The sequence below is a fragment of the Neovison vison genome, chromosome 8 (assembly GCF_020171115.1).
Source record: "Neovison vison isolate M4711 chromosome 8, ASM_NN_V1, whole genome shotgun sequence".
NCBI classification, from domain to species: Eukaryota; Metazoa; Chordata; class Mammalia; order Carnivora; family Mustelidae; genus Neogale; species Neogale vison.
In genome coordinates, this window is record NC_058098.1 from 138,008,575 (window position 1) to 138,296,932 (window position 288,358).

Genomic DNA, 288,358 nt, shown 5'->3' on the forward strand with positions numbered 1-288,358 from the left:
GGTCCCCAAAATACCCAGTATAGGAAGGAGCAAAGACCTCCCAAGACACATCACTAAAATTTCAGAATGTTAATGATAAAAGGAATATCCAAAAAGCTTTCAGATAAAGAAAAAGAAGAAGAAACAGATCACCTACAAAGAATCAGGAATTAAGTGGCATTTCTTATAATGAAACGAAGCATTGCCTTCCAGATTCTAAGTGCAAAAAGGTTTCAACCTAAAATTCCAGACCCAGCTTTGGCAGGGGCTACCGACTGGTGTTCGCAACAGCCACTCCCCCTCCTTCCTCTTCCTAATGGCCTTCCTCTGCTTTAAATAGGCCAAAGCTAAGAAAGTATTTCCCAGCTTCCCTTGCAGCAAAAATGCTGCGCTTTGCTGAGGTCCCATCAAGCAAACCCACCCATGAGGGACTTGGAAGGTGGAGCAGTGTGAGGTCGTAGCTCCATGGGGTATCAGATACTCCACGGCATCTGTGGCAAAGGCTGTCGCATCTCAGCGTTTCTCATCCTTTTTCTTTTTATTATTGCTCCCCTGAGGACTCTTTTTAGACATTTCCCTCCCTAATTACTCCCACCTATGATATTTTAATACAACAGATATATTGTATAACCATTAATGTATCCTATATATGTTTTATATTTTATTTATTTTTTCAAAGATTTATTTACTTATTTTGAGAGAGAGTGAGCGAGAGAGAAGGAGCACAAGTGGGATGGGCAGAAAAAAAAGGAGAGAGAGAATCTTTTTTTTTTTTTTTTAAGATTTTTATTATTTATTTGACAGATCACAAGAAGGCAGAAAGGCAGGCAGAGAAGTGCAGGGGGCGGGGGAGCAGGCTCCCCACTGAGCAGAAAGCCTGATGCAGGGCTTGATCCCAGGACCCTGGGATCATGACCGGAGCCTAAGGCAGAGGCTCCAACCCACTGAGCCACCCAGGCACCCAAGGAGAGAGAGAATCTAAGGCAAACTCCACACTCAGTGCATGAACCCGTCTCGGGGCTCAATCTCACGACCCTGAGATCAAAACTTGAGCTGATTCTGAAGTTGAACTTGAAGATTCTGAAGCTTAATTGGCTGCACCACCCAGGCGCCCCGGTATATGTTTTATATTTTAAAATAGTAGGTATTTTAGGCAAAAAACCTTTTTTGCCCCTATTAGGACAATATTGTGTCCGCAGAGAAATCATGTGCTATCTGATCCCTAGAATCCCAAGCACCAAACAGCAGGAGGCAGTGGCGATGGGGTTACTATTAGAAGAGTCCAGTGGTGTAACTGAGTGCTGTTCCTGGCTGTGTAACATCCGGGTGTTCCAATACAGGGGAGACGTGGAAGGTATCCGTCCATGACACCGGATGAAAACCCTAGGCTGAAGGCTTGCTTTAGAGTCCAGAATGGAGTAGGAGAGAATGTAGCAGAACACCCGGGGAAGCATAAAACCGACAGACTACCCCATGCAGACAACCCCGTTGATAGGAGTTTTTGAGTTGTGTGGTCAGATTAGGAGATGAATTAGTGATAGCTACACAGAAGACGGCATGAAGAAAAAGAAAGGTAAATGTTAACTCCAGGACAAATACAAAGTAGTAGAGGCATGGGAACATAATCGCAGTACACTGTGTGGCTCATCCTTGGAGAATATTTATGAGGTTATAATAATGGAAACTCTGAATATTTTAACCCACAGTAGTGATGTAATTATACTGGGAAGACAGGTTGAAGGAAGGGTGAGGAAAGAGCTGTGTTCTCATCATCCACAGTACAGTGGTCAATGTATAATGTTTAAAATGAGTACGTCTTAAATAGCAGTATATATTTCTTTCTTTCTTTCTTTTTTTTTAAAGAAAACTCAGAGGACAATAGAACAGTTTTAAGAGTTGAAAATGTTGACTGTGGGAAGCAACAATCAGGAATGGGGAGAAATCGGGAGTCGTGAGGGGAACCTTCCTTTCTTGTTAAAGTCTTACAGTGCTATTGGATTTTTAACTTGGACACCTATTGCCAGTTACATACACATAAATGCAGTGAAATTCAAAAAATAAAAGCAAAAAAAAAAGCCTGCACTGTTCTGTTCTAAGGCCTCTTAACCGCTTCTCTTTTCATCTTCTCCCTGGGTGATCTTGTTAACATTTGTCTATAATTGCTTTCTCTTTACAAAAGTCCTAGGATATATCATTCCTTGGAAAAGACTTTAGATAACCATATTATTTATAGATCTTGATCTAAATGAGCCTCTTAAAACTGAACACTGTGGCAAATGAATTCCCTTTCCTCCCCACATTCTCTTCCTGGTCCAAATACTCTATCATTTGAATGGTATATTGGCCAATGCTGACTCTCAAATGCAGGATCTCAAAGTCGGCAGATTTACGATATCTGGAAGAAACCACAGTTACCAGAAACATCGAAGAATATTTGTATCTTTCTTACACATACACAATCAAGAATTTACTCTGAGCATTTTGTTTTGATTTCATTTAAATAACAGAATGAGTCTAGGAATTTGAGTTGCCAGTTAGCATTATAATTTAGTATTAGTGGATTTAGTTATTTTGACATAGGAAAAGAGTTATGGATTGATGACTTATAAATTTGAAAGAGAATGAAACCTAGTTAAATTACTTGTTCTGGGGGCGCCTGGGTGGCTCAGTGGGTTAAGCCGCTGCCTTCGGCTCAGGTCATGATCTCAGGGTCCTGGGATCGAGTCCCACATCGGGCTCTCTGCTCGGCAGGGAGCCTGCTTCCCTCTCTCTCTCTCTGCCTGCCTCTCTGACTACTTGTGATTTCTCTCTGTCAAATAAATAAATAAAATCTTTAAAAAAAATTACTTGTTCTGGTGCAAGAGTCAACATCTGTGACTTATTTCTGTATTTGCTTAATGCAAACGAGGTTCTTAACAAAAGAAGACGCTAGAGCAACGGTTCTTAAACTTCCGAGTGTGCTTAGGAATTACCCATGGACACTGACCTCTAAATCCTCTCCCTCCCCCTCTCTCCTTCTCCTTCTTCAAATTCTGATTCCCTGTGTGTTTGGTTTTGTCCAGATATCTGGATTTTAAATAAGTGTCCTCAGCGATTCTGGTAACGGTAGTCCTGCTAGATGAGTTGTGTCAGGCATATTGGAGTTGGCTTTATTTTTCTTTCAATTTACTTCTCGATGACACTCAAGCAGCTCCAGGGGGAACAATTTTAAGTGCTCTCTCAGATAAGTATCCAGGGACCAGAAGCTGAATATATTTCACACAAAGAGGAATAGAGCAGCTTTCTACAGTAAGATCAAGTTCCTGGCTCCTGTCCTAGAATAACATAAGATCATTTCATTGGTTACCATTTGGATGCTGACCAAAAAAAGAGAAGTATTTGTGGATTCAGAGAGATGGTATTTGAAGAACTACTATACGGAACGATGAAGCGTAATGGTACCTGGAATTTTCAATATCATCATTCAGAGTAATAATTTTTTTTTTCTTTTTCAGAGATAGAGGTCGGGGGTGGGGGGAGAGAATCTTAAGTGGGCTCCACACCCAGCGTGGGGTTCGATCTCACGACCCTGAGACCATGACCTGAGCCAAAATCAAGAGTCAGATGCTTAAGTGACTAAGCCACCCAGGTGCCCCCAGAGTAATCATTTTTTGATGTTTCACAAAGTAATACTCCAAGTTATAAATGAAACATTCATTTGCTCAGTTCTCCACAAAATCCTTACATTAATTACTGTTTGTCTTTTTCTTCATATTTTTTCTACTGTGTAGGTTGCAAAGGCTTGGAATAGATACTGACAGTTAAAAAACAAAATAATCTAATTTACCACATTATTTTCCAACATTAATGAAGAAGATAAAGTTTAAAACTAGTTGTCATCTTATCTATTTTTGTGAATATAAAGTTCTGTTAATGCTTTCAGGTGAGGGCACCTGGGTGGCTCAGACAGTTGGGCGTCTGCCTTCGGCTCAGGTCATGATCTCCAGGTCCTAGGATCAAGCCCCATATCAGGCTCCCAGCTCAGCGGGGAGTCTGCTTCTTCCTCTCCCTCTGCCTCTCCCCCTGCTTGTGACGGTCTCTCTGTCTCTGTCTCTGTATCTCTCTCAAATGAATAAAAAAATCCTTAAAAAATGCTTTCAGGTAAGGTAGGCCAGGACTGTGATCAATCATTTCAATTAATGTCCTCAACAATTCTAAAATTTGTGTGGAATCTTAGAAGACCCGGGATAGCCAAACAATCTTGAAAAGGCAAAGCAAATCTGGAGGCATCACAATTCAAGTTATATTACAAAGCTGTAGTAATCAAGACAGTATGGTACTGGCACAAAAACAGACACATAGATCAGTGGAACAGAATAGAGAGCCTAGAAATGAACCCTTAACTCTGTGGTCAACTAATCTTCGACAAAGCAGGAAAGAATATCCAATGAAACAAATACTGTTTCTTCAACTAACTGTTTTGGGAAAACTGGACAGGAACAGGCAAAAGAATGAAACTGGACCACTTTCTTACACCATACACAAAAATAAGTTCAAAATGGATTAAAGACCAAAATGTGAGGCCAGAAACCATAAAAATCCTAGAAGAGAACACATGCAGTAACTTCTTTAACATTGGCCACAGAAACTTCTTTCTAGATATATCTCCTGAGGCACAGGAAACAAAAACAAAAATAAACTATTGAGGTTACATCAAAGCAAAAAGCTTCTGCACAGCAGAGGAAAATATTGGCAAAACTAAAAGGCAACCTACAGAATGGGAGAAGATACTTGTAACTGGCATATCAGATAAAGGGCTAGTATCCAAAATATATAAAGAACTTAGAAGAATCAACACCTGGGGCACCTGGGTGGTTCAGTCTGTTAAATATGCCTTTGGCTTGGGTCAATATCTCAGGGTCCTGGGATCAAGCCCTACGTCAGACTCCCTGCTCAGTGGGGATCTGCTTCTCCTCTCCCTATGCTGCTACTCCTGCTTCTGCTCCCTCTCTCTGTCAAATAAACAAATAAAATCTTAAAAAAAACCCAAGTCTCAACACCCCAAAAATGAATAATCCAATTTAAAAATAGGCAGAAGACACGAATAGACATTTTTCCAAAGAAGACATACAGATGGCCAACAGACACATGAAAAGATGCTCAAAGTCACTGATCATCAGGGAATTGCACATGAAAACCACAATGAGGTGTCACCTCTCACCTGTCAGAGTGGCTGAAATCAACAGCACAAGAAACAACAAGTGTTGGTGAGGATGGGAAGAAAGAGGAACCCGCTTATGTTGTTGGTGGGAATGCAAATTGGTGTAATCACTTTGGGGAACAGTATGAAAGTTCTTCAAAAAGTTAAAAATAGAACTACCTTGTGATCCGGTAATTGAACTACTGAGTATTTACCCAAAAATACAAAATTACTAATTAGAAGGGGCAGGTACACCATGATGTTTATAGCAACATTATCTATAATAGCCAAATTATGGAAACAGCCCAAGTGTCCATGGACTGATGAATGGATAAAGAAGATGTGAGATATATATGTGTGTGTATATGTATATATACATTATCTATCTATCTATATATAAAATGCATATATGTAATGTGTGTGTGTGTATATATATATATATATATAACAGAATATTGCTCAGCCATAAAAAAGAAAAAAATCTTGCCAATTACATAAGTCAGAGAAAGACAAATACCACACAATTTCACTCATATGTGGAATTTAAGAAATGAAACAAAGGAGCAAAGGGAAAAAAGGGGGAGAGAAGCAAACCAAGAAATACTAAAGTCTAGACAACAAACTGACGGTCACTGAGGGGAGGTGAGTGGGGGAGGGGTTAGACAGGGGGTGGGGATGAAGGTGACACTCCTGATGAGCACTGGGTGATGCAGCAAGTGTTGAATCGCTCTCTTGTCTACCTGAAACTAATATAATACTGTATGTTAACTAACCAGAACTTACATAAAAACTTAAAACAATTAAAAAAATTTAAAAATAAATTAATGTTCTCTTTTTACTTCAAATATTAGTCCTCGGTGGTTTTATTTTCCCTCTCAGTTGGGAAGGATAAGCCGACTAAACTTTTCGCTGTTAATCTACACGTCTACTCGGCCTGTGGCTCCCCTTGTAAAGGTGGCTGCGCGCCGAGAGCCTGGAGACGCCTATAGTAACAACGGTGAAGAAGATGATGATGACAGAGGTGGTGGTGGCTAATGTTTCTTGAGGGGTTACGGTGTGACAAGCATCGTGTGACTTGAAAGGCACAAGTCATTATTATTCCCATTTTATAGATGGGAAGACCAAGGCCCAAGGAGGTTAAATAACTTGCCCGAAACATGTAAGTAACAAGTAGTCTTCAAATTCAAGAAATCTTGTTCCAGTGCCCAACTTCTTTACCTGGTACTTTCTGGAATCCTACCCTCCCAATGCCTCACCAAAATTAGGGGTAATATTTCAAATGTACAATCTAAGGAAGGAGCTTCCACTGGTAGTATTTTCACCTGATCTACATTCTCATTTTGAAAGTGGCAACTCGTTATTTATAAATCTAATAGCACGATTGGTTGAAGCTACCCTGGGGACATTTACTACCTCTTTCATTACAGATTTCCACTTGATTTTTTAAAATATCTTGTCAATTATAACTCGATTTTAAAAAACAAGATTTTACTTATTTATTTGACAGAGAGAGATCACAAGTAGGCAGAGAGGCAGGCAGAGAGAGATGGAGAAGCAGGCTCCCTGTGGAGCAGAGAGCCCAGTGTGGGGCTCGATCCCAGGACCCTGAGATCATGACCTGAACTGAAGGCAGAGGCTTAACCCACTGAGTCACCCAGGCGACCCTTGATTTTTTTTTTTTAACGTAAACTCCATGCCCAACAGAGGGTTCGAACTTACCACCCCAAGATCAAGAGTCACATGCTCTACCAACTGAGCTAGTCAGATACCTCAGATTTCCATTTTATTTTAATGTGCTTTGATTTTACTTTATTTTTTAAAGATTTATTTATTTTAGGGAGAGAGAGAGAGAGAGAGAGAGAGAGCATGCATGCGAGAGTTAGCGGGGCGGGGTTGGGGTGGGGTGGGGTGTGGAGTGGGAGACAGGGAGAGAGGGAGAGAACCAGACTCACAGCCGAGCGCCGAACTGAGACAGGGCTCCATCTCACAGCCCCGAGATCATGACCTGAGCCAAAATGAAGAGTCGGAGGCTTAATCAACTGAGTTACCCAGGCGCCCCTAATGTGTTGTGATTTTAATAGGAACCATCTTGTGATATACAGCATTTAAAGCCCAGATCAGAATTTACATATAAGAACACAAATAAGAGAGAATAGCTATCAGCATTCAAGTGGAAAATAGATTAAAAGATAATTTGGTGAAATCAAAACCAGGCCATTATCTGATTACAAAGCATTCCTTAGCATGTACCTTATGTTTAACCAGAAGAGTCATCTGTCTCGGAGAGCAAGTCCTTTGACAAGGGAACTAGGTCAGATGTGGTAACAACAGACTTTATATGTCGGGACGATTCTCATTCTTAATTCCTTATTGCTTAGGACTCTAGCATCAGCATTGTAATCTGTGAAGCAAAACCCAGCATCTGAAAAATGACAGAAATGGAGGAAGGGTTTGAGCAGAAAATACCTACAACACAATATGTTCTTTGACACATTTACCCACGAAGAGGGAAATTTGCTCAAAGTGTTAGGCCTTTGGGGGACCACACAGAACGTGGTGGGCTGGAGAGTCACCAAAGGCTTTCTCTTTGTCGCAGAGCTGGTGACAGAAGGGGAGGGTATAACTAACTCCTCTCCGCTGGTTAGACTACACTATTTAGGAGAGCAGCGGTATGTCAACATATCTAAGGAAAGGAACTCTCCTTATAATTGTAGGTAAACAGGAATAACCTGAAATATTAAGCAGAACTGAGGAAATGAGGCCTCTTACTCAGGGTAGTACCCCAGGTAGATGCAGCCAGTGTTCCCAGCGATGATGGTAATTAGGATGGAATCTGGGGTGGGTATTGTGACTTACATTTTACGTGTTTCATAATTTGGACACAAATGCCATTACACAAACATGCGGATGCATGAGAGTTTGTATGCTGTTTTTAAATACCCAGGGACAAGGGTTTCAGATGGCATACTTTAAATAAGCACTAAGAGGCTGTCTTTTTATGGAGACTTGACTTGTTCATGTAAAGGTGAAAAAGCTGAATGAATCTATGAAGAAAATGGAATGTTTTGTCGAGATGCACAGATATAATACAGAAGTCATCACAGGTCACTGAAAATCACAGACATTTTGAGGAAGAAAGTTTGATTAGAGATAAAATAAATTAGAGGTAGTTCAGAAACCAGCACAGCAACTGGAAAGCAATGCAATTCTCAAACTGATGAGTAATAGTTTTGTTTGCAGCTCTTAGTCAAATAAACTAGACTGAATGGAGGCTTAGGGAGACAAGAAAAAATCTAGAAATTCTTGGGAATCCTATTATTATTATTTTTTTAAGATTTAATTTGTTTATTTGAGAGAGAGAGATAGCCAGTCAGAGCAGGAGTGGGCAGGAGAGGGAGAAGCAGACTCCCCGCTGAGCAGGGACTTGACCCCCGGACCTTGGGATCATGACCTGAGCTGAAGGAAGACGCTTAACCAACTGAGCCACCCAGGTGCCCCAGGAATCATATAATTGTAGACAAAGGAGGCACCCATGAAATTATTTAGTTTCTAAATCTCTTAATGTGTACACCAACGAAACCATAGCAATTTATTCACTGTTCAGGCCTCGCAAGTAGTAGAGCCAGAAATCAGCTGAGCTGGGACTTCAGGGCCCATCTCCTACCTTTACGGTTTCCTGTGTTTGTTACCTCTTGTTCAGTGTCCTTTGTGATGTCCTAATTGAAACCTGTTAGGTCTTAAAGTGTGACTTCCTGAATTTCGTTTTTTGGTCTGTTAGGGTTAGCTTGTAAGTGCTTAAAGATGCCAGTCAGTTCACTGGGGCTTTTATTATGTGTGTGGTCCAATGCCCTCCCTCCTCCAAGTTATTCCAAGACATAAGAGCACAGACTTGAGAGAATAATTGCCTAAGAACTCTCCTTTCATGACACATACCATTTTTATGAAACAAAAGCAGCTTGGTGGATTATTCATTTCTTCTGAGTGGTTTATTCAAAGGTAAAAATTAGTTTCATTTTAGCAATCTTTAATTACCATAGCCATTTTAGGAGGGCAGAGCAAGGTAGACTCTTTATTGTATGTGAACTCTGCTCAGTGATCTTACAATTTGGTCTAAGTAACTCTTGCTAAAAGGTAGTTGCTATATCAAAACCTCTTCCCTAAGAGTTATTATTTCTAACACTAATACTACTAATATCTTTAAAATAATTTAGCCTATTGTCAATACTCAATCCAGAGTATTCTGGATAGTCAGTATACTCCTGGAAAGCTAGAACGGAGTTATACTATCCAGTTTAACAATGAGAAACTCAAGGCACAGAATAGTTAAGCAGTTTTCTCAAGTTCACGGTTATTTAGTGGAAAAGTCAGGACTAACACTTGGGTCTTTTGACTTCCAGTCAAGTTTCTGTCTTCTGGATGTGTTCTTTTGATTTTAACATTAGAGGACCTTATTTCTTACTTTCCCTGTAGCATTTCATTCTCTGTTTCGTGTATGACTGTCTGTTGTTTTGATTTTTGCATCCCACAAAGTTCATGACATAGCGAATACTCCATAATTTTTTTTTCCTTTTTAAGAATTAAGAATGTGAAAATTACTCTTATAAGGTGGATGTTATCTGAGGTAGGATAGTGAGGCATTATATGTCATTAGTTCAGTTCTTTTCCCCTTCATCACAGTTTATGAGCTTGTAGTCTAATTAGCAGATACTGGGCCTAAGGCCTGCATCAAATTTTTGCTATCATCACTGAGTTTTTAGCTCAAAATATGGGCCTCAATTTCCTCATTAAAAACATGAAGGTGTGTATTTTTAATATGAGAAAAATAGTTTCCATTTTCAGAACTACATTTCTTGGATGGTAATTAATATTTCTTAGGTTTTACCATATACCAGGCATAGCTCTGAGCTCTTCATCACGTAGGTAAGCTTTTGTAACCTCATAACCCATGGTTTTGGTGCCATTATTATCCTCATTTTTATATACGAGGAATCTAAGGCTTAAAAAGATTAAATAGCCCAAAGTTTTGCAGCTAATCAAAGGCAGACACAGCCAAAAACCTAGGTCTGACTCCAAAATCTAAGTATTAATATTACACTCCATTTTACCTATAGCTTTACAACTCTGACACAGCCAAATTTTCCAGAGGGCTAAAATCCTCCCTACTGTACATACATGGTCACCCCAAATAGGGGTGTATTGAATCCTATTAAGATAAAAATTCAGTCTAAGGAAACTCCTCTTTGTAGACATTATTTGTTCTAGACCTGAGACTCTATCTCTGTGCTACTTTATTTAGGTTGCAATATGTTCCCAACACCCACCTTTTGAGTTTTTTAAATGGTATTTTAATTTTTCCATCAGTTTGTATGCTCAGACACCTGTATGCTTTTGCTACGATTTCCCATAGTGGAGAAAAGGAAAAGAGTATTTTCTAACATTCCATTAATAGAGAGCTCCAGATTATTGGCACAATATATTTTAATGAGCAGCCCATTGTATAGGTCTGTTCTCTAATTGATTACAGCTCCCATTGGAACACTACCCGAGGGAGAATGAAGGTCCTGGCATTTTGCTTTTTCCTTCTGTCCTTTAATCAGTTTGGTTGTTAGGATTAAGCTAACCTAACAACCAAAGAACGTTAGGCAGGAAGGGATTGAACCTATTAGTGCAACTGCTTCCTTTTCAGAGAGACGACTGAGGTGCAGGGGTTTTACAGAGGCGCATGTATTCCCATCTGTGCTGCCTCATCATCCGACTCTAGGTAGTAATCCAGCAAATGGAGCACCTGCTAGCTGATGACAATGTCTGGACTGGGTTGAAGGGTGAAGAAGAAGAGGGCCTAGAGTTTAAAAGATAAACTTGAAAGTTGGTTACTTGGATCTCAGTCCTTTCTCTGCTATTTATTTATTAGCTGTGTTCTTTTGGGAACTTAACACTGAACTTCTCTGTGACTCAGTCTGATTTGAGAGTGGTAATAGTTCTTATGTCCCATGATTTATTGGGAACATCGATACCTCTAAAGCATTCAAAGTGGTGGTTTTGTTTTTGTTTTTGTTTTTTTTTAAAGATTTTTATTTATTTATTTGACAGAGAGAGAGATCACAAGTAGGCCGACGGGGCGGGGGGGGGGGGTGTGGAGACGGGAAGAGGAAGCAGGCTCCCAGCTGAGCAGAGAGCCTGATGCAGGGCTCTATCCCAGGACCCTGAGGTCATGACCTGGGTCGAAGGCAGAGGCTTAACCCAATGAACCACCCAGGCGACCCTCAAAGTGATGTTTAACCTGTAGTTGAACTCTGACCATTAGCTGTTTCTACCCCAAATTTCTGATTGTTAAATTGTTGCATTTTGCACTTTCCTGATACTTTCCTCTAGGAACCCTTTGGAAGCCTTCTAAACAAAGGTTGACACTCGCTTTTTCAAGGAACTCAGATGGTTCACTTTGGTGACACCAGCCGTCCCATCACACACAGACCCGCAGGCGTCCTGCAAGTGTGCGCAAACAGCACACCAGCCGGGACGGGGGAGAAGGTGTCTGCGGGGTGTTATTCAGACTCCCGTTCCTTCATAGTCAGGTGGGTCCTCAGTGACCCGCGGCTGGACACCAAGAGCTGTTCAGGTGACAACAGTCACCCGCCCCGGGTCCAGCTGCACCGAAGGGTCTCTCAGCCCTGGAGAGCCCTGGGGACTTGGGGGCGACCTAGAGGCAAGCACGACAGGGAATGGCTTCAAGTTTGGGCTTCCCACAGACAGAGGGACATCTTATCCAGGTCAGTTTTTTTGGTTTGTGGCGCTCCTCCTCCAGGCTTTGTCCCTAACTTCCCCCAGCGCTGGCTCGACGGCGACCCTCACGTCGCCCCTTTGTCTGGCCGCCACCCCGTTCCCCTTTGTTGTCCAGGGTTCCCCCTAGAGAACGGTGGCTGTCCGCCGACTGTCGGGAAGGACGAAGACAGGGGTCACTGGGCGAAATCCCTACACCGGCGCCGCGCAGAGCCGCCCGCGAACAGCCCTTCGCCGCCGCAAGGCCGCCCCTCGGCCCCTCGCCGAGGCCTGAGATAGGGGTGGGGCGCCGCGCGGCCGGCGCCCTCTGATTGGCTGCGGGCGTCGAGGCGCCGCGCCGCGATTGGGCGGCGGGGCTGTCTGGCGCGAGGGCGCGAGAGGTGGGGAGGGGGCGCTGGAAGCTGCTGGAAGTCAGGGGGCGGGGCGGGCGCGGGTGGCCGGGGGCGCGGGCGCGGGCGCGGGCGCGGGCAGGGGCGCGGGCGCGCGGGCGCGGGCGGGGGCGCTGGGGGAGGGCCGAGCCGGTCACCGCCCCCGGCCCCTCCCTGGCCCCGCCCCGCGCCGCTCACACCGCGGGCGGCCAGGGGGCAGGCGCGCCGGCTGCATCCCCATCCTCGGCGTCGCCCGGCACGGCGCGCGGGCGAGCGGCGCGGGCGGCCGGAGCGCGGCAGGCGGAGCGCCAGGCCGGCCATGGCCACCACCAGCACCACGGGCTCCACCCTGCTGCAGCCCCTCAGCAACGCCGTGCAGCTGCCCATCGACCAGGTACCCGAGGCGGCCCTGCTGGCGTCGCGCCCTCGCCGCCCCCTCCCCGGCCGTGTGCCATCCGCGCGGGAGCCGGGACGCGGGGCACGGGCTGCGGCGGGGGCCGCCCCTTGAGGGGAGGGGGCGACCCGCCTGTTATTGTCCGCGCGCCATCTCGCGCCGGCCGCCCCTCCCCGGCGTGCCCACCCAGCCCCCATCCCGGCAGTGCCCGTGCCGCCCCGGGGGGGGGGCTCCGGGCACCGACGTGCGCGCGTGCATGCCTGGCCCTGCTGCCCGCCACGGCGGCTCCCGACCCCGGTCGTGCGTGCGCCGGGCACTGGGCGATCCCGAGTCCCGAAGCCACTTGCAGTGCGTGTGGGCACGGGTGTAGATGGGGTAGAACGGCAGTGCTTCGGCGAAGCCGGGGTGCCTGTGTCTTGCGCGCGTGGCACCGAATGCCCCACGGGGAAGCAGGATGGACGTACCTCGTGGAGAGTGCCCTGGACCCGCGAGCGTGGCGTGGGGGAGGCCGGCTTAGGGCGCTGCGACCTGCACCTCGGGACAGTTGGCGTTGAAGTGTGGCTTGTTGCACAGAGAGGCAACAGTTTGCGGGGAAGGCAGAGGTTAGGGAAAAAAGTCAACGTGAGATAATAATCCCAGGGTTCCTAGCTGAGAAAGTTGCAACCTTGTAGTTCGAAGAAGACACCTTACCCCTGTCTCCCACCCCTCAAAAAACCATAAGACACTGTGTAGGGAAGGGGGGCGGTATTTAGATGAGGCCGGTTGAGTTTGTTTGAAAGGCCTTAGGATTGTTGAGAAATAAGGAGTATTGTGATGGGGAGAGCAGCGCCATTTTTATTCAGAAAAAGTTTAGAAGTATTTTCTCTGAGTGACATTGAGGGTAGTTGTTGGGGAAGGAGGCGGTGGGAATAGGTAATTGCTCTAGCCCCAGGCTAGAGGTAATTAACTGAATTTTTGGCTTAGAATTATCTCAGGTGTGCTGGATCTAGGTGTGTTTGCACTTTACAAGGGATCCGAGTTCACTGTCCTTTCCTTGAGAGTGTGGCTGTCATTTGTTGTCATCGGGATGTCATTTACGAGGCAGGATTCCTCTGTGTCAGGGCGGCAGGGTGGGAAACCACTCTTGTGCCTGATATTAGGACAGTAACTTGCTTTGTCCTTTACTGGTTTTTTGCTTTTTGTTTTTTTAAAGACTGAAGTGTGCCTGAATATATAAGAAATTCTCCTTTCCATTTGGATTGGAATCCCTTACTTCTATTTCAGTCATAATTTTTGATTCATGGTAAAATACCTATCCCCTACAGATCTTGAGCAACAGTTAGAACACATATTGGACTAATAAAGTACCAGGAGTGAAATTAATCATATACTGGAGGAAGGTCCTCTTCTGTTTATTAATAAACTGATCAGAACGTAGGATTTTGTTGTTGTTGTTGTTTAATCTTCTCAGCCCTGTGAAGGATTCTCACTTTTCGAAACTGAACTACCGTATGACCTTTTAGTGTATTACACCCGCGACTTAAAGTAGGTTGTTGCCAGGGAATCCGCAAATGCAAGATACAAATCTGTTTAAAAAATTCTTTAAAATAAAAAAACAAAAAGGGCGCCTGGGTGGCTCGGTGGGTTAAGCCCCTGCCTTCGGCTCAGGTCATGATCCCAGGGTCCTGGGATCGAGTCCCGCATCGGGCGCTCTGCTCAGCGGGGAGCCTGCTTCCTCCTCTCTCTCTGCCTGCCTCTCCGTCTACTTGTGATTTCTCGCTGTCAAATAAATAAATAAAATCTTAAAAAAAAAGATTTTATTTATTTACTTGAGAGAGAGAGAGAGTACAAGCTGGGAGAGAGGCAGAAGGAGACGGAGAAGCAGACTCCCTGCTAAGCAGGGATCCTGATGTGGGGCTCCATCCTAGGAGCCTGGCATCATGACCCAAGCCAAAGGCAGACAGATGCTAAAATGACTGAGCCACCCAGTTGCCCCTCTACATTATTTTTTTTTTTAAAGATTTTATTTATTTATTTGACAGAGAGAGATCACAAGTAGGCAGAGAGGCAGGCAGAGAGAGAGGAGGAAGCAGGCTCCCCGCTGAGCAGAGCGCCTGATGCGGGACTCGATCCCAGGACCCTGGGATCATGACCTGAGCCGAAGGCAGGGGCTTAACCCACCGAGCCACCCAGGTGCCCTAAAAATTTTTTTGATGATAAGGAGCAAGGGAGATAGGTCTCAGACTTTTTTCTTTTTAGCTGAAGATTGTTGACATACAGTGCTGTGTTAGTTTCAGGTGTACAGCATAGTGATTGGACAATTCTGTGCATTACACAGTGCTCCCCAGATAAGTGTACTTACCATCTGTCCCCATGTGACTTTTCATTAATTTTAGGGAGCAGGTGTATTCTTTCTCTCTCTGCTCACCACGATGATTTTTTTCCACTATGCTAATACCTTTAAATTTATATAATGCTTATAACTTTTTTAAGTGATTTAATATAAGTGAACTCATGCAAACATCTCAGCAATCCAGAGCAAGTTCTTTTCAGTACTGAAATAAACAGGAGTCTCAAAGGAAGTGACAGGACTTGAAATTTTGACTTCTTTCTTATCTGTGGGTCTCCATTTGGTATCGTGGACAACCTTCATTCCCTTGGGGCTGCTCTGAATTTTTGCAGCCATTTGTATTTTGAGTTGTTTCCTCTTCTCTAAGCAAATCTTAAGAATTTGGTTTAATAATCACACATGCCTTAACTTTTTATAGCGATAATACACTATTTCTTTGAAGCACTGAAGAATTGACCTTTTTGCCAAGAAAACTTGCAACAACTAAAAAGTCATGTTGTAAATTGGATGCATAAAGAGTCATTCAATCTTTATTTTAAAATTGAGCACAATAGAAATAAATTTTTGTAACATGTAAATAATTGAGTCCAAGTTGCGAGGAAGCCTCAAGAATTACTTGTAATCAAATAGTGTGATTCAACAGGAAAAAGACAAATCAGGAAATGAAAAGTGTAAAAATATAACTTGTTAGTATGTTAATTTGGTATGTGCTAATTAACAGTGTTTTGAAAATTTAGGAAATTATAAGGGCAGTTGTTGAATGTCAGAGGAAGAAAAGGACCTCAGGGCCAGAGAAATCGTTTCACTCTCCTGTAAGAGTGAGTGTAGAATTCATGAAACAACAGAGATCCTGGTCTGTATGGAATTTACAAATGTACATTGTGGGGTATCAGTTAAGAGAGAAAGTAAGACCAGGCGAGGGAGAGGAGTGGAAGAGTCTGCCTTAGACTCCTGGGTTGGTTAATCCTGAGCATTGCAGAGTGACCTTGAGGTAACCATAGTCCTTGTTTAGTATGCCTTGAGTTTAAATAAAAATATTAACTCCAATATGGGGTGAGGGTAAATGATGCCTTAAGCATCTGATGTTTCCCCATTCTAGGCCGTGCATTCCAGGTGACTTTATTTCTAGGTTGTGTCATGGAGGGGGCAGATGGAAAGAGGTTTTGAGGAGGATCTGGACAGAGGGAGAGTGGCCCCAAGACAAGGGCCAAGCGCGCTGTGGAGAAGCCATCAGATGTCACTGAGTGTAATCATGCTCTTTCTTAGTTGCTGGTGTGGTGACTTCTTTAAAGACCCCAAAGTAAGAATAATTATGTGTCCCAGATCAACCTAGTTTTTAGAGTTTTTTTTTGTTTTTTTTAAATCTTATCGTATCATACGTTCTAATACATCTGATTGACCTAACTCTCTGAGTTACCAGACTGAGGCTGCTCTGCCGTCCTCTTCTCCTCCTTCACTTTACTCTCTTTCCCTTTTACCATTTTCTGTCCTTACTGCCCATGATTCTGTGTAATAACGTAGTGATACTATGAAACTGGAGTACATTTCCCCAGCGACAGGGTATCTGTATTGGTGTACTTGGCAGCCAGTCCTGTTTGGGGACAGGGTCATTGTGTTAGAGATGATGGATGGAGCTGTTTGGGCCGGGAGAGAGGGCAAGAGGGAGACTCAAAGAATTTTGAAAGGTTTGGAGGAGGGAGAAAAAGGTCGGTGGGGGAAGGAGGCTGACCTACTGTAGCTAATCCCGCAAAGTCAGGTAATAATTACCGTGGGTAACACCTTACAGCTCACAGACCTGTAGGATTTCCCTGAGCTTCGCAATGCCTTGTGTAGTCCGATGAGATTCAAGGTCTGATACAGTTCAGCCATATGCACATATATTATGTCTATGGTATCCGTGTTATGGTTATTAACCATTTGATTCAAAGGTCAGTTTTAATTTATAGTCTTAACACTTGGCAAATCATTTTTGTACATCGCTCTTGTAGATCTGGGCTGCCCGAGTATTTTGCAGGGAGAGAACGGAGATAAAGAACTTCGCAGACACTGAAGTGCTGCTGGCGATGGTTGGAATAGGGGAAGCCGTGCATGTCTGTAAGAGGGAAAGAAGTGTGGATGGAGGCTTATTAAATCCTGGTTCCATTTTTGGTCAGTTTGTCGATTGACCTTTTAAGTATATCCAGTCCCCCACCCCCCATGATGTAGGCATCCAGTGAAGTCATACGTTTGGGAAAGGCGCATTTTAAGGCATTAGCTTATTTAATCCTCCTACAGGTCTGTGCAGTAAAGAACCCCATTTTACAGATGAAGAAGTAAGTGGAGTTTCCAGTATTGGGCCTTTTTCGGAATATGAGTTTTAGGGGGAAGAAGGTGAGTAGCAACAGAACAAGTCGATCAAGGCTTAATTTTATTTTAAAGCCGCCATTTGAATGCTTTAGGTTTAGGACATAAATATTTAACTCATTTGTCTGTCCTGTCTACTTTTACACCCATAATGAGCATCAGTCTTCATCGTGAGAACCAGGAAATATGAGACAATCTGCTGTGGAAGATTCCTTTTAATAAGGAAGGCATATGGAACGCGGAATCTTGAGTCTGTATTTTAGGCCCTGTCAGTTAACTAATTTTAGATATGTCACTTTACATAAATGAGTTTCCTTCTGTGTAAAATGTGTGTTGTGCTTCGTTTTAAAATTCCATGATTCTGTGTTTGTTTCATTAACTGACGAAGCTGCCCCAAATTCTTTCTGGACCGAGTTTATAAATAAGAATTTAAGGGAGGAAAATGGACTAATAAATTTTGAAGACGTTTTCAACAGGAAGAATTGAAATGGCCTCTGTGTTTCATCTGAGGCAGCTAAGCAGAATAACCACATGCTCCAAACATTGCAGTTAACGTTGGTTTCCCCAAATTCTGTCTCTTCAGCTGTAGGAAGTCGTAGTGTGGTGCGGTGGGGGGAAAGGCATGGCCGGGTCTGCAGCCAGACTCGGCCGGCCCCCGGCTCTTTGGCAAATTACTGTGTTTTTCTTTAAGCCACAGTCTCCTCATCTGTAAAATAAATAATAAGTAACACCTACTTGTAGATTATTGTGAAGATTAAAACACATGATCTGTGTGAGGCGCCCGGCTCCTGATACATGTCTGACACACCTTTCCTCCCCACAGATTGTGAAGTGTGTGTAAGTCAACATCTGTGCCTGTGTATTCCAGTTTTAAGCTTTGGGACTTCCTTTTTAGGAAGGGAAGTATGAGGTGGAGGTTCAGTCCTATGCCCACACAGTGATTAAATTAGGATTAAAATCTAGTTTTGAATTTGGAGTCAGAAGTGGCTTTTCTGCTTCTTCACAGCTTCAGGAGTTCTTTGTCCCCCTCTTTCGAGCTCCCTGTGTGGGTGCTGCCTTGATAGGTACAGATAACCCTCGTCTCTGGTGAGTGTGGTCCATCAGGGCTGACTTTCCAGGGAAATAATCAAAACAACTCACATACACACAGCTTTTGCCCGCAGTCTGCTAACAGGTGGGATTCCATAATGATGGAATTTGACAAGATTTTTTAAAAAATAAAACAAGCCAAAAAAACCAAACCAAAACAAAACATGCCATAAACACAGTCCTCAGCAGAGTGATCATTGAATAATTTTATGAGTGACTTGGTTGAAGCCTGAAGTCATGCTTTGGTCCATCTGTGGGGTGTGGAAAAGGTGGGGGGCCAGCTGATGAGTGAAGAGATAGAATCAGGATTCAGGAGATCTGAACAGTTCAGCCCTAATGACACGTCCCTTCTTCTTCCTGGGCTTATCGAAATCCTAATGCCTTCTTCCAGCTCCGCGTCCCTCGCATATAAATCTTTTTTCTGAATCCCATCTGAAGTGACTGATTTCTTACTTGAACCACAAAAGCATTTTGAATCTGATCCTCTTCTGGCCTTTATTCCGCTTCGTGTTCTGTGTGTCAGTCCGGGCTCTGGTGGCAACCGGATTGAACTGGGTAACCAAGGAGACCTTCAGAACTATTTACTAAGATAAGGGCAGGTGTAGGGAAATGAGCACCGTATAGTACAGTCCCCCATACCGGCGTCCCTGGGCCTAGCCAGACAAGGAGAGGGAAGGAGCAGAACCCCAAGGGGGGGGTCCTAGGGGCTGTTCCCAGAGGTGCTGAGGCCTCCCCCGCTGAACTTGAGGGAGGAGCCTGGGAGGTAAATCCGCTGTGCCCCTCCCAGCCTCCTGTCCTGCTGGTGTCTCCTTCAGAGGGCACTTGATGCTTTGGGGGCATGGAGTTAAGGTGAGGGATGGGTCCGGAGGGCTTTCAAATACCCACAACAATGTGATTACGAATAAGCATTTTGCAGCATCACTCATTTCTCTACCTGCTGTATACGAATAAAAACCCCGTCAGTCTCCTCAGCGCACAGCCTCCTTCTGTCTCTTCTCAGTCATACATTTTGAAAGAAGAGTTGATTCTTGCTGTTTCCATTTTCACTCGGACAGCCATTGTAATCCGGCTTCTGCGTCCAGCGCGCACAGCCGAAGCCCGCGGCGAACTTGAAGACACGCCCTCATCAGGTGCTTCCCGGGCTGCGCGGTGCTGTCTGTGCCTTTCCAGGCGTGGCCCGGAGGTCGCTTGTATCAAAAATCACTTGGGTTTGTTGTTAAAAAATACAGATTGCCTGGGTGGCTCAGTGGGTTAAGCCGCTGCCTTCGGCTCAGGTCATGATCTCAGGGTCCTGGGATCGAGTCCCGCATCGGGCTCTCTGCTCAGCGGGGAGCCTGCTTCCTCCTCTCTCTCTGCCTGCCTCTCTGCCTACTTGTAATCTCTCTCTGTCAAATAAATAAATAAAATCTTTAAAAAAAAAAATACAGATTCTCGGCATCTACCCAGAGCTCCTGGATGAGGGCCAGGGAACGGGTGTTTCCGAGCGGGCTCCTCCTCGCTCCCTACCTCCGGCCGCCGTGGGCGTCCGAAGGCTTTTCAAGGGTCTCCACGCGACTGAAAGGCTGTAACAGCGTGATGCTGTTTAAACACTGTATGTAATCGTTCGGCGGTGACCCCTGAGATGTGGTGCTGTGTGCTGGTGCCGTTGACCCTTCGGTCACAAGATTTGGGAAGATTAAATTCATGGCGTCCTCCAGGCGGTCGGGCTCGGAAACGGACCGGTCTTGTTGAGTCGTGTCCGCGTCTCCCTTCGGCCCCGTCCTTTATCGCTGGTGACTCTCGTGTAGACCGTGGCAGGGGTCAGAACGTGGGGTCTTTCCTGAAGGGGAGGGGTGAGGGGCGCTGCTCCTTTGAGTACGTGGCCCCCAAAGCAGAGGCCTGGTACGTACGTCTGCCGCAACTGCTCGCTCTTTCTCACTGTTCGGGGACCCCCCGCCCCCTGGATTGGGGCCGCAGGAGGCCGAAGGCCCGGCGACAAGTGGTGGTGGAGCTGAGGTCGCATCCTGCGCCGCCGCCCAGCAGGACTGTGCCCTCACTCGGCGGAGCCTCCCTGAAACGTTTCCGTCCTGTTCCCCGCCCCCCACCCCCCAGTCCGGGGTCCGCTCCTTCCCGCCGGCTCTGCTCTCCCGCCCGACCCTCCGCCCTCGGGACCTGTCTCTTCTTGGAAGGAGTTTGTGGGCACATACTGGGGCCTTTCCCCTTTCCTCCGGCTACTTTTCCCACCTGAGTACCTTCCAGCTCCGGAAGGCCACGGCGGGAGGATCCCCCTTCGGGTGCTGGGCCATGTAGCCGCCCCTGGAGGAGGCCTCCCTGGCCCTGCCTCACGCCCCCTCCTGCCTCGGCCGCCCTGACCCCAGCCCCTTCGCACGAGTTACTGTGTCTGCGTATCTCACACCTCCCCCTGCTGGGCTCTCAGGTGCCTGAGCACAGCCGCCTCCTCTGACACCGGCTTGTGTCCCCCAGGCTCAGGACCAGCGCTGGCGTAGACTGTCCTTGGAGTCGGTGGGACTCCTGCGGGGAAGAGCTTAGACGGGCACCGTGGTCATCGCTTCTGGGCGGTGCGGCCCCACCATCCCCTGATTTCTTGCAAGCGGCAGCGGCCTGGTCTGTAAGATGCAGCCACAGGTGGGCTGTGCCCTGTGGGGTGTGGCTGGCATCGCGGAGGCTCACTGTGCACACAGGGGACACTCAGTGGGGGGGGGGGCGGCTGGGAAATCAGCGATGGCCCTTCACTGGATGGGGCCCTTCCACGTCTGTGCAGCCCAGCTGGCTCGGAGCGCCCCAGATTGGGTTCAGGCCCCCCACCCCATGACTTGGTCTCTGCCAGTGGGTCCCCATTGTGCGTCTTAGTGGCCGCATAGGCCTGAGCGTCCCGGGCCTGCGTTGCAAGGCTCACTGAAGCCCGCACCGCAGGTGCGTCCCTTAAAAACCAGCTGCACCGCCCTTTTGGCTGACTCTCCTTCATGAGGGTCACTTCCGAGGCAACCGGTAAAGCATTGGAGAATTTTGGAGGACTGTGATGATTGTTCGAAAGGAAATGAAGATAACCATGAGAGGTACCAGTATTGTCAGCTAAAAGATTACAGTGTCTGGTGGTAAGGGATGATTAGGGGTGATTGAAAAGAGAAGCTTTATCAACATTGTTATCAAGAGATTCAGAATAAAGAAGCCTTCAGAGAGCGTAATTGTCTTTATTCAGGACGAACAAAGGCCTGCGGCTTTTGGTGCCACGCCCTCTCCCCTTTCAGTCGGGCCTTTCCAGAAGGGCTTTTTTGCGATGATGTCTCCCCCTTGGGATCCTCTGGGTCAGCCAGTGGCCTTGTGGGGTGCGGAACTTAGGGGACTCCCCAGCTGCCAGCCAGATGGACCTCACTGTTCTGTGAAAGCCGGGCCTCTGACCAGCTTGCCTTGCTCCTATCTAGGCACTGGACAAAAATGTAACATACTTTCTGTTTTAATCCATAATCCCACAGAAACTTTCTTAGTTTTTAGAGGATTTCTGGGCCAAAGTAGGTGTTTGTGGAAGGTCAGACTTACAGATAATATATAATTTTAGATATATTAAAGTTACTCAGTTACATACATGTATATTAAAATAAAATAAATAGCTCTCTGCTTATATAAACAAATTCTAAATCCTTTTCTTTTTAACAGTTTTTTAAAGAAGATCTTATTTGTTATTTGGGAGAGGGGTAGTGAGGGCTTGATCTCAGGACCCTGGGATCATGGCCTCAGCTGAAGCAGACCTTTAACCAACTGAGACACCTAGGCCACCCCCCAACCCTTTTCTTTTTGAAACTAAATTATATGTAGATTTACACACATGAAAGATATTTAGGTGATACCTTGTTGTTGTTGTTTTTTTTTTCCTTTTTAAAACTTATTTTACTTAAATTCAGTTAGTTAGGGTGTAGTGGGTATAGTGTGTCATTAGTTTCAGACAGTGTTAAAACTGAATGGAAAGACTTTTTTTGCGAAACCATTGTCTAGTGGGTGCCCAGCAGTGATTGAACTGAATGCATCCGATTTAACAATATTACATTGCAAAACCAAAGGTAAAGACCTTCAATGAAGTTCTAGAAATTCATCATATAAAAGCAGAATTGCCTGAGAGACCAGCATTAAACTTTGAGTAAACCTTGGGAGTTTTTGTTTATTGGAAGGTATTCTGTAGCTGACCAGGTCATAGGTCAGGGGAATAAGTAGTGCCAACATAAAATCCAAATTCAGATGTCTAGAGGGCACCAGGCAAGGAATGTGAATGAACATCTGTCTGTGTTGATGTGGCCCTTTTATGAGGCGTGAACAGCATGGCCATCTGGAAAGCCTGTGCCCACTCTGAAAGGAAAGCCCTCACTCCCTTTTGCTGATGGTTACCAAAGTTGATTTTTCAAGGGAAACTGGAATGCTAGATTTCTGTGAATTAAAAAAAAAAATTTTGGCTGAAATAGCCTTAAGTTTTCTTTTTTTCGAGCTCCAACAACACATGTAGGCCAGATTTAGCTTATTGGCCGTTAAGAAGTAGGTAGCAGTTTCTGTGAGAGTGGACAGTGGTCAGTCCACTCTGAAGTTTATTGCCCTGGCACAGGAGTAGACCGGATGATAACTATCACCGGCCCTCAGGACTGGAGGGGGCTGGAGAACTCTGTCATGCAGTAGTTGGAAGAAGTACTTCTTAGATTTCATCACTTGGCAATTTCATCCTTAAATTGGCCAACAGAATTTCAAATTAAGTTTTCCCCAAACTAGTTCTCTCCCTTGGGAGTAGGTCACATCTTGGAAATAATCTTGAACATCAATATCCCCTTTATTTTTTATTTTCTTGAAGATTTTGTCCATTTATTTGAGAGAGAGAGAGAGAGAGATCGGGGGTGGGGGGCAGAAAGGGGGGAGAAAGAACCAAAGCCAACTCCGCACTGAGCGTGGAGCCCAGGGTGGTGCTCCATCCCACCGCCGTGAGGCCGTGACCTGAAGGGAAACCAAGGGTCTGATGCCCAGCCGACTCCGCCACCCGGGCGCCCCAGAAAGTTAATATCCCTTTAGAGAAGGAAGGTTGGAATCTCACACAACTATCATTTCATTCTTTTTGCAGGTCCAGTTTTACAGTGATTAATTGATCTAAGTTGTCCAGGCTGTTTAATGGGGTGTGACATTAAAAAAAAGTGTCTAGCTAATAGAGAATAATATTTGAAAAGGTCTTGGTTGCTTTACAAGCCCCTACCAGCTTTTCAGTTTCTTTGGAGTGTGCATTGAATTTTGGCCAGAGTATTTTGTCTTGTGATAACTGTTCAGGCTTTGGAGTTTAAGTTTAATCTACAGTTGCTGCACTGTGAGTCTTAGCGTGCCTTTTCTAATACAAGACTGGCACAGCTGTTCATGTTAGCTGCTTACCAAGAATAGAAATGACGGAGACTGGGTGTCTGAGTAGAGCCGAGAAGATGAAGGTGGAGGGCACGGTGGAGCTTCCCGTGCTGGTCCTGCCTGTGTTTGGAGATAGTTAAGGGGTCCTCAGTCTCTAAGACCATAATCCTGCTACGAGCTGGTTTCTGTACTTCTCCTAGAGTATCAGACTAGTGTGTCTTTTCCTTTTGTTCTTGTAAAATATCGTTAAATCCCAGAGTAAAGGAAAGTTGGTGTATTTGGCATCACAAAATTGAGCTTCAGCCTTCCATTGGGTTTGAATAGAAATTCTGATAAACTTGTCACAACCGAAAGGGAATTTTGGGTATTGTCAAACTGTATATTTGTTACAATTTTCAATATGGATTGGAAGGATTCCATTCTAAAGTGGTTTCTTTTTTTAAAGTACAGGAAATATAAATTAATGGAGACATACGCTGTTCTAAGAAGGTTTTTGGCACTGACTCAGAGTTTACCATATAGGACTGTAATTTATAAAGTAATTTATAAAGTAATTCAGTAGCCAACACTTGAGTAGATTAAAAAAAAAAAATCCTGAGAATGTTAAAGACAAAAGGATGTTGGGACCACTTCAACAAAGACAAAATAAATTGGAACAGAGCCCAAGACTGGTTCTGGATTGTTTTGCTTTTTGTATTGATTTTATTGAAAACAAGGTCCTCTGGAAAATAATGAAAATGTTAAACTACATTTCCTTATTTCGTCCATAACTCTAGATCAGGTAAATGTAGGATACTGAAGGGTTAGTTCTTGTGAACTGAAGATCGCCCTGCAGGTCAGTGTGCCTTGGCTCCGGTGGTGCCGCGGGTGAGCCCATCAGCCCTCCCTGCGTTGGACAGCCCGCCGTGGGCAGCAGGGGGAGGCACAGCAAGGGAAAGCCAGGTGTGTTGTGTATTACCGGAAGTCCTATCCCGGGGAGGTGGACTGCCACTGAAATCCAGAGCCTTCTCTGAAACCGGGAATCAAATAAACTAGGTGGGAGTCATGTAGAAGACAAACCTTGACAAACTGGTATCCTTTGGGAATGATATGGAAATGTGTAAGTTATAGTGTTGTAGTCTGCAGTGAATGTTCGTACTTTCGGGATTTTTTTTTTTTTTAAAGATTTTATTTATTTATTTGACAGAGAGAGACAGCGAGAGAGGGAACACAAGCAGGGGGAGTGGGAGAGGGAGAAGCAGGCTCCCCATTGTGCAGGGAGCCCCATGTGGGGCTCAGTCCCAGGACTCTGGGATCATGAGCTGAGCCAAAGGCAGACGCTTAACAACTGAGCTCTCAGGTGCCCTGGGATTTTTTTTTTTTTTTTTTTTTTTTGAGAGAAAAGAAAGATAGCAAGAGAGCATGCGCAGGGGGTGGGGAGAGGGAGAAGCCGACTCCCCACCGAGCAGAGAACCCAATGTGGATCTCTATATGGGGCTCCATCCCAGGACTCCGGGATCATGACCTGAGCCAAAGGCCGATGCTTAATTGACTGAGCCACCCAGGCACCCCAACTTTTACAACATTTTTTAAAAAAGGAAAGTTGTTGGGGTGCATGGGTAGCTTAGTTGGTTAAGTGTTTGCCTTCGGCTCAGGTCATGATCTCAGGGTCCTGGGATCGAGCCCTGCATTTGGGCTCTCTGCTAAGCGGGGAGCCTGCTTCCTCCTCTATTTCTCCCTCTGTGCATGCGCTCTTTCTCTTAAATAAATAAAATATTAAAAAAAAACAAAAGGTAAGTTACTGGTTATGGTATCACTTTAACCAGTAACTGGTTATGGTATCACTCCTGGTGTCAGGAGTCACCATTTTGGTGGGGAAGCGAGGTGGGGTCAGTAGATATCATGGTTTACTGAGTGTGTAATATAGGCCAGGGGTTTATCAGGTCCCGGGTGTGAAGATGGGTAAGAAGCGGTTCTGGCTCTTGAGCTCCTCGTGCAGCAGGAGGAGAAGGACACGTGTTTACAGCACACGAGGATCAGAGGAGAGATGTTGGGATTAGTCTGGGTAAGGCTGCTACAACAGAGAATCCCAGCAGTAAGCCAGTGACTTAAAGATAGGAGTTTCTTGGGGTACCTGGGTGGCTCAGTGGGTTAAAGCCTCTGCCTTCGGCTCGGGTCATGGTCCCAGAGTCCTGGGATCGAGCCCCGCATCGGGCTCTCTGCTCAGCGGGGAGTCTGCTTCCCCCTCTCTCTCTGCCTGCCTCTCTGCCTACTTGTGATCTCCGTCTGTCAAATAAGGCTCAGTGGGTTAAGCCGCTGCCTTCGGCCCAGGTCATGATCTCAGAGTCCTGGGATCGAGTCCCGCATCGGGCTCTGCTCAGCAGGGAGCCTGCTTCCCCCTTCTCTCTCTCTGCCTGCCTCTCTGCCTGCTTGTGATTTCTCTCTCTGTCTAATAAATAAATAAAATCTTTAAAAAAAAAAAGAAAAAAAAAAAAAAGATAGGAGTTTCTTTTTCCTGACGTCACAGTGTCCGCGCAAACGGTCGAGGCTGGAGTATATTGACGCGCCTGGTCCTGCAGACCCCCGCCCTCCTCTCAACACAGTGTTCTTCCACCCGGGGCTTACTGTCAGCTGGCGGGGGCTGGCTTGGTTACGGCAGTGGTCCTTAAGCTTGGGGTGGCCTCAGGGGCCCCCGCTGCCCTGGCTGGAGCAGACTGCTGGGCCCTGGGAACAGGGTTTCTCATTCACTAGGCCGGGGCTTCGGCCTGATGATTTTATTTGCAGGAGTAGCGAGTTCACAGGTGATGTCACTGCTGCTGCCCTGGCGACTGTACTTGGAGAACTTGGAAGGCTCCGGGGAGAGAAGCCATGCGGTCACAGCTGTGGGCCAGAAGTGGCACATACATACCACTGTGACTCACATTCCTCTTGTAGAGCTTTGTCACATGGCTACCGGTCACGGCTGGGGTGTGGGGCTGGAGGCTGGTCAGTGCTGTCTCCCTGGGCAGCCACATCCAGAGACAGTTCTGTGACTGTGGAAGAGCCAAGCAGGGTCCATCAGCTTCTGGAATCAGCTAGGGAAAAGCAGCTGTCACTCGGGTTCACATTGCTCAGGCCGGGTAATGCTCGCGACCGAATCTTGAAGGATGAATTTTCCTGGCATCCCAGAGAGACGGTGCAGCATGCAATGGAGGAATCTGTTCTCGAAGGAAAGCAGGGCAGGCTCCCTCCAGCAAACACTGACTGCTGGCTAGGCTGCACGTGGGGCCTCGTCCTGCAGAGTGACAGGACGTGGGCAGGGTCCCAGGGTGTCACTGGCTCACAGGCCAGCACGCTTCGTTTAAGATTCCAGTGGTTAAGATCGTAGGTGCTGGAGCCAGCTTGGGTTCAGGCTGGGGTTCTCCCACAGAGTGTCACAAGCCACGTGAGTCACTTGAGGCTCGCTTTATTTGTTCTGCAGAGCAAGCCTCCGGGAGCGATGGCCGCCGTGGCACCTTTGGTGAGCTTGGCTCGCGTGAAAGGCGCCCTGCGCTGGGACGTGTCCGGCGGGTGGCCGTCTGGCTTCTCCTTGAGCCCTCTCTGATGGAGAGCTTGCTCCCTCTGTTTGGGCAGTCCGTTCCATTCCGGGATGGCGGCAGCTGTGACGGAGCTTGCCATCCTGGGGCCCATAAACTTTCTGAAATAATCCAGAAATGCTCGGTTTAAGCCCATTTCTTCATGGTCACCTGTTGGGTCATTGGTGACGGTCCATTCTTTCGTTACACGGTTGGCTTATGAGCAACTGCCCTTCGTAACTTAGGCGTCAGCACCCCAGGTCTTCCCATCCGGAGAGCAGGGCCTTCGGCGCAAGCACCTGCAGCTCTCCTGGGGCGCGTCCCACACCTGGAGGTTCCGTCTCAGCCGTTGCCCTCTTCAGACTGTTGCATCGTTTTCGTTGGCAAGCTGGTTGGCATGCTTGTTCGCAGATTTATTGGTTTTTGCTTCTATTATTTATTACTGTGTACTAAAAAGTAAAATTACTGGTCGAGTAATGGAGCATGTTTTCATCCATGGTACATTCGAGGCGATGGAAACCACTGGGCGCGTCCCAAATGCCACTGTAGACCCCCTGGCCTCGCTGCACACAGCTGGCTGATGGTGTGTTCAGGTGTGAAAAAAAGAGCGCACCAGAAGAGCGGGGATGACATGCTGGAAAAGCGCCATCTAAGATGGTGTTAAAGTAGGTCTTTCAAGTCACCGTTTTGGTCAAATGCGTAATGGCTGAATGGTTAATACCAGCATCGAGTTAAAGCGGACTGTTACCCAGTCGAGTCTTGAGAATGTCTTTGTCTTCAACTCCTGAAAATGATTGACGATGTCTTCTAATTAATTCTGCAAACATGTTTCCCTCCATAAATTCAAAACAATAGGACTTCTCTTCTTAAACGTTCTTATGAAGACTGTTGACTTGAGGTTTAATTAGCGAGAAACAAAACATGTTTTGGATACCCCGGTTCTCTTTTACGCCTTCTTTTTCTTCATAGTTCTGATGTATTTTTGTTGTGTGTGTGTGATTCACTACGGTTATTATTGTGACTTCAGAGTTTTTCTGTATGTGAAATTGAGGTAGCCGAACTGATTATTTTGTTTTTAATCCAATCGTACGAGATGTGCAGAATCCCCAAATACAGAATTTTCATTAAAAAAGGTCCTTTTTTCATGTCTTAAATGGAACCAGATAACTAATAGCTTTTGTACTCAATTATAACAGCATTTTACTCTTGTGATGAGAAACATGTAGTTATATTTTACTTGATAGAGTAGTAATATAGAAATCCTATGAGGCAAATTTACTCCAAGTTAAATGTGTAATGCTTAAGTACATACATTTGAAAAGTTAATATTCATCGTAAAGAATAAATGTGAATGACGCACATTGTTTGTAATATTGGTGTTCCCTTGCTGCTCAGAATAATGGTAGGTTAAGTTATCTCAGGAGATAAAGTTGAGATAAGTGAGAAATTCAAGGATACCAGGAAATAGGCATCAGGCCATTTGGCCTTTTACAGGCCAAGACCCTAACCAAAGTAGAACAGTCGTTTTGGGCTGAGTAACAGCAAAACCAAACTTCAGTTTATCTGTAACTTGCAAAGTGGGTGAAATTAGGTCTTTCTTTCTCTCTTTGGGAGCTGATTCTTCTTAAATTACATCTAAATTCATTTGATATTTATGCATTTTTAAAATTTATTTGTGTTTTTACCAATGATGTATTATGTACCCTAATAGGCAAATGAACTTAGTTTGTATTTTTTTAAAAAGATTTTTATTTTTATTTATTTATTTGATGGAGAGAGAGACACACGGAGTGAGGGAACACAAGCAGAAGGAGTGGGAGAGGGAGAAGCAGGCTTCCTGTCGAGTAGGGAGCACAGTGTGGGACTTGATCCCAGGACCCTGGGATTATGACCTGAGCCAAAGGCAGACACTTAATGACTGAGCCACTGAGGTGCCCCAGTTTGTATATTTTCTATCTGATTTAAAAACTAATACATAATTCATTGTATAAAATTTATAAGATACAGAGCACAGAGATAAAAATTGGAATATCACACATTATTCTTCAACTCGGACTACTTTTGCTGACTTGTCTGTGTGTGTGTGTTTAGACAAAATTGGATACATAGCAAATATTAAATTTTTGTTAACCTTTTATTTTTATTAAACATTTTGAGAGTTGTTTCCAGTTTTATTAAATTGCTTTTTTTAAAAAAAGATTTTATTTATTTATTTGACAGAGAGAGATCACAAGTAGGCAGAGAGACAGGCAGAGAGAGAGGGAAGCAGATTCCCCGCTGAGCAGAGAGCTGGTTGCGGGGCTCCATCCCAGGACTCTGAGATCATGACCTGAGCTGAAGGCAGAGGCCCAACCCACTGAGCCACTCAGGCGCCCTTAAATTGCTTTTCAGAACCTATATAATATTCCAACAGTTGGATGTATATAGTTTAATTATTCCTTGGGTGATATATAATTTGTTGTTATCATTTTGCAATAAATTTCCCAATATATACATTTGGTACATATGCTTGTTTATTTCCTTAGGATAAGAGGTTTCTTAGATCTGAGGCAATAGCAAAATTACTGGGTTTTTTAAGAACAATTATGAGAACTTCTCCTTTTTCTCTTAATTGTCACAGTTTATTTTCTCTTTTAATATTTCTAATCATGTTTTCACTTCTGACAATTTCTTCAGACTTACACCCTTTAGAAGTCACCTTGTCTAGAGGCACCTGGGCGGCTCAGTTGGTTAAGCGTCCGACTCTTGATCTCTTCTCAGGTCTTGATCTAAAAGAAGAAGTTGCCTTACCTTGTTCTTTATGGGAATGTGTTACGTGTAGACGAGTTGCCCGTGCTGCCCAGCTTGGGTGAGTGTCTCCCCACCACTGCAGACATGCTTCCCGCAGTCCCCCTGCCTTTAGCAGTTGGTTGAATGGATTGGGAAGAGGCCCTACGAAGGGCCTGTGGCCACCTTGTATCCCTTGCCTCTGGCTGGCACTGAGTGAGGTGTTCTTCTGTACAGTTTTTAGAAGTGTCGGTTTACTAGGTTATTTCCTCGACTACACTGAGCAAGATCTTTGGTGTAAGGGCTAGATCCCCGGCACCCCTCCAACGAGTGTGCCTATGCCTGCTACCCCTGCTGGTGTTTGTCAGGTGTTTAGGATGATACTTCCAATTTTTAGAAAAATGATACTGAATTAGTTTTTAAGCCTCCAAACCATTTAGAAGTCTACCAGCAGGTTTTTTTTTTTTTTACTTGTTTGTTTTTAAAACCAATCAGTTACTCAAAAGCATTTCTAGAATTTCAGTATTCTGCTTAACGCATTCATGGTATTTGCTTACATGTTTACATTCCCGGCTCTTTTCTTACCCCCAGTCTGTGTGGTGTTGAGTTAGACTTTAATGGGAAAAGGAACCGTGCCAGTTACAGACTGGATGGTATGGCCAAGGGACGCTGGAGGCTGGGTATCCTCCTGCCTTATGTGCAGAGGTCACCCTGAGCCACCTCTGATGAGGTGTCACAGTTAACTGAGCACACATGTCCACTTTTCCTTTGTCCTCCTCTTAGTGAGTTCAGCCTCATGTTTCTGAGGATAAAAGGGAGTCTCCACTCTTCCTTGATTCTCTGCCTACACATGAAGAAGAAACAAAAAATTGTCACATTACTATAGGAAATGTATTGTAAAGAAAGTGAAGAGAGACATTTAGTATTAAGTTATAGGTCCTATCCCTGCTCAGGGCCCCCTGGGGAATTCTCTTCTTACTGAAACTAGAATCCCAAGTCCTTCTGTAATTGGGCCCCACCAACTTGTCACACCTAATTTCCTACAGGTTTTTCTCCTTTCTATTTCATCTGCACTGGCCTTCTTACAGTTGTTGGAGTATTTGAAGCATATTCCTGCCTCAGGGCCTTTGCACTTGATATTCCTGCTGGAGAGATCTGTGTGGCTTGCTCCCTCACTTACTTCTTGGGTAGCTGTCTTCTCAAGGCCTACTAAAGGAGGCCTTCTCGATCTCCCCATTTGAAAGTAGAAACTCCTGTCATTTTGGGGTACCTGTGAGATCAAGCCCTGCATTGGGCTCTGTGCTCAGTGGGGAGTCTGCTTAAGATTTTTCTTTCTCTCCTTCTCCCTCTGCTGCTCCCCCCACTTGTGCTCCCTCTCTCTCTCTAAAAACACATAAAATCTTTAAAAATAAGGAGCCTCCTGTCATTTTCCTCTTTCTGTCATATTTTAAAAAATATTGATCTTACATTATTTCATACATTTTGACATTATATATTCATTTGTTTATTGTCTGTTTCTCTTACTAAAATGTAATGTCCACGAGAACAGGGGCTGTTTTTACCCACTGGTGTCTGGGACGGGGCCTGGCATATTCAGGTGATGAATAAACTGTTGTGTTAATGAACTGTGAACCTGATGATTATATGTATTTTATAGCTTTCATTTCCTAAAGCTCACCAAATATAATTTATCAACAGCCAGTGATGGAACAGATGACCTGTCTTAGCATTAACTTCTATTTCCTTTTTGTCATTTCCCTTTAAGATTAATGCATTACCAATTTGGAAACTTTTTTTTTTTCTTATTAAGAGGCAGTGGTGTGAAATGGCAGTAGTGCTGCTTTTTAGGTAGGAAACCTGGGACTAGTTATTCAACCAAACTAGGGATGCCTCAGTTCCCTTGTATGTAAAATGGAGATAATGGTATGTTGGAGTTTTAGGATTGAGCCATTAATAACCCCCTCTTGTCAAACTGAGACCAGAGAGGGAGAGATTTCCAAGAGTCAGAGAGACGTGGGCGAGATGGTCAGCTTTACCGAGAGAAGCGGAGTCCGAGGTGGTGGCTTGGGGGAGTTGCCCCGGGAGCTGCCAGTGCTTTACTCTTCAGAGTAAGTTGAACTCCCCCGTTGCAGGCAGGGCTGGGTGTCTGTTCTCCCCAGAAGAAACACAGCTTCCCCAGTAAACTTCCCACACAGGGAAGCAGGCTGTAGGCTGGTGGGTTTGAAGAAAGCCCAGAAGTGGGGTCCCTGGGTGGCTCAGTTGGTGAAGCACCTGCCTTTGGCTCAGGTCCTGGGATCGAGTCCTGCATCGGGATCCCTTCTCAGGGGTTCCCCACTGCTTGCGCATGGGCTCTGTCAAATGAATAAATAAAATGTTAAAAAAAAAAAAAAAAAGAAAGAAAGAAAGCCCAGAAGGTTGAGTGAGTCGCTTCTCCTCTGATGGGAAGAAGTAGGTGGGGCAGAGGCATTGCTAAGAGAAACATGCCACCTGGGGAACAGAGGGTCCCCCCAACAAGTATACACCATGTGCTGAGGACTTTATAAGGTCTTTTCTCTGTGTAGGGTTTGGAACATAGGAAGTGCTGAGTCACTGTTAGCCACTGTTAGTGTTGTAATACTTGTGTTTATCATGACTTATAGCAGTGAACATACTGGACTATAATCTCTCCTTTTTTTTTTTTTCCTGTGTACTTATTAGACTAGATTGTAAGCTATTGGGAGAAGAAGCTCTTCATTATCTCTTGAATCTCCGGTACTAGATGATTTTGTGTTGGTTTTTAGCCATTAGTGACTAGATATTTAAGAAGAATGGTTTAGTGAAAGCATATGGGTATTGGAGTCAGAAAAAAACGAATCTGCTTTAAATTCTTTTTAAGCCAAGGAGGAGATAGGAAAAAGTTAACACCAAAAAAGGAAAGTGAGGGACGCCTGGGTGGCTCAGTGGGTTAAGCGGCTGCCTTCGGCTCAGGTCATGATCCCAGCATCCTGGGATCAGGTCCCACATCGGGCTCCTTGCTCAGCAGGGAGCCTGCTTCTCCCTCTGCCTCTGCCTGCCTCTCTGTCTGCCTGTGCTCACTCTCTCTGACAAATACATAAATAAAATCTTAAAAAAAAAAGAAAGTGGACTGATACGTACACATGTAAGGTTTTTAACAGTAGTACTTAAAACAGTTCCTGTATCATCCAAAAACCCAGGGAAGCAGAACAACGCAGAATCTGAATAGTTCATTTTGTCTAGGTTTTACTGTGTTTCTTTTCTTCTCATGAATAGGTAGTGATAAAGAAGTTAGGCTCCTACAGAGTGATGGCTAGTTTGCACATGTTAATATTAGACTGTGTTTTCTGATTAAAAAGCAAAGACAAAGTAGGAGAAATTAACACTGAAAAAATACAGCGAACTCTGTTTTGGATATATCTCAACGGGAGCAGTCCATAAATGCTGCTGGGGATGCGTGTGTATGTTGATAGCATCTAAGAAGACAGTAAGTTCTGGTCCGCGGCGGATACCATTACCAGACCGCTGTCAGCTCTCCATCTGCCTTCTCTGTTAGGCATCTGTGACTCGGAGCTCCTTGTTGTCCTGATTGTTGCTTCTGTTTTCACAGTCTCTGCGTCCCGTCAGCGTGGTCACATATTGTTCCGACTGTGCCTGGTGACAAGGCACACATCGCAGTGATGCTGGTGCTCCCTTCCGGCTGGAGAGCATTTCTTGTGCTGACTCTGGCCGAAGCAGTCTACCTCTGTCCTCACCCTGGAGCTCCCCTGGTCTCCTCCAGGCACGATGGCACTCGTGCGCTGAAATGTCATCTGGCGGACACCTAAGACAGGGTCTCAAGATCAGGTGTGTAGGGTCGAGATCCAGATGGCTATGAGGAGGGATACCAGCCCAGGGATCATCCTGCTTTACCAGGTGAGGGAGGTTTCCCCAGACCCCCTGGATCACAAGACCTGGAACCTTCCTGGCAGTTTAAGTCTCCTGGTCCAGAATCAGCCTTTGTGTTTTTGAAAAAAAATTTTTTTTTCATCAGTCTTTCCCCAAACTGTTGTAAATTAGTCATATGCACTTGAGGGGCCGAGTGGACTGAGTGTGATCTTTGGTTTTGGCCTCAGCTTGAATCTGGCTCCCCTGCTCTCTGACTTCAGCACGTTACTTGGGCCTTCTGAGCTTCCATTTCCTCATTTAAAAAATGGGGATATTAGTAACTCTTTTCCAGGTTACGGAGAGCCTTGTTGAGGTAACGGACCCCTTCGTACATTGTAGCTGCTCAACAAGCGGCAGCGGTTCCCCGTCATCCTTTCAGAGAATGGGCAGACGGGGTGAAGGAGCTTCCACGAGCTGAGGGCCCAGATCTTAAAACGACTGCCTTGCTCCTCTCGACAGCAGCACAAAGCCTGGTCTTGTTGGACAGATGGCGCTGGTGCAGCTGTCCCTGTGCCGCCAGGCCTTTCCAGCTGCTGTGAGGCGGGGCTGTATCTAGAGGGTGGGTCCGGTGACCTTCGAACTGGGTGGTCCTCACTACAGGGCACACAACCTACTACTACTACTACTACTACTACTGCTACTACTGCTACTACTACTACTTCTCCTCCTCCTTCTTCTTCTTTTGATTTATTTATTCCAGAGATGGGGAGAGAGAGACAGTGTGTGTGAGCAGGGGGAGGGACCGAGGGGGATGGAGAAGGAGAGAAGCAGACACCCTGCTAAGACACTCTGCTTAACGCGGAGCCTGATGCAGGGCTCGATCCCTGATCTCTGAGATCATGATCTGAACCAAAATCAAGAGTCAGATGCTTAAGTGACCAACCCAGGCCCCCCCCCGGGTGGCTACTTCTAAAATGAATGAAAGTATATGGTGGAAATGGTTTTTGTGTGGATTTACCAGCTAGAAAGCAATAAAATCTCACTTTTTTAGAGTTATGGATGTTTTGAAAATCACTTCTTCTAGGACACAGAATGGAACCTTTAAGAACTGGTAATTTTCATTGGCAGCTGAACGGAAAATGCCTTTGTTTTGTGGGTTGGGGAGTGTAAGATTTTACGTTATTTTACATTATTTCTCTTGGGAGAAAAAAAAACTTCCAAAGACTTAGTTTTAGGTAGAGAAACAGTCAATTTAAATTTAAAATTAAAAACCTCTTTTCTTAATAGCTTTCTGTCCTTTAATTTGGTAATTTAAAATTTTCTTTATATAAAATTTTTTTATTATTAAAATTAATAATATTGCCCACTGTAGAAATTTGGAAAGTATATTGCTAACTTAAGTTTTGAATTCCAAATCCTTCAGAATAACATCTTTACTTTGAGAATTTATTTTTCTTTCCTTGGGTAATTGTCTTCCAGAGCCTCCTGCTTTCCCTCTCTGATCTGGATTGGTTGCTGTTATCAGCCTACTGCAACATGGTCATTCTGCAGCTGCTTTTGACTGCATGTCTGAGCCAGATTCATTATTTCTTTAATCCTGGGCCATCTTTCTTAGTTTAGACTTTTATTTTGCTGAAGCACATCTCCAACTGACTTCCTAAGAAAGAGCACATGGGAAGTCTGCTTTCTGAGTTTTTATGTATTTGAAAGTATCTTCATAGAACTTTAGGTTGAAAATAACTTTCCCTTATAACTCTTAAGGCATTGTATTGTTACTTTTCCACCTACTTGATGATGAGAAGTCTGATGCCAGTCTGGTTCTCTTAACTGTGTAGTTGACCTGATTTTTTTTCCCTTGAAGATTCATAGGATTTTCTGTTTTTCTTGATGTTCTCAAGTTTCACATTATCTCAGTGTGGATTCTTGGTAAGTTCTTTTCAGTTTGATGACTCATGTTCTTTAACTCTGGGAAATCCTCTGGAATTGTTTCTTAGATAACTTCTTCCTTCTCTTTTTGTTGTTCTCTTTCAGGGATTCTTATTTGCTAGATGGTGACGTCTTGGATAAATTAAGTCTATATATTCTCTCTTGCTATTCATGTCTTTTGGAGCTTCCTTTAACTTTGCATTTCAGCGTGTGGAATATTTTACTTTCAAAAAATGGCCACAGCACTCTTTCCATTTCTCATCGCTTCTTATCAAGGATGGAGTTTATTTCCTTCCCCCTCAAACCCGGACAGGTTTCTGACTACTCCAACTCACAGAATATGGTGGAAGTGATGTGAGGTGGTTTCCAGGGTCGGGTCATTAGAAGGTTACAGCTCCCACCAGTACGTGTGGCTCTGCTTTTGTCTCTATTTCTCTCTTTCTCAGAGTGCTTGTCCTTTGAACGCAGTCACCATGTTGTGAGGAAGCCCAGGGCTCATAGAGGGGTCCTGTGGAGGTGTTTCAGCTACGCCCCAGCGAAGGTCTCAGATGGCAAGCCCCAGGGATCTGACCTGCGAGTGACTGAGCCTTTCCATAACGTCAGTACTTGACTGATCCCAGGTAGAGCAGGGATGAGTCTCCCTGTCCATCTGTGCTCATTGCAGCTTCGAGAGCAAGAGAATTTTGTTATTTGTTTTAAGCTACTGAGTTCAGGGGTAATTTTTATGTTCTTAGATTTCTCATTTTATCAGTCGTGTTTTTTGAAAAACGTTCATTGAAGTCTAACTTACATACAGTGAAATGCACAAATCGGAAGTGTATAGTTTGCTCTGTTTTGACAACCGTGTATGCACCTGTGTAACCCATATCCTCATGGTAAGTGAACTTGGTAAACCAGAGTGATGCCAGGTGAGGAGCTGAAAGAGAGTGGGAGACCCTAATCCCCTGCCAGCCCCTCACAACCACTATTTTACTCTTCCAATGAGCTTGACTTTTTTTTTCTATTGAACATAAAAGTGATACCATACAGTTAAAAGAGAGAGAGAGAGAGAGAGAGAGAGAGAGAGAGAGATTGGCAGGAATTTGGCAATGGACCAAATAAGATAGGAAGGCATTTGAGTTTCTTTTTCCCTTAAACTTGTTTTTGGACATTTATAAATTTGCAGAGTTGTGAAGATAGTACAGAAAGTTCCCAAATAACCCACATCTACTTCTTCCTGTTGTTAATATATTACTATGTAATATGGCCCTTCATCACAGCTAGTGAGCCAATATTGGTCCATCATTATTAATTAAACTCCATTCTTTATTTGGATTTCAATTTTTACTTAAGGTGCTACCTTGGGCTGCCGTAACAGAATACCACAGATGGAGTGGCTTAAACAACAGACCTCTGTTTCTTAGGGTTCTGGAGACTGACGTCTGAGTTCAGAGGGCCAGCATCATGGTGGGGTTCTGGTGAGGCCTCTGTCTTGGCTCACAGGTGGCTGCCTTTCTGCTGTGTGTTCACATGGCCTTTCCTTGGTGCATGCGTGTTTGAGGAGGGGAGGGATGCAGGGTGGGAAGTAAAAAAGAGAAAGAGAGAGAGAGCTCTCTGGTATCTGTTCTGATCAGGGCACTAATCCCATGATGAGGGCCTCACCCTCATGACCTCTTCTAAACCTCCAAAGAAAACTCCAAAGGCTCCATCTCCAAATTCTGTCACATTGGGGATTAGAGCTTCAGTGTATTAATTTGGGGGCGATACAGATACTCAGTTCATAACAAGTTCCTTTTGTGATCCAGGATCCCATGTAGAATTTTCCGTGTTACATTTAACTGTTGTGTTTCCTTACGACCCACTAGACTGGGACGGTTTCCCAGACTTCCTGTGGTTTGGATGTCCTGACAGCTTTGACAAGGCGTGTTGGTCATTTTGTAGCGTGTCCCACAGGTAGGATTCATCTCATGTTTTTCTCATGATTAGTCTGGGCTTGCGGGTGTTTGGAAGACCACAGAGGTGCGGTGTCATTTTCATCCCTTCACATCAAGCGGGTGTGCTTTCAACCTGACGTACACTGTTGGTACAACTTGGGTCACCGGGCTGAGGCACTGTTCCCCCGGCTCTCCACTGAATGCTGTTTTTTAACCCCCACTTTCCACATCACACTCACTGGAAGGAGTCATTCTGAGCAGCCCACGCATGGGGCGTGCTGGGGGTGTGCAGGGGCCGGGGCGGGCTGTGCGTGCTGCTGGAGCCCGGTGCGCGGGAGAGAGGATGGGATGTCCCCGCGCCCGGGTTCCGGGCCTGAGCTCCTGCGCAAGTGGTGGGCAGGGGGGAGAGCGGCTCCGGAGACGGCAAGGGGTAGACGCGACGGCTTTGGCTGTGCTGGGTTGGAGCTGCCGGCTGGACTCTGCGGCAGAGGCGCCCAGCCGAGCGCCGAGCGAGCGTGGCGCTCAGGGCGGGCGAGGGCTCGAGGTTCCGTTGCAGAATGCCGCCGCCGTGCTCTCAGGCGAAGACTTTGGCTTGACAGAGTAAAGAGCCTGCGGTACTTTGATGAGATGGTGACAAAAACTCAAACAAACATCCTTCCGAGAGCGCTGGGGATAAAACGCAGAGAGCGGCGGTCCTCCCGCCCGCGCCCCCTGCCCGCCGCAGGCCCCGCCGAGCTCCATTCGGGCGTCGTAAGCTGGCAGAAGGCACTGGAAGTTTTAGGGGTTTGCCCTGCGGAGCTGTGCACGTGTAGTGTGGGGCCTCAGGCGGCCGGTGTCCCGTGTGCTGCTCGCCCTTTCTCAGGGCGCTGCCGGTGGCGGCGGGGAGCTCTGAGCGCGCCGCGTCGCCCGCCGCTGCCCGCCTGCGTCTCTCGGGCCAGCGCGCTGCCCGCACGGCCTCTCCCTGCTCTGCCTGCCCTTCTCCGTGCTCCGCTGTGGCCCAGGACGGCAACGGGCTTTCCTGTCTTGATTCCTCTCCTTGTGATGGTGAACATAGGGAGGCTAAAGGATTTATTCGCTTGGTGCCATAATAGGAATTTTTTTCCGTTTTATTTCTTTCCAGTGTTCCAGAATTCATAGATTATGCACCATACCCAGTGCTCCATGCAATCCGTGCCCTCCACAATACCCACCACCAGGCTCCCCCAACCTCACACCCCTGACCCCTCCTAACACCCCCCCCCCCCGTGTTTCTCAGTCCACAGTCTCTAATGGTTTTTCTCCCCCTCCAATTTCCCTTAACTCACTTCTCGTAATAGGAATTTAAAAAAAATTTTTAAAAAGATTTTATTTATTCATCCTAGAGAGAGAGAGCATGAGAGGCGAGAAGTCAGCGGGAGAAGCAGACTCCCTGCCGAGTGGGGAGCCTGATGTGGAACTCGATCCTGGAACTCCAGGATTACAACCCGAGCCGAAGGCAGTCACCTAACCAACTGAGCCACCCAGGCACCCCGTAATAGGAATTCTTAAAGAAGTTGGCAGTCACGTGACACATGACCAGTGCCACAAAGGGTGTCAGGTTTGAGTTGCTCTACAGAAGTTGGTGGGTTATTACTTAGAAAACAAAGTTAATAATGTTGGGGGACTTACAGTTCTCTCCTTTTCCCTTCCATACCCCAAAGTTCTTTTCTTATTTTTAGAACTTTTTGTCCTAGTGCTTCTTCCCTTTTCTGGGAGTTGATTTTTAAAAATTAGATTTGGGGACGCCTGGGTGGCTCAGTTGGTTAAGCAGGTGCCTTCGGCTCAGGCTCGGGTCATGATCCCAGTGTCCTGGGGTCGAGTCCCACATCGGGCTCCTTGCTCGGCGGGGAGCCTGCTTCTCCCTCTGCCTCTGCCTGCCTCTCTGTCTGCCTGTGCTCGCTCTCTCTCCCTCTCTCTCTGACAAATAAATAAAATCTTTTTAAAAAATAAATAAATCAATAAAAATAAAAATTAGATTTGCAGGGGATCAGGAGCAATCACCATGTTATTAGAGGATGATGAAATCCTCACCCATACTTACAAGTTCAGGGAGACCTTTCCAGGTGTCTGGGCACCCATCTCCGAACTCATTCAAGAGAGGAGTAACTTCCAGAACTTGGGATTTCTCATTTCCTTTAGTGGTGTTCACCGTGAATGTGTGTACCTTTAAACAGTGTGGTGTTTAGTTTTGCTCAGTTTTGACTTTTGACCTTTATTTAAATGATTTATACCATATATTTTCTTCTGAGTCTTGCTTTTAAAATTTTATTTATTTTAAGATTTTATTTATTTTCGAGAGCGAGCAAGCAAGGGAGAAGCAGAGGGAGAGGGACAAGCAGACTTGGTGAGCTCCAGGCAGGGTCGGATCTCACGACCTGGAGATCACCATCTGAGCTGAAATCAGGAGTGGGACGCTTAATGCACTGAGTCACCCGGGCACCCCTGAGTCTCGCTTTTGACATCAATATTATGTTTGCCAGATACATTTATTCTGGTCGGCTTAGCTGCTGTTCTTTTATTCCCACTTCTGTGGAGTGTGAATATGCTGAAACTTATTGGTGTTCTCTGAGCCAAGGCCATTTGGGTGGTTTCCAGGTTTTTACTATTTATAAATAAGGCTGTTGTGAAGTTCTTGTTCATGTCTCCTGGTCACATATGCAAGAATTTCTCTAAGGTTTATCTACCTCGGGTGGAATTAATGGTCATGGAGAGTCTTCAACTGTATTAAATAATGCCAAACTGTTTTCCAAAGTGGTGATACCAGTATACACCCCCCACCAACAGCGTATTGAAATTCTCTTGTCCCACATCCTCATCAGCACCTCGTTTTCAGGTTGAAACCCTTTAGCTGTTCTTTGGGGTATGGAAAGATATTTTATGATTCTAATTTTTAGTTTTCCTGAACACAATAACCTTGTTATTTTTTCATAAAGCTCCTGGCCATTTCTCTTCTGTGAAATGCTCATTCTTTTGTCTTTTAAAAAATTGGGTAGTTTGGGGCGCCTGGGTGGCTCAGTGGGTTAAAGCCTCTGCCCTCCGCTCAGGTCATGATCTCAGGGTCCTGGGATCGAGCCCCGCATCGGGCTCTCTGCTCAGCAGGGAGCCTGCTTCCTCCTCTCTCTCTGCCTGCCTCTCTGCCTACTTGTGATCTCTGCCTGTCAAATAAATAAATAAAATCTTAAAAAAAAAATTGGGTAGTTTTTCTTTTCTAATGGTTTTAGAGGTTCTCTATTTTGGTTTTTGGTTTTGAATTCTTTATTATAGTGTGTTGTAAAATATAGTCTTCAAGTTCATAGTGTGATTTTCTTTATGATGTCTTTTGATGAACTTCTTGATTCTTTTAAAAAATTTATCATTATTTTTTTTAGAGAGGTAGGGAGGGGCAGAGGGAGAGAGAGTAAGAATCAAGCAGCACCCCCAACCCCAGCACAGAGCCTGATGTGGGGTTCAATCTCGTGACCCTAAGGTTCTGACCTGAGCCCAAACCAAGAGTTGGATGCTTAACCGACGGGGCCACACAGATGCCCCTTTTTTAAAATTATGGTAACATCTAGCATATGTAAATGTATAAAATGTGCCACTTTAACTGTTTTTAACTGTATGGTTTAATAGCATTAAGTCCATTCACATGGTTGTACAGCAGAGCCCCAGAATGTTTTCATCTTGCAAACTGGGAACTGTATTTAACAACAACTCTCCATCTCTCCCTCCCTATTCTACTTTCTGTTTGTATTCCACATAGACTCATGTAAGGGGGACAACCGTGGTGGTATCTGAGCCTACTGTGCCTCCCTCAGCTGGCCAGGCACGCAGACCATGTGGGTGAGGAAGCGAAGTCTGCGTCATGTTTTTCTTTGTCAATTTCATAACCCACAAATGTAGATGGGGTTATTCTTATTTTCCTATTAAGACACTGTGACATAAAGAGGTTGTAACATGCCAGAGTTACTCGGTTACGGCTGGAGCAAGGACTTGTATTTATAGTTTATTCTTAGGTAGTCGTGTGCCGCTTCCTTTAGATGCACAGTTGTCAGCCCACTGTGAGAGGCTGGGTGACATTCGTATGAGACACAGTCCCATTTCTGCACAGTGTGTCACATGTACTTCCCAGCAAACCAGTTGCGTCTCTGCTGCTGTTTTCTGAGAAATGCGAAGGCACGAGTAATGTTTTGGGGATAAGCTTTATTAAAGTAAATTGTTCGCAAACTTGACTATTTTAACTCTCACTAGTAATAAATTACTAGGGCACACCTCGAAACCCAGTGGCTTTTCTATGATTCATAATTGCTGCCTTTGACTCCTTAATTATGTTGACTTTCTTTATCAGCTGTGTGCAGCTACTTAACATTCACCTCCGAGTTGGTGTAAATATTTGATAAATTGGGACGTACAGATGGTCTTCCAGCTGTGGTTTCCTCCCTAGCCTGAGAACGGAAACTCTCGTTAGGAGTCTGGTAGTGGAGTCCGTGTCCCACGACCGCGTGGAGTCCTGCCGCCTCTGCGTGCCCTGCGTCACAGGACAGCTGTGGGCTCTCTTGTGATCAGCTCACCATAGTCACCATGTAATGTGGAAGTCCAGTATTTGTCATGACTATATCAAAGAATTACTTTTTGGCTCATGCTTAATGTTAAAATGACATCAAGCAGTAAGAAGAAGCGATTTCTCCATAAATTTGGAATAATAGGTGATCTGAAACTGGTGAGACCAAATGTGAATTTGCAAGTATCTAACAGCACGCGTTTGTTAACGTGCTGGTCAGATGCCAGGAGAGGTGCTGGGGGTTACGGTAAGCAAAACAGAGAAGATCCGTGTTCCTGTGAAATGTACATTCTAGGGACTATTTCTAAAGATTTACTATAGAATAATTTATAGTATATGACATCAAGGGACATAATGATCATTTGTGGCTTTTTTTTTTTTTGATGGCGCTATCTGAAGCCTTTAAAAGTTCAAAAAAAAAAAAAGTGAAAAATCAACAATACTTACGTTGGCTCATTTGGATAATATGTAGGTGCTTAATGGCTAAGCATTCCAAGGGCAGTGTCTCAGAGCTCAAGCTAATCATGAAAAGTTAATACTTTTTATATTGATGTGATTCTTATCAAAAAGTAGACTGTTTTTGGTGGGAGGTAGTAGAATTTCAAAATCAAATCGACGTATGTGTAAGTTGACATTGTACTGAAGTGAAATCTGATGCTATGAGGCAGCCCAGAAGAACAATGATTTTTTTGCATAATTCAAAGCCTTGTACATTTGATAGGAGCATTGAAATTGACTTTGTTTTTTTAGGGTGCGTGCTTTTACCCAGTAATATGTAGCTCCCTGGATATGAAAGTTTTCAAGGTAAATTAGGAAAGGATTACTATTCTTATTTGGGCTAATGTTTCTGATAGCAGGAATGAATGAGTAATTTAAATTGATGAATTTTTATTAGCAAGTATAATAAATAAGCAAACAAATTTATTTGAGAGGGAGAGAGGAAGCACGAGCCAGGGGAAGGGCTAGAAGGAGAAGGAGAAGCAGACTCCCTGCTGAGCAGGGAGCCCTGCTAATGAGGTGCTCCAGGCCTGGCTCAACCCCAGTCCCCTGAGATCATGTCCTGAGCCCAGGTCGGACACTCAGCCTCCTTGAGCCACCCAGGCGCCCCTTGAGTTGAGATGTGAATGGTGAAGTATCAGTGTTTTCTACATTCTGGGTGTCGGGGTGGGGGACCTTGGCCTTGAGGCAGAAATGAGTTTGGTGTGTCGGGAGGTCAGTAGGGTTTAAAGGCCATCAGTGAGAAATGATGGTCAATGAGGCTGGGGAGAGGGCCTGGTCCTTTGGGGGCAGAGGAGAGATGAGTTTATTTTAGTGGCAGTGGTGGTCTCCTCGCTTGTTGGAAGCTGGGGACTGATGTGATCACAGTACTGGCTGCTGTGTGGCGACTGATGTGCGGAGGCACTAGAGGGAACAGAGGGACTGTGTGGGCAGCCGTGGAGGTGGAGGCCGGATGCGTGGCGTGCTACAACTGGCAGAGAGAACGGAGAGGATCTAGGAACAGAGTGGCCGTGGAAGGGAGGAGTGGCGGTGGTCCGGGGTCGGTTGCCGTTCAGCGGACTTGGCTGAGCCGCTGGCTTTGGGACGCTGCCTCGACTGAGATGTGTGACTTTCGGGGAGAGGTCGGTGGTGGGGATCAAGAGTTCCCTTCTGGGCTCCCGTAAGTTTAAAGATATTTTGAGACATGGAGGTGAGTTGGTTTAGCGGGCTGCTGAGTAAATGCGCCTGAAGCCTGGCGGAGAGTTCGAGACTAGGATGACAAAGTCGCGTGCCCGCAAACACACGTGAACTCCAGACAGGGCAGACTCTTCAGTGTACTTGAAAGTGAGGAAGTGGGCCTGGGCGGCCTTTTGGCTCCCTTCTGTCTGAACACCAGACATCTACTGAGCCCCAGAGCCTCTCTGAGACTCCCAGAGAAGTTTGACAAAAATGGGTCTATCTTTTTAAACCATGAGAGCAATGAACAGGGAGGGAAGATAAGCCTGTAGGTGTTTCCCATCTATATTTATTCCGAAACTGCTGTCTGTCGCTTGTCCGTGAGTGCAGTATGTGACTGCAATGACATATCCTTCTAAAAGTCAGGGTGATCTCACTCCTGCTGTGAGGTTCTCACGGAAACACCCACAGTGGTCGATGTGAATTGATTGTTATTTAAAACATTTTAAACAACTTTTATTTTTTTAAAGATTTTATCTATTTATTTGAGAGAGAGAGAGAGAAGGCGTGTGCACTGGGGGAGGGGCAGGGGAGACGGAGAGAGAATCTCCAGCAGACTCGGTGCTGAGCGCAGAGCCTGGCGCAGGGCTCCCTCCCAGGACCCTGAGATCATGCATGACCTGAGGCAAAATCAAGAGCTGGACCCTCAACCAACGGCACCTCGGGTGCCCCTTAAACGGTTGTTTTGAAGTATAATGGGTGCATAATGAACTACACATATTTAAAATGTAAGGTTGGATGTTTGACATACGTATCCATCTATCACATGTCACCACATTCAGGATAATGCACATTTCCGTCACCCCTGAGGCTTCCTTGTGCCCCTGAGTAACACCTGCCTCTTGCTTCTCCCGTCCCGCATCCCCAAGCAAACACCGATCTGCTCTCAGTCATCAGAGAATAGTTTGCATTTTCAGAAATGTGTATAAATAGAATTGTACCGTAGTCCTTCTTCTTTTTTTCACTTTTCTCACTCAACATAATTATTTTGAGATTTATCCAGGCTGTTGGGTGTGTCTTGATGGTTCATTCCGTTTCATTGCTCAGTGATACGTGTCGTATGGATACGCTGGGGTCGTTTATACTGTCACTGTCCGTTCAGACTCACGTTTTCCTTCTGCATGTCTTGGGATTTGCTGGTGTTATTCGTGACCACGGAAGAGACGGATACTGAGGTGTTCACACGTGCGCACACACACGTGCACCAAACCCTCTTAATAAAAAGGGCAGTAGTTCCTCGTTCTTCTGTTTATCCCCCTTTATCCTGCTCACGGATGAGCAGCTCGCGAGTCAAATGTCAGAGTAAGTTTGACAAGTGTTGGGGATGTTAGGCAGACTAGCCCTTTCTTTGTGTCTGTGCTCATGTGTTATTTTGGGATGTGAGTGTGTGTGTGTGTGTGTGCGCGCGCGCGTGTGTTGAGTTTATTTATTTTTATCTGGATTAAATTTGCTTCGACAGATTGCCTTTACTTGAGCCTCACAATTTGGCAGCTGTGGATACAGTTAATCTAGCCCCTTTTAATTTCATAGGCAAGTATAAATAAATTCCTCTTAATTAGTTCCTTGGAGTTTTACATAGACGGTTGAGAGTGAAATGAAGGGAGGTAAGCTCCAGTTAATCAGGAATAGGTGCTTCTAACCTCTGTTGAGGTCTGGATGAAATCACCAGCTCTCTGCTCCTGTGCATTTGGAAGAGCTTCCTGCTTTTTGGTTTCTGTGGATGATGCGAGAATATGCTTCAGGACCTGTCACTTGATAAGCCCCGGGGAGTCTGGCTGTTCTTAACGATGTGGCGGTCACCGCGGAGTGGGCGGTTACGGGAGGTCTGGCTCCTGCCTCGCAGTTCCCCGCGCCAGCGTCTGGGACGGAGGAGGAGAGAAGACCGTGTCTGGGGGTGCGCCTGTCCTGGGAGAGGAGGGTTCTTGGCTGGCCCCTCCCGGCGTGTGTTGTTGACGTGGGAGTTGCCGGATCATGGAGGCACTGGCCGTACGATCCAGCGAGGATACAGTCCTGAGGCGCATCCCGCGTGAGTCCCTCGACTCTGCGCTCCTGCGGCCAGCCGTCCACCTGCCGTCCCGCTCCGCCGCCCTCCTCTCGCCCATTTGCGTGTCTTCTGCTGCTGGCGGAGGCTGTGAGCGCGGGATCACGTCCGTGTTCGTTGTAGCTGAACAGTAGGTGTTTGTCGAATGGTGACTAGAATTCGTCTTTATGCTCCCATATTTATTTTTAAATTTCTGGTTGTGAAGTTTCTAATTGTAGCAATTAATACAAGGAGGGTTAAGCCTCTCACAAAGATGGAAGTTAACATGAGCTATTCTGTTCTTAATAGTCTGCTTGCTCTCCGTCGTTTTCATCAAACCCGGAGGCATGGCTTCTCCCCCCTACTTTTTCTTTCTGTAAATTAGAAGCACACGTGGGGCTAGACCCTCCATTCGGGGATGAGTGGGAATACATGGACGGACAGAATTTGTCCTCAAGCCTTGAGAAGCTGACGGTCTTAAAGGAAAGTCAGACTAATAGGCCCGTAAGTGACCAGTGCTATATAGGAGTGATTTAAAAAGTGTTTTGGAAGCCCCCCAAATATGAGTACATGTTCCGTAGTGTCTAGTTGAGGGGCTGGGTGGAGGCGACCCCATGAACTAAGTTGAGGCCCTGAGAGGGAAGGGGCAGGTTTGGGGGAATGAGGAGTTACAAGGGGATACAGTGAAGAATTTAGTTTATGTGTCCAATCTGAGTTTTGCGAAGAATGTTATTCTTACTGGGTAATCTGTAGATTTTTTATGATGGTTTATAAAAACCAGTTTCCCAGTGTTTTGGTTTGAATTTATTTTTACCAATCACGTCAGGTGGTCGTTCTCGAGTTAAGGGTTTTGTGTTACCAAAGTTGGTTCTGACAGTAGTGGAGTTCAGTTTACTCGATGCTTGTTGAAAGAACTCATCTATGCCAGTGACCTAATCGGGTTCGAGATGCTTACATCCTTTAGGACCTGGCTGCCACCGCTTGACATTCAGTGGGATGAAACGAGCAATGCAGAGGCAGTGTAGGGAGATGAGATCATTGTGATCCTAAATCTTGGTTCTCAATTTTTTTTGTTTGGAAATTTGAAAACAAGTGCGAATCACTTTTTTTTTTTAAAAGAGATTTATTTATTTGAGAGAGAAAGAGAGAGAGAGCGTGTGCATGAGCAAGAGAGGGAGAGAGAATCTCCAGCAGATTCTGTGCTGAGCACGGAGCTGGACGTGGGGCTCGATCTCACGACCCTGAGACCGTGAACTGAGCTGAAACCAAGAATCAGATGCTCAGCCCACCGTGCCACCCAGGCACCCCACAAGCATGTGTCATTTAAAAAAAAATAATTATTTGGGGGTAGATAGTAAATGACTGTGGTGCAAAATAAAAAAGTAGATGGCATATATGATGGAAAGTCTCTCTTTACCCCATCCTCTGCCCTGAAGGACAACCACTGTTATCAGTTCCTGGGGTATCCTTGCAGCGAAATCCCCCCGGGCATGTCAGTGACCTTGTGGAGACCCAGAGATAGCATGCATCTGGGAGCTTACTGAGGCCTTCAAGGTGTGCTTCTTTGTTCTTTTTCTTCTGCTTCCCTATTTATTTCTCTTAGGCAGTGCCTCATCTAAATCCCAGGCACCTTTCCCAGTCCATGGGTTTCACGTAACTTGCTAAGTCCATGGGCAAAGCCCGCATATCTTTGTTGTGTCCATTTTTACGTGTGTCGAGGACTGCCGACAGTCTCCGGCTTCATTTCTCGGGGACCAGAGCTGCAGCACACGGCCGTGTCCTGAATTAGCTGTTGGCAGTGACTTCTGAACCCGGTCACTGTTCATCCCCTGGCACTAGGGAAGGGTCTAGCTTTTCTTGAGGCAAGCGGCTGCCTGGTAACTGAACCAAATCAGTGTTTTCTTGACAAGGAGGAAGGTCTTCTGTTTTGGGAAATCTAGATCATTTCATCTTGGTACTTGCGGGGTTGCCTCCTTCTTTTTGATGGCTGTTTAGCATTTCATTGACTTAATGTACCATCCTTCAGTCTTGTTTTTTCCAGTTTTCCTGTTACAGAATCTGCAGTGCACATACATTGTATTAAATGCATCCTCTCCCAACGTGCCACATTGTTCTCCATCAGCATTTTGTTAGGATACATTACCACCAGCCGTGTTTTCAAGCCCGTTTCCTTATGCACTTGACAATACAGAGTGCTTTTGAAGTTTATTTTACTCAGTTAGATAAGTACTTTAAAGTTACTTTATTCTAATTTTAATTTCCATTTCTCTTATTATAAAGTTTGTGCATTTCTTTTCCATGTGAATGATAACTGGCCATGTACATATCTGCCCATTTTTCTATTATTTTATCATTTTTTTTCTAAATAATCTCTACACCTAATGTGGGACTTGAACTTACAACTCCAAGATCAAGAGTTGCAGGCTCCACTGAATGAGGCAGCCATGCACCCCTGTTACTTTTTTTATTATTGATTTGTAGGAGCTTTATATATACTGAGGAAAGTAGGTTTTTATGGTGTGATTTCTAAGTATTCCTTTCAGGTTTATCTTTTTACTTTGCTTATAGTGTTTGGCAACTAGGAAATTTTTTTATATTTATGTAATGGAATTGCTTCTAATTTTTTTCATTGATTTTGGCCCAGAACATTATGAAATGTTGCCTTTATTACATTCTATATGCCCGTGATGTGTTTGAATCTCTCTCTGGACTTCCAGGTCTGTTTTATTCATCTTTCTCTTCATCCAGCCTCATTGTAGTTTTTAAATTTGCTTCACTCTCCGATAGGGGAAGGCTCCTCTCATTGCAAATTTCCTGGCCTTTTCACTTGTTCATATTTCTATATTTTAAGATCAACTTTTTCTTTCCTAAAAAAAAGTCAACTTTTCTTTTCTAAGAAGTTGATGTTTTATGGTGCTGGACTTAAATGTAGTGATTGATGGGAGCAATGAACAGTTTTGGGGACACTGGAGTCTTCCTACCCAAGAATGGCCGCCCCTTCTAGGCGAGTAGTTTTTGGATGTCTTCCCGTACAGAGCATTTTAAAATTTGTCTCATGTAAATATTGTCCATTTCTTCTTAAGATTATTTTTAGTTACTTAATATTTCTGGTTGCTGTTGTATCTGCGTTTTTCCTTCCGTTAGCTCTTCTAGCTGGTTTTTCGTCTGTTTGAAGATGTTGCTTTCTAAGCTGAAGTTAAGAGATATTGAACAAGTTAGCAGCAGTTGGACTCCGAAACCTGTTATGCTACTTCATTCTGTTTTGCCTTATCATCTTCCTACCCTTGTTCTGTTTTGGTTCTGATGCTCTGCTTAGCTTTAGAACACCCGAAGAAGTAGAACCAACCATACTACAAATGGAAATTATAGTGATGTATTCAGAGGGACATTTAAACCTCAAGCAGAAAGCTTTTGCTGGCCAGTTATTTTTATTGTTCATGATCCCCCAATCATTAAAAAAATTTAGGTATTTTAAGTTAGTGTGATGCTTTGCTTCTTAGTCTATATTGAACTGTTCCCTCCTCTTAATTTATTTGTGTCGTCATGATACATTCTGTTCAGTGACAGTGGACTGTGTTCTCTTGCTGCACCAAAAGCCATCAAGTTTTGTTTTCACATTTTCTTATAGACTATTTCAGTTAACAATTTGGAAAACTTGGTTTATGTGACAGTGTTTCAGTCTGAGAACAATAATTTGTGAGCAGGAATGGTATTAATACTTAGGACTAATGGGATTATTAGCTAAGTTTTATAAAGAAAACAGGAGTCTATTAAAGTTTGTTTTGATATGTGCATGTTAGTACTGCTGAGGTACTATATAATTCTTGACTTTAATTTGACATTCAAAAACTACTAGTGTTGAGCCTGCATGGAAGTTTCTATTTCCCCACTCCCTCCGAACTGACGCATTTGAAATGAGGGTTGAACTCTGTTCTTAACCTGTTCTCCAAAGAAAATATTGAACTAAGCTAAATTTTATGTATCTTTGGTCTTTTTTTTTCACTTATATTTCCTTAGAACTTTTTATTTGGAATTCTTCTTAATGACTTTTAACATTTCTGGTGGGTGTCAGAGCAAGTGTTAAAATCCTAAGCAGTATTTTGTCTTCTAAAATGTAGTTAAACGAAGCATCAGACTGTGACTTTAAGGAAGCTATATATTGGTATTGTAGGATTTAAAAATTGTTACATCAAAAGCAGAGAAATACCTGGTTTTCTTTATTTAAGTAGCGTATAAATGAATTGGACAAAGTTGGTAGAAAGTCGGAATGCGGTTCTGCAAAGGGCATTTGTTATGTTTCTGTGACTTACTGTGGAAAGGAGTTTGTGCGTCGTCAAAGGGGTTATCCTTGTGGAAAGCTAATTAGGCTCTTTTTAGAAGACACAAAAATAGGCCAGTTCCTTAAAAAAACAAAAGTTTGTTTACTGTGTACCAGAATCTGTGTCCCACCTGAGGACTGTGGAGATGCACATGGAGGAGTGCACACAGGGGCAAACCACCGAGTGTGTGTAGGTGCTGTGGGACCACAGAGGGTCCCTTGACTTGACCTGGGTGGGGACAGGCCAGCAGATGCAAGGAGGACTCTCGGAGGAAGAGTTTAGGTCTCTGTTGGGAAGAACTTTTGGACATTTAGTGGTTTCCAACAATGGAACAAATTGGCTTGTGAAGTAGTGAGCGTCCTGTCTCTAGAAGTCAGGAGATAGATGACCGGCCATATCCAGGCAGTTTCTGAGGGAAACACGCTGTGGGCTGAGGGTCTGGGCTGGCCGGTCTTTTAGGACACTTGTAATTGTAAGACTTTTGTGGGTTTCAACATGCGTAAGGTATAGATAGACATACATAAGGTATAGATAGACACATAACAGTTTAATACTATCAATATCATGCCTTGTCTTCCTAATTTAATTGCGTGTATAGAACATTTTGGATTTCTTCCTTGGGGTGGGCCCATGATGACTTGGACAGATAGAGTGATGGTTTCTCAATTCCCTTCCTGATTGTGAACTGCGACACCCGTGTAGGACAGTGTATGCAGCAGAGTGGAAGTGTGGCCCCGGCCACTGAGCTCTTGGGCTGGAGTCAGTGTTCTCCCCATCCTGGCTCGCAGCCCAAGCACAGGGAACCCCGTGGGCTCGCGGGCTGCTGGGGCTCTGGTGGCAGCTCTGCCTGCAGCGGCCTGTGGCCCATTTTCAGGCTGGGGCTCTTTAGGAACAAGTGGGCCTTGCCCCTGCTCTCATGTCTTCCCTTCCCGTGGCTGGATGAAGAATGATGAGGTTCTGGGTGATGGCACCCCAGAACAGAGGGGGCGGGGACCCCTAAATCAGCCGCCCAGGGAGGCTGCCCAGTGACCAGGAATTTGGTCTGCCTTGGGCTGTTACATGACCCTGTTTTGTTGGAGCCATTACATGTTTTTGTGTGTCTGTTTATTACAGCATCTAACATGACCGTAGCTAACACACAAAGTTTAACAATTAAACAGTCAGTATCTCTGTAACCACAGGCCCAGGGGAAGGGGGAAGAGGTGGGGGAGGGGAGGGAAGGAATAGACTATTAGCCCCCCTCTCCCCCCCCGATGTTCCTCATTGTAACCCATCCCTTCCTCCACAGTCATTACTTCGGTGGCGTCTGGGATAATCCTTCCCGGCTTGTCTGTATAGCTTTGGGACTCACGGAGGCATCCCCAACCAGTGTGGGCTGTCGTTTGTTTTTTGGAACTTTTTATGCGTATATGTTTTTATGTTGTTTGTAGTCCTCTGAATGAATTCAAGAAATGTGTAGTTTCTTTTGTACAGCATCCTGTGTTGAATTTAATCCATATGTTGTGAAAAAAATCTGAAATTCTTTCCTTTTCATTGTTCTGTGTAGTTTCCTATTGTATAAATATACCACAGTTTAGCCATTTTACTGTTTGTTTGTTTTGAGAGAGGGAGATTTGGGGGGCGGAGGAGGAACAGTGCGGGAAGGAGAGAAAAGAATCTCAAGCAGGTTCCACGTCCAGCCCCAGCACGGAGCCCACTCGAGGCTGGATCCCATGACCCCGAGATCATGACCTGAGCCGAAATCAAGAATCACTCAGCCGACTGAGCCACCCAGAAGCCCCAGCCATTTTACTGTTCATGGGCGCTGGGTTTTTCTAGCATTTGGCTATTGTGAACCACACTGTTTTGAATATTCTTGTACAGTCTTCTCGTCCCCTAATACACCTCCCAGTAGTGCAGTGGCGGAGTCACAGGGTAGGAATGTTTGGAGTCCTGTAAGCAAATGTACTTGTTTTCCAGAGCAGTTGTGTCCACATCATGTCAGGGCCCGTTGTCCACACCGTAGTCCGTGCTTGCAGTTGTCAGACTGGAAATCTTGGCAAGTCTGGTGGGTACTTAATGGTATTTTTTATGGGTTTAATTTATAGTATTTCCTAAAGATTTAAAAAGTGTTTCTATGCCTTGCCTTTGGGGCCCATCACATCTACTTGGATTTGAGGTTGGTTGATGAGGACATGTTTCCCAAACATAGCTGCACGCAAGTTTTGCCTGCGGAATTAAAAAAAAAAAAAAAAAAAGTCAGTTCCTGGTTTAGGCTTGGGGAATAAAACTTCTGGGGCAAGTATCCAAGAATCATTTCTTTCTCTCTCTTTCTTTCTTTCTTTTTTTCCAAGAATCACTTCTAACTAGCTATCTTGGGTGATGCTTACACAGCTGGACTTGCACGGGTAGACTGGAGCGCCGTGTCCATGATGCTGATGGTTCTGTCCGCGGGGCCTCGAGACCCCTTTTTTCCTTGGCTACAGCCTGCGTGCCTCACTCCCTACCCCAGAAGTGTGGGGTCTCCCAAAGCCTGGCTGTTTACCTTGCGAGACACTGTTTGAGAATGTAAATGTGCTATCTAGAAGCCATTAATACTAGAGGAAAGTAACATTAAAACAGATTCTGTATTCCCTTGATATGAGACATGGAGGTAGCGATTGATATTTTGGGCCACTTTTGTTAATATGTTGAGGATTATAATCCTCTTGAGTTGCCTCAAGATTTAGAGCTTTTTACTCTAAAGTTGTTTTTTTTTTAAAATTCTGTATTAACTCTAAAGTCAATCGTTGCTTAGTTCTGATGTAGTGTTAATTGACACAATGTTGTTGGGCATGTGTGGCAATTTAAGTACACATTTTTTCATTGGAGGGGGAACATTTTTAAGCTTTTAATATAAAGCATATCAGAAACCACAAACATTGGCAAGGATGTGGAGAAAGGGGAACCCTCCTCCACTGTTGGTGGGAATGCAGACCGGTGCAGCCTCTCTGGAAAACAGTATGGAGGTTCCTCAGTAGTTAAAAATAGAATTATACATGATCCCATAATCACACCATGGGATATTTACCCAAAGGATACAAGAATACAAATTCAAAAAGATCGTGCGCTCCTTTGTTATTGCAGCATTATTTACAAAAGTCAAACCTATGGAAGCAGCCCAAGTGTCCATCAACCGACGAAAGGATAAAGAAGATGTGTAGAGATACAATGGGATGTTACTCAACCAAAGGAGGAATGAAATCTTGCCATTTGCAACAACATGGGAGGAGCTAGAGGGTATAATCCTGAGGGAAATAAGTCAGTCAGAGAAAGACAAATACCATAAGGTTTCACTCCTATGTGGAACTGAAGAAACAAAACAAGTGAACCAAGAAGACACACCAAAAAACAGCCCCTTGACTACAGAGAGCAAACTGAGAGGCACTAGAAGGGGGGTGGGAGGCGTGGGTGAGACAGGTGCCCGGATTCGCAGCGCAGTCGTCGGGGTGAGTGCTGAGCAGAGTGGACTCGTTGTCTCACTGCACAGCGCCCCGGAAACTGGTGTGACGCCCTGTGGTCACTGTGCTGGAGTTTAAGTTACAGCATCTCTCAGATTCACCAGTGGCTGTCCAGTAGAAATGCGGTGGGATCCACAAGTATTAACCATATCTATAACTTCAGGTTTTCTAGTAGACACATTAAAAAAGTAAAGAGGAACAGATGAAATTAAGACTCATAAAATATTTTATATAACTTAGTATGTTCAGAGTATTTCAATATTGTGCTTGCTTCGGCAGCACGTATACCAAAATATTTCAATATGTAATCAGTATAAAAATTATTAATGAGGTAACTTTACATTCTTTTTCGCGCTATATTTTTGAAGTCTGGTGTGAATTTGATATCTCGATTTTGCGTAGCCGCACGGAAGTGCTCAGAGTCACATGTAGCTGGTGATCTCCCATGTGACAGCACAGGTCTGTTGAGAAGATTGCACAGTGACGAGTGTATAAATTGATATGCATTTTGAACACCTCCCAGATCCCTTCCTCGTGTTCCAGGAGAGGGAGGAAATTTGAAGCATAACATTTTCTTTTTTTTTTTTTTTTAATTTTTTTTTTCATTTTTTTCAGTGTTCCAAGATTCATTGTTTAAGAAGCCTAACATTTTCTTAGCTACACATTGGTTCAAGTGTAGACACCCTTGGTAAAAATGAGAGAATGGTAGGATCAGGTTCAACTTTGGAACTAAAAGAAAAAGCTGAATACAGAGTCACAAGGTCTGGATCCCAGATCTTCCATGCTTGCTGTGCCCTTTAAAGAAGAGATAACACTTACGTCACATGAGTACCGTGAGGATAACTTAGGCTGTGTTAAGCATGGTCACATTTATTTTACAAAATCAGAAAATGTTAGTGCTCCAGGCATGAAGATACTTGGTTTAAGTACAAAGCAGACACAGATAAATGTTTTAATGCCTTAAGTAGAATATTTGGAAATCTGGGTTTGATCTCCTTCAGTGATATGATCACACTTGAGCTTTTTCCTCTGTTGTTGTTTTTTTTAAACTAACTCCCAAAATAGATGGCTATGTGTCCGTGTATTTGTGAAATAAATACAGTTGTATGTGTAGTGCAGAAAACAGAGGCTAGAGATGGGGGAGAGGAGGGGCACAGCAGGCAAAGGGGAGTGGGAGCTCCAGCCTTCCAGCGGTGGAGTAAATAAGTCACAGGAATAAACGGCACAGCATCAGGAATACAATAGTGAAATTGTAACAGCACTGATGGGGACAGATGGCAGCGACACTTGTGGTGAGCATAGCATAATCTTCAAGCTCGTGGAATCAGTGTCCTACCCTTGAAACTAGTGTAACATTGTGTGTCAGCCGTATCCAAAACAAAAAACCGAAGGGCACACAAGTCATAAAGAAAATTTCTATTGAATAAAACACCATAAACAAAGATAAAAGGCAAGCCGTAGGCTGAGAGAAGTTATCTGTAAAGATCAGTTTCAAATACATGGGTGCCCAGCAGGTCCGTAATTAGGACAGCAAGTCTTTGAAAAAAAAGTCACTGAGAAGACAACCCAGCAGAGACATGAACAAAGGCTATAGAGAGGATACAGACTATCCAGTAAACATGAAAAATGCTATTTCATTTTTACTGATTACTAGTAATCAGTGGAAAGCCACCAGGAAAAAAGATATATGTTTTACATCCGTTAGCTTGGCAGAAATTACAAGTCTGACAGTAGCAACTACCGTCAAGAATGTGGGGCAGTGGAACTAGAATGTCGGTAGTGGGAGAGAGATGCAGATCCTTTGAGTCTTTTACCATTTTATAACATTCAAAACATTCAGGAGGCACCTGGGTGGCTCAGTTGCTTCAGTGTCTGTCTTTGGTTCAGGTCATAATCTCAGGGTACTGAGATCAGGTCCCGCATGGGGCTGCACGCCAAGCGGGAGTTTCTTTCTCTCCTTCTCCATCTCCCTCTGCTTGTGTGCGCGCGCTTTCTCTCTCTCTCTCTCTCTCTCTCCAATAAATAAACAAAATCTTAAAAAGGTTTAAGCAATCAAAGCAACACAATACTTTGCAAATTACAGAGATGGTAAAAATATGAAAATACTCATGAGACTATTAAATCTTAAGGCTGATAGTTATTCCTTATGGGGGAACTGGAAGGAATAGAACCAGAAAGAGGGGTTTGCACAGGGAGCTTCACTGTACATCCAGCATCGGAAATACTGGGGTACTTCAAGTCCACCACTTCTCCATGACCTCCTTCTTAGAGGTGACCAGTCTGACACTTTGATGCCTGGTTCTGTGCATGTGCTCAGGGAAGCAGAGCCGCGTGTGGAGAGTGGCACAGCCTGCGTCCCCAGGATGGTCCTGAGGGTTACAGGAAGTGGGCATGTCAAGCACACCGGCTGTTTGTTGAGCCCCGACAACTAGGGACGTGCGGCATCCATGAGTAGGTCATGTGGAGACCGTGCTAATGTCTAGCACATTGCGGGTGCACAGCAGGTCCGTAATTAGGACAGCAAGTACATATATAATGAAGGAAGGTATACGTAGTTTGGCTTTTTCTTCTGTTCTTCAGCTTGTGCTTTTTTTTTTTAATATTTTATTTATTTATTTGACAGACAGAGATCACAAGTAGCCAGAGAGGCAGGCAAAGAGAGAGGAAGGGAAGTCGATTCCAGGACCCTGGGATCATGACCTGAGCCGAAGGCAGAGGCATTAACCCACTGAGCCACCCAGGTGCCCCTCAGCTTGTGTTTTCACTTCCTAGACTGTCTTGGTGATCTTCCGCATCAGAACATACAGACGTATGCATTCTTTTAACCACATTTTATTTTTTTAATTTTTAAAAAGATTTTATTTATTTATTAGAGAGAGAGAGAGAGAGATTGAGAGAATGAGTGGGAGGAGGGGCAGAGAGAAGCATGGGGCTCGATCCCAGGACCCGGGATCATGACCTGAGCCAAAGACCGATGCTTAACCCACTGAGCTACCCAGGCGCCCCTTTCTTTTTTTTAATTATGTCTTTTCCTATTGACTTTTAGTTGTTTCTACATTTTAATATTAAAACCCTTTGTCATGTATCTCATATATGCATTTTTTTCTTCCAGATGGTTACTTATAACATTAACTTACCATTCTTTTGTTGTGTGGAAGTCTTTAACTTTTGTGTAGCGAATCTGTTTATTGTCTATAATTGATATTATTTATTATGTTATTGGTATTACTCAATAAGCTTATGTAATCTCTTATATCCTTGTCTAGGGCGTACCTAATTCTAGTTATCCGAGCAAATCAGGGTAAACTAGATCCTGGGTGGGGACAGAGTATTTGTAAATGTCACAGGCATAGAACAACAAAGGTCTGTCTTGCTACTTGTCTAATTACGAGCTGTCGGGGGCTTTGCTCCTCGTTTCTGGAGCATTGCGGATGGAAAGACAGCTCTGAAGGTTCTGACTGTGGTAATTACGGCTTGACATGCACCACTTTGCTCACAGCTCGCTGTCCACGGCTTGTCGTGACGGGGAGCCGGGACGTTGGTGCCTCCTCTGCCCCGGAGAGGACCAGCCATGGTAGGCAAACAGCGCGAGTGACCGCCATGGTCGGGGTGGGCCGTTAATTCTTTTGAAATTTGTTTTTAAGCGTAGGAGGCAGTACGTGGCTTTCTTGGTTTCTTCGTCTCTGAAACAGAGCAGAGTGAATCGAGAGGGTTTGTGTGGGGCTTAATGGGTAACTGTAAAGGGCTCAGAATTGTCGTGTCAGTTTGGGTCCCGAGGAGCAGTTCGCGGAGCTCGACCTGGGGGAAGTATCTGGGGTGCCTGGGTGGCTCAGTGGGTTAAGCCTCTCATTTTGGCTCAGGTCATGATCTCAGGGTCCTGGGATTGAGTCCCGCATCGGGCTCTATGCTCGGCGGGGGCCTGCTCCCCCTCTCCCCACCTGCCTCTCTGCCTACTTGTGATCTCTGTCTGTCAAATAAATAAAATCTTAAAAAAAAAGAAAGAAAGCCAGAAGGGCCTGGAAGGAGGTGGGAGAGCCAGCCGCCTGCAGTCTGCATCCTGTGGACGAGGTCTGCGAAGCCAGGCTCCAGGTCCTCGACATGGGCGCGCCTCCTTTCCCTGCCACAGCCACTCTCGGGGAGCAGCCCGGGGAAGCGGGGCCGGGGGATGCCTGGTGATGGACTTCCAGGGCCTGGCGTGCGCCCGTCGGTCCGCTGGACACCTGCGAGGGGCACAGCCACCCTGGCCCACAGGAAAAGTGCAGGCAGGTGCCAGCAGCAGAGCTGGTGAAATGGGGTGTGACTTCGTCTTTGCCGAAGAGTCCTTTCCCGCGGTCACAGCGATTGATCAGCTTTCTTTCTGCTGCTGGGACAGGCGTCTTTCCTAGACATGGGAAGTGCACGCTCTGTTCAGCAGAGTCCGTCGGTGGCCCTGTTGGTGTGGCTTTTGAGCGGCACTACCGGGGCCCTCGTGCGGGTTCTACCTGTGGGGGTCTGTGCCTCTTTATCTGGGATTATGCCCTAGACGTTGAATTTCTGAGTAAGAAGAAGTACATTGTAAGTTCTGAGTACCGTTGTCACTTTCCTTGAGAGAGCCACACCAAGTGACAGGGTGCCAGCGGTGAGGGGCGCCTGCTCCCCGGTCCCATGGCCACACTTCGCTGCCCTGATGACCTCACCAGCATGGCTTTACTGGGGATGGAGAGAAAAGATTCCAGATCTTTACTGGACACCGACATTTGTAAATGTTCGTGCTTTTTGCTTAATTTTCTGTTGAGTAGCTCAGTTTTCCCGTGGATATATAAAAGTTCTTTGTATATTAAATAAATGACTCTTTTTTTTCAATCATCTCTTCTGTATTTTCCCACTTTTCGTTTGTCTTTTGACTTTTTTTTTTTTTTTTTGCGTTTTGCCATACATGATTTAAAAATCTTTATATGGTAAGATCTACCAGTCTTTTCTTTCAAAAGGTCTGTATCTCTTTGAACTAGCTTTTCAACTACCTAAATACTTTTCTCCCTGGTTTTATTGAGATCTCAGTGATGTGTGTGATGGTGTGAGTGTAAGGGCTGCAGCATGATTTGGTGTATGGGCGTGTTGTGAAATGATCTCCGCAGTGAGATGACCTTCCAACCCCTCCCGCAGGTTCCGAGTGCGCTGTGGATTCGGAGCTGCGGTGTGTTCTTGGGAAGAGGTGAATTCAGGGACGTCCTAGGTCACGGTCTTGGACCCTTCTCTCCCTAAGTGCGCTTACAAATTTATTTTGGGATTTTAAGTTATTTCTTTGAATGTCCTTAAAAAAGAATTAATCTTGTTGCTGTTACACTGCAGTGTTCTGAATTACTGAGTAGTAGGCTTTTAACCTGAGTGCGTAGACGGGAACTTAGTGTGAGATCTAGCGGCGTCATCTGGTGTTGGAGAGAACACTTCCCTCACCGGCTCACACAGTACACGCTCCTTAAAGAGCGTCCTCTGATACGTCTGCAGCTGTTGCCTTTATAAGGACTATTTTGTGCAGCTTTTCATAAAAAGCCTTCTTTTGTATAAAACGAGGTGTGGGACCAGTAAGCCTTAGCGAAGCTTTCCCAGTCTTCCTTCCTTCTCCCTTCCTGTGCCCTGCCTGCCCTCCCACCTCAAGCCCTCCCAAATTTCTGGGAGCGGTTTCTTTGAAGGCACATCAGGTCATGCATGTATATTTTCAACAAAACAGCTGTCAAAAGAGAACAGTAAGTCTTCTTAGTCTAAATTTCTTTCCACCTGAAAGAAACCTTGTAGAAAGGGGTGACCTGTCACGCATCAAAACAAATGGACATGAACTCCACAAATCTTTTTTATTGTCTTTATTAGCAACGGAGTGGATATGGCCAGTTGTCCATGTTTTTGTTAAACAGGATGGCAGTGTTTTGCAGATAGCATTGTTTCTAAAATACTTGTCTGCAGCAATCAAGTTTGACCTTCAGACATTCTCTGGAAGTAGAGAGGCAGCCATGGAACAGCCTAGAACCAGTCGGATTTGGATTTGAGAGTGGGGGGCCACCCGTTATTATAATTGACCTGGAGTTGGTTGAGTAAAATGGGGAAATGGCACCTTGTTTGGGGGATTAAATGAGATAACCGGTGTCAAGTACCCAGGACGTGACGTATCTCTAGACATCATAGGTGTGTGCCTTCTTTCTCATTCTCTCTCCCTCTCATAATCACTGCCCTTGCCAACCCTACCTCCCATGAAAGACTGACCGAGGTATGGCTTCAGCTTGGCAAAGTTTTACCTTAAAGGCCTTTGAGAACAGTTGCTTGAACATCCGGGTATCTACGTATTCTAGTTTTTTCTACGTAAGGTAGTTGTGCGGACTTACGCATCTGGGTGTCCTATGGCTTCTTTTCTGGACATGAATTGTGCTTCGCCTCCTCCTAGAGTTCCTGCCATTGTCTGGCTGTCCAATCCTTAGCCTCCCCAGCCCAGTCACAAGGCTCAAATGCGGGCTATGCCTTGGGGCTGCTTTCCCAGGTCCGGGGCATGGAGGGCACCTCTGTCGGCTTCTGCTGGGTCTGAGCCTTGGCGCTTACATTGTCCTCTGGTTCTGTGTCCATGACTCACTCTTTTGGTTCTTTTGGAGCAGGAACACGTTGTGTGCATCTTTGTATCTCCTGTGTAGTTGTCCTGGCCAAACAGTGGATAATTTATTAATTATTCTTAAGCTCTTTATTTTAGACAGGTCACCTAAGCATTAAGACATAGTTTCCTTATTTATAAAATGTGACTTTCTGCTCTGGATATTCCCCTTTTTTACCATGTTATCATTTATTAACAACCAGTTGGCTTTCACATTCGCTCATCCCCTCGTCTAAGGACCAGATCTGACAGTCCTCTGGCCTGAGCATCTTTTGAATTGGTTCTCTCCTCTCTGTGTCCCTGCAACTGTGGGCTCCTTTCTCAGGGAAGCTGGAATAGCAGCCGCCTGTCCTTGTTCTGTTCCTGCCTTTGCAGGAGAGGATGGACCACATCACTTTTTCATCTTAAAAATCTCCAGTGGTTTTTCAGTCCTTACGGGCTCAGTTGTAAACCCCTCAGCGTGACTTTCCAGCCCTCCATCCTGACCCCTCCCAGGATTCCATGTTGGGCTCATTTGCATTTTCCTTTCTCAGTGGTTCCTTCATGTTCTTTTTTTAACTAACATATAATGTATTATTTGCCCCAGGGGTACAGGTCTGTGAATCATTAGGCTTACACATTTCACAGCACTCACCATAGCGCGTACCTCCCCCACGTCCATAACACAGCCACCCTATCCCTCCCTTCCATCTGCCAGCAACCCTCAGTTTGTTTTGTGAGATTAGGAGTCTCTTATGGTTTGTCTTCCTCCCGATCCCATCTTGTTTCATTTTTTCCTTCCCTAATCCCCATGACCTCCCCCACCCCTGCCTCTCAAATTCCTCATATCAGTGAGATCATATGATAATTATTTTTCTCTGATTGACTTAATTCACTTAGTATAATACCTTCTAGTTCCATCCACGTCTTTGCAAAGGGCAAGGTTTCATTTCTTTTGATGGCTGCATAATATTCCATTGTATATATATACCACATCTTCTTTATCCATTCATCTGTTGATGGACATCTTGCTTCTTTCCATAGTTTTGCTGTCGTGGACATGGCTGCTATAAACATTCAGGTGCCTGTGCCCCTTAGGATCATTACATTTGTATCTTTAGGGTAAATACCCAGTAGTGTGATTGCTGGGTTGTCGGGTAGCTCTATTTTCAACTTTTTGAGGAACCTCCCTGCTGTTTTCCAGAGTGGTTGCACCAGCTTGCATTTACACCAACAGGTGTTGGAGGTGTAGGAGGGTTCCCCCTTCTCTGCATCCTTGCCAACATCTGTTGTTTCCTAACTTGTTAATTTAAGCCATTCTGACTGGTGTGAGGTGATAATCTCATTATGGATTTGATTTGTAGTTCCCTGATGCTGGTGGTGTTGAGCACTTTTTCGTGCATTTATTGGCCATCTGGATGTCTTCTTTGCAGAAATGCCTGTTCTTTCATGTTACTTATGTGTGTGTGTGTGTGTGTGTGTGTGTGTTTGTCATTTGTTTGTTTAAAATGCCCCTTTACCTAACTTTCCAACACTATTGGTTTTTACACCTCGAGGATCATCAGAACCTGTGGGTTGTTTTCTCTTTTTGTTTTTTATATCAACTTTTAGGTTTACCCTGAAGATTTTTGATTCAGTGTCTGGAGTTAAGACCTGATCTCATTTTCTTTATCTGTAAGAAGATGGTGTTGAAATGGATATTTACAAAGATACAACATTTTGTATGTCAGTGGCCCAAGAACACTTCTGTGATAATTGCCACACTTTGTTTAGTGTATTAGACACTAATGAGAAGAGAAAGGGAGGAGAGAGAGAAGGGGGGAGGCAGAGAGAAACTCCTCAGATGGTTGTGGATGTCAGCTATGATTGGGAAATTCTGTCACCAGCCTTGTGACATTCATCCCTCTATGTTCTCTCCCTTGGTGAGGTGTTTTTAAAAACACTTTCTCATGTAACCTTTCAAAAGATATTGAAGTTCCTTGTGTACCTATTTGCTTTTTTCATTAGATTCTAAAGTTGCCCAAGGCCAGGTCTGGGACTTGTGCATATTTGGGGTTCCTAATGCTTTGCCCACAGTAGATGCTCTCTATACATTTTTGGTGAACTCAAGGATATTCGAAAGGAGGGTTTCAGACTGTTAGAAGCCTTGCAGATGTGAGTAGTATTTATATCAAAAATATCCATTTTTCCAATGTATTTACTTTTTGCCTAAGAATATATTGTTATAACCCTTTAGGAGGGAAGAAGTGCTTAGAACCTGTTGGAATGACAGTTTGCTTGTATTGAGTCTGACTGTTTCGAAGAACAATGGTCTCTTAGACCAAGTACAACAATGTTCAACTGTTTTTCTCCTGGTGGTGCAGAGAGGAGCACACAGTTGTGCTGTCTCTAGGCAGAGATGTCTCTGGAGATCTGTGGCAGCGTCTACATGAGGATGGTCTGATTGGTTCACACTGAGGCGCCTGAAACAGGGGTTTAGTTGTTTCATGGTTTTGGCAAGTTCCTCATGTCCAGTGGATTTTTTTTCCATGTCTTTAGATTTTAAGACCTATTTTCCTTAATAGTCTGTGAGAATCTGTTTCATAAGAAAGAAATGGAGATTTTTCTTGCATCTTTAAATACCAAAGAGAGCTTCGTCTTAGCCTTTTACGAGCCGCCTTGCGAGGGCAGAAGGTTCGGGCGAGAAGAGCGGGGGCGCGGACGTCAGCCTGCCCCCCGGTCGGCGCAGTGTCTCTGCGAGTTGTGGCCTGGGTGCACTTGAGGGTAAATGTGTTTCCTCACTGCTTGCTGAAGGCGCCTTCCGCTGTCGTCACTCGTCCTGCCGCCTCCTGAACCAGCCCCTGAGCACCCCCAGAGCTGAGACAGCTGGTCCCTGCCGTTCCTAAGCAGTGGTTCGAGACCCGTCGTGCTTTTTGACGCCCTCCATGGAGTGGCCGTGAGCTCCGCCTGGAGGAGGACGCCTTCTCCCAGAGCCTCGGGGGTCCTGACCAGACCCCACCCAGGGCATATGTGCAGAAACTCAGAACCGTTCTTTTCTAATAGAGGAAGGCCTGTGTCATTAGACACGGTCTTTTCTTTCGCTTATACCACAGGGTGCCCTGTGTGGTTTCTAGGTCTGCATTCCCATGACCTTAAGGTTCCTCCAGGCCCCTCCAGGCCTTTCCACGATGGGTGCCACCTGACCCTGCAGCACAGGTGGCGTGCACCCGCCCATCTCGCAGAACGGGGAGCTGCCATCCCTGCCCAGGCCCCAATTTTTGCTTTTGTTTCTGTTTCTCTGGTAAACTTGGGAGATCTTAATTTTATATAGCTTCGGGGATTTTCTCCGGAGAATTTAAATGTTGTATCAAATGAAAGAGTCAAGTCTGTGTTGCTAACATGGAATTTTAATTTTTCTTTACAGGTCAACTTTGTAGTGTGCCAACTCTTTGCCTTGCTAGCAGCTGTTTGGTTTCGAACTTATCTACGTTCCAGCAAAACCAGCTCTTTTATAAGACATGTCGTTGCTACCCTTTTGGGCCTTTATCTTGCACTTTTTTGCTTTGGATGGTAAGTAATTGTTTTGATTATATTTAATGAAGCCTTTGGACATCTTTGTGGTTGAGTGTGTACAAAGATACATGATATGGGTTTTGTTCCTACCTTTATATGTAAAGTTTTATATTTTTATTTTTAATAGAAAAAAAGTGTGGAGATTGGGCTCTGTCTCTTCAGTTTGGGCTCAGAGGGCACTTTGCTATTGTAGTGTACGAAATAGCACAGATGAAGGGAAAAGGCATACAGACTTTTCCTTCTGTCCTGACCGGTTCTCTTCACCGACTTTGACATCTCTTATGCCAAGACAGGTGGCTTTTAAGAGTCTGGTACAGCCCAGTGACAGAACTATTACCATTTTTAGATTCTGCTATTAGTAAAAAGAGGTTTTTGTTTGTGTTTGGTGGAGAACAATCCCTTATGACGGAAGCTCTTCTTTATGACCCTCTAGATGTTTGTGTCACCTTCGGTCAGCTCCCTGCCTACCCGCAGGGCTTCCCGACAAACCTTAGGTACAGAAACCCCCTCCTTCCTGTGTGCTACGGGTGGCTCGTTGGGGGACAGAAGTGAATCAGGAGAAGAACACACAATCTTGGCGAAGCCACAGAGACTCTCAGGGAAGGGCCTCTTCGTGATTGCTTCCGAGTTGTCCTTTTTAAGTGGGAGCTTCTGCGGCCTGCTCACTGACTGCCCTGTGAGCGCACTCACAGATGAGGCCTTGCGGGTTTGCTCTTCCGAAGACTCTTGTTTGAGATGAAAACTCCCCGAGCGGGGAGAACACACTGGCCGGACCTGTGCTTCCATTTCCTGTCATGGGGGATAGGCTCTGCGGGACCTTGGTACACCTCTGCGTTTGTGCGAGGACTTTTTTTGAGTCTTCTGAGGGCTGGACTATGGCTGGTATTTCTTAATCTAATTTTTGGCTCTGGCAATTGCAAATGTTTCCTAGAAACTAATGAAAAAAATCAATCAAGGATCATGTATTCAGCCTCTGCCCTATTGGCAGGTGGCCAGTCCCCTGATAGGCGCGGCCAGCAGGCAGTATCTGTCCTGAGGCTTGGAGCCCGTCTCTCAGTTCCCACATACGGGCTTTTCCGCTTCCCTGTGATGACAGCGGATTTGTGGCATCAAAGTTTTCTAGTTTTCTCAGATGATTCTACTTACATTTCTCATAAATCATGCCAGTGTGTGTGTGTGTGTGTGTGTGTGTATGTACATATATGTGCTTTTTTTATTATGAAACTTCTCAAAATTCAAACTTTTCAAATATACCCATTACCCAGCTTCAACAGTTTTGAAAATTCCACCTTTCTTATTTATTCCCCAACTTATTTTTCTGAATTAATTAGAATCATATCCCAGTCTACATATTTCACCCTTAAATGCTCCAGTATTTGAGAGATAGGTTTTATTTTTTACCTGTTTATTTATTTAAAAGTTTTGTTTTTTAAAATTCATTTGAGAGAGCGTGAGAGCACACAAGCAGGAGCAGGGAGAGGGAGAAGCAGGTTCTTTGTTGAGCAGGGAGGCCAGCAATGCAGGACTTGATCCCAAGATCCCGGGATCATGACTTGAGCTGAAGGCCGACGCTTAACCGACTGAGCCACCCAGGTGCCCTATTTTTTATTTTTTAATATCTTTTTAAAAGATTTATTTATTTGAGAGAGAGAGAATGTACACACGCATGTGCCCAGGGGAAGGAGCAGAGGGAGAGAGAGAGAGAGAGAGAGAATCCTCTGGCACACAGCCTGCTGAGCGGGGAGCCCGAGATGGGGCCTGATCCCAGGACTCTAAGCTCCAGGCCTGAGCCAACATCAAAGAGTTGGATATTTACCGAACTGAACCACCCAGGTGCCCCTAGGGGGCATATTTTAAAGAGGGGTTGGGGAAGGCTTGTATTTCAGAGTGGCCAAGTCCAGGGACACCATTCATGTAGTGGTCAGTATAAACACTAGAAAACGGAAATGTAAGTAGTGCCTTTTGGGGTTGGGCAGCAAGGAGCACTGTGAAGGTGAGCATTCTCTCTTTCCTTAGGGCTCTATACTGAGGAGGTGTTTTCTTGCCAAAAAAGCTTCTCGGATACCTTACACACAGTGCAGTGAGGAAGCTGACCTTATGTAATCCTTAGTATTTCAAATCATACGTGAGAACGAGGATTTTTCAAAATAGAGTTCTCTGGTCTTTTTTTTTTTTCCTCGAAGAAGAAACATTTTATATTCCTTTCTTTGGGAAGAGAATTTTTTTTTTTTTTTAACTGCTCTGTACCAGGTCTAAATAACTCTTTGCTGATTCGAATGTGTAGGGTAAGTAGAGGATCCTTTCAGTTTGCAGTTTAGGGCTTTGGTTTTTCAGGCTCGAGGGTAGTCATTTCTGCTATTGATTTTGACAATTTCCATTTTGGGAGACATGTTAGTACTCTCTAAGTAGAATTGATCATTTTACCTACTTCTCTTTGGTCTCGGATTTTTTTTCTTTTTTTAACAATCATTTGCAAGTTTGTTTTAACTGAGAATTTGTTTATACTTTGAGTTGTTGATTTAACTATCCCCGATCACCAAGAAGGCTAGTGGAGTGGCGCTTGGACTCCAGAGTCAGAACTGCACTCTGCTCTGGGCCCTGCGAGCTGCCAGCTCTCTTAAGTGACTGGTGACATGGAGCCCCAAGCCTTTTGGCTTCACCTTTCTCGTCTGCAAAAGGGGCTCAGTGATCATGGCAAGAGCTGAAAGGTGTCACCCTGCAGAGAGGAGCTTAGTGCCGGAGCCAGCTCACTGTGAGCCTGGACAGTCACCCCGGGCTAAGACCACAGTCGTGATTATCTGCTGTCGCTCCCGGAGTCCGGTGAGCACTCCGGATTGGAGACTTTCTGTTTGTCCAGTCTCTCTTCTAGTGTTTGTTGTGCAGGATTAATACTGTCATTGTGTGTCTTCACCTCCCGCCCGCAAGCTCTGCCCACAGAGACCGCGGCCCGTTGGCTCTTCATCCCTTGTGCCCAGGACGGCGGCCGCCAGCGAGCCCTCGCGTCCTGCTGGGATCCGCTGAGTGCAGCGGGGAGGGGTTTCTCACTCTTTTTGAAACTTGCGTTCTTTTTTGCTAAACATAAAATTTACACCTGTGTTTGGTGTGATTTGAAATTCAAAATAAGATGTGTCATCTAAAGAAACCCCGAAGTTTTGAGAGAAAGGCTCACTTTGTTCTCTCCACCCTGGGGCGGCTGGAGAGGCGTGAAGCCCCGGCGGTGGCCCCAGCCTGCTCTGCCCCTTCAAGAGTCAGCCGGCGGGTGACTGGCCCAGGGAGAAGCCACTGGCGTTCACCATCACCGTCAAGAAGCCACTTGAGTTCGCCCTGCTCACAGGGCATGTGACTTCAGGACTGAGTTTCTGCAACTCTAAAATGGTGAAGGTTAGAGGAAAGATGTTAGGGTACCTCCTGCCTTGAATGTCTACTTTACTAGTAATAGTTGGGTGCGTACTGTGCACACCCCAGGCCTCCCCCTGCACGGATCCTCTCTTCAGCCTGAACAATGTGTGGCTCCCCCGCATTCATGATGCTCCTTTTCCTAATGAGAGCACGCGGGGGGCTGCACGTGGGGGGAGGACGAAGAAAGGCCTTAGAGCCACGAATGAGCGGAAAAGCCGCTCGAGGCTTGTTGGGGAGGTCGATGATGCAGAGGCGAGCAGAGATCTGCTTCAGACGACAAACCCGAACGGCCACGGCGAGGGAGGCTGACACGACAGGAGGCAGGTGTGATGTCACCCCCACGCCCCCGTCCGACTGCCAGGCACATTGTCTGAGTGGGGAAGCCACGGGAGTCTGGAAGGAACCACGGCCCAGTCTGAGAAACAGAACTTGTCGCTTCTAGAGTTGTTGTATTTCCAAGGAAATCTAATCATACAAAAGGAAAAAAGTCCTCAAAAAAACCTATTTTTAAGACCAATATCTTTAATGAGTTCTACTCTCAATTTAAAAAGCCCTTAAAAGTATGTAGTGATCCTCTTTGTCATTTCCCCATTAGATCTGTTAGTGAGCCGTCCCTGCTGGCAGCAGGTAGGACGGGGATAGTTAATCAGACAAGTGTGTGTTTTGATCCTGGTTCTTCAGCTTCCTTCTGTTTCCGTTTATACTCGTATGTGCTTTTCTGCTTTCTTACGACTTCCTAGTGACAGTAGTATTCCAGCCAACATTGTTTTTGTGTGATATGTGTGTTTAGATGGAGGGGGAGACAGACAGACTGACTGACATCCTCTGTTCATTGGGTTCAGTAAGTTTCTTCTGTGGGCCTGCCTTGGAGCCTCCTTCTTACTGATAATATTTCTATGGAAAAATTTATTCAAAGGTTTAAGTAACTTTCCCACACTAGAGATGCCTGTTATCCTATAATGATTAGCTTAAAAAGTAATTTTAATCACAGGTTAAGATCTTTGTTTATATTTTAAATTGTGTACAGTGGTTTGAAATTTCTTTCATAAATTATTCACGCCATCAGAGGGGAAAGGGAGTTGAGGGTACAGGTCTGTGTGCCCAGGCATGCATGGTCTCAGGGATAGGTTGGATTGAGCTTAAAACCAGAAACCCTAATCATGTTAGCCTGAATTTTATGAAATGAAGGGATAAATTAGTTCTCTCATTTAAGGGTGGATTTCCACATTGGGATGTTAGAAAATTTGGTGTCACTGCAGCCAGAATGTTTTATAGATGGGTGACAGCAAGTGAAGAATTAGATCATTTGACTTGAGCCATCGTGCTTTCCGGATAAATCGATGTGGGTGTACCTAGCTTTCAGTCAGTGCTATTGTTTGGTACTTTTTGTTGCTTTGTGAGAAACAGTTTTAGGTATTTGGGAAAACAAGTAACTAGTGTTCTTCTCTCAGAAGTTTTCTGAAATCCAGATTTATTACTCCTTTTCCTCATAGTGTCCCAAGTTATGAAAAAAGCTGTAATCCCTGAGCCGCATAACCCCACAGCGCTTTCGTGTAGCCAGGAGACGGGGAATGCCAGGGTACTGAGTGTGCCTTTATGGGGCTTCCTTTCGTTTTTCTGGCTCTTCTGGGGCCTGTGATATGGGACTCCCTCTGAGGCACTCACAGAATTCTAGGCTGTGGAAGTCAGATTCCTTACTTTTTACCTGGACACGTTCTGTGTGATACGTAAGCACTTTGTAGTCTCAATGGTCTCATCGTGATGTCTGTGAATGGGTGCCTCTCTTCTAACAGCGCTCTTGCTTTTTATAGGTATGCCTTACATTTTCTTGTACAGAGTGGAATTTCCTACTGTATCATGATCATAATAGGAGTGGAGAACATGCACAAGTAAGTGTTGCTCTTTATTCCCGTATCAATATGTATTTCCCTGTAATAGAATTAGATCAAAATATAATTCTGTCACGTTAAACATTACTCCAAAGTGTGATAATTTTCTCAAGAAGAGCTGTCATACATTACTGAAAGCAGGCTTTCTCAGCCTTGGCACTGTTGACATCTTGGGCTGGATCATTCTTTCATGTGGGGGCTGTCCCGGGCACCGGAGGATGGTGAGTGGCATTCCTGGCCACCGCCCACTGGGTGCCAGTAGTGCCTCCACCCCCACTCCCTCTAAGTTGCGATAACCATGAACGTTTCCAGATATTTCCGAAGGTCCCTTGGGAGGCAAAACAGCAGCCACATTGTGTCTTCTTGTGTTTTCTGAATATAGCACGGTTCTTCTGAGTTCTCATGAAGCATCTGTTGAATGAATGAATGAGCAAATGGACGAATGATACTATGACTCGTGCCTGACAACAGTCCCTTTCCCGGTCATCTCCTGAAGCTCTTTATAGCCCTTAACTCCATCTCAGGGCTGCCCTAACAGTAGCCCTGTGTCCTCTTCCACCTGTGGCAGAATCCCAGACCGAGTTCTTGAACCTGAACATCTGTGCGGGCTTTAGGTGGATCTCGGTCCCCAGGGACAGTGGAATGGGCGCGAGGAGGGGCCAGGGAAGCAGAGAGGGTGGGAATGGAGGGCGGGTATAGACGGAGGAGAGGAAGGGGAGTAGGTGTTTTGGGCACCCTTCTGGAATTGGAAAGGCATTTTCCCTGGAGAAGGCAGCACAGCGTGGCTGTTCTCCGACGTTCGGCACAGAGCACGGACGGGCGTGGGAACCCAAGTGCCCTTCATGTCAGCTTTTTGTTTTCTGACTTTTCTGTGGGAAAACTCGTTTTGAGTTCTAAAAATTCTCAGACTTCTAGAACACAGCACAAAGGAACTTCCATTATTTAAATACAAAGAGCAGAAATGTGGGAAGGTTCAAATGGAAAGAGTAGAAAATCCCCTTAGCCTAGAGAAGTTAAGCTGAAGTATTTTCATTATAAGTTGGCAGATAACTTTCAACAAGACAGATGACCTCAGTAAAAAAGCGCCGAAGCTTTAGGTGTATTCCGTAAAATCGTGCCTGCCTACTGGGCTTGCAGGTGGTGCTAGGAAAGTCGTTTTAAACTTCCCGTTCCATCGCCTTGCCGCCCCGCCAATCTGAATGAACATTCTTGTGGGCCACAGTGTTGCCAGAAACTCCAAGGTAAAGGAGATGTGGCCCTCGCCTCTGACGGGCATGCTTGTGTTGGCGATCCTGACAGTCAGGCGTGCGGCAGTTGTTAGCTGACGCGGGGTCCAGCGATGGGGACGAGGACGTCTCTGTCTGACTGTCGAACCCCCAGCCACAGTGCTGAGTGTTAGCAGAGATGGATGTTCTCGGGGCCGGGGGAGCATAGGGAGGGAGCCACCAGCTGGGAAAGGAGTGAGGTCCTGGCTCTGTGTGTTCAGCCGTTTGCTCTACGGCCAGTGGAAAAAAGGAGTTGGGCACAGAGTGCTGAGATTGGGTGTTAAGTAGAAAGCATGCTGATGTGTGTTTTTAGGAATTGAGAAATACGGACACATCCTCTCCCCAGATGCCTCCTGTGCTGATGGTGACCCTGCGCAGCAGGCTGGGTCACGGGGAAGATCAGGCGCAGACTCTGCCCTCCGCCCGGCGGCCTTAGGGCTTGACTGGATGAGTAGAGGTTTACGGTCCTGGATGCCCGGGTTTGAATCCAGACTCTGCTGAATTCTCTTTAGCTTTGGGACCTCGGCCATGTCACTTGGCCTTTTGGGCCTAAACTGGATTAAACCAGTGACTCTGTCAAGGAGCCTGTGCCCACCCACTTCGTGCTGGGGGCGCCTGGGTAAGCGTTCGGCCAGAAGAAGAGGTGTTCGGATGCTACAGAGGTCATTCTTAGTTACGCGTATTTTGCTGTTTTTCCTGACGATGTCATGTCAGAGCTGGGCCACCTCCCTGGCCGCCGTGCACTGTAATTCATCGTTTCTTCTTCCCAGGACATGAACCCCTTGGCAGGGATCTTTTACTTACTTGTTAATCTCATGGTTGAGCATATAGATTATAGAAGCTCTCGGTAGGTGAGGTTAACTTTTCTGTTCTGAATGAGTATTTTGTGCCTTTTGTCTTTGAGGGTTTTTTTTTTTTTTTAATGTTTTTAGTTTGGTGTTTCCAAACATCCCGTTCATTCCTGCGATCGGCCTTGAGTGGCGTGCTTGATGGGCTGGCCTGCAGCTCTGCGGGTGTTTCTGGCTCACTACCTCCTTGTTCTTCCCCACCGAGCCGCAGCCGGCGGCTTGCAGTGGGGCTGGGGCAAGAAGAGGCAGATGTGGCTGACCTGGCCTTGATCTGCGTCCAGGAGGACCCCGAGGAGCAGGCAGCACAGGGTCACGTCCACTTGTCCGCCAGCTCTACCGAGACTCCTCCAGTCTGGATTCCGAGACAAGGATGGCATTAGGAGCTGCTGAGCTCTACTAGGAAGGAACGATGAGCTCGGAAATGCCATCTGGCAGGCAGAAGCCTCAAGTCACTTGAAAATTTGTCCGCATGAAGTTAATTAGCAGCGGGTAGTGGCTCAGCGGGAACTCTATGGGGAAAATCTTAACTTCACTGAGAACAATACCATGGTCCCGGGAGAGGGAGTAAAATGTGGCAGGAAGGAAACTGGACTCTTGGATTTTTTTCTTTTATGCTCTCTGCGGACCACGTTTGAAAGCCTCGTGGTGCTTGGGGATAAAGATGCGGGCCCTTTTGGTACGGTGCTGCCAGAAGTTGAAATTCAGCGGGAAAACCGTAATTCTAAAATTGATTTTTTATGTGAGCTTATTTTAACAATAGTTAATGCTTCCATAATTATTGTGTATCAGTCACTGTATAAAGCCCGTATAATAGCCTTTGGAGACAGTGTAGACTGGACCTCTGTGTGTCTGTCTCTAGCCAGGGCCCAAGCTTTAGCTTTTTACCTCTGCAGTAGGTTACTTCTGAGCATTAAGCATGATGATTATGAGAATGAGTCACTGAAAATGAAACATCCTAAATTGATTGAGAAAATGTGATGTGAGCCAACAGGGTCCCCAACAAAGGCAGAGGTGTTTATGTGTTTGTCATTCTTCCTTCAAACAGAGATGCGGTTATCTTTATCTGAAGAGACGCAGTAGCCTGTTGGCACACTGTGCTTGGGTTGGGGTCGAAGGTTTTTGAATATTCTCAGTTCTCACAGGGAGGAAAACCTGTTACTTGGTGATAGGTAATAGGATGTCTGGGTTCTGCTGCATTTCTGAAAAGTCTTGAGGACGTAGCATCATTCCATTAAATCCTGCACTCAGGAGAGGGGCCGATTCAGTTCCTTTATGCCATTCAGTCAATTATAGCATCTCTTTTAAGAGGTATTCGAAGTCTACACTTTATTTCTAATTGTGTGCTGGTTCTCTGTTAAGAGGGAGGGTTCAGTCATCCTTGAGCAAGTGAGGGAAGATTTTTGGTTCCCCTTTGTAGGATGAAGCCAGGGTTTTTATATGTGGGGGGGTTATATTAATGTAGGGATGTTAATAAGACTGACACACCTCCCTTGGTAAATAAAGGCATTACTTTGGGTGACACTGTTCATCTGAATGTATTAGAGTAAAGAGAAATTTGCACAGGTGACTTGTGTAACGAGGTTCTGCCTTGTCAGGTCTGCCTAAAAATGTCTGATTAATAGCTAATACTCCAAATTAATCACTTAAAAAAACAAAAGAGAGTTTTGGAGCTATTATCCAATTAAATGATAAATCCTTGTTTTGAAGATAATAATTCATATGTTATCAAAAATAACTGGATAGTTATGATAATTAAAAATAAGAATACCTTTCACTGGAAAAGTAGGGTTTATTTTCTGGTTTTCGGTACTTCTGGAAACTAATTTTACTTTTACATTAAGCCCATCATCCTTGCCAGAATGTTGAAAGGAAAATGAAAAACTCACATAACCATCTGTTAGGATGATGAGCAGAATCACTCAGTAATATGTCATAACATGTGCCACTTACAGAAAGTATGTGGTCCGGGTCGAAGTTTTGTGAGAATAAAAGCTTCGTGACTGTTTTCCTCGTTTTCTTAACCTTTGAGTAAGAAGTGAGGAGATGGTTTTGGAAAATCAGGGCTTGCTAACGGATGGAGGTAACTGTGGTGTGACCTTACAGTAATTCTGTTCACATATGTGAGTTGTGTCTTCACAGTGTTAGAAGCACTGTGATTTCAGAGAGAGCTGTTGGACTCTGACTTTGGCATTTGAATGATGGAGGGACATCTAGGTGCCAGTCCCTTTGTGGAGTGCTTTTTACGAATATCCCAATTAACTGTCCCAACAGGCCGGTTTGGGAGGTGTTCCTAACGTCCCAGAGGTTAGTTCACTTGAACACAGACACAGAACCAGTAATCATCAGGCCTGTGAAGTCTGTGAAATCCATGTATGTTGTTAGATTATTTACCAACAGTCCTTTATAGATTTGTTGTTGTTGTTGTTTTTGTAGTTGGAGAAACAAAAGATTTTCAACTGTTTACCGGACAGCATACAAAGGCTTGGGATCTTTTAAAAATGCTTTAACCTTTAAATACGTATCTGACAAAGAGTGATTTTAATCTCTAAAGCCTCTCCCATTCTTTAAACTTGTTCAGACTTTTGTAAGTGCTGTACTTCAGGTCGATGTTTACTAAAACACATAAAAAACGTAGATTCTAATATGCTGTTTTAATGTCAATTGATGAAAACTAGAATATTAAAATACTTTTAGATTAATTTGTCAGAGAAAAAAGTACTGCCCTCCTCCTACTTGTTGCTAGCTTACTGAATAATTCATATTGAGAGCAGTTCTGGAAAGACAGTCAGAAGGTAATGGAGGACCTACCAGAAAATCCAGAATGTGGCCCGGTGTCATGGCGAGAGGGGATGGCGGGGCGTGTTTCGCACCAAAAACCGAGCTTTTGCTTAAATTTAATGAAGACCAGAAAGAGATGGGGTTACACATCTTTTCCTGACCTAGAAATGAATCTTGTGGGTTTTACAGAGGATGTGCCTTTAGCATGACTTGTTGTGTGAAGAAGATGGAATCAGGATGGGCCAGACACTATTTGCCTTTCAGGGTTTTGGAAGATCTTGTATGGAACACCTTTGGTTGGAACAGTTTAATTTTAAAATTCCAGTGATTAGGAAGCTATCACTTAGATTACTTTACAAAGCTTTTTTCTTAAACATGAGAGCACTAAAATGTCTCAAAAACAGACTTCAAGGATTGAAAATAAAATCCAATGAAAGAGAAGGATAAAAATTAAGAAGCGAATAGGGTAAATTCCCTGAAGGACAACAGAACATTAATTATTCATAAATTACTGGTAATAGCTAAACTGCCATTAAGAGTTAATATTTATTAAATCCAAATTCTATGTCCAGTACACATTAAATGCGCAAGTGAATTCCCATGTAGTCTTCACGACCGCCCTGTGCCGGAAGCCTGTTCTCAGCTTCATGGTTGAGAGTCACGTGCCCGGCCAGGCCCCCACAGCCGGTGCTCAGCAGGCTCAGGGTCTGAAACCAAATCCGTCCAGTGCCAGAGCCCGTGCTCCCGGCCACTAACCTCAGCTGCACCAGCGTGAGGATTCTCTATGGGAAACAGTTGGTGTCCTACCCCTTTTATTTTGGGGTTATTTTCCTTCATCATTATCTGGTGTGCATGCAGATAACAGAAATGAATCTCAGTTTGACGACTGTATTGGGAAGCGAACCCTTGTAAATCTAATTTTTGGGTTAGTTTTTTTTTTTTTTTTTTAAGATTTCTTTATTTGAGAGAGAAGTGGGGGAGGGGCTCAGAGAATGAGGGAGAGAATCTCAGGCAGACTCTCTGCTGAGTGTAGAGTCGGATGTGGGTCTTGATCTCGTGACCCTGAGACCATGACCTGAGCCAAAACCAAGAGTTGGATGCTTAACCGACTGTGCCACCCAGGCGCCCCTCTGGGGTTGGTTTCTTACTTTTACCAGCACTTCACTTGATCACTTCTGTCATAAATCATTCTTCTTACCCCCAGTAGCTAACAGAACATACTTTTATCATCAGCATTTTTTTCTGTTCCAGTAATCCTCACCTCTTGGGAGTAAAGGGAGGTTACATCAGAATTTAGGGGAATGAGATCATGATTCTATGATTCTGATACGTCGGACCCCTCCACCTCCACCTCCACCAAGCAAAGAAACAAGCAGAGCACCGGCAGCATCGGGCGCGGGATGTCGTGTTCATGTCCGCTGCTGTGAGGTGGGCCTGCTCCCCCCACCCCGCACGGCTCTCCCAGCCTTGGGGCTTACCTGGCTGCTCTGTCCTTTGGCTCTCCCAGCCACCGTGGTCTGCCCTCCTCTAGATCATAGTTTGCAGAGTGCGCTCAGAGACTTCCGGGGGTCCCCGAGATCCTTCGAGGAGGTGGAAAGGTCCAAACTATTTCCATAATGACGTTTAGACATTATTCGCCTTTTTCCTTTTCATTCTGTCACGGGTAGACAACGGGCCTTTCTCCAGAGGCCGTGTGCTGGTGATCCTGCGTGGAGCGTTTGCGAGTTCCGCTGTCTTCTGTTGAGTCAGACGTTACGGAGACTTACCTAGGTGTAAAGCATTGCCACCCTTCTCATTAGTCTTTTTTAAAAAAAATAGAAAATATATTTTTCCTCAAAGTGTGGTTTATATTGGTATGTACTAGGTTTATCATTATTTTGGAATTACGTACTTTTAAAATCCTCAGTTTTATTCTAGTGTGGTACAGACCCGTGGCTCTTGTTTATGCGGGTGATGCTTCTCTGGTTTCCTCTAGAATTTTTAAGTGGGTATAGGATCCTGAGACCGAACACTGTGAGAGCAGCCACGTTAGCGCGCCCCGTGGCCCCGCAGGGCTTGCGCGGAGCGCTCACCCAGCCTCTGCCCTCGGAGCCGTCGGAGCGCCTCGCCAGCGTCCTTTGTGTTGTGCTCTCCCTGTCCCCGTGCCTGGTGCCGCTCTGCTTCTGAAATCTCTTAAGTTCTGGAGCCCTCAGGGAGCCCAGCCTTCTGTCCCTGTGTTGTCTGCTCCCTTGCTCCCCCGGGCTCCATCCACGACGGGTCGCGGACGGTCGTGGATCCACGTCATGTCCTCCTGACCTCGCGTTCTCTGTGTTTCCACCTTTCTCACAGCCTCTTCATCGTGCCACACACCACCAGGCAAACGTCCAGTCTGGGCTGGACACAGGTCTTCAGGGTCCTCGGGCAGCCATGTGTTTGAGACAGAGCCACACAGGGCGACTACGGACACCTGATTTCTTTATTTCACCTAAGGCTTGGTGTCCTTGCGAGGTACTCTAATGGAGGTTTTTTATTTTTGTTTCCCATTCTTCTCAAAGATGACTCAGTGACCTTTAAGTCCATTCACCTTATCTCTACGTTCTCACACCTGGCAGACAGTGTAAGTTCATAATTTGAAGTTATGGGGTAGAAAAGAAGATACTCCTCGGAGATCATCCTTGGAGACGCAGGGTAAGGTGGTGGAAGGAGTAGCAGAAGGGAGGAAGCGGAGGGGACGGACCCCGGCATGGAGGGGATGTGAGCCGGCTGTCTGCAGGTGGTCCTTCCCAGACAGGGAAGAGTGCCACCCACCCCGTCCTGTTCCTTTCCACACCCGGTCCATGTGGGAGAACCAGACACATCTGGGGCCTCCGCTCTCTGTCCGCACTGACGCTCTCTCTGCATCGTCTTCCAGCTGAGCAGCCAAGGCGGGCGCAGGAATGAATCCTCACTGCTCCCAGGTTCCCTCCATGTCTAGCCGTCATTAGGGACTCCTTGTGCTTCGGTTTCCTCTTGGGTTGTTTTGAAGTTCTCAGACATCTGTAAGGCCTTTAAAACAGCACCTGCTATGTAGTGAGCCCCCGTTAGCTGCTGCTCTTCTCCACCCCCCCACCCCCCCGCCATGTCTCCCGTCTGCTGCTGCTCGGCAGTGGGACACCTGGACACGCACGGGAGTCTGCCGGCCACCCGGCCTCCCTGTCCCCTTGTCGGGCCTCTGCTCTGCTGCCCCAACCATCTTTTTTTTTTTTTTTTTAAGATTTTATTTATTTGACAGAGAGGGAACGCAAGCAGGGGGAGCAGGAGAGGGAGAAGCAGGCTTCCCGCAGAGCAGGGAGCCGGATGTGGGCCTCGATCCCAGGACCCTGGGACCATGACCCGAGCCGAAGGCAGCCGCCTAATGACTGAGCCACCCAGGCGCCCCCAACCATCTTTTAAAATGTCTGCCTGACTGTGGCTCTTCTGCTTGGACCGTGCCCGGCTCCCTTGGCTCGGCAGCTTGGCAGCGCCTTTGTGCCTTTGCCCTGCCTTCCTTTCCTCTCTTGGTTACAGCTCTTGCTCCTTGGCTCTGACGGGCCCAGTCATAATGGGCTGTTTGTCGTCCTGAACACACACTCTGCTGTTTCACGCTTGGTGCCTTTGTGTTTGCGGGGAGCCCCCTACCCCGACGTGCATTCCTGTGGGTCCCGCAGGGTGTGACCTCTGGACTGGAGCCCTTCCCCTTCCAGCCTTGCTGCTAACAGCAGTCACCCTCACCTCGCACGGCCCCTGTATGGCACATGTTGTGGCGTGCTAGACATATCTGGTCGCAGGCGGGACCGTGCTGTGGCCAAGACCCCAGCTAGAGAGCCATTCTGCCCTGTCCCGCGCACCTGCTTGGTAGCTTGGTCACAATGAGTTACTTAGCTTCTCTCTCTCTCTCTCTCTCTCTCTCTCTTTTTTTTTTAAGACCTATTTATTTCAGAGAGCGTGAGCCCAAGATGGGGAAGGGGAAGAGGGGGATTCTATCGAGCAGATTCTGCACTGAGCGGGGAGCCCAGCATGGGCTCGATCCCAGGATCCTGACATCATGACCTGAGCTGAATTTGAGAGTCTGACACCGAACCAGCTGCACCACCCAGCTGTCCCTGTGTCACTGAGCCTCTCTAGCCTCAGTTTCCTCACTTGTACGTTAGGATTAATAATAATTCCTACCTCGTAGAACTGTAGTAAAGATGAGGTATCCTGGGTTTCATTAGACATAAGACGCCAGGGCGAGTGAGACGTGCCGTTATTTCACCTCCCCCTGTGGAGGGTTACCTGCCGTCAGCTGGGGGAATGTCTTGATTTCAGACGTGCTGAAGTGCGAAAGCACATGAGTTTGAGATTCAGCGAGACAGTCCGCAGAACCGCAGGATGGTGCAGGCTGGGGGCCCCGCGTGCGTCACTGGTACGTGCTCGCCTCCCTTGCTGGACTTGGAACCTGAGAGGAGAGGGACTAAGCTGGATTCGATTTTGTGTCCTCAGAATCTGGCTGGATAGCATTAGTGATTGCAGTGTGTATCTGAACATCTGAATGCTCCCGAAGGTCGGGAGCCGACCGTTTTCCCAGACCTACAGCGGACGGCGCATTGAAGTATGTTCCCTTTCTTCCAGGTTCCAGTTTCTGAGAAGGTCTGACCGGTTCAGCTTTTGCTCAGCTCTGGGGCGTCTTCTTCCTATTCCCACTTCTTAGATATTTGATATTATGAGACAAAATATGGATCTGGAAAATTGTAATTGATGGTCTTTCTTTTGCTTTTAAGAACTTTGAAGAATTAATTGAACACTTCTCTCCCCCCACCAGGTTTCCTCCTATAAATTTTTTCACTCTGAAGTTTAAGAGAAGAAAGATGAGGGGTGCCTGGGTGGCTCATTCGTTAAGTGTCCGCCTTTGGCTCAGGTTGTGATCCCAGGGTCCTGGGATCGAGCCCCGCATTGGGCTCCCTGCTTGCAGGAAGCCTGCTTCTCCCTCTCCCCCTGCTTGTGTTCCCTCTCTGGCTGTCTCTCTCCCTCTCTGCTGAATAAATAAAATCTTAAAAAAAGAGAGAAAGAAAGAAAGAGGAGTGGTCTCTGTGTGGGTAGGGAGGGAGGTCAGGGCCCTGTATTAAAATGCAGCCCCTGAGGGATGGGGAGGGACAGGTTCCTAATCTTCTGCTTGGTAGGGGCCCAAGACCTTTGAATTGGGGACTGGTAGGGGTGTTGTGAAGCCTTTTCCAAACATTCTTTTTTTTTTCAGAGTCCTGGTTTCAGTAGCAATGAGAACAGGCTGAAATCTAGATGTGGTTTTTTGTGGATAATTGTCTTTCCCAGTTGCTCCCAAGATTCTGTCATTACATTGCCAGATGTAGTTCTTGATGTTATTAAAAGCTTTAAGTTTATGCAAATTGATTGACTTAGTGGGAGAGGCTGAGGTGGGGGACTACTAATCAGATGATATTTTGAACTAGAATTCGAAGGTTTTAAATGTCGATGTAAACTATAAAAGTCTATATTTTTAAAGATTAAATGATCTTGTTTAATGCCAACAGCTAAAACTGAATTTTATTTGTACATTTGAGTCGACTTTGAGAACAATTATGTGACTTCATTATGTTACTGAACCAGGTGTGGAAGCAAAAGTTGGATTTTTTTTTTAAGCTGAACAATAGCGGGCAGTTTGGTTCCTTTCAGGCATCTGTAAACAAAGTGAGAACAGGAAAGAATGGAGTGACTTCATCTGTCAGTGTCACGGTTTGTGTCTGGTCTGGTAAATGCAGCTCAGCTCTTCATTTTTTCTGTGAACAAGGTTTCATAAAAGAACACATGAACTCTCTCATGGCTTTTATTATATTTGTAACTCACTGCGGTGTCTTTGTTCCGGCTGAGAGAACACCTGGTCAGAAAGGCAGGGTAGATCACTGAGCAAGCCCAGGCTTCCCAGGGACAGTGGCGTTTTCTGAAGGAACATAAGATTACCTGCCAGTCTCTCGGAAGGAATCAAGAGTGTGTTCTGGTCACCAAACCGCAGATTCCGTATGCAGGGAGAAGCCTTAAAGTGGGGATCCTGCTGAGGTGGTCACTCGACCTTACAGAGGACAGAGAAGAGGAAAAAGAAGAGTGGGAACCCGTGTTGTTCTTACCTGAGGATACCTCCACTCCTCACTCGTTGGCAGAGGAATCCTGTGAGTGAAGGTCTGGCCATGGACATAGCAGCTTTGATACCAGAAACAGCTGATTTGGTTTGGAGGACAGAAGACTCACGCAGGGGCGAACAGAGAAGGCATTCAGCCCCGCTCTCCTGCAGATATGGGCCATACACCGAATCGGGAGATACTGGGAGACAGAGACCATAAGCAGACTTGAGAATATCTCCGTGCAACCCTGGCTGCCTGGAGACTGCATCCAGGCACAGGGGAGGCCTGAGAGAGCCTAGGGGAGAGTACGGGGCTGGGACAGACCTAACAGGTGCCGGACTGTGAACGAGTTCTCTAACCCACATGTAGATAATACAGGCAGGCCTTACTGGGCGACAGTATTTGAACACAAGCTTGGACCACTGAGCTCTGCAGATGCGGGTGATCCCTAGAGTGAGACTGAAAAATAAAATCCAAGTGTTTAAAAAACTGAGCAGAGACATCAGCTGCTACATACCACAGGTGAGAAAGAGTGAGCAGATTACGTCCGAGCTAAAAAACAAAAACAGCACAACAATGTTCAAGGAAAAAAAAAATCAAAATTGAGTTACTTTATTATTCAGTACATCCAGATTTAAACAAAAAACTTGGACAAACATGGAAAAGGCAGTCAGTTGAAACTGCCTCTACATAGATCCAGATGTGGAATTTACCAGAGACTTCAGGGCGGCTGTTACAAATACGTTCGAAGAAATCAAAGAAGATATGATGACCATGAGTCAACAAATAGGGAATAGCACTAAAGAAACAGGAACTGTTCATCAGAACCAAATGGAGTCCTAGAGTTGAATAGCTAATAACCGAAATGAAAAACATACTAGATGTGCTACCTAGTGATTGGTGAAGCAAAGAAAGAATCTGTAAACTCAGAGGTAGATCAGTAGATAGCAGCTGGTGAGTAGCAGAGATGTAAAACACACTGAAGAAAACCAAACGCCCCCAAGTCTTACAGGGCAGTGTCACCCAGACCAGCATGTGCGTGGTCAGTGCTTCCAAAGGAGAGTAGAAACAGGAGGAGCATTTGAAGAAATAACATCCATATCCATCAGTATTCCAAACTTGATGAGAAACATGAATCTGCCGACCGGAGAAGCTCAGCGAGCCCCAAGTAGGAGAAACAAGCAGATCTTCACTAAGATACATTGTAGTTGCGCTGTTGAAAGACGGTGAGAACAAGGGCATCTGGAAAGCAGCTCGTTGTCTACAAGGGAACAGTACAGTTCTTACCGGAAACAGTGGAGGCCAGAGGAAGTGGAATGACGTATTCTAAATGATTCTAAATGCCAAAAGAAAAAATGTTCAACTGCAAGTCCTATAGCCAGCAAAGTTATCCTTCAAAAATGGCAGTGAAATAAAGACCTTCCTGGATACACAAAGACCTGCCTTACGAGAAATTCTAAATGAAGTTGTTTGAGTTGAAAGGTAGCATAACAGATGGTAACTGGAATCCACAGGAAGAAACGGAGAGCTCCAGAAATGGTACATGTGGGCAGTGAATATAAAAGATGGTGTACATGTATATTTTCTTAGTTTATCTAAAGGGATGTTTGAAGCAATTATTAGACCACTGTGTTATTAGGGTTATACATAGATTCCATGTATGTGACAATAGTAGTATAAAGGACAAGGGAGGAATTGAAGCTGTACTGGAGCAAACTTGCTATATTTTATCAGAATCAAGATAAGATACATACTGTAATTCCTTGAATAATCATGAAAATAACTAAAAAATGTATAGTGAAAAAAATCAACATAGGAATTAAAACAGTATGCTACCAGACATTGTTTAATACAAACTGAGGCAATAAAAGAGGAACAAAAGAAACCCGGGACATTCCTGAATCAAACAGCAAAATGGAGGCTATGAATCTAACCACATCAGTAATTACACTAAAAGTGAACCAAAAGGCAGACTGGATCCTAAAAAAAAAAAAAGAAAGACCTAATCATATGCTATCTGCAACACATTCTTTAGAAGAAAAGATACCAACAGTTTGAAAGTAAGAACGGATAAGATAATCTTGCAAGTGCTGGGATAGTTGTTGAAGAACACTGCCCAGCTAATAAATGAGTTTGGCAAAGTTGCAGAGATACAAGATCGGGAGACACAATTATATTACTTATATTCCAAATAGTCCAAAAATGAAAGCACAAAAACAGTTCCGTTCATAGTAGCATCAAAAGGATAAAATACTTTGGAATACATTTAAGAAGAGATCTGCAACTGCACTTGAAAACTGTAAGACATCTCTGTGAGAAGTTAAAGGAGATTAAATGGGGCCGCCGGGTGGGTGCCGTCAGAAGAGCACGCGACTCTTGATCATGGAGTCGTGAGTTCAAACCCCACATTGGGTTTAGAGCTTATTAAAAAAAAAAATGGAGAGATATTTCATATTCATGGGTTGGAAGGCTTATATTGTTAAGATGACAGTTCTCTCCAAACTGATCTACAGATTTAATGTAATCTCTCACAAAAATTTAAAAAGAAGTCAGCAGGCTGATCATACAATGTATATGAAAATACAAAGGACCTTGAATAACAAAAAAATTTTTTGAAAAAGAACAACAAATTCAGTTGTACATTGTGGTAGAACCACAGTGTATATGTGTATAAAGAAGTTGTATAATATATAACGGTATAAAGAAGTTGTGATAATAGGGCGCCTGGGTGGCTCAGTGGGTTAAGCCGCTGCCTTCGGCTCAGGTCATGATCTCAGGGTCCTGGGATCGAGTCCCGCATCGGGCTCTCTGCTCAGCAGGGAGCCTGCTCTCTCTCTGCCTGCCTCTCTGCCTGCTTGTGATCTCTGTCTGTCAAATAAATAAATAAATAAATAAATCTTTAAAAAAAAAAAAAAAAAGAAGTTGTGATAATAGTGTAAGGACGGGCATGTATCTCACTGAAACAAAACCGAGTCTAGAAACAAACCTTTATTTTTTATTTTATTTTTTATTTTTTTGAAGATTTTATTTATTTATTTGACAGACAGAAATCACAAGTAGGCAGAGAGGCAGGCAGAGAGAGAGGAGGGGAGCAGGCCCCCTGCTGAGCAGAGAGCCAGATGTGGGGCTCGATCCCAGGACCCTAGGATCATGACCTGATCATAACCCACTGAGCCACCCAGGCCCCCCAAACCTTTATTTTTTTATAGTCAGTTGGTTTTCAACAAAAGTGCTGTGGCCATTCATTTGGGAAGAACGGTCTTTTCTGTAGATGGTGCAGGAACAGTTGAATATGTGAAGAAGTAAAAGGAGACCTTTACCTCACACCATACACAAAAAGCCACTCAGAATGTATCATAGACCTAAACGTAGCACCTAAAACTATAAAACTTGAGAAGAAAATGTAGGAGTACTTTATGACTTTGTTAGGCAAATTCTTAGATATGATCCTCAAAGAATGACCCCCACAAAAAACTAATGGTACTTCATCAAAATGAAAACGTTTTTCTCTTCAAAGACACTTTTAAAACAATAAAAAGTCAAGCCATTAAGAGATAGTATTTGTAACACATATATGTGATTGAGGACTTGATCCATAATATATAAAAAGCCTTTACAACTCAATACTAAGACAACCCAATTTAAAAGTCGGGAGTATGGGCTCTAGTCAGTAAGTACTCGAATATCCGAGTACCTGCTTTGTGCCGCAGTCTGTTCCAGACAAAGACTGATGCTGAGCCTGCTGCCCTGGAGTTACTGGTATGTGGGGGGAGGCGGAGTGGCGGGTCAACAGATGCAGAAGAGCGAAGTTATTTCAGAGAGAGATGCATGAAGTAACATGGATGCTGTTGGGGACAGTTGACACGCGTGAGCCAGCAGTTCACAGAACCGGAGGGAGAGCCTGGGAGCCGCGGGGAGAGGCCTGAGCCCGCCTCTTGGGAGTGTGTGTTGGAGTCAGAGACCGAGAGCGGCCCAGGCTTGCAGGTGCCTGGTGCACAAGGTCACTTTTTATGAGGCGAACTCAGAGAGGCAGGCTGGGCCACACTGTAGTTGTGAGTACGGTGGGAACCCACCAGCGAATTTTGAGCAGAAGGATGTACCTTGTCGGACTACGGCTCCAGCTGCTGGTGGCTGGCGTTCCAGGGAACGTGTAGCAGAAGCTTCCAGAGGGACGGGGAGACCAGACCAGACATGTTGGTGGCTTCGGACCTGGAAGTTACTGTGGAGACAGAGGCGGACATGCTGGGGTGGACCGTAGGGGCAGGAGTAATGACTGGATAGAGGATTGGCTGTGGGACAAGACGAAAAGGGAGGAATCGGCTTCTGGAGGCTCGGCGGCAGGCTGGGCGGGTGCTGTGTGTGAGGTGGAGAAGCACCGGGCTGGCTGCCGGCCCAGCTCAGCCGGGGGGCTTGGTTAGACGCTCAGGGCAGTGAGCACTGGCAGGCAGACGGGCAGTCAGTGATCACGGTGAAAGCTTTTCAAGGCTTGGAATTAGATGAAATCTTCCAAGGAGGAAACTCTCAAAAAGAGAAGGTTGGAGGCCTTGTTTGGGTGACTTTTCTCAAGTCCCAGCCAGAAGAGGTCAAGCCAGCATTCCAACCTGGGTCATTCTGAACTCCGGAATCAACTTATGTGTTTTCTTGAGACACCCTCATTTAAAAACTTGGCCATTTCTTCTCAGTTTCTATAGGCAGAAAAAGCTCTAAGATGCTGGAGTTCAGGGCACCTGAGCGGCTCAGTTTTGCTAAGTGTCTCTTTTCAGCTCACGTCATGACAGAGACTGGGATCGAGTCCCACATAGGGCTCCCTTCTTTTCCCTCTCCCTCTGCCCCTCCTCCTGCTTCTGCTTGCTTGCTCTTTTTCTCTCTGTCAAGTAAATAAATACAATCTAAAAAAAAAAAAAAAAAACCAAAAAACCCCAAAAACTCAAAACCGTTGGAGTTCTTTTTACTTTTCCTTGGAAATCCTTCACACTCTCTTTCACATTCTCTCCCGTAGTCAGGGACGTCTTTCCTTGGGCTGTGTAACCGTCCTGTGACTTCCAGACTTCCTTTTTCCTACAACCCATCATATACATTGATTAGTCTTTATTATTCTCCACATAACTATTTCATCCTACTACTTCTTTGCTCAAAAACCTTGGAATGCGTACAGGAGAATACCCCAAATACTCACATTCAAGACATCCATGCCCTTCAGAATACTTGGAACCTTACTTTACCAACTAAGCTTATATTCTGTTGTTTCTCCCAGTTTTTGCTAGATGGGTGTCGTTCCGCCTACGGTGTGGTGTCCTGACTCTTGGCTCAACACAACTTCCCTCAACTGGGAAGCACCATCTTCTCTGTCATTCTGGTTCTGTGTTTGGGGCCTACATAGACATTGTCATCCCGGGAGGAGCCTTCCAGTCCTTTTCTGGCCTGGGGGGATCTTTCACACTAATTCTGTTGTGCTCTGTATTCATCTTCTCAGTATCATTACTCACACGCTCATGTCCCACCCAACAAAACTGAAGAGAAAGTCTTCTCTTCCTTAAGCTCCTCAAGGAGCTCAGTGTCGTGGAGGCTATGGACAGCTAAGAAACCAGTTTTTACGAAGTGTGGTAAAGCTTTTCTAAAAGGAGCCCGGTGGGTATACTAAGGCAGAAGTGACTGGTGTTCACAGCTAATCCCACGAAACCCAGCCCTGTTTCTCACGATGCGCTCTCACACATTGTGACAACATCCCTGACTTGATGGCAGGTTCTTGAACTGGAGGACTTGTATCTTTCTGTTCCTCTATGAAAGGCAAGTGTATGGAGTCAAAATGACGTCTTCAGGAGCCAACTCTAGGAAAAGATAAAACATGTGATCTTTAAATGTGAAGAAAGGCTGTTCTGTATCTTTAAAGAGCGCGTGTTTATAAACATGGTAATAGTGGAAGGAGCTTTCGAACTTGGTTCTTAGACCCATGGCTAGGTAGTTGATCACCTGTAGGTTATTTAGAGATAAATTCAACTGTTATTTAGGGGTGCCTGGGTGGCTCGGTGGGTTAAAGCCTCTGCCTTTGGCTCAGGTCATGATCTCAGGGTCCTGGGATCCAGCCCGCATTGGACTCTCTGCTCAGCAGGGAACCTGCCTCCTCTCTCTCTCTGCCTGCCTCTCTGCCTCGTTGTGATCTCTGTCTGTCAAATAAATTTTTAAAAAATCTTAAAAAAAAATAAACTTATTTATTTATTTAGGATTTTATTTATTTATTTGTCAGAAAGAAAGCACAAGCAGGGGGAATGGCAGAGGCAGAGGGAGAAGCAGGCTCCTTGCTGAGGAAGGACACTCCCCCCCGCCCCCCGAACGATGCAGGACTTGATCCCGTGACTCTGGGGTAATGACCTGAGCCACCCAGGTGTCCCTAAACTGTTAATTGTAATACTTCAGCAGAAACATCTCAAAATGTGTTATTGAGTGCAAGTAAAAAAAAGAGAGAGAGAGAGACCAGTTTCACATTTATTAAAAGTCCTTTAAATGTATAGCTGGATTATTAGAATAGATAATATGGGAAATTATCAAAAAGATTTTAGAAACCCGACATTCTGATAATGGTCTTAAGACGAAATTTTGCGACTGCCAGTAGTTTGTACAAATTAGACACATGCGTTTCCCTGAAGCTCCACTGAAGTGGTAGGAAGCTGTCCGAGGTGTCAAGTCCAAGACAGAGGTGTCAGGACAGCTGAAGCCCCAGGTGTACACAGAGGACAGTGCTGTCGAGGGGCCTGCCTGTCCTGCCCATCCGGGGATCGTTCCCGGAGAGCGGCTCTGTGGGCCTGCACCCAGCTCCGCTGCGGCGAGCATGTCGTTCCCCTAAACTCTGAAACTCTGTGCACATATGACGTTCTTATAAATAGGGACGAAGGAGGAGGTGAGCCCCCTTCGGGATGTTGACTTAACTTTCAGAAACTGTTGCATAGAAAAACAATTCTGCATGTCTCCTTCCACAGAAAAACCGCCACATGAAAACAGACTCAATTAATCATAATGTTTTTAAGTAGAAAATGTGGATAATTTTTAAGCAGTGATCTTTCCAAGTCTCTGCTCCTATAAATTATTTATTGAGTACTTTTCAGTCTGCATTTCCCATTAGTGCCATCTTTAGAGTTAAATCTAATGCATCACCAATATTTAATTTTTAGTTCTTAGCTTATGTTTATTGCTGAGATAAAAAAAATAAAAAGGCTAGCTAGATTGGGTGAATTGTTATTTAATTTGAAATTGTATTTTCTATAAGTGGAAATGTGTTAAATGTGGCTAGAAATTTGGGGGTCAATTTTGAGAGAAATGGATTTGATCTGTGGGCTTGGAGAATTACTTACTTACAGGTGTCTGTTTAAACGGAGTGGAGTCTCTCTTCAAAATTGCCCAATAACCCATGGGCTTCAGGATCATATGGTACCAGCAGAGGTGAGGTTTGGAGATATCAGTTTGAATAAAATTAATCCTTAACTTAAAGGCTTTTGTGACCCACTGGCAGTTTTTTTTTTTCCCAAAGATTTTATTTATTTATCAGAGAGAGAGAGAGAGAGAGCGAGCGAGCACAGGCAGACAGAGAGGCAGGCAGAGGGAGAGGGAGAAGCAGGCTCCCTGCCGAGCAAGGAACCCGATGTGGGACTCGATCCCAGGACGCTGGGATCATGACCTGAGCTGAAGGCAGCTGCTTAACCAACTGAGCCACCCAGGAGTCCCTCCCCACTGGCAGTTTTAACCTGAGTTTGCTTCTGTCAACATCGCGTTTCCAGCCAGCAGTGCCAAGGAGACAGAGGGAGAGGACCCGACTAGATCAGGGATGGTTTAGCAGCAAGCAATTTGTACAAGAACAAACTGATATTTAAAGTGACATGGAGCCCTAGCTCACCAAATTAATTAATGCGAAAACAGCACCAGTGGAAAATCATGACCGACTAGAGACAACACTGGTGGTGACAAACTTGTCCTTCCCCTGATCCCTGGAATTTCTGTGATCTGCCTGTGCGCACGTGTGATGGGTGCTTTGAGTGAAGATGGAATGGGAGAGCTAGGCTGTGGGGATGGGAATCACAAAGATACATCCAAAGTGACTTAAGTTTTTTTGGGCTAAGCAAGGGCATGAGAGATGGAGCTGTTTACCAGGACGGAGAAAACCATGGAGAAAGCGAGAAAGCGGTTTCGGTGGGATCAGGACTTCTGCTTGGAACATGTCAAGTTCCAGATGCTTACTAGCTAGGCAACACCTAGTGATGTTAAGTAGCTTGCTAGTTGTTTGAGTTTGTTTGATTAGTAGGTGTAACTAGGCTGGAGCTTGAGACCCTGGAAACTGTCAGTATACAGACATATGTGAAATCACGTGGTGGGGAGACATCTTCATGGAAATCAGTGTCACTGGGGAAGAAAACCAAACCGGAGCCTCAGGATGAGGAGAAATACACAAAGGAGACCATATACAATGTGTTTGTTTCCAAAATATAAACTATCAACTTTAGATATAATTTACCTAAAACAAAATAAACCACCAGTTCAGTTCAATTCCAGTGTAATTAACATGGGACAAATGCATAAACCGTGTAACCACTGTGCAGATCAAGATAGAGAACATTTTTACTCCTGCCCCGAAGTTCCTTCCTTTCCCTGTGTAATCAGTCCAGCTCTGTCTCCAGCAGCCAGTGATCTGCTTTCTGTCACTAGAGATTAGTTTTGCCTGTTTTAGAATTTTGTATAAATGGAACTCTACAGTATGTCATCTTTTGCGTTTGCCACCCGCCCCCCATTTTTTAAAAACTCCGCTAATGTTTTAAAATTTGTCCATGAGTGTTTATCAACAGACTGTTCCTTTGCTGCTGGGTGGTTTTCCCAGAAAACCACCATAATTTATGTATCCTTTCACCTGTTTATTAATGGACTTTTGGATTGTTTCAGAATTGGGGCTAATATGAGTAAAAATTCTAAAATATTTTTGTACAAGTCTTTGATGGATAGGTGTTTTCTTTTCTTTTCTTTTTAAAGATTGTATTTATTTATTTGAGAGAGAATGAGTGTTAGAGAGCATGAGAGAGGAGAAGGTCAGAGGGAGAAGCAGACTCCCCAAGGAGCTGGGAGCCCGATGCGGGACTCGATCCTGGAAGTCCGGGATCATGACCTGAGCCGAAGGCAATCGCTCAACCAACTGAGCCATCCAGGCACCCTGAATAGATGTTTTCATTTCTCCTGCATGTGTATAGCAGAACAATTTGGGGGACTTAGGGTGAAGGTATTTTTAATTGTATAAGAAACTGCCAAACTTTTCCAAAGTGATTATATGAATTTTCATTCCCCTGGTGAATATTGAGGACACCGGTTGCTTTATAGTCCCAGCTCCACACTTGTTTTTATCCTACTTTTCAGTTGTTGTCATTCTAATGGGTGTTTAATGGTGTCTATGATTTTAATTTAGATTTCTCATAATGAATGATGGCAGGCATTTTTTTCTTGAGCTAATTGATCAATCGGAAACCACCTTTTGGTACATGTCTGTTCTTTTCTTATTTTACAGTTCATTCAAATTTTTACATTTCAGTATGTCTTTTGTCAGTTTTTTAAAATTTTCTTTTATTAAAATTTTTAAAAAGATTTTATTTATTTATTTGATAAAATCACAAGTAGGCAAAGAGGCAGGCAGAGAGAGAAGAGGAAGCAGGCTCCCTGCCGAGCAGAGAGCCCGACGTGGGACTTGATCCCAGGCCCCCGCGACCTTGACCCTAGCAGAAGGCAGAGGCCTTAACCCACTGAGCCACCCAGGCGCCCAGTTTTTTTTTTTTGTTGTTGTTGTTTTTTTAATAAAGATTATTTATTTATTTATTTGACAGACAGAGATTACAGGTAGGCAGAGAGGCAGGCAGAGAGAGAGGAGGAAGCAGGCTCCCTGCTGCACAGAGAGCCCAATGTGGGGCTCGATCCCAGGACTCTGGGATCATGACCTGAGCCTAAGGCAGAGGCTTCAACCCACTGAGCCCCTCTTTTGTCAGTTTTATGAACTATGAGTATTTTCTCCTGGTCTGTGACTTGCCTTTTCATTTTCTTAGTGGTGATTTTTTAAATTAAGTTTTTAATTTTCATTCCAGTATAGTTCGCATGCAGTGTTATGTGAATCTGAGGGAGGGCAGTATAGTGACTCAGTGCTCATCGTAAGTGTACCCTAGGCGTGATTTTTGAGGAACAGAATTTTGAAATTTTGATGAAGTCAGCTTATCAATTTTTCATTTTGTAGAATTTTTGTGTCTTTTCTAAGAAATCTTTATCTGCCCTAAGATCATGAACATTTTCTTTTAGAAGTTTTATAGTTTTATTGTTTAGGCTTAGATCACTGATCAATTCTGAGCTAATTTTTGTGTATGTTATGAGTTAAACGTTGAAATCAATTTATTTCCATACGTATATCCATTTGTCCCAGGAATGTTAATGGCAAATACCATCTTTTCTGTATTAGATTGCAACTCATCTCTCTGTGTGGCTTTATTTCTGGACTCTGCTCGTTGATCCACGTGACTAACTTTGCACAAGACTTTCACATCAGAATACTGACTTGACTTTCTCCTTATTTTGCCTTTCCAACCCTCTGTATATACTTCCCCAAGACCCTGTTTGCTTATATGCTTTTTGTTTTATAGTGTTCCATGTATTTTTAGAGTTGTTTCAAATACTATGTAGAAATGTAAAGCCTACAGATTAGCCAACAGTGTGTTTGAAAGAGAAAAGCAAAATTTCAAGGTTTCACAACTACATCTAAGTACCTGATTTCAGGACCTAAGTATAAGCAAGCAGAGTCTGGGAAAAGCTAGACAGAGGGAAAGGCAAAATGAGGAGAAGATGGGGAGTTAGAACACGGAGGTGTAAGCCTTTTCTGGAGCTGTGTTTCTGCTGAGGCCATGCAAGCTCTTGCTCCTTGGAAAACCAACAGTTCAGTTTCATTTCGTTAACAGTTTAATTTGATGGTAAAGTTTAATTGATGTTAACGTTAAAACTCATTTGTTCGATTTTGTCTTTGCTCCCACTAGGATTTTGATCTTTTTGGTGATGTTACCTGTTTTCCTCATTCGGGAAGAATTCTTTTTCCCTCAGCATTTCTGGTTCATTAATCCCATGGTCCCTGAACTCTTTTTTTTCCCGAACAGTTTCCACTCTGTAGCTGATAACGTAAATGAATAAATATTTTAGATGTGATTTCTCTTTTTGAAATGAGGCAGTAATTCAACATTTATATTTAACAAACAAGAAAATGTTCTGTTCGAGAACCCGTCCGATGCTGTTGCTTTAATTTTGTTTTAAGTAATAATTATATCAGGATGCTTTTGGCTGTAGAGAGCAGAAATCCCAGCCCGCGGTGGCACAGCACTGTGAACAGTATAGAAAGATTCACCTTTCAAAGCAAGAAGTCATGAGGCAAGGCAGCTCGTGTTGGCTAAGTCAGCAACTCAGTCTTAATGAGGGCATCAGAAAGCTTACTTAACTTTTCTATTTTGCCATCCTAGCATGTTGGCTTTGTCCATAGGCTAACTCCTTTCATAAGCTAAAAGTGGCTGCCGCGCTTACAGACATGCCAGTAGGCAAGGTCGTACTCCCAAGAAAGGAGCAAAGCCTTTCCAGAAGCTCTGTGTCAGGTTTCATAGACCAGACCCAAGTTTCATGCCTACCCATAACCCAGGCAGTTGCAAGAGGGTCAAGATCACGGTTGATTGAGTTAGAGTCGTCAGGATCCCTGGGTGTCGCCTTTTTTAAGTAACTCCTGTACTGTCACAGGTAGGAAGAATAAAAAGTGACAGGGCCATTCTTTACATCTAGGTCTATTCTGTCTGGAGTTTATTTGCACGTGTATTTTTCTGTTTGAAGGCACTCTGTGAAAATCAGACGTTGAGCCTGGCCCTTGTGATCATACCAGGCACATGCGTGGTGGCTCGTCCGTTTGCTTTCCTCCGCTCATCAGCAGAGGGCAAAGTCAAAGGTGTGCCCCATCACCTTGCCCTGTGATCTCGCTTAAAAGAAAACAACGGAAGTTGAATGTGCTTTGCCATTAGATGGGAATGTGTTTCAGTTGCAGAAAATGGCGGGGGGGGGTGCGGTTCACCCCCTGGGATTCTTGCTGGATTAGGTTGTTCAGAGCCGAAGCAACAGCTCATTGGGTCATTAAAGAATTGGGATTCTTCTCTTGCTCCGCGGTGCTCTCCAAGCCTGTTTCGCCACCCGCGGTGACAAGATGGTTGCTCCAACAAGCACTGGATCTGCTTTCTGGGCAGAAAGAATTCAAAAGTGTGAAAAGCCACACCAGCTGTCTCTTCCCTTTTTTGTTTTCAGGAAAACTATCCAGCGCCATACATTAGAAATACATTGTGAGCCACAGATGTAATTCACAATTTTCTAACAGTTTCAAAAGGAAAAAAGAATCTTATTCTTTTTTATCTAATTTTATTTTATCCAATACAGCCAAAATAGTATCATTCCAAAGTATAGTCAGTATAAAAATTCTTAAAGAGAGCTCTTAAATTCTTTGTGAAGCCTTCAAAAAGCAGAGCGGATCGTGCAGCTGTAGCCGTCTCCACGCGGAGTGTTAGTGACTCCCGGGCTTTCTGGGGAAACGAGATGCGTAAGTTCACATACACAAACTTGCTACACATTTTACTAGTACAGTGAATAGATTGTTCATGATCCACAAGTCATAATAAAATACACAACACTCATTGTAAATTCCACGGAGCCGCTGATTCTTGCAGGATGTTTCCGCTGACTTCTGCCCAACTCTCAGCTGCTCAACCCCCACGCAGCAAGATCGGACTATACAGAAGTACTTGGTTGCCCTCCGGTTCAGTGAGGACGCTGCTTATGTCGTGGGCAAACAAAGGCAGTTAATACGGATGTCGGTTGTCATTTCTGTGTATGTGAGTGAATACGGTGAAAATCGGATGAGGAGGATGTATGTCGGAACTCCACTCGTCTGTCCACGTGTGAGCGACTTCTTTGCTGCCTCAGTAATCGCTTTTGCGTAATGGGAGACTATTTCCTCTTTCTTTCTTGTTCACAATACAATGGCTGTAGTCATGACGCCCTTTTAAAAGTTGAATATGCTTTACTAGCATTTTCTTCACCATTTCCCCCCCATCCTTTGTTTAACATTTTAACTATAATTCAGATCCATCAGATTTCCCATGAATGTGTTAGGCCTTGAGGGTCATTACAGCTGTTGCAGCCATTCAGCAATGCTGCCGTGGACACACCTACACAAACGGACATGAGTGTGGCCAAGGAAAATGTCATTTACAAAACCAGGCAGTGAGTGCGGTTTGGTCTACAGCCTTTAGTTTGCTGATCTTGGTTTAAACGATTGATCTCAAAGGTTTATAGTGTTTGCCCGTTTTTATAGTGTAAATGCTTCTTTCCCTGTAGCCTTGAAGTGACTCACTTGAAGTCCCTCAATGGGGGTTGGGAAGAAATGCTCAGTAGCTCACCGTTCTAGATATTTCCATCACGCAGGTGCAGGACATGCGAGTAGAATTGGATGATAAGAAGGAAGGAATTGAGACGTGATGAGTTTTGAATATTTAATGCCTTTGTAATACTGTTTCTTTAGTTTATAATAATGGCTGTGTTTAAATACCAATTGACAAAAATTCTTAAACTATCAGCTTTCATGAGCTCGTGTGAACCAGATCTAGAACACTCTTTCCAGTGGAGACCATACTGGACAGCACAGATCTCAGTCTTTTCCAGGAACGTCAGCAGAATACACGTCACAGACAAGATCTGTGTATCATGGGACGTGCCTGGGTGGCTCAGTGGGTTAAGCCTCTGCCTTTGGCTCAGGTCACGATCCCGGGGTCCTGGGATGGAGTCCCACATCGGGCTCCCTGCTCATCAGGGAGTCTGCTTCTCCCCCTCCCTCTGCCTGCTGCTCTCCCTGCTTGTGTGCTCGCGCTTTCTCTCTCTCTCTCTCTCTCTCTCTCTCTGTCAAATAAATCAATTACATCTTTAAAAAAAAAAAAAGAAAGAAAGATCTGTGTATCATGCCGCTCTAACTGCAAGAGGTTGGGCATTGAACATTTAGCCTTGTGGCCTCTAGAGTAGAGGAAAGCAGGGGGCAATGGAGATAGAAATGCACATGGAGCAAGTCCCCTACACTCTACAGTTGTGTTCTGCCACACAGTTGTGTCTACTACAGTTGTGTTTTAGAACTTCTTCTTCGATGATATACCAGTATGTCTTTATATACACACAAATGTGTGTAGAGTTTTTTAGTACCTAAAACGGGATTATTCTTTAGTTCACTTTTTCTGCTTCACTGACCTTTATTGTGTGTGTGCATATATGGATGTCTCCTTACTCACTACTACTGAATTCCATAGTAGGGCTTTCTGTTTATTTTATTATTTCCATTTATTTTAACAGTATTGTATTGGAGACATGTATTTGGTTCTCTGCATATCATTAGTGCTTTAATAAGTAATTTTTAATAAGTAATTTTTTTAAAGATTTTATTTATTTATTTGACAGACAGAGATCACAAGTAGGCAGAGAGGCAGGCAGGGGGAGGGGCGAAGCAGACTCCCCACTGAGCAGAGAGCCCGATGCGGGGCTCGATCCCAGGACCCTGGGATCATGACCGGAGCCGAAGGCAGAGGCTTTAACCCACTGAGCCACCCAGGTGCCCCAGTAATTTTGTTTTTTGAAATAGACTCCACAAAATGAAATTGGCAGCTCAAAGAATCTGTACAAATTGTGATGTATACTGCAAAATTACTCATCAAAAACAGAAAAGGGGCTGTTTAAAATTTCATCCCACCAACTGCATTTGAGAATGCCTGTTTTCCCTACCCAAACTGGAGAGTGCCTGGTTTTAAACTTTCGCCAGTGATACTGGGCAAGTATTATCATTCTGTTCTGTTCTATTCTATTCTATTTAGAGCACTTGACCCAGTGAGAGAATGTGGGTGGGGAAGGGGCAGAGGGAGAGAGAGACTCCCAAGCAGGCCGCACACCCAGCGTGGAGCCTGACGCAAGGCTCAGTCTCATGACCCTGAGATAATGACCTGAGCTGAAACCATGAGTTGGATGCTCAACTGACCGAACCCCCCAGGTGCCCCTAATTCTTTTTTTTTTTTTTAAGATTTTATTTATTTATGGGAGAGAGAGAGAGAGTGAGAGAGAGCATGAACAGGAGAAAGGGGCAGAGGGAGAAGCAGGCTCCCTGCTGAGCAAAGAGCCTGATGTGGGGCTCGATCCCAAGACCCTGGGATTAGGACCTGAGTTGAAGGCAGAGGCTTAAGCCACTGAGCCACCCAGGCAACCCCTCTTTTTTTTTTTTTTAAGATTTTATTTAATTGAGAGAGAGAAAGCATCAGAGGGGAGGAGTCAGAGGGAGAAGCAGACTCCCCACTGAGCAGGGACCTGATGCAGGACTCCATCCTAGAACACTAGGATCATGACCTGAGCCAAAGGCAGTTGATTAACTGACAGAGCCATCCAGGTACGCTGGGTGCCCCTAATTCTGATATGCTTTTCTGAGTGATTATTATGATTTCCTGATCATTCCTTATCTTGAATCTTATTTATTTATTTATTTATTTATTAATTTTTTTTTTTGTAATCACTGTGTCCAACATGGGGCTCAAACTCAGGACCCTGAGATCGAGAGTCATCCTCTCTTCCAGCCGAGCCAGCCAGGTGCTGCTCATTTATTTTTCTAAATGGACTGACTTTATAATTTTTTTAAACTCTATTACTTACTTGTTCACATTCGCATCCATTTTCGCTTGATTTGTTAAATAGTTTCGTGTTGATCTGTGGGATTTTTTTAAATTAAAGATATTAATCTATATCTAGTGAACAATTTCTGTTGCTTATTTAATTCTCTGTCATCTGTCCTATAGAAATTTCCAGTGTTTATAGAGTAAATATTTGTCAGACTTTATCTTCATGGCATTTATGATTTTTGTCATGCTTATGAAGATTTTCCCATGCCAAGATTTTGAGGGTATTTTTCTGTATATTGTTTTGGTACTTTTTATTGTCCTATTTTTTTTACATTAATCTGGGTGTGTGTGTGTGTGTGTGTGTGTGTGTGTGTGTAGGGTGAACCTGGAAACTATTTTTATTTCTGAAATGAGAACTAACTTTTTAATCTCCTTTACCTCATTCATCCTTCTCCCACTAATTTCATGTCCTAGCTTTATAATAAACAAAAACTTGCGGTTGGACGAGGCCTTTTTTGAACTTTCTTCTCTGTTTGGTTAATCTTTTGATCTGTTTATGAAACAATACTACATTATAAATCACTGTGACATGTTCTTTTATCTGCCGCAATCGGGCAAGTCTTCCTCGTCATATGTTTGTTTAGTTTTCCAGAAGACCTTGAAGGTCAGCTGGTCAGATCCCACTGAAAGTATTGCGGAATTTTGATTAGGGTTATGATGTTAAATTGAGAGATTAATTTGATAAGAGTGGACTTTATGTTACTGGAATTTTCAAAATAAGTCTAAAATTAAATTCATCGATACTAATACATGTTCTGCTTCTCTCCCACGTCAGCCACTTCCATATGCTTTCCCCAGGAATCAGTAGTGTCTCGGGGCTGAGCGAGTACCGGGTGTTTTGGCAGTTTCCTTTACGGGTGAGGAAAGCGCCCTTTTCTCAGTTTGCTGAGAGTTCTGATCCTTACATGGAAACATCGTTCCCTTCCACTAAATGCCGTTCTCTGTATTGACTCGACCTGCTTTTCGCTTTGGCTCATCATCATGATGATAAGGACACAAGCAGTCCTTTCGCACTGAATCGTACGTGCATTTGTCACAGCCGCGCTACCTGGGCCAGACACTGCATTCCACGCCGCGGTTAGCTGCCGGGCGCCGGGCGCGCGCTGCGGAACGACTTCGGCTCGCGCGGCTGACAAACCACCGCACCAGACGCGGCGGCTGCGCGACCGCGCGTGGCCGTTTCTCGTGGCCCCGCGCGCTGGCGAGGCTCGGCCGGACCGTGTTCGCCGGCGGACGGCGGTAGGCGCCGCTCCGTGCCGGCCGGAAGCGGGCCATGCGGAAGCGAGGCTGCTGGCCACGCTCGGGGCTTCCCTCGGGCCCTGGAAGTCGGCGGCGCCGGAGGCCCGCGGGGGCTGCCGGCTGGCAGCGCGCCGACTCCGGCCGGCCTGGTCTGCTCCCGGGCGGCGGCCGGCCTGAGAGAGCGCTGAGGACGAGCGGTTCGAGAAGGAAACGGAGGAAGCGGCAGGACGTCGTGTGACCGGGCCTTGCAGCCTCAGGAGGTCGTTTCTGTGACGTTCTGTTGGGAACCAGGTGGTGTCGGGCGCCCGCCCCGGGGGAGAGGACGGTCCTCCGGCTCTTGCTGGGCGGGGCTGCGCGTGGCCGCAATGCGAAGACCGCCCTTTGGCCCCCACGATTTACATTTGTCCTACGTGAGAGGTATCTCTCCGCCTGAGACCCCCAGGGTGTCGCCTCCTGATGGCGTCCAGCGCGACCCGCCGTCTGCTCAGCCAAGCCGTCGCTCTGCGGATGGGGCGTCCTCCGTGCGCTCGGCAGCTCCGAGGCGGCTCCGCGCGGGAGGCCCAGCGCGCCGCGGGGCAGGCCTTGTCCCCCTGCGCCCAGGACCCAGCGTGGGTCCTTCTGTGAAAAGAGGACAGGAGTGCAAGTGTCTTAGCAGTCTCTGGAGCAGAGCGATGGCGACGTGCAGTTGGACACCTGCTACCTGTTGCTTGAGGGGTGCCCCGGCTCGTCCCTGCCCGTTGGTCTCTGTGGCTCTTTCTCCACACCCTGGGCTGTCATTCCTTCTACACAAGAAACAGCCAGATCGTGCGGTCCAGCAGCTTTCTTTGCCTGCCACCTGCCAGTAGCCGACTGGGGACAGAAGGATGTCTTCATTTTGAACTGCTTCTCCCTTTCCGTCCGGTCTTTCTGAAAGGCTCAGGGGAGCTTCCGGCGTCTGTAAATCTCCTGCACTAGACAGAGGCTCCTCCCACGGCTCCTTTCACTGTGGTCTGAAAGGGCTGCGGGACGGCAGCTTCCCGGTTAGAGAAAACGTTCTTGCCTGGCGGAGAGCCCAAGATGCATATCCTGAAGATTCTGGGAACTGTTGCTTTTCCCGAGAGGTTTTCTAAAGATGTGCCCGTAGGTCTTCCTGAGAAGTCATTGAAGGTTACTCTTGACTTCGTCTTTACTGCGATTACTTTGTGACTACTTCGTGACTGGAAAGTACAGAGTACTTTCAGTACTTTTGTCCTGAACCCTTTCTATTTTTGTCTAAATTCTGCTGAAAACCTGAATACTGCTCAGTTTTAGCTCATTGCTCTACCTCCATACCTCGTTGTAGGCATCTAGAAGGCCCCCGTGTGCACTGTTGGCACACAGTACGTGTTCTGTGTTCCATGTGGGCGTGAGCAGCAGTGTTAGCCAGTTTCTGTAGCTTCCAGGGGCCGTTTCCTGACTGCCCTTCCGATCTTCACTCGCCGTCTCCTTCAGGCCTTTCCACTTCCCCCCGCACCCAGTCCTCAAGCCCATGCTCTGTGTTCCAGAATTTTATTGGGATCACCAACTTGTGCTCTGATTCGCCCACTCTGCACAACTGTGGTGGCCTAAAACACATTCGTATGTTCTTCCGCTGGTGATTCTGTGGGTTAGGAATTCAGGAAAGGCTCCGCGGGACAGCTCGTCTCTTAGGGGTAGACATCGGCTTCTTCACTCACGTCTTGCGATCTGGTGTCTGTGTCACTCTCTCTCCTACGCAGCGTCTCATCCTCCAGAGCCTCTCCGTGGGGTGTCTCAGGACAGTCGCACTTCTTTCATGACAGCTTCTTTCACGACAGCCAGCTTCCAAAAGGCAAGAAGTAGAAAATGCCAGGCCAGTTACCGGCTATGCCTGGAACTAGCGAAGCGTTACTTGTGCGGCCATCTACTGCCAAAGGAGCTGGAAGGCCAACCTGGATTCAAATTGGATAGAGAAATAGACTCTTGTTCAAATGGGGGAAGCAGAAGATTGGGTCGTAGAAGAGCCTATGAAAGGGAGACATTGTTGTGGTCATCCCTGGGAAACACAATCAGCCACATGGTTTTTAGAAATTACGTTAAGGTTGATTTGTCAACACTGTGTGTGTGAGTAGGCATGTGTGCTACTTGGCCAGAAAGATTTATCGGGAGTCTGTCAGCTTTGTACAACATTTGAAAGAGCTGTCCTCCTTTTTTTCCCTCCCTCAGGAATAATTAAACTAGATCGAAATTACCTATTTGTCTAAAGTTAAAAAGATTTCTTTTTTAAAACAGTATTTATTTATTTGAGAGAGAGAAAGTGCATGTGCGTGTGAGTCAGAGGAGGGGCAGAGGGAAAGGGAAAGCGAGAGCGAATCCTCAGGTCGGCTCCCTGCTCAGCAGGGACGTGAGACTGGATCCCAGGACCCTGAGGTCGTGACCTGAGCCAAAATGAGGAGTCAGACACTCAACCGACTGAGCCACCCTGCGCCCCAAGTTTTTTAAAAAGATCTCTCTCGTGAAACCACCTGACTTGCCTACACAGGAAACTTAAGATCTTTAACTTCCCCGGATATGTTGGGCTTTTCCTGTTGATTTTTTTCTCTGTGATCAGTGTGTAGAACGTCCTCCCCCAATCTGAAAATGTCTGGATGTTTATCCACGTTTCCTGTGTGTCTGCTTCTTCCGTGGTACAGTTCTTCAGACGTCTAGGATGACGCCATGAACTGTGCGATGATCGTCCTCCCCGCTCACTTGCACTGTAGCCTTCATGCCGTGTGGTCTTGTGTGTTCTAGCGTCTGTTTCTGTTCTCTTCATTCTGATACGTAGAGTCTTCCATACCCTGTGTTTAATTATTGTAACTCTGTCCCAAGCACCTCGAGAATCCGAAAAATCACTAAATGTTCATGCCTATAAAACAGAGTAAAAGCCACCTGATCCACACTAAGGATGTGTGATTTTAGACTTGAGAACAAGTTTTTGAAATCCTATTAAGAATTTGTTTAATGTGTAATTTAGCCAAATATTTTTGGGCCAAATTGTGTTTTCTAAAAAGAAGGAGGAGTAAATAGAAGAAATACCAATACTCACAGTTTTATACTTGTGACTATGACTTGCAAATCTATAATTTGGTCTAGGGAGGTCTTTCAGAAGGAAAAAAATAATAAAGGCCTTAATTAAGAGGCATCCACCATTGAAGATGGTACAAAATTCACAAATGTAAACTGAAATAGAACTAGTAAAGAGTTTTTATGGTTTACTGAAGAAAGCTATTTGTGGAGTAGATCTAGAAATATTTAATTTTTGAACCATTTAAATTTTGAATCATATGGTTAATAAATTACCTTAAAATGTATTCTTTAACAAAATGAATCTTTTACTTTCACTAATCTAGTTTATTTTTGTTTTCCAGATATTGTTTTGTGTTTGCTTTGGGATACCTCACAGTGTGCCAAATTACTAGAGTCTATATCTTTGATTATGGACAATACTCTGCTGATTTTTCAGGGTAAGAGTAAAACTTTAACTCAGTTGCCTGTTTTTCTCTCTTCTAACTTGTTGGTGAAAGGACAACATACAGTTGCATTTAGTAGTTCAAATGAAAAGTGATTGACAGACGTTTTAGTTGAAGATTGTTTTATGAATTTAGACTTTTTTTTGAAGATTATTTGAGAGAGAGAGAGTGCGTGAGTGCGGGCACACAAGGGAGCCTGAGCAGGGGTGGGGCAGAGGGAGAGAGAGAGGGAGGGAGGGAGAATACCCAGCAGACTCCCCACTGAGTGAGGAGCCTGACATAGGGCTCGATCTTACAACCCAGTGGGATCATGACCTGAGCTGAAATCAAGAGTTGGATTCTTAACCAAGAGAGCCAACCCAGGTGCCCTAAATTTAGATGCTTCCTTCTTGTGAAGTGGTCTTTTATGGTGCTGTATAATCACGAAAAGAACTTGTCCTTTTAAGTTGACATATATATAATTTCTAAATATGTAGCAATTGAGTTTGTTATATGGCATTGATATTGGAAGCATTCTCTAATTTTATGGAAATTTTTGCCATCAGATGTAACTGTCGAAAACCAGCGCCTTGGAATCTGTCCTTGATTCTCTGTTTCTTTCTTTGTTCTCCTAAGCCTCTTTTGTATTCACCAGCTTCTACATAAGATCTGGTCACTTCTTCTTGGTTCTTAATAGCCCCCGAGACTTTTCTCTGGACCAAAGGTCCTTGGCCTAGCCTTGTCTTCTGAATTTCCTGGAGAAGACACTTGAGTGTGTATTTTACTTGTACGCATTTCACTTTTATTGAATGTTCTACATTCTTATGTCTAGTATTCCACTGAGCCATGGAAATAACTTCTGCCTTTTGTTCCTTCAAAAGGCAGGTAGTTCCTCTGTGGTACTCGTTGTCCTGTAACAAAACTGATTAAATGTCTGCTTCAAGATAAATGTAGTCCAAGTCCCTAAAGACTAACGTGCTCACCATCTTTATAAAAGGACCTCTGCTAAGGATAAGCAAAGTGGAAAAAATAAAGTATATCATGGGATCAATGAAAAAAAGTAAATTCAATAGTAGGAATAGACCAAAGTTGTATGACCTTAGAGAAAAATTACTGCTATGAAACGAGAATTTTAGAAGTTGAAATTTCTTTTCTCCTTCATGGGATTCAAGTAGATTTTACTTTTTAAAACTGATTTCTTACCTACAAAAGAACAAACAAAACCAAGCCAAAACGAACCAATTAAATACACTAAAAAAAACTAGTTAAATTAGTGATATGTTGAGTAGAATAAGGAAATATACCTGGAATTCAGAAAAGGAGAAGAGAGGCTGGTGATTTAGCGTGTAAGTGATAGATGTTACAGAAAAGGAGCTAATGGGCTGTATCAGTGAGTGTGTTGGGCCGCTGAAAGTCTTTGGAATTTGAAGACGTAAGCCAGGTTGCATGTTGTCGTTGGGTATAATGCAAGTAGGAGCTAGTTGTGAATACTTAAAAGAGTCAAGGTCACCTAGTTTAAGCCTCCGGGAGCCGTTACCTTGGTGGTCTCATTCATCGGGGTCTCCTTAGTGCTTAGCACATGGTGGCATTAAATAGACACTTCCTGAATCAGTAATAGTAATACCTTAGTAAAGAAGAATGTAGAAAATACAGCAAGAAGAATGGGGGGGGCGGGGAATAATAAACACAATGTGGGTAAAGCTCTGTGATCTAAGAGAGAAATTTATAGCTTCAGTGTTTGCCTTATAATGAATTTAGAAATGAGTGAAGCATTTAGTATGAAATAGAAGCAAAAGGCATCCTCCTGACAAATTGAGTTTATGCATGTAGATCACAGAAATGTTAGCACTAGCAACTGGAGGTTGATACTATAAAGTTAGGAATTTCCCATTTGCCTTCTCGAGTGCTCGGACGCTGCAGCCGCGTGCTGGGGGCGCGAAGCAGGCCTGGCTCTGCCACCACTGCTCTGTCTCTCTAGCTTATATTTCGGGGTCCCGCATTCTACTTCATTTAAAAAATACCATGCTGCTTGTATTTTTAAATGGCCAGATTGACAAAGTAATCTAATGTCGCCAAATTGAGGTCATGAATGCGGTTGGCGTGAGTACAGATTGCCACGATGCCGTGGTCGCTGGGCCCTCACCACCCCTCCTCTGCTTTGATCCTGGCTGTTCCCTTTCTTCTTTCTCTCACCTGACGTTCTAAACTCTGGTTCACTACGCCTCTCTAGCTGGGGTTAGGCTCCCTGCCGTTTAAGCAACAACCCAATTTCAGTGACTCGGCGTGATAATGATAAACGTTTATTTCTCAGTCACGTGGCAGTCCTCTAAAGAGGGACCCTTTGCTTCCTGCACTGATTTAGGGAAGGTTATTTCCCAGGCCTTCACCTCCCCTCGCATCCCTGGAATCCTCCCGATGACGCTGACAGAGGTGCTGGGCACGAGCAGACAAGGGCAGGCCTCCTCACCACTGCTGCCCGCATCCTACTGGAAGGGACCGCTTACGTGACCCACAAATTAGAGGGTAGTTTGCAGTAAGAGCCAAAGGCAGGTTTAAAAATAGCTTTTTCTATGACCTGGCTTGAAATATTTTGCTAAAATTTAAAATTTCATTTCAGTATTCAAATGTCATTTAAAATGTTTAAGTATGTGGGAGAAAAACAACAGAGCACATTAAAGATGGATAGCCTGGTATCGGACTCCCAGTTTAACGTGTAATGTGTGTCCCTGAGAAGGAAGCATTGACCATCGGCAGTAGACTGATACAGATTGGGCAGAGACAAATTAGCCAAAGGAGGCCATCTGGCAGAATGAAGTTGGGAGGACTTTTATGTTTTTGTTTGTTTGTTTGTTTTTATTGGATACAGGACAGAAAAGAAGCCATCTAGAGGCAAACTCTTCCCCTAATGAAATATTTAGGCATTTAGAAGTCTTGAGTGTGTTTAACACACGAGTAGAAAAGATCATAGCTTGATCCTGATTCGGGTAAATATCCAAAATGTTGGGTGTTTGCAGAAGGTAGAGTTGAATACAGTGAACGGTCCTTTGTCCTACGCTCTCCTGCGGCCCCGAGTTTGGCAGCAGAGGAAGTGAGGCGGGGCTCGTGCTGGGGAATCATGTGGGAGCTCTTTTGTATGGGGCGGTCTTACTTGCACGGGGCACAGGATACTGATAGTGTGCGTGTGCGCGCGCGCGCGCGAGTGACTGTGCGCGCATGTGTGTGTGCGTGTGACTATGCGTGCGACTTTGTGTATGTGTGTGTGTGTGTGTGTGTGTGTAGTTAGCCATGAGATCAAGATATGTTTAAAGCAATCAGATAAAAGGGACTCACTTTTTTTTTTTTTTAAGAATATATTTATTGGAGAGAGAACACAAGTTGGGATGGGGTTGGGGTTGGGGGGGGCAGAGGGAGAAGCTGACTCTCTGCTGAGCAGGGAGCTGGGTGCGGGCCTGGATCCCAGGACCCTGAGATCAGGACCTGAGCCGAAGGCAGAGGCTTAACCCACCGAGCCACCCAGTCGCCCTTAAGGGACTCACTTCTTAATAGAAGTTTCTTTTCACAGGAAGGCTGACTTTCATGCTAGCCTCAGAAAATAGATACAGGGGCGCCTGGGTGGCTCAGTGGGTTAAAGCCTCTGCCTTCGGCTCAGGTCATGATCCCAGGGTCCTGGGATCGAGTCCCACATCAGGCTCTCTGCTCGGCAGAGATCCTGCTTCCTCCTCTCTCTGCCTGCCTCTCTGCCTACTTGTGATCTGTCTGTCAAATAAATAAATAAAATCTTAAAAAAAAAAAAAGAAAATAGATACAGAAGAAGTATAAAATAATTAAATAGCTTCCCTTTATATCTGCAATAACGAGTTAGCAGATACAATAGAGAAGGGATCCTAGTTTCACAAGCAATTATTAAAAACTAATATGTCTAGGAGTACATGTAAAAGGAAATGCACAGGACCTCTGTCTAGAAAACTATAAAACTTTATGGTAGGATATAAAAGAACACTAACTAGAGAAACATCTTGTGATTCAGATGGTAAAATTTAGTATTACAAAGATGGTAATTCCTCTCAAATTAATCTGTAGGTGTAAGGCAGCTCAAGGTGGGGTTTTGAGGGAAATGAGATGAACTGAAAAGTTTTTCTAGAAGTGTAAGTGCTTGAGAGTAACCATTTCAGTATAAAACATGCTACTGTTAAGGAGCAGTCACTTAAATATTACAGGATTGACACAGGATTAGACAAAGCCATGAAGCCAGAGGAGAGAAACAGACCCATGGGATCCGAGAAATAAAGGTACAGAATAGAAATGTTGGGATTATAGATCCAGTGGGGATGGGGAAAGCCCTTCTTGATTATTTGGTAAATGGTACTGAGACAGAAGAAAGAAAGGCAAATGCTGGCATTCTTTGTAGACAGCTTGTAGACAGAAGCAAGAACAGATTTTTCTGGCAGGAAGGTAATGAGTTCTGATTGCAGTGTGTCGATTTTTGTAGTGCTGAAGGGGTACCTTCATGCATCCACCAAAAGAGAGGTACATGACATAATTTCCCCTTCAAATTAAGGATGTGTTTTAGAGTGAACCACGTAGTATCACATGCTTAACAAACATTGTATTACCACTTACTCAGCTAGGATTTATTGAGTATGTGCTATACATTTCACTAGGTGCGAAGTACTTTTTGTAGGTGACAGTCCTGTCCAGCATAAGGGACAGACTCCTTGGTCTAAGTTACAGGTGGGATTGTCACATGGACTCCTTTTGTTTTGCTTTGTTTTTATTTGGGGTGTGGGGGGGGCAGAGGTCAAGGGAGAGAGAGAGAATCTTCAGCAGGTTCCACGCCTGACACGGGGTTTGATTTCACAGTCTTGAGATCGTGACCTGAGCTGAAATCAAGAGTTGGACACTCAACCGACTGAGCAGCCAGACAGACACCCTGCGTGCACGCCTTTTGGAAAGCCTTGCTCAAGCTGAGAGTCTTAATTGTAGGCATCTTTCTGTGCCCTGTACCGAATCTAGAAGCCCCCCCCACCCCTGCTCTCATCCACCCTCCTGTCACACGGCCCCCACTAACTGTGTCATAAGTGGGACGGATGTGAATTATTCAGCCGCTGAAACTTAATGTTCCGTGGGTCCTGTTTCATCCCAAGGGAGCATCTCCCTCACCTTCACCTAGGCTTGGTGAGAGGAAACCTCCCGTCCGGCTGCCATCGGTCAAGTTACTGAGAGCGGCAGGTTTCTAGGCGGCTTGACTGGTCCGGCTTCCACCCTCCCTGAGCCTTCTCCGCTCTTCTGCGCACTCGCGGAGCAGCCTGCTCTGATGACCCTTCTCGGAGCTCGGCAGGTTTCTCGAGGCTCTGAGCCCCCCATGGGCTGTGCCGCACGGCCCCGCTCTCCACTCGGAACGGTCGTGCAGCCTGTTCCCTGTGCCCGGGGTGCCCCGTGTGGGCATAGGGCATGTGGCTCCGACGCCAGGTTCCCCGTTCGAAGCCCTGTCTCATCTCTGCGCACGTTCCTTCAACGCCTCCTTTGGTTCGTGGTACTTTCTTTCCGCGGTTATTCGTGTACCTGGTCATCTCCCTTGCAGCGAGAAAGCCCCCCAGAGGTCGCGCTCCTGGCGGATTGCCGTGTTTGCTAAAGGAAGGTCTCAGCAGACACTTGCTGTGCCGCGATACCGGTTGCGGTATTTGTCACACGCTGCTTTATTTCGTCTACGCGGTGGCATCATTACCTCGATGGTTTACGTAATAACTTGGGGGGGGGCGGGGAAATGCTTCCAGGCTCCCGCAGGGATCGCCACCGGTGGTGGGGTTCGGGTGACTGTTCTGACTTGTGTGGCTGCCCCGGCCCCGTCCGCTCCTTCCCCAGGGGTCTGGGAGGCCCCTCACACGGATGTGCCCGAAAGGGACGGCCCCTCCCTGCCCTCCTGTGCTCCTGCTCAGCTGCCTCCATCCTCCTGGGGAGCTGCTCTGGCCAGAAACCTTGGCGGCCTCGGGTCTCAGCGCTGCATCAAGTCCATGGTCAGATCGTCTTCTGACGCTGCCTCTTTACCCTCTGACCACAGCTGGGCTCCACCGCAGACTGCACATGCCGTCGCCCTCTCCTGCCTACTTAGCCACCATCCCCTCCTGGCCTTTTTATCCCGCGATGGTTCCCCAGTCTGCGTCAGCCCACAGCCGGAACACGTCCATTTAAAACCAGGTGACTCTGTGCCAGAAACCCTCCAGTTCGTGCATCGCTTGGTTTGGACGGAGCCCATCCTCACTCACCCCTGCTGAAGCCCTCTGGGTCCCACCTCTGCCCCGCCCTGTCTCCAGCTTCTGCACCTGCCCGGGCTCCGCACCTGCTCCAGTCCTGTCTCCCTCTGGGCCAGTCACATTTCTGCCTGAGGACTGTTGAGCTGCTTTTCCCCCTTCCTGGACGTTCTTACCTCCACAAGCTGTCCGCTTGTTCCCGCTTGAAATGTCACCTTCGGGGTGAGGCCAGTTATTACAGCTGTGCCGGCAGTCCCTTGTCCCCTGCCCTGCTCCGTTCCCGTGCCCCGCACTCGGTGGCATCTGGCCTTCTATGCATTGATCTGTTTATTTTTTCTTATCTCTGTCCAGTCCGTTGTGAGGTTGGCGGCAGCGAGACCTGCGTCTTGTGTCTCCAGCGTCTGGTTTATTGTAGGTGCTCGTTGAACACCTGTTTCTGCATGAGGGAGGAAGGGGAACGAATGAGCGCGGCTCGCCCTTTCCGGCTCGTCTCCCGTTGGATTCCGGGATCCAGGGTGTGGGGCATGTTTGGCTGCAGGGGTTTGCTGTTTGTGGAGGAAAGAGATGACGAAGGGGGAGACGGGACAGTTCATCTCTATTGTCAGGGGACTCGCACCCTGCCGTGGCAAACTGACCTTTGACCTGGCAGGTGCTTGCCGCATTAGTAGGCACAGGTCTTTAGGGCGGGCGTCCGCTAGGGATGGTGGACAGTTAAGAAAGTGACTATTCTTTGTAGCATTCATTTTCTTTTCTTTTTTTTTATTACGTTCAATTAGCCAATATATAAAACATCATTAGTTTTCAATGTAGTGTTCCACGAGTCATTAGTTGCGTGTCACACCCAGTGCTCATCAATCATGTCATGTGTCCTCCTTAATGCCCGCCCCTGTATTCATCTTCTAATAATTCAGCTATTAACTGTGGTTGAATTCTGTGTGATAGAACTAACTCCTATTATTCTCATTATCTGTAGAGACAAAGAGATGCGTGTAGACGATTGTTAACTTCTGCATCCTTTTTTTCTAAGTTTTAAGAAGTATAGTGCTGTGAGTTCTTTATATAAGAGAGGGCTTTTAAAAAAATATTACCTAAAGCTGTTTCATCAGTTGAAGTGTTTATTTTGAACAGTTCAAGTCCATATTTTCCCACTTTCTTAGAAGAGGGCCAGCAGGGGTAAATACACATCCACCCAGACACAATGATGTCCTCATGTAGATGGTGCTGGTGGCTCCACCCACGACCCAGAGCTCACTCGGTGGAGGTTCTCCATCCACCTTCTCGCCCTCCTCCATCCCTCAGACTCCACCCTGCGGGAAGCCAGAGGGCCTTTCTGACTCAAATCAAGTGGCCCCAGACTTTCTAGAACCCGGAAAGTGATGAGCTATTGCAGGTTCTGCTAGATGCAAAATCAACAGGTAGTTAAAATGTCGGTAAAGGTATAAGTGAAATAATGTCTGTCACCAAAACAAGTTTTTGTGAACAAAGTGCACTGTGGAGAAGACCCATGGCAGGTGATCTCTTTGAGAACATTGGAGTTGTTCTCATTTAGAAGCGTTGGCTTTGCACCCTGGGTTCGGCATAGTAAGGTGAGATTGGTTCTCCTTCCTCTCACGCTGTTGTTTCCTGGTCTTGCCCATGCCTCTGTTGGCCTCGTCTGTTCATTTTCCCCTGGTTTACTTTTCTGAGTTCTTGTTTATCTCTTCGTGCCTTACTGAACCTTTTACTGTAGTACTGTCCGACTTTCATTTAGAACTTACTTCTGCAGTGCCTCTCCTTAGTAATTCTGCCTTCTAGCATTTTACTCTCACATTTGCCACCCCCTGTTCCCATTTCATGACAGGTTGGACCAGAGGCAGCAGGACTGCCAGCTGTTTAAAATCAAAGGGAACATTCAGGGCTAACCGATAAAGGAAATAGAATGTTGTTGGGACATTTTTGCAAACTAGTTGATTCTCTCGGCCCTTGTGTATGCCAGTTGTTGAAGGTGCAGAGATAAATAAGGCATTGTTCCTGGTGTTCAGTAGCCTATGACTTCTGTGGTGCCAGGAAAGTAAACAAAAGAATTACAAAACAGTATGATGAATGCTTTCAAGCACGCATGAGAATGGACAGGCAGGAGGGAGTGTGATCAACCTGTAGAAGGAGTGAGAGATCGTGACTGGACTCTTGGGAGAGTCTGTGTATTCGGCATTTTAAAAGTATTTATTTAGCACATGTCTTGAGCTAGGCACCGGGGATTCAATAGTGAAAAAGACTGTTGGTTCCTTACCTCATGGACTTTCTAGAAAGGAAAGTGAGATTTTATTTATTTATTTTTATTTTTAAAAGATTTTATTTATTTATTTGACAGACAGAGATCACAAGTAGGCAGAGAGGCAGGCAGAAGGGAAGGAGGAAGCAGGCTCCCTGCTGAGAGCCTGATACGGGACTTGATCCCAGGACCCTGGGATCATGACCTGAGCCAAAGGCAGAGGCTTAACCCACTGAGCCACCCAGGCGCCCCAGGAAAGAGAGATTTTAAAACAGCCACTGTAATTGGATAGATGAAATACCCATGAACCTGAAAATATTTGGAAGGAAGCAAACAAGCCAAAGTTAAATGAAGGGCAGGTGTGGGCATCATGGCCGAGGAGCTACGTGTGGTCGAGCGGACCATTGGGCTTCTAGTACGAAGTGACCTCATAGCTGGGACTTGAAGAAGGAGCAGTCCTTGCAGAACGTTTCCAGAGAGAGAGGTCCAAGTGGATGGAGCAACATTTGGAAAGACTTGGGAGCATTCAGCTCTGCTCCCTGCCTTCTTCCCATCCCTGTTAGGGACGTGATTCCCGGATGGAACGGCACAGCCTCCCACGACCCATTCTCCCAGCCCAGCTCCATGCCGGGAGGCAGCCTGCGGCCGGGACACTGGGGCGCAAGGAGGGCCCGTATACAGGAAGCACATATTTGTATTTTGGGAATATCTCACCTGTCTGTACTTAACAGTTTAGTATGTCACTGTGCGGATAAGCTTCCTTATTTGACTGGCCATTTTGGTATTATGTTTTGAGGAAAAGAGGGAATTAGAATTTAGAACTGAAGAGTATTTTATAATTCTTTGATGAGAATGAGGCAGGATGGCAAAAGTGATTCTCTGCCCAGGGAAGTGGGAATCATCGTTTTTGCAAACCTCGGAGGCCCGTGAGACCTCCTGCAAGCTGACACAGCTCCTGGGTGCTCCTAGCAGGCCGGGGCGGCGGTGGGCTGAGGGCTCGTCTCCCGAGAGCGAGCCGTGTAGGAGGAAGAACTGACTTTTCAGGGAACCCAAGGGGACTCTCCTCCTTTGTGCACTGAGTTAGAGCAGTTGTCCTCTGACACGTGTGAGTGTGTGTGTGTGTGTGTGTGAGAGAGAGAGAGGGAGAGAGAGAGATCTTGTCTGCTGGGTGAAGAGAAGGAGCTGTAAGTTCTCAGGCGCCGGGCTCCGAGCATCTCATGGCCTCCCAGGGCGTGCTCCTTGTGCCGCGCGGTGAAGGATGCTCGTGTTTGCGAGAGGCAAAGCGGACCTTGGCCAGCCTCGTGCTCCGAGCGTAGGGCAGCGGGGAGGGCACCGGGTCTCCGTGGTGGGATCAGGGCTTCCTCCCGCTGCTTGCTGGCGCCGTGGTTGGCCCGTCCTGCCTTCCTGGTGCCGGGGACGCCGTGCGGACTCCGAGCACGCAGAGCTCACAAGCTCTGCTTGTAGGCAACACGGCATTTCCTGGTTTTAGTGAAATTCCAAAAATATAAATGAATTCCTTGTGATTAGTTGTTCTGCAATATGAGTGTCTGTAAGCTAACGTAGTAAAGGATAAATGTGTATGCTGGTGGCTTTCTTACATGGATTTACATATTCTCCCTGTCCAAGCTATCCATTCAATTACACATCCTAAATTATGGAGGAAAGATTGCCATTTCCTTAACTTGACATCACTCAGAGCCGTCTTTAAAGGGTGCTTTAGGCACTGTCCCTAGGGCGGCTCTCAACAGGCCTTCAGTCCTGGGGGTCCCAGACCAGCGAGATGGACACTGTCCTGTTTCTTCCTCCCCCATCCCTCCCGTTCTCTTCTACATTTCTCACCCACCCTCTTAATTTTCTACCTTTTCCCCTTTTCCCACCTCACTTTCCACCTGCATGTCAGCTGAGGCAAAAGGCAGCATGGTATGTTGGAAAGTCAAAACCCAGAAGCCAGGGCCATGCTTGATGCCTGGGACCCTTTCCCCCCCCAGCCTCTGTTCTATCTCCGAGGGAGGGGGCGGGCGGCGCTGCTTATCCCGGGTCGCAGGTGGAGCCTGAGCAGGAAGGAGTTCCTCCCTCCCGCTCTCTCTCTTTCTGCCTGCCTCCTTCCATGCCCTCCCCTTCTCTTGTCCTTTCTTTTCTTCCCTCCTTTCCCCCCTTCCTCCCTTTCTGCCTGCTCCTATACCTTCCCCAAACACAGTAGCCCCTGGATTATCTCTTTGAAATCCCTCCAAGGTCTTTTTGTGTGTTGTAAAAGTCAGCATTTTGTAGTTGTATAAGCAGAAGAAACTCTTTTTCATACATCATAAGTATTATTTTAAGTTTCTGCTTTTAAATACGTGTTTTTTATTTTGTCACAGCCCAATGATGATAATTACCCAGAAGATCACTAGTTTGGCTTATGAAATTCATGATGGTAAGAATTTAGAAATTAACTTTTTGCCACTGAAAGAAATCCTATTCAAATGTACTTTCATCTGAGAAACGACCCTCACTTTCCACTCTGTATTCGAAGAAGTCAGAGAGGGGAGTCTTTAACTCTGCATAGGTTCACTAAAGTGTATTTATTTTTCTGCAGTGTTTCATCTCAGTTTCACACTTGATCCAGTGACAAAAACACTGTAAAGGAATGGGATCCCGTCGTAGGTCCCAAATTAGTGGCAAATACAGAGGAAATAGACGTTTGATCTAAGTCAAGTGTTATTAGTCCCTGTTTCATTTGTGTCACATTTTTATTAATATTTGAATGTTTTTCCCCATGCCCCTTATCCCTTAATGTATGCACACAGTGACATCTGTTTTTAGCATAAATATTTGTAAGTTCGGATTTTATGTCTTCCGTGGATGGACACGTTGCCATAGGAAATGCTAACAGTCTGGGCCATGAGTCACAAATTCGACTCTGGTTTCTTCACAGACTGGAGGAGCGTCCCCATGAGACCCGTCACTTGTAGTGGCCCAGGGAGCTTCTGGCACGGGGTGTTTAGCCCCGCTGTATACATCGCCTGTCCTGTACCCTCTGGTACGGAAGACCTACAAATAATTTTTTAGGGTGGTGTTTGCCTCTTAATTTAGTCCTCCTTTGGTCTTTAAATTGGGCTTAGAATCGAGTAAGTGGTTGTGTAATTGCAAATCATATCCCCTCTTTGGGGAGAGAAGGTAAAGAAATGGATGGGAAAGGTATGAGTAAAGTTTTCATTCCTTAGAGTCATGCAGAGGTAAGGAAATCATTCCTTGCTTCATGTTGAGCTTCTAGCCCTTAATACCGATTAGTCATTGAAGCCATCTAATAATAGATCTTAATGCCCCCTTTTGAAAGTCATAGTGTTTGCTATTAAATATGCTAGCATTTTGGAATTTTTAAGTTAATAATAATTTCCTCTAGAGAAGGGTCAGGTTTGTGCCCTGACGTGTGTTATTTATCTCCTATGGACCTAGATGTGTTGGGTTACATGATGCTCCTTTGATATGACTGAACCTGTGTTGCAATGAGAAAGAAAGGATCCAGTTATTCAAAAATTGGGATTATAGCTTGAATTTCCATTGATAAAAGCGATGCAAGTGTGAATGGGGAAAAATGCCATTCTTTTCTTGGAAACCATAATTGATAAAAGTACCTGTTTTTATTTTTCAGGGATGTTTCGGAAGGATGAAGAGCTGACATCCTCACAGAGGGGTCTAGCTGTAAGGTACGTGCCCTCTTACTGTGTCTGGCCTTGGTTCATGCGGTCTCTGCCTGGGATGCGCTTTACTCTCCCAGCTAAGACTGACTCATCGTGCTGGAGGTACCGACTTTGGAAACCAAACCTTCCTCCCTCCGCACACCGTCCTGATACCAGATCTTGCTAGGTTAGGCTGCCGGTGCCTTCTCAGGCTCTCATGGCACATTGGACATACCAGCCTGCACGTGCCTCTTATGTACCATGGATATCACTAAATTTTCTGTCTCTCCTGTGATTTTCTGAGTTCCCTGAAGACAGTCCTCATGTCTGCCATGCGGTAATGAGTGATCATTGCTGCTTCTGTTTATAGACCGACAACTTGATGGCAGGAATTGGGCTAAGACATGGTAATACAGCACGTAGATGCCATGCTTTGAGATAATGAAGAACCAGTAAGATCTTCTCAGTATTGTTTGAGGAATTCTTTCTGGGCAGGTTTCTACTTCATTATGACAGTCCTCTGTTGACGAACTGAAGGAATAGCTTGATTTCTTAGAAGGCTCTATCTTAATCTAATTAGAGATCGAATACTCGTTTTACCTAAAGAAAAATTCCTAGGAAGCGCCTTGTTCTCTGTGAATCTAGAACTAACAGATCATGGCGGTCAGAAGAATGAGGTTAAGTGTGTGATAGCAGACGGACCCTGCCGTGAGTGTTCACTTTTGGTGGCATGTCTTGGGAATGTTCTTATACTTTCCCCATCTTTAAGATTATTTTACTTTGATATTGTCTGCAGTCAGTACTTACATACCAGTAAATGTGCACTTGAATATACACAGTCCGTGAGAGATGACCTTGATCTGGGTTCTGTGATCTTCAGGCATCCTTTGTCCATCCCTGTAACCTCTCATTAGGAGACACTCAGCCTCCGTTTCTGCCTTGCCCTCCCACACACCCAGCTGGCAAAACCCCAAGCCCTATTAAATTCGACTCTCTGCCTACCGACACAGTGGAGGAAAGCAGAACAGAAAAACATTCATTGCCGATTGCACCTGCTGTGAGTGTGTTACCACAAGTTTCGAGTCACGGCCTTAGAGTTGCCAGGAGTTCGGCTGCGTCTGTCCTGTCCACTCCCACCCCGGTCCCTCTTGGCACCCCCCAGCTTCTGTGTGCTCCTTCCTCAGACTCCCAGCACCCCTCCCCGCACTCATTCGGGCTGGAGCGAAGTTTGCTTCTTGGAGAAAAGAAAGGCAGCTCCGCTTCATTTTGCTGCCACTGAACCTGCCAGGCTGCCCACGTCTGTGACAAACACTCGGCTTTCTGCCCCACACGGAGGACTCACTGGCCCCCCTGAGGCCAGCTTCTCACTCACTTCGTGCTGAATCCAGCCGCTTCTCTTTAACTCGAGGATTTTGCTTCTTCCGTTGTCCGTCCCTTGCATGGCCGCTCGTCGTTTCTCCATCATTTCGTGCTGGGAGGAGACACGCCTTTACCTCGCTTGCCCTTCGAGCTCCCTCCGCATTGCACTGCAGCCTGTAACGCGAGTCTGAGAGATGCATGTCCCTCTCCCCGTCCTCACCCCCTTCCCTCCTCAGCCCCCCGCAGTCGGGTCCGTCCCCACCGCTGGTCAGACAGCGTGCTTCAGGGGGACCCGCAGCCTCGGTGCGTGGAACGGGCGGCCTCGGTGCGCGGCAGCTCAGCCTCCGCACCGTCCGACCCAGCGGACCGCACCGTCCGTGGAGTATCTTCCTCTCTCGTCTTCTGGGGCACCCCCCGCCCTTGGCTTTCCTCCTGCCTCCCTGGCTGTTTCCTGCTGTCTTCGCGGAATCCTCCCCCTCCGAGGCTCACCCCTAAGTATTCGTGGGTTGCGAGGCACAGGCTTGGACGGCTCCGTCTTCTCTGGGGACCACGGTCTGTCCCCTGGCCCTAACCGCTGTCCATGTACTTGCGGCTTGTAACTGTCCTCCCACCTGTCCCCTGAGCTCCAGCTCGTGGGCAGCTGCCGTTTCAGTGTCCCCGCGGGGATCCGAGCCGGCGTCTCAGCTAGAACGCGTTCCAGACAGAACTCCCGAGTTCTGCCCCCGCCCTCCCTCTCCGCAGCCCGCCACCCGCCAGGTTCACAGCGGCACCATTTGTCACAGGGCCTTCGGGTGAGCACTTGGGCAGACTCACGTGTTCGTACTGCAGACCCTCTCCACGGACAAGTTCACTCTTCCTTGGAGATCTGTCTCTCATGTGACCATGACATCGGACTGTCCCTGATCTGACTGGCTTTTCACCACTCCCACCGAGATCGGCCCAGCGGGGCCCTCTACTTGGTCTCCTGGAACAGCGTCACCGGCAGGACTCAGAGTTCTGTCTTCTTCTTCTTCTTCTTTTTTAAGAGTTTATTTACTGGGGCGCCCGGGTGGCTCAGTGAGTTAAGCCACTGCCTTCGGCTCAGGTCACGATCACAGGGTCCCGGGATCGAGCCCCGCATCGGGCTCTCTGCTTGGCAGGGAGCCTGCTTCCTCCTCTCTCTCTGCCTGCTTGTGATCTCTGTCTGTCAAATAAATAAATAAAATTTCTTTAAAAAATTTATTTATTTATTTATTGGACAGCACAAATAGGCAGGGAAGCAGGCTCCTTGCGGAGCAGAGAGCCCGATGTGGGGCTCAATCCCAAGACCCTGAGATCATGACTGAAGGCAGAGGCTTTAACCCACTGAGCCACCCAGGCACCCCAAAGTTCTGTCTCCTTGCCCCCCACCGTCTACCTTCCACTCAGCGGCCAGAGGTCTTTGTAATGTGTGTTGGGTTAGGTTATTCTCCTCTGAGGGAAAACCCACAGCGGCTTGTCGTGTAGCTGACTGGGAGCAGCGCTTAGGACCACCAGGTACAAGACCCGATGAGAACTAGTAGCTCTACTGCTCGTAACTACACAGAGATCCTCGTCAGAAACCGCCTTTCCCGCTGTCACTCTCTGTCCTCAGCCATGCTTGATTTTTCTTCACAATGTATATTACTGTCTGGTATTGTCTGGTATTTGGATTGTCCTTCTCTCTGTCTTTCTACTACACACACTGTGAGGAGAGAACTTTGGCCCATGTATCATTCTGTCCTCATCACCTCAACAGCGGTTCACCAACGAGGGTGCTTGTGCCCCCGCAGGAGTCATTTTTGATTGTCACGGTGGAGGGGGAGGGGCTGCAGACATCGGGTGGGTGGAGGCCAGGATGTCTTAAACATGTCGCGGTGCTCAGGACAGCCCCCTACAACAAGGAAGTATTGTCTCAAAAAGTCCGTAGTGCCGAGAAGCTCGAACCTGTGGAGTTGATTCCAAATAAATACTTAATGGAATGAAAGGATGATTCTTTCCTTTAATGTCATAAATGAAATATTGGTTATATGTCATAACCTTTCCTTTAATGTCGTAAATGAAATATGGTTATACTTCGTTCTCATTTTAACTGCAAGCATTATAATTATCTACTTAGTACCTACAGTGACTTGTCGTTTGATGCGACATTTGAGCCAGAAGTTACTTCGGCCAGCTCTCATGGTTCAGACTTATCTCCTGTCCTTGCAAACTCTGATACATAGTTTGACTTGGAGGCACTGGGCTGTGCCATGATCGCCTGACACTGTCTGGGGGCTTGAAGTAATTGGTGCTGAGTGAGAGCTCTGTCCCAGGAGCACAGGAAGTTCTTCTGTGGCTTTTGCGTGAAGGCGCTTCCCCAGCCTTCGAGGCAGTGAGAAGGCATTCTGTTGCAGCATTCCAGAAACACATGCGAGAGGAAGCTCTGCCAGCAACATTTTCTCTCCTCAGTTTTGAGCCATGAAGAGAAAATATGTAAGGCTCAAAATGCTTTTAAATGTAGAAGGGTAATTCTGGAAAAATCTAAAAAAGGAGTGTTGGCTAAGTGGTGATGTCGCTAGTATCAGATGGGCAGGAAGCAGTGTTTTCTTTTTTGTTGTTTTTTATAAAGTTACATATGAGGGGGTCTGTCAGCTTCTCTTGGCCCCAGAAAGGGTTTGTGCTTTTTAAGGAAACCACTTCTCAGAGAGGAAGGAAGGGCTGTAACATCTTCTAGAAGCCTGCTTCCTGTCCTCAGGTGGAGTTGTTCTTCTAGTTATGATAGTTTATAATTGTTGGTGGGAAGCAGGCTTACTAGTAAATGGAGCTGCTGGTAGAAAATAAATAAGGGGCGCCTGGGTGCCTCTGTCGGGTAAGTGTCCAACTCGATTTTACCTCAGGTCATGATCTCAGGGTCGTGAGTTTGAGACCCTTGGTGGGCTCTGTGCTCAGCATGAAGCCTGCTTAAGATTCTCTCTCCGGGCGCCTGAAGGGCTCAGTACATTAAGCATCTGCCTTCAGCTCAGGTCATGATCCCAGGTCCTGGGATCGAGCCCCACGTAGGGCTCCCTGCTCAGCGGGAAGCCTGTTCTCCCTCTCCTACTCCCCCTGCTTGTGTTCCCTCTCTTGTGGTATCTCCGTCAAAAAAATAAATAAAATCTTAAAAAAAAATTTCTCTCCTCCTGCCTCTCCCCTGTTGTCTATCTCACATGCTCGGAAAAAAAGGAAGAGAAAAAGAAAATAAAGATGTAGACTGCTAATTCATCTATATGATGATGTATACGGTCTACGGAAGTTCCTGTGTTACTAAGTATTTTTTACCCGGTTCCCTGCATTAAGAACTAGAAAGCTCCGTGACCGTGAGATGCCATGTGCCATCTGGACAGACCTCAGAGCAGTTGAATGACAGACGCTGCAGGGCATCCTTCATTCGTTTCTGTCTTGCCCCCATATCCAGTCTCTGGGCAAAGCCCCCAGGCTGCCCTGCCAGGGCGTACACAGGGGCTGCCTCCCCCCGCTGCTCCCGTGTGCTGTCGCCTCCTGCCGGGAGATCCCAGTGGCCTCCTGGCCGGCCTTCCAACGTCCACCCTTGTCCTGTCCAAACTCGGGTAGAGGGATTCTTCGGAAACATAGGTCTTTAAAAAAAACCCTACTGGACTTTTTCACTGCATTCAGAGTAAAGGCCAAAGTTCCTTCCGTAGCTCTGAGAGAGCCCTCGATGATCTCACATCCGTTCTCTCTGATTTTTCTCGTCTCTTTCCCTGGTTCAGCAACACCAGCCTCCGTGCTGCTGGATGCGCCCCAGCTCAGGGATTTCACACTCATCGTTCCCTCTGCCCGGAAGACTTGTCCCGGTCACTCACACAGCTCCCTCCCTTCCCGCCTCGGCTCGGATGTTGCCTTATAGGAGGACTTTGGCTTTTGACTGTAATAATAATAATAATAACCACCACCCCTTGTCTTTGTAGTACTCTGCGCCTCTGAAGTACTGTACACATTTTAATTACTTGCTCTGCACCTGCTGTGTGAGCTCTGAACGCAGATCGTTGCTCTGCTTTGTCCACTGCGGTGTCGCTAGGCTGCCGGGCCCGTGGGTGCGGGGTCTGTGCAGGCGGGGGTCATTGTGGGGCGAGTGACTGGCCGCTCCCGAGTTCGCCAGGCCCGGGCTTGTCTGCCTCAGGTCGGTTTGGGATGAGAGCTTCGGTGGGGCCCCTTTGCAGGGGCTCACAGAGACGGGAGGGAGGCTCTTGGAGGAGCGGCGTGGGTGGGGGGCGCCCGGTCCCCGCCGTCTCGGTCGCGCTCGCCCGGCTGAGCCGCTGTGCTCTCCCCGCAGGCGCATGCCCAGCCTCCTGGAGTACCTGAGTTACAACTGCAACTTCATGGGCATCCTGGCCGGCCCGCTGTGCTCCTACAGGGACTACATCACCTTCATCGAGGGCCGGGCGCACCCGCGCGCCCCACCGGGCGCCGCCGGGAAGGAGGACCTGCCGGGCGACAGAGCCGAGCCGTCTCCCAACGTAAGCTCCCCACAGCCGCGGGCGCCAAGGGGTGTTGGTTCCAAGACGCGGTGTGCACGCGCCCTTGGAAACGGGTCGTAAGAGTGACTTCCCACCGCAGCCCCCGGCGCCAGCAGCGGCGCGCTCCTCACCGGAGAACAAAACGGAGGTTTCTCCAGCGGTGCTGAGGGCAGCAGTCGCTTAAGCGTCTGCCCTTGGCTCAGGTTGTGATCTCAGGGTCCTGGGATCGAGTCCCGAATTGGGCTCTCTGCTCAGCGGGAAGGGGATGGGGGGCGGCTGCTTCTCCCTCTGCCTCTCCCCCTGTGCGTGCCTCCTCTCTCCCTCTCTCTCTCTCTCCCTCAAATAAATAAAAATCTTAGAAAAAAAAATAGGAGAAGCAGTGCAGAGTTCTTCAGTGAGAACGATGTTTTACGGTTCCGGAGTGGTTTACAAGAGGGCAGTTTGCCTGCAACTGACCCAGCCTGGTCTCCTAGGCCTCCTCCTTCCCCGCCTTTCATGTTCCAGCACTTCTGAGTGTTCTGTCCTCCTGTCCTGACCTCCCTCTGCCTCCCGGCACCGCCAGTTGACATCTCACTCCTCTTTAAAGGCCATACATCAAATAGCACCTTGTCCGTAAATGTTTTCCTGATTCCCCCCAGTGACACAGTTAACAGTAGCTGACACTTTGATGGCACTTCCCATGGGCCGGGCCCTGCTGGGGACACCCCATAGTCACTCTCTTGGCCTCACAACACGAGGGAGGGCTGTTACCTGCCCTGCTTAACAGGTGGGAAACCGGCCTGCGGGATTTGGCCGAGATGTCCCGGGCTGGCATTCAGACCCAGGTGGTCCGAGTCCGGGGCCCGCACCCGGTGGCCTCACAGCGGACCGTCAGCTTTACTTCCTCTGAGCTGTTGGGTAGACGCTCCTTTATCAAGAAGGGCTCAGGGCACCTGGGTGGCTCAGTGGGTTAAAGTCTCTGCCTTCAGCTCAGGTCATGATCTCAGGGTCCTGGGATCGAGTCCCGCATCGGGCTCTCTGCTCAACAGGGAGCCTGCTTCCTCCTCTCCCTCTGCCTGCCTCTCTGCCTACTTGTGATCTTTGTCTGTCAAATAAATAAATAAAATCTTTTAAAAAAAAGAAAGAAAGAAAGAAAGAAAGGTTCTGAGGCTCTGTGGAGGCTGAGTTTCTGGCGGATGTGATCTGGTAGACTCTGAAAGTCCTTCGACACCTGGGTCGATCAGAAAGTCTCTGAGTCAAAAACCGGGGCTGGTATGTTTTTTCTGAATGTGGGGCTTAGAGCAAAGGACCACCTTCCTTTCTAAGTTATTACAAAATGAAGTGTGAATGAGGAAGTGCGCACTCATTCTCAAAAGCTCTTATTTTATCTCTTTGCTGCCATGTGACTCATTGTGTTTTGTACCAAAAAGGTGCTTTTGTCTTCATAGTTTCTATTACTGGTTACATGTTCATTGGTAAATGCCGTGTCATGTGGGCTTGAATTTCACGCTTGAAATCGAGTACATTCAGATCTCTTCCATTGACAGTTTTGTGTCTCCAGGATGACCACTTAACCCTTTAGAGATCTCGCTGCCACAGGAGAAAGAAAGGATTAATACAGATAGCTTTGATATTCTAGAATCTTATTCTGGAATACTGGAAAGAGGAGTAAAATCTAGGAATCAATGTTGTAAAATAATTGGAGAATTTCAGGTGGTATAAACTTCTGAGTGGCAGTAACTCAAATCCAAGAAAGCATAATACAAATTTATATATTCTCTTGCCTCACCCTGAATTTGTATGGGATCCAGTCTTATGAAACACGGCTTTTCCTCTTTTGGGTTGTAGGCCTCATAAATCAGAGGTTGTTGGCAATGGCAAATACTCTTAATCTGTTATTTCCCTGTCTTACCATATATTTGGTTTAAATTCCCTATGTGTAAGGTTTGTGCAGTCAGAAATGGTGGTGGCTTACAAACCACTCAAAGGCATTTGGAGCTCTTTGTGCATCCCTGGAGTGTGTGGTCTCTTCAGATCCAAAGTAGGACAGTTGGGTCGCCAGTGATCCTTTTATTGGGGACCTCCTGATCGTCTTTAAATCAGATATGGGTTTGGGTGCCGAAACAAGGACCCAAATCACAAGGGCTTACACAAGGTCTCTGCCAGGCATCTGCAGTGTCAGTGACCCGTGGGTAACATGGCGGCTGCATGTGTTGGGGATCCAACAGGCTCTCCCCTGTTTTTGCCCTCCTTTGGGTGATCCCCCATTCCCACGATGGAAGCTGGTTCACCACAGGAGCTGTCCACGTTGCATGGACCACATGGCCACACTCAGCTGTGAAGGCGGCAGTCACGTGTGGTCTTTAGCTAGACGTGCCCAAATAAAAATTCCATCATTTGCAAGAAGGGGCGGGGGGGCTCCTGGGGAGCATCTGTCAGTCTTGGCCATGATGTCAGTAGGACTTTCCTCTGGGGCTGCATAGCCTCTTAGTGGCAGTCTTCTGCCATCTTACAAGGGGGCACAGACTTGACTGCAGGTTTCTGGAGCTGGCTTGCGCCTGGGGGCTGAGGATCCTACCTCTCAGACTGCAGGCTTCCTCCAGAGTCTCCCCATTTTCATTCCCACTCTTAGCCAGCCCCCTACTCTGGACCTGTGTCCCTAAGACTGGATCTTCTCTGGTTCAGCTTCCCTGAGTGTTAACATCCAGCCTCCTGCTGGAGGGCTGGAAGGGTGCCCCCTTAGTACGCAGGGAGGCTGTGGGAACCAGGGGGCCCACCTGGCCTCCCGAACTACCTGCTCCCACATTGCCTCAGCCTGTGGGCGCCACCTGGTAGCTGAGAGCAGATCTGCGCTACTTTAACTTTTGTTTTTAAGCGGATACCCTAGAAACTTGCGTGTCTAGTCTGATGGCCACTGTATCGCCCATTGTGTCATTAAGACGATACACCCAATTTTTCGATTTCCCTGTGAGACCATTTTTTTTCATCTCACTGCCTTGACAATTACAGTTTTTTCTCTACCTGTTTTAAACCTCACATGTAAAGCTTAGGTATTTGGGGGGAAAGGTGAAGAAGAGGTAGCCTTACTGGACTGGAGAAAGCTTAAGAAAACATTGAGGAAAGCAAGAATGAGGGCCACCGCAAAGAGGCCTCAGGTGCTGGGTACTTAATGAATATTCATGTGCAGGTTAGTTCATTTGAATATTATTAGACTACCAGGCGGGACACTCCACATCCTGGTGTTCAGTTACGTTCCATTACCTGGATGCAGCCTTTCCCTCCTTCCACCTGTTTCTTTCCCTTGGCCGGGGCTGAGACTGAAGTATTCTGGGCTACTAAAAATACGAGAACACCATGAGTTGGATTCTTTTCAGGTGATTTAACCTTACCAGGATATTAGAAAGAACGGCCCTTTCCCCTCCTCCACCAGAGTCTTTTATGTAAATCTTTTTGTTTTCTTAGGTGTGTAGTTCTTTTGGTTTTATCATTTGTGAACAAAATTGCATTAGAGAACTGTCAGATTTCAAGAGATGCATTAAACTGCTTTTTGTAAAAATAATGTCCATGAAATGTACATGGCATTTGGAAAATATAGGGAAACGCACAATGGAAAAATATGCTGTGTGTGTGTGTGTGTGTACAATATGAAATCTGCTGCCATAAGTTATTCACGTGATCATTTTTGTATATTCACACCTGTATGCCTGGGTTTGCTTTCAGGTATTTTTAAACTGAAAGCTTTGAAAACACAGATTGAGGTTTCTAGTGTGACTTGAGCCCGTCCAGAGGGAGCAGTTAGAAGGCTGGACATGTTCCTGCCGGGAGAGCCTGAGGGTGTGGGACACCGAGAGCAGCCGGATTGAGGAGAGTTACAGAGTTCATGCAGGTTAATCTGGCGGTGGTGTGTCAGATGGGTTTCAGATAAGGCTTACGAAACCTTGTCTTGTTCTTTGAGGTCGCGGTCATTCAGAAGCTCTTCGTCTGTGGACTCTCCTTGTTCTTTCACTTGACCATCTCTAAAACGTTACCCGTGGAGTATAACATCGACGAGCATTTTCAAGCTACAGCTTCATGGCCGACAAAAGTCGTCTATCTCTATATCTCTCTTCTGGCTGCCAGACCCAAATACTATTTTGCATGGACGTTAGGTGAGTCGCCTGGGAATGGACTGGACCCTGGACCGTGATCCAATGAGGCACATCTTACCCGGTAGCTAGCGGGGAGGGCGCCCTCTTGAGGATTTGTGGTTAAAGACCGATGGGAAAAACCAGAGCCCTCACAAGAAACAAACTTTATAGCTCATATCCTAAATACAAGGGAATAGCCTAGAAACCGTTAGGGTATGCTACAAACTATTTATATCAGATAACAATAAGAATGAATAAATCCACTGTTTAAAAAGATCCTAGTATATAATAACCTGTACCTTCTGGGAGAACATGGTGTATTGTTGTGTGGATTCTTAAAATTCTCTCTTCACTTTGTTTACTGCAGCTGATGCTATTAATAATGCTGCGGGCTTTGGTTTCAGAGGATATGATGAAAATGGAACAGCTCGCTGGGACTTGATTTCCAATTTGAGAATTCAACAAATAGAGGTTAGTCAGTCATCACAGTTGCCTTGTGATACTTTACGTACCATACTTCGCTTTTATGGGTTATGATGTGATGTTCCCAGAGATACTGAAGGCTTTTTATTACCAATAGTCAGGTCTTCCATTCAGCCAATATCTCTCGATTATCGATCAAACCGTGCACCAGGCACCGGGGTCCATTGAGTAAGATCTGGGTGATCTGGGCCCTATGGCTATAATCTAGAGGGGGCCAACGGGGCACAGAAGGATGGGTTGTAACAATCAGAGAGGTGTAGGGTGTGTGTGTGCTGCAAGATAGGCTCCAGCACAGATGAGATAGCTCCGGAGGGCTCCTAAAGCAACTAAGGTCTTAAGCTGAGTCTCAAAAGATAAGAACCAGATTGCCAGGTACTCCGAGGAGAGGGGAACGTCCTGAGTGGGGGAGAAATGACGTGTGGCTCACGTGGGGAGTGGTGACAGATGAGCCTGCAGAAATCCAGGGCAGGCCCAGACACTTTCAGAGGCCATATTATCAGTTTGGAGGTCTTATAAGAGCCTTGGAGTCTTGTGGGTGGGTTTTATGCAGACAAGTGAGATGATCATGGCTGTGGTCTGGAAGGATCTGCCTGCGTCAGATAGAATGAGTTGCCCTCGTGGGACAGAGTGGTCTGTTAGGAGGGTGCTGTGTTAATCCAAGGTGATGGTGACCTGTACCAGGGTAGTGCCAGTGAGGCTGGAGAGTCGTAAACTCTGGGAGCACCATTCCAGAGACTCAGCACAACTCGCTGTTACCCTGGCCTCAGCGAGAGAGAGGGAGAGTGAGAATCAGGACCAGAGACTGGGCCTGAGCCAGTTTTGTGGGTGACGCCTTTCACTGGGAGAAGGAACAAAGAACAGACACAGGTTTGAAGGGAAAGTTGCTGTGCGTTCAGATTTCAGACTTAACTAAGTTGTCCAGCAAGCAAGTAAATCAGCAGACACACAGCAGCCGAGCTGGAGATCCTAACTGGGGAACCCGTGAGCACGTAGCATTTCAGGCTTTGAAATGAGAATCCATGAGAGCAGCCACGAGAGCACCGAGAGAGCGAGAAGGGCTGGGAGCCGCCTCCACCCCCCCCTGCGCTCCCCAAGGCACCTGGGCTTCAGGCCCGGCAGAGGCAGGCAGGTGAGGAGGAGGACCCAGAGAGAGAGCCGCAAAACCAGAAGAAGGTTTGCCAGCCTGAGAGACTTACTCCAACAAGAGAAATGACCAGAACTTGAGGTGGAAGGTCGAGAGACAGTTGTGTCGGGCACCTTCGCATCCTTGAAGGCTCTCGAAGTGGGACAGTCAGTCAGTGCCTGTGGATGTGACGCCCCAGGAAATATAGCACTGTCCCTCGGTGCTTGCCGAGACAGACCTGACTGGGTCCTCGATCTTGGTCAGTTTAGAGGGAGTGTAGAACACGCAGAAGTGAGTTAACACCAGGTCCGGACGTGGGGGACTCTGGAAGAGAAATGACCCATTTTTCCCCAAAGAATAAATGATTTGGGAAAGTGGGGGGCAGAGAGAGGCTGTTATGGCTTCAAGGAAGCTTTAGCCAGACGCACTGTGTGCACCTTCTTGGGATCCCAGTGAACAGACCAACCGGAAAAACGTGTTTTCAAATACTCAGCGCTATTTGGACACAAAGGGGGTATTAGGTGATTATATTAAGGAGTAAGAATTAGTTCTGTTAGGTCTAATCTTGGTTTTTTAAAAGTCCAATAAATTCTGAACTATTTATAGGTGAAATAAGGTGTCTGGTATGTGCTTTGAAATTCTCTGAACAATGTCAGTAATGAAATGGGGAAGGGGAAGGAAAAACAGGTAAGTGTGGAAACCGAGTGACAGACACATGGCAGGTTTCTAACTTCCTGTTCATCATGGCTGCCGTGTGGACACTCAGACATGTTCTTCCTAAGCAAGCCTCCATGAAACTCAGTACTGCACGTACCATATATCGGTGGATGTACTTGTATGTACACATGTGTTTATATATGAAAAGAGGAAGACTTTTTGCCCCCAAGAACCGGGTTTTTTCGTCTTGGGAGCAATATTGCCCTTGTTGAGAATGCAGGGTGTGAGAGAAAGTGAAGAGTAAAGGAGTTCGTTTTTCTGAAGGAGGGAATGGTGATCCCTGTTAAACGCTGCTGAGATGTGGAGAGAGGAGGACTCATGAGTGCCCTCAGCTGTGACCACATAGGAGTTTACTGATGATTCTGGTAACAGTTTCCAGGGAGGGATAGGCATAAAAGCCAGATTATACAACTCTCAGGCATCTATTACCTGTACAGGGAAGGAGATAATAAGGACATAGCTGTGGGATACAAGTGATTGAAGGAGGAGTTTTAGTTTTGTTTTGTTTAATTTTGTTTTAAAATGGAGAGATTGACATAGGTTTACCAGTTAGAGTATTTGAAGACAGTGTGAAAATATGGTAGAGGGTGAGGAATCAAGGATTTTGGTGAGAGTAGGAAATGGACCATGGGCTTTAAATGGTGGAAAAGAACTTAAGATGCAAGGAGGAGATGGTTACAGAGGGAAGAGGAGAGGTAGGGGACCGGGAGTTCCCTCTGAGGTCAAGGGGAAGCTTTTATGGGGGAGGCTTGCATGGAGAGGCTAGAAAGCTGGGAAGATGGCAGTTAAGGTGGCGCCAAGGTTCCCGGTGGCCACAGGTGGTGGCCAGAGAGACATGGAGGTGAGGGGATTGAGAGACTGTGGCTTGATGGGACACCCTGTCCCCAGTGAGAGTGTCACTGGACGGTCACTGAACGGTCATTTGCCTATCAGGAATGTCTGGGATTATTCGACGACAACCCCCATAACTGCTAACGTGTAGGAGGAAATGTGAACATGTAGGAGAAACTGATCTCGTAGATGGCCTTTACAATAAACGAATTCCACTCACACATGATGTTACTATGTTAGAAAAGCAGTATTAAGGAAAGAAATCAGTACCCTGCCATCAACGTCAAGTAACTTAATTTCAGCACAATAAAATGTTATTACTTATATTTCAAGCTTCATCATTTCGTGGGCCAAAGAAAAACGTTCTTTTGTTTTTCAGATGTCAACAAGTTTCAAGATGTTTCTTGATAATTGGAATATTCAGACAGCTCTTTGGCTCAAAAGGTATGTTCTTCAGGAACAGGCGTTAGCTGTGCTATGGCCTCTGGTACTTGAGTTCAGGCTTCACTGAGCTCCAATTCTTGATTAAGTTTATGGTGTGTTGAGTGATATTGTGACCATGGTGTTAACCAGGAAGGGCTGCTAACAGTGCTAACAGTGTTCCCAAGCGCGAGTATATCAAATATGAGAACTTTTCTGCCTAAGCAGTGAACGTAGCTCTCGCTGGCCTCTCGGTCCATCCTCTCCGCCGTCTCTCTGGGGTTTGGGATCACCAGCGTCCTCCTTCTCCCATTCCCCGGAGGCGCTACAGACGCCCTAGATTTTTCTGGAACAGTTCCAGTGTTAAGATATTTCAGTTTGACAGATGCTTCTGCATGTTAGGCACAGGATGCAAGGATGAGTCCGACAGAAGGACCCAGCTCCTGTAGCCAGAGAGTCCACAATCTTGTTGAAAAGAGGGCAGCGTCACCTACACGTGCCCTTCCCTGTAAGGAGGAAGAGCAGGGAGCTTGAGTAGGGGCAGCGCGGGCAGGGGGTAGGGGAGGGATTATGGGTGCCGGGATCCATGATAGGTGTTCGTCACATGGCCATGGGGGAGAGACAGGCAGCCCAAGCAGAGCAACATCTGTCAAGGACAAAGTTAGGAAATTACACAGAAACTCCCAGTGACTGCCTCCTTATTCCCAGTGAGACCTGTTACTCTGCCTCGTGTTTTTTCTATGAAATCTTGCACCATGACGGTATAGCTCTAAGCTCTGATCTGCATCAAGCTGTCTTTTTTGGGAATGTCCTTTATGTTGTGACAAGTTCAGCATCTTTATCCCTGGAAATACCCACCGTAGGAGAGTGTCACTTGCTGGTACTGTGTAGTCTCCCATGGGCTGCAGACCACCCTAACTCCTGTTGTGTGATTTTTGTTTTTGGTGTATTTTTAAAATTTATTTGACAGAGAAATCACAAGTAGGCAGAGAGGCAAGCAGAGAAGGGGCGGGGGAAGCAGTCTCCCCACTGAGCAGAGAGCCTGATGCAGGGCTCGATCCCAGGACCCTGAGATCATGACCTGAGCCAAAGGCAGAGGCTCAACCCACTGAGTCACCCAGGTGCCCCTACTGCTGTATTTTAAATTCGACACCCATAGGGACACCTGTCTGCTCCGTCAGTGGAGCACCTGACTCTTGATCTTGGGGTCATGAGTTTGAGCCTCATGTGTAGAGATGCCTTAAAAAAAATAAATTTGATACTGTTGGAAAATCTCATTTTCTTACTGCTCTACCCTTCCAGAGAAATTTTAGACTAAGCACAGCCAGACTTGCCAGAAAGAAGTGTTGTTAGGTCAGTTGAAAGTTCTTAATTAAATGATAGTCATTAAAGAAAATTTTAAAAATAATGTAAAGTAAAATAACTTTAACATTAAAGATTTTTTGGTAACTCATGTAGATTTCTAGACACTGGCAGTGCTAATTTGAGCTGTGACATATACCATAAAAAGATGAAAATCAAATTTATTTTCCTTGTACATAGGAGTTTTTAGTAGCTGTCGCTTCCCTGAGGTCACAGGTCAAGTTATGGCTGATGTTAAGTGGTGGCTGCTTGCCTGGTTCCCCTGTGTCCTGTCACGTCCGAAAAGAATGATCGCCGTGGACTATCTGACCTCGCTCTGTGATCTTCTGGCTTCTAGGGTTTGTTACGAACGAGCCTCCTTGAGTCCGACTATCCAGACGTTCATTCTGTCTGCTATTTGGCATGGGGTGTATCCAGGGTATTACCTGACGTTCCTCACGGGCGTGCTGATGACACTGGCGGCGCGAGCTGTGAGTATCCAGAACCCCACCGCGGGCTGCGCCCGTGGTCCCCTTGCCCTGGGGGAGGAGGCTGCGGCCCCTTCCACAGACGGGCCTGGGGCCTGGGGCCCCGGCCCGCAGTGAGGTGTGTGCCTGGTGTGTTTGTCGGGGGCTCCCGGGCCTCCACACTTGGTTCATCTGCGAAGACTCGGTGTGTGGGAGGTACCCACAAGGCGTTCATTGTCTCAACAGAATCTTCTGCACGAGAGCTAAAAGCAGAGTTCAGTAAAGGGGGCCGGAGGGTAGGTTTATTTTAAAAAGGTTTCCTGAAAGCTGTCACCTCTGAGTCCTCTTTTAGACAGAGAGTGGAGCATGGACAGTGTGGACGGAGTGGATGGGCTGTTCCCGGGGCGGCGGACACAGTTCTTTAGCGTGTTGGCCTGCGTGGAACCTGGAGTAATATTTTGGGAAATAGTTGAGAAATTAGGTTGATGACATGGGTGGACAAGGAAGGAGGACAATTTAGTGTAAGTCCTCGAAAGTCAGAGGAAAATAACATGACAGAAAGGGTGTTTGAACAGGCTTCCTATAGCGCCTATAGGTGAGAAGTCTTCGTTTAACAAACCAGCAGGTATTTATGCAATTTTCAGGTTCCATTGAGGGGGAGATGAGGGGAAGCTCAGAGAAATATTAACTAAGGCCTTACCTTCTGGTTGTTGGTGGTCTAATTAGGGCACCAAGTGTATGTACCCATGTATGTACCCACGTGTGCGCGTGCCTACCACCGGGCATCTGTGAGACATCCGTGGGTTTTATAATAAGTAACGTAGTTGTTTCGAGGTGAAAGAAATCCTTCTGGTTGGGTTGACCCGAGGTGGCCTCATTAGGAAAGTTTGGTTGGATTTGGGCTTTGAAGGAACATTATTTCAAAAGTGAGGGAAGTTGTGATGGGCATGGAACATGACATTCTAGGCGTGGAAATGACATTAGCAGAAGCAAGTTTGAAAGTGCCCGGTGTGTTTGGAAATGACAAGTAAATCTGGCTGAAGCGGAGACATCATGAATACCTAAGGGATGAATAATTCTGGAAGGGCAAAGGAATGCAGGGGAGGGGGTGGGAAGGGTTGTCTTAGAAGAACTTGGACACCAGACCAGGTAGGGGCCTGATCCGCATTCTGTCTGCGTACCTGGGAGCCACGGGAGGTTTTTAACCAGGGGAGAGAGTGCTGAAAGCCATGCTTCAGGAGGACTGATTTGCCTTCGGTGGATGGAAGGGGAGAGGGTGGGCAGCTGCTGTGGCCATGAACCGGGCAGGACTTGGTGGGCGCCCGGATCCCGTCCGGCTGCTGGGGCTCATGGTCTCTCTGTGGGAGCTCCACGAACGTGCAGCGGGTCACTGCTGAAGAACCTGGTGGCATCCTCGCAGCGGGGCGGCGCTTCACCTCGGAGCGCGTTAGACAGGAAGCGCAGGGAGCACAGCGGAAGAGAGGGCGTCATGTCTGGTTAAGTTCGTGTGTTTCAAAACTGACACGTTCTGACTTTTTTGAAGTGAAAAAAATGTTTAAATAGTAGTGATTAGGAAACATGTATCTTGAGACTAATGTGCGTTGTGGCCCTTTATTGCGATAATTGTGTTTCGATCTCTGCTCAGGGCATGGCGCCCATCTGTCCGGCACAAATGCGGAGCCTAGAGGAGAGGGAGGGTGTCTCATTCTGTCCCGGCAGGAGAAGTGAAAACAGCACTTGATTTACTTTCTGTACTTCACCAAGTATGATTGAAGGAGCTCTAAGGATATTATTTTTAACTTTTTTAGAAACTATTAATGCAGTTTCAAATCTGCAGAAAAGTTGCAAAGCACTCCCGCGTGTCCTCTGCCCAGATTCCCGCGTTTTGCTCTCTCCCTGTCTTTTATACACGTGGAGATTCATTTTTCCTGAACTGACCTCTGCTGGGGTGGCCCCGTGGTTGTCCCTCCGCCAGCCGTGCGTGGGATTTGCAGCCACTCCTCATCCCCGGAGCAGCAGACGCCATCAGTGTGGTTTTATTAACAACGTGAAAGATAGAGCACGTGTTTGTGTTCCTCTATTTCAGATGAGAAACAACTTCAGACATTATTTCCTCGAGCCTCCGCAGCTGAAATTACTGTATGACGTTCTCACGTGGGTGGTGACTCAGGTGGCGATAAGCTACACAGTCGTGCCATTCGTCCTTCTTTCTGTAAAACCTTCGTTCATGTTCTACAGGTAAGTGTCACTCTTGCCGAGACGCGGGGGGAGTCGCCTTGTTGCGAAGAGCGAGCTCTCGGCTCCCGGGCCGGGGGCGGCATGGAGAAATAGCGCCGCAGCCTTACTTTCCGTAGCCTTTTCTTCATAAACCCGCAAGTCCCAAGCTTCCGATGGAATGATTCCCACCCTTCAGCCCTCAGGGGAGGGTGATTTAGAGGAATCTCAGCGGGGGAGCCCACCTCGGATCTCTCAGAGGTTTAACAGGAAGGTGTGGCTGTTCTTTTTACACTCGGACGTTAACTAGACAACTAGACTTACCACGGTGGTAGTTTTGCAATATGCACATACATCGAGTCATTGCGTCGTACACCCAGGACTAATACAATGTCATAGGTCAGCTGTACCCCCGGTAAGGACAGTGGCATCGGGCTGGATGCGCTCAGCCCTGCTCTCTACCCAGGGTCCAGGTGTAGGAGTTCATGTGTCCAAGCAGAGGCTCACGTGGCACTGGGGATATTCTGGGAGCGGAAGCAAGATAGATCTTGTGATGGTCACGAGTGAGTCCTGAAGAGTCTGTGCACTAGCAGTTCAGGCTGCCAGACCGTTAACTACGAAAAGGAAAGGATAGGAGAACTTAAAATAAGATGAACAATAGAGAATATGACAGAGCAGCTTAAAAAAAGAGAAAAAAATGTAGCTTGTTCCTTACGAGGAATTGTTCTCTTAATTGCTGTAGTCAAAAAAAAACAAAGAAAAGAAAGAAAAGAAAAAAGAATCACTTCTATTTCATGAATTTTTCCCTTCTTACACTTTTATGTTTCTTACCCTTTTATGGTTCACATATGTTTTATGTCTTCTCTGTATTAGAGAAATTCTTGTTTTGAATTCCCTATCTTACCTTCTCTTCTCTCCCTCGCCCACCAGATCCTGCTCTGGCTGTGTTAGTGATATCTTTGAGATCAAAAATTCTGCCTCTTGTAGAGTTTCCATTACCCTAGCGTTCAGAACGACGGCACAGAGCATGTGGTCAAAAATTACTGCCGTAATTATGGCAATACTCGTACAGAAAGACCTCATGTAACTCCAGCTGAAATTCCCCTTTTCACAAACTCGTCCCGTATATTTACATGTGTTTGAGCAGTTGGTTTGCTTTTCCGTCCCAGGAACTTGGGTCACAATCACTTGTGTTTCCAACTCTAAATACAGCCCCTGTCGCACCTGATTGCTGTCCGACTTCAGGAATAATACTTCTGGTAATATCTGTAATATCATAGCCTTTCTTTATCATGTGACGGCAGCCCTCAAGTGGCAATCTCCTCCCTTACTCACATCGCGGGGGTGGGCGGTGGGGGGTGGGGTCTGTAACTTAATTAGGGACCAGGCACAGCCCCAGAGGCCAGAGCATTCAGGTCCCCATGACCTCTGCCTTCTCTTTGTTCGCTCACCGTGTTTGCTTCTGTGGATTTGAGAGATGATTTTCTGGTCGCTGCAGCTGCTAATAAGTACCTTTGTGTTTTTGTTCTGTGTAGCCATGGACTTAGGATCCTTGCAGAGGAACGTAACACTATCCCTCGCATCGTGCTTTTAAGTGGCCTGGGTTTATAGGGGTTTATAAACGCGCACTGGCCCAGCTGGAGTGCTTCGCCTGGGGACAGGGGCCACGAGGGGCCGGAGTGCACAGGAAGCTGGTGGACATGCACGTGGGACGCGGGGCCGTGACATTTCCACCAGGATGCCGTTGCTAAGGATTCATTCTGAGAATGTAATAAAGTAAACTCTGTCCTTTTCCTTTCAGCTCCTGGTATTACTGCCTCCACGTTGCTGGTATCTTAGTATTATTGCTGTTGCCGGTGAAAAAGACTCAGAGAGGAAAGACCACACATGAAAATGTGCCGCTGTCGCCATCCGAAAAGTGTGAAGACAGAGGAAATTCTTTGGGACAGAATAGTTTTTCCACAACAAACAATGTTTGCAATCAGAATCAAGAAATAGCCTCTAGACATTCATCATTAAAGCAATGAAGGGGAAACACTCTGATGGCTATTTTGTCTCTGTTAACAGAAACCAACCTTAGCACCTTCTCAAGGGGTTTGTGTTTGTTTGCAAAGGGATGACGTGGGGGGGCGAATGGGACAGAGCTAGATGGGGAATTTCCCATTGGCCGGAGTGGGAGTGGCGTGAACAACCCCTCCCATGCCATGTCCCTGTAGGCCACGCCTTATCTAAAAATAGTTCCATTATTCCAGTGGGCACTCAGGACCTCAGCAGGTGTCCGTAGGGTCATACGTGTGCCCTGTTGCTGAATGTATGTTGCGTATCCCAAGGCACTGAAGAGGTGGAAAACTAACGTGTCGATCTGGGTGATTGAGAGAAGTTACATTTTCCAAATGAATGTCTTGCCTTAAACCCTCTATTTCTTAAAATATTGTTCCTAAATGGTATTTTCAAGTGTAATATTGTGAGAACACTATTTCAATATTTGATGTCATGTTCTGTAAAGGAATTCTGGAGGAATTTGGAACAGGATATTTAAGATTGTGGACACTTTAAAAATGCAATAAACATCTCAGTATTTGAAGGGTTTTCTTAAAGTATCTCAAATGACTACAGTACGTAGCGAGACCGTCAACAGTGACGGGGCCAAATTATGGGCAGTTTACTGTCCTGGAGAGTTTAATTACTTTGTGTCAGTCTGAGCCCATCAAGGGAGAATTTCTTCAACATAATTAAAGGTTGGTAATGCAATATTTTAAGCTTATTTTCTTTAAAAAAAAAAAAAAAGGAAAGAAAGAAAGAGAGAAAGAAAAGAAAACTGAGCAAGAGAAGATGGCAGAGGAAGGAAGGAAGGCATGAGTGAAGGAAACCCCTCGTCGACCGGGGCGGGAGGTGGCGACAGGGCTGGGACAGGGCACAGGTGCTCCGCAGAAGTGCTCTCCCCCTTTCTTCCTCTGAGTTCTTTGTGATTCTGTGAAGACATAAACGTGTAAATGACTTTTTAATATGTTGGACTTTAAGTGAAACTTAGCACACGTAAATTATATAGAATTATGGAGGGATTATGAAAATAGCCTTGGTAGATTGCATGAGGGTCGTGAAGGAAAAATCACGGAGTAAGGTGACTATCTGTCTAATCACTTCCTTGTCCTTGACAGCATAACTCGGAATCGGGTAAGTCTTAGGGAAATGAAAGCTTACAGTCATTGGGTCTGAGCCTCATTTTTAGAGACTAAAAGAAATTAGTTTCCAAACTCTTATTAAATTCTCACATTAAAATTTTGCTGTTAACTCTCTTTAATGAGTTTTAGATTCTCAAAGTAGAAAAATGTGCTTTTGTCCTCTAGGCCATTTTCTCCACAGTTCGTCTCCCCTCCGGTTACTAGATGTCTCCTTTAATCCCGCAGTCTTGGGGTGTGAGGCCGCCTGGCAAGAGGGCTTTGGCCGAACGTGGTAAATCCCGGGGTCATGGGCTGGGAGAGAGGAGGTGGGCAGGGTCTTCTTACCCTGCCTTCATTTGACCAATCTTTTATTGGACTTCACCTTTATTTGGCCAGTTTATTTTCTTTTTGCCTTAAATTTTTAATGAAATGTAAATTGTCTGTTTCTGGTGAGTCTGGTGAGTCTTTTTTTTTTTTTTTAACTTTGTCATAAATAAGTTTGCACATGAAGTTATGGCAGAACAACTCTCTGGCTTAAGCCATGTAGTTTTTCTTTCAAAGGAGAAAGGAACAGCAGATGTACTTGGGACTTTTGAGATCTTAATCAGCAAAAATATTGGTGTATCTTTGTAGAACGTTAGAAATATCCTAGTCTTTGATTACATAAAATGTTTTTATTTTTCTAAAGGAAAGTTTTTTCCACCTGCTGAGGTTAGCCATGCCCCATTACTTCCCAGAAAAGGATGGAGAGCTAAATAGATATTCTCTGTTTTTCCCATGCATTGAAATTAGGCTGCCTGTGTAATGTGAGAGGTCATAAAAGAATAATCGTGGAAAGTATCTGCCCCCAAAAGGTCTCCTCAGTTTAATTAATGCTGCAGAGAATCTGATCACTATTAAAAAAAAAAAAAGGTAAACAAATTTAGAGTATCAAGGACAAGTCTAGGCATGTCATAATTGAAAACAAGAAAGCTTAATAAAACTTTTTTTCAGCCCATCTGGCCATTATAAATAATCCCTGTTTATTTCTACTACCTATGTCATTTCTCAGCCTGTAAACCTAAAATCATGGTTACCTGTTTGTGGCTCGGTGAATGTACTAGAGCCGTCATGCAGACAGCAAGATGGCTAAGAATTTTCCAGTTGCTTTGAAGATGATATATTCTCTGTACAGTTTGACTGACTTTCATCCCCTTAGATCAGCTAAGTGTTTTGTTGTTGTTTTGTGTTTTGTGTGAAAGGGGTTTTGGATAGCTTTTCTCTAATCTTGGAGAAATTCTAATCATGAGTGTGTCATCCAGAAGAAAAACTAAAGAAATAATTCCAATTCTCAGCTTGACTTTTCTTCTCGAGAAGAAACTCTTTGTGCTCTCTGAAACGAATCTGCTCGGAGTGTGTAGGGTTACCATTTCACTTCTGCTTATAGCAGGAGATTTGAAAACTGGCCTGTCTCCACGTACTGTTAAGGATAAAGGGAGTCGTTGTACTGTATGTTTCTTCTTTTTTAATCAATAGAAGAAGATTCAGTACATGTTTCTCTCGTTTCTCCACTCTTCAGTTGTCTTGAAACCACTCCAGAGATGATCAGTGACCATCATACTTACACTCTTGGTTCATTATTATACTACTCAGGGAAAAAAAATTGAGCAAATATAATTATTCTTCCCTCAGATTCATTTTCTTGAAACAGTTGCAGTTAATATGATATATCTCAGCGATCACCATTTTATAAGTCATTTGTTCTCAGTTTTGAAAATAAGCATTTTTCTTGGAACTCAGGGTAATTGGGGAAATTTACTTGACTTCTCAAATGTCCAGCCTAATCGGGAAGGTTTATTTGGCTTCCACAGTGTTCAGCCACCACCATATTTTTGGTTAAAGAGTATTTTTGTCATTGACCCCCACCATGTGTGACATTTCCACAGTTCCCTGTTTTCAGAAAAATGAACAGTCAAAGGACGGTTCTGGACAGTGAGGTTAACCTCACTGAACTCTGATTGTCCTGGGAAGGGACCAGGTTGCTCATCTGGCTCTGTTATTAGTGCGTTCAGATTTGGGCAAGTCACCTGTCCTCTAGAAGGAAGTTCCTTAATAAGTTAAAGGATCAGTTCCAAAAGTGCACGACCACTTGTGTTTGTAATGAGTGGGGACCATTAGCAGGTTCTCTAAGAGTCATGGGCAAAGGCGGATTTGTTGTCAGAACAGTTGTGGTCATTTACTTTTATTTCTTAAGCTCAAAACCCTGACTTTTCCAAAGGTTTTCTGGGCAACAGAGGAAAACCTTCCAATCCATTAAATCAGAAGGCATGGCAGCACCCATTTCCACTGAGTATAGCCCTTAAAGTGAATCTTTGGTGATAAAATAGTCTCTATTAATGGAAACATGTTTTCCTTGTGCTTTCTCTGCTTGGTTGGTTGCTTGTGCTGTAAGTGAAATTGAAGGTGTTACAAAATATTAGTACAAACCACCAAGTTTACTGGGCAGGGTTTAACTTCTGTAACTTCTGAAATATTATTTCATGCAGAGATCATTAAGGCACATTCAATTTAGTTACCCATTTTAAACTACAAAAGAAATTATATTAAAATCTTGCCATTAAAATAATTACAAAACTTATGCTTTTTTTAAATTCAAGGACTAGATTACATTTAGGACCCAAAAAAATCATCCTATTTAAGATTCATCCCTTGTAAATTTTAATTTGTGTACTCACGGACAGCTCTGGACATTTATACTTTTGTGTTCCCTTGCTATAAACTTCAAATTGTTAGATAATTGACTGTAAGAGTTCTACATTATAACTGAAAGAAAAAAGTGGAGAGAATAATTGTTTCAGCATGGCGCCTGTTATTGTGTCAAGGAAGATTTGTCCAGAATTTTGAATATAAACCAGTATTTTATGGAGTTTTATTCAACCAGCAGTTTTCCGTCCTGGCTGAAATTGAGTACATCAGATTTAACATAGGTGCGGAGTTCTACATAACACTGAAATGTAATCTTAACTGTTCTCAAGTACCTTATTAAACACTTACTCTGAACCTGGTGTACATTTAATGAATGGCTGATGATTTCTACAAGATCCTGAGATGCAGAAAGTTCTGCTCTCCTCAGCCATCCTTGTAAAAGTGGGTCTGTATCAGTGCATGCTCCTGGTGCACAAGGAAAAGGTTTGCTAAGTCACACCAGAACTTTGGGTTTAAAAGATCAGCCTGTTGAGGGCCTGCACAGTGCGTCTCTGCAACCCTGTGTGGTCAAGTCAATTTGTAGCAACTCTCCTTATAGAAGAAAATTTAAAATGAAATTTTCCACGTTGGTGTTTTGTAGGAATGCTCTTAAACAACGACCAAGGTGCTTTTTGAGGCTCTTGTTGTACAGAGGGTACAGCCAGTGACATTTTAATCGGTGGGCTGCTTATTAATGTTTTTATATGTTTTCAAAAAATATTTATTTTAATAGATTTTTATTATGGAAACCCCAGTAAACAACTGACAAGCTCTATAGGTCATTGATTGGGAAGACTTTCTGGAATGGAACCTGAAGACACACTTACATGCTGACTAGTTTGTCTTGCCTTTTAAACTAACTATACTCATCTTGTTCTAGTAAAGCTTTTATAAAGCAAAAACAGAACAACCCCAAGACTATATAGTTCTATAACGAATGATATAAAGGTCCATGCAAAGTCACAGTGTAAAGCTTACTCAATGGTGCAAAGCCACCCCTCCACTCCTGGTTTATCAGATTTTGCTACTGTAAGAAGAAGTGGAAATATAATGAAAACCTGAAAGATACAGAGCAACAGCAGCAGAATGACTAACCATTTTCCTAATAACATGTTTGAGATGGAAAAAGTGACGGGCTGCCTTTGGCGGGAGTAGTAAATGACTGTATCCTGCCCTGTCTCTATTTTGGGGTAACTTCTTTGAGAAATTAATTTGGTAATATCCCTTTTTGTCCTTGCCTGCTAAAGGACAAACACATGAGAAGAGTTTGACAGACTTTATAAAATAGGCCTCTTCCCAATTTGAAGTAGTTTTGGTTCTGTAGCTGCAGATTTTGTCCACAAAGTACACCTTCCCCTGACTTTTGGTTACAAGGAAAAAGGAATCCAACATCCCGCCCAGATATGTCCCAAGCCAGTCTCCATCTCTGTCCCCTGGGCGCGACCGCCTCTCCGAACCAGGAGGGTACCCGAGAAAACAATAGGGATGAAAGTAAAACATAATTCAGGTGACCCAAGAGAAACCCTTCCACATGCAGAGTGAGACGTTGTGAGCTCCTTCCTGCCTGCCCTCTGAGAGCCCTGTCGTGGTCTCTGCCCAGGAGGGCTGGGCCAGTCTCCCCTGCACGAGGAGGGCCCCGGTTCCCGCAGCCGGCCGTGACCGCGCCCGTCGGCCCTCCCTGGGTGAGACCAGCACGTGGTGTTCTGTGCTTCTTTGTTGTCATTATTGCAAAATATTTTTTTAAAGAAGTGTTATTTTTCAACAGACCCATAAATTAGCACTTGTTGTATGGTTCTCAGTTTAAACCACCCCCGCGTCCGTTAGCCGGTGACGTGATGGTTCCCTGACCGCTCGTTTCCAAGCCGTGTCCTCAGCGCCGCGCTGCGGGCGTATTGCTGGGTTTTAAAGATGTTTTTAACTTACATATAAATGTTCTTTTCTAATCTGTGTTTCTTTAAAGATGATTAAACTGTAGTTTAAAAATACATGTGTGTGCGTGTGTGTTTCCTAATTTCAGAGGCTTTAAATCCCGCCTGTAGGACTGAATACTGCCTGTCCCATCGTGAGAGGTGAGATGCTGTTTTTACTAAGGGATTGTTCAATATGATAATTTTCTAAGGCGTTGTTGACTCTTTAACTGCTTAAAAATTATTTAAAACAAACTGTAGTCACATTGTAAGCACTTTGGGAGGCAATTCAAACAACCTCAAAGTAGAGGCACCTGGCTGGCTCAGTCGATAGAAGGTGTGACTCTTGATCTCAGGGTCATGAGTTCAAGCCCCACATTGGGCATAGAACTTACTTTAAAAAACAAAACCAGGGGCACCTGGGTGGCTCAGTGGGTTAAAGCCTCTGCCTTCAGCTCAGGTCATCATCCCGTGGTCCTGGGACTGAGTCCCACATCAGGCTCTCTTTCTGCTCAGGAGGGAGGGTGCTTCCCTTCCTCTCTCTCTGCCTCTCTGCCTACTTGTGATCTTTGTCTCTCAAATAAATAAATAAACTCTTTAAAACAAACAAACAAACAAAAAACAAAACCAGGGCGCCTGGGTGGCTCAGTTGGTTAAGCGGCTGCTTTCGGCTTAGGTCATGATCCTGGAGTCTTGGGATCGAGTCCTGCATCAGGCTCCCTGCTCAGCAGGTCTGCTGCTCCTTCTGACCTTCCCCCTCCCATGCTCTCTCTCTCTTTCTCTCTCTCTCTCTCTCTCCCAAATAAATAAATAAAATCTTAAATAAAAATAAAAAACCAAACCAAACCCTTACACCCATATATGGTATCTATAGCAGAGCACAAGGAGTCCGCCCCATGAGGTTCCTGTGCCATGATTCCAATCTGGAATGTGTTTCCAGAGGCTCTTCTGGACTCTGCCATGACTGTTGTGGAAGAAACCTGGGTTAATGTGGACCGTTGTACAAAGATGCTAGGCTGAACACGTCCAAGACAATCCCATCTTGGTGCTTTCTCGCTGGAAGACCTTAGACTGTGATGGCAGTTTTAATGACCCCATTTTGAGATTCAGGGCTGTGCTGAAATTGGGCCATGACCGAGAGCGGTAGGGACGCAGCAGCCAGAGCCGCCTGCCAGCCCATCCGATCCCCGTGTTTGTCCTGACAAGCGCGACAGCGTGGGTCACTGAATTGACTTCACGGTATGGAAGACCCCCTATTTCATATACATGGACATCGTAATGTATTTTATCTTTTTCTTTGAGCTGTTCATTCCACAATTCTTTAATGACTTCCCACCCACGTGCTGGTAGCTACAAAATAAACCACTGGCCTTGGCTTCAGGAAGCTAATCAATGATCACTACAGAGTACAGTAAGTGCTTTATTCCAGGCGTGCACAAAGGGCCTTTGGAATCGGGAGGGGGTGGGGGGGGAGGCGGGGGAGGCGGGGGAGGCGGGGGAGGCGGGGATCACGGGGCAAAGCCGGCTGGGTTTGTGAGGAAGCCTGCTGCTGGCTGGCAGCGCGCTGGGAGGAGCTCTGATGAGAGGAAGAAAAGCGCAATCAGGCATGCCACAGTATTGCACACAAACAGGAGAAAGAGCAGTTCAGACCCACTGTGTGCCCACTATCCAACAATAACGTATCTTCCCTCCAATCAGAAAAAGGCATAATGGGAAAAATGGAATTTAGACAATTAAAATAAAAAAAAAACTTTGCGACATATTTCAAGTGTATAGTCCACTAGAGAGCAGCTCGGATCGAACAGGTGCTTCCACCACAGTAGATTCAAATGTGCTTTTTTTTTTTTTTCTTTTTTTAATAAAAAGCACATTGCCCGTAAAGCCAGCATCCCTTTCCCTCCTCCCTGTCTCGGAAGTAACAACTTTTGGTCAGCTTTTGGTCAGCTTTTCATTTGGTTGCCTTTCTTTCAAACTTAGCTGTGTGACTTTAAAAATAATTTTGTGTTCTGTTCCGTGTAGCTGCTCTAGGATTCTCTAGCAAGATGGCCTGGTTGGCTCAGGCTGCTCCTAGGGCCAGATGCCAGCTCAGACTGGTAATGTCTTTAAAATACTGCCGTTCTCCCTCCTGGTAAAATCTTTTCTATTTTCCTATGACGTGTCTTTTATTTTTCAAATATGCTTTTGCTTGTGTGATCTCTTCGTGTCCCGCCCTTCAGAGCAATACCAATGGTGTCCATTAGCACAGGCTGAGACCCACGGTCCGGACCTGCCGGACCAGGTCGGAATGGGGTGCCCTGCGTCCAGTAGGGGGATGCCGTCACTGGTGGCATCGCTTCTGACAGGGTGAGTGTGAGATCCTAAGATCTGAGCTGAAGTGCCGGATGTTCATACTGTCAATGGGAAAGGCAGCTGCCCAGCGCCCAGAGACGGAGAGCTGGTAACATGAGGTCCCCTCCGCGGGCCAAGGGGCCACCAATCCCTCAAGAAAGCTGAGTTCCTGTTGGTCACAACTTTTAAATTTGTGAATCATCCATCTGAGGAAACATGTTACAAACACTGCCTTAGGTTCGAGCTTCTCCCATCCAAAAAGACAAAACAACCCTCCCTCAAAACCCCCCAAAACAGACAAGTACTGGAAAACCATCCTACAATCCGAAGCCTGTACAATAAGCTGCTCAAAAGACAAGTCAACACAGGCCCTCTGCTTCCCTACTCGACCCCAGCCCTCTACCGAACACCACAGAAGGTCATTTTTTACCTCTGTTGCTGAATCGTGGTGCTTGGTTTTCCTTGTTCATGTCATGTGCCCTTTGCAGCATTTGGCTCTGACGACCCCTGCCTTCTTGATATCTTCTTGGGATCACTGTCTGCAGACCCATCCCACCGGATTCTCCGTCCGCATGCCGTTCTACTTCCTCAGAGTCCATCCTACCCTCCGCACCTAAAAATCACAGGCATCCCACATTTGGGACAGCAAACTCATCATCTAGTTTCATCACCCAGAACCTGTGATTGCTCTCAGAGTGACTGTCTCACGAGCTCTCGTGAATAGTTCTCTGGTGACCCAGGTCAGAAACCTGTGCACTGGGGCGCCTGGGTGGCTCAGCAAGTTAAGCCTCTGCCTTCGGCTCAGGTCATGATCTCAGGGTCCTGGAATTGAGCCCCACATTGGGCTCTCTGCTCAGCAGGGAGCCTGCTTCCCCCTCTCTCTGCCTGCCTCTCTGCCTGCTTGTGATCTCTGTCAAATAAATAAAATCTTAAAAAAAAAAAGAAAGAAGGAAGGAAGGAAGGAAACCTGTGCACTACACTTAGCCTGAAATTTATGTCAGAATCCTAACCCCAGGGTAAGGGTGTGAAAAGGTGGGGCCTCTGGGAGGTGCTAAGGTCATGAGTGTGGGGCCCTCAAAATGGGATTCGTGCCCTTGTAAAAGAGAACCCAGTTAGCGACCTTGCTCCTTCCACCGTGGAGGGCGCAGTGTAAACGTGGGCAGACAGCAACCTCCAAGAGGGCCTCTCACCCAAACTTGACCAAACTGGCACTCTGATCTTAGACTTCCAACCTACTGAACTGTGAAAAATAAGTTTCCGTCTGTTATAAGCCATCCAGTCTATGGTTCTTTGTTAAAAAGCCTGAGCGGACTAAGGCGCTTCCTTTTATTATGCTCCAGTCACGATGGAGAATTGTGCTTCCTGCAGTCTCTCTCTCCTGCCTCCCAGCCTTTGTATCTGCTGTTCCTTCACCCAGAATTCTCCTCCATACCACATCCCCCCCGACCTTTCCCGCCTAGCTAACGCTGGGTTCATCGTCAGGATACGGCCTCCTTGCTGTCGCTAGTCAGGGAACGTTCGATGAGCTTATACTATGTGCCAGGAATAATGATGAATGCTGACCATTCAAACATGACCTACTTCTCTCTGGGGTCGAGGCAGGAGCCTGGCCCTCCCTTAAGCCAGCCCCCTGGGCTTTTTGTGCTAGAATTGAAATGTTCTTTCAGTCATTAGATGCATAAAGTTGTCAAAAAGGAAGTTCTCTCCTGCCAAAGTTAATTCAAGAGAAAAACAGCGAGCACATCGCAATGGAGAGGCATTCTGGGAAATAACCTGACCGGTACAACTCAAAACTGTCAAGGTCATCAAAAATAAGGTCTATGAGGGGCGCCTGGATGGCTCAGTGGGTTAAAGCCTCTGCCTTGGGCTCAGGTCGTGATCCCAGGGTCCTGGGATCGAGTCCCGCATCAGGCACTCTGCTCAGTGGGGAGCCTGCTTTCTCTTCTCTCTCTGCCTGCTTCTCTGCCTATTTGTGATCTGTCTGTCAAATAAATAAATAAAATCTTAAAAAAAAAAAGAAACTATAAAGAGCAAAAGACTGTTTTTTTGTTTCGTTTTGTTTTGTTTTTTAAAAATAAGGTCTAAGAAATTGTCACTGTCAAGGGAACCCAAGGAGACGTAATGACTAAATAGGCACTAGATCCTACTTGGGGTTCTGCAAAGGCCATTAGGCTAAAAGAAAGACTAAGGAAATCTGAATAAAGTGTGGGCTGTAGTCAGTCATGTATCCGCGCTAGTTAAAGTTATAACAAATGTACCATCTAAGGTAAGATTCTGGCATTTTGGGAAGGAGAGCCTCGGTGGTATAACCGCTCAAGCATCCAACTCTTAGCTTCTGCTCAGGTCTTGGTCTCCGGGTCTGATTCTGGGTCGTGGGATCAAGCCTGTGTTGGAGCTGAGCGTGGGGTCCGCTTAGAGTTTCTCTCTCCTCCTCCCTCTGCCCCTCCACTCTCCATGCACACTCTCCATGTGTCTCCATGTCTCTCCATGTGTCTCTCAATAAATAAATAAATCTTCAAAAAAAACCTGGGGAACATGGGGTATGTGGGAACACTGCTATCTTTACCACAGTTTCTGTAAATCTAAAACTATTCTAAAAGAAAAAGCATATGTTTCTCTATCCATTTATAGGTAGATAGATTTCAGGGATTTAGCACATACAATTACCAACACACCACATTTTGTTGTTGTTGCTGCCGCACACAATACGGAATTCATCAGAATCCCTGTGCTTTTAAAGAACGGCGCTCTAACTGTAGCGATCCTCCAGTCCTGATTCCAGACCAGGGGCTAAGCAAGTAAGGGAAATGACTAAGACCGTGGACTGAGGTCCTGGGATCAGCACCCAGTGCCGCCAGGACAGATGGAGCCTGTGTAGGGGGTGGCGGGGTGAGGGAGCGGGGGAGATGGAAGCTGGAGGGGTGGCTGAGAACATAGTGTTTGAAATGGAAACTTCTGGTGGATGACTAGGTCTGAAGCATGCCAGCTAGTGGCGACAAGATCCTCCCTGGAAGGCAGGTCAGGGACCCAGGAGGCTGGAGTGCTGGCAGGTTCTTCTGTCAAGATGTTGAAATCATCAGGGATTGTGCCCCGGAAAGAATGATGCTAACCAGGTTCCAGTATTTTCTAGTGGGGAGTGACCCAGGTGTCGGCAGCAAGGGGGGACAGCGAGTCTACTGTTTTAGGAAGGAAGCAGGGGAAATTTTTTGCATGTGACAATGAGAAGGAAGCAGGGGATCTTCCTCACCTCCAGGCCCAGTGATGAGAGAGGGAAACCAGCTAATCGTTAAGGGGTCTGCAAGGAAAGGTATGACCCCATGAGAGACCTGGGTTTTCATCAGAGCGAACACAGAAGGGAAGTAGTTGAGGAGGCATGGGGTATTTTACTAACAAAGTGACATAAATTCCTGGGACAGTGGCAGGTTTGGGGGAGTGGGGAGGGTGTGGAAGAGAAGCAGTCCTGAGCTGCGCGGCGTTGCAAGGTTTCCACTCTTAATACTGATGAAGACAGAGATGATCTGGAAAACAAATATACTGAAATGCCACGCTCTAGACACAAGAAACTTCCACGCAGTCACTGCGGCAGCGTGAAGTCTGGATGGCTTAGCCATTCGTACAGGAATTTCCACCAAAAGGCACTGCCATCATAGACTAAAAACACGTATTCACACTGGTTTATGGGTCCAAATTCCTAAAGGAACAAAACGTCAGGAGCACATGATTATCAGAATAACATTCCGTTGTTCTCCATCGTTAGTCAATTTCTCCCTGAGCAAAATGAATCAGAAAGTCAGATGAGAGTCATTCGGGCTGTTTCCTTATATTGGATGTATTTTGAATCATCCTCTTGTCTCCTTTTCTGTTATTCTTGATAAAAGCTAATCAAAGTTTTTATTAATTTTATCTGTTTATGGCCTACCTGTGCCCCTGAAGGAAAATTACTTTCAGGAAAAGCCTGTGCCCCAGTATAAAGGAAGAAAAGTCCATGTGACTTACTCATTACCACCTCAAACACCTATACAAATGTACCGTATTTTCTGTTTTTGTGGGTCAGAGTGGGGTCCAGCAAACACGCAGCTTACTTGATCTGCATATTAACTGCATCCTTAATTTCTCTTTCTGGGACACCTGCATGGCCTAGTCAGTTAAGCGTCTGCCTTGGGCTCAGGTCATGATCTCGGGGTCCTGGGATGGAGCCCCGAGTCAGGCTTCCTGCTCAGCAGAGGAGTCTGCTTCTCCTCTTCCTTCTGCCTCCCACTCCCCCTGCTTGTGCACGCTCTCTATCAAATAAATAAATAAAATCTTTTTTAAAAAAAAGAATTTAAAAAAGTCTTTCTTTCCTTCTTCCTGTTGCCTTTTTAAGTCAGTCTCTTAGGTTGGCCACGTGAAAATGTGTCTGGCCTGATGGTAGCCTTGTTTGACTTAAGTAGAGGTGCAAACAACTAAAAATCAGTCTTTTTCTTGTGGACTGATAATTAACTCTGTTATAACTTTCTTTCCTCCAGCTCTCTCACTCTGTCTGTCTCTCCCTCTCTCTCCCCACCCCAACTGAGCACAGGGTTTTAGATTCCTTCTCTTTCTGGTGCCATCCCAGGGTGAAGAAACTTCCTTCTGTGTGTGTGTGTGTGTGTGTGTTTTAATGCAGAAGGAACATACTAATTAAACTGGTCAGGGAGGACACTGGCATAGATACCTTGAGAAGTGCTAGCAATGCCATCATCAATTAAGGATGAAATGACATCTCATGAACATCCCTGTTCCCCTGCTGCTTTCCAGTGATAGACGTTTAAAGGAATAACTCGGGTCAATAAAGTTTTTGCTTCAAATCTGTTCAAAAAGTTAGAGAATTCTATGTGGTGAGATTAGGGGAGCTACCTCTTCGAATTTTTTGTGTTTTACCAATTTTTCATAATGAACATATGTTCCTTTTTATAATCAGAGGAAAGCTGTTTCAAAAGCAAGATAGTGTATAACTTCTGAAGATTTCTTTTTTTTTTTTTTGAAAGATTTTATTTATCTGGGATCATGACCTGAGCCAAAAGGCAGATGCTTAACCATGTGAGCCACCCAGGTGCCTCAAGATTTCCTTTTAAAAAAGATTTTTATTCATTTATTTCTTTTAAAGAGAGAGGGAGAGAGAGAGAGACCATGACACTGAGTAGGAGGAGGAGCAGAAGGGGGAGGGAGGGAGAGGGACAAGCAGACTCCCCACTGAGCTCAGAGCCTGAGGAGGGCTTGATCCCAGGACCCTAAGATCATGACCTGAGTGGAAACCAAGAGTCAGATATTTAACTGACTGAGCCACCCAGGAGCTCCATAACTTTTTAAGATTTCTATGGAAAATCTGATATGCAAGAAAATTGAAGCCATGTGAGGAGCTTGGACTGCTGAAACCCTCATCCCAATATGCTGATATTGTTAAAAAGATGAAAGGGTGATGAAAATTACAGTGTCGATGGGGAGGGTGGTGAGGGATGGAAAGATAACTCCTAGTTTTCCCGCCACATAATAGCACATGACAAGTAGAAAAGCCAGACTCCTGGAGTGATTTAAGCGTTTCTGCTGAAGCAAGAAAGCCCTTAGGATCTGTTTGCCAGAAAGATTGAGGCAAGCTGTAAACCGCAAAAAGACCAAGGAAAGTGGAAAGAGAGAGATGTTTGGAAGAAAGCGGAAGAGAAGGCATTTCACTTCTATTTTGCAACAGTTACATTGGGGCAATGTACTTAGAGTCCTTGAGTCTGAAAGGGATAAACAGCATTTGGCACAAGTTAGGGAATATTCATTATCAAAATAGACAGAATTTCCTAAAGGTCCCCCTTATGTTGGTGGAAGAGAATGAGCCGCAGTGGGATTATAAAGTCACTTTCTTGTTCCTCGGGGCTGCACCTGTAAATGCTCGCAGCCTTCTTCTGGCTTCCCACCCCTGGATGAAATTTCCAGTAGGGCTCATCATTTCATAACTTTTCTCCTCACTCTTCAATCATATCTAGTCACTTTTAGTCAGTAAAAGTTTTCATTTTGGCTATTAAATGTTTGGCGTGGTAGAGCACTAAACCCTTCCTCAAGTCTCCTCCCTCCCCAGGTCAGACCTGTCATGGAGGGGGAACCCTACCTGGTCAATCTTTTCACTCCTTCGTTGCTTCTCTTTCCTCCCACTCTGCCATCCTTGGAATCTGACCCTCCTCACCTTCCTCTCATCCTCCATCAAAATGTGGGCTGGAGCAAAGCCTGTTTCCAGTAGCTTCTTTCCAGGCAGTTATCTGGCCTGTTTTTGTTTTTAATTACTCCTCAAAGAACAGCTTGTACACGGAGTATCTTCGGGGATTTTCATTTGGGGAAAGGAGGAGGGGAGGACGTTCACGTAGCAGAGGCAATTGTCTTTTCAACATCTGGGACTGACTATCCCACTTCTAGAAGGGGATTTGTAAGGCTTTTAAATGAGAACTCCCCAGAGAGGGGCTTGGGACCACCGACGCTGGTAAACGACAGCTTCCTGCCCCACCTCCCCTGTCTTGCTTTCTGCTGTATATTCCAGTTTCCCCGAGGAAAAGCTTTCTGGTGTGCTGACTCGCTGTCTCTCTGCATGGCTCACATGTAGTGGGCCAGAGCTCAGTGATGCCGGAGCCCCTGGCCTTCCTGTGGAGGGGCAGTTGCACTGACCAGGCAGTGCTGCTGCACTTGCAAAAATTATGGGGTGCAGGGGCTGGAGGGAATGGTGTGAGGAGGGATTATCCTGGGGGCAGCTCCTCTCATAGTGGTGTCCCCCAGGCGAAGGCATGCAAGGATTGAAGAACCCCATCTCCCTAAGCCATCATTTCATTAGCCAACACACTTCTGCAAGACCGTCAGTGCATTTTGACCCAATCCACGTTTTCTCTTGTGTCCACACACTCATCAAGAAAACCTGTCAGGGGCGCCTGGGTGGCTCAGTGGGTTAAGCCTCTGCCTTCGGCTCAGGTCATGATCTCAGGGTCCTGGGATCAAGTCCCGCATCGAGCTCTATGCTCGGCGGGGAGCCTGCTTCCTCCTCTCTCTCTGTTTGCCTCTCTGCCTACTTGTGATCTTTCTCTGTCAAATAAATAAATAAATAAAATCTTTTTAAAAAAAAAAGAAAGAAAAGAAAACCTGTCAACTGCCTTGCTCACTACTCAGGCGGTTCTTTATGTTGAGAGTGCAGGCTGCCGGTGTGGGGCTACGGATCTCTATGAAGCCACAAATTCCAATTCCCATGCCAATTTCACAACCAGTGGTCACTAAAACATCACCTGCTGTCCTGTGTGGGCTGTCAAAAGTTATTTGACATAAAAATAGTATGTTCATCTTGAAATCACTGATTTAGGCCCAGTGGGACTCAAACCCAAGTCCGAGAATGGTATGTCATTGGAGTCAGCTGGGGAGCTATTTTTAAATCCCCACCCGAGGTCTTAGTTTATATGAAGGCCCGTGAATGGTTCTGATGTGCCAAGGTTGGGGACCATTGAAAAGTATTTCCCAGTGGATCAATCTGGCAACTCCTGGAAAAAGCCAATGAGGAGTCATGGCTCTAATAGACATTGGTGAGACATGCACGAGACAAGGAGGCGTTACCCTGGATCATACAACAGGATGGTAGATAGTGTGGTTTCTTCCTTATTGGCTTACTGAGGCCAGACACTATTTCAAACAGGGTAAAGGAGTGGGTGTGGAATAAGGATGGAGTGAACCTCATAGTGTGGGGAAGACAGGTAAACAGGGTAAATATGCTTTAACACAAGCTCTCTGGGTACCTCTAGGCGTTACAGAGTAAGAAGGTGGATACAGTAGATGGACTGGCCAGATCTGCTTGAGGTCATCCAGGAAGCTACACAAAATTGGGGACCACTGCAATTGCATCCCTTGGAATCAGCTGGACAAGAGACAGGGCAGAACTTCTAGGGGTGGAAACAACATTGGGAAAGAACGGAGATGAGACCGAATATGGCCCAATGTTCCATGAACTGTAAATGCTTGCCATTTACAAGCATTTGGGGGTGGGGACAGGATAGGAGGAGCTCAATGGCCAGAGCCATGGGATGGCAGGAAGTCTGGCAAGGGGCCAGCTCCTTAGGAGGACTGCATGCTAAGTACTTTCTGGCAATTTATTCTATGGAAATGGAAGGCTGCTGAGAAATTTAATCAAAGAAGTGTCCCGAGGGAGCAATCTCCTGTTGAACCAGTGAGTGGGGCACCAGCAGATACAGGGAGGGGGTTGGGGGCTCTTAGGATAATCCTGGTAGGAGTTTCTGCAGCCATTGGATCTGAGTTGATGAAGTGGCTGATGGGATGACCTTGGGGAGGTCAGGGGTGGGGAGGGTGGGGGGTGGTGGGGGCTGAGCCATATGAAATGACTTCCCAGTTCCGCTCTTGGTGGATGGGGCAGCAGCCCGTTCCCAGACTGGAGCAGTACAGGAGGAGGATCACACTGGGTCACTGGGTGCGGACGGGGAAGACTCTAGAAACAAGCAGTTGAAGGGAAGTGGAATCTGAGAGCAGCGGCCAGGGAAATGGGAGCGGAAATAGGAGAATGAGAGTCACAGACACCCAGGAAGCTGAACATTTCCAGGAGGGAGGCCTTGAAAGGAGTCCACAGTAGGACCCGAGCTGAAAGCTCTCAATTGCTTTCGGCCTCACGCAAGCCCAGGTACCTTCCGCAGAGACCCTGGGCTGCCAAGCCGGCAGGGAGGAGGTGGGCTCAAGGAAAGACCAGGATAGATGTAATCCCACAGGCGCTCGGACAGGGTGGACACCTGGCTTCCGGGTTCCGGAGGAGAGACTTTGGCGGGCTTTAGTTTGCAATGTATTAGCAATGTTTTCTGAAGCTATAAATGGGTTTATTTCTCTGCCTAAATTTTGATTACAATGGTGAATGGGGACTATAAATTATCATAAAAGGAGTGACACTGACAAGGAAGAAAATATTGCCCCGGGTACTTGTCAAAAATACACCCATTTGGAGGTCAGAAGCGAGGGGGCGGAGGGCCACGAGTCCCGGGATCCGCCGACCTGCCTGCGGCACACCACCTCGTCCGCCGGCTCCCTGGGGCCTTCAGGCTCCCCGGCCCTCCGGGGGCGTGGCCACCTACAGCCCCGCCCCGCCGCCCGCGGCCACGTGACCTGTCAGTTTGCGGAGAGGGACGAAAATGGCCGCCGGGTTTGGTGAGGGTGAAGCGCTGGAAGCCGCCGCCTCTCCCATTCCCGTCTTCTGACGGCGCCCGCGGCAGAGCAGACCCTTTCCGTTCGAGCTGTGGGGCGCGGTCCTCAGGCCGGACTGTGAGACGGTCAGTGTGATGGTCGGCTCCGCGGCATGACGGGCAGAGGAGGTGGGGGCGAGGCCCGGTGTGGGGGTCCGCGGCCTGGTGAGGGGGGGTGGGTGGGGAGGGGGTGAGGCCGGGTGTAGCAGGGCCGCGGCCGGCGGAGGAGGGGGCGAGGCCGGGTGTGGGGGCCCGCGGCTGGGCGCCCGGGGAGCTCGAGGTCTGGCTTTCCCCGGGAGGCCGCGCTTGCTGGAGCGCCGCGAAGGTCTCGCACTTGGTGTCTCGGGTGGTCAGTCTGGCAGGCGGCGGAGAGGTGCGTGTCTGGGGCTGGGGGTAGGGAGCATGGGGGAGGGGCCTTGGTGAAACTGTTCTCTTCTGTGCCGCAGCCGCTGGCACACCCTCCGTCTCGGGACCCGCCTTAGCTGGTACCGTTAAGGCAGGTGTTCAGGTTTCTTTCTCCGGGCTTCCGAGGGCCAGGTGGATCGTTTTCTTCCTTTGCTTTCTTATCGGGCTTCCTTGCTCTCTTGTCCGGTGCCTGGAAAAACAGCAGTAAGGCGTTGATTGCGATGCCTCCATGATTTATTTATAGGGAAACGATTTCTTTGTCCGCCAGCAATATTGGATTATTTTTTCTTTCAAGTTGTTTTGACATAGAGAAAGCTTTAAACCAATGAAGAACGTTTTCTTGTTAGTTACTGTTGATGGAGCCGTCTCTGCGAGCCGCTAGGGGCGCCGGCTGAAAATGCAGTTTTCCGAGCCTTACCTTCAGAAATTGCCGTTCCGCTGGCCGGGGTGTGGCTCTGGAGTCACGCCTTCCGATTCCACCGGGCGATTCTGATGTTTTGTCGTTGCCCACACTTGGACAACACTGAGGACTGAACATCTAAAAATGTTTAAAGCACCTTCGAGAGCTGATGGAGAGCCAACGGGGAGAAGTGGCTGCGGCCGCGGAGTGTTCTTTGTTCTCTAGCTTTAGCCGCATGGAGACTGGTCATCAGAATCATTTTGGGCTGCTTGTTAAAACGTCAATTCTGGGCTCATCCCAGATCTGCCGGGTGGGATTCTTTCGGGTAGAAGCCAAGGAATATTTGTATTTGACAGACTTGCCGAGTAGCTCTGGTGCACACAAGTGTGAGAATCCTCGTTCTGCATTCTTTGCGAGAATGATGATATCCAGATGGTTTTTACAAATACTGGTGGATTAACCAACCCATCCTTTTTGGAGCATGTCAAATTCAGCCTGGCCAAAGCACCCCATGGCCAGAGTAGGGAGGTGGTAGGGGGCCATGACCCTGCAGAAAAAAGTCCTCACTTCCTCCTGACTTGCCTTTTGGTTAATGGGTACACCTCCTCCAGTCACTGATGCGTGGCATCTAGTCATCCTTGACTTCTTTTTTTTTTTTTTTTAAATCTCCAGTCACATAGTTTCTTTGATTTTACATCCAGAATCTCTCTTCTGGGTATTTTGGTAGGTTAAAAGGTCAAATATGGGGGATTTTATAATGTTCAAGCTCATATCTCTCATTTCTTCTTCATTTCCTGTGGGTTATTTTGGTGGTTCCCTGACTGGTGTCCAGAGTTCTAATTTTTCTTTCCTGGGCTACATACACTGCTGAGAGATTAACTTTCCTAGAATCATGCCCGTGTGCCATCTCCCTCTTCCTGATTTTGCTCAAAAACTGTCAGTTTCTCAGCTTTATCTGCCGTGTATTAGGGCTGTTTGGAAGGCACAGAACAGAGACTTACTCTTTTACCTCAGGGAAAAGGAGATTTATGGGACTTAATGAGAATCAGCAAGAACTCAGGATCCAAGGCAGCTACACCTTCTGCCTCTCTCTCAGGGGCTGCATTTGTTTTCTTACGTCTCTATTCATATCTGTTAGGTTCTCTCTGCCGACTGGTTATCTCAAAACTGTATCATTTGGCACATGGCCCATAATGACTGAGACTTTGGTGTCTGATTCCCAGTTCTGAAGAGGAATCTCACTGGCCCGGCTTATGTTTTTGAGCATTCACGTGTCCCAGATCATGTGCCCATCCCTGATGATGGCTGATGGTAGAAAACAGGGCTGTCGAGGGTAGCAGAGCCTGTGGGCAGGCAAAGACCTAGGGAAGAGGCATGTTTAGTACACCTATGCAGTTATTCAGTTTGATAGTTACTGTGATTCTATTTGGTATATTCCTGTGATAGGTTCTAGGGATATAAGGACAAAGGAGAGACAGCCCTTATCCTTGAAGAAGTTACGGATCTAACCAATCACCTTCACTTCCGGTCCTAGCGCTTACTTTTTACTTACACATTCCATTCATGCTATACATTGTTTTTGGGTGTACGCTACCTTGGCACTCGGCTGCCCATGTTTATCTTCACGTGACAATACCAAGGTCTAACTGTGTGATGCAGGCCAGTTCCTGACAGTCAGGGGCTGCTTTTCTCTTTCTCAGCTCCAATTTTGTAGGCATTACACCAGATATAAGGTGGGTCTTTCCTCAAGAACTTGGAGTTTAGAGTTGTGGACAAGAAAATAAAATGGTATATGAGCCATCAAAGCTGAGGCATATCCACAGGTTAGAGAGACTGAGTTCAGGGCACTGGCCCAGCCTAGAGCAAGCAGCCAGTCGGTGGAGGCTTCCAGAAGATAATGTTAGAGCCAGTTCATATGGATGAGTAGAAACTGTCCAGGCATATCTATGGAGGATGGGCTTTCTAAGCTGAGGGAGAAGTAAATGCAGAGGCCTGAGTAAAAAAAAAAAAAGTGTGGGGCAGCCAAGGGTTGCAAGCAGATTAGTCAGCCTGGACCTGGAAGAGTCGAAGTGGAAGCTTTGTGTCAAGGGTGGGAGGGATGGGGGTGGGAGGGGAGACGGAGATGAGGCTGGAATGGTGAGATGGGGCAGGATTGTGAAGGGTCTACAGGTCTTCATAATCATAATCCAGAACTGTGTTTATGAATCCTCACTGCTCTACACAGAGCATAGTTTTTCATAGGAATTATAGAATTGAATCTTTACAGTAGCTTTCAAAGGATTTGAGAGTTTCAGTCCCTTGAATAAACTTTTGGGTAATAAAACCATCATCATTTGTTCTCCCAGCATGAATTTATGGGGAACTAACAGAAGAATTTTAAAGAAGTGTATTTTAGGTCACTCTTGGTTCAGTGTGGCAGCTTGATTGAGGTGGGGTAAGACTGGAGAGAGGAGACACAAGTTGGGGGCTGTCACAGTGATCCAGGTGAGATGGCACAGTAGAAATTCTTAGGACAGATTCGTAGATTACAACAGTTTCCTCTTTTCGGGAAACATTGCCAGTACTATGTGACCTTTAACCCCTTCCCAGTCCTGTGACTATAGTTCATTGGTTCCAGTAGCACTTGGCCCAATGTGGGACTTTTGAATCTGGGAACAAAGAATAATCTGCTTTCTCTGAGAAACCGTCTGACTTGGACTAGATAGCTGTTGGCAGCCAAATTCCCATTTGTGTAGAAGTTGATCTATAACAAACGTAGATTAAGCCAACAGAGAATGAGAATTCTACTGGCATTTGCAGTCCAGTGGCACCCACCCTTCCCACAATGTGGTTATGGGAAATAAATCAGTATCCTTATTTCCTGTCTTCCTTAGGCTAGTTTAAATTTGTTTCTTGTACTGAAGGAGTCTTGATTCGCATAGATGGTGAATGCCCTAAACTAGGGCACTGAGAGTCTGGTTGGCTGATGTCAGATGTTAGGAAATGCGGTAGACAGAAAATGGTAATGGTTGTACTCTGGAGACAGTGGTTGATGCTTTGAAACAGTGGACTTGAGGATGGTGTTCAAAATGGAAGGAGTAAATTGAGCAAAGGCAGGTGTGCGGAGCAGCCTGCGGGTAGGGACAACTTGGAGCTTGGCTGGGCTGTGGGAGGGTGTGGCGCTGGTGTCAAGAGGTAAGAGTGGTAGTTAGAGCCAGATCCTGGATGCCTTACTGAGGTGTTAGACTTCATCTTACAAGATGAACAAATGAAGACATGGATATTGGTGGCAACTGTTAATAAAAATCTCTTACTGGTTTGCAATGATAGAAGTATCTATTCTTAGATATGTGATGTACAGCATAGGGAGTGCAGTCAGTAGTATTGTAATAACTTTGTGTGGTGACGGATGGCACCTGAAATTAATAGGATATTGTATGTCCATTATAGTTCAGGAAAAAAAGTATCATATTCTGGAAAATTAGGAAATAAAGTTTCTAAAAAAAAATAAAAATCACATTAATGCCATCAACATTTGATCTTTTTCATTTCAGTATTTAATAATGTATATATTTACAGTAGTTGAGATGCTGTATAATATAGTTTTTTAGTTAATTTTTTCTGCCACTGAATATGTCACAAGCATTTTTTTGTCAATATATTTTTTAGCAACATTTGGTGACTATATTATTCCACTGTGTGAACACATTATAATTTATGTAATCTCCCATCCTAAGTTTCTCATTATGAATAAAATTGTGTGGTACATAAAAATCTTTGTCCATGTTTCCTGTGTTTTTAGAATTGATACTTAGAGGTGAAGTTACATGACTTTTTTGATGATTTTTGAAAAGTAAAGTATTATTGAGATACAATTTATATCAAATTGTTTATCCTTTTTACTGTCCAGTTTTGAGTTTTGATAAATGCATGTAAGCTTGTAACTACCACCACAAGCAGAAAATAGAATAGTCCAAGGACTCCCCAAACTCTCTTAAACCCCAGTGTAGTCCCCACTTTCTCCTCCTTTAGACTGACAACCTCTGATCTATTTTCTGTCCGTATAGTTTTCCTTTTCCAGAATATCATATAAATGGAATCATATAGTGGAATAGTTTCTGTCTTCTAGTCCCAGAGATAGACTTCTAATCCACGTGCAAAACACATCACCCTATCCCAAGGCCCCCAAAGTCTTAGCTCATTACAGTATTAACTCAAGAGTCCAAAAATCTTGTTTGAATCTTGTCAGCTCTCAGGTTCTAAATCTGATTATCTAAATCAGGTATGAGTGAGGCTCTGGGTGGAGTCCGTCTTGAGGCATGATTCCTGTCTGTCTGCGAACCTCTGAAACTCGAGAAATAAGTCACGTGCTATCAAATATAATGCGGGGACAAACATGGGATACCAGTAATTGACATTGCTCAAGAAAAGGGAAGATGGAAAGATAACATTTTTAATTTTGGTGAACTCTGATTTATCACTTTTCTTTTCTTTGAGGACCATGCTTTTAGTATTATATCAAAGAAATCATTGCTTAATCCAAAATAGTCTTATGTTATCTTCCAGAAGTTTTGTGCTTTTACATATTTAGTCAATTTTAGCATATGTATTTCATTCAAGGTATGCACTGAAATCTTTTTATTTGCATTTGGATGTTCCAGTTGGGTAAAACAACAGGCCTACTTTTTTTGAATTTACATTCAGCAGCGGTAGATGGACAATAAACACAAAATATGATATGTTTGCAATGGTGGTAAGTGCCATGGAGAATATACAGCAGGGCAAGGGGGTGGGAGTGGGGACCGCTGTGGAGGATATGTGAGGTTGTTACTGTGCTACATCACAGGGTCAGGTTAGAATTTCCTAACCAGGGATTGAAGGAAGAGAGGGAGTGAGCCATGTGCATTTCTGGTGGAAGAGATTTAGGCAGAAAGAATTCCTGAGGTGGCAGAGTGCTTGGTGTGTTGAAGCTGTGAAATGGGTAAGGAGGAGATGAGGTCACTTACGAGTTGACCTCAGAGCACTGAGTTCTTTGAGAAGCTGTTAGAGGGCTTTGAGCAAGGCAGGGTGGACTTGGACTCAGTGCTCCTGCAGGAAGGGTTCTTCAGTGAGCAGCCGAGGCAGTAGCCTCTCCTGGGAGCTTATTAAAGATGTTGCACCCACACCCGTCAGATCAGAATCTCTGACGGTAAGGGCCAGGCATCAGGGTTTTACAAGCTCTGTAGGTGATTCTGATGCATATTACGGTTTTAGAAGCTCTGGTCAGACCTACGGTTTTAGAAGATCGCTGCGGTTGCCTTGTGGAGGACAGACTGTGGGGAAGGCAAATGCAAGTGGGAAGAGCAGTTGGGATCTAGATGAGAAGTCACAGTGGCTGGGACCAGGGTGGTTGTGATGGAGGTGGTGAGAAGCAGCGGTTTTATAGATGAAGCTGAAAGGATTTGCTAATAGATTGAATGCAGAGCGTAGAGGACGAGGTAAGTCATGGGTAATTCCATGGAAGAATGGAGCTGGAGCTGCCATTTATGGAGATGAAGGAGCATTGGGGACTTTCTTCTGTTTAGGGGCGGTGATGAGGATGGCATGGGAGACGCATCTGGGATTGGGGTGAGTTAAGACTGGGAAGTGAGAGAGTCTTGGGATGGGAGGGGTGGGCATTTGGGCAGCTGAGCTGTGGGGCCTTGTTTTTATTCCTGACAGTGGAGGTGTGTTTATACAAGTTAAGGTTAAAAATGATAATATAGTTAATAATAAATTAGTCTTTTCCTAATCGCAAATTATGTGTATTTTATCTAATCTGCCTTTAACAGGTATTGGAATAAAGTTAACTACAGCTTTCTGTGAAAATGTCAGTTCTGATATCACAGAGCGTAATAAATTATGTAGAAGAAGAAAACATTCCTGCCCTGAAAGCTCTTCTTGAAAAATGCAAAGATGTAGATGAGAGAAATGAGGTAAGACCACGTCCCCCCTCTCTTTTTTTTCCCATGCCTAGTGTGGGGCTTGAACTCATAACCCTGGAATAAGGAGTTAGATGCTCTACTGACTAAGCCAGGCAGGCACCCCCAAGACCAAGTTTCTAAAATTAAATTCTTTTCACAAATATTTGTTGACTGCTGACTACTGTGTACAAGGCACTGTGCTAAGAATACAGGTGAGTATGAAATATAAAGTTAAGCTTGGTCAGATTGTTAAAAGTACTTCAAAGGGGCACCTGGGTGGGTTAAGCTCTACCTTCAGCTCAGGTCATGATCTCAGGGTCCTGGGATCGAGCCCCACATTGGGCTGTCTGCTCAGCGGGGAGCCTGCTTCCTCCTCTCTTTCTGCCTGCTACTCTGCCTACTTGTGATCTCTCTCTCTGTCAAATAAGTAAAATCTTAAAAAAAAAGTACCTCAAATTCCATACTTTTGGAATACATTTGAACTTACATGATTGAATATGGAATTTAGATTTATGATTGACTCTTCTTTTAGATGAAATAATCAGTACTTGGGAAGTTTGATTACTAAAGTCTGAAGTGTTTCTAGGAAGTTTTAGAGAACTTCTAGACCCAGTCTTTCTAGAAATAGTTTAACTAGACAAAATATTTCAAATATTTTCTTTAATGGAATCTTAGTTCTTTTTCTGACCTATTCATTCCACACACTTAGGGATTTTAAAGAGCTTACATCTTTTTTTTTTTTTTTTAAAGATTTTTATTTATTTATTTGACAGAGAGAAATCACAAGTAGGCAGAGAGGCAGGCAGAGAGAGAGGGGGAAGCAGGCTCCCTGCTGAGCAGAGAGCCCGATGCGGGACTCGATCCCAGGACTCTGAGATCATGACCTGAGCCGAAGGCAGCGGCTTAACCCACTGAGCCACCCAGGCGCCCCAGAGCTTACATCTTTAAGACAGTTAAATAGGTCATGTGTTTTGTTTAACAAGATAGGGAAGTATATATTTACCATTTTCATTAACTTCTATTAGGTATTTCTATTCAACAATTAAGTAAGCTGTTGACTGTATTTTATCATGAAGCACCATATTACAGCATTTTAGGGACTAGGAAACTTTTTGTATGAAATTTTGAAGTGTCAAAGTTTGTATTTTAAAAATTTAAGAAAAATGAAACTTTAGGGGTACCTGACTGGCTCAGCTTGAAGAGCATGTGACTGTTTATCTTGTGATGGTGAGTTTGAGCCTCACATTGGGTGCAGAGCTTACTTAAAAATAAATGAGTGTATGAATGAGTGAATGAATAAACTTAAGAAAAAAACCCAAAACTTTCTTAAAACTGTATTTTCAATGTAACGTAATTTTTTTGCCAGTGAATAAGGTGAATGAGGAGTGATACATACATATGTATGTCTGTATGTGTATACATATATGTGTCGGTGTATGCAGACATATAAAGAGTTTCGTTTTTTTTGCTGTGGGGAAAAAACATAAAATTTATCATCCGAACCATTTCATTTGTGTTCATTCGTGCATCTGGTGCATAATGTTGTGAAATATCTCCAGAACTTCTTCAAATCTCAAACTCCATACCTACAAAACGGCGCCTGCCTACTTCTTTCTCTCGCCATCCCCAGGTAGCTGCTCTTCCGCTTTCCGTTCCTGGAGTCTGACTCCTCTCAGTACGTCATAAAGGTGGAATCACACAGTAGTTGTCTTTGCGACGGCTGATTTCACTTAGCATAATATCCTTAAAGTTCAATCATGTTGTGGCATATGACAAGATTTCTTTCCTTATTTTTTTATTTTTTAAAAGATTTTATTTTATTTATGTGAGAGAGAGAGAGGGGAAAAACAACAAAGGAGCAGTGAGGAGGGCAGAAGGAGGGAGTAGGAGGGAGCCCGATGCCGGACTTGATCCCAGGACCCTGAGATCATGACCTGAGCCAAAGGTAGACACTTAACTGGCTGAGCCACCCACACATCCTGATTTCTTTCCTTTTTAAAGCTGAATACTATTCCATTGAATTTTGCTTATGCATTTATCTATTGATGGACATTTGGGTTTTTTCTTCCTCTTGTCTATTGTGAATAGTGCTGCTATGAACACGAATATGCAAATATTGCAAAATTTTTTAAAGCTGTGGAATCAGCAGTTATTACTTATGATTATATTATTATTTTTGACCTAGTTTACCTGATTTCATTAAACACTAACTGTCATAAAGAAATCTTAACATAGAATTTTGTTAGTGCATAGCAAAATTTGTTATTGCGATAACCTTATGGGAGTTAATGATTTTATCCGATCAGCTCCTTTAATTTGCATAGCAACTCTATAAAGAATAGTGCTGTTACTTATCTTGATTTACAGGTAAATGGCTTAATTCCTTAGCTTCCTATTCCAGATACTGTCTGGTAGAACCCAAGTTTGAACTCTGTTCTGTTTTATTTCAGACTGTAATCTGTTTATGCTCTATTGCCATTCTTTGCATTTTCAGAATAAGTTCATCTAATGATGTGCCAATATTTTCAGTGTTCCTATATGTTTTGGTTAGAGCACAGTATGTTTTGGTTAGGTAACTCTTCTGTGATTATGAGTTGTCAATAATTGATCTACATAAATAAGAGAGAAAATTTGTAACTGGAGATTGTTGTTATAAAGAACTGCTTACAAGAGTAGTTGTTTTATTAGCATTTAACTGATACGAATAGTATTTATTTTAAAAATTTTTAATATATATATATATATATATTTATTTATTTAGAGAACACACAAGAGGAGGGAGGTGCAGAGGGAGAGGGATAATCTCAAGCAGACTCCATGCTGAGTGTGGAGCCTGATTTGGGGCTCGATCTCACAACCCCGAGATCATGACCTGAGGTGAAATCAAGAGTCAGCTGCTCAACTGACTGAGCCACCCAGGCACCCCTGATTTTAATGGTATTTATATTTAAGTTTAATATTGCATTGGTTGAAATTGGAGTTTTAAAATAGTGATTGGAAACAACCTGGATTGTTTAGTTATGGCTGAGTGTGAGGGTTGGAGAGAAAGTTGCTTTCTCAAGGCCTTTTTTGGCATTTTGCTTCTATAGCTATGGATAAAATGTAAATTTTTTAGAATTTTGTAAAGTTGTATGGATTTTTTTCTTTCTTGCCCTTTAAAGTATTTAATTAATTTATATTAATGTGTTTTATCAATTTTGAAAAAGTCTCTTAAAGATTACATCAATAAAATAAAATAATGTGGGGAAAATTGCCATACCGTGTTTTAGCATACAATTGGCTGCCATCAATAAATGCTAATTTCTTGCCTTCTTTTCTGTCTGCTTTATTTATAAACTAGGTAGCTCTTGGCATGTGAATATTCTCGATGATGATGGATCTTTGCCCTTTGTCTCTCTACTTTCCTTTCCTTTTTTCCCTCTCCTCTCCTCAAAAAGATCAAATTTACTCTCAGCTCTTCTTGGTACAAGATTATAGTGCTGAGGTTGGGCAGTATTCTCCTAGGAAGATGAAGTGGGACTTAAAATTCAAGGAGTGCATTTTGGTAGGTGAGCTAGTCTAACTACCGAGCTGTCCTGGCTACTTGGCTAGAGCAGTATCATGGGATTATTTCCAGCTGCAAGGGAAGCTGAACAATGTGGGGTTTTTTTTTTTTTTTCTTTTTTAGCTGAGCACATTGCTAAACAAAATCCCCTAAATAAAATCCCATCACTCTGGATACTGGAGAGACAACTAATATTTAGTTTTTGCAAGAGAAACTGATAACTACTCAGGTCTTTTGTCTGGCTTGTTTCTAGTTACGAGATTTATACCATCTTTCTTATTTATGTTATAGGTATTTATGCACATTTATGTTATTTTTTTCCCTTATAGTCTAGAAGCACCTGTCTCTGTGAACAATCTGAAATGTGACTGTGACCCCAGAAAGTAAACAGAAAGCTTCTGAGTCTCTGCAATTACTAATCTGAAAACTCTAATGTAAAATTCATACATCCTTAGGGCCATGGATTCAGGAATAATTGGCTTTAATTTATGTATTATACCGATGACCTAGTTACATCATTTTTTATCTCAGGTGATTAGAAGGGAGAAGGATGCTATAGAAAGTTTGTCAGAGAGGTGTTAGAGCTGGCAGAGGCAAGCTTGATGTAATAATTGATGTCTGTAGTTATGACTCAGTTGTGAACATGATGTTTAAGGTAATCTGTTCAACAAGTAGTAAGTAGTATGTGCATTGCTTTTGAAAATAATGGTTATCATACTATGTAATCAAATTTAATGTTTAAGGGATAAACTTTTTCACCTGGAAAATCTATTTGTGCATAATACCTCATTCCATAATGACCTTGGTTGAATGACATACAATTTAGTATCCATTGTTATATAAGAATGTCTGTATTTAATGTGTATTTTTGTACTTTGTTTAAAGGAGTATTTGTGTTTAACCCTTTACCTGTATTACTCTTATAATAGCCTTTTTTATTTTGTCAGTTATTATAACTTGCTTTTTTTGTATGTTGCCACTGACATATTTTTTAATTCGTTGAGACTTTACTTGCTCATTTATTTAACAAGTATTTGAGTACCTGTGTGACAGTCACTGTCCTTCGCACTGGCGATACAATATGATGATGATGATGATGATGATGATGATGATTGTATTATTTTTGCATCTACACTTATGTTGGTTTTTTCCATACAGTGCAATATTATTCTCAGGTGTACAATTTAGTAATTCAGCACTTCCATACAATACCAAGTGCGCTCCTTACTCCCCATCACCTGTTTAGCCCATCCCCCACTCATCTACCCTCTGTTAACCATCAATTTGTTCTCTTTATTTTATTTTTTGAAAGACTTTATTTATTTATTTATTTGTTAGAGAGAGAGAGAGAGAGAGACAACAGCGAGAGAGGAAACACAAGCAGGGGGAGTGGGAGAGGGAGAAGCAGGCCTCCAGCTGAGCAGGGAGCCTGATCCTGGGCTTGATCCCAGGACACTGGGATCATGACTTGAGATGAAACCAGACCCTTAATGACTGAGCCACTCAAAATATAGTTTTCTATATTTTGGAGTCTTTTTCTTGGTTTGTCTCTCTTTTTTGAGGAATACGGTATTAAAGAAAACAGACATGCTTCTCACCCTCAGAGCCTTTAGGAGAAATGGACAATGATCAGTTACTAATCACACAAATAAAAGTAATTACAAATGAGGATTAGTATACTAAAGAAAATTAGAGTGCATTAGTTAGGGTTCCTTGAGGGGTTGATGTTCACCCAAGAGTAGAAAGATAGGTGGTAGTTAATTGGGTGAAACAGAGGGAAAACTTTGTGTGAGGATCCAGAAGTGGGAAAGAGTTTAAGGGTATGTTGGTGAGGAGGGAATGGCACAGAGTAAGTTCTAAGGTAGTAATGCCATGGCCACTGTAAATATTTTGGTTCTGATCCAAAAGAGCACTAGAAAACCACGAGGATTTTATGCAGAGAAATGATGCCATATTAGTATTTAAAAGAATCACAGATATTTCCCCCTACACTGATATACACATACTAAGTACATGTTTAAAAGAATTATTTGTCCAATTGAACTTAATTTTTGGTGTACATTTTGTCTTATATACCTTAGTATGTTTTAAACCTTCAGTACTATCACTGTGAGCCCAGTGCTCCTCCTCTGTTTCATCCACGGCACTTATGGAAGATGACCGTGTGTGTACGTACGTGGGGTAGGTGAGTCTTGCTGCTGGAGGGAACCCATCACAGGACCTGGCCGCCCAGGCCCTGCCGCACTGTCTCAGAGCTCAGGAATTACTGTCTCTTACTTCTGTGGCTCATTCTTGGCACCCAGGCTGGGCAGTTGTGGTGTAATGAGAAGAAGCTTTAGTTTGAGTTAAGGTTTTAAGGGAGATCTTAAAAAACGATATACATATTATATATAACACCTGTTTTGTTTCTGTTTATTGTTTTATTTTCCTGCCTCTTGCCCTGATGAACATCTTATATATACAGTTAAAATCACATTCTATATCATATTCTATCTGGTATTGTTAGAAAATTTGGTTACCATAGATTTGCTGAGATTTTTATACACATTGTAGTAACTATTTTTCAGAGCCCAGTGTTCATGTTTTACTTATTTTGAATGAAACTGTAGTGCCGAAACCAGACTACTACTGCTGTAGTGAAAACATGTTTCAGGGATGCCTGGGTGGTTCAGTCAGTTAAGCATCTGCCTTCTGTTCTGGTCATGATCCCAGGGTCCTGGGATGGAATCCCACATTGGGCTCCCTGCTCAGCGGGGAGCCTGCTTCTCCCTCTGCCTGTTGCTCCCCCTGCTTATGCTCTCTCTCTGACAAATAAATAAAATCTTTACAAAAAATTTCGTTTTCTCTTTGACTTCTATATTATTAGCAGACTGAAAAGATTTCAAAGGTGTTTCTAAATTTAAATTCTGTAAACAACGTTTAACATACCGTTGTGAAAACGTAAGTGCGGTCTATCTAACTGCGGTGTTCCATAAAGCCCTGTGTGTCTTTTTTGTTCTCTAGTGTGGCCAGACCCCGTTGATGATAGCTGCTGAGCAAGGCAATCTGGAAATAGTGAAAGAGTTAATTAAGAATGGAGCTAATTGCAATCTGGAAGATTTGGTATATAGTAAAATAATCTACTTATTTGTTGTCTTTTTCTTTTCCTTAACTTTGTTCTTTGTTTTTAAGAAGTGGCTCAGAATTAGTAGATTACAGTTACTCTTTCAGATCTAGCTTAACTTTGCCTAATAATATGCTAAGTCAGTTTTTAAAGGGGTGATGCAGGAGAGAATTTTTATTTTTATTATTATTATTTTTTTACTATATGCTGGCTAACTGAACATAATAAAAAATGAAAAGAAATAAAACATTTTTACTTTAAATGAAAAGCTTCAGCTCTTCATTTGTAAGTATAGATGGCTCTGGCTGAAAAGGAGCACATATGTTTGGGTACTTGTGGCCTTTCTTTAAAAATCAAGGGCAGTAGTTTTTTCTTTACCCTGTAGTTTCTAAATTTATCTTATGGGATCGCCTTAGATTGATAGCCAGTGAACGTGCTCTTAAATCTGATGACAGCCTCTCTATTTCAGTTTATAGTAAGGGTTGCCAGCCACAAGGATTAGCTTTAAGGTTTTGATTGTCATCTTTCTTTTTAAAAAAACAAAAAAAAACAAAAAAACACCACAGTATGTGATTAGACGGGCCGTGCAAAGACTGCCCGAGTGCTTGGGCCCCCCAGCTGATGTGCAGAGATATTCTTAACAGAGCCCGTGCTGCAGTGTTATTTTAGAGTGGTTCAGAGTGGGCCAGATCATGTCAGTTTGGTATGATCATTTGGTATGTAAGCCTGAATTTAGTGTTCCTCACTTTGGATTGTTATTTTTGGTATTAAAATGGTGACATTGGTGACTGTGTGTTCAAGGATAACTGGACAGCGCTTATATCGGCATCAAAGGAAGGGCACGTGCACATCGTGGAGGAACTGCTTAAATGTGGGGTCAACCTGGAGCACCGCGACATGGTATGTATGTCAGTTATGATATGTTGTTTAATTCGCTGGAATCTTAACGTAATAGATACATCTGCAACATTGTATTTTTGTGTGTGAGGTTATATTATGATAATGCTTTTAGGATTTGGGGCTGGGCATTGATGACTCACAAGAATGTGTGAAAACCCAGGTGATATAGTGACCATCTTTTAGAATACTCTTAGTCATCATTTTCAGTTTATTTCAGAGTTTAAAATTCAGAAATATTATTAAAAACAACTCATTAACTTTTAGTATATCAGTGTTTTAAAACTTTATGAGAGAACGGTTTCCTTTAAGAGGAACTTAAAGAGGGACAGTATAGTTTAAAAAATATTTTCAGTTGTTTAAAGTTATAACTTTCAGAGTAATATTTATAAATCTATTTTAAAAATGTGATTGTGTTCAGACATGCCATCTATACACATTACAGGTTTAACAAGAAATGATTCTTAATTATCTTAGTTCTTATGTGTTCCTGGCATCTCCTTAAACGTAAAGATGAAGAAAGAGATCATTTCCAGCTCATTTTTTCTGCAAAATGTTCAGCCTTTTCCAAAGTTAATTTTAACTTTAGAGGAAGGAATTGATCTACCTTGAGGTATAAAATGTGTACTGCTCCACTGATAATGCTTTATGAAGTGCAGGTGGTCTGAGTTTGTAAGAAACTGCAGTGTTCTACCATCTTGATTATAATTTACACAGTGTGCTTCCCTGTTAATCTTGTATGTATTCTCAAACTGAATGAAGTAGGTGGTATACTTATTTTATAGGAAAATACAGAACCATTTATATCCTACTTGTTTGTGAAAAGAAGTTAAAGTATATTGCTATAAAAGTTGAGAGAGAAAAGATCATGATGTCAGTAACCTAGGTAGAGGATGGGTTGGTATGGCAGGTGAGAATAAAATGTGGTGTTCTCATCTTACTGGGATATAACGTAGAAGGGAAATGGGGGGGGTTCCTAGTTCTCAATATTTTATTAAAGGCACCAAACCAGTTAATCAGGTGAATTAATATTAAGTGTCTATTCTATGCCTGGTCTCTTTATGTGCTTTTTAGCTTCTCTGTGGTTAGCTGACTTCTCAGAACAATCCTCTGGGCTAGGGATTCATCTTGTTCTCAGCGCATATAGTTCAGGATATTGAAACTGAAAGAAGTACCCTTTGCCCAAAGCAGTCAGGCTGAGTGTTGAACCCAGGTCTGCCTTACTCCAAAGTTTTTTCTCTATTGCTTTTCCACATGTATTAATAGGGAGTTAGGAACCATAAAGTACACATTATGAATGTGTCAATCTTAGTAATTTTGTACAAAATGATCTTAAGCTTTTTTAGTTTTTAATATGTTTATTTCCCCTAAGTAATTACCACAGTATCTTTTAACATATTTATGGAGTCTTTATGTTTGGCTTTAAAACACCAAAATTGGGGAAACTGAGGGCTGTGTCTCCCTGAATAGTTAGTGTTGAGGGACCCTAACCTCATAGGACTGGGTGGGTGGTAGTAACGGCTGAGCTGTGAGGGAAGGCAGAGTCCCTGGGACCTGTGCAGGGGAGGAGAGTGACCACCAGGGATTGTCTTTGGGTCCAGGAAGAACCAGAATATAACATCTCGAAGTCTAGTGGGAATTTTTTTTCATGTAAGGATTTTTTCTTAAAAGGACCTTTGTGGGTGCTAAACTAAAGGTATTCTAATCTTTTCATTTTGCAAATTCGGGTATAGTTTTCTCCTAGATTCTTGCATAGAGTGACATTATACAAATTAAAAGGAAAACATGATATTCAAACAATTCTGGGCAGGCATTTTAAAGATTAAAATGTTGGTGTATATAAGACTTTATAACAAATGCCAGGCTCTATAATTTGACCTAAATTAATTGTCAGCCTTTCCTAGTCTTTGATGACCTTAACCCTTTTGAAGATTACTCCTCTGGCATTTTTATTTTTTATTTTTTGCTTTTTATTTTATTTTATTTAGATTTTATTTATTAGAGAGAGAGGAGTGCATGCATGAGAGCGGGGGGGATGGGCACAGGGAGAAGGAGAAGCAGACTGTCCACTGAGCAGGGAGCCCCATGTGGGGCTTGATCCCAGGACCCCAAGATCATGACCTGAGCCACCCAGGGACCCCTCCTCTGGCATTTTTAGGATGTCTCTCAATTTAGATTGTTTGATGTTTCTCATGATGAGGTTGGGATTGTGCTCTGCTGGATAGGATAGCACAGAGATGGTGTTCTCTTCTCAGCGTACCACATGTAGGTACATAATAGCAGGCCTGTCGCTGGTGATGTTAACCTTGATCTCTTGGTTAAGGTAGTATCTGCCAGATTTCTTCACTGTAAGCTTACTATTTCCCCCTTTGTAATTACTAAGCATTTTGGAGAAGATACTTTGAAACTATACAGATGTCCTGCTTTTGAGTGAACTTTCATTTATTTTACCATCTGCCAATATATCTTGCATGCAGAGTTATTACTGTGGTGTTATAATGGTGATTTTTCTACTTCCCTCATTCCCTATATATACATTGATTAATTCGAATTCTTCTGTGAGGAAGAGTTCTTTCTCTTTCCATGTCTCTATGGATCTGTATGTTAGATATCTGTAGATACATGTACTCTGATGAATATTTATTTTATTATTTGGGTTATAATTTAGTTCTGTGCTTACTTTCCTGCTTGGGTTGTTCCAACTTTGGCCATTGGGAGCTCCTCTGCCCTTTTGAGATGTCCTGCCCTATCCTTTTTTTTTAAAGCCCTTTTTTTCTGGCATCCCATACTTCAGGCCCAGGTTTATCTTGTATTTTATCTCTTATTTTCCTAATTATCAGCTCTGGAATCAATCAGTTTTCCAAGGAACTTGGAAAACTTCCAAGGTTTCTTTTATTGGAAAATGTTATTGAGAAGCCAGTATCTTGGTTTAGGTGTTAGGTGAGCTTATTTTTACGGGGGTGTCACTACCTATAGTCCTTCTCAATGGGTAAACATAGAAAACACATGTCTGTATACTAACTCTTGCATATACATGCATCTGTTTCTATATTTGTGTGTGTATTTTTAAAGAGACCAGGTTGATACTGCAAACCAATTTGTTATCATCTTTTCCCTTTCCTTAATTTGTAACTCTTTTCTGATGGTGAGAAATTGGGCTCTATTACCTACACAACATATTTACTTATTTGTTTAACTCTAGTATACATATAAAGCAGTTCCAGAATTGCTAATCAATACTCTGAGAGAAACAGATTTACCTACTAAATACAGTATTTGTGTTCAGTTCTTTCTTTAACATTATAGTATCCAGTCAAAATACTGCTTTCCAAAGTTACCTAGGGTTAGCATCTAAGTAGTTCTGTGATTATGTGGTTCATTTGTGATATAGTTAGATGCATTTGGCCCAGTCTGTATTCAGTTTTTTCTTTCCGTATTCTGGTTGCTTTTTACATTTGCATACAGTTAAGTTCACTCCTTTGGTGTATAGCTCTGTGGCTTTTGACAAGCACATAATGTCTTACGTCTCCCGCCACATTCCGTATAGAGCGGTTCCACCCCTCAGCGGCACTCCTACCTGCTCCTTTGTAATTGTCGCCTCTACCCACTTCTCAGCCGTTTCGGACCACTGATCTGTTTTCTCTTTCGACAGTTGTGCCTTTTTCAGATCAGGGCAAGTATTTTTTTAATCTCCTTTTTAGTGATGATGAAAGAGACTGAGAAGGATTAAGTGATTTATATTGTCAAAACGGAATGTGGGTTAAATGTTGGTTTTAAAAAAACCAAAACATTTATTTCTTCACATAATTTGATGACATTGGTCTTTTTTACTGAATTGCATTATAGCTGAAGAGAAAATTGCTTAAAATAAAAAAGAAAACAAAATTGCTCCTGTAGTTTAGAAAATAAAATATCACGCTGATCATTCACACTTGGTGAATTCACCCTGAAAATCATGATCTGCAGATGTCTGCCTTAGCATCCTCTCTTTTTTAGCAGAGGTGCTGTACTGATCTGGGATTTATAGGATGTGTTTAAATGCAGCAGTTGAATGTGATTGCTAGAAATCCTCTCTAGAAAAAAAAAATCTAGACTCATGCAAGAATATCTAGGGACATAGAAAGCGTTTCAAAGAAAAAATTTTTAAACAGTCAAAATAAATCTTGGAAATTTGAAAAATCTAACATGAATGTTCTCTATTTTAGTTTCCATGATATAGTCAACATTTGGAGTAATCACTTACGGAATTAAGAGATTTGACTTATTTCAGATACTATTGTGTTATTTGGGGAGTTTAGGATTTAAAACTACGTAGTAGTGTCTTAATAAACAATGGTTTTATATAGAAATATTCAAAGAAGGAACTTCATTAATGGCATTTTTGTGCTTGGCACAAAATGACAAAAAGTTTTCTCTTTCCCCAACTCTTTTGTCCTTAGGGAGGATGGACAGCACTTATGTGGGCATGTTACAAAGGCCGTACTGACGTGGTGGAGTTGCTTCTTTCTCATGGTGCCAATCCGAGTGTCACTGGTTTGGTAAGCATTTACAAAAACTTCACTCTAATATAAGTGGTAAGCTCTCTTAGGTAATACTTAAGGCTGGTTATATTTTAGACTTCATATTAGATAGAAATTAGCTAGATCTTACTAAAAATAATAATGCAGGATATGATTTCAAATCACAATGAGAATTTTTTTCTCAAGATAAGCTTATTTCTCAGTTTTTGTCAACAAAATGGTAACTCTTAGAGCTTAAATGTTAATTATAACTATATAACCTTTCAGAAGGAGATTTTGGAATCTCTGTGTCATATTGCCTGTTTTCTGTGGGTATGCATTCTTACTCTAAATTTATTTAAGGAAAAGGGGTGTTTACCAAATATCCATGCCATTTCTCCATACATCTCTCTACATGATAATATATGCGTTACTACTCTGCTTGATCTCAGACTGCAGGTTGAGAGATTATCCTTCTGAGAGGGGATATCCTTTTTTACTGTATACATATGTCAGATAATCATGTTGTAAACTTTAAATATCTTGTGATTTTATTTGTCAGTTATACTCAATAAAGCTGAAAAAAGGTGAAACTTAATTCAGGTTAATAGAAGGATTACGTAAGTTAATAGAAGGATTATATTATACCTTTCTCTTACTAGTCTTTCCTGTTGGCTAGGTAATCATATTAAATGTATTAATCTGTAAAAATAAATGTGTTCATAATATATATATATATTTAAGGTTGAGTGCATCTTATTAGCTGATTATGTCTTATGAGTATTACATGTTTTTTTAAAGTGGAGAATGATCTATAACTTAATTTTTAAAAATATTACTTTGTGTTACTCCCTTTATTACTTACTTTTCTTAGCAAATGTTTGTTGTAAATATCCACCTAAAAGATTTTTCTTTCCCTCCCTCCCTTGCATCCTCCCTCCTCATCTCCTGTTCTGTGTGCCTACTTCCCCCCTACCTGTCTCCCAGCAGTACAGTGTTTACCCAATCATTTGGGCAGCAGGGAGAGGCCATGCAGATATAGTGCATCTTTTGCTGCAAAATGGGGCTAAAGTCAACTGCTCTGATAAGGTAGGTCAGCAGGATCTTTCCAGGTTCCAGTCCGTATTATGTGCACTCAGTGTGTCTAAATGCAAGGTTTTTCATGTGATCTCATGAGACTCTGCTGGCTAATATTCTATTGATACATGTTAATGTATTTTATATAGACAGATGGGTGGATCCTGTACATGTATTATCTACTAGGTGTCCCTCCTTTTTTTTTTTTTTTTTTTTTTTAACATCACATTCATCATTCTCTGGAGAATAGGGAAGATTCCATCTATTTTCATTATTTGCAGTTTTCTCTTTTAACTCTTATTCCTCCCTTTAGGAGGAGGGTAGCTGCTTTCTCTGGATGCTTGCCAGATTGATCTTTCTGAAATTCAGGTTTAGTTCTCTCTCTCTCATGTTCAAAGGCTGGAGACATCAATCCCTGGTATGATGTGTGAAGACAGCCCTTGGCTCCCTTTCTGCCCTTTCTCCTGCCTTCTGAACCCTAAAACTGCTTTGCTGCTAGACTGCCAAAGGGTGCAGGTGCCTGGATTCAGCTGGTTTGAGCCCTTCATGCCTTTGCATGTGCTCTTTCAGCGCAGAGAGCCTCTCCTCCTCATCTGCTTGACTTTCTGTCTATCCTTCACACTGAGCTCATTTCCATTCGCTTCAGAAAATTTCCCAGAATTTTGTTCTATTCACTTTTTAAATCCTTAATATTCATCCTAAACACTTAATGAGTATATAATTAGAACTTGACACCCTGTGGGTAACTGTAATCTTTTCAAATTAATAACAGTTCAGTGAAATATAGGAAAATAGCCAATAATTAGACATTTTTGATAATTGGAATATATTCTCAGCATACATTTAAGTAAAATAATATTGCTTAATCTGATGGGAATGTTGGGAGTCATCCTTATGTTAATCTGGGTGGTGCTTGTATGGATATATACATATGTAGAAAACCCAAGTAGTACATTTAAGATAGATGTTTTTTATTTTATTTATTTATATTTTAGATTTTATTTATTTGAAAGTGGTGGGCGGGGAGGGGCAGAGGAAGAGGAAGAAAAAGACTCCCTGCCAAGCGTGGAGCCTCACTCACAGGGCTCAGTCCCAGGACGCTGAGATCATGACCTGAGCCAAAGTTAGGTGGTTAACCAACTGAGACACCCAGGTGCCCCTAGATTGATGTATTTTATATACTTTATGTAGGCTATGCTCATTAAAAAAAAGTATTACCTAAAATAATAGGTTAACAAGGACTGTAAAGAGACTATTACAAATATTTATAATATGGCATTTAAAAATACTGTATTTTGGGACTATTCATTAATCCAGAATGGCTGTCTTTTTTTTTTTTTTTTTCTTCTCACATTCTTGTTTAAATTCTAGTTAGTTAACATACAATGCAATGTTGGTTTCAGGAGTAGAATTCAGTGATTCATCGCTTAACATACAACACCTGTGCTCATCAAGATTGGCTGTCTTTTTTTCAGATTAGTGAGGTTTTATTTTATGTCCAAAGTGGATATGGTTCTCTCTGTTGATGTTTCTGATTTGACACTTTAGTATGATGGTGAAATCTTTGATTTCTCTTTCTGGCCTACTGAAAAATGCTTTATGTGACCTGGCATGCATGGCCCCTCCAGAATCAGGTATTATGCTACCTAGTCTGTCACACTGACATTTCGAGAAAAGTTTAGTACCTACTGTGTGCAGTACTCTGTATCTGTACTAAACACAGAAGATAGAAAAACAAAGTTCCTTGGTCATACTTGCCACATTTCAAGTGCTCAACAGCTATATGAGACCAGTGGCTACTGTATTGGCCAGTGCAGAATTAGAGAGCATTTCCATCGGCATAGAACTTTTTTGTTAAAGCTGTTACAGAAAGGAGGCATTTATTACATGTTTATTTCAGTCTGTAGTCTCATGTAGTTAAAGATCACCATGGGTATTCATACATCTCTTGATTACCAGACTCCCCAAAGACACAACATTGCTTTTATGCATAATGTGCATTCTCTCATGTTTTTTGGATCACATTCCAGGCGAAGGTGCTTTTAAGTGCAGTTTTTAGGGAAGTCTATTTTGTCAAGTTTAGAGGCTGATTTGGGGGTGGTCGTTAAGAGCACAGACTGAAGCAGGCTGTTGGGGTCATGGGTCTCTACCTCTTGGTACCTTTGTGACTTTAAGCCTGTAATTAATTTCTCAGGGCGTCATTTGCTGTCGGTCAAAATGTGATATTTCAAATTATCCTTATTCTTATGATAAGGATTACATGAGTTAACCCATGTAAAGTAGTTAGAATTATATTTGTCATTTGGTTCTTAATGTTTTTGCCTGTAGTCAGACTGTTGGACTTTAAATTTATTTCACAAGGTGCTGGAAGCAATGAAAGCTTGTTGAAGATTAGAGGCTGCATGACTTTATGATGGAAAAATTGCACTAATTATAAAAGCTAAAGTTGGTTAAAAGAAGTTTCATATACTGGTTAATCATCGCTTCAGGAGAAAAAAACTGGGGAAAATATGGCGTATCTAGGATTAAAGTTATAATTTGTATAAACAGTAATTTAAGAATACTCAATATGATTTTTATTGAATTTATGTTGAGAAAGTTTCTTTTATCATAGTTCTAATAATAATTTTATATTTTTAATTGTATTTTTGTAGTATGGAACTACCCCTCTTGTTTGGGCTGCACGGAAGGGTCATTTGGAGTGTGTTAAACATTTATTGGCCATGGGAGCTGATGTTGATCAAGAAGGAGCTGTAAGTATCTTTTCTATTTAATAAACCCTCGTAATAAAGATTGTTTTTAGTTTTAAGGGGAGAGAATGTTTTTTCTTAGTATATGTCTAGAACATTTTCCCTAAAGTTCTTAAGTGATACTTAGAAAAACAAGCATTTTCTTTCTATTATCCTGAAAAATATATTATGTCCTAGATAGTATGTACTATAAATCTATGCTTCTTTTTTTTTTTTAAGATTTTATTTATTTATTTGACAGAGAGAGATCACAAGTAGGCAGAGAGGCAGGCAGAGAGAGAGAGAGAGGAGGAAGCAGGCTCCCTGTGGAGCAGAGAGCCCGATGTGGGATTCGATCCCAGGACCCTATGATCATGACCTGAGCCGAAGGCAGCGGCTTAACCCACTGAGCCACCCAGACGCCCTAAATACATGCTTTTAAAGATCTATTGCTAGTGCATGTAAATTTTGGGAGGCTAAAACTATAAAGAATATCTTACAGTCATCTTACTGTTGATTGAATCAGTACTGAAATACTCTTTAAATCAAATAGTTTGAAATACTATTAATTATGGGGAAAAGTTATGCTCTGTTAAAATACCTTTTCCTTAAATCGCTTCTTGGCCTTTTGGCTAAGATCAAGTGAAAATACCGTTTCCTTAAAATATTAAAATAATATTGTAATTTTTTAGATATTTTTAGCTGTGACTTATTTTCCTCTCCAATAGATTTAAAAACTTCAAAAATCAGCAGTCAAAACCTAGAAAGTTTAAAAATTGGTTCACTACATCCTACCAAGTAGCAGTTACTAATTCCTTATTGAGCACACACTGTGCACGCAGCCAAATGTGCTGGTACTGGAGAAGCCTAGTGGATGGCTTTTCCCTTGAACTTGTGAAAGCATAGTTAAAGGAAATGATATTGATGCATAAGAAATTATTAATACAAAGTATTCTTTGTAAAATTAAATATTATGTGAGATGGATCATGACGTATTGAGAAGGGTACTACCAGACCTCTGGCTGCTTTGTAACAAAAGTGGATTCTGAATCACACTTGGCTTAATATCAGCCGTTCCTCCTATTTTCCATATTGGCAGACGCTCCTAATTGCTGACCTTAATAGAGTATATAATATTTTTAGTGTTGTGTGGAGGAGGAGTATGATTTTTAGATAGCCATGAAATTCATACCTTTCACTTTCCTTTTTTCTGGACAGTTTATCAAGAGGATAAGTGGCTTATTTCTAGGATTTTTGACTCTTTCAGGATTTTAAAAGTTTATATTATTTTAATATGTCAGAGAATTATGACTCAGTTTGGGGAGCTGATTTATGACTGGGATATTTCAATAAGGAAATTATATGACATCTCAACATAGGTCAGTTTCTTAGGAAGCGACTTTAATATTTCTTTTGGTAATGAGTCAGGTTCTTCTGTTGGGTGATTTATTGTTATAAATTAGATGTGTAGCTTTTTTTTTTTAATATTTTATTTATTTTAGAGAGAGCATGCAAGCAGAGTAGGGGCAGAGAGAGAGAAAAAAAATCCTCAACCAGACTCCCCGGATTCTGAGATCATGACCTGAACTGAAATCAAGAGTTGGCCACTTAGCCAACTGAGCCGCCCAAGTACCCAAGATGTGCATTTCTTTTTTTTTTTTTTTTTAAAGATTTTATTTATTTATTTGACAGAGAGAAATCACAAGTAGACAGAGAGGCAGGCAGAAAGAGAGAGAGGGAAGCAGGCTCCCTGCTGAGCAGAGAGCCCGATGCGGGACTCGATCCCAGGACCCTGAGATCATGACCTGAGCCGAAGGCAGCGGCTTAACCCACTGAGCCACCCAGGCGCCCCCAAGATGTGCATTTCTTAAAAGAACCACTAAGAATGAGATCATTTTTGAAAATGTAGTTTCTAGATCACTGTGAAACTACAAAATGTAGTTTCTAGATTCACAGTGATCTAGATCATACATAATATCATATATGATATGATATATCATATATATCATATATATGATAATATATAATATATATATACATGATAATATATACTTATTATATAAGTATAATATATTATACTTTATTGAAATATCCTATAGCTGTTAATTCATTGTTTTACTTCAGTTTTTCCTACAGATTTTTATTATAAATAATTCTTTGATTGACCTTTTTTTGGATTATTTAGCTTAGAATGGGTTTCATTTTGAATCATCCCATCTCATCTCATCATATTAGTGAGAGGGTCTGCTCGCTGTCAGCGAATCCAATTTCAGATTATTGTTTAAAGAGTTGAAGAGTCTTAACTGTCCTCTTGACTCAAGAAAATTAATATATCTTCAGAAACAGAAAATAGGTTTCCTAGCTGGTTTTGGTATGTGACTGGTTATTTATATTGGTATTTCATGATTAAAAAATCACTATTAATAATAGGTTGCCTTTTTGAAAACACCAGTTTTATGACTGTGGCATAAATCATATGTTTTCTAGATTATGCTGATTTCTTGGGCTTGTTTTTGTTTTTTAGAATTCAATGACTGCGTTGATTGTGGCAGTGAAAGGAGGCTACACACAGTCAGTAAAAGAAATTTTGAAGAGGAATCCAAATGTAAATTTAACAGATAAGGATGGAAATACAGCTTTGATGATTGCATCAAAGGAGGGACATACAGAGATTGTACAGGATCTCCTTGATGCTGGAACATACGTGAACATACCAGATAGGGTAGGTTACTTATTTGAAGTTCATCTTCTGGTGGTAACAGGATGAAAGATTACATTAACTTCACACACCTTTCAGGATTCTTTGTGTATGTCCTACATTTGTTTTAACAAAAGATGAATTTTATTTCTCTCTCTAAAACTAAGAAGTTACAATATATTCAATCTTTGTGAAGGGTGCTCTTTTTAATCTTTGTCAAATAATACCGTTACTGAAAATGTCACACGTACTATTAGTCTGTAACTGTCCTTGATATCTCTGTAGTGTTTGGTGTTCATGGCTGGTGTTACTCACTTTCTTTAGGCATCAGCTACACTTAACATTTTCAAAATAGTGCCTCTTGCTCTAATCGTTTCTCAGAGCTCTACACTTGTATTTTCAACTTTACTTGAACTGTCTTCTTGAATGTCTGATGGGCTCTAAGAGATACAGCAAGGCTGATATCTTGTTTGGTTCATCCTAACCCTGCTTTTCCTTCAGTCTTCTCCAGTGGCTGGCATCACCATTCACCGAGTCGTTAAAGCCCTAAGTTCTACACATTGGCCTTGATTTATTTTCCCTACCTGCCACATTTAATTTTTCAGCAAGTCCCATTGGCTCTACCTCCAGAACACATCTTGTATCTGTCTACTTCCCTTCTCATGTTCTAATAGGTTGTTGCCTTATTAACTTTTTTCCTTTCTAGAACATACTGATCTTGTTGCTACTTTGGGACCTCAGCACCAGCTATGCTTGGTTGGGAATGCTGATCTTCATAATCCCTATGTGGCCGTCTCCTCCTTGTCATTCTGACCTCAGCTTAAGTATGAGCTCTTCAGAAAGATCTACAGTGACCCAATCAAAAGTCACTGTCCAGTCACTTTCTATGACATCACTGTATTTTAATTTATTTGCATGCCATTTGTCTAATTTTTTGTTTGTGTTTATTGTATGTTGTCTGTCTGTCTCCTCTAGACTGTCAGTTCTTCTAGAGTTGAGAACATGTCTTTCTTGTTTCCCAGTACCTAGAATGGTACATGGCATGTAGTAAGCAATGAGATTTATAACCTTTTATTAACTTACTACTCTGGCACCGCATTAATGCTAACATTCTCAAATAAAATTGGTTTGCTTTGGTTTTGTTTCTGCTTTTAATGTAGTAGTTAAGATACTACACAGGGTGCTGAATTCATTAATCCTCAAGGACTTGCCTCTTGATTTATAACCCATTGAGGCCCACTAAGGATTGAGATGAGCCGTAACTCATGGACATACCTACTCAAATTCCTACAACTGATTTGTAATTTAGAGTAAAAATAAGTTATGCCCATTGCCAAAATGGCATTTTGCATTTGAAATAGTAGGAAGATACATTTAATAATGATTTTTACTTGGTAAATACAGTTTTAGGGCAAAGAGATGTCTTTATGAGGTAATAAACTTCCATCTAATCCTTGTCTGGGGGAATGAGCCAGTCTTATGCACTGCTAGCTTATAATGCCAGATTGCCTAGACTATGGAGACTGGTTTGAGAACTACCCTCTCCCTTAGTAAAATGTGGTTATAAACTCACTGACAGCCCTACCCCTACAAATCCCTTCTTTACAATCCATGGCTTTCTTTAGTTAGAATTATTCTAGTGGTTTTGTATTATGTGATTTCTGAATGTTCATTTGGTTCATTGACATTTAATTTAATTTACATTTATAATGGGAGGTTGGTCACCTTCAAATAGTATGGCTTATTGTTCTGGGTAACTCCTCTTTCTAAACTTCTGTCGTGGAGTTTCAGAAATTCCTCATTTTGAGGTATAACCTGTCTCTTACTCTAAGGCTAATAATGTCTGGTTATTAATGTTAGTTAACTAAAACTTTTCTGTTATTTTGAGATACTCTTTTTCCCAAAAAATTTGCAGAGAAGTATCTATTAATATACGATTAACTTCAAAACAGCGTTTATTTGTTCTTATTATCAGTTTATCCTTTTTTTTTCTCTTTTGTCTTTTTAGAGTGGGGATACTGTGTTGATCGGTGCTGTCAGAGGTGGTCACGTGGAAATTGTCCGAGCACTTCTCCAGAAGTACGCTGATATAGACATTAGAGGACAGGTGTGTGCATCCCGTGCTGCGGTCCTCTGCGCACAGTTTACACGTTGACTGATGACTGTGCCAATCTTCTGATTGTTCTCTGGAGATGACTTAGTAGATCCCGCCTATATGAATTTTCACTACCATTATTACAGAATTTCTCTATTAATGTCATGTTAGATGACAGTAGAGCATGTTCAAAGCTCGTAGTTTTCGAATATGCCTCTCTTACTAGTGTATAAATACATTCAGTCCTGAAATGAGTAGTTCATGCTACTGAGACAGTTGCTGATACTTTGAATGTATCCAATTTATTTATTTACTTTAATATTTTTCCTCTGTTTTGTCTTCTTCGCCCAGATGTTGTTTTTCTATCCTTGCCGTTTTATCTTTCTTCTTCTTCCCTGTTCTGCTTGCCTTTCCAAGGACACCTTGATAGTGACTGTGGACTTTGCTTAAGGCAGTCATAGCTCACAGAGCTACAAAGCTTACTAATATTAGGTAGACCTCCCCTAAACTTGTGAATATATCCAATATTTCAGCAGCTTTAGGTTAAAAATCTGTACTTAATAGTCCATTTTGTTATTGGACAGCCTACATTTCTAACTTAGTTTTCCCTTGAATTTAGCTTGTATCCAAATCTATTTTTGAATCAAACTAATAAATATTATGCCAGATGCTATTAGGGACTTAACATGAAACCCTTGGTTGTAAGAAATAAGTATTTTAGTTAGGGAGTTTTTACTTTGTTTTACATTTATTTTTGTGTTTTTATGTAAACAAAGAGTGATGCCTTTAGGTATGAGATGGTATATGATTGATTGCCTAGTGAACTTACCAATGTAAGAGTCTTGAGGTGGAAAAAGAAGGCATTTAGGAAGGCTTTTGAGAGAAGGTCGAATTTGAGCAAAGTTTGAAAGACTGGTTGGATTTAGACAGAGAAAAAGGATGGCTGGTATTTCAGGCAAGGATAGTGGAATAATAAGATGAGGAAATTCAAGAAAACGGGCACATGAAAGACTGTACTCCTCAGCTGGTGAAAAGGTCAGGCTGGTGGGGTGGTGGGGGGCGGCAGGGAACATGGCATGGGAGACAGAGACGGAGTAGAAAGGGGCAGGGCTGGGGAGGTCTGAGGGCCAGGCTCGGAGAACGTTGGGAAGCTACTGCACATTGTTGAGGTGGGGAACTCCGCCAGAGAAAATCTGGTTGGGAGACTTGGTGGGGCAGCCCCAGAAAGTCAGTGACTGTCTTTGGCATTAAAATCGTAGTTTCACTGAAAGATGGTTACTGGTTCCCCTATTTAGAGTTTATGTAATTCCTTTTTGTCTGTCAGTCCTGTTTTCCTATGTTGGAGTCACTTTATTTTGTTCTCTAGCTCTCCTTTCAGGGTCTGTTGGATCTATTTTTGGTTTTTGAACTAGATGGGATTTTAAAGGATCAGATCCGGATTGGTGTATGGATGCAGGGTGCGGGGATTAAGAAAGCAAAATGTGGGAAAAACAGTTCCCCAGTTCACCGTCTGTTTGTGTGGTACATTCTCATGCATTATCTTTTGGAACGATTGGGCAGATGAAAAGCCAAGGGTCAGAATATTTGTCTTGTTCAAGGATGAGCTCAGGTATTGACAGCTTCCAGTGCACGGCCCAGAAATCTGACCACATTAACAGAAGCACACTTTACCTTATCAAGTGTGTGAGGTTGCTGCTTTATACATCAAGTAATATGTTTTCTTAGGCTTCTTTCATAAAGAATTTCTCAAGAGTAAATCCAAGATAGAATAAGGATTAATACTATTTCCTGTTTTTTGGTAAGATCTATTAATACTTTCTGGCAGAAATGTTAAAAATCATGTTTTATGTTTACAAATAGCAGTTTCTGATACTGTATTTGAAATGAAGTGATTATTGATTTTTTTCTATTATATAGGACAACAAAACTGCTTTGTATTGGGCTGTAGAGAAAGGAAATGCAACAATGGTGAGAGATATCTTACAGTGCAATCCTGACACCGAGATATGCACAAAGGTATCAAGAACATTTCTGTTCTAGCAATATCCAGTGCCGAATATTAGTACTGCTTATTTTTTTTAGTTGTTTTTGTTTGATATTAGAATTATACTGATTTTACTGGTAATGATCTGTATTAAATTGAGGAATAATTTTGTATTCTTTCAAAAGTTATTCATAGGAAAATATAGTGTGTAATTTGTTATGGTGATTAAATACTTTCCAAAAATATAGTATCACCTATTCATAAATTGTGGACAGGTCATTTTTTCAGATCTTTGATACTCTTATTTGGAATGCAGAACACATTTCCTTTTAAAAGACCAATGTGAGTGGTTCTTGGTTCCCCAAACCCATCACTTTAGTCTATTTTGCTCAAATCATGTGAAAAAATATAAAATTTACATAAGACTTTAGTAATTGTATTTTGGCCTTATGCGTAATAGTTTTCTGTGGGGAAAGTGTACTTGGAATGAGTATATTTGGATTGAATTGGCAGGAATTCTTTTTTTTTTTTTGAAGATTTTATTTACTTGACAGAGAGATCATGAGTGGTCAGAGAGGCAGGCAGAGAGAGAGAGGGGGAAGCAGGCTCCCTGCTGAGCAGAGAGCCTGCTGTGGGGCTTGATCCCAAGACCCTAAGACCATGACCTGAGTGAAGGCAGAGGCTTAATCCCCTGAGCCACCCAGGCGCCCAGAATTGGCAGGAATTCTCAATGAATAAACAGACTTGTGGAGTCACCCCCAAGATACTCCTGTTTTATCTGCTGGAAATTGTTACCAGCATCTTTCTATACTATGGTAGCTTTAGTGCCCTAGGGCAGAAAGTTTCCTGGGATACTTTTTCGTGTGAGGGTGACTTGATAATAATTTTTTTTTTTAAAACTAATGTGTCAGCCACTGTGACCATTTGGGGGTTCTGAGCAGGTTTCTGTCTTCTAATTCAGTGCTGCACTATGGTCTCTTCCTATATCCCTTAATTTGATTTTGAAAAGCAGTTGTGAACTTTGAGGTTTTCCAGAGGTACACTTTTTGTATCAAATTGTTTTCTGTGTTACACACAGGTGCTCAGCTGCACAGAGCACTGAAGTGATGTTGGTAAAGATCTCTGGCAAATCTAGGCACTGGCTTGCCTGGACATTTCCTGGCCAAGCTGTGGGTTGGTGGGTGGGAGGTGGTGTGAATGGGAAGTAGCGTCCCACGTGCCAATGGTAGAACCTGGGGGATGGTCGGAGCAGTGAGGGGCAGGGGACTGTTGCTAGGAATGGCTGATAGGTAGCTGGGCATATCCATTTCTGGCTGAGTGATAGAAAATTACTTTGGTACAAATGATTGGTTGGGAAAGGGAAAGCATTTTCTTGTTAGTTTTTATAGCTATGTCTTCCTGAGAACATTTTCAGTGTAGACTTGTGCCGGAGTCAGATATTTGAATTCTTACATGTGCACTGATGTGACTTCCAGCATTTATGAGTAAAGCTATTAATCTGGCAAACCTTCTTATCTCTGCCCGCAGGATGGCGAAACACCACTTATAAAAGCTACCAAGATGAGAAATATTGAAGTAGTAGAACTGCTGCTGGATAAAGGAGCTAAAGTGTCTGCTGTAGATAAGGTAAAACATCTGTGTGGAGAGAACACTTTCGGGAAGGCTGTTGGTAGACTGACATGTATATTCACTGGACTTAAGGGAGTCTGGTCTTATTTTGTGGAGGGAGAGATGACTTGCTGGGGCTATCTGTGTGGGATTTTGGTCCTGTGATATCTTCTGGGCTCTTCCGACAGCGTGCTGAGGAGTGGGCAGGCTTAGGATGCTATTAAAGGGGCTGCATCAGATTTTCCTTCTGTTGCTCGTACCAGTAGGGCACGCCGCCGTTGAGCACCGTCCAAGGAGGACGCCGTCAGATGTCCAGCTTCTTGCAGACAAATAGGAGGGAAGACTCCGAGGGGCTGGGAAAGATAGACTCAGAGCAGACTAGCGTTAATATCCACTAACAGGAGATAAAATGTTCTGTCATGTCCTTGCCATAATCCTCTTAGAGAAATGTTCATATTTCCATGGTAAATTTAACTCTCAATTGCTTAATACATCATATAGAATTGATTCCTGGCTTGATTTTTTCATTTTAAACAGAATTCTTTCTCTACTTCCAATTGATTTCCTCCCATAAAAGGAGTGAATTGATTTACATATGAAGTAAGAAATAAAACTTTTTCCATCTGAACATGTAAGATTTGCACTCTCCTAATTCAAAATGGATTGAAGTTTTGTCCCTCTGTTATTTACGAGGCAATTAAACAAACCACAAAATCAATATGTATTTGCATTTATCAAGAAACAATGTTATTTAAGAAAAAAAACAAAAACAAAAAACTCCCACCTATTATTACCATGTTTGTATAATTTCATATAGAAGGAAGGAAACAAGGAATGATACAAAGTCGGGAGATTTTGCAGTTGAATATATTTGACTTTATAGAAACTTTGTGCATTGCCTTTTTTTTCATTCTGCCATTGACTCATTTCTGGCTCTGGTCTCATAATTTGCAAATAAGAAACCACTGGACTAAGTGCCCTTGAAGATTCCGCATGGCCTCGTTAATTTGGTAACATGCCATTAACAAATATTCGTTTCATACTCATTAATAAATTTCCTGGAGTTCTCTGTCTCCATATCCTTTTGTGTATTGCTTTGCCTCGTCAGCACATACTCGCTGACAAGCACACATGATACTTGGAGCATTTGTTCATTCATTCAGCACATACTTCGTGAGGACGGGTGAGGTGCTGTCGTGATAGAATTTGGAATACAAACCTGCAAAGGTCTTGATTCTGGCTCTTCATGAGGATTTTATCCAGATACATTTCAGAATGAGCATTAATGCTATTTTCACCTGGCCTCTTCCTTATCTCAGTTCTGCACACTGACTGAGTGTATTGTCTCCCCTGCAATTTCAGAAACCTTGTGTCTGGCAGAAATGTCACAGGTGATGTTTCTACCTTCTCATAGGTTTGGGGATAAGAGATGGGGTTCAGGTGGGGAAATGATGAAATCTGGTTAAGATGTGTTTTGTTTGAAGGCTGTTGAGACATTCAGGAGGCCTCGGGAAGTGTGGGACTAGAATTTGGGCAAGAAATCAAGCCTAGTGATGAGAATTTGGCACTTGAGTTACCAAGAGATAAGGATTGCATGGTGCAATTCCGGTCATCAGTGGGAAGAAAACTGAGATCAGAACTTTACTTTTCTTATGGCACATATCACATTCTACTTTTTTTTTTTTTTTCACATTCTACTTTTTAAATTTGCATGTTTCTCTACTAATTTCTTCCTCTTATAATGTAAGCTATGTAAGGTCAGGGACTGTTTTGTCTTCCATCTTTATGTACCCCGCACAGTGCATTACATAGAATGAGCTCAGTGCGTAGTTATTGTGCCATGTGTTCAGGATGAGGAAAGAGAATCTAGAAAAGGAAGAAGTAGATCCAAAGCAGAAGAGGAGAGTCAAAATCAAGATAAGTTTGTGCCATGAAAGCTATAGGAAGAATGCTGCAAGGTCATTTTCATTTAGTGTTTGAGAGAGATCCAGGGTGGTTCTCATCTGAGAACTTAATTTGTTAACTTTTTAGGTCATTGTCTTCAAGAGAGATATTTTTGAAGTAAAAAGTGAAGGACACATTGCAGACCCTTTTGTTTGTTTGTTTGTTTTGACATGTTTTCATTAGTGTTGGATGTGAATACTATTGTGATTGGGGATTCGAATTAGGGAAGAAGGTAGGTCGATGAAGGGAGAAGTGGAAGTTGAGGAGGGCAGAAGAGGTTGTATTGGCAAGAGATGGATGGATACGATATGAAGGACTCCAAGGAGAAAAGTGTAGGACGAAATTTAAGGGCTTCATGTGATGGTGGCTGATTGGCAGAGGGTATGGGAGCAGAGGAGATCATTCATGCTAGATGGGACAGCAGTTTGGATTGTGACGCCTTCTAGACAAATGCAGAAGAAAGTTGTACAGTAGACTTTAAATTAGTTGAGGAAAGTGGAGGGACATTGTGGACAATAAATACCTGGGTGACGAGTAGAAGGTAGATCCGTGGCCTGGGAGGTGCTGCAAGGGGAAAGCCTGTTCCTTCTCTTTTTTTTTTTTTTAAAGATTTTATTTATTTATTTGACAGAGAGAAATCACAAGTAGATGGAGAGGCAGGCAGAGAGAGAGAGAGGGAAGCAGGCTCCCTGCTGAGCAGAGAGCCCGATGCGGGACTCGATCCCAGGACCTGAGATCATGACCTGAGCCGAAGGCAGCGGCTTAACCCACTGAGCCACCCAGGCGCCCCTGTTCCTTCTCTTTTCAGTGAGTTGAGTGGAGGGGAGAAGAATGACTTTCCTTCTAGAGGGCTGCGGGAGAAATAATACCCAAGAAGGGCTAGGTGAGAAACTTGAGAAAAAGATGACAGAGAAGTAGAAATAAAAATTCAGATTATTTATTCACTCTATATGAAAAATATGAAAAGTTCAGATTTTTTCATTATTTTGCAGAAACTTGAAAATTATTATTCTGTATATACTATATGTAGAGTATATGAAAGTTCCAATTTTCTGTCCGTTTTACAGAAAGGAGACACTCCTTTGCATATTGCTATTCGTGGCAGGAGTCGGAAACTGGCAGAACTTCTTTTAAGAAATCCCAAAGACGGGAGGTTACTATATAGGCCCAATAAAGCAGGCGAGACTCCCTACAACATTGACTGTAGCCATCAAAAAAGTATTTTAACTCAAATATTTGGAGCCAGTAAGTATTGGGTTTTGTTCCTGACTGAGCTTTTAAAAAATGAATGTTATATAAAAAATTAAGAAGCCAATTTTTGCATTTATCACTTAACTGGGGATTATGGATGTTGAGAAAGTTATTGTTTTGCTGTGGAAAAATATTCCTTCCTGTCTCGACCCCTTCTGCATTGTCCTATAGCATCTAAATGAAGTACGTCCAGAGTTATCCATCAGCTTTTTTTTTTTAATTTGACAGAGATAGAGAGAGAGCACAAGTAGGCAGAGCAGCAGGCAGAGGGAGAGGGAGAAGCAAGCTGTCCACAGAGCAGGGAGCCCGATGTGGGGCTCGATCCCAGGCCCCTGGGATCATGAGCTGAGCCGAAGGCAGCCGCCTAACCGACTGAGCCTCCCAGGTGCCCCTCCATCAGCTTTTAAGACCTCTAAAAATCTAGCCGGCTTTTTAAAAATCCTTTCCCTCTTATTCTCCCAGGCATACATACATGCTTTTATCTAAACATGGTCTGTTTTCTCTGTGGCCTGAGGGCTTAGAGTTCTCCGTGTTTGCTCGTTATGCCTTCCACAGGCCTGCCCCCTCCATCTCCACCAAGGTTCCTTGTCCAAATCTTCTCCTCCGAGGCTCCTGTCAAAGTGATAAATTAATTTGGTGAGAATTCCTGTCTCAAAGCCATTGAACCTTTCTACCTGGAGTCTCTTTTTCTCCAGTTACTATATTTTATTTTTCGGTAACATTTAATAGCTTACTTTATGTAATGAGGAAAGTTTTACATAGTAAGAACGTTTTACATAGTAAGAAAGTATTTTACATAGTAAGTATATTACAGTAATACACATATAGTAGTATACATAGTAAGTATATTGCATAGTATTTTACATAGTAAGAAAGTATTACATGTATTAATATTATTCCTATGTACTGGTTTATGTTTTAATCATATTGATTTTAAAATGTACCTTGTTACACATTTTAAACTTTCTGAAATTGGAATGTGTCTTATAGCTGATGGATAGGAGAGCATTGGGTCACAGCTTGGCAACATGTTTTTTCTCTCTTGGTTATGCATAATAACGATGCATCTTGCAATAAGTAGGTGTCTTAAGTTCAGTGAAATATGGTGTTTAAGAATCAAGAATCTTTCAACCTATTTTTTCACACACGTAACTGTTGAATGTAAGATTTTTTTTTCTAATTAAATGACCAATTGATAACTGAGAATTGATGTTCTTTTTAGTGGTATTGTCTGTTTTTAATGTGAGGATATGGCATGTTTATAATTACAGGACACTTGTCTCCTACGGAAACAGACGGGGACATGCTCGGTTACGATTTGTATAGCAGCGCGCTAGCAGATATCCTCAGCGAGCCGACCATGCAGCCGCCCATTTGTGTGGGGCTGTACGCACAGTGGGGAAGTGGGAAATCCTTCTTACTCAAGAAACTAGAAGGTGAAGGGCATGTGTGTGCAAAGTCTATATATAACAAGGCTTCCTCTGGTGTTTTTTTCTGAAGTGAAGCATGATAGAGCTTCGTGTACGAGTGTATGTTGCACAGTTGACTAAATGGGATGGTGCTACTCCTTCCGGTTGATCCTCCTCACAGTTATTTTGAGTCTCCTGCTACAACAAAGATCCAGTTGTGTTAGAACACTCTTGAGATCCCTTGGTAGCAGATTTTCTGCAGGTGCTGTTTGCTGTTATTTTAATTTTAAGTAGACTCCACACCTAACATGGGACTTAAACTCAGGACCCCAAAATCAAGAGTTGCATGCTCCACTGACTGAGCCACCAGGCTCCCCGCATTTGCTGTTTATAATCATCCTGTGCAGAGCCCTTCCTAAACCTGTCACTTTGCATGGCATACCCAGCAGCACCGCCTCCCGGGTGTGCCCCGTGCTGCAGTCCCAAAGGGCTCTTGGCTCCTGCAAGAGCAGACTAGGTCCTTTTCCTGAGTTACTCCCTGTGTTAGGAACTTCCTAGACAGCACCTCGCATTGCCCCTTTGATTGGCAAAATCTTATTCATTCTAAAGGGACAGGTTTCAATATTGCCTGTAAAATTTTTACCAAGTTTCGTTGAAAGAATGACTGTTCAGGGCTCGTCTGGGCTCAGCCCACACGTTTAAGAGCAGTGACTCTCAAATGTGATTGCCGGGAGAAGGGGTGAGGAGGCGTGCCACAGAGGCAGGGTGGTCATGTGGAGGACACATAACAAAGTCATGTGTTCCAGTTTTGTATGTGGAAACAATACAAACCACAAAAAAATAACAGAATCTTGACAGATGGGAACATATGGAAAAGGATTTGTGTGTCCTCAGTATGAAGCAAGAGAGTGAGTAAAATGGGTGGGTAAACCCCTAGGGAATGAAGTTGGGATGCTTGTCTAAAGAGAACATTGGCTAAAATGATGAAGTAGCAACATTGCATCCACGGACTTAGTAAGTGCCCAGTAAATGTTTATGTTGAAAGTTTCAGATTGAGTTAGAAGCAGCCTCTTTGGAGAACAGTGTGGAGATTCCTCAAGAAATTAAAAATAGAGCTTCCCTATGACCCTGCCATTGCACTCCTCGGTATTTACCCCAAAGATACAGATGTAGTGAAAAGAAGGGCCATCTGTACCCCAATGTTTATAGCAGCAATGGCCACGGTCGCCAAACTGTGGAAAGAACCAAGATGCCCTTCAACGGACGAATGGATAAGGAAGATGTGGTCCATATACACTATGGAGTATGATGCCTCCATCAGAAAGGATGAATACCCAGCTTTTGTAGCAACATGGACGGGACTGGAAGAGATTATGCTGAGTGAAATCAGTCAAGCAGAGAGAGTCAATTATCGTATGGTTTCACTTATTTGTGGAGCATAACAAATAGCATGGAGGACATGGGAAGTTAGAGAGGAGAAGGGAGTTGGCGGAAATTGGAAGGGGAGGTGAATCATGAGAGACTATGGACTCTGAAAAACAATCTGAGGGGTTTGAATTGGTGGGTGGGTGGGAGGTCGGGGTACCAGGTGGTGGGTATTATAGAGGGCACGGATTGCATGGAGCACTGGGTGTGGTGAAAAAATAATGAATACTGTTATGCCGAAAATAAAAAAAAAAAAAAAAGAAGTATTCTCAAAGACTTGGGAGAAGAAAGCCAAAACTACTGCAACTAATATTACATTGTATGTTAACTAACTGGAATTTAAATAAAAACTTGGAGGGGGAAAAAAGTTGTTGTATTTCTTTAAAAAAAAAAGGATTAAGGTTTTCCCGTTTCTCTTTCAGATGAAATGAAGACTTTTGCAGGACAACAGATTGAGCCTCTTTTTCAGTTCTCCTGGCTCATAGTGTTTCTGACCTTGCTGCTTTGTGGGGGGCTTGGTTTACTGTTTGCTTTCACCGTCGACCTGAATCTTGGAATAGCAGTATCATTGAGCTTCTTGGCTCTCTTATACATATTTTTTAGTAAGTTTTTGCTTTTTATTTTTTTCAAAAAATAAAGACGATGTTAAGTACTTCTTGTTTTATTTAAAATATTATCTTAATATTTTATATTTATATACCTATATTTATGAAATATAAAATATTATCTATATCTCTCCCGTAAGTGATTTTCGTATTTAATTACAAGAGTTTCTTAATCTTTTTGCTATTTTGTAAGTTGGCTTCGAGGAACATTGTTCACAGTCTGGCTAGAATAGCTTTAAACACTGGTGCACTGCTCATTAATATTGAAATAGAACTCTAATTTATTATACTCACTTTTTTATATGTTAATGATTTACTATATTTAGGTCTTTTTTGAAAGTAAGTCTTCATAGCCGTCAGTGGGATGCTGTTGGGCATTTTGATCATCCCTATGATCTTCATTTTACTTAAAAGCAAAGTAAAAAACATCAATTATAGTCCCGTTCTTAGGGGATATCTTCAGTCATAGCAGAGGAAATAGATTCACTATTGGAGGAACTGGTGATTTCAACAGGTGCAAAAAGTGACAAACCCAAAATCATTTATATTTGAGTCTGAACTAAGTCATATGTTTCTGTTTGAGGCATTATCTTTCTCATTGTGTTTCTTACATCACATTTTAGTTAGTTTACTTTTTGATTTTTTAAAGATTTTACTTATTTATTTGACAGGGAGAGATCACAAGTAGGCAGAGAGGCAGGCGGGGGCAGGGCATGGGGGAAGCAGGCTCCCCGCTGAGCCGAGAGAGCCCAATGTGGGGCTCGATCCCAGGACCCCAAGATCATGACCTGAGCCGAAGGCAGAGGCCTTAACCCACTGAACCACCCAGGCGCCCATTAGTTTACTTTCTACACACGTTCTCTGTGTTGGTGAATTAGCTGAGGAATTCTTTGAGGAATAGCTAGGAAATAGCATGGAACCAGGGAAAGTCATGTAAGCCTGCCTCTCAGTACTTACTATTTGCCAGTGTGAGAAAAGAGGCTGCTTGGGTCATGATTGTTTTGAATAATTTTTTTAAACTGTGTATTTCAGTTGTCATTTACTTTGGTGGACGAAGGGAAGGAGAGAGTTGGAATTGGGCCTGGGTCCTCAGCACTAGATTGGCAAGACATATTGGATATTTGGAACTCCTCCTCAAATTGATGTTTGTAAACCCACCTGAATTGCCAGAGCAGACCACTAAAGCTTTACCTGTGAGGTAAGTTGGTCCCTTTGACAGAAGTAGCTTTTTGTAAGATGAAGCAAAAATAAAGTTTATAATGCTTTCTCAGTGTACATTCCAAAAAACATTGGTTTCCTCTTTTTTTTTTTTTTTGAGTTTTTATTTATTTGTCAGAGAGATTGAGAGAGAGCTAGCACGTGCGCATAAGCAGGGGGAGCGGCAGGAAGCAGAGGGAGAGGGAGAAGCACACTCCCAGCCAAGCAAGGTCTCGATCCCAAGACCCTGGGATCATGACCCAAGCCAAAGGCAGACGCTTAACCGACTGAGCCACCCAGGCATCCCAAGGCATTTTTCTTAAACTTCATAAATGAGAAATAAAACAACATGTCCTGGTTAAATAGGTTTGAGAAAGCACTTTATATTATATCTTCCTCTTGTATGTAAAAGGAACAGAGACACCTCTCCCTAAAAAATTCTGGTTAACTTTGATTTACCAAATTTGATCCGAGCATATCCTACCCTGCCACGACACGACGCCTTTCCCATCCTTTGGGAGCACTTTGAAGAGAGCGCAGGATGTAGGATGGGGGTCTGGCATCCCCTTGCATTAGCCTGTAATCTTGGCTACTGAGCGTGCCCTCTGAGATGCTCTTTCCTCACGTGCGGAAATAAATTGACTTGCCTATCTAAAATTATCATTAATGTCAAAGAGGAAATGTATGAGAAAATAGTTCAGAAAAGGTGAAAAACATATATGTCAAGAATAAAGGAAAGGTAGAGGGCTCCAGAGGAACATCAAGTGAAAAAAGGAATTGAAAGCAAGAGGAATTTAGTAGAAATTAGCAAAATAGTTAAATTCATACTAATGATTAAGAATTTTAAAATTATTAAAGATAAAATGTGTAACTTAAGTTGAAAATAAATAAGCCAAACTAGATAAAACATCAAAACTGTGAATATAAGAGATAAAGATAAAAACTTAAATAATTAGCATATATGATTAAGTATTAGAAGGATTTACAGATGAAAAGGTAAAATGAAAAAGTTAAGAAAACATGCAGAGTAGAATAAAATAATTGAGGGAAATATTTTCACAGAAATTTTATTTTATTTTTTTTCTTTTTAAGATTTTATTCATTTATTTGACAGACAGAGATCATAGTAGGCAGAGAGGCAGGCAGAGAGAGGGGGAAGCAGGCTCCCTGCTGAGCAGAGAGCCCGATGTGGGGCTCTATCCCAGGAACCTTGGATCATGACCCGAGCTGAGGGCAGAGGCTTTAACCCACTGAGCCACCCAGGTGTCCCCAGAAAATTTATTTTAAATTAATGACACGGTATTTCAAAAAAAGAACAATTAAAATAGCATAAATTGTGCCTGGGTGGCTCAGTGGATTAAAGCCTCTGCCTTTGGCTCAGGTCATGACCTCAGGATCTTGGGATTGAGCCCTGCATCAGGCTTTCTGCTCAGCAGGGAGCTCTCTCTCTATGTGCTTCTCTGCCTACTTGTGATCTCTGTCAAATAAATAAATAAAATCTAAAAAAAAAAAAATAGCATAAGTCAAGGTCACACAACAGAGTACAGTGTGATCCTGGACGGTATTTTGAAAACAGTGCTTTTACATACCATTGAGATGATCATTTAGTTTAGGGATGGAAGGGGAGAAAGGAGCAAATGCAGAAGTCCTATCCATTCAGAGAATCAGGATACAAATGATTCAGTTATCTCAAAGAATAACCTGAAAAGAATCTTTTACATCTCATTTCTAAGTCCTTACTAAATGTTTAAGCTATAAATAAAACATTCTAAAACTTGAGTTTTCAAATGGCCTTAAATTCTTAATGACTGTAGTATCCTGTCAGCGTTCTGATCTCTTGGTTGGTGCCTCACACACTTCCCTGAGTGGCTCTTTCAGTCACTGTGCCATCGGCCACTGCAGGTGGCCGATGCCTTGCCTGAGCTCTGCCACCATGTGTTACTCCTTTGCTTTTCGTCAGTTAACTTCATACAACTCGGCTGCATTTCACTTGGGTTATTGCCTTTTCCTAAGATGTCTGATGCTAGAAGTGGGAGGAACCTAATTACAAGTTCTTTTCCCTCTGCAGAACTTCAATGACAATATTTTAAAGAGACTTTAAGAAAATGTAGAGTCACATGATACAGAGATGACGTATATAGAAATTATTTATTTCTTTAGATACCCAAGTAACATTTTATTCCCCCTTTCCCCCCAAGGTTTTTGTTCACAGATTACAACAGGCTGTCCAGTGTAGGTGGAGAAACATCGATGGCTGAAATGATCGCGACTCTCTCGGATGCCTGTGAGAGAGAGTTTGGCTTTTTGGCGACCAGGCTCTTTCGAGTATTCAAGACTGAAGATTCGCAGGGTAGGCCTTCCTTCCTCCTCCTCCTCTGTGAGCCTGTGTAGGGGATGAGGATGGGATGAATATTCCTGTGAAAACATGAATTGAGTGTTAGAAATTCATATGCCATGACTGTCACATTTATGATCTTCTAGATACTTCGTATGTAGGTAATTGGTAAAACCATTTTCTGTCTTACAGGCAAAAAGAAATGGAAAAAGACCTGTTGCCTGCCATCCTTTGTCATCTTCCTTTTTATCTTCGGCTGCATTATTGCTGGAATTACTCTCCTGGCTATCTTCCGAGTCGACCCGAAACATCTGACAGTGAATGCTGTTCTCATATCAATCGCATCAGTAGTGGGATTGGCCTTCGTGCTCAACTGCCGTACGTGGTGGCAGGTGCTGGACTCTCTCCTGAATTCTCAGAGGAAACGCCTCCATAACGCTGCCTCCAAACTGCACAAGCTAAAAAGTGAAGGATTCATGAAGGTAAGCGCTCACGGATCATTCGGAAGTAACTGAATGTGGGCATGCCACCATGACCTTGATGGTGGGGCTTTAGGGCGTGGACTCTGTCAATGTTACAGTGTTGCATTTGTTTTTAGTTTTATTCCACATTTGCCCTGTGGAAATGTATGTTTGAAGTGGGAAACATTAAAACAATACAGGTTTTTATAAAATAGACTTTTATAAGGTATTCCTAGGAGTTAGGAGATTGCTCCACAGGTCACGACCACCTACCTAATAACAGTGGGTTTCCTGCCTGATAAGATAGGCTCCTCAGTAGAGAAAGCAAATTAAACCACTAAAACATATAAAATAGGACCGTACTTTTAGATTCAAAAGGGACTTCATATAATATCTATAGCCCCTTTCCTTTGATCAAGGTCACAGGCCATCTGGAGCCAACTGTCATGTGGTGTTCAGAGCATTTGAATTTGCATTCGATGACTTCCAGAGCATGTGATCTTGGCAAATAAGTCACTCAGCCTAGTGTGTCTTTTGAAGTGGTTATGACTGTGGCTACCTCATTATAGGGGTAAAGGGCTCTAATTTATGTAAAGTCACTTTATAAATTGAGAAGCACTCACTGCAGTTTTAAATGGGGCCAGAACTGGCTGTGGGGACTTGGGATTTTTTTTCTTCCTGTTAGATGAGATTCTGTCAGGCTTTTTAAGAAATGTGCTTCAATTTCTTACATCTTCAGTGCTTCTGTCCTTTCTGTTGTGCAGGTTCTTAAGTGTGAAGTGGAGCTAATGGCCAGGATGGCAAAAACCATTGACAGTTTCACTCAGAATCAGACAAGGCTGGTGGTGATCATTGACGGACTGGATGCCTGCGAGCAGGACAAAGTACTCCAGATGCTGGACACTGTATGTCTTAGCCATCTTGAAACTTACATTTGTCACATGTGGCAGCCAAGAGGAATGACTTGTGAATTTCTCAAGTGGAATTTGAATAGTATTTTTTCTTTTGTAAAACCAACCATTTTTTTTTAAGGGCAAAAGCATAACAGGAGTAAATGTCTCATCACAAACAGATTTAAACAATTTTAGCCCAATGGCTGTGTGAGCAAATGAACAGGGTAGCTCTAAAGCCCATGGTGTGACTCCAGCTTTCCTTTGTAGATGATTATGATTAGAATCAGAGGCAACAGTAGGGAACCCTCAGAATCTGTAGTTTTTGTTGAAGGTGGGGTACATCAGTGGCTCTCTGTGAGGCATGGTAAAGCAGTAGTATGTAGCTGTGGAGAGACACCAGTGTGCCCAGCGCCTCATGTCTGCTCACAAATATGTCTGTGTGTGGTGTTCTTTCCTTTAATGTAGACCATAAATATCTCAGAATGGGACAGGGTTAATTGTTTTCTGTGGAGGTTTTATTACAGTTAGGTGATGAAAAATTGTCAAATGGTGAAAAACCAGATTGAGACCTTAATGAAATTTATTTTCATATGAAATAATTTGAAAAAAGTAGTATTTAAGAAATACAGTTATCAAAGGATAATACGGGTTTTGAGAGGCTTTTTGTTGCTTTGGATAATTTGAACTTTATATCATAAGTACACATTTTTTCTACCACAGGTCCGAGTTCTGTTTTCAAAAGGCCCCTTCATTGCCATTTTTGCAAGTGATCCGCATATTATCATCAAGGCAATTAACCAGAACCTCAACAGTGTGCTTCGTGACTCAAATATAAACGGACATGACTATATGCGCAATATAGTTCACTTACCTGTTTTTCTTAATAGTCGTGGACTCAGCAATGCAAGAAAATTTCTTGTGACTTCAACAACAAATGGGGACATTCCGTGCCCAGATACTGCAGGTAAAGAGTCACTTCCTTGGGCACTTCAGTTTGAAGGAGTTACGTAATGTTTTATGGTGACTCACCTTTTACCTTGAAAAATACTGTTGGTATTTCACTTCTCTTTATATGTCATGTACAGCCGAATTTTAATACAGTGATGCTCTCTCAACAAATTCTTTAAGGGACCCAGGAAGATGCTGACAGAAGAGTTTCACAAAACAGCCTTGGAGAGATGACTAAGCTCGGTAGCAGAACAGCCCTGAACAGACGGGTAAGCTGCCCCTTGTTCTGAGCCACGTGTTCTTGTGCTGCGGTTTGAGTAGAGCGAAGGTGATGCAACTTAAATATAAGCTATAAGCTGCTGTAGATGCTGCATTAAGCTCATCCAATATATTTTATTACTGAATTTCCTTTCGGCTTCAGATGGCTTTTTAGGAACTACGTGAGCTTGGAGCCCATAGCAACTGTGGATTGTACGGTAGTCCCCCTCCTCCCCTGGCCTGTTCCCAGGCACCTGCCTCTGAGCAGCCGAATTAGGCTCTCTGCGAGTGAGAGGACGTCATCCAGGGTGGAGAAGCCCCATATCCACTCCAGGTCAAGTTGTACCCATTCCAGGTGCCCGTTGCCACCAGACTGTAGCGGGGAAAGAGGCTCATGGTCTGAGACGAGCCCCGTGCGCTTCCTGCCGGCCTCCCTCCCTCCCTGATGTGCGAGCCCTGTCCCTTTCTTTTACGCCCGCGCAGTGATTTTGTGTCCTGCGCGGCCATCTGGGTTTCTCCTCGAACACTCAGGTTTTCCCTGCCCTACCCCACTCTTAGAACCCTGTTTTGTACATAGATCGAGGGCATGTTACAAGACAGGAAGATGTCCACTTGAGGTACAGGATGGTGAAAATGCCACTTAACGCTGGGCTGGCACCGGCACTCTTCTCTTTTTCCAGTTTGCTGCCATTACATTTGAGACATTTATATGTGTTTTCAATGACATTTTGATGTTTTGATTTTATGTCTCTAACCTGTACAAGTATGAATGCAAAATTAATATGAAAGACAATTGATAATACTAAATTAGGAGGGTATCATTTCCCATTTCAAATTTGTCTCTTAGTAGTCTGGCCTCTTGGGCTCCCTGTGCTTGCATCCACCATGACTTCAGAGGAGAACTCGCCTTCGTTGTGCCTGTTCTTCCTCTGACTTGAAGGGATTCTCTGCCCCACTCTGCCCACTGGAGTGCCTCTACTTCTTATCCATATGTAAGCGTAGTTGTCACACATTTAAAAATCACCTAAACATCAAAATGCTGAATCCTTGAAATAAAGAGTTTATGTACTCTGTTATTTCAGGGTCCCTCTGATATTGGAACTCCTATAAGAGTTTGACTTGACTTCTCTACCAAATTTTGCTTATTTATAATCTTTAAGGCATTTAGCTTTCTCTAACTGTACAGCAATAAATCAAAATACATCTGAAGTTAAACCACACCCTTGGATGCAGTTGTTGCTAATACAACTTTATAACTGCTCTGTAAAGATTTGCCTCCGGGAATAACAATAATAATGCCTATTATTGTTATATAATCTTCCTCTTTGACTAACATTTTGGATTGTTTTTATTGTCATCATAAACATACCTTAACTTCTCAAAAAGCCCTAAGTTCTCAGACTTGAAGTATTGGTTCATTCTCATCGTTCTTAAACTCTTTCAGGATACTTACCGAAGAAGGCAGATGCAGCGGACCATTACTCGGCAGATGTCCTTTGATCTGACAAAACTGCTGGTTACCGAGGACTGGTTCAGTGACATAAGTCCTCAGACCATGAGGAGGTTACTTAATATTGTTTCTGTGACAGGTAACTTCTTATAATAGATAATAAACTTGATCACATTAGGAAAGCAATTCAGTTTCAGAAACAGAAGGATGTACTGTGTTCGTAATGTTTATACTGCTGTGTACCACTTTTATTTGCATTAAGTATATCTAATAAAACCTACATTAGTTTTGACGATGAAAATCAACTATCGGTTGTACACTGTTATTTTTAAAATTCGATGACTTAAAAAATCTTTTATTTCATCTCAGGTTTTTCTCTTTGTATAAAGATAATTTTATGCTAATTTGTATGACTGAGTATAATTAACTTATAATTTAGAATGTTGACATTCAGATTTTATACACCGCTGTTGTTTCAGTTTTCAAATGACAGATTTTTTTCTTTTTTATTGGCTTAAATAAAATACACAACAAAATTTACTGTCTTAACCATATTCAAGGGCACAATTTGGTGGGATTAAATGGATTCACACTGTTGTGTGGCCATCACTACTACCTATGCCCATAGTTCTCTCCGTCTTGTAAAACTGAAACTCTGTACCCATTATATCATAACTCCCCTTCCTTCCCTCCCTCAGTGCCTGCAGCCACTTTTCTGTTTTCTGTCTCTACAGAATATTACTATGCTAAGTACCTCATATAAGTGAAATCATATAGTATTTATCTTTTTGTGACTGGCTTATTTCACTTAACATAATGTGTTCAGGGTTCATGTTGTAGCATGCAGAATTTCTTTCCTTTTAAAGAATGAGTAGCATTCCGTTGTATGTATATATCACATTTTGGCTTAACCATTCATTTGTTGATGGACATGTGGGTTGCTTCCATATTTTAGCTCTTATGAATAATGCTGCTATGAACATGAGTGCATCTTAATATTTTCCATGACCATGGTTTCAGTTCTTTTGAATATATACTCAGAAATGGAGTTGCTGGGTCACATGGTATTTCTATTTTTGAATTTTTTGAGGAACCTTAATTCTGTTTTCCATGGCTGCACCATTTTACATTCCTACCAACCATGCACAAAGGTTCCAGTTTCTCTACATCCTCGCCAACACTTGTTTCTTTCTATTTTTTTGATAGAAGCCATCCTATTAGGTGAGAGTTAGTATCTCATTGTCGATGGGATTCGCGTTTTCCTAGTGATTGGTGCTGTTGAGAATCTTTTCATATGCTTATTGGCCATTCCTGTATCTTCTTTGGAGAAATGTTTATCTAAGTCCTTTGTCCATTTTTGGATAGAGTTGTTTGAGTTGTTTATTGTTGAGTTTTAGAAGTTCCCTCTATTGTGGATATTAATTCCTTACCATATACATGATTTGCAGATGTTTTCTCCCATTCTATGGGTTGCATTTTTACTTTGTGGATAGTGCCTTTTGGTGTACAGAATTTTAAAATTTTCATGAAGTTCCGTTTGTCTGTTTTTGTTGTTGTTGTTTAGATGCCTTTGGTGTTCTATTCGAGAAAGCACTGCCAAATCCGGTGTTGAGAAATTTTTGTCCTATGTTTTATTCTAAGCATTTTATTGTTTTAAGTTACATTTAGGTAATCTGATCTATTTTGAGTTAATTTTTATATATGGTGTTAAGTAGGGGTTCAACTTCATTCTTAAGCATGTGGATCTCCAGTTTCCCCAGCACCATTTATTGAAGAGACCATCCTTTCCCCATCTAATGGTCTTGGCACCCTTGTCAAAATCATTTGACCATATACATGGGGATTAATTTCTGGGCTCTCCTGTTCTGTTCTATTCTATTGACCTGTATGCCTGTGTTTATGCCATTCTGTACTGTTTTGATTGCTGTGGTTTTGTAGTCAGTTTTGAGATAAGGAAGTACGAGTCCTCCGGTTTTGTTCTTCTTTTTCAGGATTATTTTGGCTATTCAGTGTCACAGATTCCATATGAATTTTAGGATGGGTTTTTCTATTTCTGCAAAAAAGGTTATGGGAATTTTGACAGATTTCATTGAATTTTAGATGACTTGGGTTAAAATATCAATATTGAGTCTTCTAATTCATGAACCTGGATCTTAATTAACTTATAATTTAAAATGTTGAAATTTGGGGAAGCCTGGGTGGCTCAGTTGGTTAAGCGTCTGTTTTCGGCTCAGGTCATGATCCTAGTGTCCTAGGATCGTCCTAGGATCCTCAGGCTCCCTGCTCGGCAGGGAGTCTGTATCTGCTCCCCCTGCCCTTGCACTCTCATTCATGTGCCCGTGCTCATTCGCTCGCTTGCTCGCTCTCTCTCAAATAAAATAAAAAAGTAAATAAAATTTTGAAGTTGAAATTCAGATTTTATATGCTCCAGTTGTTTCAGTTTTCAAATGACATTTTAAATAAAAATGTTGGGGCATCTGGGTGGCTCAGTGGGGTAATAAGCCTCTGCCTTCAGCTCAGGTCGTGATCTTGGTGTCCTGGGATCGAGTCCCATGTCGGGCTCTCTGCTCAGTGGGGAGCCTGCTTCCCACTCTATCTCTGCCTGCCTTTCTACTTGTGATTTCTCTCTCTTTGTCAAATTAAAAAAAAAAACAAAAAAAACTTTAATAAATAAATAAAAATGCTAACAATAAAATTGAAGATTAGTGCCCTGTGACTGGATTCCATGCATAGAATTCTGCTCTTCACCATGTTAATGCTTACATATAAATTTAAATACATATAAACATAAATATAAATTTAATATTTAAGTATATGTTCCTTTGCATGACATTAAATGGTACTTAGTAATACTGACTAGTGTTAACACTATTATGATAGTTATACTGGAATTTGCTTTTAGAATAAAGTTGGGGTGCATGCTATAAACTAAACTGCAAGTGAGGTTGTGCCTAATATATATGCAATATTTTTGGTAATTAAATTCCTTTAAGTGAGGTCTCAAACTTTATTAAATTGATTATGTTCTATGATGGAAATGTTCTATCATTTCCATACAATGGAAATGTTATCAGTATCTTTGTACATATTTAATAAATATATGGTGAGTATCTTGATATGCCAGATATCAGTCTGGGTATTGTGGAGATAGGCAGTGAACAAGATAAAGTTCTTGCCCTGTTGGTAAAGACAGAACATATAAAGTCATGTAATAATAAGTGCCATAAAAACCTCATCTATCCTTACCATTTAGTGTCGGGATACCCCTGGTGCAGTCATTGTTTCTTCTCTTTTTTTATCTGAACCAGCTCCTTTGGTGATCTCATTTAGTCCCAAAGGGTTACATACCATTTACATGCAAAAGATTCTCAAATATGTATCTTCAGCCTTGTTGTTCTCCAGCTGCCTGCTTGATACCTAGTGGGGTCTAATACATAGGTCTGAGACCATACCATGTCCCAAAGTGAACTTCTGATCTCCTGCCCCAAACTTAATCCATCCATCGTCTCCCATCTCGGTTAATGCAACTCTTTTCCAGTTCTCTGGGGGGAAAAACCTCGATATCTTGTTTACCTATACCACCTTCAATCTGTAGTACATCCTTGAGTTCTGTTTTCAGACTATATCCAGAATCTAACCACTTTTCATGGTTTGTAACATACTACCCGTATCTTCCGCGTCATCGTTTCTCATCTGTATTCATTACAGCAGTAGCCTGCTCCTGCTCTTTCCTCTGTGGTTCTCCATGCGGCAGCTACAGTGACCTTTCGAAACAGAAGCCAGACATGTTATTTCTCTCCTCAGAACTCTCTTATTTTCCCGTTTTACTAAAGATAAAAATATTAAGTCCTTACAGTTTCTTACAGGGCCCTTTTTGATGTCTTTCTCTCTACCTCTTTCCCTATCTCTGACCTCATCTTCTCCTATCCCGCTCTTCGATCCCTTACTGACCTCTTTGCTGTGTCCTGAAAATGCCAGGCATGTTTCTGCGCAAGGCCTTCTGCTTTTGCCTGTAATGATCTTTCTTTGGAGAGATGTATTCTGGCCTTCTCATCTCCTTTGAAGTTTTTGCTTAAAAGTCAGCTTTTCATTGGGAACTTCCTTTGTTATCTTATATAAATTATACTTCCTCCTTCTATACACCTTGCTTTATTCATTTGTTCCATAGAACTGATCACCTTCTGATGCACTGTACCATTTGCCTAACAGCTGAGATGGCACTTTAGAGGATGGGGTCTGTCATGCGTGCATCGATGTTCTGCTCTCTGATTGTGGGCAGTGTTGAGACTGTCTGACGCATAGTTCTGAAAGATTTTTGCCTGCATGTGCATGGTCAAAGCAGAATATAACACTAGTGGCAAATGACACCAGAAAATTAGAATTAAACAGAATTGTGTTTAATCCCTAGAATTTTTCCAGTACAGCTTTTGGGTTATAGAAGCCCTGGAAATAGTAAATTTGAATTTGCAATGTAAATCAAGTTGCAACTTTTAAATATTTAAATTAATTGTCAACATGCTAAATGTTTCACTTAGTACAATAATACACATCTATTAATTTTAGAATGTTTTTATATTTTTTTAAAGGACGATTACTGAGAGCCAATCAGATTAGTTTCAACTGGGACAGGCTTGCTAGCTGGATCAACCTTACTGAGCAGTGGCCTTACCGAACTTCATGGCTCATATTATATTTGGAAGAGACTGAAGGTATTCCAGATCAAATGACATTAAAAACCATCTATGAAAGGTACTTTGTCTGGCCTCTTGATATATCACTTTATTTTAGATTGAGTTAGTTATAAGTTATAATTTATAACTTACAGTTATAAGTTAATGCATATAAAGCCAAGTGAATACAAAATAATATGCATGAAATGTATACTTCTGGATGGATTCAGCCATTCTCATTAATTCCATTATAATTTTGGAGTCATATTAGCACAGGTAAATATCTAATGTAAAATTTACATCTTCAGTTGGACATAGTCTTTCCTTTTCAGTGTAACTTACATGGTAAAAAAAATAGTTCTATTAGTTTTGTGTATTTGTACATACAAAATGCAAATCTTGAAATGTTATTATTTCTATTTTATTTTTTATTCTAAGTGTCTTCATTGAATATTAAGGAGGTTAAATTTTTTAAATCATTAGTGCAGATATTTTCAGTTTTGTATCTGGAGGATTTTTGAAACTGAATATAAGCTGGAAAACATTCTTTGCATTAAACAGTAAAGGAATTTATTGTTACTTTAATCTCAGTGATTTGAAGTACTTTTAAAATTGATAAAATTAAATTTTTTCTTAAAAAACATGCAGTTAAGGTTCAGTGAAATGTCAGATATGTAAAGTTTTAAGAGTTGACAATTTATCAATTCAGAAATGAAATTAAAATCCTTTTTGTCAGAATACTTAATACCTTCAGTGTTCAGTTGCTGCTCAAAATAAATTATCCCTTAGAAAATAAATAGTACCAAGAAATTAGACAATTTTATAAAACTCGGTGTAACTGAAACAATTATTTTAACATATCAATGAAATGCTAACTCTAACAAAGCATTGAGTGTATAGTTCCTATATTAAAACTTGTGAGATTACAAAAGTTTTTTCTTAAAATACTGTCAGCATATGGTTTTTCCTGATTTTTCAATCCCCATATTTTTTAAAGCTTTTATTTACTTTAGAGAAAGGTGGGGGGAAGAGAATGAGGGAAGGGCAAAGCAGGAGGGAGAGGACACTCAGACAGACTCCATGCTGAGTGCAGGGCCTAATGCGGGGCTCCACTTCAGGACTCTGAGATCTTGACGAGCTGGAATCAGGAGCTGGTTGCTTAACCAACTGGACCATGCAGGGGTCTCTCCCCATTTTTCATACATGTATTTTTTTTTATCCTAGGTAAATAACTAGCTTTAGGATTACAGAGAATGGTGTAGTAATAGTCTACAGATATGAACTCTTCTTGGTTTTGCTGTTTAATTTATACTCAAGTTGTTTAAACCGCGTGCTCTATCCAGTAGGTGTTCCAGCAGATGGCAGTGATGCATAAGGGCCACATGCTGTAGATAAGTGGCGCGGAGTTGCTTCTGCACATTGATATTTAGAAATTATCTTTTTCTTATAAGATATACAATTGGTTTTTTCTCTGGGTTGTGTAGAAAAATACTGTTTTATTTCGTGAATAAGTTTTACATCATAACGTGTTGTGTAGTTATGTTTGCTTGCTAGATGAGTACAGTTATTTTTCAGCAGTTAAAATTGAACTTTTTTAATGTTTTAACTTCTTAATTATAATTCATACCAATATAATGGGATTTATTCTTCACATGGTGTATTTTTTACACAAAGTGCTAAGTAGCATGGACAGGTGGTTCTTTGGCACTTCAGCTTATCCTTGAGCAGTTATTTGTGTGTAAATAAAAATATGTCTGAGAAAAGACTAAGCGTTCATTTAGGAACTCTGAAGGGGATTCTTAGCGTCTGCGTGAATCGGTCTTGTTGCTCGAGCAGTACAATCGGGTTCAGGAAATTTGAAGTCGGGGCAGCAGGAGAGCTGCTCCTCTCACAGGGGTCCTCCCTAAGGAGGAGGGGTCGCTCCTCATTCGCATTTTCTCCTTCTGGCGCGCGCGTAAATCTCCAGCCTCTCTTCCTCAGGCACCAGGTTCTCTGCCAGGGGCCTTAGTTCTCTCGCAGCTTGAAGGCTCGGTGGTTAGAGCAGTTCCTTACTAACAGGCAGGATTGTGCTTCCGACAGTTGAGGTCGCTTCCCAAAGGCGCTTAGCTCGGAAGTAGCAGAGCTCTTTCCGCCCAGGCCTCTCCGAGACCGGAAACTACTTACGTGCCTGTCACAGTTCTCTACGCTTTAACACCTTTTATTCTCACAATCTGTGAAGCAGTGTTGTGATTCCTATTTTACACCTGAGCAAATCGAAGCCCAGACAAGGTGAGTCACTTCCTGAAAGTCTCTCAGCCGCCGCGCGGGAGAGCCGAGTCGCCGGCTGCAGAGGCCACCTGCAGAGGGCGCTGCCGCTCACAGCCCTGGAAAGCGTCGGCGTTTTCTTCAGCGGTAGCCCCGTCTGGGATACTTGAGACACTGAAAGTTTATGATGAAAATGAAGTGTCTGAAGTTTTCACATTTCTGTGTTCTCCATTTCCTTCTAGAATATTAGAAGATAGTAATACTCTGTGTAAGACATAAGATGTTTAATATAAATGGTCTTATTTACTCCAGTGACAACTCACCTATGAAGCAGGCATTGCTATATTATTTTTTTTCTACAGTTTTTCTTTGCCTTCATAAAAACATCAGCTTTCTCTAAGATAACCTATTAGGGATTACATTTTTCAGTTGTTCTTCCACCCCCCACCACCCCCACCTTTAACTGAATAAATAGAGTCCATGTCAGTCTGTGGTTTGGGTAAGGAAGGGACTCAGGTCAGGCTTTTTACCTTCCTTTAGTCGATTATATTGCTTCGAAGTACACTGTGTCTCAGGATTACAGAAACACTAATCAACTTTTTACATGTCAAGGGCCATGTGCTTGAAGTCTCAGGTGCTGGGCCCTCTACATGTTCTATGAAGGAGGTGGGAAGTGGTGAAAGTCTGGGTCCCCAGGAGACAGAAGTAAGAGAGTTGTGACAATAAATAAAAGGTTTTTAAAGTCCTCAAAGAAATTCATATTTCAGTTCAATCCAACAAAAATATATGAAGTGTTTATTATTTGTGGGTCTGCTGCTGGTTGCTGGAGATACAGTGCTGAGTAGGTACATGTATATTTGCTTTCAGTCCAGCGATCCCACTTGCAGAAATGAACTCTGAGTGTACACCACAAATAACAAAACCCTGCGGCTTAAGCATACATGTATGGGAACGTTGGTTGAATGGCTTTTAGCACACGCACCCTAATACCTTATAACTGTAGAAAAGAATGAGGAGAAACTCTGTGATGTATATGGAGGAGTTTTCAGGATGTGTTAAGTGAAAATAGTGAAGTGTGAAAGAACGTACAACATGATAGTGTTTATACAGGAAAGAAGGAGGAATAAGAACATTTCTATATAAATAGGTAGGTATTCTTTTACAGTAAAAATAGAAAACAAACTCCGAGGAAGGGTAAACCAGATTCTGCTGAGAATCCTTGTCTGTCGTGGATGCACAGATAGGAGAAGAGGCCTCGCTACGTTTTCATGTGGTTGGACTCTCAGTCATATACCAAAATAAAGAGGACGGATAAAAGCAAATCTTAGTGTCAAATGAAAACAGAAAGAAATGATCCTAACTGTATATGAAATTGATAACATAACCACACAGAGAAAATAATTAATTCAATCACCTTTGAACTTAGTATTCTGACTCTTTATTCTTCGTAGAATATATCCTAAGGACAGAATTAACTGCAAAGAAATCTTGAGCTTCTGTTGGTAATAATATTGCGATTATACCTTTGAAATCCTTTTGAGCATATTATAAGAGTAAGTGAATAAATAAATAGATGTTTTGGGGAACTAGTATTTTTCCCTTGGGAGAAGGAGATACAAATATTGAATAATAATTATTTGTTGTTTTGTTAACATTTTAACTTAAGGATATAGTTTAAATGCATCCAAGAACTGTACCTCTTAGTAAACTCATCTAATTTCAATAACCTTTACACACATGCTACGTGTAGTTGAGAATCATTATGTATATAAATATAGCTTTATTGAAGGCTTAAAAAAAACCGATGTTTTGTTTCATGGTGACAGAGTGAACCATGCTTGGTTCATTGATCGATTCTAATGTCAGTACCAGTAACTCTAAAACGTATGAAGCAAATGAATGCAGGAGAGGCAGCGCTCATTAGTGTGTTAACTGAGATCTAGAAATTGCCACGAGGCCAAGTTAGCTATTCAGACCCTACAGGAAGGAAATAAGATGGACAGTCCATCAAGGAGGTCAAGTATGATCAGAATCTGCAACTCTGGGGTTAGTAAATTTTTCAGGTGAAATCACATAGACCCTAAAAAGTCCACAGTGCCCCCTTTCTTTGCAGAGAATTTCTTATTCCTGCATGTTACACCAGATAGAAGATGCTGTGTAAACAGAGCTTTTAATTTATTGTTGGATAGTACTTTAAATTAGAAAGTACTAGTTTTGGAGTTTCCTGTTTAATCTTTGCTGGGATAGTGGCAGGAAGACGAAAGATACAAAAAGGAGAGGAGTAATTTGATCTCATTTTAGATACTATCATTTGAACATAACATGTTTTCCTAAAATCTTGCTTCTTCTTTTCTTTCTTTTCTTTTCTTGAGGAAACCAAGATGAGTAGGAGACAGAGAATATTCTATATTGGAGATAAAATGAGATAATCAGAACTTTGTTTTGCCATTAAATTAATCATTATTTTAGACTTTCGCACTTGCTGGGCCTGCCATCCATTTATGCATTGGATTCGGGGGATTTTGAGATTTTTAAAAAAGATTTTATGTATTTGTTTGAGAGAGAGAGAGAGGAAGAGAGAGAATGAGAGAGAAAGCATGGGCAGGGTAGGGCGGAGGGAGAAGCAGATTCCCCGCTGAGCAGGGAGTTGATGCAGGCCTCCACGCCAGGACTCCGGGATCATGACCCGAGCTGAAGGCAGACACTTAACTGACTGAGCCGCCCGGGCGCCTGTAGCTCTTTTTTCTTTTTTTTAAAGAAGAAAGTGTGATTTATATGCCTACAGATACTTACAAAGTTTATTTTGTAGATACTCTAAGGAAGAGAGAAAAAGACAATGGAGTAAGAATCTTCAAGAATTCATTAAGGAATTGACTTAGTAATTGAATTTAAGATGATTTGGAATAAAAACTATGGGAAGACAATTTGATCAGCATATTGAAAGAACATATATTGGAATATTTTAGAATAATTTAGATGATTATTTCTAGCTAACCATAGTTGAGTTCTTTGATTCCATTGCTTGTCATTTGAATAATAAAAAGTTTTATTTACAGCAGACAAAAACAGCAGTATATAATTGATATTCATTTATTTTATTAAAGAAATCTGATTTGATAAAAACAATCAGAAAATAGTATTTTTAACGCTAGTAGTAAAATTTATTTTTTAATCCATAAAAAGCCTCATTTATTTTTATAGCAACTTGATGACACATCTGCTTGCTTTATTCAGCTGAAAAAGAAAATGTTGGTTCTTGGTGTTTGGTAAAATTGCTTTGTTAAATTATTTTCTAAATTGTTCAACTTTTAACAAATGACATTTGATACTAACACTGGAAAGCAATTTCAGCTAATTAAGTAGATCCCTCTATAAACCATTGGAACATTAAGATGACATACTGTTCATTCAAGATTATTTTAATTGGTACAATTATTGTAATTTTCTTGCAATTATGTGTTGAGCTAAAAGCTTTTGTCTAGATCATTTGAGGGTTTTTTTTTGTTAACATACATTTAGTAAGAAGAAAGGGAGTAAAATAAAAACTATAGATAAAGATTTTCTGTCTACTTTTTATTACGACGTTTTAGACAACCATTGAAATATTTTAGTATAAAACTTTATTTCTGGTATTTTTCAGTATGCATTTTAAGCAATGATAGAGGTTTTTAAAGGATCAATTTAAGTAGTTTTCATGAAGATAATGTTTTAAATTTCTGTTTTGACACGACTCAAGCAGTCATTTACTCAGGATGATATGGTCAGAATAGTTTTGTGATAAGGATAATGCCATACTTTATTTTGATTGTTTAAAACAGTTGAATAAGTTTTGAGAGAGCCTTAGAATGGTAACCATGTTCCACTTCGCTGAAATAGCTGTTTGCTGAGTAGGCACTGTAGGCATCTAACTTAAAACGTTTATGCTCAATTCAGTATCCTTAAATTTTTTAAGTAGTGGTATTTCTGTACTTGACATTTTTCATAATAAAACCTCCTATCTTATGATGTTCTTCCTTGATACTCAGCCAAAATTTTCCTAAGTTTAATTCGCTCATTTCTGGTTATCTCCTGTCTCCCTTGGCTCTCACTGGCCTCCTCTTCCTCTCCTTCATGTTCTGGGCTATGATTTGTTGCCCCTCCCCCATCACATGACCTGCATTAGGATCAGGTTTGTTTCTGTTCTGTTGCATGTGGATGTAAGTCATGGATTTCAGTAGCATGAAAAGCAGGATACCAGTTAGTTTAGATTTGTGAAGAAGTTGTCTCTTCTCTCTCTTCTCCTACAAAATACATCCTTTGTACTAAGGATATTTCTTCTAATTTAAATTTGAGATACTAGAAATACTCATTCCAAACACTGTTTCATACATGTTGTTTCTGTGCTTTTTATATGTTGTTTAGAACCTTAATGAAATTCTATCATTTTGGTATGATGTGACCTCTGTATGTATTGGGTTGTCACCATTCAACATTTATTAAATTATTGTCTTGTATATAATTATTGTTTCCATCTTTTTTCCCAGAACACACTGTCCCTTACTATATAGAATGTCAGTACTGTATTCAGGGTAGTTCTTGTTGGGAAGGTAGAAATTGAGCGAAGAATTAAAGGAAGTGAGAGAATTAACCCAAGCAGATACCTAGGGGAGGCATTTCTAGGCAGAGGGAACAGTACGGACAAAGGTCCTCAGCTACTCCTGAGAGTAGCTGGAATGTACCAGTAATAGCAACAAGAAGGACTGTGATGTGGCTAGAGAGGACTCAGTAAAGGGCAGGAGGCAGGAGATGAGGTCAGGGAGGTCAGGGAGTATGGGACATGGAGGATCATTGTAAGGGTTTTGGCTTTTTATCCTGAGTCAAAAGGAGATCTGTTTGGAGTCTTGAAAAAAATGGATCCATACCCTATATGCTCCACAGTGCCTTGGTATTTGGTTGCATCAGTGTAACTTGGCCTGGGCTAGGGAAGATAAAGTAAAGATAAAATGAGTGATAGAGAGTGGCCATAGAGATGAATGTGGAAAAGCTAAGAAACGAACAATGTTCTCTACAGTCTTGTTGCAGTGTACTGAAGAAATCTAGTTAATCTGAACAACTGCAGTAATTTATATGACTGATTTCCCTGTATGTCTTTCCTGTTGTAATAGATTCTTGTTTCTTAAGATCATTGCATTCTTTATTTTCCAGTAAAATGTTGGATTTAGAAGACTGCTTTTTGAATTGTTTTTTAAATTGCCGCCTTTTCCTTAGACTTGCCAGCTGCATGGCTTGTCCTCTAATCCCCACATTTCAACCCCCAGTTGAGAGTGAATGAAAATATGTGGTTTCCATAGCATTGACTGATAGGTGTAGAGAACAATTAGTGGGTTGCTTGTAGAGTCATACTGAATTTGATTTATGAGTACTGTAAGATGGAAATGATGGTCATTGTGTGTCAGCTTGGTCTCTGAGGATAAAGAGAAGTAATTGGTCAAAATTTGGTGTATAAGGATCAGGTTTATCTGGAGTTCTGAGCAGTCCTAGCCTGGCTCTCCAGCCCATTCTCATGCCCTCTCCCTTTTGCTACCCCCCCCGCCCCCCCTTGCTTTTCGCCTTTCCACCTGCACTCTCTGTGGCCCATCCTCCCCTCCCCCTCCTCATTCACATCTTAAATACCACAACCTCAAGAAGCCTTTTGTGACCAGGCATACCCCATTCTCCGAGATTTTACTAGATACATTCACTGTATGCTGGTCTTTTCCGTCGTAGTGCTAGTCATAGTTACCTTTCTTTAAATGGTTGCATTGCTCTTTCTTTAATACTTGTTTCCTGAACTAGACTCTTCACTCCATGGACTGGACCTTCCTTAAACCTTGCTGAGTTCCTCGCTTCTAGACATTTTTGGTATGGAGTAGGCAGTGGTGATTACTTCTGAGACAGTAAAGAAATATGATGGTGACACTTGGGTTGAGGAAAGCATGGACTGGGGGCAGGTGGTGAATGAGAAGCCACATTTTATCTTGAGAATACTGTTCATATAGACCCTTGTTTTTTATTCTAAATATGGGTGAATGTTTCCTTGTTACTACACCGATATATCCCTGGGTCAGGCACTAAGTTTGTTCTCAGGGTACACAGTTGAATGGTGATTACATATTTCAGTTAACACCTACCAGTTTCCACCTTCTTTGGGTGATACTAAAATGAAACCAGTGTTTTTGTTAGATGTTTCCCTAAACTCTTGAGTTCAGCTACATTTCTAAGGCTTCTTGCATTTATAATCCTCTCATGAATGCCATGGTTTGGAATTACTTCGTGCTGACACACTTTTAGACAGGCCCCTCCCATGTCGGGTCCTGCTTGCAGGCCGCTGTCCGTACTGTTTAAAAAGGCCTTTGAGTGAGGTGCGCTCCATTTTGTCATGCGAAACTGCCGTTGGGTTCATTCATGAAGCAAATATTTATAGAGTTTTATGTACCGGATGCGTGCTAATGAAGGTACTAGTTAGTATTAGTTGAGCCCTCGATATAGGTCACACATTGGATTAAGCACTTTACATAGATGGTTTTATTTAATACTAACCCTGGGAGGAAAAAGAGTGGCAGTTACCTAAGATCCTATAGCTATAACTCTTGCACCTTCCCCAGGCCTATTTCTGGAAGGCAGGAGATGGTCTGTGATTACACAGGGAGGCAGTAGGTCTGACACCAGAAAAACAACTATAGTAATTTTATTATTTCCAGGTATATTTTATTCATCTTTCAAATAAACACTTAGAATTTTTTTATTATAGTCAATGGGTATGTTATGTGTCAGTGGCAGATAGAAATTTTTCCAGAGGATTGAATATCTTCTCTATTAAAAAGATGCAGACTTCTTACCAACTTATGTAAAACTGCAAATAAATGCTTTATTCAGTTCTAATTGTATCTAGTAACTGCGGTAGGTTTTGTGGGGAATGCTTAAAAAAATCAGTTTTGATATTTGGCACTTAAACAGCTGGTACATCTGTTTAACTTTATACTATTTTTATACGCACTAAGAGGCTGCAATTTTTTTAAGGTACCTTTTCAGTAACTTTTCTTTTGCTTTAAATAGAGTAAAACTGGTTTTTAAAATATTTTCTCATTTAAACTCATGATGCCATATTCAGTAATTTTATGGTAATGTAGAATAAAGAAAGAATTTCAAATATTCCAAAGTTGTGTGTTTCTAACTCCAGCTTGCAAAATTGAAGTATATTACTAAGGTTATTTGGGAACACAGAAATAGAAAAATTGATTTCTCTAAAGTATATGTTTTAATATGTGAAACAAAAAGTCTTACCTGTGAAGGTTTGCAGTTTTTTTTATGATACAGTGAGACTGTTATGCCCATTTATATTTTAAAAACCCCACTCCAATTACTGAAGAATTCAAATTTGCCACCAAACTATAAATATTTATATTTATTCTGTATATGGAGACTTTCAGAGATCAGGGTTTGGTTTTTTTTTTTTTTTTTACCTGAAATTATTTTTTACAGCAAAGATCTCTGATTTCAGAATTTCAAATCAAAATATTTTTAAGACTTCTCGAAATATGAGAATAAACAACAAAAAATGCTATGTAAATGAAACAGTAAAGTAAGGGGAGATGCTGCTGTAAACCCAAAACCCACGCTATGAGCTGCTTCTGTTGGCAATCCCCAAGAAGTCCACGAGGTGGGGGTATTTCACTAGAGACATGATTAATATTTTCAGCCGAGAAGTAAGACCTAATGCATTTCTGCTTTTCCCTTTCCATAGCAGAAAAACAGGAAAACACAGAGTTTAAATATGAATATTTTAAATATTTAAATATTTAAAGTTTAATTTCCATTCCTATTTTTTAATGGCTTCCCAGGACATTCATAAGCGCTGAGAATCATGATCATAGGCAAATGAATGGTTGTCTGACCATATGGCATAGCCTTTATTAATTAAATAGTACCTTTTCCTGCTAAAATGCTTTTTTTTTTAAAGATTTTATTTATTTATTTGACAGAGATCACAAGTAGGCAGAGAGGCAGGCAGAGAGAGAGAGGAGGAAGCAGGCTCCCTGCTGAGCAGATCCACTGGATCCCAGGACCTTGAGATCATGACCTGAGCCAAAGGCAGCGGCTTAACCTACTGAGCCACCCAGGCGCCCCTAAAATGCTTTTAAATTAGCTTTTGGGAAGAGGGTAGACATGAAAAAGGAGGGTTTAAAATTGATCTGCTTAAAAATTTGTATTTGGATGAAAAAATACTAAATTCTAATTACTGTAGATCTTGGGTTCTATACCTATTAGAAATTAAACCCTCAAGATAGCTTATCTAATCAAGGTTTTGCTTTCATCTGAGGCATATTCATAGGCAGGCTTTGATTTCAGAGCCTCCATTCTCTGTGCCTGCCTTTCAGTTTTATTGCAACACATTTGCTGCTTCTATATAGTTAATGGAACAATTTTTAAAATTTCTGAAAGGAAACAATAACATGAGTATCTCTTCCTGCTTGATAGGACCTCACAGTACTGTGAGTACCGCCAGTAGCTATGAAACTTGGATCTCTTACTTTCATTAGAATATTTGTTAATATATCATAGTATAAACTCGATATAAAACAATGGTCTTTACTTTTTAATGATAGATACTATTTTCATATTGAGTCAGTTGTGAGTTATTTTGCCTCTCCTAACTTTTTTACTGCAGTCTTCTCTCATTACTCTACTTTGAAATTATTATTTTCCCCATCTGAGGTGTTGTCTGATCACTTGCATGGCAGCAACTGGGTAGGCATGCTTTAGTATTTAGTATTTAGTATTGTTTTTCAGGCTTTTCCCCCTAGTAGAAACCTTTCTGCAAATCAAATCTTATGCACAATCCTGGTAAATAAAGCAGAATGAATATAAATTAATTGACTCAAATTGTAACATTTCCTAATAAATTCACTTAGCAAGAAAAATGAGCTGTGCTGAAGAATATTAAATTTGAAATATGTGGGTGATCCTTGCAATCTCACATTGGTTTAAACATCTCTTTCTCTACTTAGTTTTGGTAATATGATATCAAGAATATTGTGGGGTGCCTGGGTGGCTTAGTGGGTTAAAGCCTCTGCCTTTGGCTCAGATCATGATCCCCGGGTCTTGGGATCGAGCGCCGCATTGGGCTCTCTGCTCAGCAGGGAGCCTGCTTCCCCCTCTCTTTCTGCCTGCCTCTCTGCCTACTTGTGATCTCTGTCAAATAAATAAATAAAATCTTAAAAAAAAAAAAAGAATATTGTAAATCCTGGAACTTGGGTGGCTCAGTGGTTAAGCCTCTGCCTTTGGCTCAGGTCGTGATCTCAGGGTCCTGGGATCCGAGCCCCATATTGGGCTCTCTGCTCAGCTTAGAGCCCGCTTTTCCTCTCTCTCCCTTTGCTGTTCCTCCTTCTTGTGTGCACACACACTCTCTCTCACTCGCTCGCTCTCAAATAAAATTAGAAAAGAAAAAAAGAAAAAAAGAAAATTCTAAATCTAAGTAGATACAAATGCTACCAATTTTTAAACCTGCTTTACAGTGGCAGGATGTTTTTAATTAATTTGGGTTCATAGGTCAGTCACCAGTATTATCTTACAGTTGCTCGCATTTCTTGTAACTGGTTGAAGTGTTTGTTGGGTGCTGCTTCTCTGACTGACAAGGTCCTGGCACGTGGGTCATGTCGTGAATTAACATTGTGATTTTCTAGTTGTTTATTACACTCTGCACTCAGGCACATAGGGTGGAGTAGTGCACTTGCTTGCCTAATTTTATGAACAGAAAAACTGGGTTAAGAAAATGAAAGAATTTAAATGTGCACCTGAAGATGGAGAAAAAAACCATTTTTCAAAGTCTGCAAAAAATTAAAACAAAAACCAGGATGACCTGGTATATTAAGCTTATATGTTGATCTTGAGTGTGTTAAGATTTGATACGTAACAGTGTTCTATTTTATTATATTTTAAGGCGTTAAAAATATGTAAATCATTAATTAAGAACTTTGAACCATGTCTGTGGCACCCAGTTTGATCCGGTGCAGGGATCAAGGCTCAGGCTTTTGCCAGATAGGTTCCAGCTGGGCCACTTACGTCTGCGGTAATGTCAGGCGGGAACATCTCTGAGCCTTTGCTTTCTCGTTTTCAAAATTGAAATGATACGTCATGGAATGTTGGGAGATAGAAATGAGATAAGCGAGCTCAAACACCGGGCCCAGAGAATGGCAGGCCATAGTAGATACTCTACAAATGCTAGTTCTTTTTTTAAAATTTTCTTCTCAACTCTTTTTAACCTTCACATATGTTTTTCCTATCAGATTGTACATAAGAAAAGGGACGTGTTCCTCAGAGCATTTTGCACAACACACATGAATAGAAGGCAGTGCCTTATCAGTAACGAGCCTAGGCACGTACCTCTTTGTGCTTTTGTGATTTACCCTTCCTGTCTGTTGATCCTGTCTCATCCCTGTAGTTACCAAAATTGCAGCCTTTAAGCCAGATGAAGTTAACGCTTTTGGTGTCATTTTTACACCAAAACCAAGGGAGCTGAGATGTGGAGGGGACTGTGTAGGCCAGTGCTTTCCTTTATCACTTTGAAAGAACCAGCATCTCCCACATGGCGGGGTGTGGGGAGCACCCACAGCACTATGGGAGGATCCGAGAGATCTGCTTCAGCCCCCTGAAATAAGGAGACTGGCATCAAGAGAGGTCATATGATTTGTCCCAAATCACACAGTCAACAAGTGACCCACTTTTTTTTTTTAAGATTTTATTTATTTATTTTTAAAAATTATTTTTAAAATTAAAATAATTTTAATTAATAAAATTATTACTTTTTAATTATTTTTTAAAGATTTTATTTATTTGATAGAGAGAGAGAGAAAGAGATCATGAGCAGAGGGGAGGGGTAGAGGGAGAAGCAGATTCCCCGCCGAGCAGGGAGCCTGGTACTAGGCTGGATCCAGCACCCTGAGATCATGATCTGAGCCTAAGACAGGCACTTAACTAACTGGGCCACCCAGGTGCCCCACATTGCTTTAAATTTTTATTTTTAAATATTACAGCTTTATTCTGACTTATGTGAGATGATCAAATCTGGATGTAAGGAAAGCCATTGCCTCTGTTCTGTCCTTTCAGAATCAAGTTGCATTTCAAGTTGCAATGTAGGAATTGTATTCCTAGAAATGACTGCCTTTAATAGAAAGTGTCTGACATGTAAATCTGGAATAAATTCATACGGTAGCTTCAAAGGGAGACTTTTACCCCCAACTTCGGTGTGTCCTAAGTTTCCTCAGCAGTTGAACACACTGTTGTTCACCACTGGATTGAACTGAATCATCACTAGAGATTATTGAGATGCATTTCTTTTTGAGTATAAATGCTTCTGTGTCAAAATTATTCAGTGCTTTAGAAAATATATATAAAGGAGATTTTTTAAAAATTCCCATATAACTAGCATACAATGTTACATTAGTTTCGGTGTACAATATAGTGATGCGACTCTCTCCGTTACTCAGTGCTCATCGTAGTAAGTGTACTCTTAATCCCAAGAAGGAGATTTTTATGGTCATAAAATTTTCCTATTATTTCTAGTCCTAGTTTTTCGGTTTCTGACTCTGTTTGTTATTCATGCCCAAAGCAAGAAGCAAGAACACTGAAACATATGAACAAGACATGGCCAGCAGCACTGCCTTACAGTTCAGAAGGGTGCACATAACTGAGGAAAGGGGAGCCATGTCACTTGGGGTCCTGGATGTAGTGGTATCTCTGCCACCAGGGTCATATCTTGTGCTGCCCATGTGAGGTCTGGCTGAAGCCCAGCTGCTCACACACAAATTGTGGTCTTAATGATAGTCCACTGAGTTTGTGTATTGAGCATTTTATTTATTTATTTATTTATTTATTTATTTTAAAGATTTTTTTTTTTAAAGATTTTATTTATTTATTTGACAGAGAGAGATCACAAGTAGATGGAGAGGCAGGCAGAGAGAGAGAGAGAGAGAGAGAAGCAGGCCCCCTGCTGAGCAGAGAGTCCGATATGGGACTCGATCCCAGGACCCTGAGATCATGACCTGAGCCGAAGGCAGCGGCTTAATCCACTGAGCCACCCAGGTGCCCTGTATTGAGCATTTTAAAAAAATGCATGACTACATGTTTCCTCCAATGCAGAAAAGTAATCTTTGGCCTTAATATTTTGACCAAGTAGGAAATATACATCTTGGATATGTACACATTCAGAGGGAAATAACTTTTTTTATGTGTAGAATAAGCTCTCTGGGAAAAGAATACATTTTTAGCTTTGCCAACGGTTTATTTGGAAACAGGCAAGTACGCTTGTGATTGTATTATAGAACCCTAATTGGACCATCCTTAAGCACCATAAATCAAACACATTAAGTACTTGAAACCAGAAACAAACCTGAAGGTTTGGCCTAGATCTGTATTCACTGGGCCACATATACAGTGCTTTGTTGTTTCCTAGTGTAGTTACTGAAATAGGATGACTTTAGAATGCAGAATTACTTTTGTAAGCTTTGAAAAGTGGCATTACTTAGAACACTTGACGCTGTGCACTGTTGTCTTGAGAATCAGCTCTGACCACTGCATGGAAATGTCTCTTTGCTTTCTAACAAGTTCTCTGCTCCATTGAGTGTTGTCTTACACTCAGCACAGTCTTCTGCATGGGGGCAGTTTTAGCTCAATGTGATCATATTAGAGATGGGGACTTTGGGAGGTAAGTAGGTTCGGAAGAAGTCATGAGGGTAGAGTCCTCATGATGGGTTTAGTGTCCTTTTAAGAAGGACCAGAGAGCTAGCTGCAAACCAGGGAGAGGGTTCTCATCAGAACCTGTCTGAGCTGGCACTCTGATCTCAGACTTCCAGACTCTATAAAATGTGAGAAATAAATGTTGTTTAAGCTGTGCAGTCTGTGGTGTTTGTTACAACAGCCCGAGTTGACTGAGACACCCACTTTCACCACTGCTGTTCACTGTTACAGTGGAGTTCTAGTGAGTGTACTTAGATAAGAAACAGAAGTAAAAGGATCCAAATTGGAAAGGAAGAAGAAAAACTATCTCCCATCGCAAATGACATGATCCTGTATATGGAAAATCCCCAAGGAGTCCACAAGAAAGCTGCTAGAGCTGATAAGTTCAGCAGAGTTGCAGGCTCCTGATCCAGCACAAAAATCAGTTTTGTTTCTATACCTCTGCAGATTGTTATCTGAAAGGAAATTCAGAAAGTAATTGTATTTACTATAGCATTGAAAAGAATGAAATGCCCAGGAATGAATTTAACCAATGAGGTTAAAGAATTATGCATTGAAAACTGCGAATCGCTAAATAAAATATCTAAAAAAAAAAAAAATCTAAGTATATGGAAATAAATTTCCTGTTCATTAACAGGAAGACTAAATATTAAGATGTCAGTACTACCCAAAGTGGTCTACAGATTCAGTGTAGTCCCTGTCCGAATTCCAGTAGCCTTTTGCAGAAATAGAAACCTGATCCTCAGACTCATGTGAAATTGAATATGAATATGAGTAGCCAAGACAATCTTGAAAAAGAATGAAGTCGGAGGGCTCGCGTTTCTCAGTTTTAAAAACTAACTACAAAATTGCAGTAATCAAAGAAATGAGGTACTGGCCTAAAGATAGGCATATAGTCCAGTGGAATAGATGAGAGTTCAGAAATACTTTCAAAACTTGCAAAAGTAATCTTGCGTTTTAAAGGCATCCTGTTCAATAACTACACTAGGAAACGCATACATCTGGCCAATTGAACTTTGAGAAGGGCGCCAAGTCCATTTCATGGGGAAAAGAACAGTCTTTTCCCCAACTGGTGCTGGGCCAACTCGATTTCTACATGTGAAAGAATGAAGTTGGACCCCTATCTCACACCATGTATGAAAATTAGCTAAAAGTGGATCGACCTACACTTTCCCAAGCATAAATTTGTTTCCAGTATCAGAAAGGGGAATTAAAGTGAAAATTATTATAGAAGAGTAGAGTTCTTAGGGAATAATGCATTTTTTGTGTGTATTCACTCTACAGATAAATGTTTTTTTCACTCTAAAGATATTTAAGCAAAAGTAACGTGACAATGCTTTGCTTCAAGGCGCTGGAGATAGAATAGTGAACACTACCAAACTTGGTCCCAGCTTTAAAGGAACTTCTAGTCTAGAGGGGGAGTAGACATTAATAAAATAATTCCACTAATAGATTATAAAATTCCAGTTGTGATAGGTGGTGTGCAAGAAAGAATATGTGCTATGGGGGGCCTGCGCTTGGAGAAGACTTCCCGGAAGAGGGCAAGTTGGCCTGAGAGAAGGAGGAGTAGGCATTAACTGGGTCAAGACAGAACAGGAGAGCACAGTTAGCTCCGAAGGTGTTCGGGGTGTTTGGTTGTGTTTGCACAGATGTGCACTTCACTTCCTCTTTTGTTCCTCACCCATTGGCTACAGTGCAGAGTAGCTGTTTTCTGTCTGTATGTTCCATCTCTTTCCAGAGTGCATTAGAATGTTATTTAATAAATGGGCATTCACTGTGGTAGGAAGTATTTGAGTCTACTAGGAGTTAAATTGGTTTTAAGGTAAAAAATTCCGAGACAGTTAAGAGTTTTCCCTGTTTAAGTTTTTAAAGAAAATTTGTCTTATTTTTAACCTTCAATGATTAAATAATGACATTGGTAGGTGGCTACTTTTAGATAAAGTATGATAAATAATGCCTTCATAAATTATGCTTTTCGAATCTGTTTATATTTTGATTTAAAATAGGATTTTTTTTTCCCCTGTAATTTAAGACCTCATTTTGAATGGAAGTGATTTGAATGGCTTATGTAATTTCTGCCAAGGAATTAATATGGACTTCTCTAAACCACTGTCATTTATAATCAAAATGCTTTTAACTTACATTGATGTTGGCATTAACAAGTCCCGCTAGATTGGTAGCATAGAAAGAAATTGCATCTAAACTTACTAGGAGCTCATTGATGCCTGAGGTTTTATAATGCTTTCTGTGGGCCATTTAACTGCTGGCAACTTTAATTCACATGATTCATAATACTAAAAATTTAAATTCACTCTTAATTGAAAAGTGAAGTTACTTAAATTCTTTAAATACTAACCTTTGGGAAAATATCTGAAAAATAAAGACACATATGATTTTAGTGGCCTGCTGCCAAAAGATTATCATTTACATAAATATCTCTTTCAGTAGAAGAGCTTAATGTATTGAGCTCAAAAGGTTAAAATCGAGCCTTCAATCTGGAAACCAGCAGTAGACTGTTGGCTTGTGAACAGCAGTATTGTTCATCATACTGAGAACACTGTTCACATTCAAGTTTAAGCAGAGCTGGCATTGAAATTCAGTTAATTTGTTTCATGTGACTTGTCAGCTGTGTGTTTTTATCTAAATCTTTGTAGCCTCTCTTCTTAGTATTTCATGTTAAACTCCTCAAACAGATGAACTACCTTTTTAACTGTTAAAGTTCTGAAATTTTGGCCACTTCCGCAAATGATTCTTTGTAACCATTCTCCAAGGTTTCCATATCATTTAAACCATATTAATAATCAGTTTGAATGCCATTCTAATTTATAAGAGTAATCCTATTTTGGAGGGCTTTTCTGTTTTGTATATATGTGAGTGAGTCTGTGAGAGGGACTCCCTGAAATTCATGAAGACAAAATTGCTCTTCTTATCTTCTCACCAGCATGCTCTTCTCGTCTTGTTTGCTAATTTTGTTCTCTGGATTTTCCCTCAGATGGCTTTTAATATTTGGCTACCAGCCCAGGATTGGGTCTGAGCAGTGAAGAAATAGAGAATGAGACCTTTTTTGAAAAAGGAAAAACCTGTACTAACTTTTTTCTACTTTATGTAATTTATTTAAAAATTATTGTTTATTTCTTCTCTTCTTTGCAAAGGCAAGAACCGTGGTATCCCATAATAAGCACGGAATCGGAACCGGTCAGCTGGTCTTGCGTGCTTGCGTGGATCTAGGCAGGTTGCCTCGTTTGTCTGAGGCTCACTCTCCTCGTGTGTAAAACCATAACGCATTTAATTTGCACAGAGCGGTCCTCACCAACATGGGAGTTCCTGGGATATACTGTTCTCCTTCCTGTTTCCTAGCTCCAGTCCTACCTTTGGCCAAAGGCTGACCTCACACTTGTTATCTCAGTAATTTTGTAGTGTATGTACCAGTTTTTTTTCTTAAGAAAATTTTTAATGAAAACAAGATGTGTAATGTGTTATTTATTTTCATATATAAATTTTAAAGTACATGTGGAATTTTCCTTTCTGATACTGACATTAATGACCTTTTTTGTTTGTTTCTTGTTTGCAGAATATCAAAGAATATTCCAACAACTAAAGATGTTGAGCCACTGCTAGAAATAGATGGAGATATAAGAAACTTTGAAGTGTTTTTGTCTTCAAGGACCCCAGTTCTTGTGGCTCGAGATGTAAAAACCTTTTTGCCATGCACTGTCAACCTAGACCCCAAGCTACGGGAAATTATTGCAGGTGGGTAGTAGTAGTAAATGTGATTTGTCTTCTCTGGTCTTCAAGATGTTTCTCATTTCTAACTTAGCTATGTGAGTTTGTCTTGCTCCATGAAAAACCAAGAAATACCAAACCAAGCACTACACAGGACAGTTAATGAAACTGAGGATTAGGAGTCTTGACCTCCTTTAGAGACTGCTATGAAAATGTCACTTGTAAAACCACCTTATCATAATGTTTCTCAACCCTCATACCTGACTTCTTTGCACTCAGATTCCTTTTAAGAAACAGTCAACACTGTAAGATGTTAGTCCATTATAATTTTTCTCTGACTGATCTTAATAGGGGTCTCTATCTGAAGGGGCACAGGTATCCTTATATTACTTGATAAATTTTAACTTAAACTTGTGGACTGGAACTTAAGGATGGTGACATTAAAGTTTCGGAATCATTTCATTTGTTCTTGAACCACCGCTGTATGTACACGCACGCACACACAACCATTCCTGAAACACGTTATCTTCCGTGTGGCTGATCCGCCGTTGAGTTTCCTGAGAGTTATGAAGAGAGAGCTTCAGTCTACTTCTGCTTTCTTTTTTAGGTACCAGTTATAAGGCTGATATCAAGGTGTATTTTGTGGCTATGGAACTGCTTGTTTTGTTCAGAGAAGGATAAATCATATAGTTTGCACACCCACAGTTTAGCAATCACTGTATTTATTAGTATTAGACCACTGTGAGTTATTATTAGTTATTCATAACAATCAGCAATAGTTATGAATAATAACACATTATGGATCATAACCACTGTTAGAATAGCACAAATACCTTATATAGTTAGAGAAAAAATATTATTGTTCTGGTAACTGAAGAGAAGAATCCAGATGTTGGTGACTTTTCAAATGGTGAGAAAAGCTTTTATGCAAAGTAGTTGAGTTTTTCTCACTAGAATGTCTATGAACAAGATTTTTATGAGTCAGGATGTCCTGTCTCCTTTAAGTCAGTTGGAATCCTCGGCAAGAGTGGAAAAAAAACTTGTTTCTATTTGATAACTAAAGGAGGATGTGATAGCTGGACTGATGACTGTAGTCCTCTTTTCTTTTGTCTTCTGGGGTACCGTTTAATCTTTCAGATGTTCGCGCTGCGAGAGACCAGATTAATATTGGGGGGCTCGCGTATCCTCCACTGCCTCTTCACGAAGCTCCACCGAGACCCCCATCAGGCTACAGCCAGGCCCCATCTGTCTGCTCTTCTTCCACTTCCTTCAACGGACCGTTTGGAGGTGGGGTCGTGTCACCACAGCCTCACAGCAGCTATTACAGTGGGATGACAGGACCTCAGCATCCGTTCTACAACAGGGTAAGGAAGTGCAAGGAATCGTTCATTCTAAGAATTTGTTTGGGGGAAATACCAGAAGTTTTCTGCTGTGGAGTCTGTTATTGTTTTGAAACTGCACATTAGCTTTAAAATAGGAAAAATGTTAAGTTTGAATTTAAAATATATGATTTTTTTAAAAATAAAAAGAACTTTTAACTTTAATGGGGTCTAGATCTCAGCTGAGTCTTGAATATTAGAGATGCTTTTTGCTTTTTTGAGAAAGTGAACTCCACGGGTCATCAGTGACTATCCTGTGCCACAAAGGGAGCTGTTTCTCTATTTGTTCATAAACAGTGGTCCATTTGTTATATTTTGCATAATTATATTCGCCTTTAGAACAATGATTTAACTTCAAACTTAAATTTCCACAGTATTCGGTAAATCTAATTCATATGTGTTACAGCTTTTAAATGTGAGATTATGATAGAAGATACCACTTATAGGATTCAGATGTTATTGCCAAGTAATAGCACTGTAGCCATTTCTGGAGTTATATTTCAGGTTATGTGCAGTCATGCATAATTATTTATTTAGTATAAATGTGATCATTTTCTACTGCAAAAGATGGAAGTACAGTGATCAGTAATATACAGACCCTATTAAGTTTAGCGGCCTGAGCTATACCCATCCTACTGATCTTAAGCACCAGTATTTCCTACAGGATATTGGAGCGTGAGCCCTAGTATTGTACTTTCTGGAATGGCATGCTAAGGTCCATTACTGCTTCTTATTTTTGTTATCTCCCTCTTTAGTCTAATTTGAGAAAAACGTAGGGGCTAGTGTTCACAGAAGCCAACTGCATGCCTAAGTAAATGTCACGCGAGCTAGGAAGAAAGCAAAGTTTAGAGTAAATGTGGCAGTGAAGAAATTCCAGAATTTAAATAAAATTTTCAGGTTTTGAAAAATGATGGCCATATAAGTACAGTTGATACTTGAACAACACGGGTTTGAGCTGTGTGGGTCCACTTTTACACAGCATTTTTTAAAAAAGCAGTTACAGTACAGTACTGTAAATGTGTTTTCCTTATGTTTTTCTTAATATTTTCTGTTCTTTAGCTTATTTTATTGTAAGAATACAGCATATAGTGCATAAAACCTATAAAATATGTGCATTTGACTGTTACTATTGTCGGTAAGGCTTCCAGTCACCAGTAGGCTATTAGTAATTAAGTTTTTAGGAAGTCAAAAGTTATTTTGACAGACTTCCGACTACACGGTTTCGGGGGTGAGGGGTGGTGGGGATCAGAACTCCTCACCCCTGTGTTGTTCAAGCTCAACTATAATTAGGGGCATTCTTCATAGAGGCCGTATGAATGTTATTCTGTTCTTTTATTCAGACAAGGAGAAAAAGGTGGAACAATAGCATTTTATAATGTATTCCATCCTTGTAAAATTTAACTCTGTGGTAGACAGTGTTGAAATGCAGGGTTTTATTTAGCAGTCTTAAAATCTGCTGTAATTTTACATAAAATGGCTCATTGATCAGTAGATGACAGTTGAGGTTTTGAAACCAAGAAATTTATTTATTTTTTTAATTTACCATACCATCAGGCTGATGTGATGCTTTAAGAGTGTTTTATCATTTTAAAAACACTTAACATTTTCTCATGTTTTTAGATCTAGTTATTTTTTGTTCTAGTTATTTGAGGTTCTTAGTCTGAAAGTTAAAAGGGGGAATAATTTTCTTAAATGGCAGCAGTAAAAAGGTATGGGAAGATGTTATTTTAGTGTAATGAAGCTTAATGAGTTTTAATCTTTATGTTTAGCGCATATAATCTGATAGCTCCTGTTTATGTGAAGTTGGCTACAAATAAATGCCGGAGTTATAAATCTCGCTAAACAATGGATTCCCCATTTAAAAAATACACCTTATTTAGGAGATACACTCTAGGGCATAGAATATAAAGTGAGCTCTGGGAACTGAGAGTAATAATATTCCTGGAATCCATGCTAGGGTGTTCTCATATATATTAAGACTTTCTTTGTCTTTCTTAAGGCTAATCTTTTTTTGAAAAGAATGGTATTAGGAGTCCATTTTGCTTATTTTTGTTGTTGTTGTTAAGTAAATTGTGAGTTAATATTTGTAAGTCACTTAGGAACTGATACATGGTAAGCCCATGAAAATGTTAAGGAGAAACTCTTGTCAGACTATAAGGTGTAAAAGTTTAGTTGCTTAAAAAACCTTATATTAAATCAACAATATGAAAATTTAAATACTGGGTCTCAAATTTGGGTTTGCTATCTTAGAGACTATAAGCAAGGGTCTTTTTCTTTTGTTTTGTCACTTGCATTATTAAAAATTTGGAGTTGTGTTTTATTGGTTAGTTTCATTTGATAACTCTCATCACACTTTGATTTCTGTAATTGTTTATCCCCTTCTTTTGTTACGTGTTTTTTCCATAGCCATTCTTTGCCCCCTACCTTTACACGCCAAGGTATTACCCTGGCAGCTCCCAACACCTCATCTCACGTCCATCAGTAAAAACGAATTTGCCCAGAGATCAGAGCAATGGCCTAGTAAGTATAAAAAAGGGTAACTAAAGTATTAATCTAATAAGACACACAGACAGCAGTAGAAGTTTGGTTATTTCCTTTCTGTAACAAAAGAATGCAACTTACTTTATAAATAATCTTAAGACAGATAAGGTATTACTAACATAAAATGTATTTTGTTTTCATTTCTGGCAAATGTCTATGGAAGGAAAAGGACTAGCGGCCTCAGTGAATAAATGTTGAGCTGTTTACAACCAGAGTTTCTGGCTTCGAGTGCAGTGTCTGTTACCAAAACTCTAAAAACTAAACCTTTACATTTGCTAATTGCTAATATCTTTTTACAAAAATATACATACATGGTATCTGTGTGTGTGTGTGTATATATATATTTATATATATGTATGTATGTTAGCCCTATGGTATAAAAATTTGAGGGTATATTGGAAGAGCATTTTAAATTAAAGCAGAAATTAAATAGAATTAGGGAATTACTTAAACGTATGATTGATTCTAATCCAAAACAAAATACATTGTAAAATATTATGTGTTCCTGATGGTCAGCTTAGTTTAACAATTCACAAAAAGAAATTTCTTGTTAATATATTTTTGTACATTAGAAGGTAAAAGCTATAGAACTTAAACTGTTATTTCAAATTTAAGTGTCACTAGGGGAATCGACTCACAGCCAGGTTTCAGTGTCGTCTGTGATCATGTCAGCATCGTGTTCATGCATCATCCTCGTTTGCCCCCTCACCTTTCACCCACGCTCTTGTTTTGTGTTGTTAGGAGGTTATCAAGGAGGATGCTGCTGAGGGGCTTCCTTCACCCACAGACTCCTTGCGGGTAACGGAGTAGTCTTGTGGTGGGAACACGAGCCTGTCATCGCTTCTGCAGCCATAACAACTGTCCTAGTTGTGGTGACAGCAGTCCCCTAACTCTGCGTCTGTGCTGTTGTGGCCGCTAGCGTAGAGTAGCTGATACTAATCATTATAGTTCATGGATTAATTGAAAAGCTAATGTTTAACTTTACCCTTTATTTCCTCCAGTTTTCCCCCTTTTTCAATGCCGTGGGATGGGCTCTTTTTTTATTGTCCAAGGGCAGGATTTTTCTAGCAGCCTTCAGGAGTAGCCAGTTGGTGGCATATGTTGCCTAGTGTTGAGCAGTATTTTCACCTTTGATTATTTTTCTTAAGCCTACAGTTGGTACTGCACACGTGGAATACTTCTGAAAGTAACCAAAATCACCCTCAAGACCACAAAGGACATTAGAAGCTCGGTGGTGTAGACCAGAATGTATCTGTAGTGACTCAGTCTTAATCTGGGTGTCCACGGTTTGTGAAACCCCAGTGTGAATGTGCTATTTTTCTTGACCTGTATTTTTATTAAAATAGAATTGCTAGGTAAACAGGTAGTTTATTATGTAAAGGGAATTATTTAAACCTTTTTGGGCCAACACCTTAAAGTGGGGTTTCTTAAAAAAAATTGTATGGGAAATCATTCCGTCTATTTGTTATTCAAGACTTTGTATTTAATAAGAAATATGTTTAATGTGATGAGCCTTAAAATCTTCATTTACTCAATATGGAATTTAGGAACCCAGTTTGTATTTTACCTTCTTTTGATTTATTTGCAGAATGTTATGCCCACGTGGACATGATCAGTTTAATCTAGAGCTCTGCTAACGTGTGGCTTGACAGTTAGAATTAACGTGGGGGAAATACTACATCCTGAGCTTATCCTTAGCTTTGAACTTAAAACATGCATTTGGGTAGGCAGTAGTTTTTTAACTTTAATTTTCTTTGAGTTAATGTTAGTAAGAGAGGAAAGAGAACCATCTTGGTGTTTTCATTGAGGAGTTGATGATTCCTTTTAAGTCATTAACATTTCAGCTGAAGTGTTTGAGTGACTCCAATTATCCAGGAATAATAGACACAATAAACCATAATAATTCTATTTGGGTGTTGGGGGAATCTTTAATGCGTGGATCATTGCCACTATATGCAAGATTGACTTTTAGTTTAGTCAGAGAGCCCTTCATACATACATTCATGCATGTAATGCAATTCTCTAAGCTAAAATTCCTTAGCAAACTTTTGATGAAAATCAGATACTGTGAAGAATTTGGTTGGTTTTAATGACACAGACATGCTAAAATAGTAGCTATTCCTATGCTTGAGTATGTGGACAAACACTTGTAATTAGAAGATATCTGTAGTTTCTTTCAGGGACCAGTGAAGGAGCATTAAGCAAATTTGAAATGAGTTTTTGGGGAAGAGGAAATAATGCAATTCTTGTGATGTGTTTAGAAACCCAATAACAAAGGATAAAGGTGCTCTGCATATATTAGTGCCTTTGTTTAGTGAAATAACCGTACTATTTGCTCTCCTTTTAATATTAAAAGATAGTTTGTGATTGGCTTAGTGAATAGTAAGTGCTTACCAAGCTTTCTTTGCTTTTAAGAAATTAACAATGACAATAGCATGTAAAATTTATTTGGTAGAAGACTAGTAAAAATAGACATTTAGTTCAAACCCAAATCAAAAGCAGTGGTGGAAATGTGAAGTATCTGTATTGGAAACATTGTCTAGGATTTTTATAGCTGTATATTTTTACAGAAGTAGTTAATATAAAAATTATTTACCCCTTTGGAGCTCATATGGCTTTCCAGTCCTGTGGTAGAAAGTTTTGTATTTCTGAGATAATAGGGTTCTGGGGCAAGTCTGTTTGCTCATTCAACTGTCCTCCCATATGCACCAGCTGATGACAAGAGCTGCTTATAGATAAATCAGGAGCTACACAAACACTTTTGGATAAATTGTCATACGGACACAGAGTAATGAGTAAAAATAAATAAACAATACCACCAATAAGAGGAAGACCATAACGAGTTAACCAACTGTTATTTTCAACATAAGTGGTCCCATCTTTTTTTACCACAGGGAATTCTGATAAACCTTTAAAAAGCAGATTCTAATAAAACAATTGGGTTTTCTCACATTAAGGAACATTGTCGTGAGTCTAGCTTGTGAAGGCCAGCCAAGGACTTCCACGTAAGCTACAGGCATGTCCGGGTGTCTCACAACAGTGAAGAGGTAAAATACAAGACTCTCTGCTAACTTTAAAAAACAATTGTATGTAGAGAAAATACATGCCAAATCTTATAAAACTGGGGAGGAAGATTAACACTGGACCCAAGATATGTTCCGCAGAAATCAGAGCTCGATGGGACTGTGGTTTTCAAACTTTGAAAGCAGAGAAGTTTTTTTCAGAAATGAAATACTAATTAGAACTCTAGTTCATAAAACCAGTAAAAGTGCAGGTGTGGCCCCCACCCTGGACTTGCCTTCCCTTTTGAGGGGCCGCAGGAGCGCTAGGACCCGTGGCCTCATTCAGCTCCACAGTGCAGAACTTTGAGGACTGGGTCTGAGAGACTTGTCTGAGGTGCACAGGAGGGGAGCGCCCGATGTGGGGCCGGAGCCACATGGGAGCCACATGCCCGTGTCCCAGCCCCTTCCTCAGACCGTGCTGCTTTCTTCGCCCCTGTTAACACTCAGCTTGCCTTAGCCAGGTGTTCGATCTGAAGTCCCAGAGACCCTACCTGGTGGCTAGCGCTTTGCCTTGGACAAATTACTTAACCTCCTCAATGCCCAACTTCCTCATCTGGAAAAAGCAGACCTACCACATAGGTCTGATGTAAGGATTACTCAACCTTAGGACACTTTCAAGACTTAATTATTATTATTATTACTACACCAAGGCCAAATTTTATGGAGCTTTAAAGACTCGAACTAAAAGTGTTTCATGTTAAATTACCTGTCTTAGTAGTAGGAGCGTACAGATAGACCAGTCAGTGTGGGTTAACTCTGCCTTTCATCTGCTGATGCTTCTGTTGGTTTGCTTTCCTAGAATTTAGAAGGATTTCTGGGCTATGTGAGTGCTCCAAATACTTTAAAGTTGTGTCTGCTTTCCAGGGAATGTGCATGGTACCTATGTTTTCTTTCAGTCCAGGTCTCGCTAGAAATAATGGCATCCGAGCATCTGTGACCATGAAGGGGAAGACCCAGTGGGGAGGGCTTCTCTCAGGCCAGGGAGCCTCCGTGGCATTTTGGTATGGTCTTTCAGAGTTGCTCTTAGCAGTACTGGAGTCGGTTTTTATCTAAGGTCTGCTGCTCATGGTGGAAACTGTATTTCACTGAAAAGCAGTCCTTCAAAAGCAGGAACGATACAGCATTTCTTTCCTTCTTATCCGTCCTTGAATTACTTAGCGCTGAGTTCTACAGGTCCCTGTGTGATCACTTACTGGCTCAACAGATCTGTTGAGTGTCTACCGGGCACCGTCCTGGTGGGACACAGCAGAGGACAAAACTGATGAAACTCCTGCCCACATTGAGCCTTTGGGTTCAAAGGCTGCCAAGGGGATTCTCTGGGCTCCGAAGTCAGTCATTCTCAGGCTTCTGTGCCACGGATTTACTTGATACCTTCAGGCAGCTGTATTTAGATCACTTACATAACACATTGAAAAGTCATGAAAAGTTGGGGCACCTGGGTGGCTTAGTCGGTTAAGCATCTGCCTTCGGCTCAGGTCCTGATCTCAGGGTCCTGGGATTGAGCCCCACATTGGGCTCCCTGCTCAGCGGGGAGCCTGTTTCTCCCTCTGCCTGCTGCTCCCCCTGCTTGTGCACTCTCTTTCTGGCAAATAAGTAAATAAAATCTTTAAAAAATTAGTTAATTTTTAAAAAAAGGCATGAAAAGAATTAGTGCTCAGTATTATTGTGAAGAACTTCAGAAGTGCAAAGACAGAATTAATGACAGTATCCTTATTTCCCATGTGCCACTAGAGATCAATGAAAATTGATGAATTAATAAAGGTATTAAAAATGAAGGTCTTGGTTTTCATGAAACTGGATGCAGTTGGCAGAGTAGCTATAAGTAAGCAAAAAGAAGAAAAAGTAAAGTAAAAAAAGATGGGGCTGAACTGTAGATAATTTTTATTTCCACCACTGGCTTAGAACTTTTAACCTGTTTGCAAACAAATGTATATCCAAATCAAGCTGTTTCTCATTGTTCAGGAGCAGAGTTGGACGAGAAAGTTAAAGATGCCTTGGGTAAGAAATGGGCTCCTTCTAGTTTTTGTTCAGGGTCTAGGATCCAGACACACACTCGCGGCCACCTCTCAGTGGCTTTTCTCAGGGTCATTCACACTTTCTAAAGTATATTAGAAATGTGTTTTTATTATTCTGTTTCAGTATGGAAAAGTATTAACTTATTTTTACTTTCATGATATAGTGAAAAATTGTGTGCACTTTGGGCTTGAAAGTCTTTGTGCCAGCCTCAAACTCAAGAAAACTTTTCTCCCTAAGCAATTAATAAATGGCACAAAATTGATGGAGAGATTCCCACAGAAATATATTGCAGTAACGAGATCACAGACATCCTAGAGTACAATTAGAAGTTAAAAAATAACACAATCACATTCATTGCAGTTATATTACTTTTTTTTTTTTAAGATTGCCCTAAAGGGTAGGTTAAGCCTTGTCTGTCAACTTTGACCTCATTATTATTTCTCATGTAATTTGAAGAATAAGTTACATTTTCTAACTAGGTTGACAGTAGCTTTCTTTTGTGTTTCTAGTATCTTAGACTAAGCTGGCATTTCATAGGACTCCTTTTTGATATTTTTTTCAAGTCTTCACAAATACAGAGATACGTGGTAACTTCCTGCAAATCCTATTTATGAGGTAAATTAGAAAGCAAGGTTTCCATTAGGTACAGCAGATACTGAGTAGGTCACAAGGAGAACATCTGACATTAGGCTAGCAAACAGCAAAGCCCTGTCCTTTACTGAAACTGACTCATGGAACACTGCATCAAAAACTGATGTACTGTATGGTGACTCACATAACAATAAGAAAATAAAAACAGTCATACTGATTTAAAAAACCCAATACTGGAAACTAATTTTGAATCAAAATTGTCAGTCCTCTGTAGATTAGTTTAACTATTTAACAGTTTTTGCCACCAGCCTAGTGGGTACCTAATTCCGTGCCTAATGGGTACAGAAAAATGGCATCTGCTTTGAATTGGAGCTTTTAAAAAATCTCCATCACTAAAATTAGTTATGTTAATCATGGTATGCAGATATTTTTCGCCAATATAGCATAAAGCCAGAAGGCTTTAAAGGCCTTTCTTTTCAGATGGTGTTTTAATGCATCTCTCATGTGCCCAATGCCCACTGAAACAAAACCCAAGTGTGAAAAGTATGTTTCTGAGCATTAAGTGTAGGGTGGCTAGATAACCGTTCATTTTATGAAGTGATCATGTGAATTCCAAGTGCTTGTGTTCTTATTAAATTGGTTAACTTTAGCTGTAGTGTTTTAATCAGAATATTTAAATGTTAATTTTATGTTGGTATGTGGTAGAAAAACTGACTTTTAGAGCAAGTTTTATTTACTCAGTTTTATTGTTGAATGTATGGCCCATGCGTCATTCGTTTAATGGGAAGACTATGAATTTTGAGAGTACAATGATAAAGTTACCACGCACGTGTTAATGACATTAAACTACTATATGTGTGTGTGTGTGCGCGCACGTGCACGCCTGTGTGTGTTCCTTGCCCTGTGCTGCTGCAGAAGTGGTGTGTTCAAAGCCATGGAAAGTCTGAGGAATGACAAGCGTGCTGCCTGTGTTTATTATATGTGCCTGTTTGATGTTTTACTTAAGCTCGTTTCCTTCATTCTGTTTTATTCCTTCCTTAAAGCCGTGTGACTCTGGGTTTAACAAACAAAGACAGGTACAGAAATTTTCAGTGAAATCTTACTCACGTTTCTTATTAGACTATTAGAAGCAATCATTGGCACTTTCACGCTGGGCTGTTGAAAAATCTGGCTTATTTCAGTGCCTTGGGTTTATTTTAATAGCTGCTTTCAGCCTTTGCATGGCACTCATTCTGGCTAACCAATTCTAAGCTTATTTCATAAATTTACCAAAATGGGAATGTTTCCGAGTGTAGTTATAATCTACTTACAATATAAAACAATACACTTATATCAAGGTAATTCTAGTCTGTTTTGTTATCTTTGCTTTTTCCTGAAGAAATTCTGATTTGTATGCATTTTGAAGTTTATATTTAACAAACTAACATCTTCTGTATTCAAATATCTGCATTAGAAATTTTTTAAAAATAAATTGTTTATTTGCTGAAATGATCTGTTCTAGACTTAGAGCAGTATATTTCAAGTAAGAATGCATGATAAACTTGAATGTATTACCAGTCTTTGTATTGTCAGAGTAATAGAATTAGTAATTTACCTGTTGAATTATTAAGTATGCTTTTTTCTTATCACTTTTTTACTCTTTCACCTTCTTTGATGAGATTCCCACCCAAAAATCATTATTTTGGTTACTGAGATTGATTTGGTTTCAGAATAGTTGTATTATATGTGATTACTTGAGGAAAGACCTGGCAGATAATTACCAGTTCTCCTTCAAAGAAGCATATTATAACATATTTTAATTTATTGATAATTTACTCTTTATCTTGATATAGCCCTACTTAAATCTAATCAAGAGTCAGACGATAGTTTTGATGGAATTACAGGGATCTCATGTTCCTGTTTGTCTTATAAAACTTTAAGTCATTCAGGGAATATATATTTTCTACATAATCCCCAACGATAAATTGTGGGTTGTTTTTTTTTTTTTTGAGAAGTTATGTTTTCAAATAATTGATAAAGTACAAGTCTTTTAAAGTTATATGGAGCTTTCTCTTTCAAAGGACGAGAGTAGTATCAGTCACCAGGTCTCTCTTGCGGAGTTCCCAGATTCCCTGTGGAAATAAGATACTCTAAAAGTTTACATTTCTCTTAAGCTGGCAGAGTTAATTTATTCTACGCCTATTATACTTTTCCTTTTCAGCGCTGTCAGAAATAGAGTTTTTTTGGGGATTAAAAAAAAAACTTTACTTTAAAATAATTTTAGACTTAGAAAAGGTACGAAAATAGTACTCTTGATGTTAACATCTTTCATAACTAGTATACTGTTCAAGAGCAGAAATTAAAGTGGCACGATTATGTTGACTAACTATAGATTTTACTTGAATTTCACCCATTTTTTCCACTAATGTCATTTTTCTGATCCAAGATCCAATCCAGTTGTGTTTGGTGCTAATTACTTCTTAGAGTTCTCTGGTCTGTGACAATCCCTTGGTCCTTCCTTGTCCTTCATGACCTTAATTACCACTCTTGAAGCATACTGGTCAGGTGTTTGCAGACTGTTCCTCTACTTGGGTTTGTCTTCTGGAGGTTATATTACCTCTCATAAGAGTCCCACAGGAATGATGTGATGCCCTTCTCCGCACGTCCTTATTAGTGTTGGGCCGCGTCTTACCACTGGTAATGCTGACCTTAATCACTTGGTTAAGGTGGCGTCTGCCAGATTTCAACACTGTGAAGTTTTACTTTCTCCTTTGTAATAAATAAATATCTTGAGAGTGATACTTTGACACTCTGCAAATAACCTGTTTCTGCTTATACTTTTATGCAATAATTTTAGTACACGTTGAGGTATCTTATGTCCAACCGCTATGAGTGTGGTGGTTTCTTCATGGCAATTTTCTGTTTCCTTCCACATTTATTAATCCAACTCTATAAGGAAAAGCTGTCTTTCATTCTTCATTTATTCAATTATCTGTTTCCACTTATTCAGTTATTTCTTTACATCATTATGGACTCATTCTATATAGGATAAGTTATAATTCAGTATGATAATTATTTTGGTGATCAAAATGTTCATTTGTTGTTTTTGAATGAAGAATATCTAAAGTAGAAATGTATCCAGAGAGAAGAGACAGGTTGAGGAGTAAGAATATTTGGAGGGCAGTATTAAAGATCATTTAAAGGATAAATATTATTCAGCAATACAAAGAGTGATGTGCTAGTACATGCTATCACATGGCTGAACCTTGACATTATCCTACATGAAGGAAGCCAGACATAAAATGCCACATGTTGTATGGCTCCATTTATAGAAAATGTCCAGAACAGGCAAGTTTGGAGACAGAAAGATTCCCTAGTTGACAGAGGCTGGGAGTGGATGTTGGAGGGATGGAGAATGGCTGCTAATGGAGACAGGCATTTCGTTTTAGGGACGTGAAAATGTCATAAAATGAATTGTGGTGATGGTTTTATAACTATGCAAATATACTAAAAACTCTTGAATCATACACTTTAAAAGAGAGAATTCTAGGGTATGTGAATTATAACTCAATAAAGCTATTTAAAGGAAAGGAAGATAAAACAAGTTTGGTTATTAAAAATTCTTAGAAAGGATTTTAAATTTCCACTGTAGATACTAAGGAATTATACCTTGAATATTGGCTATATCATTCAGGCAGAAAATCGAACTATGATTAGGGATATGAAAACTGAATTATGTTTTGCTATTAGTATTTTTGAAGCAGCATAGCTTGGACCATATGATACATGGCATATTTAAAATTTATATTTCATTAAAAACAAACTATGACTAAAGGTGTTTGGTACAGGATATTCCAAGTCATTAATTTCTGTACTTTTCTGGGTCCGTCTCATACTTGTAAACTTGCTGAGACTCCCTGTCATAAAATCGATACTACAATTCCCTGTTCAATATGGTCTCATTCCCTAGCTGTATTTACATGTAATACAGATGGACATTCTGTATGTACTATTTGTGTATATATTTATTTATCAGTTCTTAAGGCAGTATCATTTATGCTTTCACATCACAAATAAAGTCTAACAACTGGCTCCTAGGCCGTTTTGGGTGTGTTATGGTGTACCTTTGTCCTGTTAATGGTAAAAGATAGAAAATATAAATTTACACATCCTTGAGGATAGGATAAGTTCTACTTATTTTAAGATCAGATAGAATGGTAAACAGGGCAGATCATTTGGAACGTTGTCGTTACCTGCTATGCTCGTTGGCTTGTCTTCTGTCCGTTGTGGTTCTAGTTTCTTTAAACTTTTCAAGAATAGACTCTTAGAACAAGGAAAGTAGGAAGTTGTTAAGAACTGGTAAGTTAGGCTTCTGGCCCAAATCTTCTACTAACCAGCTATTTGTTCTGTGACTTTGAACCCAAAATTTAACCTCATTAGACCTCAGTGTCCATATCCGTGAATGACCATATGTAATGGACCACGGGGCAAATACTTCTGTAGTATGTCACCACATTCAAAAAACAGTTTTCTTCTAAAAAAAAAAGAAAAAAAAAACAGTTTTCTTCTAAGTAAATACTAGATTATTTATTGTTGTGATTTTTCTTTTAAATGAGACCAAATTTTAATAGATTGTATTTACTTTTACATGTGTTAAGAAGTAATTTGTTTTATGTTTATATGCTTATTGTATAGATTTTTTTTTTTTAAGATTTTATTTATTTATTTGACAGAGATCACAAGTAGGCAGAGAGGCAGGCAGAGAGAGGAGAGAAAGCAGGCTCCCTGCCGAGCAGAGAGCCCGGTTGTATAGATTCTTAAAGGGAAGTTTTAAATTCCTTGGATATAAAATATCAGGATCTGAAAACTTGAGCTGTACGTAGAGACATTTAAAGCTGTTTACTATAGGGGTGCCTGGGTGGCTCAGTGGGTTAAAGCCTCTGCCTTCGGCTCAGGTCATGATCCCAGGGTCCTGGGATCAAGCCCCACAGGGCTCTCTGCTCAGCAGGGAGCCTGCTTCCTCCTCTCTCTGACTGCCTCTCTGCTTACTTGTAATCTCTTTCTGTCAAATAAATAAATAAAATCTTTAAAAAAAAAGCTGTTTACTATAGGCACTTAAAAATTATTTCATAGATTTTATTTTTGCATTTTGTATTTTTATAATATAGGCATCAGTAATTTTCCCTTTGTTCCTTTTTTTTTTAACCCCCTCCTTAAGGGCTATACCCTATTCTTCTGTAGTCAGACTGTAAACATTTGATAAGTTAGCCTGTGCTTGATTCATGGCATGTTTTGTCTTCTTAGAAAAGTGGTTGTGATCAGGCTATATTTGCTATAATACAAGCTACTCCTTAAAGTAAAACAGTAGTTAAATCTATCCCTTAATGGCATTTCCCATACTACACACATTTGCTGTTTTTAGCTTTAGTCTGAAAATGTGTTATTAATCAGAGTACTTCACTGTGCAACTCCACGAGTGTTTCTCTCTCATGTGCTTCGTGCCTCCGGCACTAAATGCTGTTCACACGTCCTCTTCCATGGCTCATCTAGGGGTCAGGCCCAGCCTCAGGAGCAGTGGTATCACTGAATTCAATGAATGTGGATGCAGTATGCGAGAAACTGAAACAAATAGAAGGTCTGGACCAGAGTATGCTGCCTCAGTATTGCGCAACCATCAAAAAGGTGATGTACACATTTACCTGCCCACTCACAGCGGCCTGAGCGCGTGTGGGGTGGGCTCCGTGGACGATGAACGCTGCAGTTTTAGCTTCTGAAAGTTGGATTCTCTGTTGGAATAGGAACGCTCCAAATGGAAACATGATTCTTACTATTTTGTACCCTAAAATTGCCCTGTTATTCCTCAGTTTATAAATGGATAAAAGAAAATAAAGTAGCCGTATCACAATGTTATTTTTTAAATGACCTAATGTAAGTCAAAATGCCGTGGTGGGAAGAACAGAGCTCTGCGGAGCTTCACAGTTAGAGGCACGGCAGCTCATGTCTCCGGAGCGCAGTACAGAACCCTTCAAGGCTTTTTTGGGGTATTTGTTTATTGCATTATTTATTTGTGACTTAATAATTATCAGAATAAGCCACACTTGCTTCATTTTCCCCAAACTGTTACTTTCATGTCTCAATAGGACTGATGAATATGTTCCATCTGATGAACATCAGATTTGGTCTGGTTTGTAAGACTAACACATTGGAGGAAGTTTCTTTCTTCCTAGGTCTGTTCTTGCCCTTCTAGTAGCTACTGCAAAGTTGGACAGTGTTGCCCGGGGTTCGGGAAGGCTTCCCATATTGTACAAGGCTGTGTCCCTGTTATAGTAGATACTTCTACTATGTATGCTTTTTATGCTTTTCCTAGCAGAAAACTACAGTGAACATTAAGAACAAGCCTCTCATGTTTGCATACTTTAAAGAATGGCATCTGAAAAGTTTTGTAAAGAATTATGAGCATGTATAGATACCATTTTACTAATCTAAACCTACGTTTAGGAAACAAAAGTACGTTTATGTCGGTTTCCTTGCAGATGTGGTTAGTGCTTATCCCTGTTTGCGAAAGCATCAAGCACCCTGCCTTTCCAAGGTGCAAACCTGACTCCTTCGGGCAGTTGGGGTAGTGTCAGGAAAGGGTGAGGCCTCCAGTTTGAATCCTGGGCAATTTTGTTTCCATTATGACAGCATCTTCTTCCCACTCAGTTCTGCCTGAGGCCCTGGCTTTGGAGGCCCATCTTAGCACCTGGCCTCTTAAATGGGGCGAACTGCCTTGCGTTTCTGCAGCAGGACCTCTGTCACAGGCCTGCTGTGTACACTCATGTCTTCAGAATTCTCCCAGAGACTGAACATTGCATCAATTTTAAGCAAAGTATTCTATCATTTTACCACAGTTAACAAAGCCAGGTTTTGTATTTTGTAAAATCAGCAAGCCACCTATTATTAATAAAGAAAATTCCATCTCTTCTCCTTTGGCAGAAATTAGAGTTAGACCCAATAGTGACACAGTAATTTTTGGTGAATTTAGTAAATTGGGGACTTAGTGGGTGGACATTCTTTATGGCTGAAGTTATCTAATGGAACTGATAAAGAGGCTTGTCAGAGCTTACTTCATTTAGAACTTTGTCTGTGACTGACATACTTGTAAGGACAGATGTCTTTGTCCCCTCCCAGGAGCTTCGTTCCTGTTCATATTTTACGAGACTAGAGGAGAAAAACTAATGGTTTTGTTTATTGCCCATGACAGAGTATAGGTAGTTTTGGAAATCGCTGGGAGGGCTGGCTCTGGGCTGGTCCCTGAAGAGTGACTTGTTTTACTTGTGTGACTAAGACACTTGGAAAAATACAGAGTAGCTGATGTTCAAAGTAAGTTGGCTTATTATTTTAATACACATGATAGTAACCTTGTTTAGGTCAGTATTTTCTAGTCTGTAATGACTTTCTTAGTACTAAATGTAAATGTACTTTTTAATCACTAATAATTGAGATATCTCCTGTTTTGTTTGTCTTTATACTTGTCTTTATTTTTATTCAGGCAAACATAAATGGCCGTGTGTTAGCTCAGTGTAACATTGATGAACTGAAGAAAGAGATGAGTATGAACTTTGGGGACTGGCACCTTTTTAGAAGCACAGTAAGATATTTTATGTTTATAGAATTATTTATAATATTGTATGAGGCAACTGCTATCATTACTGGTCCAAACTGCTATGTTTATGTATTTTTAAAAATCCTGTAACAAGTGCATTTTACACTTAAGTACAACCCTTGTTTATTATGTTATGCACAATGTACGCAGCAGCACGTGGCAACCTTTTCTTTGGGTATTTCACCTGGAACCTTGGTAAAGAGGTGACCTGCCAGTTCTCCATGCTTTCATTGACGAAGGCTTTCTCTTTGAACTGCCTCTAGTCGGCCTCCCCAGGCCTCTAGGCCTCGACTTTGGTGTCTGTCCTTGTTAGGCCTGCATCGCCCAGTTTTTTTTTTTTTTTTTTTAAGAGTTTTTTTATTTGTCAGAGAGAGAGAGACGAGCGAGAGCAGGCACAGGCAGACAGAGTGGCAGGCTGAGGCAGAGGGAGAATCAGGCTCCCTGCCAAGCAAGGAGCCCGATGTGGGACTCGATCCCAGGATGCTGGGATCATGACCTGAGCCGAAGGCAAGCTGCTTAACCAACTGAGCCACCCAGGCGTCCCTGCATCGCCCAGTTTTAACAAAGATCATGTTAAGTCAGTTTAGAAACAACCCCCCGTGCTCACTGTCTGATCATCCTTGGTCCCTGATGAAACTCCTCATTCCCCACCACCCCGGAGTTGATATCTGATCACCCTGGCCTGCCGTCAGCAAGAATCCTGTCAAGTTGGTTCAGCCAGAATTCCCCCTTAACCTTGATGTTTCCTCCTAGCAATTTTCCACCCAGAGATCTCCACCCCAAAGCTTGCTATAAATGCCCTCTCATCCATGCTGCTTTCTGGATTGTGGCCCTTTCTATCCTGACGTCTCTTTCCCCACACTGTGGTAGTTTCTGATCAGAATATGCTTTTACCACATTAGCTACTCTCCAGCTTTGGTTCTCTTTGACACACTACAGTTGCATCCTGTTTCATTCTCCAATTAAATTTTAAACTAAAGTAGTAACGTAATGGTCAAATTAGAGTATGCTATGTGTATGATGGTTTTACCATTACTTCTTTTAGTATAATTGAAATGAAAGATAAGCAGATACATTTCAGATTCATTAGAAACTCAGAAGTCTGCTTTCTCATTTTCATTATAATAACTTTATAATGTTTTATTTTAAAAAATGATTTCTAAAGCTTCTAAAATGTGATTTGTCAGTGTGGATATTAACGTTATTTTTTTCTTCTGTTAAAGGTACTAGAAATGAGAAATGCAGAAAACCAAGTGGTCCCTGAAGACCCACGTTTACTTAGTGAAAACAACAGTGGCCCAGTTCCTCACGGTGAATCTGCTCGTCGCTCTTCACACAACGAATTGCCGCATACTGAGCTTTCCAGTCAAACTCCCTACACACTGAATTTCAGCTTCGAAGAACTGAATACACTTGGCCTAGATGAAGGTGCCCCACGTCACAGTAATCTAAGTTGGCAGGTATTTATTAAATGTTGTTTTTCATATTCCCGAAGAGAAGTAGGGCGATTTTAATTCACTGAGAATATGTTGGTGCATTTATGTAGTCATTCGGAAAGTACTTAATGAGTACTTCAGGAACAAGAGAGAGGGTTCCAAACCTATTCTTAAGGAACTGTATTTTTCTGAAGAGGACAGTGAGTAAAACAAAACAAAACAAAAGATACTTTTGGAAATTGGCAAGAACTGTCAAAGCAGTAAACTAGGGTAATGGCACGGAGAGGAAGTGGGAACTGGACTGGTTTGCTTAGGTTGGTGAGAGTTCAGGCTTCACTTGCTGTTTTCTTGTTAAATTCATTCATCAGTGGCTAAGATACATCTGTATTGGAAAATTGCCACATACATTATCCCTTTGAGCAGTGTCATCTGGTTTTCAGTACCAATACCCAGCGTTCATGGATATTCATTTTCTTTCTGTTGACTGATAACAGGTATGGGTGAGTTTCTTCTTTGGATGTTCTTAGCAGACAAGAGCCAGAGAAGGATCAGGAATAAAGAGGAAAGTGAGAGACACGTGAGAAAGAGTAAGGAGGAAATAAGAAAAATAAACTAGGGGAAAATGGAGTAGGATGCAGGAAAGAGAGGAGATAAGCCAGGGAGGAAACTCAGTAGCTCCAGAGAAGCGGTGCTGACGGGAGCCGTGTTTAGGGAAAGCAGCCCCTGGTAGGTCTACCGGTTTTAAGGCAGTTGGGCTTGGTTTGGTACTAAAAACATTTTTTTGTCCTTGTCATTATGTTTTTATGTTACTAGGTGCCTTTTTCTTTATGTTGGGAAACTATTTTATAATTGGGTACTGACAGAAAAAACTTCCCTTCTTTTATAAGAAGATAAGTTCACACTTGACCCTTTGTCCTTGTGTTTCTGCAGTAGTGCTTCCTTTCTTTTCCCTGGGATTCCTTTTAGCATTCCATAAGAAATCTCTTCTCTGCTTTTCCACACTTTTATCTCCTCCCGTGACCTGGGAGCTCCTAGCCTTCCCATTCATGCAGCAGCTCTGCAATGGTCTTGTAATCTCAGTCCCCTTGTACTTTTAAAAATGACTGAAGACTCCAGAGGGCTTTTGTTGATGTAAATTTTATTCTGTATTTTACGTTAGAAATAAAAACTGAGAAACTTTAAAAATACTTACTAGTTTATTTAAAAATAAACCACTTACGTGTTAAGATAAATAGCATTTTTATGAGAAATGGGAATATCTTCCAAAACAAGACAAACTTTAGTGAAAATGGGATTGCTTTGCAAATCTCTTTGATGCCTGGCTTAATAGAAAGCAATCAGACTCCCCCTTCCCCCCAGATCTGCTTCTGCATTCAATCTCTTGTGACCTCACACATCATGGAGCCTCTGGAAGCCCCGCTGGACACACTGGTGGGAACGAGAGTGAGAGGCACTGGCATCGTCCTGTGATGCTCTGATGAGAGTTGTTGAGACCTCTGGGGTCCCCCAAGTGGTGTGTACACACTGCATTGAGAGCGGAGAGGTCGCTCTCTGAACAGGCCGAAGCCACTTGCAGGAGACCTTCTCAGGAGACGGGCCATTTTCTCCCCTTGGGAGGAAGACTCTGGGCCTTATTTCTGCTGCTTTGCTTCAGCCTTCACTATTATCCCTTTGTAGAATTGTTTTGGTCTTTTTCCCTTCTCTTTTTTTTTTTCCATTTCCCTTCTCTTTTTCCTAATCTGTATTCTTTACTCCTCCCTTATCAGCTTCTCTGAGATCTAAAGCAATTCAAATCCTGAAACTTCACATTGGAAATCAAACTTTTAAGAATACTTCATTTCTCTGTTTACTGGGACCTAACTGCTGGCCTCATGGCTCCCATTTCTGTTCATTTGGATCCTGTATCTGTCTTTTCTGTTGCTCCCTATACTTTATTCCTTTTAAATTATTATTTTTGGCATTTAGAGTACATTTTCATACTCAGTTAAAATTTGACAGAAACATGTCATACAAGTTGAGAAAGGTTCCTTTTTTTTTAATTTCAAGAATATTTAGTGAATAATTCTTTTTTTTTTATTTAAAATTTTTAAAAATTCCAGTTAGTTAACATACTATGTAATTTAGTTTCAGGTGCACAATATAGTGATTCAGCACATCCATACAATAACCAGTGCTCATCAGAGAAAGGTTCTTTTTAACATACATTGAAGACTTGAGTATTTTGTTTTTGAAATATACCTTTAGTTTTCTTTGTCTTTTCTAAGAGGAGTTTTTGTATTTTATCAATGAAGGTGACTTTTGCCTTAAATAAAAGCTAACAGTTTAAAATTATAAAAATAGGTGCTAAGATTATTTGTTAATACAACCTTTAATTATACCTTTAAATATTAATAATAAACTAAGATTATTAAAATTTATATAAAGCTTTTTAATAACAGTAAAATTATCCATAAGATCACAGCTTTTATTAAACTGTGTTATGTAGAATTCTTTTAAAAGAATTTGGTATTTTGAGGACTTTAAAAATTCCGAGTGTATATATATATTTCCTAAGTTGATATTTATTATGCCTTTTTTTTTTTTTGCTTATTTGAAATCTTAAATTTATTTTTTTCTGTCTTCACAGTCACAAACTCGCAGAACCCCAAGTCTTTCGAGTCTCAATTCCCAGGATTCCAGTATTGAAATTTCAAAGCTTACTGATAAGGTGCAGGCCGAGTATAGAGATGCCTATAGAGAATATATTGCTCAGATGTCTCAGTTAGAAGGGGGTGCAGGTTCCACAACAATTAGTGGCAGATCTTCTCCACATAGCACGTACTATATGGGTCAGAGTTCATCAGGGGGCTCCATTCACTCTAATCTAGAACCAGAGAAAGGGAAGGATAGTGAACCAAAGCAAGATGATGGAAGGAAGTCGTTCTTAATGAAGAGGGGAGATGTTATAGATTATTCGTCATCAGGGGTTTCCACTAATGATGCCTCACCCCTGGATCCCATCACGGAAGAAGATGAGAAGTCTGACCAGTCAGGCAGTAAGCTGCTCCCTGGCAAGAAGTCCTCAGAAAGGTCCAGCCTCTTCCAGACAGAGTTGAAGCTTAAGGGAGGTGGGCTGCGCTATCAAAAACTTCCAAGTGATGAGGATGAATCTGGGACAGAAGAGTCAGATAATACTCCACTGCTCAAAGATGATAAAGATAAAAAAGTGGAAGGGAAAGTAGAGAGAGTATCAAAGTCTCCAGAACACAGTGCTGAGCCAATCAGAACCTTCATTAAAGCCAAAGAGTATTTGTCAGATGCCCTCCTTGACAAAAAAGACTCATCTGATTCAGGAGTGAGATCCAGTGAAAGTTCTCCCAATCATTCTCTTCACAATGAAGGGGCTGATGATTCCCAGCTTGAAAAGGCGAATCTCATTGAGCTCGAAGATGATAGCCACAGTGGAAAACGGGGGATACCACATAGCCTGAGCGGCCTGCAAGATCCAATTATAGCTCGGATGTCCATTTGTTCTGAAGACAAGAAAAGCCCTTCCGAATGTAGCTTGATAGCCAGCAGTCCTGAAGAAAACTGGCCAGCGTGTCAGAAAGCCTACAACCTGAACCGAACACCCAGTACCATGACTCTGAACAACAATACTGCGCCGGCCAACAGATCCAATCAGAATTTTGATGAAATGGAAGGAACGAGGGAGACTTCCCAGGTCCTTCTGAGGCCTGGTTCCAGTTCCAACCCAGCTGCAATTCAGAATGAAAACCTCAAAAGCATGACGCATAAGCGAAGCCAGCGTTCAAGTTACACGAGGCTCTCCAAGGATTCTTCAGAGCTCCATGCAGTGGCCTCTTCTGATAGTACAGGCTTTGGAGAGGAAAGAGAAAGCATTCTTTAAGAGAAATGAGCAAAAGCAGAATAGTATTACTCTATCCCTGGGACAAAATTGACCCACATTTATAATGAAGCCATCCGTGCATGCCATCTTTGTACGCTTCATTCACAAATAATGAACGGGAAGGTCTTTGGTAAAAGAAGCATACACCATACACAGAGGAAAGTGTAAGAAGGGGCGATGGATCAGTCAGCCTCCACTGTCTTTGTAATTAGAAGCTTAAAAACTCACTATTGTTATTGGAACTTGCATTGGCACACAACCTCATAAAAATTTTTGAGACAAGATCTAAGTATAAAAATAGGTTAGAAATATCTTATTAGATAGAAAGGGCATGATTTGCCAAAGAAAATGGAAAGCTAGAGACCCCTTTTGGACAATATTCACTCATCAAATATACAAAGGAAGACATGGTATTAGATGAACCAGAAGCAAATTTTGCTCTTCGAGGGTAAAAGATGAGAATTTATAGGTTATGGAGTAGCCCAGAGATTACTGCATAAATAGAGAACCAGTGTTGTATATAATAGACACATTGTTTAACAAGGGCTTTAAAAATTGATAAGAAGGTGAATGAATAGTGTTCAAAATAGAGACCCAGTGATGAGACCTTTCTGAGCTGCTAGGAGAGTGGCCCGTGGGGAGGGGCTGAGAACCTGCCTGGGACCTGGATGCTGGCCTCCACATCCCAGACGTGGCTCTCACCCCATCCACCAGCTTGAGAACCCATGCTGGTCTCTTCTGTGACTCTTTTAAATCATGTACCCAACTTTTCTTAGCCTAGCAGTGAGAGGGAAAAACATGAATTCTTTCTCTGGAGAATCAGGAAGACACAGGTAATAATAGGCTCTGATACTCATGGGTCAAGAGAATGAGGAGATAATTACATCAGAAAGGTCAGTGTCACTTGACAAAGACAAGGAAATATTTAATCAAGTGAAATTAAATTATGCCTTCTATACCAGGGTAGAGTATATCATCTACTTCATCTATTCCAAAACTAGCATGCTAACCCCAGGGGAGGACCGTAAAAAAGGATATACTTTAAGAAGTTTTAAGATGTAACAAAGCAAGGGTAAAAAGCAGATAAAACTGGTGAGACTGCATTTATTGTTAGCAGGGTTAAGAGAATGACTACATTTAAGTATCATATGGACTAGAAGTGGACCCTGTCATCATGCATTGAATTTTTTTGTTGTTGTTTTAACATAGCCTATTTATGTAGAATTAATTTTGGCAGTATATCTTCAGTGACAGATAAGATCGTAGATGGTGAGATCGTAGAATGTGCAATTACCCAAAGTTTTCACTTAATAGATTTTTATTAATACACTGAATAAATTATTTAGTTGACCAGTCATTGTGCTGAATAGTTGCTGTTTGGGGTTTCATTGTCTTGATGTTTGAGTATAATCTAACGTTTCCTTAAAGTGTTTATTTTGCATGACTTTAACAAATGTTTTTAACCATAACCAATTTAAGGCAGGATGTTATTGACATTATATATTGAAATGTTAACATTTTAGTATTTATAGTGGTTTAGTTCACAATATTGTATACTTAGTAATTATTTCAGAGGCAGTATTTTGTTCTTTTTCCGGTGAGTAGATGCAGCTTAATATCATTGTCGTACATTCTTTACGCTGTTTGTGAAGTTAATACTAGAGTATTAAGTGTACAAATAGATTTAGAGAACAATAAAAAAATTGCATGTTATTCTGACTCATGAATTTTTATTCACTACAGTGATGATTCACATTTGATTACAAATAAAAGAGTAATTTGTGTGTGTGTTTTGTCGTATGTGTGTACAGTTTGTGAAAGATGTTCAGGTTCGTGGAGCAGGCACACAACTGGCAGACGTGTGCTGAGCTGCCCCACTAGTCCTTTGGAGGGAACTTGGCTCCTCGGTCCCCGAGCCTGAATGGTGCTGTGCTGGGGCGTTAGTGCCCCACAGCACGACACTCCACCAGGCATTTCTGTAGCTGCAGGAAGTAGCTCGTCCAGATCCTAGGAGGATGTCAACTTAATTATTATATGAGCAGTATGGAAAAGTTTTCCTTCTCATACTGTTACAGAAGTCGACAAGCCAGATGGCGTATTGAGTCATACCGTCATCCCTTTGAATCTGTATGTCTATGTGTGTGTGTGTGTGTGTGTGTATCTATTTATACTGTATAGCTCAGTCTGGTCCTCACATATACGAAACTCTGCTTTAAGCTGGGTGGAACATGATAGAAAAGAAAATCGGTGCTTTAATCTTGCCAGTCCCTTCGCTTCTGTGTCACTTAGAGTTTTACCGTATTTTATAAACCATTCTGCCTTCACCGAAAGCCGTGGGTAGTTCTGTTCACGTAGCAGAACAATAAGCCCAGTCATTCACCTTGGACATGTGGAGTGGTGGGTAGGAGTACAGCCCTCCTGCAGGGGAGACTGGAAATGGAAGGAAGCTATTGACATCTCTCAATTGATACAATTTTCACAGCGCTGAGGGTGTAAGGTCAGCACCCAAATTCTGGGAAATTTAACCATTTGTAACTGAATCAACATTTCTAAAATTGATGGGAAAATCTGGTTTTGTGTTATATTTTATTATGTAAGTTTTAGCAGTCAATAATTTTAATTGCCTAACCAAGTAATTTTAGAAATTTATTTGCTGAAATTCTCAACTTGAGAACTCCTTAGATCATTTGCATGCTGTAGTGCTGCAGTAACATACATTTTAATCATGATTTTTTTTCTTACAAATACTAACCATTAGAAAATACTGTTTGAATGAAATTAAATTCTTTTTCTTCTGACTAAAATACTAAACTTAAAAGGTTTTAAGACTACTTAATTTTTGGTTGCAACAGGAATTCTCAGCCTATTTAGAAGTATCCCCGAGTTCAAAAATCTCTGAATTCCTGGCTCACTCTTGAGTAAATCAACACAACTGCCCAGAAAAGAGGTCACTGTCCCCTTCACTTTGTGGATGAGTGACATTATTGAGGGAAAAGCAGGTAAAAGGGAAGGTGCGATAAAATTAACTTTGGCAAACACTTGAGACTGAACATCTTGGTTCCCTTATTCCCTACCTGCTCTTCTAGACTTACGCTGACACTTGGCAGAAGGGAAGAAGCAGGCGGGGAAACTTCTTGCTTGGGGTTACTGGTGAGGGCTATCTAGCCTGGGGCGGGCTATTTGAAATGATGGTATTTTTAATTTCCAGGTGGAGGTGCGCCTACCCTTCTCTACCCCATAATTTCAAGCATAGGCCATAATTATGAAAATTAATTGAAAAATAGAAATTTATATATAACAGTGAGCCCACACTGGATGGTCTTTTAATGGTTCAGCACTTCAGAAAGGTTGAGAATCCTTGGTTGAGACTGATTAACTAGAAAGAGAAGTTAAAATCTTACGTAATTTTAAACCCTTTCATGTCTAGGAAGAAAATGCGGCCTTTGAAATAGATACATCTTCAGAGGATCCAATTTAAACTAAGGTATGTAAAAAAATTAGTTTTCAAAGTCAACCAGTTTTAAGCGAGCTGTTGGACACAATTTTCACCAATTAGAGAATTTGTATTCTTACCGCTTTAAGAAACAGAGTTAAGTAAGAACATCTAAAATCATCACTGGAAATGAACCACTTCACAGCCAAAGCTTTGTAAGTAAAATTACTAGTAAAGCACAGTCTTGGTTTACACCGTCCTGAGTCTGCTGTGCCCTGGTCCCTGGGGTGGCCGAAAGGTTTCACTGACTTGGCTTTACTCGAACTCAGGGCAGAGTACTTCCTAAATGGGACGTGGGTGGCTTGTATGATTAGCTCCACCCTGAATTTCCCATTACAGTGAGGCATTAAGAAAATAAAGAATTTTTAAGAATATAAAAGGGTCCTGGAGAAGAAAGAACAATTATTTCTAGACTCTTAGTAGTACAGCTCTTTAACAAGCCCATGAAAATGTCGATGATTTGATCTCACTGGAGTGAGGACCAAAGTTGGCAGAAACGTGAATTACACAATACTGTGGGGTAAAGGCCGTGTGATTGTCCCCCAGCACACGGTATTCTGAATGTGCCCAGGGAGTGTCGTCAGCAGTCATCTGTTTACAGAGAACACGCTTAAGTCCTGAACTTTCTGAGGCTGAATATGGTTTTTGTAGTGCTATTTACACCAGTGATAGACATCAGGAGCCCTTGCTTAGTTTTGCCAGGATTTAACAATATGTGAATATATCAAATCGAATTATTAAAATTTGAATAAATGACACTCTACTCTTAAATCTAGAGTTACATGCTCCATATTATTCAAAGAAGCTGTTTGAAATAACTAAGATGGTCTTGATTACCCACTATCATTTTCTAATTTTAACATCTATTTTATACTTATTTACCTTGTTTTCTTTCAAGGCAACAAGGGCTCTAGGTCTTAGTACCCTGCCCACTAGACCATTTCTCGTGACAATTTGGTTAGCTTCTCACGCTCGGCTTCCTCACCAAACCTAATGGGGTCAAGAAGATACTACCTACCACTCAGTAACCTGCTACCAGTTGCTGGAGAAGAGAAATGTTCACCTCTGCCAGTTTTCTTTCCTAGTAGTTGTAAAGTTTGAATTGGTTTTAATGAAGTTTTCTGTTTATGAAATTCTAGATGAAAGCCCAAATGTATAGCAAAAAGCATGTCAATGAACTCCACATAACCCGGCATTTGTATCTTCTAGCATCTTCTTGGTCAAATACCTAATTAGAAGTTAGATTGCTATTTTTAAAATTCCAGCTCCGGCTGCTAGCATGTGTTTCGGCCAGCATGTTTCTGAGACCGCACACGCTGTATATTGTTCTCGTTAATGCACATTAAACTCTCTGTATTCCTAAAAAAGTTACTTTCTTTTTGAGTTCTTTGTGTTTTTCTTCCTCTACCTTTAACCTGACTTCTTTGGCTCCTTACCATCTTAAGTTTTTTTCTGTTGTCATGTATTTATCCGCTTTTGCCACGAAGCCTTCTTCAGACGACACAACGGGACGGAACCTGCAGCAGCTTTTGCAGCGAACCTCGGACTCGGTTAGCGCGGGGACCCCGGGGCCGCGGCGGCCGGGCAGCGCCTGCGCGGGGAGCCTGCGCCGCGGCCGTCTCTGCGGGCCTGGGCCGCTTGGACGCCGCGGCCGTGCGCTGTGCGCGGCGGGTCCGGCCGGCGCTCCGGCTGTCGCGTCACGCCCGCCCCCTCCCTGTCTGGGCCCCGGAAGCTTTTCGGCCGGGGGCGCCGGGAGCCTGTCCGGACGCTTACAACGACCCCCCGGGGCAGGGTCTCCCCAGCCCGTCCCGAGACGCGCCAGACGCGCCGTCGCTTCCAAGTGCCAGGCCCTGTGTCGCTCAGGGGCGTCTGTCACCCCCTCCTGCGCTCGAAGCCCTTCGGAACCTTGTGGGGACGCCCGTCGTCCAAGTTAGCGCCGCTGCGGCGTCAAAGCAGATGCTTCGTCTGTGTTCACTTCAGGGCGTTGAAAGTGTCTGCGGGTCGGACGCAGCGCGAGCGCGTCTCCTCGGCGCCCGGGCCGCGGCGTGGCCAGGGGGACGCCCGCTGCGGGCCGCGCGACAGGCCGCTGCGCAGGCTCCGCCGGTCGGGCTCCGTCTCCAGCCTCCTCCGTCCGGGAGCCGCGCTCCTCTTCCCGCGACCGCCTCACGGCTCTGTCGCTTCTGTCGCAGCGTGTCCCGTGAGTCCGCGGGGAGCGAGCGTGTGGCTCCGCGCTCGGCCTCGAGGGTCTGCGGTGCGGCTGGGCCGCCGCGGGCTGCTCCGCAGTGTCGTTCGTGAGGCGGCCCGAACTCGCCGACGGGCCCGTCTCGCCGCTCAGCGCGGGGCGAGTTCGCTCCTGGCTCCCGGCCGGGTCGCCGCCGTCCGAGCCGACGTGAGGACTCGGGCCCGCGCGCCTTCCTCCGCCGCCTCAGCAGGCGCCGCCGCGCGCGTTCCGGGCGGGCGGGAGCGGCCGGGGCCGGGGAGCGCGCCAGGGGGTGGCTCAGGCCCCTCGCCCCGGCCCTCCGGGCCCCGCGGCGGCGCCGAGCGGCGGGGGCGGCCGCGGCGCGGGGACCCGGCCGCCTGCGGGAAGAGCGAGCGTTCCGGGGCGCGCGGGAGCCCTCGCGGCGGGGACACCTGCCGGGCTTCCCTGCGGCGGACTCCGCGCCGAGACCGTCTGTTTTCCGCCACAGCGGCCCCTGCTCCGGCCGGCGTCGGTCTCACATTTTATCCCGTGCGGGTGTCTCTGCGGGGAGCCCGTCCCGGCCGGACGCCAGCGACAGGAGCGCTGCCCGCGCAGGCGGCTTCCGGCGAGCCCGCGCTTTCCCGCGCCGCCCAAACGGGCCTCGGGCGCGGCGCGGGCCGCGGGAGGGATCCGCCAGGTAAGCACGGGGGCCGCGGCGCGCGTCCCACCGCCCCGGAGCGCTCCTCGGCCCGTCCGGAGCCCGCCTGCCGCGCGGCCGCCCCCGGCTCGGCGAGGTCTCTTCCTCCTGGAGCAGGAACGGCGGCTCTCGGTCGCTTCTCCCCGCGCTGAGACGGGGCGGCGCGGGGTCCCGGGGGGCGCCTGGCCCCAGGCCGGGGGCTGCGGGTTCGGAGACCCCCCCCGCCCCCGGACCACCGCTCTCCGGGCAGGAGCGCCCGGCCCCGGAGGTCGGCGGGAGGTCAGACCCCGGCCCGCGGCTTTGTCTGGAAGCGAGCGGGCGGCAGTCGAGCTCGGAGGACCGCTTCCCGGGGCTTCCTGCCCGCACTTCCTCGCTTCCAAGACGCGTGTTCTGTTTCCTCGTTTGACGTTTCTGAAGTGTTTTGACAACCGGCAGCAAGGCCCCGTCTCGCCGTCTCACAGTCCATGGGGTCGTTCGGACGGGTTAGGCGCGGTGCTGCTGTGGTTTGTGGCGCGGTGGTGCGGGAGCGCGGTCCGCAGCCGCGAGCTGGCGCTGATGGACGTTTCACCGACCTCCCGAAGTCCGTTGGTGCTGACTCTGCGTTCTCGGTGACGACGCCTCTGCGTGCATTTTGGGTATTTAAAATACTGTCATACATTTATTATAATACAAATAGCTTCCATTTATTGAGCATACATGCACCTGACGAGGTTCTATGACCTCTCCATGTATTAACTAACTTAATCTTCACAATAACTTCATGAAGTAATTACTATTACTCTCAATTTGCAAATGAGAAACCGAGTTTCAGAGAGTCCCAAGGTCGCATGACTACTGAGCGGTGAAGCCATGATTCAGGCCCAGGCAGTGCAGCTGCAGAATGTCCACTCTTCGTGCTACGTTTGTCACTATTGTTCTGTAGCTAATTAGAGAGGAGTGCATTCTTACGTTTTCCAAGATAGATTTTAGTTTTAGCTTTCTTTGCTGTATCATCATCGTTGTCTACTCGTTTTCAGATAGGATTTGGGGCCTCTCAAGTAGCTTTCTGTCTGTTTTAGAAAGATAAAGATCTTAAAAATAATCTATAACTGTGTTTACGTTTATAGAGAAAAAATTATTATCCAACATCTTTGTTCCTACTAATTATTTTGGAACAATGTTGGATTTTTGGTTAAAAATTTATTGACTTTTTTAAAAAGGTCTTATTATTATTATTCATGAATTAGACCACTCATTAAAGCTTGCACATTATGTTGAAAATCTTCATTTTATTTGCAGTCTTGCTGTCGCATGGCTGACAGACACTTGCTCTTCTGTGTGTCTATTACCAATGTGCTGTGTTAGATTATAATCCTAAACACCACTCTGCATTTTTCTTCATATCCTATTGTTAATCAGAATTATGGCTTAATATTGTTCACAGAGAAGTCATATGTATCTATTTAAAAATCACTACTGCAGTAGAGTTGCGTTTTGTTTTGTTTTGTTTTGTTTTTTGAACGATTCTGTCACTGCCTCCTCAGAAAGGAAGGGAAAATGGGCAAAACTGGACTCCGTATCTCATGATGACAACTAGTCACTAATGGTGAGAAGCCAAGAAACGCTTCGATTATAGTGGATAGACGGTGCATTGAGGCGGTGGTTGGGTGACCATCTAGTTTCGTATGATCATCTGCTCAATAATGTGCTGCTCGCTCGAGTCAGACACTGTTGCAAGTGCTCACATGGGCCTAACTCGCTACATTCTAACCGGCCAAGGAAGTAGATCCTGTTAGCAGTCCTACTTTACAGATGCGGAAACTGCAATGCAGGAAGTTATAACTTTTACATAATTTTACAGGCATTATATTTTTATAACTGTTTCCTAAAACATTGGCATCATTAGTGTTCTTTGTTTTTGAGAAAACTGAAGATTTGGGGGTTTGAGACCCATGCCGCCCTCGACCCTACCCCCAGGGTCACCCAGCAAATAAACAGAACAAAGAACACCAACCCTGGTTTTCTGTCTCCAAAATTTGTAATTTCCCCGTCAGACACCACACTGCCTGCCTCTCTTCCCCCAGCACCCCTCACTGAGCGCTGTATGGGTGCTGTGATGCTTCTGCTCTCCTTTCCCTCGTCAGAGAAAATGTTAGCAGAGAGTAGTAAACACGCCTGAGTCCCCACACTCAGCTGAACGAATGTCAGGTTTCCCAGAGAAGCTCTCGTGTTCTTCCTCTGTGCCGTTCCCCCGAACCACAGCCGCCCTGATGCTGGGCAGTACGGTGGGCCAGATGTGCAGGTGACCCCGGCGCTGCGGATCCTTGCGAATCTTTGAAAGAGTCTCCTGTCTGGCTGTACCATCCTCGCTGACGGGATCGCCCAAGCTGAACTCTGTTCATTTGGTACAGATGACCAAGGTGAAATACTTACAGTGGTTGTGTGTGTGTGTGTGCACATGCACGTGCATGTGTTAAAATGTTTCCTTGCCAGATAGCTGCTCTGACTGAGCCCACCACTGAATTAGGGGGTCAGCCGGTCAGTCAGCCACTGATGAAGGAACACAGAACAGAGTCGCGAGGCTTGAGTGGTGGCCCTGATTCTGTGACCCGTTCATCAAATGCCATTCACTTGTCTGCCTTGGTTTCTTCAGAGAAACATGGAATGATGGAAGGAGAAGGATTCCCTTCCGTGGTAAGTGGGCTACCTCCCCAGAGTTGATGACGTGTTGGCCCCTTGCACGCATTAGTTCTCTGCTCTTGCAATAATATGGAGGGGCAGGCACTTCCCCTACCTTACGAACAGGGGAACTAAAGCTGAGAGAAGTTAAAAACCTTGCCCAGGGTCTTGCTGTTATGTGTTAGAGCAGGGATTTGAACTCCAAGGCCATGAATGTATCCCCAGCTATCCACGTGCCTCTGCAAGGATGTCCGTGAACTCCGCTTGCAGACACTGAGCACGCAGAATGGAAATGCTGTGGTTACACATGCAGCCCCCTCGGGTTTACCCACGGGGACATCACACAGTGGTCATACCATTACGAGTGTTTTGGGCTGCCCAGAATGGTTTGCTTCCACTGACTTTCAGCTTCCTTTACCTTTGTCTTAGCTCGGGCTGCTGTAAGCACGTACCACAGACTGGTGGCTTAGAAACATCAGAGTTCATGTGTCAGTTCTGGGGCGGGAAGTCCAGGATCGGGGAGGCAGCCTGCCCAGGTTCTGGCAGAACGCTGTTCTGGACTGCGGATGCCCAGCGCGCTCGCATCCTGGCGCGGGGGACAGCAGGCGGAAACGAGCTCTCCTGTGACTTGCATGTGGGCACTAATCCCATCGAATGAATTTTTTTAGAGATTTTTAATTTATTAATTTGACAGAGAGAGATCACAAGTAGGCAGAGAGGCAGACAGAGAGAGAGGAGGAAGCAGGCTCCCTGATGAGCAGAGCCCGATGCGAGGCTCGACCCCAGGACCCTGAGATCATGACCCGAGCCAAAGGCAGAGGCTTTAGCCCACTGAGCCACCCAGGTGCCCCTGCATCGAATGAATTTTGAGGTGATACAAACATTCGGTTCCTAACAACCTTCCTCCTCCGGATCATTTTCTGGCTAGCGGAAACCAGCTCTTTGTTATTAGACCTCGTAAGTGCTAACGTTCAGCGTGAGTAGAAACTGTCTCCTACCTGTTTGCACTTTGGGTTCCACTGACTGCCAGTCTGCCGGAAGTGCTGCACCATCACTCTGCTGCTGGGGGGCTTCCAGGACCGCACAAGATGGAAGGCCAGCCTCTCTGTCAGGCTAGTGCATTGATCTGCCACCCCGGAGGCCTGGCCGAGCACAGGGAAGACGGTGGTCACAGGGCATGGCTTCCAGCCAGACTCGGCTTCAGCATTAGGACAAGAAAATGGCTCATCCTGGACCTGCTCACCAATCAGCACCCCTCTTGCAGGTGGTCCCTCACCGCTGGAAACAAGGTGATCTTTTCTCTAGGACCTGTAGACACTATCCAAACTTCAAAGCAGCCTCTGTTTCTTCCAGAAGTTCCAGAGATCTTCCAGATCTCCAGTCCCTCGTGTCTTCCTGGAGGATGGGGATTAGGGCTGGAGGTTCCATGCTTCTAATCATGGCTTGGTCTTTCTGGTGACCCGCCCCATTCTGAAGCCATCCAGGAGCCCACCGAGAGCCATCTCTTTAGAACAAGATGTACCTCTCCTCCAGGAAATTCCAGGGGATTTAGAAGCTCTGTCAGGAACCTGCATCAAAGATCAAATCTCTCTCTCTCTCATTGTGCCACAACAATAAAGCAAATATCAATAATATCAATGTAACTATAGTAAGGTTAAGAATTAGGAACTGCCGATATCTTAGAAGTCTTTTGCGTGTCTCTTCTGGAAGTCTAGCCAGAGTACCATTCCTTTGCTTGAAGCATCCTCTTCTTGCTTATCTTTATGACTTTACCACCCGTGTATGTCTCCTGGAAAAATTTTACCTGCGTTTGATCTCATATAAATAAAATCATTTAATATTTACCCCTGACTTCCTTTTTTCATTGAACACTGTTTATCAGTACTGCTGTACATAGTTATAATTCATTAATTGTCATTGAAGAACAGTATTCTCTTACACAAATATGTCTAACTTCCCTATTTACTTTATTGGATGTTGGGTTGTTTCCAATTTTTATTGCAGTGTTTGTACGAAGGCATCTTACATGTCTCCTGGTTTACCGGTATAAGAGTTTGGACTTTTTATGTACAAATTTCTGGGTTTGAGTTATTTCTAGAAAATAACATGTATTTTTGTAATTCAGAAGAATAGTGCAAACAGCACAGACTCCCCTTGGTTTATTATATCTCTAAAGCCCCCCTGGGGTAGATCTATGTCTAGACTGCTGTGACGATCCTGAAATCTTAAACGTAACAAGAACTGGGAGCTTGTCAACAGTGAGTGACAGCACAAGAAATTGCCATCTGGAAACAGACCAAACCTGGGGCCTTTCATTTTGGAATGATGCAAGGAGAAAAGAGCTGTGATCCAAGACATCGGCCTTGTGACAGGTGTGGCCAGGAGGTCGCGTGTGTGCCCAGCAACCTCTAGAATTCCAGACCTCCCCTTGCTCCAGCACCAGCAGAACTTTCCACCCATGTTAGACCACCTGGTCTAACATGGAACTATCCCCCAAATCAAGTCCCCCAGGTCAATTCTCCCTGCCATGTTTTCCTCCTTCTCATTGGTGCCATAAAGATTTCCTTACTCAGGCTCAGAACTGAGTTATGTTTGCCTCTTGTCCCTCCCATCCTCTCAGCCCATCTGTCACTAAGCTCGTAGCTATTCTCTGCAGTGTCTCCCTAGGCTGCCCCTGTAGGGCCCCTTCACCTTGCCACTAGCACCCACCACCACCAGCCTCCCACCTCTTCCCTTCTTCCTTATCTGCCCACAAATACCATTGAAACCTCCAAAATCACGGAGTTCATCATTTCTTGCCCAACAATGGTGATGTCTCTCCTGCCACCCCAAGTATCCAATCTAGTGACCTTCCATGGATACTCGAGACCCTTCATATTATAGCCCCAATTTACTCCTGTTCACATCGATTTCTAGGTTAAAGTTGTCCACTCACACCGATTTTCCCGAGTATTACAAAGATCTTCAGAAAACTAAACTCAGAGATGATCCTTATTTTTTGTGGGTTTGTCCTCACTTCATCCGTGCTCGGTGCACGCTTTCTCTTCCTCACATGCTGAGCGCTCTACCTTCTTGATACAATATTTCCTGTTGAAATGCAGTTGTCTGGGGTTCCCCTTAAAGCCTAGAAACTTTTCACAAACCAAGGGAGTGTTCATTCGTGCCTTCTCACAGACGGCCACCACCACGGCAAGGCATTGGGGGCAAGAGTCAAACTGGAACTCAGTGGGTAGCAAGTGAACAGAATTTATTACAGAAAGAGCTGCCATAAATTGAAAAATAATTGAATCTCAAAAATTTTAGAATTAAAAAAATTATAGAGTGCAATCATACTGGGACGCCTGGGTGGCTCAGTCAGGTAAGCATCTGCTTTTGGCTTAGGTGATGATCCCAGAGTCCTGGGATCGAATTCCGCCTTGGGCTCCTTGCTCAGCAGGGAGCCTGCTTCTCCCTGTGCCTGCCACTCCCCCTGCTTGTGCTCTCTCTCTGACAAATAAATAAAATATTTTTTAAAATGCTATCATATTATTTATGGAAATAGAAGGGTTCTGAGCTTAGCAACATACAGAAGCATAAAGTTCTCCAAAGAGACCTGACAAGATTTGAGTCTAACACTCAATTTGTAAATTAAAAAAGTCAGAGTCCGAGTGTTTTCTAGCATGTTGCAACTTGTTTTGACCTGCGACAGCACTAACCTTAGTGTTGTCAAACTAATCTTGTTCCAGTAGCCTTAGAGACAGAGGAATGCATTACTATGGACTAGACTAGAAATTGTCCACCAGTAGTTAGAGTGAAGAACATCAACGAACATGTGAAGTCAATTTTTCACATAATTGTAAATACATAAAAAGAGATGTGATTGGACATAACTAACATCAAAAGTAAGAGTGTGACCCTGAAGATTAAACAAAGTACAGTTGATATCAAAGACAATCCAAGTAAACGGTCAGTCAGTGACATCACCAGGAAAGAGGTAAGAGCTGTGATTCTAGCAACGGGACAAGTGCTGGGAGACGAGTTGATTTTCGAGAGCAACTCATGTGTCCTGAAGGACAACTTGAACACAAGGTAAGACTTAAGAAAAAAAAAATCTGTACCATGAATTTGAATGACAAGAGGAGAATTCAAAGGCTTAGCATTTGTTCTGGTGTTTCAAAGGAAACTGGACAAAAATAGCATGGATTTGAGGAAAACAGTAATTGGTGATGAGAGGTGGTGTTTTCTCTGTGACCCAGAAACAAAAAATGTCAAAGTTTGCACTGGAAAATTACAACATTCCCAATATCCCCCGAAGCACACATGTCAAAATTCCAAATAAAGAGCACATTGCTTTGTCTCTCTGCCATCTGTGGCATGGTTCAAATTGGAAGTCAAAAATCCATCCATCCCATCATGCACACACGCTCAAGGTCCACAGGATGCCTTACAAGGCAGAGAGCTGAATGGGATCTTTTGGCTTCAGCACATCCAGGGCCCAGCTGAGCCATTTTTTGTCTGGTGACAAAAAATGATTTGTCTGATGACAAATCTGTCACCAGATTTGCCATGGACTTTAGCCTTTCCCTTGAACATTTGTGAAAGGCTGGTTATGTAGGGACATTAGTAAGTATGACACAAAAAACGATTCGTGGTCTGATGAGTTTGCAAAGTCCATTCAAATGGGTTTGTTACATAATGTATTAAAATTTTCAATGTATATTTGGAAATTCCAAGGAGAGAGAATGCTGTGCAATCTCTTCCAGAGAGAGCTGATCCCGAGCCCTGCTTCCCTTGAGCATCGAGCAGGACAGTATTCCATAGAACTTCCTGTAAAGAGCCTTGATTAACTGAGGTCTTTCCTCCAAATGACTTTTGGAAATTTCAATAAAGAAAATGTGTCATTGAGCCTATTCAAACAATCTTGCTGTCCCTGTGTAAATGGTTGCCACCCAAGGCTCGTCTTTAGAGTGTAAGACGTCGGTTTGGGTAAGTCTAAGAACTTGCCCTTCCTGCTACATAGTGACTTCAGTACCAGTTAAGAATGGGAGAAGATCACATGAAGCTCTTCTGTCCCATCCTGACATGTCAGCCTGCAAGGACAAGGATCACAGGAAGGGGGGTGACAGCAGTGGGCGGGGCCGACACATACGCAAGTCTGGAAAGCAGAGACACAGGCTGTATCCCGTGTTTACCAGAGCGTCCCTGAAGAGACGCAAGTTGAGTTGTGTGCAGGGGGCCTCAGAGGGCCTCCAGCCGAATATTTCCCTTCCCCCTGGCACCGAGGAAGCCCAGGGTCGCCCCTCTAGAGGGAGAGGTGAAAGTGGTTGAGAACCGGAAGGCCGGCTGACTGTCTTCCCATCACCCCCCTCTGAAGCCCTCTCCTCCTCCTGTCCCCAGAACATTTGCCCAGGAGATGTTCAAGCCAAGTGATTTCCAGTTGTTTGCTACCAATAAAATGGAAGCTAGATGTAGCCGAGTTGTCATGGTATAGAACACTAAAAATAATGCCTGAGACTGGACTGCTATGCCATTCCTAGCACGTGACTTGGACAAGTCCCCTGCATAGACATTGGTCTACGGAAACTGCTTCCAACTCCAGCTACTTCGTCATGTGAGTGGGGCTTCTCGGCGCTGAAACCTACACGATTACAAACGGATTAAAATTCATGTTGAACCCTGGCTCATTCTATACGATAGGAATACTCATCCGTGGATACTGAAAATCACTGAAAAAAAAAAAAAAGTTTTGCACATCTTATTTTCTGTAAAATATTATCTTAATGTTTACAAAAATTTTTAAGGGTTGAGGAATGTTTTATGGTAACAGAAACAAAAACACTTATAATTTCAATACATAAGTGCACATATTCTTTTTTGCAGAAAAGCATAATAGGATGAGAAATAATTTTCAAATGCAAACATCTATTAGAATAAAACTCTGTGGGGGGCTTGGACTAGAAGCACTAGGCCAGAGAGAAGAAGAAGCAGTGTGAAATTTCTGACTCTGAAAGAATAAATGGTTCTTGTATTTTAAATTATCATTTTATTTTGTTTAGATTTTATATATTTATTTGAGAGAGAGAGCACAAGCAGGGGGAGGGGTAGAGGGAGAGAGAGAAGCAGTTTCCCCGCTGAGCAGAGAGCCCTGCGGGGCTCGAACCCAGGACACTCGCAGGTGATGGTAGTCAGATGGTGGGAGGTTCTGGAGGCCTCGTGAGGGTTTTCTCAGTCCCGTGCCCAGTGGCTGACAGATGAGGTGTGAGCTGGGATGGCAGGTGTTGGTGGCAACAACTACATGTAGTCTCTCTCTGCAGCTTGGGCTTCCTCACAAAATGGCAGCTACATACCAAGGGGGATGAAGGAGGGAGAGAGAGAGAGAGAGAGAGAGAGAGAACCATGCCAATTTGTACGACCTTTTATGAACCAGCCTTGGCATTCACGGAGCATCCCTTCCTTTGCATTCACAAAGTCCAGCCCAGGTTCAAGGGCAGGAGACAGATTCCACCCCTTGCTGTGGAAGTAAGCAAGGTTCCAGAAGAGGATGTGGGACCAGAAATATTTTTGCAGCCTTTTTGGAAAGCACAGACTGCCGCAGATCAGTATGGAGATCAGGAAGGCAAACTCTCCCCTGTGGTACCACCGGGGCAGAACACGGATGGAAAACCAGCTCTGCTCCGTGCAGCACACACTCTGGCCTGATTTTTGAGACCCGATCTTCTTCCGGGACAGGAGAATTCCAGATAGTGCGCTGGAGCTGAAAGGACCCGAGGCTTTGTTTCCGTGGGCCTGACAGTGGGTGAGTGCAGTCGCTTGCCCGTGGGGCCCCGGGAGAACTGCCTGCCGCCTGCCGCTCTCCGTGGGCTCGACCCCAGCTCTGGGTTCCACGGGGTGCCCGTGAGGGTGGCCTGGGGCAGGAAACGGTCTTGGCAGAAGACCTGTGAAGTCAAGCAGAGCTGATCCCTCACCACCAAAGCCCTCAATGTACTTTTGGTGGCCAATCACGTCCACTCACATCCCCCCGGAATGATTTCCACTGAGTTGGAAAATGTCAGTGAAAATTTACACCCTTACTATAGTGGAAAAAAAAATGATGTAAAAAATAGAAATGGCTTTCTTTTCAGACACTGTCACCATTTCTCTCTTGCATATGGCTTCCAGCAAGAGGTTTGTGTGTTTTTTTTTCTTTTTTTTCCCCCCTTTCCTTCTATTTCACTGATGATTTGGCTATGGAATCTCAGAGAACTTGGGCCTTTGCCTGTAACTAAGAATGTAAAGGCCTTACACAGAAAATGTGGAAGTGTATAAAAAATCTTCAATATATACTATTTTCAGATTGCATATCAACATAACATTTAGGATTCAAGTCGCCTATCTTTATCTCTATAGACATTACACCAGAGCTACCACGATCCTATGTATAAATGTGTGGAAATGGCCCAAGAGGCATTTCAACATTTCCAGAACTTCGATCTTTTTATCTCCTTAACTACTTGAAGGATGTCACTTTCTTTGGTGGATCTGAAGAACATTATCGATTGTGTGTAATCTTTCCAGTAATTAAAGTATTTTTCCCAAGACAGGCTGCATATATATTCTCGCCGGGTGGGGCAGGCGGAGGGAAGGATTGCCTGGATTTTATCCTGGGCTATTACACCTTACCATTCCATGTATTAGTAGAGCAATCATTTCAAGTTCAAAATATTTAAGAGTAAAAAAAAGAGTCACACACAAAATATTTAAGAGTATCTAATATATCTTTATATCGATGTATCTAATCATTCAGATTTGTATCGATGTATCAATGTATCTAATCTTTCAGATTTGCCATTATTATCCCTGCCATTGAGAAAGTGGAAATATTATTTGCCTCACTTTAAGATTCTATTTATGACTGGGTGTTTAATCAACTGGGAGTAATATTTGGGAAAAGGAAAATGATTTAAGGAGTTACGATGTTCTGTGATGTGTGGTTACGTCTATGCTATTTACTTCTTGGGTTTAAAAAGCCAAGTTAATTGTAGTCTGGTTAATAAGTTTGAAATATATTGGCTATAACTACAGAAGACACATATAAGCCATTGACATCTAGACATCTCAGCAGCTGGAGAAAATGCCAGCATAATTCCTAAATCGAGAGTTTTAGTGACAAAGCAAGATATGCCTGGAGGAGTCACACAGCCAAAATTATCCCTGCCATTTCCAACAAATGTTTCCCAAAGAGCTTCTAAAATGGTGTCTGCAGTGAGGACTTAGCCATATCCCACTTGTAGGACCTATGGGTTATAGCTCCTGCCCAGGTCTAGAAGTCTCTTGATTTTCCCCAGCAGCATAGGAATTGGGACGCCCACTCCTGGTGCCCCCACTCTACATCCCACACCCTTCTGGTCCCTCCCACTGAACCAGAGTTGGTCTGTGACCCACCATGGTAGCATGTCACTTTTGGCATTCTCTCTCTCACTCTGGGGAAAGCCAGCTGCCATGTCATGCTCAGCCCTGTGGAGAAGCCCAGGTGTCAAGGAACTTAAGATTGTTGGCCAACAGCTGTGAGGAACAGAGACTTGTCACAACCACGTGAGTGAGTCTGAAGCTGACCCCCCAGTGTGGCTAAGCCTTGGCCAGGGCCACCCAAGTAAGTCACTCCCGATTCCTGACCCTCAGAAGCTGCACAAGGTAATAAATGTTCGTAGTGTTAAGATTCTAGGTTTTGGGGTACTTTGTTACGCAGTAGTGTAGAACTAACCCATAACTAGAATTCTGTTTTAAATCCAAGACTCGGTGAACCTGTGCATCTGTTCTCTGAGCAGTGCGGATTTCATGTCACGCAGGAGAGGACACGGGGGTCCAAGAGTCCAGTGCGCCCGTCAGGGTCCGGTCACAAACCTCAGCAGAAAGAAAACAAACTGTGAGCTGGGCTTCAAGCGCGGACGAGGTAATGGAAAAAGCGAGAGGAGAGCTCTCAGGTATCCTAGAGGTGGTTACTGCAGGGAGCATTTCCACCCTTGCGCTGAGGGCACGAAGAGAGGGGCTGGAATAATTCACTCCCAGAAGCTCTGAGGAAGGGGTGCCACTCACTGTGTGGGGGTCTCCGAGCCGGAGGGGTGCCCCGGGCCTGGGCCCCACATCCCACGAGGAGCAGGTGCTGCTCGCTGGAGCTGGAGCCACAGACAGGATCCAGGGGGGCTGCTGCAGGAAGACCGGGGGCAGACGTGTTGGGCGCGGCTTCGGGGAGTGCCAGGAGCAGCTCCAGTTCTGCTGCCCCACACCCCCCCCCGCCCTCCCTCGCCCACCCCGAGGCTCTCCTTCCGCAGAGCCAGCAGCGCCCGCGGTTGCCGAGGGCGGGGTGGGCAGAGCCCCGCGAGTCGGGCAGCCCATGGCTCATCTTGCCGCCCCTGTTGGCTTTCCTCACTTTAAGTTCCTTCATAGCACTTACCCCACACATGTGCTAGAATTTTCCTGTATATGATCTCAGTCTCATTGTTGGAATGCACGTCCTCCCCCTGATCAGGGCAGGGACCCTCGTTTTGCAGCACCTAGAACAGTGTGTGGCGCGGAGACAGCACCGGGTCAGTGTTTGTGGAGCAAATGCACTAGGAAACCTAACAGTCGGTCGTGACCCGTCGGACACCTCGGACCTGAGCCCTGGAAAGAAGCGTCTCCTTGGGCAGCGGGAGCGGCTGCGGGCCGGGGCGCTTGTTCTCATGGACGACAGCACGCCGGGGGAGAATCAGCAGGACACGTTCCCGCGTCCCTGGGTGATTTGCGACTGTTTGTTCATCAGCTGGAGTGTGCAGCGATCACACTCCAGGCCGCTCGAGTTTCCAGACAATTCTCCAAAGTCACTGTCAGCCACAAATCCAGGGCCTGACCGACGTGCCCCGAGATTTCTGTCTTCGTCAAGACAGACTTAAGCTGGATTGGCTCAACCCATATGGATTAAATTTAAATTTGAGGGTTTGTTTGTTTGTTTTTCTCCTTTAAATATTTTACTTTAGGGGATTAAAGTTTCAGTTAGCATTTTTGGAATGTCCCCCCGCCCCCGGTAGGCTTTGGCAAATTCTGGTGAAATGGGATCATTAAGGATGGCCCTTCCATTTCCCTTGTTTGCAGTGCTTCTGTAGGATTTTCTGAGACGTAGAAGTTTGAAGGAATGTGGGAGGTTTTGAGAACTTTCTTCCAGACCTGATGGAACTTGGCTAGAACGCTGTCAGTGCAAAGTGCGTCCGCAGCACTGTCTGTAGCCGGACGCTTACTTGAAACGAGGACAGTATTCTGAGAGGAAGACATCAACATATATGTGGACACACATGTACGGTTCTCTGCTCATGACAGGGGAGAAGAGAGAGAGGACAAGAATGGGAAGACGCGGGTGGGCCTTGTACAGATTGTCTCTGCTGCCTGTTGGTGAGACGCTGGTGTCCCTGGGCTCACAGAGCGGCGTCTCTTCGCGGGGGGGGGTGGTGGCAAAGGCAGCTGAGCCAGGTGAGGAAGGAGAGTTCACCTGCGCTATAGGTCAAGGTCAACCTTGAGGGAGGGAACAAGGATGCCAAGCCACATGGCAGGAGGCCAGAACGTTTGGAGAAAGGACTTTCTGACCTACCAATCATGACCACTTCTGGAATATTTTAGAGCGATTCTTCGACTCATGCCACCTTACCTGTAAATACTCGAGTGTGCATCTTAAAAAGGCAGGGCCGCTCTCCGGTGTGACATAAGACCGACTTCACATCGTGGAGCTAATTCTGTAACATCACGTAATGCCCGTGTCCGTGCCAACGTCTCCAGCTGCCTCAAATGGTTGCCTGTTGAGAGTTTAGGAAGCTGAACAAGACCCATTCCTTGCATTTGCCTGGTATATTTCTTACGTCGTCAAGGACAGCTCTTCTCCCATCCTCCCCAAGCCCCCTGCCTTAGTGTCACCGATGTGTTGACCAAACCGGGCCACTTGTCGTGAGGAAGCCCCCATTCTGGCCTTCTGCTCACTTCCCACAGACAAGAAGTTAGACGGAAAGGCTTTATGTTATTTCAAATTGGGTTATTAGAAAACATGTTTTCCTAAAAATATTTCACGAGTGATGTCGTGTCCTTCTGATGGGACACATCCCATGATCCTTTGTCTGGATTAGTAGTGACCGACGTGGAGGTTCAAGTAAGCATTTCCTCATAAACAGCCTGATCATGTCATCATGGAGTCCCCATCAATCTGTCACCTAGTGAGTTTGCTAGGGATTTAGTTCCTACATTCGTTGTGATATGAGGGGCTGTACATGGTGGTTTGCTAATTTTGTCCTTCTCTTGAGGTTTTCTGATATACAGCTTATACTGGGAAGGTAGGACAAATGCTTTTTATGTTTAATTTTATTTATCTTTTTATTTTTAGAGAGAGAGAGAGAGAGAGGGAGAGAGAGAATCTTAAGCAGATTCCACGCGCAGTACATGAGCCCAGTCCGGGGCTCGATCTCAACGACCCTGAGATCACGAGCTGGGCTGAAATCAAGAGTTGGACTCTTAATGGACTGAGCCACTCAGGCGCTCCCATTGCCCTTTAATTATCCATTTTTTAAATGAGTCAGTGCTCTAGAAGCCTTCCCTGGGACCCGGCGAGTTTTATTCTATTTTCGTCTCCTCTTTATTTTTGTTTTTATTTTTACTTCCTGCCCTAGATGGGGAATCAACCATTTCTCCAAGAAACTGCTTACTTCTAGGGGTAGACGGTCCTGGGGAACGCAAACTGGTCTAGGGGGTTGCTTATCGCGGCCAAGTCACCTTTGCTTCTAGGCTTTTTCAGTGGAACATTAGAAAAATAATTTTATTAGAAAATTAGAAAAATAAGTTTAAATTAATATTTTCAGTTCAAATCTAAGGTTTTGGGGCTTTTTCTTCTTTAGCTGTTCCTTGTAACTACTTTCTCTTACATGAAAATCTTGGTCCCTAAACCATGAAGCGTAATTACTTCTTCACTTACCTTACAACATACATTTACCAGTTGAAAAGAACAGTAGCAAGATTTCTACGGACGATGTGACAACTGAATGAACTTTACAATTTCTTTGCAGCTCTTCCTGTCCTTAGAATATCTCCAGTAGGCACGTTGAGTAAAACTGCCATGTGCTGCAGCCAGCTGGGATAACCGATGGCTTGTCACGGGTGTATCACCAACTCGAGATGCAATTAGGCCCATTTGTTCTATTATTTATAAAATTTAAAAAAATTACATATTGATTTTTTCTTTAATTTTTAAAAAAATTTACATCATGATCAAAAATACATAACGAGATACCTTGAGAGATGTCGCATTTCTCTGTTTCACCCCTCTGCCTTCCTCCATCAGCAGCCATGTCAATTGGTTTATCCACTTTATTTCTCTGCAAATACAAACAGATATGAATCTCTATGTATATATTATGGTTTTCTTCTTCTTCTTTTTATAACTTGCCTCTGACACAAAAGTTAGCCTGCTACGTACACTATCCTGCCCTTGACATTACACCCTGGAAAGCCCACATCAGTGTAGAGAGAGCCCTTCCTCTTCACAAGGCAGCGTCAGGATGTTCCACCGATTTTCTGACCCGCCCCCGCTGCCCTGGTGGACAGCTGCGTTGTTTCCGATCATTTGCCCACTGGGTGAAGGAGTAAACGCATACACAGTCCTGCTGGCCAGTGTCCAGTACCTCCGCACGTGGGTGGTGCCATTTTATCATGGATAAGATTGTTCCCCCGCAGTCCTGTCAACAGAGTGTATGGACGCTTTTGGGCCGCTGTCCGTCTGCTGAGTGAGAGCTGGTATCTGATGTCATTTCCACGTGTACTGAACTTACTACAAACAAAACATACCACCTGTTTCTGTGTGTAAAGGCCAACGTATTACTTCACTGTGAATTCTTTCTCTTGTGCCGTTGGACTTGTTCTCTTCGATTTTCAGGACATACGTATGTGTGGCACATTAGCTTGACTAAAGGCTTGTCGGACACTTCGACGTGTCTCATGTTCAAGTTCAAATCACCTGTTCCGCACTCCCCTCTGTTGCACGACCTTCGGTCAAGTCTGCCTTGCGTGTCCGACTTTCCCATCCCACCCTCTGGGTCCTACCTTGATTTCATCTCTGTGATGCCTTTATCTCTCTGTGCTGTATTTCGGGTTATTTCCCCTGATCCATCTCCCAGTTCTCGAATTCTCTCTCTAGTAGCTTAAAATTTTTTTCTCTGGTAAAATGCACATAACATAAAATGAGCCATCTGAATTATTTTGAAGTGTGCGACTCCGTGGTATTAAGTACTTTCAGGTTGTGGTGCATCATCACCATCATCCATCTCCAGAACTGTTTCATCTTGCCGCGCTGAAACTCTACACCCTCTAAGCTCCCCCTTCTCCCCTCCCCCTGGCACCCACTCCTGTACTTTCTGTCTCTGTGATTTTGACGCACAGAGAAATGGAATCACATGATACTTGTCTTTCTGTGACTGGCTTACTTCACTTCCTATCGTGTCCTCAAGGTTCGTCTTACAGCAGATGTTGGAATTTCCTTCCTGATTAAGGCTAGTATTTCATTGTCTGTCTATACCACATGGCGCTTAGCCTCTCAACTGTTGATGGACACTTGGGTTGCTTCCGTGTTTTAGCTATTGTGCATAACACTGCTGTGAACATGGACGTAAATATTTCTTTGAGACCCTGCCTCAATTCTTTTGGATATATACCAGAAATGGAATTGTTGGAGCATATGGTTATTCTACTTTTTAATTTTCTTGAGGGGATGCCATACTGATCTCCACAAAGACTTCATTATTTTACATTCTTTCTAGGAGTGCACAAGACTTCCAACTCCTACACATCCTCCCAATGCTCGTTATTTTCTGTTTTGTTGTGTTTGTTTTTATAGTAGCCATCCTAATGAATGTGAAATGTCATTACGGTTTGGATTTGCATTTCCCTAGTGATTAGTGATGCTGATCTTCTGTTCATGTTTTATTGGCCATTCACATGTATCCTTTGGAGAAATATTTATTTGAGTCCTTTGTCTATTTTTGGATTGGGTTGTTTGAATTTTGTTGTTGAGTTTTAGGAGGCCTCCATATATGCCGGCAATTAATCCCTTATCAGATCTACGATTTGCAAAGATTTTCTCACATTCCGTGGTTTACCTTTCTGCCCTGTTGATGGTGTCCAGTGAGGCACGGTTGTAAATTTTGCTGAAGTCCAGTTTTTATTTTTGTTGCCTGTGCCTTTGGTGTCATATCAAAGAAAGCATTGTCAATTCCAATGTGGTGAAGCTTGTGCCATATGTTTTCTTCTAAGACTTTTATAGTTTAAGCCATTATGTGTAGGTCTTGGATGCATTTTGAGTTTATTTTTTGTATGTGATGATAGAGAAGGGTCTGACTTTGTTCTTCTGCATGTAGATCTCCCGTTTGTTGAAAAGACTGGCCCTTCTCTATTAAATGGTCTGGGCATCCTTGTTGAAAATCATTTGGCCACATATATGAGGCTTTACTTCTGGGTTCTGTAGTCTATTCCATGGGTCAGTGTGTTTGTCCTTATACTGTACCACACTGCTTGGATTGCCGTAGCTTTATAGTAAGTTTTGAAGCCAGGGACTGTGAGTTCTCCAACTTTGTTCTTCTTTTTTCAAGATCACTTCTGTTCTTCAGGGTCCCTTAAAATTCCATATGAATTTTAGGATGAATTTTTCTATTTCTGCAAAAAATGTCACTGGGATTTTCACAGGGATTGCACTGAATCTGCAGATTGCTTTGGGTGGAATTGACATTTTAACAGCATTAAAATCTCCAATTCATGAGCATGGGATGTTTTTCCATTTATTTATGTCTTCTTTAATTTCTTTCTGCAACATTTCGCAGTTTTCAGTGTGCAAGTCTTCACTTCCTTGGCTAGATTAATTCCTAAGTATTTTATTTATTTTGATGGTATTGTAAATGGAATTGTTTTCTTACTTTTACTTTTTAAAAATAGGCTCCATGCCCAGTGTGGAGCTTGAACTCAGGACCCTGAGATCAAGAGTCCTTTGTTCTCTGGACTGAGCCATCCAGGCCTCCCACCCCTGGAATCGTTTTCTTAATTTCCTTTTCAGATGTTCATTTTTACCATCTAGAAATGCTCTAGTAGTTTTAAATCTGGGTTTTAACCTTCCATTGGGTTTTCAATTTCAGTGATTGTACCTTGCGATTTTCTTATGTTTTTAATTAGTTCTTTGATTTCTTCTCCTGAACCGTTTTAGTTACCCTTACCTTAGAGCCTACAATTCTTTGGTTTCTAATCTTTCTCTTCATCGTATCTACCAATTTTTTTTTTTTACTGTAAATTGGTTTTCAGTAGGTTATAAAATTTTTAATTGTAAACCTACTTTCAGCAAGTCATTGAATATGAGAATTTTGTGTGGTGGTATCTAGGGCTTCTGTCTTTTTTTGGAAAAGTTTTGCATTCACTCCTTCCAAACACCCCGTGGGTATCACCGACCAGGAACGATTTTTATGTTAATTTATCAGCATTAGAATTTCTCAAATGAACAGGGCAGTATACATTTAAATCTCCATTCTCCAGGAGGGCAGATCTGTGGCTATGGATTCTCAAGGGGGATGTTTCTTTTCCTCCTGAGTTCCAGGGGAGAGATGGGCTTCACCATGATCGCCCTGGATGAAGGATAATTTTCTGTTCAGTCCACACTGTAACTCCAATCACAGGCCTTCGAGAACGGTCTCACTTCCAACGCCCTGCTTCACAGGGGAGCGAAACCTTGTCTCTAGTTCCTGCTGGGTCAATGTCCGCATGCTGGGGTTGGCGCCCTCCTTCAGGAAGCACTCCCCCCCCCCACCCCGCACAGGTCCTCACACTGATGGTCTGTTGGCTACCTGTTGGGCTTCTCCACAAATCTCATCTCTGTCTCAGATGGTCTTTACGAGGAAACAGACGTTCAAAACCTGAGCAGAACCATCACCCAGAAAGACAGTCCGGGCTGGGAGGCCCCGTTCCAGGAGCAGAGGGCGTCAGAAATTGGAAGGGTGTGCGGTGAGCCAGGCTGACAGGGCTTTGGAGAGTTCTGGAGCTGCACAACCACAATGTGGAAGGCCTGTAAATAATTATCCTTGAACAACATCAAATGCTTTATTGATAAGAACGCTCTTCCCTATTAACTTCCACATCTTTGTCCACAGAAGCCCCTTCACCATTCAAGTAAAACCCTGGTCAGGATCTGTGCACTGACTGCTGTATGTCCTTGGTTACGCCCTTCATATCTGTGAGTCCAGTTTCTATAGAGCGGAGAGAAGATGTGTTTGCCTACCTTCGAGGATTTATCCATGGCTTTGAGAATTAAAATTAAATGAAAACTGACCTGCACATTTATTGTTTGAGGTCAGTGTGACCTTGATTCCAAAAACAGATAAGGACAGCACAAGAAAAGAAACCACAGGCTGTATTTTATTCTAAAAAATTCCAAGTAAAATGTTGGCTAACAGAATCTGACAGTGTATGTGCGAAGTAATCATACATCATGTTCAAGTAGGATTAAGTACAGAAATGTAAGGCTCATTCATGTCAGAAAAATCAGTGTAATCACTAGAGAAAAGTAGAATCAATAAATAGAATAAAAATGTTTTACCAAATGTGCTCCCAAATTGTGATTCAAAATCCGCCCCCCCCCCCCGCAAAACCATCTAAAGGGTTCTGCCCAAAATGGATCAAAACTCTCTATTACAACAACATCCTAGAGTCAGGTCATGCATGAGGAGAAAGCCTGACTTATTTTCATCAAGATCTGGACTAAGAGAAGGATGCTGGGTTTCACCCCATATTCCTTTAATGCAACAGTGGAGCTCCTGGTTAATGTTATTAAGCACTTCAGGAAAGATAAAATAAAATAAATGTAAGGAAAAGAGAAGGGAAAACTCTCTGGCTTTCATTTGACTTCCCAATTTATTTCTCTCCATAATGAAGTCATAATCTCTTGGAGTCTGGGGGTGATGTCTGATACTTGCATTAAAATCCAAGACAGCAGGGAGTGTAGAATTGGTAGTAGACACTCGTTTGCAAAAGGGGATCCTAAGTTAGGACGCAGTAGAGACGACCTAAGAGTCACACGTGGAAACGACTGTACACATATCAGAGAGGCAATCTTTCACCAACGTTCATTATCAAAAGGCCGGATCTCCCCTAAGATTTCTCTGCCATCGCTGGGGCCCAGGGACCCCCGCCCGCGAGCCGCCTTCCCCGCGCCGGCCAGCAGGTGGCGCCCGGCCTCCACCGGCCGGACCCCGAAGGGCAGCCCGCGCTCCGCCGCGGAAAGTCTCCTACGAAAGGCGCCCCTTTTCCTGGACGCCGCTGCTGCTCGGGGTCGTCGTCCAAACGTGGCAAGCGGCCCCCGGCGCCCGGGGACCGCGCAGGCGCTGGAGGGCCCCGCCCGCACCGCTTCCTCCGGGAAGCCCGCGAGCCCCTGCAGAAGCCCCTCGTCCCGGCGAGCGGAGCACCGGCCTCCGAGGCTGGGGGTGACCGGGGGTCGGGGGGCTGCGCCCGAAGAAAAGGACGGGGTGGGGGCGGGCGGGCAGCGCCCGGTCCTCGCGCTTCCCGCCGCCGCGCGGCCCGACGACAGGTGGCCGACTCAGGTGCCGGTCCGAAAGGCGGCCGCCGCGGGTGACCCGCCCCCTCCCCCGGCCCGGTGCAGCAGGCGGAGCGGCGTCCCCCGTGGTACGACTGTCAACCACCACGACGGCCCGGCTCCAAGCACGTGCTCCCCGGCGGCGTGGACGCGGAACGGGGCACGGGGGGCGCCGGGCAAGGTCGCCCCGCCCGGCTCGCCGACGCCCGCCGGGGAGGAGGGAGGCTCTCGGGCGCCACCGCCGCAGGGGATGCGGGAGGCCGGCGAGGCTGGGCGGCCGGCCCGAGGCCGCCCTCCACACCTGGCCCCGCGCTCCCCTGGACGGATTCCGTGTCAGGGCCGGAAACGCCACCGCCGCCAGGGCAGACACGGCGGCGCCACCCAAACACCTGCTGGGCCGGGCCCGCGAGCGCGGCCCCAGGTGAGACGCCCGTCCCCACCCGCCCGGCCTCCCGCCTTCCTTCTCCGGTTCCCACCCACCTGGGCCCGGCCCTCCAGAACCTCCCTCCCCACCCTCTCACACCTAAGTTAGTGTCTTCCAATGTGGGAACATGTGTCTACACTGGCATTTTAGGCACGTATTCGTGTTAACTGCGTGTTTAAAGCGGGGTCCCAGAGCTGCCAGGTGAGGACCGCAGTGGAAAGCGCCCGCAGGTTCTTTCTGGGACTCAGAAGGCCGTTCTCCTTTCCCTCCCTCTTTCCCTTCCTCGGCAGTCCAGGGGTGCAGTCAAGGGTGAAGGGCGACTTAACAGCCACCTGTCTTGGAAAGTGGGCCCCACCCCAGCCCTGTCTGCCGCAGGCTGGGTGCGCTACAGGTGGAAGGGGAACAGGGGAAACTTGGGAGGCTGGGAGAGCGCGGGGCCCTATTACAGCTTTACTTCCCACTGGCGCAGGGTCGTGGGCAGCCAACAGTGAGGGAACACCCGGGGGTCTTTTCTGACTTTCGCGGAAAGGAAATCTTTTAAACCATGTCCTGAACTCCTGTGGACTTTTTCCTTCTGATTCACAAGCAATTTCATATCCTCCAAAAGTATCTGAACACCTACTCAGACAGGTAGTCCTTCCAGACTCCACATTTATTTTGGGAGATCTAACCCCTAGAAGTCCGGGCCACAGCAATTTCTTGGTTTGAAACACAGCCCCAAGCCTTAGAACTAATATTTCCCTGCAGACTAAGAGAAACTTGTGTTTACAGACTTCCCAGCTGGGTCAGCTCTCCTGAAATGCCCGAAGCAGGCCTTTGCCCCCAAGTGCTGGCTCAGACCACATATAGATAAGAAGTTTCTCTGCACCCAAGTTCTACGGCTTCCGGGGCGGCGGGAGGGATGGAGAAGGGGTTAGATTAACTAGAGAGAGAGAGATCTTAAAAACCATTCAGAATTCAGGTATTGACTTCAGACATGTTTATTATAATCTTATACAGTCTACATAAATTTTGAACTTGTATTTATTTGGGTTGTTCAGTTATAACATAGCATAATAAAAATCAAAGCACTGGTCCTCTGAAATAAAGCAGGCAATCACCATTCAATAAACACACGATTTATTTTGTATAAAAGGGTTAAGTTTACAACTAAACTTTTATAAAAAGTTTAGCATGAATAAGTACATCATTACACTTTGTATGCAGAAATACACATCTCTGCCACTATACAAGAAAACTCTAATTAAAGAGTTCACAAGGTTTCACTCAATATATATATATATATATATTTATATATAAATATATACACAGCATTCAGTAGGCTTGCGTCAAAAAGGTAATTTCTGACCAAAAGACTTCATTTAAGTAACTGAATACTGGATCCTTCTGGTATTCACGCTCCACCTTTGAAAAAAGGCAAAGTCTGCTTAAATTGGGAAATTCCTTGTGATTTTAACGTTTTCGCTCCCCATGGTGGGAATAGTATATAAAGAAAACCTTCCAACTGCAGAAAGGGCATTTAAAAGTCTTTTTCATAAATAACTAATATCACAGTCCAGGTCAGAGAACACCCTGGGGAAGATGATCACTCTTAGTTTTCCTTCCATTTTTTTTTAAAGGTCCATTCAACTTGTTGTTCTCCTTGTGAAATGGTTGAAAAATAAGAAGTTCAGCGCCTGAAAAGATCCTGTGGATTCGTTGTTGTTGTGCAAAGAAAAAGAAAAGTCATGAACACCTGCAAAAGATTGGGGGAGAGGCATGTTTTAGGAGAATGGAACCTAAGGGCAGAGGCGGGCAGACTGGCGCCAGGAGGAAGCCGCAGTTTGAACATTTAACCACCAAACACTCAAAGATTGGGCAAACCCTGGCGTCCAGATGCAACACACACTCTCGGCCTCGACACCGAAAATTAAACATGAAAATAGCAGAGACTCAAGGGAAAAACTTCCCAACGCAATCTCCTATTTGGATCTCCAACAGCCGTGCTCACAGGCGCCAGTCTGCTTCTTGTAACAATTATTTGATTGAAAACAGCCCTTTGGTTAACAGATAGGGAAGTCGGAATCCCACATCACAGGGTCAGGCGCAGGGAAGCAATGCTCTGGCCAGGCCAATCTCGACGGGCTCCGGTTTTAGGGAAGGAGGATCTCTATGGAATTTGTGGCGATAAGATTAATTAGATGGAGGTTAGTACCTCATAGTACCAGAGCAACAGCGGAGTGGAGCCAGGCCGTGACGTGTGTGGCAGAAGCCAGGACGCCTTTTCCTCAGCCGCCTTCCGAGGAAGTTAACTGGGTATTTTTCGTTTCTTTTTTATGTTAAAGGAAAATGTGCTGTGATCTTGAGTGACCTGAGCCAGGAGCCCCCTCAGATGCGGTTTACGAAGACAGCGGGCTATGTGTAATACCCCTAAGTACACATTCATTTACTAACCCCCCAATTTTGCAGACACACAAAGCACCTCCCCACACAAATAAAAACACACGCGGGCGCACACACACACTCCAAGGGGCAGTTTACCAACGGGAGGCGCGAGCAAACACTCACCATTTATTCAGCCACAGAGCGCTTTGCTGTCATTTGACATTAACTCAGAAGGGAATTCAGAAGCCTGCGAGAGAAAGGGGATAAAAGGCGGTGTTAGACAATCTTAAGGAAAAAGGGCCTTTTTTTTTTTTTAAGGAGCCCACAGAACAGCAACTTTCATTAAACACGTTTATGCTAAGATTCAGAATCACAGTTGCATTAACGTGTCAGAACTTATCAGCGATTTCACGCACGACTCAATCTATAGCAGATTTGGGGTTTTGTTTTTAAAAGTTAATTAGCTCATCTGTAAGTCCCGGACTGCGGCCGTCTCGACAATGGGTCTGCCGCTGGCCGCGGGCGGGGGCACGGGAGCAGGTCTTACCTGCAAGGACAGGATGCTGATGTCCGTGTTTAGGGTGGTCAGCGGCGTCCTGGACGCCTGGCTCTGCCCAGGTCGCTGGTGGTGCAGGCTGACAATAGTGGGGTGCGAGTCCAGGGCGATCTGCAGGTCCAAGATGTAGTCGATGACGTGCTGCAGGATTTCCATCTTGCTCACCTTCTTGTTCTGGGGGATGCTGGGCACCAGCTCCTTGAGCTTGGAGTAGCAGTCGTTCATGTTGTACAGCAGGCTCATCGGGTCGTCCACGGGGGTTTTGCTCCGGGAGATGCCCAGGCTGTGGTCCGAAAGGCTGTTTTTCCTAACGGACCTCACCGGACTGAAGGCTTTCATGCTGACCGCGCGCGGGGAAGGAGAGACCGGGAGGGAGCGGGCTGCCTAGGAGCTCAGGCCGCCGCCGCCTGCGGAGCTTCCTGCGCTCGGCACCGGGCTCGGCTCAGAATGAAGCCGGGCGCCTGGCGGGGCGGCTTTTATCCGCACTCGCCGGGGGCGCACGATCCGGCTTCCCTGCATCCCCATTGGTGGAAGGCGGCGCGTCCATCAGGCCGCGCGGGCGCCCCCATTGGCGGACGCGGGCGCGGGGCGAGAGCTCGGTCCTTCCGCGTTCGCAGCCAATCCCCGTGGGGTGGGCGGGGCGGGGGCCAGCCCAGCTGGGGTGGTAAATAGAGTACAGTAAGCGCGGGGCGGGAGGGGAGCGGAGAGGCCCGGGAGGCCGGTGGGGGAGGGACGGCGGGGAGACCCCAGGAATCCAAATGTGCATCTTTATTTTAATGCCAGTGGTGAGCCAGAACCCTTGCCCGAGGGTGTCCCCCGACGAAGCCTTCCCCGCCCTGGAGGTTTCAGGAACCCTAAAACCACAGCGACGCGGGCGAGTTCCGCACAGCAGAGGGAAAGTCACGGTTCCCGCGACCCACGGGATGTCATCAGAGAGGAAGCATTTCTGAAGAAAGTAGAAACGCAGAGACGTTTGCCGTCGGCAAGAGACGTGTGTAGAGTTCGGTCTCAAGACTGAGCCATGTCAAAACCCAACAAAACACGAGACGCCCATGCGCGCCCTCAACGACAGGTTTAGTGTGGGATCGTGCGACCCGGAGAGACACGGGAGGCGTTACTGGTAAACTCAGTAAAATGGGTGCTTATTGGAACCGCGCCGATCGCTGCGGAACTCAGAGAGGCCGGACACTTTCCAGGGTTCCTCTTCTAGAGCAGGCAGGGCTACTGTAATGATCCTATTAATCGGAAATCATTAGGGAAATTTGCATACCGAAGCTGTATTTACATACGTTGCCCTTGAGAGGCTGTAGGTCTGTGAACTTGCAGTGTGGGTGGCAAAGTGAGGTGATTAATTATGCACAAATCCTGATTTCTGGTGTCGCATTCTAGCATTTAAACAGTATTTTTAAAGTTTTGTGAAAGGCAGGTGGCCCCAGCCAGTGACCGACATCTTCACACTATCAAAAATAAAAATCCTTTCATGGGTGATGTTGGAAATCATTTCAGCCCTCGTCCTGGGCGCAGTTTCGCTTTGTTTGTTTGTTTTCCCTCCATAAATCCTGAAGAAGCTATTCCTGCTGTCTAAAGTTTGCAGCCACTTACTTAAGGCCTTTCAGTTAATTCACACAATTCTAGTCTCACTGAAGATTACAGTACAGGAGCCTTGTTCTGAAAATCCTATTTCCCCAGAATACAAAAAGCTTGAAAACCCGAGGAAAAACGTCATTGTTGTCAGCACCTTGTTTACTAGTCTTTTCAGTCGTCACCTTCTTTGCATTTAGGAAAGAGGAAGGGGGCAGAAGAGGAGAAAAAGCAAAGCTTGATCATGGGGAACCTGTAGTTTGTCCTTCAATTAATGATTAATTTCTTAGCCGGTGGGCCAGTCTCTGACACCAACTGCAACTGTGTGCCCGTCCCAGGGTTTCTCTTTAGGGAGGCAGTGGGTCCTGCTGAGGTGCCTGTCACTTTGAGAAAACCAAGCCACCTCATTTTGGAGGATGGAGGTGGATGGCTTCCTGACCAGCATAGGATGCGGCTGAGGGCCTGTCCTGCGGCAAAAGCTGCTGGCTACCCTGTTCCCGAGTGTTCGATGAACAGCCTCTCTTCTGATATTAAGTCTGGAAATGATTTAATCCTGAGTCCCCCACAGTTCGAGCCTTTTGATGTACTTTGTGTGCATGTGTTTCTGTCACATACGTGCCACAGTGGAACAGATTTTGTTTTGACACTATTTTGGTTCATGATGTTATACTTTGACTATTTTACAATAATAGCCAATGTAAACAAACATCTTTGGGATTCTCAAATTATTACTTGTGATTCTTGGACATTGCAGCTCTGCGATACTGACGCATTCCTCGCTTTTTCCAAGGACACCGTATGTTAACAGCCCTGCCAGCCTCATTACCCCAGCAGCCAGGCTCCGGGCTAGTTCGTAATGAGCGTTGTACGGTATTACTTTGCACACTCGCAAAGGTGATGAAGGCAGTGTCTTCTCCCATGATCGCTTTCTGTAGCCTGATGCCGTGAAACTGCTCAACATGGTGAAAGTTTTGTGGTCTCTTTCTTTAGCGGCCAAGTCAGAGTCCGGCCGGCCTGACTGTGTTGGATTCGAACGGCACGCTGCCCGGTTCGACGTTCATTTAAAGATCATTTTAAGGGGATGAGGAGGTCGTATAAGTTAATGATTAAAAAAAGGCCTGTATTCCTAGGGCATCTGTGTGTGCAAGCCCAAGACGAAATTACCTTTAAGATGATGCTTCCCTGGATAAAATGGTGTTGGAGCATTTTCGGGGTGGGGGTACAAGGCATTAAAAAATCTGTCCATTGGTGTCTCTGTGGATTCGCAGTTGAGGCCTCTAAAGTTCACATGGTCCCAGCTGCAGAAAGGGCCCTGGATTTGCTCGATCCGTGGGTGGCGGGAAGGTGTGAAGGGCTTCCGGCGGGGGTGGAGATACCGTCCCCTCGGCTTACTCACCGGGGCGCCCCCGGTTTCAAGCCGCACGCCTACCCTGGAAGTTCCCCTGACCGGGTTCCAGGGCTCGCTCGCACAGACTCCTTCCCGGCCCGGCCGGCGGCTGCCGGCGCGTCCAGCCCCTCGCCGTAATCAGAAGCAGCTCCGGGCCGGGCGCGCCGGGCCTCCGGGCCGCCTTTGCAATCCCCGCGTGATGCAACGGGGGGCGGGAGGAGCCTGCGGGGGGCGGGGGGCGGGGGGCGGGGGGGGCTCCAGGTCCTCCCCGCACATCTGGCGCAATCGGGAGCGCTCGCCTTTCTTCCCCCTGGTTTTGTTCTCACAGCTGTGTCCATTCCGGCCCGTGACCCCCCGAGTGATCCCTGACAGGTGATGAATTGGCAGCGGCGGCGGCGGCGGCGGCGGCGCGCGGGCCAGGCCGCGGCGGGGCCGGAGCCGGAGCCCCGGAGCAGACTCTCTGGCGCCAGGCGCGTGACGCCGCCCATTCACGCCGCCCTGCAGCCTTGTCCTCGCGGCGCCGCTCAGGCGGCTGCCATGGCAACCGCGCCGTCACTCAGCGCGCGCGCCCAGCTGATCAATGCCTGCGAGGCCGGGCCGTCCCAAGCTCGCCCCCGCCCGGCCGCCCGGCCCGCGCGCACCTGCAGCCGCCGCACGTCTTAAGTTTCGAGCGATTTGGGGGAAGGAAAGAGGACCGAGAAGAACAGGAAAGGGGGGGGGGGTGGGAGTCGGGGAGAAGAAAAAAAGCCGAGAGAGGGAGAAGAAAGAAATCTTCTTTTGCCGACAGAGGCATAACGTGCCTTAGAGGTTGCCAAAGCAAGAGGTTTTGCTTGATTTTGTTTGTTTTTGCAACCGAGGCGTTCAGGGTGGGGCTGGCGCGAGGGAGGAACGGATGGGGAGAAGGTGACCGTCTTAGCGGATGGCGAGATTTATTTATTCCTTTGGATCTTCGCGGGGATGACCTCGATGCTGGACTCCTAGAAATACATTTGAAGGACCCCCACCCCGCCCCCACGGTCCCCGCTCCCCCCGCCTGGCTCCGCGGAACCCTGGGAGGTTGCACTGAAAAACCATCCGCTTTTTCAAGAACAGCCCCCACCGGTCCTGCGCCCCGGGGGAGGGGGAAGGATGTGCAGCCGGGGCCGCGGCTCCGAGCGGTGACGCGCCGGCCGACCCGCGTCTGCGCCCTCATTACCACTACAAAGCCGGCTCCTCAGCCCCATTCCTGGGCTGCGTTTTCAACTGGGAGCACCGAGAGGCCAGAAACTTCCAAGCCAGCCCGCGGACGCAGACGCCGGCTCAGTCCCGGCTTTATCTCTAGGGAAAGTTCCATTTTAAGAACCAGATGCCAACATTCCGGGACAGTTTACGGCATCCGGATCCCTCAAGGGTGCTCATCTGCAGTTCAGAGTGTTAGCAGCCATTATTTATCGCTGTCCTGGACGGGAGCTCGGGAACTAGGATGTCTGCCGCTGGCCCTAAAACGGGGGGGGGGGGGGGGGGGGGCACGACTGTTCTGATCCTGTTATCTGGTTTCGCAGAGTTTGTTGTGGTTTTCGAGGAAACAGCATCTGGATTACATAAGGATTCAAGTTTTTGGCTTTACTTGTTTATTTAATACCTTGGCAAGAGGGAGCCCTTACCCTGAAATCAGATAACCGAATTTGGGTTTAAAACAGCCTTAGATGAGGGGCAATGGGAGGGGAAGAAAATGAGTAAAGCCACAAAAAGCAAACAAGAGGATGTTTATTTTTCTCCCTTTGGGTATTTTTGAAGACCTGCCTAGCCTCTTCTACTTCTTGTCGCACGCAGCTAATGAATTGCATTAACAAAGCACTTCAGCTACCACCGTGGCTTAACACACATCCCAGCCCGCCAGGATCCGGCCCTAATTCCTTCTAGGATCCGGCGCGCGGTCCTGTTTGCCCAGAGATCCCGAGAGCACGGGGGAAAACGCCGTGCTAAATACATTGCTTTCCGCCGTCTGATCTCTTTGCAGGGAGAAGGGAGAGATCACCTTTCAGCTGCGTTCAAAAAAAAAAAAAAAAAAAAAAAGGGCAGAGTTTGGGAGTTGGAAGTTGGCGGAGGGGCCTGTTTAGCGGCCAGCCCAGCAAATATTAGTTACAAATACTGTGAAGTGCCCCGACTGGTGGCCGCGTTTGGCTTTCACAGAGGATCGTCCTGTGACTTTTGTTCGGGTCACCAAATTAAAAAAGAAAATTAACTTAAGCAAGAGATAAGGTTTTAGAAAACGATCCCGGGCTGCCCGCGATCTGGCGGGCGCGGGGCAGGCGTCGCCGAGTCTGCGCCGCTAGGCGCGCGTAGCGGGGTCCGGCCCCCGCGGGGAGCTCTGGTCACCGCGGGGATCCCCGGCGGCCGCCAGCCGCGCGCCCTCGGTGCCCAAACGCAGCGGCGTCCGTGGGAACCCGCAGCAGCCCTCTGCAGCCCGCGACAAGGGCGGGCTGGTCCAGAATCAAGCTCCATCTTCCCATTATAATGCGGCACCAAAAGCAACACCCGAGCCCCGGCTTGCGGGTCCCTAACAAGAAACACATTGTGCGCTCGCCACCCCCACCCCCACCCCCTTTTTGGCCGAAGCCGCATTCGCGCGCCCGCCCGGACGCAGCACGCCAAGTCCATGACTTCAGTGGGGAGGAACCCGCCCGCCCCGCACCACGTGCGCACTCGGCTCCCGCCGCCTCCCCGCTGCTCCCCGCGGTTCTGGCCCGCAGCGGGGACCGGGACGGGGGCCCAGCGCAGCCCCTTTGTGACGGGAGGCCGGCGCTGTCCATCGCCCGAGGGCCTGGTGGCACCCAGGTGGCGCCCGCTTGGGTGATTCTAATCACTGCCCTCTCAGGTTGGCAGGTGGAGAAACTTCTGTTTATAAAATAGGCCACCTTCCCTCCCCCACCCCCACCCATGACCTTGAGGCTTTCACTCCCAGATTCTGCCCCCCCCCAAAGGTCAATTTACCTTCTCCTTCTAGGATAAAGTGAAATCTAGCAGAGGCTCTGCAACCTGCCCCACTCCCCCATGCACACCTGTCCCCTGTCCCTGCCACGACTGGCTGCTGGAGGGTCATCTCCCATTTCCCCTGGGAGGTGAGTGCTGGGGACCCCAAGGCCTGCAGACCCCTGGAGGAGCAGCCCTGGGTACTTGTCCTCAGCTCTTGGGGATCCTGCCGTCTTCCCAGCACCGCTGACACTGTGGCAGGTGGGACCTCATCTGTCTCAGTGCTGGCCTTGGCCATCTGTGCTGGACGCTGGTGGAAAGACGGGGTGAATGAAGTCGTACATTTCATTTAACCATGCCTGTCTTTCCGGAGTCTGAAGAACACCAACATTCCATTTCCAAGAAAAAAAGGCAACACAATGGCCCTCTTTAAGGGGAGGTTAAACATTCACATTGGGTAGAATAACTAATAATTTACAAGCCATTCACAGCTCACCTGTTTTGCTCTTCATCCTGATCCCATGAGTTAGGAAAGGCAGATGATCTCCAGGTTTTACAGAAGGAGAAACTGAGGCACAGATGGATGACAGATCCCACTGTGGGCCCACATTCCCTAGGACATCACCCTGTGACTATGCAGAAGTGTGTGACCTTGACCCCACGGTGGGGTTATTGATTCATTTTTTTACTTTTTTACCTTGAGTGTTGTTCCAGTCCTGCAGGGTTGGATTGCCCACAGCTAGGACTTTGTGAAGAACTTTGTTCTCACCTTCCTCAAGAGTTTAACTCTGAGTGACTGAGCTTGACCCTTTATTAACAAATGATCTGAAGACTTTTCAAACTTTAGTGTATGAAAGAATCATCTTTACACCCAGAGTCCTGGAGCCCAGAACTCCAGAAATTCCGACTCAGTGGGCTTGTTGAGCAGCCTAGGGAACAGCCTTTTCAGCACGTGTCCTAAGGAGCTGCTGATGCAAGTGGTGAAGTGTCCATATTCTGAGAAGCTTCTGGTAATCTGGCCTCTCAGATTAAGCTTGCAGCTGGTGCAGTTTGTCTACTAGGTGGGAATGAGCCGTCTTGGACCTGCTGAGGACCGCTACGTTTGTTTTTTGAAAACCCAAGAGGACAAGAAATTCTGTACATTCACCTACATTTTTACTTTTTTACTTTGTTCTTTCTTCCTTCTTGATGTTCCAATAGTCTTTCTTTTATCAGTTTGTGTGTGTGTGTGTGTGTGTGTGTGTGTGTGTTTCAAAAGTGTCCTTTAGACCTTTTTTTAGGGTAGGTCTGTTTTTTAGGGTATGTTCTTTTAGATTTCCTGCCTCTGAGAAGGTCTTGCTTGCCCTTTGATTTCTGAAGGATATATTTGTTGTATCTCAACTAGTGGGTTGACATTCTTTTTTTTTTCTTTCAATGTTTGACATGTCCTGACACTTCTTTCTGGCTGATACGGTTTCTGATGAGAAATCCGCTGTCATTCAAATTGCGTTTTCTTTTGTAGATAATGTGGCATTTGTCTCTGCCTGTTTCCTTTGTCCTTAGTTTCTAGAAGTGTGCTTATCTTGGTATGGATTTCTTTTTGCTTTTCCATTTTGGGGTTCTCTCAGTTTCTTGAATCTGTAGGTTTAAATCTTTTGCCAAATTTGGAAAAATTTCAGCCACTATTTCTTGACATTTTTTTTTCAGCCCCACATTCTTCTTTCCTGGGATCCTGTTGACATGATTGTTAGATCTTTGGCTATAGTCCCTCTGGGATCTATGAGACTATGCTTGGAATTTTTTAATTTTTAATTTTTAATTTTTTTTAAGTCTACTTTCTTTTTGTTTTTCAGATCAGGAGGTTTCTGTTGTTCTATTTTCAGGTGTATTGATTCTTCTGTCCACTCCATTTAACTTTTTTTTTTCTTTAAGATTTTATTTATTATTTATTTGACAGAGATCACAAGTAGGCAGAGAGGCAGGCAGAGAGAGGGGGAAGCAGGCTCCCTGCTGAGCAGAGAGCCCGATGTGGGGCTCTATCCCAGGACACTGGGATCATGACCTGAGCCGAAGGCAGAGGCTTTAACCCACTGAGCCACGCAGGCGCCCCTCCATTTCACTTTTGAGCTCATCCAATGAGTTTTCTGTTTTGCCTGTTGTATTTTTCAGCTCCAAAATTTTGATTTGGTTCTTTATATCTTCTATTTCTTTGTTGATATTTTCTTTTTCTCCCCGCCCCTTTTTGGGAGCATGTTCATAATTGATCATTGAAAGACCTTTCTGATGCTCAGAGAAGCATTGAGCTGACTCACCCCTGCTGTTACTTGACTGCCCCAATCCAAGATACCCCAAGCGAGACTGCTCCCCAGGGCCCAAGCACGAAGATTGGGAGAGAAGAAAGTATTGTCTGAAGCTACTAACTTTTCGAGTGGTTTATCACACTGATAACTATATGGCCACCAAAAGAGAAATGGGGCCATTCGGGGGGTGGGGGCAGCAGGGATAGAAGTTTCTAAGTATAATTTTGCATATGTATTGTAATTGTAATCACTTATAATTATTCAGGCTTCTGCCCTAAGAAGTTTTACAACAACAAATTACTTACAATGCATAAAATAATAAAATTGTGTATCCCACATCCAACAAGAGTGTTACTTTTAAAAGACTTGAGTGATGTTTTATTTGACATCTTGGTGTCCAGTATATACTCAGGTATACAGTGTGGGTCTTTTTAAATTTTTTATCTTCTAAATTAAGAAAAAAAGATTTATTTGTTTATTTGCTGAAGAGTACTCACGTGCATGTGTGAGTTGGGAGAGGGGCAGAGGGAGAGGGAGAGAGAAATTCTCAAGCAGACTCCCTGCTGAGTGCAGAGCCCAAAACGGAGCTCGATCCCACGACCCCGAGATCATGACCTGAGCCAAAGTCAAGAGTCAGCTGCTTAGCCAACTGAGCCACACAAGGGCCCCCTTGTAGGTCTTTTCTTAAGTAATCAGAATCCCTATCAACTTTTCCCTAAGGTATAGACTCTATAACCACATGTGATAACTATATGCTCTGAACCCAAACCGAGTAGGATAAGTGGTCCAACTGACTGTAGGGCCCTGGGGAGGTTGGAAGAGCTGAGTGGTAGTGGAGGGTGACTGGGAGCAGACTATGTAGTAAGAATCCGTGCCTCCAGACATTCCAGAAACTGTATGGCTGAAGCATCTCACCAGTATCACTGCTCATCACCAAGATTTTAAGGAGATTTTGACTTTTTTTCTCCATACAACATGAAGACTTTGAGTGTGGAGCGATCAGTCACCCTGGTTAGGACGAATCTGTCTGTCCCACTGTCTTGTTGATTTAGCTTCCAGGGACCCCTGGGATACTGTTTACCTTTCAGAAGACACTTTGGGACAAAGACTCTGACTCTGGTACCAAGAGCGGGGATGGGGGAGCCCTGCAGGCAGCAGCCACATCCCAGTGTGGCCATTTTGGATCCTGAGAAAGGAGCCAGGAGTGGGTTGGTACAATTACAATTCATGAAGTCCTGCTTTGAAGTCGGGAGCCCATATTCCTGGGGAGGCGCCCCTGTGGAAATGCAGAAGAGCAGAATGCTCGCTGGCTGTAAAGGGATAAGGCTCTTCTGGTTGCTGCCCCTGCTGTGTGTGTGTGTGTGTGTGTGTGTGTGTGTGTCTGTTAGGGGAGCACCCAGAGGGAGGCTGAGGCAGGGTTCAGGGCCCTGAGGGCTCCGGCTGCTCGCCCCTTCCTCAGTCTGAGCCCTTGGCCTTGAGGGGGTGGCTTTGCCCCAGCCCTTTATTTCTTTATGCTCATCGGGTATCTGTCCCCACTTTCTGCGGTGTGTCCTCAGGTGGGTCACTGGGAGCCCAGGGTTCCTGTGTCCTGCACAGGTGCGCGGACGGGTAAGTCCAATGGCAGACGGGACAGAGCATTTAAACTGCAAGCTGTACTCGGCAAAATGTGCTCTGAGAGCAAACGGGGCGGGCGCGCGGAGAAATGCAGAGTCTCGGGCTCCAGCACAGACCTACTGAAGCAGAGCTGTTCCCGCCCCACAAAGCCCGAAGCTCGGGGAGCTGAAGTTCTCCCTGTAGCTGTGGATAGAGCAAGCTAGAGTGAAGGTTCCCGCAGTCACGTTTAAATGGACACCTTTTCCGGGAGCCTGGCTGGCTCAGCGGGTTGAGCATCTGCCTTCGGTTCAGGTCATGGTCCCAGGGTCCTGGGTTCGAGCCCCACATTGAGCTTCCTGCTCAGTGCGGAGTCTCCCTCTCCCTCTCCCTCTCCCTCTGCCTCTACCCCTGCTTCAGCGCTCTCTCTCTCTCTCAAATAAATAAATAAAATCTTTAAAAAATCACTTAATAAAATAAAATGGCATCTTTCTGAGCAACAGCTTGCCTCTGAAGCATGTGCAGACAGAAGGACCCTACCTTGTGACTCTCAGGTGGCCCAGCAGGGCAGGGAGCGTCATTCCCATTTTGCAGAAGTGACCTAGTGCAGAGGCGAGCCCACCGCCACAGGGCCCAGGCGTCACCTGGGAGTCAGAATGAGGCTCAGGGTGCTTTTCTAGTCGCTGTCAAACCACCATGGACCAGGGAACGCCTCTGGAGGGCGAACAGGCGCGGAGCCTCATGCGGGGTGCGAGTCTGGGTGTTGTATGTGGCCTTGCAGCTGCTGGGGGGCTGTTAGGGCTCATTCCCTGACACGGATGCAGGGGTGGGGGCGTGACGGAGCTGAGCACGCAGGGCCTGGGAGCTGCGGGATGGGGCTCCCCACCAGGCTCTGGACTGCACCCCGCGGTGGGCCTTCTGGGGCACCCTCTCACTCCGCCTCAGGCCTCGAGTAAGCACTGGGCCGGCTTCACCCTGCTGTACCCTTGGAGACCCCCAGAGGGGGGACCCCCCCCCTGCTTTCCCTGTCGCAGGCCAGGAAACTGTTGTGTAACCTGCGGGGGGGAATGGGAACGCCAGGGTCTGGCCCCCACGCCTGTCTGACTTCAATGTCGGATCTGAGCACCCAGTTACTTCCTAAAGCTTCTCCAGGCGGCTCAGATATTCTGCCTCTGGGAGACACGCTTGCTTAAAAGAAGGAAATCTTTACCATGGGTATTTCATGACACTTTGAGACATGGCACTTGGAAGTAAAATATTCCTAACGATACCTTCTTCGCAGTGTCTTCGGCTTCTCTTATGGGCTTCTGTGCCCCGAGGACAGCCCTCAGGGAGAAGGTCATGCTGTGTTGGGCATGAAGGAGGGCCACCGAAGCTGGAGTGTCCCCGAGCTCACCCTGTGGGCAGCAGCCTTCTGAGCGCGTGTGGTGGCGCTCCGGGTGGCCTGTGACCCAGGGAGAGCGCCTGGCCCTTCTGATGTCCCTTCCCAGTGTGAAGCTGCGACTGACCGGCATCCCCCCTGATATACTGAACATTCGGTGCATGTCCCACTGGCCGCCTGGAGGAGTCTGCAGGCTCGGTAAGTACAGGCCAGAGGACACGCGGGGCCTCCACTGAAGCGGTCATTCCAGAGAAATAAGAATACTGGTTTTGGTAAACAGCCTGTACTTCATCAACGATCACTGGGACAGCAGCAACCACGCCTCCTGACGAATCTGAAAAAAAAAAAAAAAAAGGAATTTGTGTTTCTTTTTTGCTCAGTTTTGGCGAGTTAAGATAACTGAATGAGAGAAAACATCCTTAACTAAACTTGAAAATGTGGAGTGTGAAACTTCTAATCTGATGTCCTTCTGGGACCAGAATGGCCAAACGTGGCCCTTAGAGGGCTTCTTTTGAAGTCACAATTTCAAAAGTCCCTCCCAGGCTTCCCTAGGTCCACAAACACCCCCGTTTCTGTCTACAGGGGAGCTCGGAGTGTCAGTTGTAAATTGATTTCCAAGGAAACGCACCCTGCCACCCCGGGCCCCTCTCCCAGGTGGAGGGACTCGGGCTTCCAGAAATCCCCCAGGGGATGTCCGCTGGTCTACAGCGTTGGAGAATGTCTCGGAGAAACTGCCAATGTGTCTGTGACTGAGCTAAGGCAATACCACAGCTGCAGCAAACACGCCCAGAAAAGCGTAATCGCTTCCACATGCTGGAAGTTTCTCACTCCCAGGCCAGAGTGGGCGTTCCTAGTGGGCAGGCAGCTCTGCTCCAAGCCGCCACTGGGGGATGCAGACCCTCCCCATCCTCGTGGTTCCGCCCCCTGGCCGTGAGCTTCCCGGGTGTCTGGACTCATCCACGCCCAGCCTGAAGCCGGGACAGAGCCTGGAGAAGCCCACAGAGAGCGACTTGGGTGGTTTTTATGGATCAGGCCTGGAGCCGGCTCACAGCACCGTTGCTCTGCCGAGGCTCCGTCCTCCTGACCTTTCGGGCTGACCGTTCTTTGTTGTAGGGCTGTCCTGAGCGGGATGTTCCCTGGCCTCTGCCCCCTCCTCTGGTTGTGACAACCGAAGATGTCTGCAGACATTGCTAAGTGTCCCCTGGGGAGCAGAATCGCCCTGGCTGAGAAGCCCTGGGTTGGAACTCAGTCTCACACCTACCTACAGGAAGGCCCCAAACCTAAGTCTGGTTGACAATCAGGGAGAAAATAAACTGGTTTGGGGTCTGCTGGCCTATCTCTTTCGCAGTGACCTTTAGTGCGGGGAGGACTTTCTTGTTGTGGACACATGGGCTGTCACAGAACCGTGGCCCCCCAGGGGAGAAGGCAGGCGATCAGGCGGGGTTGGAGAGAAGGTGCAGAGAAGGAGGAAATGGCCTCTTTGGAACATCCCCTTACAATTCACTGAGCACTTTCTACGGCCCACAGCCCTGTGGCAGGAAGGGCCTTTGGTAGCTTTGTCTTACCTGAGGTCCCTTGAATTCTGCAGAAGGCAGAGCAGCCCGGGGGGAGAAGGGGAGACACGGAAGTCTGGCATCTGTGTGTCCTCTCTTGTCCTCTGGAAGCCCCATAGAGAGGATGGTCCGTCGGCCTGTATCACGTTTGTGCGTTCCTATGATTTACACCTGAAAGAGAGCAAGAGGAAACATGTAGGAAGGTGTTTTCTTGGTTCTTTTATTAACGTTTACATGAGTTAATGAACATGCAAACAGATCTGATGAAAACATGTCGGTAATAAAACAACAAAGTTGGTTTTAAAGAAGGAAGTCGCTGGCACGTGAGCAATCACATCTGACCTCAGGCTGGAGAGGAGACAGGTTTTCCGAGCTCAGAATCTGCAGCCAGTGTGAGTGGAAGCACAGAGGAAGGGGAGCTCAGGGGCATCCATCCATCCATCCGTCCATCTGTCCATCCAGTAAATGTTCTTCGAGCACCTTGTATGCTCCAGGCACTTTCCTAGGGACGTAGGGACCACCCGTGAGCAAAACCTAGGCGTGTACCAAATTCTAACTACGACCTGAGAGAAGCGGCTTCAGCTTTACAAGTTCCATTTTAACATGAGTAAGAAGCCGAGGCTCAGAGAGGTTAAGTAACATGTCTGAGGTCACAGAGCCACTAAATGTGGGATTGGGGAGCAAAGCCAGGGGTGATGGATGTGCTGTCCACTTCTCTCAGCCAAACAGTGAGGAGGATAATTCCCAAGTAGAGGCGGTTAACAGACCCCACAGGCCACATGTCCATGTCTGGTTGAGAGTCATGCTGGCGGTAATGGGACCTTGCCATTTTGTTCTTGAAAGCATTGCCAGAGAACTCCTGACTAGAATGATCTGGAAGCTTCTGGAAAACATGGGTTTGTAGACTTTTCCACCCCTAACTATTCCATAAGAATCTGGGGTTGGGATGAGGAATAAGGCCAGGATTTACTTACTTTCTTTCTTTCTTTTTTTTTTTTTTCTTCTTCTTCTTCTTTGTTTTTGTTTTTACAAGATTCCTAGACAATCCTGGGGTTGGGCTTTAAGCTCCCCAGGCCCCCAGCTTCTCAGCAGAGGTAGAAAATGTGACTCCAGAACCCACATTTTAGATACGATCCCCCGGGTGATCATTCTAACCATATGGTGATGAGAAGTGGCCATCTGGTCATGTAAGGGAGGTTCTGGTGTTTGGGGACATCGAAGGTACTCCAGGAAATAACCACTCAAGCTCACGCATGCCCCATTGAAAAACACCGCCGCTCAGCATCAAAATCAATTCGTTCTTTCACTTTTGAGTACAAACCACACAGTACTAGACGGATCAAACAATGAAATTTAAAAAAACCAAATTGAAGGGCTCCCGGGTGGCTCAGTCGTTGAACGTCTGCCTTTGGCTCTGGTCCTGGTCCCGGGGTCCTGGGATCGAGTCCTACTTTGGGCTCCATGCTGGGCGGAAGAAGCCTGCTTCTCCCTCTCCCACCCCCCCCCGCTTGTGTTCCCTCTCTCGCTGGGTCTCTGTCTCTAAATTAAATACATAATTAATAAAAACAAAACAAGATAAAACAAATTGAGGTGATCTCTGTGTTCGGAGGGTGATCACGTTCTGCTTTTCGTTTTCATCTCCTACCCTTTCCAGCCACACTTTGGTTCCTCCTGCTGTTCTCTGTAGACGAAGTGCTAGCACATACAGTCTTTGCTGTTTTGTAAGAGTTGGGGTGTGTCAGCCACTTGTGGGGCCCTGGCCTGCCTTTTCTGGCCCTGCCAGCTGTGACCCTGACCTCCCCAGGATTTCTGGGGCCCGGGTCGGCCTCAGCAGCCTGACTTTCGTCAAGAGAGCCCACAGCCAGTATTCAGTAAACCTCCACTCTGCTGAGCAAAATCATTGTAAATCCAGTGCACCAGGAAAAAAAGGCCTGGATCTCCTCACACCCGGACTGGAGGCTGCAGACGGCCCTTGTTTCCCTGAGGCTGAGGCCGGGAGCTGCGGCTCTGAGGCGATCTGGGGCCCAGAGAGCAGAGAAGCGGGACAAGCGGCCTCCGTGTCCCCAGAAAGGGGCTGAGGGATGTATGTCCTCCTTGGCTGGAAACCAGCGGCCCGCTGGGGAGGGGGAAAACAGCCCAAAACGCTTGGTGCAGCCGCTTCGGTGGTTATATCAGCTTCATTTATTTGGGGGGAAAGGTACAGTTTATCCCAATTGTTTTTAAGCTCAGCAAACCTTCAGCTTCTGTCCTTTCTCTCTGTCGGTGGCATGACAGTCAGTATGGCGATATACAAAGGATGCGGAGGCTCTGACGTGGGGCCATCTCTGCAAGGGGACATTAGTGCTATGAACCCTGCGAGGAGGGTCCCAGGGTCACGCTGGCATTGGTTCCTGGGAAGCCCAGGGGAGCTTGCTGCCGGTTCCCCCTCAGCCTTCCTGGGGCCATCGAGTTAAGCCTTCAGGGAAAGGACCACCTCTCGGAAGCTTGTCTGCGCTGGCCTCCTCGGCCCAGGATGATTTCTCGGTGTTTAATCCTCATGTGATGTAGAACTCACACTGGATTCCTCGCCTTTTAAAGTTTTATTTTGTTTTGTTTTGTTTTTTTTTATTCCCAGCTGAAGTGGCTTGTTGTGCTTCAGAAAGATTTTGCTTTTTAGATCATAAAGTGGAGCTTTGAAAACTGGAAAAGGGTTTTTCGGTTTTGTTTTGTTTGAATGTCTTGACGGTGTGCTGATTGTCCGCAGAGTCTGGGAGTAAGGGAGGAGAGTGACAGGTCTGCGCGCGGAGGGATCCCCAGGGGCGTCGGACCCGTCATGGGGGGCGGGCAAGGAAGGTTCCGCCTTGGGCTCAGGGTCAGCACTGAGGCCTTCACACACTCATTCTCCCTCCTGCCAACCTGTCTGGCTCTCTGTACAGCCCTCACACCCTCGGAATGTTTTCCTCTAACGAGTGCTGGGAGAGCAGGGCCCCGCGTGTCCCCTGTACCCCATACCCTGCTGTGTATGTTGTGTGCAGCACGGAGCTCAAGCGTTCACACACAGGGATGACATCAAAAGTTGGCATCATGAAAATTCTCCATTCTCTCTTCAGTAATTCTCATTTTCCCTTTTTAAAGATGTGTTTGCTTATTTATTTTAGAAAAGAGGAGGGCGGGAAGGGACAGAGGGAGAGGAAGAGAGAGAATCTCCAGCAGATGCCTTGCTGATCACAGAGCCTGACACAGGGCTCGATCCCAGGACTCCAAGATCATGACCTGAGCCAAAACCAAGAGTTTTAACTTGTTTAACCGACTGAGCCATCCAGGTGCCCCAGCGACTCTCATTTTAAAATGAGAGATCAGTGGCTCCAGCTGGCCCCAAATCACAGGGAATGGGGCAGGGAGAAGGGCCGAGGGTGTACTGGAAGATGTCTGGCAGAGCGAAGAATCTGGAGAGAAAAGGAAGGTTGGAGAATCCGAAGCTAGTATAGAAAGGCAGGACATCAGAGCCAGGCAGAGATGAGTGTAACCATTAGCGAGTGGATATTGACTATCAGGGAATGAAATCAAGTATGATTTGATCCCGTAGAGATCAAGAGAAAACCAGTAATTGATTGCTTTTCAAAAAAAAACAAAAAACAGTGGCACTCATATGGTCTGTGTTCCATTTTGTTGTTTAATTTTTAACTGACAGCAACTCCCTTGCATGTGCTTCTGGAGAGAAAATCGTATTTAGGGGTGATGTCCGGCTTTACCAGAAGGAGCATCACTGATAGATGGGGACAGACAGCATGGGACTTCTCCATGAAGTCATGATTTTTCCTAAATCGGTGTTTTCTTTCCTCCTGCAGCCCTTTGGAAATGTAAACCAACGTCAGCTCTGAGCTTTCTCGCATCTCTCCTGCTACAGATGGAATGTTCGTGTCCTCCCGGATTTGGGTGTTGAAGCCCGAAGCTCCAGAGCAATGGTATTGGGAGGCTGGGATCTGCTTAGTGTCAGATGGGGTCTTCAGGGTGGCGTTTTCTTCTAGCAAAACTGGGATCTGGCCATTCTCCTGCCCTGAGCCTCTCCATAGCCCCCCACAGCTGACAGAAAGACGTAGGACTTCCTCTGGAAGCCCCCATCCTGCTGTAACCTCCGGTCTTGGTCACTGGGTTCCGTGACCTCTGCTCGAAGGTCCTGGAATGCCTCTTCCCCGACGGTTCACAGGAGGCCTTTGAGCTGCTTTTCAAATCCCCTTCTCTGAGAGGCCCCTCGGGTTGTCCTCAGGCAGGGGCCACACCCTCTTTTGCGCCTACACCTCCGGGGGTCTCATCCACCTGGATAGACCGCATGGACCCCCTGGCGAGAGACCTATTTCTTATTCATCTCCTGTCCCCCCTCAGGGACCATCACAGACTAGATGCTTCCAGATTAGCTACTGGACTGGTTGACTTTTCTATTCCTATGTATCTCCAGGGGGTGAGATCCTTCCCACTCCCCCAGTGGCCTCCAGGGACAGGGAGGAGGACATTAAGAAATCTCAGTGTCAGGAGGGATGGGGGGTGGACAGTGGCCCATGTCCCCTCTTCAGCATGACTTCCAAGCACCATCTGTGCCTCTCAAAGCTCAGACCCCGTTCCTCGGTCCCTCACAAGTGTCTCCAGGCCCCCCTGCAGGCCCAAGCCTGCTGCTCAGAACACTGGAGTTCCTGCATATCCCCCGATCTTAGCCACTCCCCAGCCTCACGGGAAGATCTCCCATTTCAGACTGAGACCACAAAACCTTTTGTGTCCTCAG

The 288,358-nt window shown here is 44.0% G+C and overlaps 3 protein-coding genes across 15 annotated transcripts; 2 read left to right on the top strand and 1 right to left on the bottom strand.

Annotated features, from left to right (window-relative positions):
• Window positions 1-12,570: 12,570 nt before the first annotated feature.
• Window positions 12,571-133,115, top strand: MBOAT2 (membrane bound O-acyltransferase domain containing 2). Of its 3 annotated transcripts, none has more exons than XM_044262111.1 (13): window positions 12,575-12,697; window positions 63,900-64,045; window positions 69,259-69,336; window positions 100,739-100,834; window positions 111,676-111,731; window positions 112,950-113,004; window positions 118,646-118,829; window positions 122,764-122,956; window positions 123,303-123,406; window positions 126,469-126,533; window positions 128,209-128,341; window positions 130,404-130,555; window positions 132,333-133,115. In XM_044262111.1, exons 1-13 carry the CDS (start codon window positions 12,623-12,625, stop codon window positions 132,556-132,558), a joined length of 1,563 nt encoding a protein of 520 aa, XP_044118046.1. In that variant the 5' UTR covers window positions 12,575-12,622; the 3' UTR covers window positions 132,559-133,115. The 3 variants fall into 3 exon arrangements, with proteins under 3 accessions (XP_044118048.1, XP_044118046.1, XP_044118047.1); XM_044262112.1 differs by lacking the exon at window positions 12,575-12,697 and adding an exon at window positions 34,009-34,027; XM_044262113.1 differs by lacking the exons at window positions 63,900-64,045; window positions 69,259-69,336 and having other exon boundaries at window positions 12,571-12,697.
• Window positions 133,116-149,800: 16,685 nt separating this feature from the next.
• KIDINS220 (kinase D interacting substrate 220) lies at window positions 149,801-245,784 on the top strand. Of its 11 annotated transcripts, XM_044262122.1 has the most exons (33): window positions 149,801-149,947; window positions 156,455-156,598; window positions 163,134-163,232; window positions 164,035-164,133; window positions 168,570-168,668; window positions 169,617-169,718; window positions 172,361-172,459; window positions 174,960-175,157; window positions 177,142-177,240; window positions 179,146-179,244; window positions 180,740-180,838; window positions 183,832-184,009; window positions 185,287-185,451; window positions 187,272-187,451; window positions 188,487-188,652; window positions 190,850-191,001; window positions 191,179-191,468; window positions 192,212-192,352; window positions 193,061-193,304; window positions 193,469-193,557; window positions 194,991-195,135; window positions 199,583-199,745; window positions 218,235-218,413; window positions 219,524-219,750; window positions 222,172-222,285; window positions 223,048-223,104; window positions 227,331-227,366; window positions 229,019-229,051; window positions 233,505-233,636; window positions 235,486-235,584; window positions 236,823-237,059; window positions 244,352-244,408; window positions 245,316-245,784. In XM_044262122.1, the coding sequence occupies exons 2-32, from the start codon at window positions 156,491-156,493 to the stop codon at window positions 244,400-244,402; spliced, it is 4,179 nt and encodes a 1,392-aa protein (XP_044118057.1). In that variant the 5' UTR covers window positions 149,801-149,947; window positions 156,455-156,490; the 3' UTR covers window positions 244,403-244,408; window positions 245,316-245,784. The 11 variants fall into 11 exon arrangements, with proteins under 11 accessions (XP_044118057.1, XP_044118049.1, XP_044118050.1 ...); XM_044262114.1 differs by lacking the exons at window positions 244,352-244,408; window positions 245,316-245,784 and adding an exon at window positions 239,662-242,637; XM_044262115.1 differs by lacking the exons at window positions 244,352-244,408; window positions 245,316-245,784 and adding an exon at window positions 239,662-242,637 and having other exon boundaries at window positions 169,620-169,718.
• A 23,139-nt stretch (window positions 245,785-268,923) lies between these two features.
• Window positions 268,924-271,326, bottom strand: ID2 (inhibitor of DNA binding 2). Its single transcript, XM_044262126.1, has 3 exons — window positions 270,871-271,326; window positions 270,507-270,570; window positions 268,924-269,694 (listed from the first exon to the last, which is right to left on the bottom strand). The coding sequence occupies exons 1-2, from the start codon at window positions 271,216-271,218 to the stop codon at window positions 270,514-270,516; spliced, it is 405 nt and encodes a 134-aa protein (XP_044118061.1). The 5' UTR covers window positions 271,219-271,326; the 3' UTR covers window positions 268,924-269,694; window positions 270,507-270,513.
• Window positions 271,327-288,358: the final 17,032 nt, after the last annotated feature.

Bases quoted from the DNA above. Each gene is read 5' to 3' on its own strand.
- MBOAT2 (XM_044262111.1), top strand. From the start codon at position 12,623: ATGGCCACCACCAGCACCACGGGCTCCACCCTGCTGCAGCCCCTCAGC. The intron at 69,337-100,738 runs GTAAGTGTTGCT...TTTGTTTTCCAG, and splicing joins GGAGTGGAGAACATGCACAA to ATATTGTTTTGTGTTTGCTT. The intron at 122,957-123,302 runs GTGAGTCGCCTG...TGTTTACTGCAG, and splicing joins CTATTTTGCATGGACGTTAG to CTGATGCTATTAATAATGCT.
- KIDINS220 (XM_044262114.1), top strand. From the start codon at position 156,491: ATGTCAGTTCTGATATCACAGAGCGTAATAAATTATGTAGAAGAAGAA. The intron at 168,669-169,616 runs GTAAGCATTTAC...CCTGTCTCCCAG, and splicing joins ATCCGAGTGTCACTGGTTTG to CAGTACAGTGTTTACCCAAT. The intron at 188,653-190,849 runs GTAAGTTGGTCC...TTTCCCCCCAAG, and splicing joins ACTAAAGCTTTACCTGTGAG to GTTTTTGTTCACAGATTACA.
- ID2 (XM_044262126.1), bottom strand. From the start codon at position 271,218: ATGAAAGCCTTCAGTCCGGTGAGGTCCGTTAGGAAAAACAGCCTTTCG. The intron at 270,571-270,870 runs GTAAGACCTGCT...TTTCTCTCGCAG, and splicing joins TCAGCATCCTGTCCTTGCAG to GCTTCTGAATTCCCTTCTGA.